The sequence below is a fragment of the Bubalus bubalis genome, chromosome X, assembly GCF_019923935.1.
Source record: "Bubalus bubalis isolate 160015118507 breed Murrah chromosome X, NDDB_SH_1, whole genome shotgun sequence".
NCBI lineage: Eukaryota > Metazoa > Chordata > Mammalia > Artiodactyla > Bovidae > Bubalus > Bubalus bubalis.
In genome coordinates this window covers 37643150-37898291 of record NC_059181.1, presented here as the reverse complement: position 1 = coordinate 37898291, position 255142 = coordinate 37643150, and the positions used below count along the sequence as shown (strand labels likewise).

At 41.4% G+C, this 255142-nt stretch overlaps 2 protein-coding genes across 11 annotated transcripts; both read left to right on the top strand.

Moving 5' to 3' along the window:
* Window positions 1-9337: 9337 nt before the first annotated feature.
* Window positions 9338-79304, top strand: RPGR (retinitis pigmentosa GTPase regulator). Of its 6 annotated transcripts, XM_006072312.4 has the most exons (19): window positions 9340-9554; window positions 11536-11661; window positions 12099-12191; window positions 14242-14304; window positions 16525-16683; window positions 18027-18176; window positions 21667-21825; window positions 26676-26831; window positions 31501-31625; window positions 34047-34232; window positions 35152-35323; window positions 39996-40093; window positions 40487-40549; window positions 42897-43841; window positions 56433-56567; window positions 57986-58043; window positions 59832-59920; window positions 68910-69091; window positions 79143-79304. In XM_006072312.4, exons 1-19 carry the CDS (start codon window positions 9392-9394, stop codon window positions 79156-79158), a joined length of 3138 nt encoding a protein of 1045 aa, XP_006072374.4. In that variant the 5' UTR covers window positions 9340-9391; the 3' UTR covers window positions 79159-79304. The 6 variants fall into 6 exon arrangements, with proteins under 6 accessions (XP_044793373.2, XP_006072376.4, XP_006072377.4 ...); XM_006072314.4 differs by lacking the exon at window positions 68910-69091 and having other exon boundaries at window positions 9339-9554; XM_025277228.3 differs by lacking the exon at window positions 79143-79304 and having other exon boundaries at window positions 68910-69561.
* A 33925-nt stretch (window positions 79305-113229) lies between these two features.
* Window positions 113230-254547, top strand: SRPX (sushi repeat containing protein X-linked). 5 transcript variants are annotated; one of them, XM_006072317.4, is made up of 10 exons: window positions 113260-113448; window positions 175039-175098; window positions 180632-180823; window positions 184151-184327; window positions 198194-198320; window positions 201742-201863; window positions 202603-202782; window positions 205325-205458; window positions 226435-226556; window positions 254029-254547. In XM_006072317.4, the coding sequence occupies exons 1-10, from the start codon at window positions 113367-113369 to the stop codon at window positions 254210-254212; spliced, it is 1380 nt and encodes a 459-aa protein (XP_006072379.3). In that variant the 5' UTR covers window positions 113260-113366; the 3' UTR covers window positions 254213-254547. The 5 variants fall into 5 exon arrangements, with proteins under 5 accessions (XP_044793374.1, XP_044793376.1, XP_044793375.2 ...); XM_044937439.2 differs by lacking the exons at window positions 226435-226556; window positions 254029-254547 and adding an exon at window positions 212200-212581 and having other exon boundaries at window positions 113230-113448; XM_044937441.2 differs by lacking the exons at window positions 226435-226556; window positions 254029-254547 and adding an exon at window positions 210882-211010 and having other exon boundaries at window positions 113234-113448.
* The last annotated feature ends 595 nt before the right edge of the window (window positions 254548-255142 follow it).

Below are 255142 nucleotides of genomic sequence, written 5' to 3'. Positions count from 1 at the left end.
TGTTTTGTATATAAGTTCATTGGTATCATTTTATTTTTTAATCCACATATAAACAATATTATATGATATTTGTCTTTCTGTGTCTGGATTACTTCACTTAGTATGATAATCTCTAGGTTCACAGATAAAGAAAACAAACTTATGGTTGCCAAAGAGGAAAAGGGTTGGGTGGGATAATTAGAAAAATTTACACACTACTATATATGAGATAAATAACCAGCAAAGATCCACTATATAGCACAGGGAACTCTACTCAATATTTTGCAATAAACTATAAGGGACAAGAATCTGAAAAAGAATACACACACACACACACACACACACATCTGAATCACTTTACTGTAAACCTGAAACTGATACAACATTGTAGATCAGCTATACTTCAATTAAAAAAAAAATTACAGTGACATTTGACTTTAACAGATAATTGATAATGTATGTTGTACTCTAGGGCTACAAATAAAAACTTGGACCATATTTTAAAAAAAGAAATTATGGCAGTACTCCAGATGAGAGGTGATGGTATTTTGGAGCAGGGAGGTAATTTTGAAGGTGATAAGATATGAGGAGTTTGCAGATATATTTTGATATTTTGTAGCCAAAAGGAATAATGTAAGTAAAAGGCCCCAATAAGGTATCTGGTATACATTGAAACCAATAAAAAGACACAGTCATTATTACTTTATACTCACAACTTGTACAGTAGTCACTGGGTAGCCAGTTGTTCAGGACTGTTATGAACTAGGATCTTCTAAGATATCCTTTTCCTTCCTAACATATTTTAATTTTTCCTCAGTAGACATATGGCATAGTCCCCAGAGTTAGGGTATTGTAGACAGACAAGTATGACTTCAAATCTTGACTCCACTGCTTACTAGCTGTTTGATCATAAGCAAGGTGCTTAATCTCTCTGTACCTCAGTGTCTTCATCTGTAAAATGGACTCAATAAAATATACCCCAAGGAGTTTTATGAGGATTCAATAAGTTGATATATGTAAAGTGCTGAGAAATATGCCTACCACATCATAAATAATCATTAAATGTTAGCTGTTATGATTGTCAGCTTCAATCAGCGTTTCTATTTATTATTTTCATTTCAAATCTCTTTGATTTTGATTGAAAAAGCAAACTGTGTTCATTATTAAAAAATTAAAGCCATACAGATATAAATGAATTAGAAATTAGAAGTCCCTTCTAATTCCTCACCCCAGAGGTAACCACTACTGCATAGCACAGTAAAGGTTGGTCCAGATATTTACCTATGTGTATATCAAACCTATGCATGTAGTTATATCGATTAATTTACTTTTATATAGTAGGGTAATACTCTGCATATTATTTTACAACTTGTTTTTATCACTAAAAATGTGATCTTAGATATCTTCCCATATAAGTACACACAACTCATTATACTGATTTTCAAGGTTGCATAGTATTCTGTTGTATGGAAGCCTAATAATTTACTTATTCATTAACTTATTGCATACTTTATGTGTCTTTAATTTTTCTTAAATAATGCTATAATGAACATCCTTGTACATATTTTTGGTGCAAATTTGTATATTTCTGTAAATTCTGTAAAAAAACAAACTTTCTGTAAAAAAAGTTCTGAAACCATGTATCTCCAGAAGTGATTATGATGAGTAAGAATTATATGCTTTTAAAATATATATGTTTAATTTATATTGCCTTTGAAAAGGAAATGTGCTCATTTCTCCTGCTGACTAGGTCCTGGCAATCTTCTTAATCCTTGCCAGTCTAATAGGCAAAATAAAGAAATATTATTGCTTTATTTGCACTTTTAATAGTAAATTATCTTTTCATATGTTTAAAATTTGGATTTTTCGGTACAAGCTTCCTACTTTTGTCCATTGCCGGAGTTCCTTTTATTTATTTTTTCCTTTTTTTGTCTTTAAAATTTGAAAAAAGACAAGCCATAGGCTAAGGAAAAATATTTGCAATATGTAAATTGACAAAGGATACTGGATGTTTATCCAAAAGAAGTTTAAGCATTTGTCCACAAAAAAATCCTGTGCATATCCATAGCAGCTTGGTTTATTAGAGACCCAAACTGGAAACAACCCAAATGTCCATCAATAGGTGGACAGAGAAATAAAGGTATACCCATAAAAATGAACAAATTACCAATATGTACAACATGATATCTTCTCAAAGGCATTTTCCTGAGAGAAACCAGACACAAAAGAAATTGTACAAAAGACAATACTAATCTATGCATGATGAAAAATCAGAATGGTGGGTTTTTTTCCTAGAAGGTGGAAGTGGAGGAGGAAAACACATATCTGGCTTAGGGTGGTAGTTAAATAGCATAATGGTATATACATTTGTCAAAGCCCATCGAAGTATACACTTAAAATGGGTGTATCCATTTTTAAGTAAATTATGCCTCAATCATGTTGACTTAAAGAGAAATAAATTGTTTTGTTCCCGAATCAAAACATTTCTCTTGTACATTAAAGTACAGGAAATTAGTACAGAAAATAATATAATAGTCCCTCACACATTACCACTCTAATTGAAAAGATGTTAACATTTCAACATATTTGTTTGAGATCTCTGTTCTTTTGAAGGAAATAAACCATGACTGAAACTTATGAAGTTTCACTGTTCATCTCTCACCCTTCCTTCCTGTTCCAGAGGAAATAACTCTTCCTAAAATGATGTTCGTCCTTCCCATGAATGGTCATGTTGCATGTCTCTATACAAATATTCTATTTATCATGTGTTTAAAATTTATAAGATAAAATAGCATGACATAGCACATATTTTGTATTTTTAAAATTTTTCTCAACAGATAAATTGTTGAGAATTCCTCATGTCCAGACATGTAAAACCTCATGTCCAGACATTATAACTGCTATATGATATTCCTCTGTGTGAATAAATAGTATCCATTCCTCAACTGATGGAAATTTAGATTATTTTCACTTTTTTTCCAAGATAAACAATGCTGAGATGTATATCCTCATGTATGCCTCTTTGGGACAGGTTATCTTTTCAACTTCAGTTTTGACAAATTATTTTCTAATGCATTTGTACTAATTTGTGCTTTCACTAGCAAGTTTCACGTATTCTTAAATACACTTATCAATATTATTATATTGCCAATAATGTGAATATAAAATATCATTTCATTATCACTTATTTTGCATTCTCCTCATTTCCAGTAAGATTAAACATCTTTTTACATGCTTATTGACCACTTGAATTTTTATCTCTGTTAATGTAATGCCCTTTGCTCATTTTTTCTTTCTTATGATTTTGTCTTTTTCTTATCAATTTGTTAGTATTCTATACATATTCTGAATACTAGATCCTTTATCCATTGAAGTGAAGTGAAGTTGTTCAGTCGTGTCCGACTCTTTGCAACCCCATGGACTGTAACCTACCACGCTCCTCCATCCATGGAATTTTCCAGGCAAGAGTACTGGAGTGGGTTGCCATTTCCTTCTCCAGGGGATCTTCCTGACCCAGGGATTGAACCCAGGTCTTCTGCATTGCAGGCAGACGCTTTACCATCTGAGCCACCAGGGAAGTCCTTTATCCATTAAATGTCCATAATTACATTTACTAGGGACTTCCCTGGTAGCACAGGTAAAGAATCCATCTGCCAGTGCAGGAGATTCAGGTTTGATCCCTGGGTTGGGAAGATCCCCTGGAGAAGGAAATGGCAACCTGCTCCAGTATTCTTTCCTGAAAAATCCCATGGACAGAGGAGCCTGGCAGTCCATGAGGTTGCAAAGAGTCAGACACAACTCAGTGATGAACAGCAAAAATCACATTTATCAGCCTTTTCCTTTACTGCTTCTATAAACTACTTATGCTCTTCCACAAGTTAATCCCTTGTTACCTCGAGTGTGATCCATGGACCAGTAGCATTGATAGCATCTGGAAACTTGATTATAAATGCAGATTCCTAGGACCCACTCTGATCGCTAAATTAGAATCTAAATTTTAACAAGACCAGTAGATGATCTGTATGTGTGTGAATGATTTTTAAATACTAGATTAAATGATTAAGAAATATGCAAATTTTCTTACCTGGGGTAAGAGCCCAGTAATCCCCACCTTTCTCTTTCTTCTTTATAAATAAAAGTCCTGCCTTGGACCTGTATGTCCTCAATTCATATATCTTCGAGTGTGTGTGTGTGTGTGTGTGTGTGTGTGCGCTTAGTCTCTCAGTAGTGTCTGACTCTTTGCAACCCCATGGACTGTAGCCCACCAGGCTCCTCTGTCCATGGGGATTCTCCAGGCAAGAATTCTGGAGTGGATTGTCATTCCCTTCTCCAGGGGCCTGACCCAGGGATCACACTCAGGTCTCCTGCATTGTAAATGGATTTTTTACCATCTGAGCTACCAAGGACACTACAAAATTTCAGAAATCAAAGAAGCTGTTAGAATCTGATTTGTAAATTCACATGTTTATAGGATTTCATAGTGGAGACACACCTGTTTATCTGATTCCAAAGAGAGAAATAAGCAGTGATAGTAGCCGAGTTGTGATAACATTTAAAATGGAGTCTTTGGAAGTTTTGTTGAATGCTGTCAAGGAAGGAACTAGTTAGGATGTATAATCCATCAAATGTCTTCCTTGTTCATAAATGTGTCTATTTTTAGTTGACACAAAATGCTCCAGAAATGAGTCACAGCAAGAATTAACAGGGGAATTTGCCAAGAGTTGTACCTATTATCAGATGTGTGATGACGTGTATATATCAGCGTGATTTGCTAAGGAGCATATGAGTGGTTGGGCTTTCCAGGTAGCTCAGCTGATAAAGAATCTGCCTGCAATGCAGGAGACCTGGTTTGATTCTTGGGTCGGGCAATTCCCCTGGAGAAGGGATAGGCTACCCACTCCAGTATTCTTGGGCTTCCCTGGTGGCTCAGACAGTGAAGAATCTGCCTACAGTGCAGAAGACCTGGGTTCTATCCCTGAGTTGGGAAGATCTCCTGGAGAAGGGCATGGTAACCACTCCAGTATTCTGGCCTGGAGAATCCCCATAGACAGAGGAGCCTGGCGGGCTACAGTCCATGGGGTCAAAAAGAGTCAGACACGACTGAGCGACTAAGCACAGCATAGCACAGCACGTATGAGTGGTTGGCCATGTATGAAGGGGGCACCAAAGAGCACATGACTGCAGTGGGGAGTCATGAAATTTTACTTTCAAACTCCTTGTCTTCTGCAACATGAAGCAGGTGACTCCACAGGTTGAAAACATCTTGCTACAGGGATGTGGCAGAGGTATTTCCTATTCATTCAATGTCAGAAGTGCTCCCACAGTTCCCCACCACCATGCAGTGTTCAGGAGCACAGAATACGGGATCTGGCCAATGGGTGGTAAGAAGGCGAAACTGTTTTGTTTGTGTTAAGCCACTGAGATGTGGGTGGTGGTCGCACTGCAGCATAGCCTGAGTTACACTGACTGATGCAGTGAGAGCATAGCAGACTGCCTTAATACTGTTGCATGGTACTCTATGCCAGACACCAAGCAGTAAGTACTACCCGGTACCCCATAACAACTTTCTGAGATAGACCATAGTATTATCCTATATGAGAGATATCTATATCATGTGTATCAATAGTATTTGATATCACTGCTGTGTAGATATAGATATATGGGCTGTTATTGTTTAGCTGCTAAATCATGTCTCTTTTGCATCCCCATGGACTATAGCCCACCAGGCTCCTCTGTCCACGAGATTTCTCAGGCAAGAATACTGGAGTGGGTTGCCATTTCATTTTTCAGGGGATCTTCCTGCCCCAGGGATCAAACCCATGTCTCCTGCATTGCAAGTGGATTCGTTAACACTGAGCCACCTGAGAAGCCCAAATCAGGCAAGAATACTGGAGTGGGTTGTCATTCCTTTTGCCAGGGGATCTTCCAGACCCAGGGATTGAAGCTGGGTCTCCTGCACTGCAGGCATATTCTTTACCATCTGAGCCACCAAGGGATGGTAGCTTTATGTGTAGCTGTAGTATATTGTGAAGGATGTGTTCTTCCTTTCCTCTTGTTATGCTGGAAGTAGTGTCTCCTTCTCAGTAAGGCAGTCCCTCCACGTGAGATCTGGATGCCGTCTCTTCCTCCCTTCCATTAGTGATTATTCCTTCACTCTCCTGAATCTGGTTTTCCCCACTTCTGTTCAGTTTGTCCCTCAGCATTCCCAGGTCTCTCCAATCTTCATAAAAGCCTACCATCCACCTCATTTCCTCCTCTCCTGTCCCATCTCTCTCTCCTGTCTCAAAAGTGTTCACCCTCCCTTCCTTCCCTCAGTGTCCCCCTTCTCCAACTACTACGGTACCATTCTTCTGCCATCGCTCTACCAAACAGCTACTTTCAACACCAATGATGATCTCCGTGTGGCTAAATTCAGTGGACACTTTTCACCTTACATCATTTCTCAGCATCACGTGACAAGATTATCCATAGCCTCCTGATGAAACCTCATGCTGTAGGCTCTTCCTCTCTGGTCACTGTCTCCTTTGCAGCTTCATCATTGGGTGCTGGGTGATTAAATTTTAGCCTTTGTCACAACTCATCTTAGCCTCTCTTTTCTTCTCACCCTGTAGTCACTTTTCAGTCTTTCACCTAGCAGTCTTTGCTAAGGCTGCTATCACTATGTCGACCCAGGCATCCCTCAAGTGGGTGACTCCACCTGGAGTTTCTGCTTACCAATTGCCTGCTCAGTTCCCTGCTTCCACTTTGACGTCTTAGTATGGGAAAGGCTGGACCATCAACTTCTCTCCTGTTTGCTTCAGTGCGTGCATGTTCAGTCCCTCAGTCATGTCTGACTCTTGTGGCCCCGTGGATTGTAACCTGCCAGGCTCCTCTGTCCATGGGAGTGGGTTCCCATTTCCTCCTCCAGGGGATCTTCCCAACCCAGGGATCGAACCATGTCTCCTGCATCGGAAGGTGGATTCTTTACCACTGAGCCACCTGGGAACAGCCTCTGCTTACTTAACTTCAACCCCTCCTGCTCCATCCTCTGAGTTCCCCATCTCAGTAAATGGTACCATCCTCTGCCTATTTGCTTATGTTGGAACTTGGGAATAGTGTTGCATCAATCCTTTTGGGAGGGTTCAGCACAAAAATGTGCTTAACTCTATATTGAAATAAAAAAACAAACTAAAGCATATCATAACTAAAGTAGGTCTTTTAAATTCTGCTTTTCCCACAGGGACTATTCTGATGCTTTTAAAACAGAATATCAGATCCTTTCCAAAATAATTTTGGGCCCTTTTTTTGCTGTTGCTGTAAGAGCCCCTGGCCTGCCTAGGAGTCAATAGTCAGACACCATTTCCTGTTGATTCTCCTTCTTAAAATATTTTTGAACCTGTCTGCTCCTCTCAGGTGCCAATGTGCTGTATTTCAAGGCTGCATGGCGAGTATCTAAATTTCTGCAATAGCTCCAAATCCTCCTCCCTGCTCCAAATTATATTCTACAAAGCAGCCAGGTAGGGTGATTGCAGGAATATATATACCTGATTCCATCAATTCACTGTTTACAAACCCTCAGTGCCTTCCCATTATCCTAAGGATAAAATCTCAGATTTGCAACAGGCCCAAGATCCTGCCAGTTTGCCACGGGCCAGTGTCACCTCTTTGAGCTCCTGGAAACAGCCAAGCTCCTTATACATCTTTGTAGCTAATTTACTCTTTGCTCCGGAGCTCTCTCACCCCTCCCAGCTTCTCCTTCCTCAGTTCTTAGATTCAATGTCCTTTCTTCAGGTAAGTTTTTCTTAACCTCTTACTCCAGGTCAGTGCTCCTGGTTTAAATACTTTCTTAGTAACCCCCACTTTGCTTTGTAAGTAAACAATTATTTATATATTGGATAGTTTAATCTCCCCTCCTAATCTACAAACTCTAGAAAACTCAGGCAAACTCCTTGAGAAGGTCAGTACTCTAGTACACACAGGAAGTCCAGGATCCTTGAATCCAACTTTGTCTGATTTTAGAGCTCATGCCTAAAAGTTAAAAATTAGGCTTTATTTGGTGGACAAACCTGAGGACTTAAGCCCAGAAGACAGCCTCTCAACTCTGAGGGACTGTTCCAAAGAGGTAAGGGAGGAGCCAGGATTATATAGGAGTTTTATAACAAAAACCAGATAGTCAAAAGTTTACTGTTAGATAGCTCAAATTAATATGTGTGTGTGCTTGATTAAGGGGGCTCTGCCCCCGTAGCCCCTCAGTCATGTCCGACTCTCTGCAGCCCCACGGACTGTAACCCACCAGGCTTCTCTGTCCATGGGATTCTCCAGGCAAGAATGCTGGAGCAGGTTGCCATTTCCTCCTCCAGGGGGATTCTACCCAGGGATGGAACCTGCACATTGGCAGGTGGGTTCTTTACCACTAGAGCCAACCTGGGAAACCCAAGTTTACAAATTTAGCTCTCTTCTATGTTTGGGTAGATGCAGGAATCTGTACTCAGGGAAATCATTCCTTTGATATGCACCTTAGCTCTCTAGCGCCAATATCCTGTTCTTCCCCATCCTGAGGCCCCTCAGGGTGCACCTTTGGGGGTGGCTGCAGTGGAGGGGTGCTTAGCTCTGGGCAGCTCCTTTGTCTCTATCCTAAATTTCCTCAGGGCTTACCACTGGGGGCTCTGGTAAGTGCCTGATGGCTTGATGGCCATCCTTTGTTTGTTAATACGACTGGCAACATTTCTCCTTCACAGGAGATACTGGAGAAAAATGTTAACATATCTGGCTAATACTAGAATAGTGGTGTTCTAGTGTGGGTGAATCTCTTTGTGCAAGTTCAAGTCAGTTGTAGATTTCAGGAAACCTCAGCCTTCTGTGTGTGTGTGAAGGGGTGTGGGGTGGAGGAGGTGTTCAGATGACCAGCAGGACTAGCTAAACTGGACCCCAGTTCTCCCACCGTATAATCTTCACATCTCTAAACGGGGGTAACATAAACCAGCTTGCAGGGCTGGAGTAGGACTCATTCAGCTAATATGTATTTAATGAGCATCTAGTATATACCAGGTTTGGGGGTAGATGACGGGGATACAAATATGATTTAGGATGTTGGGCATAGTGCTTATCTCATTTAGTTATACATGGTCACAGGTACTAGTATTAACACAGCTGTGCGTTGACATTTGCCTGTGTCACGTAGCTTGAGACGGGGTGTGACATTTGTGACGCTGGTCACTATCTCTCCAGATTACCTCGCGGTGCGACGACACCTCCGCTCCTGCCACCAGAGGGCGCGCGGCCTCTACCTTAACCGTCCACTGTGTCTGCGCCTGCGCCGCGTTGGCTGCCCGCCCTCCCCTCCCCCCGGCGCCCACTCTCCTCGCGCCATAACGCTCCGCCCCCGTTGCCCCTAGCGGCCGTTTGTTGACTTCCGGGAACGCGGGCGTAGCGGATGCCCGGAGAGTGGCTTTGGGGGCCCAAGGGGCTCCGGGCGCCCGCTTCGGAGCTGAGGCACTGCCTTAGGCCCAGCCGAGTCGACGCCGCCGACTTTCTGGCCGAGGAGCAGGCTTTCTATAGCGCTATTACCATGGGGGAACCCGATGAGATGGTGCCCGGTGAGTGGCGCCCGCGGCGGTGGCGGCGGGCCGGGAGGGAGGGTCAGCGGGCGGGCGGACGGCCAGGCCCCGCCTCTGGGCCGGCCCCGTCGGGGGACAGGCCTGGGCCGCGGCCACCCGACTATGGTCAGAGTCTGGCCGCACCCTTGCGGTTGACTGAGAGGAGAAAGAAAGGAGGGAGAGGAGGGGAACTACGGGGAAAGGGGGTGCCGGTCTTTCTTCTTCTAATTCTTTTAAAATAAGTTTTCGATGAGTTTCTCGAAGGCAGGGGCAGTTTTCACCTCCCAAAGTACTTCGTTCGAGGTCCTCAGAACACGGTTGTGTATTGAACGCAGTAAAGAGTGGCTGACCGGGGGACGTGCGGTAAAAGAGGTTGAGGAAACAAGTTGGAGAAAGGAGGGAGCCATTAGCGAGTGGTTTTTTGAGACTTTACCCCTGAGCTCCAGAAATAACCTTTAGCGTTGTAACTGGGTACCACGTACGTTCTGTGTAACAGAAATAGACGTTTCATGAAGCAGTACTTACTCTAGCTACTTGGGATGTGCTCGGATCTTTCCTGTAATACTTTACTTTTTTTAAATGGTAGTTATGACCCACTAAGTTGATTTGCTGACCCACTCCTCATAACTCAGTTGGTAAAGAATCCGCCTGCAATGCAGGAGACTCCGGTTCGATTCCTGGGGTTGGGAAGATCTGGAGAAGGGCTAGGCTACCCACTCTAGTATTCTTGGGCCTCCCTTGTGGCTCAGCTGGTAAAGAATTCGCCCGCAATGCAGGAGACCTGGGTTCCATTCTTGGGAAGATCCCCTGGAGAAGTGAAAGTCTACCCACTTCAGTGTTCTGGCTTGGAGAATCCCATGGACTGTATAGTCCATAGGGTCGGCAAACAGTTGGACAACACTGAGCGACTTTCACTTGTATGGGTCACGACCAACAGTTTGAAAAAAAAAACACAAGAGCAGAATCGTTCTGTTTCTGCCAGGCTCTTGGGTTCAAACATGATTCAGTTCCTGCCTCGAGTTCACAAGGTAGTGAGACATACAAGAAACTAAACAAAAGGACAGTATTGATTGACAGAAGATGCCACCAGGCCAGCACAGAGCCTCTGGCCCCTGGCTTGGGGTGAGGGTAGCCAGGGGAAGCCTTCTTGGGGAGCCAGAGCAGGACAAAACTGTTTTAATTATTCATTCTATTAAAAACTCAGAGCCTGTTCTAGAACCTGGCCTCCTAAATCTATCGTTATCAGTTTGAACTTGCACACCTCACAGTTCTCAAAAGGTTTTTCCACAGTGGCAAGTCTCTTGAGCATTAGTATTTATTAATACTTAGGTTTGCTATGTCTTTCTTTCTGATACCTGTTTAGTTTCTTTGTGTGTGGTCATCCTCCTTGAGGTTTCCTCAAAAGCTGAATCTTGTCTTTGTGTGTGTGTTTAGATATTAATAGCTTTGGGATCTCATAGAAGTTTTTGGTCTCTCTTCAAAATGGTACTGGAGTAAACCAGTTTGTGAATACTCCTCTTATCAGGTAGTATTTAGTGACTTCATTTAAGAATGTCCAAATCTCAACATCCTGCGTCCTCACGATGTTACTGATAAAACTCAATGCTGTCCTGTTTCTGTGTGTGGAGAAAAGCCTTCAGTCAGAGGCTAGACTATGCGACGTTCACCAGTGTGAGTGGGGCATCGAGGGTATCAGCTTATCTCCAAGGAGTAGATGGTCTACCTAGTGGCAGCAGGACTCCTTAGTCATTGTGACAGTATATTTCTTACTTTACACCAGTAAACAGATAATATATACTTGATTTATTAGATCTTATAAATAAAACTAGAATGAAGTCTGAGGAGTTAAACTGAGTTAAGTTGGAAGAAGGAGGATGTAGGCCATGGGGAGCAGATAAAGTACTGGAAAAATATTTTAGTTAACAGGCAACAATAAAGCTTGTGAAATCAAAACTCATATATTTGTCTCATTTATTTGCAGATTCGGGTGCTGTGTTTACATTTGGAAAAACTAAATTTGCTGAAAATATGCCCAGCAAATTCTGGTTTAAAAAGGATATACCTATATCTCTTTCATGTGGAGATGAACATACTGCTATTACTACAGGTTAGTGTTAAAATCTTAAATGAATATAGTAATACTTAGAGAATCCTAAGTATTGTAGATGTGTTGTTCAAAACATATTGAAGATATACAGAAAGTGAATGTTTTTATTTTTTTTTACTTTGCCAGAGAATTCTTGACAAATTGATTTATCAGGGAAGACTTTTAAGTTCCCTTAGTATACTGACACCTGATTTTCTATGCATATTGCTTTCTTAGAATAAATCTATTTGAATATATTCATAATCTCAAAAAACTGTTACTGTATAATCTTAGAAACTCTTCACAACTAACAGTATGTAGCTATAGGTAGATGGGCAAGGTAACCTGTAAAACCGGTAACATTGTTTAAGTACAGCTTTTTTATTGTTTTCTGATGACTTCATCTCACATTATGTTAAAGATGCTTCAGTTTATTATTTCTGTTTCTTTCCCACCAGGAAATAATAAGCTTTTCATGTTTGGCAGTAACAACTGGGGACAGTTAGGATTAGGATCAAAAGCAGCTGTTAACAAGCCAACATGTGTCAAAGGTTTGGGGTCTTTTCTTATCACTTTAAATACTTAAATTATAGAAAGTACTTTTCTGTTGATTGTGTAATTCTTTAATATAAATAATAAAGCCTTTAGTTCTTTATTCACTGAGATTTACTTGAATATTATTGGCATTTAACTTTATTTTTCATGTGATATTCAGAACTACTTCTATATGTTAGGATTTAAAAATCGCATTGATTTTAAACCCAGAGACCACAAAGGAAATAATGATTCTATAGTACTGTGCACTTGAACATCGTTTTTTGTTTTTTTTTTTTTTTTGCTTGTTTTGTAAACCTACTTAAATATTACTGTTATTGTATATATAGAGAACAAACAATATGATAGGGTTTTGAGCTCTGTCTCAGTTATTAGAGTTGTGAACATCATGGTTCTGTGTAGTTTCAGGTTTTATAAAACACACTTTACCCTGCTGTATGTAGTTAGCAGATGTGCTGAAGAAAACATCAGGCCTAGGAGTTGATTAGTACTAGTGTTCTTACACGGAGAAGGCAATGGCACCCCACTCCAGTACTCTTGCCTGGAAAGTCCATGGATGGAGGAGCCTGGAAGGCTGCAGTCCATGGAGTCTCATAGAGTCTGACACGACTGAGCGACTTAGCAGCAGCAGCAGTGTTCTTACAAGAATAACGGGACAAAATGTTTCAAATCAGGATTGTCCCAGAAAATATAATACCTTTACAAAGCTTTCTCGCCATTATGTGCAAAAGCTTCTGTTTGGTTTAACCCATGAACATAAGCTATACTTGAAGGGTGATAAGAGACTCTTTGTGATATGACAGGAATAGGATTCTTTATCTTTGTAGCCAGATTTTTAATTTGAGCTCAGAATTTCAGTGTAATTTATCATATCCATGCTTCCGTGGTTGCTTAGATGGTAAAGAATCTGCCTGCAATGCAGGAGACCCAGGTTCAAACTCTGGGTCAGGAAGATCCCCTGGAGAAGGGAACAGCAACCCATTCCAGTATTCCTGCCTGGAGAATTCCATGGACAGAGGAGCCTGGCGGGTTCTGTGGGGTTGCAAAGAGTCGGACACGATTGGGCAACTAACACACACATACACACACATGCTATTTGTAGATATTGTTGTGGAACTTTTGAAGTATTCCACTAAGTCAAAAATATTTATTGAGCACAGGTGACTAAACCCTTGGGTTTATTTACAGTGCCTACTATGCTTATTGTTCAAAATTGAATGAACGTGAACGTGTTAGTTGCTCAGTCGTGTCTGACTCTTTGTGACCCCTTGGACTGTAGCCCACCAGGCTCTTCTGTCCATGGGATTTTCTAGGCAAGAAGACTGGAGTGAGTTGCCATTTCCTTCTCCAGGGGATCTTCCCAACCAGGGATCGAACCTGGGTCTCCTGCATTGAAGGCACATTCTTTACCATCTGAGCCACCAGGGAAGTCCAATATCTAATAGACAAGCTAACAAGATTGTCTAGACTATGAGATCTTTGAGCCAGGGAGTCTCTCTTAGTGATTTTTGCAGCCACTATGCTGAGCACTGAGGAGATGTTCTGTAAAGGTTTTTAATATGTAAATGAATGAATGAAGAACTTTACCGTAGGTATATGACTAAACAACAACAACAAATGCCTATGAATGTTGAACTTAGTGTTTTGTTGTGTGAGGTAGAAAGTAAACTTGATGGTAATGCCAAATTAGGGAATAGATCAGGTTGGAGAAAAGACAGCATAACAATGCAGTGGATCTCAGCACATACTAATTACTTGTGGAATTTTAAATAATATATAGATGCCTAGGTCTTACCTCAGACCTACTGACTCAGATTCTCCAGGGGTCAGGCTAAGCTATCTGTATTTTTTTTTTCCGAACACCATTGGTTATTATGATGCACAACTACCTCCAAAAACTTTTGATTTATTAGTTATGAAAATCAACTTAGAAGTCAGACAGGCCTGGGTTTAAATCTGTTCTACAACTTGGTCATTTGACCTGGATTATTTATCATTTCCATATAATCATAAAATATCTTACTTGTCATATTTTTATATTTTTAGCTTTAAAACCGGAAAAAGTGAAATTTGTTGCTTGCGGAAGGAACCACACCCTAATTTTAACAGGTATAGTATTCAATCTGTGGGCTTCCCTGGTGACTCAGCTGGTAAAGAATCCAACTGCAATGCAGGAGACCTGGGTTTGATCCCTGGGTTGGGAAGATCTGCTGGAGAAGGGAAGGGCTACCCACTCCAGTATTCTGGTCTGGAGAATTCCATGGAGTGTATAGTCCGTGGGATCACAAAGAGTTGGACACAACTGAGCAACTTTCACTTCACTTCACTTCACTTCACTTCATTCAATCTGTATGACTTCCTGTCCAATATGAGGACTGAGGTCTTACTCCAGTAACATTTGTGACTTTGTAAAATTAATAGAAATGGTACCTTGGTAACAGTAAGATGAGGATTTTTTTAAAAATGTAAATGGATAGTACACTTGTTTGCCTATGAAAATATGCAGATAAATGTTAAGTGGATGAAGAAAAAGCTTCTTTTCTTGGATTACGGCAAGGAACAGCATCTCCTTACCTGTGTGCACACCTTCAGGGGCCACATGCTCCTGATCTTGCTCTTCCCTCTTCTTTTCAGAGGGTGAGTGGAAGCCCTTAAAAGGCTTTTGATGTGAGTTAGCACAGTTCCAATCAAAATCCAAACAGGCCATGTGTGTGTATGAGTGTGTGTATGTAGAAAATTCACAAGGTTATTCTAAAGTTTATATGGAAAAGCCAAGGACCTTGAATAGCCAAAACAGTTTTGAAAAGATCAGAATGGAGGACTACTTGATTTTAAGACCTACTGTAAAGCTACAGTGGGGCTTCCCTGGTGGCTCAGACGGTAAGGAATCTGCCTACAGCGTGGGAGACCCGGGTTCAGTCCCTGGATTGGGAAGATCCAGGGGTTGGAGAAGGGCATGGCAACCCACTCCAGTATTCTTGCCTGGAGAATTCCATGGACAGTGGAGCCTGGTGGGCTACAGTCCATGGGGTCTCAGAGAGTCAGACATGACTGAGCGACTAACACACACACAAAGGTACAATGATCAAGACAGTGTGCTATTAGTAAGTAGATAGACAAAGATTAATGGAGTTGAGTCCAGATATAAAGCCACATGTTTACACCCAAGTAATATTTGACAAAGGTGCCAAGACAATTCCATGAGGAAATTGAGGAAATCTTCCAACAAATCCTGCTGGAGCAATTAGATATCCAGGCCCTGACCACCCAGCAGTCTTTCCCACCTCCATCCCCCACACACAGCTTCTTCTGTCTTCAGGCTGCTCTCACTGCTTCAGCCCCCACCTCAGCTCTCTGCCCTCACTCAACACTTTCCCTTTGCTAAAGTGTCTTCTTTTTTTCTTATTCAGATATTTGTATTTTAAGATCCAGTGTATGTCTTCCTTCTTCCATAGAGCTTTTTGTGACTATTCAACTTTTTCCTTGTGTCATTGTCTGAACTGCTTCAGCATTCCACCACCTCTGATATGCTCCATGTTTTAAATCGTGTGGTTCAACTTCATGTGGGGTCGCATAGAGTCGAACATGACTCAAGTGACTTAGCAGCAGCATGCAGTGCTGATAGTGTCCTAAATTCTATTCTAAGAATTTCATAAATGTTAATTCATTTAGTCTTCATAACATCTCTATGAAGTAGACATTATTATTATCTTATTTTACAGATGAGGAAAACGAGACACTGAGACGTTAAGGATAGCTTGCCCAAAGTTACACAGCTGATAAGTGGCAAGCCAGAATTTGCACCCAGGAAGTCTGGTTCTGTGTCCTCTTGCCTAGACACAATGCTGGACTGCCTTCCTGTTTAGGAAGGCAGAAAATTAAATATAGAAAATTAAAATAATTTTGCAACATAGAGTTTCCACATTTCTAATTAGATTCTTCTTGTATTTGCCTCATTTTATTGTTGCATTATATCTTAGCCTTAATGGTATGGAAGTTAAAATTAATGAACCACATCTCTTTTAAAAAGTTTTGATTTGAATTATAAACTAATTTGGAAATTATTTTCCTCTTTTTTGCTCTGAATTAATAGTTCTGCATTTCGATTGCTACTTACACCCTAGAATAATTTATAAAATCTCACAGAAATGTAGAGCCTTGCTTGTTTTGCTGTATTTTTGTCACCAAAAGGAAGCTGTTCACCAAATTGTATGATAATGCCAGCTTTCAAATTTCTTCACTAGTAATAGTGAGACTATCTAGTATACACTGGACTGTCTCCTAGAGATGATGACTGTGGTATACCGATGTTGTCTTTTCCATGTGCAGGAGGAGGCCAAGTATATGCCACCGGAGGAAATAATGAAGGGCAGCTTGGACTTGGTGATACTGATGAAAGAAGTGCCTTCCATCTAATTAGTTTCTTTACATCCCAGCATAAGATTAAACAACTGTCTGCTGGGTCTAACACTTCAGCTGCACTGACTGGTAAGACTCTTTTTTCCATTTCAAACTGGGACATAGCCCTTTTTTTCAGACCAGGATATACAGAATCGGTAAACTGAAGACAGCAATCCTTTTTCATTTTCTTTCATTGACCATGTGTTTTCAGAAGACATTTAAAGTAGAACTGAAAATCATGACAAATATTACAACTTTATGCTTACATACATTTAGAAGGTAGTTGTTAAGTAACTTCTAAGCTGTACTACCCATCTGTTTCTTTAGATATTCTTAAATAGTACCTTCATTGCATGTTCTGAAAGTTATATTTCAGCTTTAGTGAAGTTGTTGTCAGAAACATCCCAGAAATCTGTGGGATATATGTTACTAAAATACAGTCTGTAATGGTCATTGCATCGCTCTGCTCTGCCTATCAAAAGCCCATATGAGAACTTTCTTTAAAATGTGGAGCCAAGATGCACACGTCCCACTGAGGAAGCTGCCAGTGTGCGTCTTTGTTCCAGTCTAGAGAGGGGTGTGAGGTGTGCTGTCGCTCTGGCCAGGAGAGCCAGCGTCGGATCTGCAGTCCATCCCTTCAGTTCTCTCGCCCACACCGTTGGCATTTAGACCTCCTCCTTTCGGTTCTTATTTTCATATTTCCTTTTATTTGCTTTGTCATGAAACACTTCAGATTTAAAAACTTTTAATTAAAAGATACAAGTAAATAAGTCTTGCTCATTCTTTTCTAGAATATTTCCCTTAGGGTTTTTTTCCCCCTGACACCACAGCCTTTATCAGAAAGCACAGGAGTTAGCCTGGTTTTGAGATTTTAGGTACGCTAATGTATCTCCTAGTCTCTGAAGTTAGATTATGTATTTTCAACTGTTTAAAAAAAAAGTTAGCAAAATAAATTTATTTAATTTTTTTCTTCCTCTAAAGTGTCATTCCCACAGTGTTCTCAGAGCAAAGTAGTCCCAGTCCTTCTGACCTGGGCCTTGTCTGGGAGATGCGCAGTGTGACTCTTGCCAGCATTCAGTTCAGTTACAGGTAGACTGCTTGAAAGGAGGGAACCATCTTCTGCTTAGAGACTTTAGAATAAGGAAAGGTTATTATAGGAAAGGACATTCTGTCTTTGCTATTGAGGTAGAAATATGGGCGTGACTAAAGTGATATACTTTAGGTTATTCTCTATCCTTTATCATTATAGAAACATTTCATAATAGAAATAGTACTATGAAGTAGTTTCCTGGTACAAATGTCTTTAGTGCTTTTCTTTCAAGATACATCATTTTTCTAAATTAAAAAATAAATGTTCTGTTGGGAATATAATAACTTGCTATCCCTGCTACCTCTTAAAATGTTTTTTCCTCTTCATGTTTTAACTATAGAGGATGGCGAGCTATTCATGTGGGGTGACAATTCCGAAGGGCAAATTGGTTTACAAAATATAACTAATATATGTGTCCCACATCAAGTGACCATTGGAAAACCTATCTCCTGGATCTCTTGCGGATATTACCATTCAGCTTTTGTAACAAGTAAGACAGAACAGTTGAATTTCTTATGTTATCTCCCATGTCTAAGTTATTACTAAATTAATAATAAAATGACATAACATCCTATATTTCTATAGCACTATCGCCATGGTACTCCATGTAATGAAATTATTTTGGTCTGTTTTAGGTCACAGTGTTTCTTCATTTTAATAATGAGTGTTTATAATTTCAAACTATCTGACATGTTAACTGATTTTAATGAATTAGATCTATATTTTTATATATAAAAAACCCTTCTAAATGTTGGTCCTCAAATTTCTTTGGCATTAAAAACAAGACCTATGAGCCTCTTTTCTCTGGATTTGCTTGATTCTGTACTCTGACCAATTCTGATCTTGTCCTGATAATTTGCTTTTATCAGTTTAGTACATAAGTCATAGGTTTTCATTGTAGAAATAGGATTGATGATTTGATGGAAAAGGAGGAGAGTTCAGTATGGGATATGCTTTCCTTCAGTGGGACTTTTCTCAGGATCCCCAATTTCTCCTTTTCCTGGCCTCATTGGCAACCTTCTCTACCTTAATTAAAATATTTTAAATGCTGGACTCTATTATAGCTACATCTACCCTAGTAGTAACAGCAAAAGAATGATCTTGGTTTTCCATCCTATTGATGGTTTTTTTAACAATAAAAACACCTAACGGAAAACAGTTTTATGGACCCTCTTAGATATCTAAGTATTTGTTATACATTTACTTCTTATTCCGTGCACCTCAGATTCAGGTTTAGAAAATGCTTATTGTCCCATCTTAGTGCCCCCCACGTTTACCAATGACTTAGTAGTAGTCCCACTTCATGGGAAATAGATGGGGAAACAGTGGAAACTGTCAGACTTTATTTTTTGGGGGGCTCCAAAATCACTGCAGATGGTGATTGCAGCCATGAAATTAAAAGACGCTTACTCCTTGGAAGGAAAGTTATGACCAACCTAGATAGCATATTGAAAAGCAGAGACATTACTTTGTCAACAAAGGTCCATCTAGTCAAGGCTATGGTTTTTCCAGTGGTCATGTATGGATGTGAGAGTTGGACTGTGAAGAAAGCTGAGCACCGAAGAATTGATGCTTTTGAACTGTGGTGTTGGAGAAGACTCTTGAGAGTCCCTTGGACTGCAAGGAGATCCAACCAGTCCATCCTAAAGGAGATCAGTCCTGGGTGTTCATTGGAAGGACTGATGCTGAAGCTCAAACTCTAGTACTTTGGCCACCTCATGCGAAGAGTTGACTCATTGGAAAAGACTCTGATGCTGGGAGGGATTGGGGGCAGGAGGAGAAGGGGACGACAGAGGATGAGATGGCTGGATGGCATCACTGACTCGATGGACATGGGTTTGAGTAAACTCTGGGAGTTGGTGATGGACAGGGAGGCCTGGCATGCTGCTATTCATGGGGTTGCAAAGAGTCGGACACGACTGAGCGACTGAACTGAACTGGTAGTAATTTGGTTCTAAGAAAGGGCAAACTCTGGCTTGGCTAGTTTTGTTCACTACTGTGTCAGTTTGTATCGTGAAGAAACTGACAATAAATAAATCTTGTTGAACGAGGAGGTAAGTGAATGAATGATAAATTGTTTTCCTTGGGCCAATACCACATACCAACTTATTTCCAACTTTAGGGCTCCTGGGATTGGTATAGTCTGTGCTCACTTTGTTTATGAAACAAAAAATAGAAAAAAAACACATGGAAAAAGAAATAAAGCATTGTCTTATATTTAGGCCTTAATAAAATTGCCAATGTCAGTTTTTATTTACTACTGCTTTAGCCAGTAGAGAAACAAGTGCAATTAATTGTTTTAACTGATAGGCATTACATTGAACTTTTTTGTTTTGTTTTCTGTTTTATGCCTTAAGAAAAAATAGCTATATTGATGTATAGTTCACATACCATGCAATTCATCCATTGAAGGTGTGGGGAGCAGCAGGAATTTACAGACAGTAGTAGAAAGAGATTTGTCTGGACTTAGAAATTCCTTTCATATGAGAAGCAAGAAGCATGGGGAAAGGGGGAGGTGTGCTGACTTACTGAGTACTTCCGTGCTGAGTACTTCAGAAAAAATTGTAGTACAGAAAACTTCACTTTTGTGCAAATCAATCTAGAAAATGAGTTTGGCTGTGTTTGTAGTAGTTGACCAAGTTTAAACTGGCACCTACCATGTGTGTTAGATGTCACACAACTTCCCTAAGTTCTGATTTGCTAGAAGGGATCTGTCTTCAATAGCTCGTTATACTCATAGCTAAGATTTATTACAGCAAAGGAAAGATCTGTATTCTTCAGAGAGGTCCTGTATGCACTTCCCAGTCCTTCCTCTTCCAGGGCCACACGAGGTGTGTTTTCTCTTTGGCATTGAACTACAGGGATGTGTGTGTGATGTCTCTGCCCAGGGAAGCCCTCTTCTATTCTCAGGGTCTGAGGCTTTGCTGTGGGTGGCCGGTCATGTAGGCACATCCTGCTAGCAACTCGTCATGGCACCTGAAATTCAGGCCCTTCAACAGTGAAACCAGGTGTACATCATCAGTGTTGATGTTTGTGCAGAGCAACCCTTTCTTAGCTCCTGGCTAAGCTGGCATAATTCATTTCTCCAGATGTGTGTAACAGAATCACCTCTCACCAGCTTAAAGAACACTCCCAAAGGCTGCATTCCCAGGGGTTAGTCAGCAGTCAGTCGTGGTGTGGTTCTTTTGGAGACATGCGAGTAATACAACAAGACATGCTGTGTTATCTCTTCTACATGACTGACATAGAAGCTTATGATTAGATTATGTATTTACTACAGTTTTTAAATTCCTGCTCTATAGAACTCACTTCGGTTCATAGAAAATAGTTCCTGATTTCATGAAGCTCATAGTATAGTGTGCTAAGTGTGATAACAGAAGCAGATCAATAGTATTGGTATAGACAAGGCAGCAATTAAATGACATGAGTTCCTTAGCAGGAGCGTCTGTCTGGAAAAAGTGCCATCTGAGTAAAACCTGCCATCTTTAGGCTCACTCACCATATTTGCTTCACGCATAAATGAGTTTTCTACAGAAAGTTTCATGAAAAGCAATTATTTATGCAATAAGTATTATATTTAATGTAGTAGACACACTGCTAGGTTCTTGCAAATACCATAGTGAGCAAGACAAAATCCATGTCCTTTTGGGGGTTTAATGTCTAGTCATTTTGCTTTATTAAAAGTAAGTGGAAGAAGTAAGATCATCTTGTCTGTGTATTGTGAAACAGATAAAATAATTTTTAGTTACCAGTAGTGATAGTCATGAATTCTTCATGAAGATTTTGGATTAGAATAATCAAGAGGAAGGGAAAATCTACCTTTATTCCTTACTATTGAGTAAAAGTATCTCAAGAAAGGTCAGATTTATTAAGTTTATATTTTCTAAATTTTTTATCAAACGTAAGAACATGTACCAAAAAGACCAGTATTTTGTTCATGTCTCTGTCATCATTGATCCCTCTTTTTTTTCCTTCAATAGCTGAGGGAGAACTGTACACCTTTGGAGAACCGGAGAGTGGGAAGTTAGGTCTTCCCCCAAAGCTCCTGGTCAATCACAAAGTGCCCCAGCTGGTGCCTGGAATTTCTGAGAAGGTGATCCAAGTTGCTTGTGGTGGAGGGCACACAGTTGTTCTTACAGGTATGGGTGCGGCTCCATTTCCTGCTTTCTGTGGTACCTAACTAAAACCTTTTTTAACATTTGCTTATTTTTATTGTGGTAAGAACACTTAACATCTGATCCACCATCTTAACAGAATTTTAAGTGTATAATACAGTAATGTTATCTATAGGCACAATCTGATATGACAGGTCTGTAGAACTTTCACCTTTGCATAGCTGAAATCCATTAATTAGCAGCTCCCCTCTCCACCACCCTAGTCCCTGGCAACCACCGTTCAAGTCTCTGCTTCAATGAGTTTGTATGTTTCAGGTACTTCATGTAAGTAGACTTTGCATCTTTTTCCATTAAGATCTCTACTTTTTGTTCATATAGTTAGTAAACATTTCTGGCCTATGGAAGATATTGTTAAGTAGAAAAAAAAATGAATCTTGTTGAATTGTTTTTGCTTACATAATTGACATTTTCGTGACCTTAACACCTTTAATGGCAGCAGATAACTTTTTTAGCTCATTTTCAAGAACACTTTGTTTTCCTCATGTATATGTATTCCATATTTATTTAAAATTGACATTAATTTTTCTGAAATACTTTATTTTGAAGATGCTCCTTGTTAATAGTCTTTTCTACTTGTCATTGGTAATTCTTTTCTTTGATAGTCACAATATCTAACTTGGTGATTTCTTTGTGATTTTTATGTCTGTTATAGTAATTCATTAAAGGGGGTTAAGATTGTAAATTACAGATAAGAATACAGAGTTAGAACCTTAATGATAATGTCCCTTTTGGCTTCTGAATTTTGTTTTTGGTATGACATGTGACTTCTTAGGATGCTGGTCAATATAATTAAAATATACTGTCTATTAATATGCTTACATTGATGCTCCCAGATTTGTTCAGCATTAGATTTATTTTAGATGAGTAGTATAGAGGTAATGCAGTTAGGTAGTGAATAATTATGATAGTTTTTAGTAAAAAGAAACAGTTTTTGAAGTCACCACTTAATCTTCAGTAACCCAAAGCTAGAAGTGTTCTAGACAAATTTTTAAATAACATCTAATTCTTAGATGATAATGCTTAAATGTTGCAAGATGATTAAGCTGTATATTATCTTTAGATTTTCCTCTCTTACATCACTTTTCCTTGATTTCCTGTTCTAGTCCTAGTCATGCTTATAAAGCTATGGTTTCCCAGAATTGCAATTTCCAGATGGAATATTTTCAAAGTGAGAAATATTTTTTTCCAGGTCCTCCACTCTAAATTTGGAAATAATTCTGAAGTTTAAGATCTTTTTTAAACTTCTGCTGATAAAGTGAATTTTTATATAATTTCTGAAAGATTTATTTTAGGGATTAAACTTTAATCTTTATAAATTATCTGAAAATTTATTCTGTAGGCAGAAATGCAATTTATTCTTGTGTCATGTATTTTCTCTGGTTTATACAAAGATTATAGAAATAATTAATTTATTAGGTGATTGAAGGTTATTCTGAAGGATGCAATGTTGACTATATAATAATGTGTCATTAAACCATATATTATAAAATATTTTCAAAATAATCTTTTAATTATACTTAAAATTTAAAAAGTGCACATAAGTACACATAAGTAATGTATTTTCTTATAGTATAATAGACATTTAGCTTTCTGTGAACTTTGTTTTGAAGTTAAAAACCATATTGCCAGAAACTGATTGTTTTCTCCAGATTTTTTGGAGACTTTCGAATCTCACAGACCATTAAAGTTTTTATATTTTAAGTTTTTTATTTTGTAAGAGAATATGAAGACCTAGAGAAGATTGCCAACTTCCAGTTTGCATTTGGCTAAATATGGACATTGCAAGAAAAATGCAATCTGTTTTCACCATTATATCATAAAATAAGGGTCATTTTCAAAACAAAAATTTTAAAGCTCTTAATTTTATAGTAAAAGACATCCCCTTAAATTGTATAAGTTTATCTGTATGGAAAATTCACTACTTTGCCTATTTTTTAAAATTTATCCATGGACCTTTAAAGGCTTTATTATGAGCCAGTCCTGGTGAGAAACCTGTGTTCTGAAGCAGTATGGATAGAAATATTAAATATTTAGTCCTAATTGATAAAGAAATGGACCTAAAGAGTGTATGATCATCAGTTTGAGTAAGTACTAAGTTTAATACCTAAGAGTTATTGGATACTTTGCAAGACCATAAAGCCAAGAATAGCTAATCATCTGTTCTAAATGGTTCTCTTAACTAAAGGGAAGGGCTTGGATTAGATGATTCTCTGGGGGCCCTCCCCAGCTTTGTTTTTTCTTGTGTCTATAATTCTGATCTTAAAGTCTATTTAGATCAGACTTTATTGATCTTAAAGTCAATAGAATACTTTAAAGATAAATTTAATTAGTTCATTGTTGATAAATTTATTTAAAACTTGATATTTTGATATAACTACGATAGATTACACAATACAGCTACTGGTTGTAACGATAGTCAGGGAAACAATGGATTGCTGTAGAGAAAGTATCAGACTGGAACTGGGACAAACTAAGTGAGACCAAGTGATCCATGTCATTTTGTATGTCCTCCACAGCAGTTATCAGAAGACAAGAAAGGCTTGATTATTAGATTGGGTCCACAATGAAGTCTGGGCCCCAAAGAAAATAAGAACTTAACTTCTCCAGATTATATTTAGACAAACTTAAGATCTCTACAGGGCTACACAAGTATCTAGTTGTGAAATGGAATGTATTCTGTGAAATTAGAGTAATATTTATCTGAAGCCAACTAATCAAATCTGTTTTCCTAAGACAGTATTATTTATTAACATTGAATTACATTGTTAAAAATGTTACAAAGGTGGGATGACTAAAAATTATATTGATTTTTGTATATAATGTCGTTAGGTAAGAGTCTTCAGTCATTTAAAAATAATAGAAACTATTGTCATTGCTAATCATTCAAGCACACAAGGGAACAGAATAAGGACAAAACTTGTGTAACTTGATTCAGTGTGCCTGAACAGCCTAATTTCACAGGCTGTTGTCAGACAGCCCAAGAAACTTGGAGTGATTGTTGGCCAGCTCGAGATAGACAGTTTTTTCACTTACCCAACATCCTCCTATTAAGCTGAACATTCAGAACTGGAGATATGCTGTGTGATTATTACTTTTACTAGAGATAGTGATTTTTACACTAAAATAAAGGTCTGTTTGCCATTGCCTCAGTGTGGCTTCCTATCCTTGACACACTGTGTTGTCTTTAAGAAAAAATATCTTTGTGTCTTATTCATGAAGTAAACATTAGAAAGAAAAATGTAAAACTATATGACAATAATTATGTGTTCATCAGTATCCTGTATTGTCACAATAAGGTGAGTTGATGAGATAATTACTTTTTAGAAAAATGTTCTTTTACGACTGACTGTCCCATTGTGTTCCCTGTATGTTTTCTCATTTAATCCTTGCAGCAGCTCTTGTAGAAGGGATTATTAGCATTAGGGAATTTAAGTAGCTTGTCTGCTTGCCACAGCTAGTAGGAATGAAGGTTTGGGCTTCTACCTGAATCTGAAACTCTTGCTTCTGTAACTGCAGCAGGAGAGGCAATGTGTTGCACTGCGGAGAAGCACACAAATGCAGTAGACACTGTGCTTCCTAAGGCAGGGGCCCGGAAGCATTGTGTGTCTAAAAGGACACTTACATCACCACTGGTTTATCCTGTTCTTGTGCTTTTCCATTTCTCAAGACTATATGAGCTAATACTTGACTAAATTATTGGAGTTCATTTGGAATCACTTCAAAACTACTAATATCGCATAGGATGGATAAACAGCAAGGTCATATTTTATATTCAGTATCCTATAATAAACCATAATGGAAAAGAATATGAAAAGAATATATATGTATAACTGAGTCACTTTGCTATATAGCAGTAATTAGCACAACATTGTAAATCAACTATACTTCAATAAAAATTTTTTTTAATTTAAATAATATAGAGGAAAGGCTTTTCCTCTCCTCTGATTATTATTGCACTTCCTAATAAATGAGCTTTGTGCTGTGCTGTGCTTAGTAGCTCAGTCGTGTCCAAGTCTTTGCAATCCCATGGACTGTAGCCCACCAGGCTCCTCTGTCCATGGGGACTCTCCAGGCAAGAATACTGGAGTGGGTGGTGATGCCCTCCTCCAGGGGATCTTCCCAACCCAGAGATCGAACCTAGGTCTCCCACATTGCAGGTGGATGCTTTACCATCTGAGGCACCAGGGAAGCCCAAGAACACTGGAGTGGGTAACCTATCCCTTTTCCAGTGGATCTTCCCAACCCAGGAATCAAACCAGGGTCTCCTGCATTGCAGGTGGATTCTTTACCAGCTGAGCTACCAGGGAAGCCCTAAATGAGCTTTACCTGTGAATAAGTGTAGCATATCTGCTGTAAGTTTTAATTCTCATGCAAATTCTCCTCTGAGATTGTTTTCTAAAATAGGTTATTCCATTAAACTACTGTTAAAAGTAAGGACTTTTTCTGTGGGAAATACTATTCGTTTATTTAAGTCAGTGAAAGGAATTAGTTTAGACAATTGATGCTTTTTGACTGAGTGGTAATCATAGGGACTTTTTTGGTTTCACTGACTTTTGTGTGTTTAGCAGTTCCTTCTGTCATTATACGTAAGAGAATTAGGCCCATGACATAATTGTTACAACTGTGTACCTTGTCATTTTTCTCTCGATTTATCGAATGTATAGGTAAGTATCGGGTATTCTTGCATGAGTGTTTCTTTGAAAGACCCCTAACGTACTTTATAGAAGAGGGAATATCACCATTTTTCCAGATGTAATGATGACGGTATCTGTATCTCTGAAATCCTTTTCTTGTGTTTGCTTCTCCCCTTTCAGAGAAAGCCGTGTACACCTTTGGGCTGGGACAGTTTGGTCAACTGGGTCTTGGCACTTTCACTTTTGAAACTTCAGAACCCAAAGTCATTGAGAGTGTTAAGGATAAGAAAATAAGTCATGTTTGCTGTGGAGAAAATCACACAGCTTTGATAACAGGTACAGATCAAATTTCTGTTAATATACTTAATGGAACTGGGTATATTTTATTACAAAATAAATACTATATAGAATGAATGTATCTAACTTAAGCAAAGGAATTAATAAGTGAGAAAATGTAATTCCTTGTTTAATATGCCAACGTGTAAAGTTGTAAACTCCTTTCTCATATTTTAGTTCAATTTAAAATCAGTGTAAATGATCCGAAGATTTAGAGCTTCAAAATATGTCAGTGCTCTCAGAGGTGAGACCATAGTATTATACTTTGTCAGAAAGCTGGAGTCTTTTTGAAAGTATTGATTTGAAGGCTCTGAACTCTGCTCACGCCAAGGGGGAAAATCTAAGAAGGAACTTATTTTAAAAAATTCTCCATGTTCAATCTGACAGTACCATTCAGGCTGAGTAAATTCCTAGAATGCTTCTGCCACTAGGAGGTGTTTTCAGGAGTGACTTTCATGCTTTCTCCACAGTGCTAGCAGTGCTCGCTCTTCTGCTCTGTAGTTTCTCCTTTTGTCTGGGAAGATGCTGCTTTGGGCCTACTTCTCAACCTCAGAAACTAGGTGCTGCCAGCGTAGGACTCAGTACAGGTGCTTCCCTAAAATGACTGACTCACCCCTAGATAATTAATACACTGCACAATTTTAATTGCTTTGGAACAAAAGGCTCTGTAATTTTCGTATTTGTAGCTCACATTTCTATCAAAAAAGCAAAGCATTAAAAAGTCGTAACTCATATAATATTTCGGAGAAGGCAATGGCAACCCACTCCAGTACTCTTGCCTGGAGAATCCCAGGGACAGAGGAGCCTATTGGGCTGCCATCTGTGAGGTTGTACAGAGTCGGACACAACTGACGTGACTTAGCAGCAGCAGCAGCATATAATATTTTGAAATAATCCAGATACTGGTATTTCTGTGTTTTTCTCCTTCTTTTACAAAAGTTTCTGCTATGATGGAGCTCATCTAATGGTATCTGGTTAGGGGAAGTAGGGATCAGCAAATACAAGGTACTACCATGTACTGGCCCTTCTTCCCCAAAGAATCTTTCAAAGAGCACTGGTTGCCCATTTTCCAGTATCAGTGTCCTTGTTAAAAGTATAGTTGAAAGTGTAGTCGCTCAGTCGTGTCCGACTCTTTGTGACGCCATGGACTGTAGCCCACCAGGCTCCTCTGTCTATGGAATTCTCTAGGCAAGAATACTGGAGTGGATTGCCATTTCCTTCTCTAGGGGATCTTCCCAACCCAGGGATCAAACCTGGGTCTTTTGTATTGCAGGCAGATTCTTTACCATCTGAGCCACCAGGGAAGCCCATTACATTAAAGTCCTTGTTAATGTACATCCTTGTTACTACATTAAAGTCCTTGTTAATGTATCATGAAATTGAACTATATAGAATGTAAAGAATTGTTCATTCATAGTCCCAGAAAAGTTGTTGATATGTATGATTTACGGCTGGGCCCTTAAGCTCAGTTTCTCTGTCCTACTGCCATTTTCCATCAACTCTAAATTGCCACTGATAGTTGTCATGGTCTGGGCGCAGGCTGGAAAATTTCAAGATATGAGACAGAATGAGAGGAAAATAAAGTTTATTAGAGTGAGAGACACTGTTAGAACAGTGGGCCAGCTCATGGAAGAACCAACGTTGAACAGGAGTCCTCAGTACACTTTTATACCCAGGCTACAAGGAGTGGGATAGGGATCTTGTGGGTCATTTGCTGATTGGATGAGGCATGTATACTGGATGGGAGAAGTGTATGGATGTGAGAGTTGGACTACAAATAAAGAATTGATGCTTTTGAACTATGTGTTGGAGAAGACTCTTGAGAGTCTCTTGGACTGCAAGGAGATCCGACCAGTCCATCCTAAAGGAAAATCAGTCCTGAATATTCATTGAAAGGACTGATGTTGAAGCTGAAACTCCAGCACTTTGGCCACCTGATGCAAAGAACTGACTTAAAAGACCCTGATGCTGAGAGAAATTGAAGGCGAGAGGAGAAGGGGACAACAGAGGATGAGATGGTTGTATGGTTGGATGGCATCACCGACTCAGTGGACATAAGTTTGAGCAAATTCCAGGAGTTGGTGATGGACAGGGAGGCCTGGTGTGCTGCAGTCCATGGGGTCGCAAAGAGCTGGACACGACTGAGTGACTGAACTGAACTTAATGGGGTAGGAGGGGAGACAGGTTATACCGTTCCATTAATAGTTACAACGTGGGGGAGGGAAGGACGATAAGGGTCTGGTTTTTCCATTCCTGCATTCCAAGACACTCCTTGGTTTTATCTGCTCTTTCGTCCTTGGGTCACCACTATAGTAAATATACACTTTACAGATCCTCTAACATATAATTAGGTTATTTGGTTAAAATTTTGTAATACCTTTCCTCCTGATGAAAGAAATTTTAGCACAAATAATTGAATATTAATTTTGTTTGACTGTTTTGGTCATGAATCCTTGCAGGGGTAGGTGTTACATGAGTGTTGTTGTTGTTGTTGTTCAGGACTAATGAGAGGTATGTAGTGAGTTATCAGTAAGTTCTTACCAGTTCTCCATTATAGCCAGTGGTTCATGTTTTTAAAAGCTCTCTGAGGTTGGAAGTGTGATCAGGCAGCTTGATCAGAGCTTATTTTTTCTGGCTAAAGACACTCAAGTTTAAAAAAAAAAAAACAACCTTAACATTTTGAACAAGGGAAGTGAAAGTCACTCAGTCGTGTCTGACTCTTTGCAACCCCATGGACTACAAAGTTCATGGAATTCTCCAGGCCAGAATACTGGAGTGGCTAGCCATTCCCTTCTCCAGGGGATCTTCCCAACCCAGGGATCGAACCGAGGTCTCCCGCATTGCAGGTGGATTCTTTATTAGCTGAGCCACCCTGGTGAATAAGGAAATCAGGGTCAAAAAAAGGAGGAGGAAAGCAACAAAAATAGGGAGTACACATAAAGAAAGGAAACAAATATCTAGTAGTAAGAATTATAACAATCTAAATTGAGAATCCAAATGCTGGTTTATTGATTATTTATAGGGAATCTATTTGTTTTTAATATATTAAGTTTTGAACTTGCCACTTCAGTGAACTATGGTTATTTTTTCAGATAATTCTCTTGGCTTTTTTTAGTATACAGTTACTTTGCCATCTTAAAGTGCAAGTTCCCAAATATGATCTTGTCATTTCCCAGCTTAAAACCATTCATTTAGGTTATTGGTGTTCTTAATATCTGCCTTAGAATCCACCTGCAATGCAGGAGACTCCGGTTCGATTCCTGGGTCAGGAAGATCCCTTGGAGAAGGGATAGGCTACCCACTCCAGTGTTCTTGGGCTTCCCTGGTGGCTCAGATGGTAAAGCATGACCTGCAATGCAGGAGACCTGGTTCAATCCCTGGATTGGGAAGATCCCCTGGAAAAGTGAAAGACTACCCACTCCAGTATTCTGGCCTGGAGAATTCCATGGATTGTATAGTCCATGGGGTCACAAAGAGTTGGACATGAGTGAGCAACTTTCACTTGTTCTTAATATAGAGTTCAAAAATGCTTAATATGAGCTAATAAGATACTCTGCGGTGTGGCTCCTTCTTATCTCTTCAGACTCATCTCATACCACTCTCCCCTTTTGTGCTCCAGACACGTTGGTTGCCTCTCGGCTTCTTGACAGTGTTATGCTTTCTGTGCTTGATATGTACTGCTGGCCTCTGTCTGAAAAATCCTTTGCTCCCTCCTTCTTGTAGCTAAACCCTAATCCTTTCAGCTTCAATTTGAAAGCCTTTCCTAATCACTGGATTAGAGGGAGAGCCCCTCCTCTGTTCCTGTACTGGCTCCATTTCCTTTATTTCTGCTTCCATGGCGCTTACCTCACTTGAGATGGAGAGTATGAAGGAAAGGCTTGAGGAGAAGGTTCAGACTAGCTGCTTTGGCCGCAGACAAAAAGATTTAACTGGTGAGGTGACAAAGTTACTCATCATTATCTTGGGCCTGGCTGTACAGGGGATCCCCCCAATATTGGTATCCCCAACAAGCAGCATGGTTGGTTTATGGCATTTCCTTCAAGAACTTTCCACAACCCTGAAGCAGAAGTAAGGGAGAGGATCTAGTCTAGTGGTGTTTTGGTCTCCCCAGGGGACACATGGCAGTCTTGGATATATTTTTGATTGTCACATTTGCAGAAGCGAGGTATTATATGGGCATTTAATAGATAGAAGCCACAGATATTGCTGAACATTCCACAAGGCACAGGACAAACCCATACAGTTGGGAATTATCCAACCTCAAATGTCTGTAGTGCCAGAGTTGATAAACCCTCACCTAATCAATGACCTGAGGAAAAAATAAAATAAATTGGGATGTAGAAGATCAGAATACAAAAATCTCCTTCTCTTTGGAAAGGTGGTATTTATCATGAGAGCTCATGCTGGATTGCTGCTACTCCATACAACACCTCACAGAACTGGGTCTCAACTTCACAAGCCACCAAGTGCTGGTGATTTATTCTCGCGGTATCTATCGCCTAATGTTATGTGTGGACAACAGAAACCATAGAAAGTGTGGAAACATCAATGGACCAGAGTAAATTCAATGCAGAATATAAGGGGAAAATTGCAATGTCAGTTAATATATTTGTTGTTTACAAATAGATCCATCAAAGTAACTTTGATAATTCTCTTTTTTTCATTTTAGAATCAGGCCTTTTGTATACTTTTGGAGATGGTCGACACGGAAAACTAGGACTCGGAATGGAAAATTTTACCAATCAGTTCTTTCCCACTTTGTGTTCTAGTTTTTTGAAGTATATAGTACGTTTGGTAAGGGCTTCACATTTCCCTGTTTACATGTTCATATTCCTATATTTGATTCTTTTGGGATTGCATAGAAAATGAGTCCTTTTACGTTTAGATGAAATAATAACATGGCTCTATCTAGTGAATACACTTGTGTCCTAAAGGCCAAATGTCAGACATCACAACACTCTGAAAATCTGTCCTTTTCCTAGTGTTTTTCCTCACTCATAATAGTCATCTGTAAATGTTTGTTGGGTTAGATACCATTCACACCCTCAGATCCTGCTGATAATAAATGACAAGTTTTGAAAATACTTTTATTTAGCTAAGTGCTATTTGGATAAAGTGTTGTTTCAGTATTGTCCGCATCAGGCACCATATCTCTGTTGTTTCTAACACTTGCCAATTAAGAACTATAGATGAAAATTTTGTTTAGTCTGTGATGATAATAAGGGCTTCCCAGGTGGCACAGTGGTAAAGCATCCACCAGCAATGCAGGAGATGCAAGAGACTTGAGTTCGATCCCTGAGTCAGGAATATCCCCTGGAAGAGGAAATGGCAATCCACTCCAGTATTTTTGCCTAGATAATCCCACAGACAGAGGAGCCTGACAGGCTACAGTCCATGGGGTTGCAAAGAGTCGGACACTACTGAGCAACGGAGTGCACACACACCACAGACACACACACATGCACACACACTGATGATAATATTGTTTCAGGAAGGGGGACCCCTTCTAGGGCCCAAAACTGGGCTCTTGTCTAACACTCTGAAATGAATTGTCTGAGGAGACACATGTGCTGACAGAGCAAGAGATTTTATTGGGAGAGGGTGCCCAGGCAGAGAGCAGTAGGGTCAGGGAACCCAGGAGCACAGCTCTGCCATGTGGCTCCCAGTTTCAGGTTTTATGGTGATGGGATTAGTTTCCGGGTTGTCTTGAGCCAGTCGTTCTGACTCAGAGTCCTTCCTGGTGGTGCATGCCTTGTTCAGCCAAGATGGATGCCAGAGAGAAGGATTCTGGGAGGTGGTCAGACATGTGGTTTCTCCTTTTGACTTTTCCCGAACTCTTCTGGTTGGTGGTGGCTTATTAGTTCCGTGTTCCTTACCAGGACCTCCTGTTGTAAAACAGCTCATGCAAATGGTTACTGTGGTGCCTGGCCAGGGTGGGCGGTTTCTGTCAGTGTGCCTCCCCTGACAATATCACTTGGAATTTGTTCCCCAAAGGCTCAGAGCCTCGTACTATGGAACACTTCCCATTCTGTGATTTGACACCTATTTGATGAATACTTGCTTGGTACAAAATACTGGACTGAGGATGAGAAATAGAGCATGCAATGATGAACACTGAGACCAGATTCTCACTCACTGAGCTTATAATCTTGTGTGTGTGTGTGTTGGTTACTCAGTTGTGTCCAACTCTTTGCAACCCCATGGACTGTATTCCACCAGGCTCCTCTGTCCATGGGACTCTCTAGGCAAGAATACTGGTGTGGGTTGCCATTCCCTTCTCCGGGGATCTTCCCGACCCAGGGATTGAATCCAGGTCTCCCGCATTTCAGACAGATTCTTTACAATCTAGCCACCAGGGAAGCCCCTGTATAATCTTATGGGGAAGATAATTGTTTTTTAAATGCTGTACATAAAACAGATCAATTTTAACTTTGGAAATATTATGAAGGAAAGGTTCAGAGTATGCTATTCTATGTTGCAATGTAGAACTCTATGAAGATACCAGAAGTCTCTATATTGTAAACACTACACAATGTTTTTTTAAGCATTTTATTGAAAATTACTTATTTCTTAAAGTCCTTAAGATGTTGGTTACGTTTTTTTCATCATTGTGCATGCTTGCATTTTGCTCTTGGAACTTTTAAGCATTAAACTTAAGAAACTTTCACGTAAAGAGAAGGGCTTGAAGACATGTTTATCCCAAGAGACTGATGTATTCTTGGGTCCCTTATTTCTTTTTTTAAAAATTTACTAATTTATTTATTTTAATTGGAGGATAATTACTTTACAATATTGTGATGGTTTTTGCTGTACATCGACATGACCCATGGGTCCCTTATTTTTAAGTAGAACTTCTCCGATTTTTTTCAAGTTGTTAGTGTTGCTCCCAGATTAAAATAGCCTTTTCTAACTTGTAAAGAGAAATATAATGTGCCAGATAGTTTTTTCTCTATACTATATATTCAGTTGAAAGTAAAATGATGTATTAAATTTGGTCTAATTTTCAGTAATAGTTTTTAAAGAATATATATTGTAATTCATGTGTTTTGTGTGTGTGTGTATGTGTGTATGGAGGGAGAGAGGGAGAAAGAGAGATTCAATCATTCAGTCTAGGAAGTCTACTGCTAAGTTAATGTTTTGTAGCTAAAAACTGTTAAAAACCCATTTGTGTTTGACACCAGTGTCGATTAATTTATCTGTGAATTTATGCTGCAGGTTGCTTGTGGTGGATGTCACATGCTAGTTTTTGCCACTCCACGACTTGGTATGGCAGAAGACATTGAGTCAGATGAAATCAAGTATTCTTGCTTACCTTCAGCTATGTATGTCCCCATCAGTGATCCGCCTTTAGAAAACGTACTGCAGAGATGTTTATCAGCACGTGTGCGCCGTAGAGTGAGGGTATGTTTGTGACCTGTTCTATATAATAACACTGTCCAGTGCTGCAAAGAAAACTGGAAGAAAACAAATTTATTTTCTTTTTAAACCAAAGAAGGGTCTTCTTAAATAAATTTACTATATAAAATGATTAGAATTAATGGCTTACAAACTTTTAAAGAAAACTCAGAACTAAACTGTTAAACAAATTAGAAAATTGAAATGATCATAGATAACTTTTGTAGACAGTGGTACTGCTAAATTGTTGTCTCAACTGTATGTGAATTGATTTCTATTTTGCTTTTGTCTTTTAAAGCTAATACCTCATGAGCAGTGAAAGGTTATATGTTATAAATAATGAAAGGTTGAAAACAAAAAAATAAGGACTTTGGGTTGAGAGGGAATGTTCTTTCTTAATTAAATTTAGGAATTCTCATTCTGTGCTTTAAAATGATCATTACAATGACACTTACATTTTAAAAAGTAAAATTCCAAGTAATTTTTAAAGGAGACATTCCTTTTTTAATAAAAATTACTTTAAATTCCCAAATGTATGCTTCTAGAAGTAAAAAGTTACATTTGGCTTTTTATTATGAAAAAGTATATATGGAAAAATTAAGAAATATCCTGTAAGTATTTTGTAGTTGGTTTGCGTTTCCTGAGTAACTGTTTCTTTTCAGGGAAGGCAGAGAAAACACACATATACTTTTCCCCATCTTGTGAAAAACATACCTACAGATTGATGATTTAGAGCAACTTAGACACAGAGGCAACAAAACAAAACATTTTTGAGCCCTTGGGGATTATTAAAGAGTGAACATTGTGGGACGTTGGCCAATTTGAAGTCTCTCTCTTCAATAGTTTTTGCAACCTCAGGGTAGTTTACATCAATATTAAATATATAACATCATCTAACAGTTTATTTAACCTGTTTGCTTTAAAGGAGAAATCCCCAGACTCTCTTCGAATGACGGGAATACTACCTCCAGTTGAAGGGACTTCCCCACAGCCCATTTGTTTTTTGCCTCATTTAATTCCTTTCTCTATGTCTGCAAGTAACCTGCTAGAGAAAATGATATGTGAAGATGAGAACTCTATGCCCCCAATGGAACCAGGTAACATTTGATACTCTGCTTGCTCTCAGAAGAAATGTACCAATTATTCCTACTGTTTTCATGTTCATCTTCAGATGTTTTCTCCACCTAAGTTGTTTTCTTCCTAGTTAGAGGCTGACATCTCATTTGAACTCAAATCCAGGAATACTCTGATAATAGAAAGCATCTCTGATGACCTTAAAAATCCCATGTGATGACAGCAGCATATCTTTATAGAGCAGTGTGTAACATGCATATCACCTTCTCTTACATTATCACCTTTAAACCCAGAAGCAACCCAAAATAGGTGGGAGTTAGATTCTTCATTTTTACATATGAGAAAAACAAGGCTTGAAGAGATTGAGTGACTTGCCCAAGGTTACTCAGTTTTATACATGAAGTGAACAGGATTTGCATACAGGTCTTCTGGCCCTATGTGAAGTTATGTATTTAAGCAATATAGCATCATGGTTAGGAGTATGGGATGTAGAGTCCAATTGATCTGGGAGCAGATGCCAGCTCCAACATTTATTAACTATATGTATCTTAGGAATGTGTTTATGTCGCCACATGGCATGTGCTCAGATGATAGGGACAGGGCAGGAAGCCAGGACTAGGAAACCAGAGTAAGCAGTAGGTTTGGAATTAAGATAATCTGGGCATCTGGGATTAAAAACAGTGGGACAGATAATTTTAATATCTTTGGGCTCAGGAACCTACAGAAAAGGTTGAGGTAACAAAGGATCAGGAACTCAGGCAAGAACTGTGGACCATGGGAATGGAATATTCCCTACATCTAGGACCTTGATAAGGAGCAGGGTTTCTTACCTCTCACCACAACTTTTGCGTTTCCTTTGGAGATAAGAATCACTGGTACTCTTCAGCCCTGTACATGGGAAAAGTAGATTCTGACAACAGTGTGTGCAAGGAAAAGAGAAGTTTATAGTTTGGGGCAAGTTGTTTGGCACTTCCAGAGATTAGAATGTGAAGATAGAATTTTTTAGGGTAAAAGGAAAAGCCATCCCTTATCTTCTTGTGACTGTTTACTAAAACAAACTTAATAAGAAGTATTTTGAAACTTGTATCCCTGGAGGAGGAAATGGCAACCCACTCCAGTATTCTTGCTTACAAAATTCCATGGACAGAGGAGCCTGACAGTCTACAGTCCTTGGGATTACATTGAGTCAGACACGACTGACTGAGCATACATCCAACATATAATGTGACTTTTTCTAAATTTGTGGATTTCAGTGTTTCTTATGGAGCTAAGGAGGTTAGGGAAGACATAGATGAGAAGGTGACATTTAAGCTAAAACAAAGGATAAGAAAATAACCACACAAAGAGAGAGGATGTGTCTATTCCAGGCAAAGAAAATAATGTAGTTAAAGGCAGTCTATAGGAAAAGGAAAGATCATTGGGGTTGAAGAGAAAGTGAGTGAAGGAAAATCAAGAGTGAAGGAAAAGACAGGACAAGATGATGTTGGAAAAAGAGACAGCAAAAAAATATTCATGGTTTTATAGGCCATGAGAGGCCTAAGTGATTTGAGTGTTTTTCTTAAGTGTAATAGAAAGTCATTAAAGGATTTTAAACAGTGGAGTAATGTGTTCCAATCCCATTTATGTTTTAAGATGATCATTTTTGCCTATGTGTGGATGCAGGTATACCAGATTAGAGGTGGGAAGAAAACTTCAGAGCCTTTTGCAAGAAATGATGGTGTACAGACCTAAGGTGTTCACAGTGGATATAAAAAGGAGCCCATGGGAAATACATTTTAGACATAGAACCAGGTGAACTTGTTAATAAATTACACATAGATGTGTAGGCAGGAGGATGGTTGACTGCTTTGAAGGAAAAAAGTTAAAAACTGACTTTGAGATCCCTGTGAGGCATCCAAGCAGACATATCAAGCAGGCTGTTGAAAATGAAAGTGTAACATTCAGAATAGAGATCTGGACAAAGAGATAGAAATTTGGAAACCATCAACATGGAGATGGTATTTATAATTCATGGAAGTTGGTGAAATCACTATAGAGAGTAGAGCAGGAAGAAAAGAGGGCTCAGCATTTTGCCTCGAGACTGTCTGATGTTTAGAGGGTAGGAGAGGGAGGACCAGCAAAGCCACTTTTCTCAACCTTATCAGCCAGTAGGGCAGGAGGAGGAAAATGAGGAGAGAGTAGGGTCACAAATTCAAAGTACTGCTCAAAGCTCAAGAAAAAAGAGTACAAAGAAGCATCCCATGGATCTGGCATCATGGATATTTTTGGTGATCCTGACAAGAGTAGCTCCAGGGAAAGATCAGGACAGAAGGCAGAGTGTTAAAAGTTGAGGCATGAAGGGGAAACGAGGACGTGAAGGGGCGATAAAGTGTGTAGATAGTTCTTTTGCCTATTTTGGTCATGAAGAGGAGCAGAGAAATGGGGCAGCTAGAGGGAGCTAGAGGCAGATGTGGAGGGAGTGGGAAATATGAGAGCGTATTTGTATGCTAATGGACATGAACCAGTAGTTCCAGAGAGACTGGCAGCACATGAAAGAGAGAGTGTAACCAAAGGTGCAAAGCTCTTGAGAAGACAGGAGGGGCTGGCATACAGAACAGTCTTTGTTAAGAGGAAAGACACATCCTACATTTTAACAGGAAAATATAGGTAAAGGTGTACGTTTGTTGGTGAGAAGATAAAACAGATCAGGTCCGATGATTTCTGTTTTCTCTGTTAAGCATAAGGCCAAGACCATGACCTTAAACAATATACTATTTTCTAAACTTCCTCTCTGCCATCTCCAGTCTGTCCTGGTTCATACTTTTCTATGTTAATCTCCTTCTGGTGCTGTTTAGTTCCCATCTGCTCCAGTGTCTTCAGAGGATCCCTAGTCTTTTTTTTTAATAAGTGTAAATTTCCCATGTAACTCCCACCAGCTTTTCCAGCTTCATCTCTCAGTAGCCTTTGTCTTCAAACCATTCATTTAGGTATTGTCTGTGGCTGCTTTCACACTTCAGTGGCAGAGTTTGATTATTAGGACAGAGACCATATGGCCATAAAGCCTAAAATGTTTGCTGTGTGGCCTTTTACAGAAAAAGTTTATTGAGCCCTGATGTTGATCAAACTGAAGCTCTTCATAGTCAGACTGAGTGGAAAACCTATAAAGTCCAGGCAGACTTGAGATTGACACTTGACACCAAAAGAGTCACTGAACCTTAATGTATTCATTTGTGAAATGGGGATATAACACTTACCTCTCTTATTATCATGGAGTTAACCTGACGGTTATAGAAGCCTTTGTTCCAAGCACATGGTGAACTTTCAGGGCAGCTGTTCCACAGCTTCTGTTAGCACTAGACTTATTTTCTTCCCCATTTACCTCCATCCCTACCTCTCAGAATTCTACTCATCCATCATTCCCTGTAACTCCTTAGTGAAAAATTTCCTGATCTCCCACATTTGGATGGGATTTCTCATTCTCCTATATCACATATTTTGTATTCCCGTCTAGACTATAAGTTCATTAAGATTTAGCAGTTACTTAAGTTGATATCCCCTACCTAATACCTCACATGGAATGAAGACACACTGATTATTCGTTCATTGGAATTGAACGAATTTATAAGGGAGAGAGCACTGTGGACTGGCATTTTCAATGAAGACTTCATTAAGGAGCTCCTCTCAAATACGTATATATGTGCTAAATGGGGATATAGTAGTTGAGAAAAATGTAAGGTCAAATGAAGCTTGTAACTTTTCATTATCTGCTTTATGATGTAATAATCTTACGGTTTTCTGTGAAAGTTTCTAGGTCTTTGTACTATTTTTCTGTTGCTACCTAAGCAATGACCCTAAAACTTAAGGCTAAAACAACAAACATTTACTATCTCACACAGTTTTTAAGGGTCAAATATCCAGGACCAGTCTAGCTGAGTGATTCTGGTTCAGGATGTTTCATGCTCCTCTTGCAAGCTCACTCACGTGGCCATTGGCAGGAGGCTGGACTTCTTCATCACATGGGCTTCTCCTTGGGTATACTCATAGCATGGCTTCCCCCAGAGCAAGTGATCCAAGAGAGAGAGAGAGAGAGGACTGAGACATAAGCCACAGTAACATCAAATTGATCTGCTTATTTTATTGGCCATACAGACCAACCTGGTAAAATGTGGAAGGGAACTACACAAGGGTATGCATAGCAGGAGGGTATAAGTTGATGGGCATCTTTTGGGCACTAGCCATCATAGTGCTTGATACCTGGTAGTATTTACCCCAAAGGAATAATGTTTCTCTGTTCATATGAATGAAGCGGTTGTTATCTTATCAGTGTCAGGGTCTTTAAATTTTCAGAAAGATTTTAAATACTGCTATCACTGTGAATGAATTCTGTTCAGTTCCCTTAATATGAGGTTAAAGGACCTTAGAAAGTGAAGGTCACTCAGTTGTGTCCGACTTTTTGCGACCCCATGGACTATATAGCCCATGGAATTCTCCAGGCCGGAATACCAGAGTGGGTAGCCTACCCCTTCTCTAGCAGATCTTCCACACCCAGGAGTCGAACTAGGGTCTCCTGCATTGCAAGTGGATTCTTTACCAACTGACCTGTTAGTAAAATTCTAACTGTACTTTTATATTGCAGAATAATTTCTGTTTATTGTCTAGTTGTCTTTCACTTTTCTGTTGAAATCTGGTTCTATCTTTTCTCTGTTAATCATTCAGATTATTTTCAACATAAAATGACCCAAGAGAAAGATACAGACAGTCTTTCGGCAGAGGATTCAGAAAGCCTTGGAGAAACTGCTGATGTCTTAAATATGGTACTGGTTTTCCTATTTGTGCAATATAGATACAAATTTGAGTTTTAGTTCCTCATGTATTTGTATTTGTATGTCTGTGTATATGGGTACTTCCTAAGCCATTATATACACAGAAAAAAGCTTTTTGTTTTTGTCTTGGTTTCATTTATTATTTTAAACTCAGATTTAGTGAAGTATAGATTAAGTACTGTAAAATTAATTTCAGCCCTCACATTATTATTATGCAATTGAAAATTGATTATATGATTGTCTGAACTGTTTTGTATTAATTTTGTTTATATGTATTTTAAATCAACATATAATGATACATAAATATATAATCATATGTATAAGTATATAATCAGTTATATAGTCTTTATTTTTTTAGAACATATTTTTTTTAATTTATTTCAGACACACATGTTGCACCTGAATTCCAATGAAAAACCAAAATTATCACCAATTCAAAAGCAAAAGGTATGATACAGAGAGTTATTTTCACTATGGTGGGAAGAACAGTTTAAATTGTTTATATTTGTCTTGAAAGATTTCTGGAAAGAACTCAAGAAAGGTAAGTATTCACTTACTTTAGGATTTAAAAGATGGGGATATAATATGTATAGTCTCCATTTGGGCTTATTCTGTTGGTATGTATTTTCTGTGATACAACAAGACTGGCAGAATTTCACAGCTGAAATTTGCTCTTTGGAGTCATTAATAAGTGACAATATCCATACTTTGTTACAGTCAAGGCAAAGGATATTTATTACCATTCTTAAGTGTTGTAAGAGGCTACAGTTGTTTATGAGTGCCTCTCACACTTTGTTTGAGTAGGACTTTGGGTGAGTTACCTTGCTGACCTTACAGGATGGTATTAACTTCTTTTCCAGTTCTAAAGTTTTGTGGTTTTTAGTTAAAATATTTGATAATTGCTTTTACAATGTTTGGAATAGGCTTTAATTTATCAAGGAATTGGTAGCATAAAAACAAGATTAAACATTTGGAAATTAGTCAGAAACCATGCATGAGTGATAGAGACTTTTAATGAATAGCAAATGAATAGAAGAGGAGGGAATATTCTGGTTTTTCACAACCCTGGAGAGATAAAAGCCTGTCCTGAAATTATTTGCATTTTCTGGCTTGAAGGACCAGTGAGGTGAAATGATGAAGGGTTCAGGATTAGAAATATAAATTGGAGAAATGCAAATTGAAGGACAAAGTCTACAGAAAACATTTCATTTATATTTCTAGTACTTTGCCACATTGTTAAACTAAAATTTCTCAAAATCAAAGTCACTGAAATGCAAGAGAATCTGGGTAAATTATAAAAATTTAGTGCCAGTCCTCATTAGTCATAGCTCCCGCATTCCAGGCAGACACTTTAACCTCTGAGCCACCAGGGAAGCCCATCTATATCTTACTGAGAGGTATATTGAGTAACAGCATTCTTTTTGAAAATGAAAGAGCTTTTTTCCTAACACAGTTGTCAAAGCTCAGTGACTAACTGATTTGTTGACTTGACTGTAATTCCAAGCAGACATCTTTTGTGTGTCTTTCCTTCCTCTTAGACTCTGGGCTCTGCCTCTTCTGTGCTGCTTTTTTGTGCTAAGGAAATAAAGGCACATGCATTTAGAAATCATTTCTGGCAGCTGGGCCTCTGTCTGTCTTAGGGCTGTTGAAAGAATTGTGACTTTTTAAAGAAGAGACCGAGAACAAACAGAAAAGGAAAGCACTTTCTTTTAAACTAATATATATTTTATATTTCATATAGTCTTTTTACGTGGAGGCCCTACCAAACCTACTTTAGTGAATAAAAAAGATTTATTATAGTATTTCTATATATTTTTAACTTATGCTGTTTTAATAATGTGTTTAGCAAAAAACGACCTCTTCCTGGGTCTCTTTACAATTTACAATTTATAAAACTTGATTTAGTGAGCTTTTACTATCTAGAGACTCAAATTCATCAACTATTTCAGTCCATTAGCTTATAGAATTTAGATCAACAATTTGATTTGCCTTATTTTGTCCAGCAAGAAATTAATTTCATATTCTTAATATATCATTAAAACCTCAATGGTTCATTATATAAGTTTTTATAGAAGTTTATAAAATTTTAATAAAATTTTATATTTTACTTCAAGTATTTTTCTCATAGTTTTTTATGTATGCAAAGTATTATAATTAAAGAATATAGTAAATAAAAGGAAGAGGGTCAAAAATTTGAAAACTCAAAAGATTTTGTTTAGAAAAGAAAAATATATTCATTATTATGTAGTGTATTGATAAAAACATTTCATTGTAATTTTCAGATTTTTTCTTCTAGAAATAAGGTTTTTCTTATTTCAAGTTTTTTAAAAATTCATATTTTCATTTAGTTTCTTTCATTTTCAGAATTTTGTGGACTCAAAAGACCAATCAAAATGTGACAAAACAATAGGGAAAGTAGAAAAGTGTACATTTTTTAACAGTATTTTTCAAAATCAGTCTGGAAACATATTTAAGAATTGATTCAGATTAAGAAAAGGGGCAGAGAATAAATATTGGTACTGTGAGTAATGGCAAAGTTAAGGCAGGTGGTAAATTTGAAAGTTAAACACAGATTCATATTACTGAATCAAAATTAGATGCTCCACAGACAGAGAATGGCATAAATTATCCCCCTCCAAAAAAAAAAAAAAATCTGAGGAAAATATCTGATAAAATTGGGCATTTTAATTCTCCAAGTGAAATTTATGATAATGGAAAATCTTGGTATTTTGTAATAAATAAGTTAACTTTATCAACTAATAGTAGTATGACGATTACTTCAAAAAATTTACAGAAACAAGAAATAATTGAGAAACCGAAGCAGCATACAACTTATACTGAAAGTGATGATAGTAATGAATATGAAAATGAAGAGATATCCCCAAAAGTGACAGAAGGGAGAGTATATGAGCAACTTTTGGCACAAGGAATGTATGTGATGCCAGTGGCTATGTCTATGGAAACATTTTCAGATGAGGACGTAGGTGATGACTCAGACCAGCAAAGTCCTCAGACCAGCACCAGTGCAGAGGGTTTGCAAAAAGGGACCTTTAGACATGAAAATAAGCATGATGTCTATCCACTTAATACTAAGGAAATAGAAAAGGAAAGTGATGAAGGACAAAGTCAGAAGGATTCAGAAGCAAATGAAATAGTCTCTGAAATGGAAAGTGATCTGGTGAAAATGACAGATCTGAAGGCTATAAGAAAAACTGAAGAGAATAGAAAAAATATTGATACGTTTTTTGATGACTTACCAAATAGATACATGAATATTGAGGATGAAGAAGATAAAGATTTTGTTAAGGAAAGTAAAGGGGACAAGCAAGATATGATCTTTGACAGTGAACAAGCATCTATAGAGGAGGAAGACAGTTATTTGGAAGGTAAAAGTGAAAGTCAGCGAAGTATAGCTGATGGTTTCCAGCAGCCTGAGTCAATAGAATTTAACAGTGTCGAGAAAGAGGATGATGAAGTGGAAATTAATCAAAATGTGTGGTATAGCAGAACATTTATTAAACGAAGACATGAAGAGGCCAGACACAGGCTATCCAGAATCATGGCAAAATATGAGTTTAAGTGTGATCGCTTACCAAGGATCCCAGAGGAACAGGAAGGAGAAGATTCGGAAGGAAGTGGAATAGAGGAGCAAGAGATAGAGGCAAATGAGGAGGAGTGTGGAGAAAAAGAGAAAGAGGAAACAGAGCTCCTGTCAGATGACCTTACAGACAGAGCTGAGGTGAGTGAAGGCAAGGGAAAGCTAGGGGGAGAGGCAGAACATGTGCCTGAAGGTGGAGGTGAGGGAATCAGGAAGGAAAGTAATTCAGGAGTGGAACAGAGAAGTAGAACAGGAAGTGAGGAAGGAGAAGAGGGGGAAGACATGGGAGAGGGAGTAATAGAGAGCCTGAGTAAGGGAGAGAAAGACCTGGAGGAGGAGGAACGACAGCAAAAGGAGAGGGAACAGGGCCACCAAGAGGAAAGAAGCACAGGGAGGAAAGAAGCAGGAGAGAGGGAGCAAGGAGGTGGGGAGGGAGAGGAGGAGGCAGATGAGGAAGAAGGGGAAGAAGAGAAAGACAAGGAGAAAGAAGAAGGGAAAGAGAAAGAAGAGGAGGAAGAGCAGGAGGGGGAGGGGGAGGAGTTAGAAGAGGGGAGATGGCAGGACGGAGAGGAAGGAGAGGGGAAAGGAGATGAAGAGGGGCAGGAAAGAGGGGGAAAGGAGGAAGGAGATAGGGAGGGGCAGGAGGGAGAGGAGGAAGGGGAGGAAGAGGAGGAAGGGGAGGAAGAGGAGGCAGGGGAGGGGAAGGGGCGGGAAGAAGAGGAGAAAGGGGAGGGAGAGGAGGAAGGGGAGGGAGAGGAGGCAGAGGAGGGGAAGGGGTGGGAAGAAGGGGAGGAAGGGGAGGGAGAGGAGGAAGAGGAGGGAGAGGAGGAAGAGGAGGGAGAGGAGGAAGAGGATGGGGAGGGGCAGGAAGGAGAGGAAGAAGAGGAGGAGGAAGGAGATGGGGAGGGAGAGGAGGAAGGGGATGGGGAGGAACAGGAAGCAGAAGGGGGAGAGGTGGAAGGAGATGGAGAGGTAGAGGAGGTAGGGGATGAGGAAAAGGAAGGAGATGGGGGAGAGGAGGAAGGAGATGGGGAGAGAGAAGGAACGGGGGAAGGGGATGAGGAGGAACAGAAAGAGGAGGAAGAGGAAGGGGATGGGGAGGGAGAGGAGGAAGGGGATGGGGAGGGAGAGGAGGAAGGGGATGGGGAGGGAGAGGAGGAAGGGGATGGGGAGGGAGAGGAAGGAGAGGAGGAAGGGGATGGGGAGGGAGAGGAGGAAGGGGATGGGGAGCAGGAAGGAGAGGAAGAAGAGGAGGGGGGAGGGGATGAGGGAGAGGAAGAAGAAGAAGGAGAGGGGGAAGAAGAGTTAGAAGAGGGAGAAGGAGAGGAGGAGGTAGAGGCAGAAGGAGAAGAGGGGGAAGGAGAGGAAGAGGAGGGAGAAGGGGAAGGAGAAGGCGAGAAAGAGGGGGAGGGGCTGGGAGGAGAGGGAGAGGGAGAAGAGGAGGGGGGAGAAAGAGTGGAGGAGGGAGAAGGGGAGAGAGAGAGGGAAGGCATGGAAAGGGAAGAGAAGGAGTGGGTGGTGAGGAAGAAGAAAGAGAAAGAGAATGGGAGAGGAGAGGAGAAGGAAGAAGAAGAGAACGATGAGGAAGAGAAGGGAAAGTGCCAGGAGACAGGCAGTGAAGAAAGTGGAAGGCAGGGAAGAAAGGGTGGGGGAAGGGAATCCAAAGTGAGCAAAATCAGAGGATCTGGGAAATATGACAAAGATAGAACACATCCAAAGAAGTTTACTGCTAACAGGGAGGGAAAGGGGAAAGGGCATGGAGTACAGAGGTTCAAAATACCAGTGCAGTCAAAACAACTTTTAGTAAATGGGCCACCAGGTTCCAAAAAATTTTGGAATAATGTATTACCACATTATTTGGAATTGAAGTAACAGATTTTGAATTTGACCTGATTATGTCCAGCCAAACAATTTTAACATCTTATGCATAATAGGCACTCATTCTATTACATTGATTTTGTGTCATGATTACTTTACATGTGGTACAGTATAAACTCATAAAGATAACTTGAGGCACTGGTAAATTTTGGCTTCTCTTAAACTAATATTTTGGTGTCCCCCCAAATTATAAATATATAGCTAAAAATATCAAAAGGTCATAGCATATAGTTAATATTCTACTTCCTCACTAAAGACAGTGTTAGGAAGGAGTATATTATAAAAGTATTTTGTTTGTGTATATAAGTAAGTCCCTTTAAAAATGGCACAGATCTTTAAGGGTTATAAAAATGTCTAATCTCTTATAACTATTTATGTTAGCATAGTTTTTTTCAGTCTATGACTATAGTTTGCCTACCATATAGAATAATTTTATAAGAATGGGTGTTACTTTAAAGCTAAATGAGGAATTCACATTTTTTTTAAATTTTATTTTATTTTTAAACTTTACAAAATTGTATTAGTTTTGCCAAATATCGAAATGACTCCGCCACAGGTATACATGTGTTCCCCATCCTGAACCCTCCTCCCTCCTCCCTCCCCATACCATCCCTCTGGGTCGTCCCAGTGCACCAGCCCCAAGCATCCAGTATCGTGCATTGAACCTGGACTGGCGACTCGTTTCATATATGATATTATACATGTTTCAATGCCATTCTCCCAAATCTTCCCACCTTCTCCCTCTCCAACAGAGTCCATGAGACTGTTCTATACATCACTGTCTCTTTTGCTGTCTCGTACACAGGGTTATTGTTACCATCTTTCTAAATTCCATATATATGCATTAGTATACTGTATTGGTGTTTTTCTTTCTGGCTTACTTCACTCTGTATAATAGGCTCCAGTTTCATCCACTCATTAGAACTGATTCAAATGTTTTCTTTTTAATGGCTGAGTAATACTCCTTTGTGCTTTTTACCTTTAATGTGTCCCTTTTGCAACAATCTACAAAGTGACAGTTGGGTTCAGAGTTTAGACTCTAATGTCTCTTTTAGTTACTGTTGGGTAAATGACAGAATATATAATGAAATGAAAATGAACATATATTCTAGAAGTATGAAAATCTTTTAAGTGGTTACTGGCCAGGCAAAGCTACTCACTGGGCTTCCGTTCCCTTATCTGTAAAATAGAATGGATTAGATGGTATGATAATGAAAGCCCTTTGTAACTCTTAGATTCTTTCATTCTAACATGTTTGTTATTTGCTTAAGAAAATTTTTAAGGAAGAAAAATCATGTTTTACAATTAATCCAGTTTTCTATAAAATGTTATTTACTCTTAAATTATGATAGCTTTAATATCTTTTGTCTTCTGTAATTCTGTATTTCCATCTCCTATAATTTCTGAGCTTTCACTGTATTGTCAGACCTTCGTTCCCAGTACTGCCATTCCCAATGTCTATTACTTACCTTCAGTGTATTCTTCATTCACTATTCTGTAATTCTCTGTTTGCTGTTTGTCAAAATGTTTCAAGTAAAATAAAAATTAAATGTATACAGTCAGTAGTTGTTTGTGAAAAGAGAAACTTTTAGATATTGAATTTTAGAGAGGCTAGATTTCCACTAGAGTAATTCCATTGTGTATAATGCAGCCAGTTTGTTTCTTCATGGCTTTCCTTTCCCAGCCCCTTCAATATCTTAGACATGATGGATTTCTTATACTTTCCTTTTATCAAGGAGGATTGTGATGGTAGACATCCTGTGAATTTCGTGTAGGTTGAATTGCTTACACATTTGATTTTCCTTGAGGAGAAAGACGAGATAGAAAGTGGAAAAATTCCTAAAGGTAGTTGTAAATCTTCTTTTAGCTGTGAGACCCTCTGGTAGCTTCCACTAACTAACCAAATATGTGGGTTTGGCATTGCAGTGTTTTACCACATTCATTAATGTTAGAATTGAATTAATACCTAGATTAAAATGTATGTGTTGTGTTGATTCTAGTGCCAAGTGTGGTTGCTTTAGAAGTTTAGAAGTAGACTTAGGATTAAATAGGGTGGATGACAGAAGTGGAGCTCATAGAGGAAAAACCTCCAAGGAGAAGAGAAACTCTTCAGCTCAAGTACAGCGGTAAAGGTCTGGCTGTTCATCTTCCACTCAAGAGACAATCAGCCTCAGCACTGAAATGATGCTCTTAAAATATGTCCATCTCAGTATTTGAACCAGTTGAGATAACCATTTGTAAACAGCATTTCTTACCCTTTTCTTTACCTTTCTCTAGCCAAAGACAATGGAGAAGGCAATGGCATCCCACTCCAGTACTCTTGCCTGGAGAATCCCAGGGATGGCGGAACCTGGTGGGCTGCCATCTGTGGGGTCGCAGAGAGTCAGATACAACTGCAGCGACTTAGCAGCAGCAGCCAAAGACAAAAAAATTATGCTCTTTTAGAAGCAGTCATTCATGCAGGCCTAGTGCTCTGGTTAAAAGAGCACTGGCCTAGTCATCTTCAGACCTGAATTAATACTTGGCTAAGTAGATTGGAGTAACTAGTTCCCTCTTTATTGTCCACATCTGCTGGTTGATCAGGCTTTTACTGTACTTGATCAGTGATCATTTCTGAGGCAATATCAGTGATCATTTCTGAGGCAAGTGTGAGTTGTGTATGTAGAATCCATTGAATTACAGTTTCAAATGAGCACTGTGGCAGAAAAATAAGGTAAGATACAAAGGAGGACCACAGAAACATCTGCCGCTGCAGACCGGCAGCACTCCAGGTGAGTGTAATTGAAATGTTCTCTATTATTTCACTCTAGAAATAATTGATTTCTATACTGTATTTCTATTACTGTATACGTGTAGATTAAAAATAAAATGCTACCACAGAGGAAGGTGCTGTAATTCCGTCCTTTCCTTCTTTCCATTGTGAAAGTTAAATGTGATATTATATGCCCAGTACCTGACACATAACTTATATTTGGTGCGTATTATTCAGTCAACAAATATTTACGTACCAAGCACCAAAAAGAGGACAGAAGCTACCCCAAATCAGGTGGATCTCAAGAAGTTAGGGCTGCTCTCAGTTAACCTCCTGTGGCCCTCCAACCTATCAGGGACTTTAGGTAAGTATAGATTCTTGAAGGAACACCAGGGAGAAAGAGTTCCTATAACTCTGCCTGAACTGTTGCTTAACAGTATTTGCTGATACCCCTGTGTTCTTGGGCAGATAGTTTTTTCTGCCCAATGATAAAAATACGATTTGAAGATGAATCTCTAGCTTTCCTCAGTTCAGTTCAGTTCAGTTGCTCAGTCGTGTCCGACTCTTTGCGACCCCATGAATCGCAGAACGCCAGGCCCCCCGTCCATCACCAACTCCCGAAGTTCACTCAGACTCACGTCCATTGAGTCAGTGATGCCATCCAGCCATCTCATCCTCTGTCATCCCCTTCTCCTCCTGCCCCCAATCCCTCCCAGCATCAGAGTCTTTTCCAATGAGTCAGCTCTTCGCATGAGGTGGCCAAAGTACTGGAGTTTCAGCTTTAGTATCATTCCTTCCAAAGAACACCCAGGGCTGATCTCCTTCAGAATCCCTTAATTAATAAGAAGAATGTGGCTTTTATACTCTAAGCCATTTCTACAGATTGAACAGAAAATTTATCAGCATAATAGAGTGCTTCAAGTTTGGCACTTCAGCTGCCACCAAGAAAGACAAGGCAAGGGCTTCCCGGGAGTGATAGTGAAATGGTAAATGAGTCATGAAAAGTAAAGCCTATCCAGGCAAAGAGTGGGCTGGGCGATGGAAGCCAGGAGAGTGTTTCAGTGTGACTGCAGCCTAGAGTAGCATTGGACTAGATAGAGAGGTGTGAGACCTTCTGTGTTTGTAAAAGATGTTAAACAGGAGTAAGGTTGATCACACTTGGGCTTTTGTGGCATTCTTCTGTCAACAGGATGGAGGGTGGAATAGAAAGGGAGAGGACCAGAGTCAGGGATAGCAGTCAGAAGGCAGTTACAGTTGAAGAGGCAGAGACTGAAGCGGGGCTGGACTAGGACAGTAGGATGGAGAGCTGGAAACGTGTCATTACAAGAGATTTAGGGATAGAATTGGAGGGCTTAGAATTGGGTAAAGATATGGAGCTTGGAGGGAGGGAAAAGGCCAAGATTTTCCTGTTTCTGGCTTGGAGAATTGGGAAGAAAGACTGCCAGGCATGGAGGCTGAGAACTGAGGAGCAGGGGCAAATTGAGGAGACTGCCTGGGGCTTTTTCATCCAGGAGATGTTCAATAGACAAATACACATCTGGGTCTGGCACTCAGGGAAGATGCTGAGTATCACCAGCTTATGCATGCAGTTAAAACTGTGGATTTGAATGAGAGGCAGCATTCAGAATGTGAAAAGAAAAGAGAACTGCAGAGAGAATTCAGGGAAACATGAGTAGGTAAGGGCAGGTTGAGAAAGGGAAGTCTGAGAAGGAGCAAGGGTAAGAACACTTTCTAGGGGACAGGGGTCCCCAAAGCCAAGGAAGAAGGAGCAGTGGAGGGCCACAGGGCTGGGGCAGAGCCCACGTTGGATCCAAGAGTGAACTCCAAGAAGTCTGCCTTGCAGAGACATAGAATCAGAACTAGATTTTGAGAAATAAAATAACAAAGAGCTCTGCTGGCATATTTCTCAAGTTAGGAAGGGAGACATGTATTCCAGAGACTTGGAGCTCTGGGGTGAAAAATTCTCAATTTTTATTATTTGCTATTATTATATATGATGATACATAAGAATAGGATATTACTGATGTGAGCTTATCAACAAAAAAGTGTGCAATGCTTTAAATATCAGTAAGGGTTTTTTAAAAACAAACAAAAAAACAACTCTGAGGGCAGCCATTACAGTCTGCAAATTATTTGGGCAGAGTCGGTTCAGAGCATGGGCCTGAGTTCCTGTCCCAGCCCTTACTGATTAGCTGAGTGGACACCTGGAAAAGTTTTTTTTTAACTTTTCTGAGTTTTACTTCCTTCTTTTAGTAAAGGAAGGAGGGTCTTTTAATAGTTAAGTTAGTTAACATGTGGAACATGTTAGAGATACTCAGCAAATGCTAATCTGTATCACTCTAATTATCCTCTCTGATCACATCAGGTTAGGTACAATGCTATCGTCACGAATCTCCAAGTCACTGGCTGATGTGCATGAATATAGCTTCATGTGCCTGTAAACCTTACTTTTATTTAAACACAACATAGGAACCCCTCAAAAATTAGCTTATGGAGGTAGGTCCATGGGAATGAAATAGATTACAATAATGATAACCCTTAACCATGGGGTGGAGTGAAACTCCTGTTACACACCATACATGAGTCAAATGCCGCCCCTCAGCATTTGAACCATGATGAAGGCTGATGGCATTCACATGATTAGCCTCAGCCTAGAATTTAGATATTAGTGCTGTCAGGGGACCAGAGTTCCCTCTGTATCCTAATTTTTTATCAAATAGTTAAAAAATAAGACAAATTACAATATGGATCATGTGTTTGTTTAAGATAAAGAGGAAGATAAATCTTCTAAGGAAAAATAGGGGGAAATACTAGAGTAAAGCTGAGAACAAGAATAAGATTACATTCCTTTTTTCAGGCCTCTTTTCAGAGTCTTACTGTAATGTATTTGCTGCTGAAAATATAGGGTTAGCAATGAAGTAACAGATTGGCACATAGAAAGAAGGGGAAGTTTAGAGATAATGGTGTCATTAGAAGCAAAGAATTGGGAAGTCACAACTGGCAGCCTGTGGGTGAACTCCAGCCTATAGACTTGTTTGGTATACATAGTGATTTTATAAACATTTGAATCAGATGCCAACATTGAAATAGCAGATTTTACATTGAAAACACTTGTTTTGTGGGCTTCGCTTGGAAAACTTGAGTGTCTAAGAGTATCATGCCCGGTGGCAACACAGGCCTATAGCCCAGTGGAGGCCTCCCTGACAGGCCTTCTTCCCTCTCTTGCTCTGGCTGCCAGGCACCTGGCAGAGAATAAAGGATGTGTTACAAGAGAGTAGAACAGAGAATTGTACACTTTAAATGAACTGCTTTCTATTGATAAGATCTGGGACATGGCAAAAAGTGTCCAAGCTTCTTGTTTTGTGACAATCCTCCGTGCACACTTGGGATTCTATCTTACTTTTTATAGAATAGACTTCACAAAATCACTTCTGTTTACATACAGATACTTATGTGCTCATGTTATTTTCTCTGTAAACAGACTTTTTCATCTTGATACAGACCCTCTTAGATAGGTGTTGATAAATGTCATTTTTCCGTTTTATAGACAGACAATAAGTAGGTAGATGCCTTGCTCAGGCCAAGAGAGGTGGAGCAAGGCTTAGAAAACAGTGTTTAGATCTTTGTATTTAGTGCTCTTCCCACTCTCCACTCCAGCCTCAGTTATTTCTAGTGTAGTTAAAACATGCACTTATATGTCAGCTCTTCTTGTCCTAAAAAAAAAAAAATACCTTGAAACTGAGATTTTAAAATATGCACTTTCCCACCTGATGACTTAGGTATAAAGTTCTATGCTGTATTTTATTTTGTTGTTTGGAAAATATTTTCTATCCTCTGTGACACTGAGGCAAGTCATGAATCCAGAATTGTAGAGCAAAATTTTACACATTATAGTCTTTTTTTTAACTTAAAAAACTCTTTTGAAATTAATACATAGGCAAGTATATATCTCATGCATATATAGTTCAATGTATTTTCTACAGACTGTACACACCTATATAGTCAACATCCAGAACAAGGAAAAGCACAGTGTCAGCTCCCTAGGAGCGCCTCTTCAATCCCCTCCCATCCGCCACCCCCTCCAGGGTGACCACTTGGCCAACTTACGATTGCAATCTCTAGTTTTTAAAGCATACAATATATTCATTTCTTAAGGAAACTGAAACCTTTTGAGAAACATTTGGTTTCTTAGTATTTCCCCTAAGAAATGTAAAAGCTATTGCCCTGGTCTAGACCAAAGACTGCAGAGACGGCAATGGCACCCCACTCCAGTACTCTTGCCTGGAAAATCCCATGGATGGAGGAGCCTGGTAGGCTGCAGTCCATGGGGTCGCTAAGAATCGGACACGACTGTGCGACTTCACTTTCATTTTTCACTTTCATGGCTTTGGAGAAGGAGATAGCAACCCACTCCAGTGTACTTGCCTGGAGAATCCCAGGGACCGGGGAACCTGGTGGGCTGCCGTCCATGGGGTCGCACAGAGTCCAACACGACTAAAGCGACTTAGCAGCAGCAGCAGCAGCAGACCAAAGACTGCAGGTCCCCTCGCTGTGTCTGACCAATGAAACAAGGGTTCTTTTGTGGGAGCCAGGCCCAGTCACTTCTTCACTGGGGTCCTAGCACAAAGATGATTTCCCGTGATCACTCCAGAATACATCTTTACATCTAATGTGGTTCTGGTGACAAGAATGTATTTAAACTTTATCCTTTCTTTTTATAAAATGACAGTATTCTGCCAATCTCTCCTAAATTGTTTCAGTTTGAAGGTAAGTGCTGTATGTGACTTAAAGTAGTTGTCCAGATATGTATAGATTAATTTTAAACGTGCTTAATTAAGTGCAAAGTGCTACAATTGATGTGATTTCAATTGCAAATTCATTTTCTAAGAGCTTTCTCAAACTTAGAAAATGATATAGTTCCAACAGTTCTTCATGTAGATTTACATAAAGTTAATGAGTAAAATTGTATTGGGTTGGCCCAAAAGTTCTTTTGGTTTTTAAGGTATAAATAAAAGACACATTTTTCATTTTCACCAAGAACTTTACTGAAAAATGTGTTCACCGATTTGTTCCACTATCTTCTTCCGTTTTCCAGGCAACTTAATAATTCCATCTTCCCCAAATTTTGTATCTTTTTGAGCAAAAAACTGTTCTAAGTGCCTTTTATAGTTTTTCAGGGAATTGAAATTTTTCCATTAAGAGAATTTTGTAAAGACCAAAAGGGCATCTGAAGGTGCAATGTCTGGTGAATACAGTGGATGAATCAGAACTTCCCAGCCAAGCTGAACAGTTTTGTGTGGTAATCAAAGAAATATGTGGTCTTGCATTATCCTCACAGAAGATGATGTGTTCTCTGTTGACTGATTCCAGACACTGTTCGTAGAGTACTGCTTTCAGTTGGTCTAATTGAGAGCAGTGCTTGTTGGAATTAATCATTTGGTTTTCCAGAAGGAGCTCATAATAGAGGACTCCCTTCCAGTCCCACCACATACACAACATCACTTTCTTTGGATGAAAATCAGCCTTTGGTGTGGTTAGTGGTCTCTTCCATTCCACATTATCATACAGTATCCACTTTTAATTGCTTACAATTTGTTTTAAAAATGGAATGCTTTTGTTTTTCATTGAGAATTGGATGCAGAAATACAGTCAAGAAGGTTTTTTTTTTCCACTCATGTGCAACCCAAACATCGAAGTGATGAACATAACCAAATGGGTGCAAGTGATTTTCAACATTTGATTTGATTATTTTGAGTATGTCAGCTATCTCTCTAATGGTATAACATTGATTGTTTTCAATGTTTCGATTTGATCACTATCGACTTCAGCTGGTCTGCCTGACTGGGGAGCATCATCCAGCAAGAAATCTCTAGCATGAAACTTCGGAAACCACTTTTGACACACTCAATCAATCACTTCTCCATACACTTCTCCATACCTTCTCCATACACTGCACAAATCTTTTTTTTTTTTTTTTTACATTTTTGTTGTATTTTTACCTTTCTTGAAATAATACAGCATAATATGTTGCTTTTTCCTTCCATCTTCAATATCAAAATGGCTACACAAAAATTCACCAATTTTGATAAGTTTTTAATGTGTGATATGACAGCCATCACAATACAATCTAACAAAATTGTTTTGAATGAAGTTAAAGACAACTAAATGCTACTAGAGCCATCTTATGGGGGGAGAAAAAAGAACCTTTTGGCCAACCCAATAGTTTATTATAAAAAAAAAGCAAGATGTCTTGCTTCTAAAATCAGGTAAAGCTCCATGTTTCTTTTCATAATAGCATGATATCCTATGGCTACATTAATACCTTAGTAGACTAGCACAGTTACAATTGACCCAGCTCCTAGATTATCCAAACTGTCCAAGAAATGAGGACTTTGATGGGATAGAGCTAACTGCCCCTCCCTCTGGGAGATAAGTGGGCAGAGTCTGAAGTTCTCTGTCTCAAGAGCTCTGTTCCTTTCTAGTTGGCCTTCAGATAATGTACATTTATAAATACATCTACTTATCAGACCTAAGTCTTAACTCTAGTAATCTTGTTTCCCATTCTCTTCCAAGGTGAAGTGATCTCTGATTATTTTATTTACTGTCACGTGCATTTGGCTAGCCATAATATGTAAGTCACTTAGAGGGAAAAGCATGCAGAAGAAAAAGAAAGCTTTAGGGAGTCCTTGGTAAGGGGTAGCTACCTTGTCATGAACCCTACCCAACCTAAACATGTAGCACATCCTTCAGTGTAACTCTCTACCCTGTTGCCTTCTCCTGTATTCCCCTCCTGACTGCACTACCTCATGACCTTGATTAACCGAAATTAAGGCCTCCCACAGTAACTTCTGAAACTCTTTCTTACAATCTCAAGGCTTCACTTCTGGATTCTTGTCCTCAGTGGGAGTGCTATCAGGCCATCCCCTTAGTGCTACTGGCCTGAGGATGCCACTTACATGTGTTACTGAGGTGTGAAATACATTCTTTCCCTAGCTTGAACTCTCACAATTTATACTTTTTTCCAGGAAAAAAAAAAGGTGAGTTAATTATTAGAGACATTCTTTTCTAACCACCCAATAAAGATTCTGTTGGGTATCAGGCTTCTCCTTAGCCAAATAGCCACTAGGAAGGTGACCATGAGCTGCTAGTTACAGTGTTGAAGGGATATAAAGGACCTATATGGTCTCAGGAAAATATGGCTAAGGTGAACTTTGTAAAAACATTCTTCAAAGGAGTGAATGGCACAGATTACTTACCGTGTCACCTGTTTTAGGGGCCATTGTGCCTTTAGTGAAGTGCATAAATGAAAAGCGTAGGTAAAAATGTCCAATAAAGACTCCAGTCTCTTAATGACAATAAATAAGCAGCTTCCCACCCAAAACATGAAATGGCAAAAAATATATAATCAATATAGAATAAGGGGTAAAACTAATTTTCTGCCTTTAACGAGCATTACATGATTTATTATCAGTCTACCAAATCCATAAACAGGCTATTTTATAATTTAGATTAACTGGACAGGAGCCAGATGGACAAAGTTCTGCCTCTGTTTGGTTTTCCATCTGCTTCAAATAGCCAAGAGCAAACCACTTAAACTGCCTATGTCCCTTTATCTTTTTCCCAGAATGTAAGTAATTATAGTTACCTCTCTCTTGGATACTGGTGAATTGTACTTCTAAAGTGATTTTAAATCCCTATGTTTTGGGAAATGAACATAGTATATACATATGATTATGTTATGCTACAGTAGCTAGAAAGCTTTTGAACTTCTCTAATATTTAAAAGCATTCTTTTGAGACAGCCCAGAAAGCATTTTGTTTTTCTATTTTAACCTTACCATAGGTGCAGAAAAGAACTTGGGAACCCTAGTCATTGAAAATGTTGAACTAGAGTAACTAACATGTATAAAATCCTTGGTAATATAGTAATTTAATATGGGGCATGGATTATTCAGTATTTTACTTCTTTGACTTTCATATTTGAATTCATAGTCTGTGTGTTCTTTGAAATGGTATAAATTATTTATGACAGCAATATCACATCTCTTATTTTTTTTAAAAAAGAAAAGTTTAACTCTTCCTTGATTATCAATTTTGTCACAGGATCATGAACTTTTCAAAAATGAAGACCTGGCTGAGGAAACGGACAAATATACAGAAGGCAAGAAGGAAGATGCAGGAGACAATAAGAGTATTACTAAAGACGATCACAGTGACACTCACAACTCTGTTAAAAAGGTATTGACAGCCATTAAAAATGTATGATGATATGTGCTTAAATCCTGAGATCCTGCTCAAGAAAAAGCTTATAGGTCTCCTGGTCTCTGCAGAGGGCAGATTCCAACTTCCATGGAGAACAGAAATACTTCTGTGAATGAGTTTGTTCATATGCTGTAGGACAAAACAGGCAGATTTATGAATCAGGCACCCTTTTTTTCCCTCTGGCATTCTTTCCACACTTCTTGGTAGCATTCTGTTCTTCAGATGAGTGCAAGTAAATTAATATGGGCCAGTATAGTACACTTTTGAGAAATTAACCAAGAGATTCAGCACCAGGTCCTTGAAATGATAAAATTACAACATTAGCAGCCCAGTACTAGTGGCAGAAAAGGGATGTGTATGTGCACACATACATGTGTATTTTTACATGGCCACGGACAAGTGAAAGTTGTTCACAGCAGTGTTTGAGGTTGTGATTGATTCTGCACAGATGTGGTCTGGGAGAAAGTATTTATAGGAGGAATGGGAGGAGGCCTCCGTGAGGAAAAGAAAGTAATCCTGAAAGTGGAGCTAGAGATGCCAAAACAATCTCTTCCAATTGGCAGATTTCCCCTAGTGACCCTGCTAGGAGACAGGTGGTAGGTTTGAAATCATTCATTTTCTAGCACTACTCTGGATTCATTTCAGAGGTATGGAATTCAGAAACCCAAACCAAATGATACTGTATTGATTCATTTTCATTTCATTTTTTTGATCAATTCCAAAGAGCTCTAAGTTAATCATGCCATCTCATGAATGAAACACTCTTCTCTCTTTATTTAAATTGATTCCCTTTGAGCCCCACATTCCCTTTTTCCTTAACATAGACAACCATTAAAACATGCTTTCCTTTTATTTGCATATGTACTTGTAAAACATATATTGTTTTGTATGTATGTATTTTTAACTTACGAAATGGTATTGTGCTCTAGAGGTCATTCTCTCCCTTACTTCCTTCTTTTTCCAAGACTCCTTTCACTGAGGGAAAAATACATTTTAGCAGTTGTTGTTTTCTTTCAGAATAAGGGGAAAATTCTGTTTTATAAGGAATATTTATGAGTTCCAGCTATGGTGGTCCCTGAAATTATTTAGCATAGAATTCATTAAACTCCAATTTGACATTATAAAATGTTGAGCTAATTCATATACCAATCAATGTTCCTGAATCTTCTTTGAGTAGAATTCTTGAATATACAGTTCTAGTTAATCATACAGTTTTATGCTAGCGAAGGATATTAGCAATTATCTAAGGTAAGAGTCCAGCAAAGAGAAGTAATTGTCACACGTTTATGTTATTAGCTAGAGACCGACTCTAGAACTCTGCTTAAAACCAAAACTAGGTTTTATAGCCCAGCACAAATATGTTTTTTATTGTATTATTTCTTTATTGTTTATAGGATGAAAAAGTCAACCGAGAAGAACAAGCCATTCATGAATACAATGAAAATCCAAAAGGTGTGAGCATATTTGACTTCGAAAGTATACTTTTAAAAAGGCTAGATATATAGCATACTACGTTCATATGTACCTACAGATATATATATACTGTGCTGTGTAACTAAGCACATAGCTTACACACGTGTATTCTATTGTATACTTTTTATTGTCACATGACCCTCATAAGCTGTGAAATATGTGGCACAGTATTATGTGTTCTCATTGATCACCACCATAGCTTCTTTACATGAAAATATTCCCATTGCTCATGGCTGCTCATGTGTCAGCGTTAAGTGATTTAGAACAGCCTATTTACAACTTGTTTTTTTCAGTCAGTACTATGAAGTTGGGCATTTGTCCCAGATCCCCATTTATATGTCTGGTGAGCACTGCCAGACCCTGTCACCAATGTCCATGCTGGCCTAGAGCCACAGCAGGCCATCCAGTTATTTCCCCCAGAGCCTAGACCTGAGCCTTTGATGGTACCACAGGCGTTTCAGAGGAATCTTTTCCCAAGCCTTGCTGCTGGTGTCAGAGAACAGGTGCCGCAGAACAGAAGAGACTGTGACTGCCCTTGAGACCTGCAGTTTCTACACCCAAACCATTGGTGTTTTTGCTCTATGAGCCCTATATTATTTTCCACACCATAACATCACAGTGTGCTTTTGCTGCAATGTCATTACAAATAACTCTCTATAGTAGTGCATATCTCATCTGAATTTAAGCAAAAGAAAGAATAGTTCCCCTAATACTTTTTTCCTTCTAACTTCTGCAGAAAGATAGTAAGTTTTAGAATATTTTAAGCAAAATGTTAAAATATTTGTCATTGCTAAGTATTCTACACCCTATAACCTAGTATGTTAAAAAGAAATTAAAGATTTAGGCTGTTGATCATATAAAATTAGAAGGATGCACATGCTTCATGAGTATACTTGCAAGATCATTATTCAGCTATATAACATATGGATTAATTTGAAACACCAAAAAATATAACATGTCCATTTGGGTACAGATAATTTCATTACAACTAAGTTTATTATTTTAAAAGGTACTTTATATTTTACTTTATATTTTCCCTAACATTTACAGTTGTCAATGGCAACCCACTCCAGTACTCTTGCCTGGAAAATCCCATGGACAGAGGAGCCTGGTAGGCTTCAGTCCATGGGGTCGCGAAGAGTCAGACACAACTGAGCGACTTCACTTTTACTTTTCACCTTCATGCACTGGAGAAGGAACTGGCAACCCACTCGAGTGTTCTTGCCTGGAGAATCCCAGGGACGGCAGAGCATGGTGGGCTGCCATCTATGGGGTCGCACAGAGTTGGACACGACTGAAGTGACTTAGCAGCAGCAGCATCTAAACATTTATAGCATTGGTTGGGGCTTCCCTGGTGGCTCAGAGGTTAAAGCATCTGCCTCCAATGCAGGAGACCTGGGTTCGATCTCTGGGTCAGGAAGATCCCCTGGAGAAGGAAATGGTAACCCACTCCAGTATTCTTGTCTGGAAAATCCCATGGACGGAGAAGCCTGGTAGGCTACAGTCCATGGGGTCGCAAAGAGTCAGACACGACTGAGCGACTTCACTTTCACTTTGCTATATTTGGGTACTGATCATCTAAACATTTATAGCATTCGTTAGGTCATTCTGATAATTTTGCCTTAACTTTTCAAGAAATACGCAGTTGTCCACTACTCTTTAGTATTATCCCATAATTCATGGTTGATAGTGTTTCACAGAAAGCAGCAGGACTTTTCTTTTTTTCATTAGTTAGAAAAAAATATTTCATAATATATCCTATCATAGGAAATATGTGTGATCGTGCAAAGAGTAGTTCTTCAGAAATCCTGGAAAATAATGAATCAACACCAACTAAAGACATAAAAAAATCGAAGGTAAGTGAAATGAATTTTTCATTTAGTGTTAAGGCCAAAGTATTGAATTGCTTCTTCTACTTTTATATAATGATCCGCATAATTTAACTCCCTTAATATGAGTTTTGGTGGCCCAAGAACATGTGATAAATTCCAGGTGATGTTTTACGTTTTTAACGTGCCTATTTACTTATTGGACATTATGATTCAAGATTATGATTCAAGTTGCTCTTCCAAAATGTAATAGCATGTTCCTTTCAATCATCCCATGCATACTGATTTGTCATACAGGAAAAGATACATTAAAGAACTCTATTGCTTAATTATAAGAGTATACTTGGAGAAGGAAATGGCAACCCACTCCAGTGTTCTTGCCTGGAGAATCCCAGGGCTGGGGGAGCCTGGTGGGCTGCTGTCTATGGGGTCACACAGAGCCGGACACAACTGAAGTGACTTAGCAGTAGCATACTATCCTGAGAGTCTAGAAGAGAGTAAGGCTAAATAAGAAAAGAAATAGGATGGATAAAAAAAATTGATGATTGTGCTTAGAAGACAACATGCTACTTCAGTGTCTCCTGACTGATACTTGTTGTGGAGTTTTTACAAGTCTGATAGATAACATTTCTTCTTCTTGGAAGTAAATTAGCCTTTCCACTTGAAGAAGAACTTGATTTAATCATGAGACCACATTTCCAGGTATAAGTGTTAGAAGGAAACATGGAAGACAAGAAAAATGAAAAGCTTTGTTAAATTCTTATTCAACCTTAGGTCTCAGCTTAAATGTCATTTCCACAGAGGCCTTTTGTGACCAACAGCACTTATATAAATTATGTCTCATTATTATTCTCTAACATAGTACCCTTTTTCTTATACTTCTTAGTGTTTGTCACAGTTTGCAATTACATAGTCATTTGTATGTTTGTTTACTTTATGTCTCTATCTCCCCACTGGCCTTCAGCTCCATGGGGACAGAAACCATTTTCTATTTTGCTTTCTAGTGGCATACATCACAGTTCCTGGTATATGACAAATACTTAGTAAATATTTTTGGTTGACAATGAATTGTAAAACGTAAGGGGGTAAGAAAGAGGAAAGAATGAAGGTAAAGCCAGGAGCCATCCTTAGGGTAGTAAACAGTTGTCTTTTGCCATCTTTGTGGGTAATATGGCACTCTGAAATTTCTTTCAGAATTACTTCACAAATGTCAACAGTTATTTTAGCCCAAATATCCATATTGTTATCTTTTACTAAAAATTTCTTCATGACCATTTTTATCTTTCTAAAAGTATCTTATAAGTTTGGATTACTGTACCTAAAGATGTCTTTGACCTGGCTCAAAGGACACTTCAGAATTATTATCCTTTTTAGAATCATAATGAGCATCGCTAGAACATTTCATCAGGATTTAGGGACTTTCTAGATTTTCTGTCTAGTAGAACAGAACATTTAACAGATACTCCACCACTACACTTTGTAGCTTTCCTGTGAAAACTTTTTTCAATTATAAAGAGCTCAGGGAGAGAGTCTGGCAAAGAAAATCAGATATGAGGGAGAAGGATGAAAAGTAAAGGAGTCAGGAGACATGAGAACCCAAGGAGAGGAAACGTGAAACAAAGCAGCAGCAAAAAAAAAAATAAACGAAACACACCTCTGACCAAATGAAAATGCTTATTCTAGAATACATGGTCGAGTTTAGGGAACGTTTCAGGCTCTCCAGTCTTCAGCATTGTCGATAGATGGTAGCATTTGAATACACGGGACAGGGGAGGCCTGAGCCAGAGAAGGAACACGGTGTGGCAGGCACCTGTAACAGCAGGCCAAGTGGGGAGCCCTGCCAGCCCACACGACAAAGGTGAGGCCAGGCCGGGATACAGAGTGCCAGGCTGACGAATTCAGTCTCAGACTTGATTCTGCTTAATTTCTCATTTATACCTAATGGAAAAATATAATTCAGTAAGTATACATGACCTTGGTTAAAGAAAAGAAACAAAAAGTAATGAAAATTATATTTTTAAAAGTCAAGCAGTAATAAATATACTTCGAACTTAAAGAATAGGTTGTTATTCTATATATTTTAAAAAGTTAATAGATGATTTGGATGAGATTTTTTTGCCAATCCTTCCCACATGATATATTTTAATTTACAATGTCTCTAACCTATTTATACCATCTAAGCCAAACAAATCAAGCTGTTTTTAAAACTTGGGAAATAAATGATGCATTAACTCATATCAAAATAATTATGTGTTTGAAATTTTACACCCCTTCCCTTAATTAGACAGCCACTCCAAAGATAATCTAAAAAACAAGAAAAGAACTAATTACACTCTTGGTGTCTGCAAGACAGAATTCACCATTGAATTTTGTTTTGATGATTTTAAATGTTTTGAATAGCCAGGTTAGGACCCATGATTTTAATTGGTGCCAGAGATTTTTGATGATTGTTATATCTGGAAATTGCCAGATACTGCTTTTCCAAACTGTAGCAAATTTGGATGCACAGTTAGCCACTAAGAAAAATGTGTTATTGGCTTAATTTCCACCTAAGTAAGCTAATGAAAAAAGCAGGAAGCTTCTTAGCCATTAATAATAATTCCTTCCCATCAGAAATTAGTTTATTTATGTATTTATTTAGCATATATTTACTGGAAGCCTCTTATGTGCCAGGCACAAGGCTGAAAGCTGCAGATATACAGAGGTTAAAAAACCACTGCTGTCCCTCAGAAACTAGCTAGAACATGGCAGATTCCTGGAAAATTCCCCATACCAGTGCACAGTCAATTGATTTCTTATTAATTGTCATGACCATAAATACAAGAAGCTGAGATGAGAATTTCTCCACCAAAAATCATGTATGTGGGGTCTTACCTTTCCTGATGGCTTCCTTTTCTCTGATACTATGCTTTATTCACCATGGCAGCACAACTCAGCACGTTTGCCCCAAGTACACAGCTTTACTGTGTTGTGAAGAAAATCTTAGGTCAATTACACTTATAGTTTCCTGCTGCTATCAGTTTTCTCGGAGAAGGCAATGGCACCCCACTCCAGTACTCTTGCCTGGAAAATCCCATGGACTGAGGAGCCTGGTAAGCTGCAGTCCATGCTAAGGGTCAGACACGACTGAGCGACTTCACTTTCACTTTTCACTTTCATGCATTGGAGAAGGAAATGGCAACCCACTCCAGTGTTCTTGCCTGGAGAATCCCAGGGACGGGGGAGCCTGGTGGGCTGCTGTCTATGGGGTCGCACAGAGTCAGACACGACTGAAGTGACTTAGCAGCAGTAGCATCAGTTTTCTCAGGCTTAATACATGAGAGGATCTCTTTCATACCCACCCAATAATTACTCCCCTGCTTTTTAAAAATAGCTTTATTTAGATATAATTGACCTAAAATAAACTGTGCATTCTTGAAGTATGTAGTATGATTAATTTTAACATAATATACACCCGTGAAAGCATAATCACAATCAAGAGTGTGAACAGTGCCATTATGAGCAGACGGTTCTTTGTGCCTCTTTGTAATCTCTGTCTACACCCCACATCCCCTTGCCATACTCAGCAAATCACTGGTAACTGTTTTGAGATTCGTCCATGCATGTATCATAGTTCATTCCTTTATATTGCTGAGTGGTGTTCCATTTTGAGTTAATTTCTTATTGTGGTAAAGGTATGGATTGAAGTTCTATTTTTTTTTTTTTGCATATGGACAATTATTCTAGCATCATCTGTTGAAAAAAAGAAGCCTCTCCCTTCTCTACTGAATTGCCTTCATACCTTTTTCAGAAAGCAATTGATTTTTTATGTATGAACCATTTTCTAGACTCTGTATTCTGTTCCTTTGATCTGTTTATCTTGTGCCAGTACCACACTGTCTGGATGACTATAGCTTTAATGTAAGTCTTGAAATCAGAAAGTTAATCCTCCAATTTTGCGCCTTTTCAGACATATTTCGGCTATTCTAGACCTTTTGTACTTAAGCATGTGAATTTTTACAATCAGTTTGTCAATGACTGAAAAAAAAAATGCCTGCTGAGATTTTGATTTGAAATTGTTTTTGAATCTATAGATAAATTTGGGGAGAATTAATATTTCAACAATATTAAGTCTCCTAATTAATGAACATGACATTCCTCTTATTGATGTCTTTTCAAATTTCCTTTTGCAATATTTTGTTAAATCTTTCTTAACATGGAAGTTGAGGTCACTGATTTGAGACCTTTCTTCTTTTTTCTTTTTGGCTTTTTGTGCTGTAAAGTTCCCCTGAAGTACTTGATATGTTGTGTTTTCATTTTTATCCAGTTCAAAATACTTTCTGAGTTCCCTTTTGATTTATTCTTTGACTCATGGGTTATTTAATTTCTATGTATTTAGGAATTTTTCTGGGCTTCCCAGGTGGTGCTAGTGGTAAAGAACCTTCCTGCTAATGCAGGAGGCGTAAGAGATTCAGGTTCAGTCCCTGGGTGGAGAAGATCCCGTGAAGGAGGAAATGGCAATGCACTCCAGTGTTCTTGAGTGGAGAATCCCATGGACCAAGGAGCCTGGTGGGCTATAGTCCATGGGATCACAAAGAGTTAGACACGACTGAAGTGTCTTAGCAAGGCAAGGGATTTTTCTAGTCATCTTTTTGTCATTAATTTCTAATGACATTGTGGCTGGAGAAATACTTAGTATGAATTGATTCCTTCTGAATTTATTGAGACATGTTTTATCACCCACAATCAGGTTTATCTTGGTAAATGTTCATTTGAGAAGAAGGTTGAGAAGAATACTGTTGTTGGGAGGAGTGTTCTATCAATGGCAATTAGGTCAAGTTGGTCGATAGAGTTGTTCAAGTTTCTTTCCTTCCTGATTTTTTGTCTACTTGTTCTATTATTGAAAGAAAAGTATTAAAATCCCTTACTATAGTTGTGGGTTTGCTACTTTTCCTTGTGCTTCTATTAATTTTTGCTTGATATATCTTAAAGCTGTTATTTGGTTGTATTCTATATAATGTTTAGAATTGTTACATCCTCTGAATTGACTCCTTCATCATCATGAAATGACTTTCTTTATCCCTAATAATATTCTTTGCTCTAAAATCTACTTGATTTGATATTATATGGCCACTTTATGGCTTTCTTTGAATTAGAGTTATCTTTTAACATACTTTACTCTTAAACCATTTGTGATTTAACATTTGAAGTACATTTGATTTAGGCAACATGTAGATGGGTCTTGCTTCTTTATTTAATCTGAAAATCTCTGCCTTTTAATTGGAGCATTTAGACCCCAGTGGCACTAGTGGTAAAGAACCCATCTGCCAATGCAGGAGACATGAGAAGTGGTAAAGAACCCACTTGCCAGTGCAGTAGACGTAAGAGATGCTGGTTTGGTCTCTGGGTTGAGAAGATCCCCTGGAAGAGGGCATGACAACCCACTCCAGTATTCTTGCCTGGAGAATCCCATTGGACAGAGGAGCCCGGAGGGCTACAGTCCATAGGATAGCAATGAGTCAGACATGACTGAAGCAACTTAGCACGCACGCACGTAGATGGTCCTGCTTTTTATCTTATCTAAAAACCTCTGCCTTTTAATTGGAGTACTTAGACCATTTATATTTGATCTTTATTTAATATTTAATCTGATTATCTATGCCATTAGGTTTAAGTCTATTTTCTTACCATTGGTAGTGTTTTTCTTTGTCCCTAAAAAAAATGCTACTTTATTTTATCAGATGTATCTTTTTTCATTCTTATATTTTTATTTGTAGTTTAAATGCGTCTCTTGAAAATGCCGATAAGCTGGATTCTGACTTTAAAAATGTTAACATATACAGTACCTAAAATCTAATGCTAATGAATGTTCCTTTTCCCCAAATATTACCAGGATCTTAGAAGAGTTTTCTATCACCCCTTTCTTCCCATTTTACATGTTATTGTATCAAGTATTTTAATTTTTTAACCTCATCAATCAAATAACGTTATTGTTATACTGCTTTCTTTATTCACATCTCACATGTCCTTTCTGTAATGTTGTTTTTATTTTTCCTGAAGAAATCTTTTGGAAGTTACTGTCATAAATTTCTTTCTGTAGTTAACTTTTTCAGTTTCTTTCACTTGAAAATTAATGGTAGGATGGCTGGTTGACAGTTATTTTCTTTTAGTATCTGCTCCCATTGTTGCTATTAAGACATTTGCTTGAGTATATTGGCCGATAATTTCACATATACTCTGTCATTTCTCTCTGGCTGCTTTTTACATTGTCTTTGATGTGCTTCATTTCACTATATGATGCCTAGATGTGAGGTTTTTTTTTTTTTTTACTTTAACTTTCTTCTAATTCATTATGACTCTTGAATCTGAAAATTCATGTCATTCATCATTTTAAGAAAATTCTCATCCATTATATTTTTGAATATGTCTTCTCTTTGCAAGTCAAATATGATAAAACTTTTCATTCTGTTATCTGTGTCTTTTAAATATCATTTTAATATTTTCTATATCTAAGTGATATTTGGGGAATTTCAGGGCTTGTCTTTTTCATAGTTATCTTTTCATCTAAAGACTAATCCGTTATTTAACCTCCCTACTGAGTTTTAATTTCAGTTATCTTTCACATTTTGAAGAGAAATTCTATTTCAACTCTTTTTCAAATATGATACTGTAAAAACTAATACCTTGTTTTATGTTTGTGTTTTTTATTATAGTCCTCTCTGTATGTAGTTATTCCAATGTCAGACATCCTCCAGAGTCTAAATCTGTTTGTTGCTTTGGCTCACTTGCTAATGGTGTCTTGTTTCCTTCTTTGAAATTTGGATTGTGAGTTCATGTTTAACCAAGACTTTTTGTAGAAATGCTTTAAAGCTTAGATTGCGGTAAGTCGATCCATAGAGAATTTGTATAAAATTCTGTTAATTCCCCTTGGTGTTACCATTCCAGGACCATTTTCAGTTAATGTCTCAGTTAAGGGTTTCCCATGATTACTGTACATGTGAACCCCAAACTCACATTAGGAAAACACTGTTAAGCTAAGAGAGATGTTATTTTGTTATCTTCCAGTATTTGTAGATAGACTTACATTAAAGGCCTAATCCTTAGAGGGCCCCTACTTTACACAGGAGTCTCAGTTCTAGTTCTCCACATTTTATGAGATCAAATAATTAAAATCCAAGAGTTATGAGATCAATAAATACTATTTCAATACTCAACTTATCTCTGAGGCTTCCTGCTCCCTCTTCATTTTTTGGCCCATGGGAATTTCCCTTCATTTTTATGTGAGCTTGCCTACACATTATAAAATTATATTTTGTATACTTCTTCAGCATTTCTTAGTTATTTTGTAGTGGCAGAATTTTTCAAGATGTGTATTCCTACACAATAACAGGAACAGAGGTTGTTGCATTTTAGTTCGTAGACTCTTTTTCTAGACTCTTGACTTTTTGGGTTAGAACTTTTCATTCTTATTCCTCCATTCTTTAAGACTAAAGGTAAGCTATTATTTGTTGTTGTTGATCAGTCACTCAGTCGTGTCTGACTCTGCGACCCCATGGACTGCAGCACACCAGGCTTCCCTGTCCTCCACCATCTCCCAGAGTTTGCTCAAACTCATGTCCATTGAGTCAGTGATGCCATCCAGCCATCTCATCCTCTGTCATCCCCTTCTCCTCCTGCCCTCAATCTTTCCCAGCATCAGGGTCTTTTCCAGTGAGTCAGATCTTTGCATCAGGTGGTGAAAGTATTGGAGCTTCAGCTTCAAGCATCAGTCCTAAAATGAATATTTAGGGTTGATTTCCTTTAGGATTGACTGGTTTGATGTCCTTGCTATCCAGGGAATCTTAAGAGTCTTCCCCAGCACCACAGTTTAAAAGCATCAATTCTTTGGCACTCAGCCTTCTTTATGGTCTGCAAACAATGATAGACTTTATTTTCTTGGGCTCCAAAATCACTGTGGATGATGACTGTAGCTATGACATTAAAAGACGCTTGCTCCTTGGAAGAAAAGCTATGACAAACCTAGACAGCGTATTAAAAAGCAGAGAGATCACTTTGCCAACAAAGGTCTGTATAGTCAAAGCTATGATTTTTCCAGTAGTCATGTACAGATGTGAGACTTGGACCATAAAGAAGGCTGAGCTATTATTTTTAGCACCATTTTAATTTCTGAAAGAGCCAGATCTTCAGGTGCTTTTTTGGTTTTGGCATCATGTCAAAACCATTATTTGGATTGCCATTCTTTAGGAATCCTGTTTTCTCTCTGGCTGAATCCTCAAAGACCTTGAATCATTTGGCACTTTTCAGTTATCATCTTCCTTGATGTGTCTTGCATGTGCCTTGATAGCCACTCTCTTCTTGGTATTCTCGTCCTCTGATTTCTGAGATCCTTCTTTATCCTGATTTTGTTCCTAGAAAACTCAGTTCCCAATGCTGGCTCCTCTTCCTCTGCTTCCCTTTACACTAGGCATTTCCTCCGTTTCTTTTCTTCTTCTGTCTTTTCTGCCCACCTGGAGTCCCTGGGTTATGAGGTACTTTCATCTCTTCAGCTATTCTCTGCATTCTGCCTGTCTGTAGCCCAGGCCCTGCCTGGGCAGCAGGTCCATGTGTTGAACTGCCTACTCAGACCCCTGGGGCTCCCACTCTTTTGGCAGCACTAACATTTTGCCAGCAATTCTGATCTAGAGAAACGGGGAGGTATGTCCTCCTGTAGAATATCTCAGTTTTCATCTGTTTTCCTCTTACAACAAAACAAAGTAAAATTAGTTCTTTGAAGAAAAATGACATATAACAAATAGCAAATATCGATACTGCTGATAGTGTTGAAGTGTAAACACTGAAAGGTCTTATTTTTGGGAAGAATCATGATAGCAATTGGTAAAAGAAAAAAGGCTGGCAGATGCTGAGAATATACCATGTGGTACCTCATAAAAATGTGATGAAATAATGTTAAGGCTTACTGAAAATTATACCCTCTAAATACTATTAAGTAACTGTTTCATTTACTGAAGTGAATTCTCTGCGTGTGTTTTTTTCCTAGATTTTCCTCTTTAAAAGAATGTCATTGATGAGTCAGAAAACTGTGGAGATTAATAATGAGCCACTCCCAGAGATAAAACCAATAGGAGACCAAATAGCTTTTAAAGGAAATAAGAAAGATGCCAACCAGAACCACATGGGGCAAAATCATCAGGAAACCTCACTTCCCAATATGGAGAGAAGGTCAAAATTTTGTACAATACTTTGAATATGTTTGTGTGTTCATGGTCACCAAGCACATTGTAATTTATACTTGAAAAATTTTTTGAGTTCTGAAAGAAAGTTTCTGATAACAAACTTTTAAAGATATAACTTAATAATATGTTTTATCTGGTTTGAATAGTATGACCAGTTTTGATGTTTATTTAAATACTGACAGTTTTGACAAGCAATTTCAGAATATGTTTATCTCCAGCTCTCCTTCAAGTGTTGTGGCCTTAACTGTTCAGTGTTGCAATATAAAATATATTTTTATATGTGGAAGTCAAATTATAATATTTCATAGTTTTGCTAAACAGCTTTATTATAATTTCATAAGACAATAATTGCAACCTCATGACACTGTAACAGTTTTGAATGTATTTGCAATTTTCAAAAACTGAGTCAAAATTGTTTTGAATGAACATATTTTAATAAACTACATCTGGTCAGTTCCACTGTTTAAATGGATGAATATGAATAAAATTTGGGGGTACTTGGAGGTATCAGTATACAAAACAGGGGCAAAAATATTAATTTAAAAATATTGAAAGACAAAATGCATTTACCTTTGAGTAAAGAAAATAGGGCAACTGTGTAAACAGGACATCTTTGTGGAGAAACTGTTGAGGTTTGACATGAAAACACTGCAGATTATGTGCTGTGATCTGCACTGTTTGACCATGCCACAGATCACCAACCTAGGAGAACCAGACACAGCCTGACCGACTCATTTCAGCTGTCTCTAGCACTGACAGTGGTAACTAGGGTTGGCTCCGCCACAAGGAATGGGAAGGGTAAAGCTGTAAGTAAGGTAGAATAGAAACATTGCTTTCCAATGCTCACAGATGCTACTTTGAGCAACTCAAAAAAAATTGAGCAACTGCCTTCATTTTTCCCATTCTAGCTTCTGACTAAAACATTTTCTTATTCAATCACAGTGACCATTGCTCCATTTGAACAGATAAACTCCATCTTTGTGTTTCATGCACAAGAGCTAAAAGGATGTTGTTAGTCTAGAATAGACCTGATTTTGAAATCTTGCAAAACAGTCTCATACTACATTTAGTAGAATTCTAATATTATTAAAAGTAAATTTAATAAAAAAATGTTTGCTATCGCCACTATAGTACAGTATTGTAAGAATACTTCGCCAAAAATATAAGCTATAGAAACCCAAGTGGAACTGAAACTCACAAATAATACTAAGACATGCCAAGTGTGATAGACAAGATATCATAAAATGGCCCCTGAGGTTCCCACCGGCTGGTATATGTGCCCTGAATAATCCCTTCCCTTTGAGTATAGTGGGGAAACAGTGACTATGATGAGATAGCACTCCATTGCTTATGTTATATTATGTGGAGAAGGTGAAATATTTTGCAGATATAATTGAAATTCCTAATCATTTAACTTTAAGCAAAAGAGAGAGAATCCTAGGTGGGCCTGACCTAATCAAATTAGCCTTTTCAAAAAATCTCTAGATATCAGAGTTGGACAAAGTCACAGCAATTCAAAGCAGTAGAGATGATCTCCTGTTGGCCTTGAAGAAGCAGCCTTGTGTGTGTGTGTGTGTGTGTGTGTGTGTGTGTGTGAGTCGCTCAGTTGTGTTCCACTCTTTGTGACTCCATGAACTGTAGCCCGCCAGGCTCCTCTGTCCGTGAAATTCTTCAGGCCAGAATACTGGAGTGAGTAGCTGTTCCCTTCTCCAGGGGATCTTCCCAACCCAGGGATCAAACCCAGGTCTGCCTCATTGCAGGTTAATTCTTTACTGTCTGAGCCACCAGGGAAACCCTGAAGAAGCAAACTACCATGTTATAGAGAGAGTCATGTGCCAAAGTGAGACGCCTCTAGGATCTGAAGGTCCTATGTATTCTATAACTGCAAGACACTGAATTCTTCCAGCAACCAGTGAGCCTGGAAGAGGAATTTAATGCTTATATTTGACCATAGCCCTGGCTGATCCTGATTACAACTTTGTGAGGCCCTGAACAGAGGACCTAGCTAAGTAGTACCCAGGCTCCTGACCTATGAAAACTACAAGATAATAAATATATATCATTTTAATCCACTAAGTTTATGGTAAATTATTATGTAGCAGTGAAAGCTAATATCAGTTTTATTCTGGAAAAGGGCCTCAAATTAGAAATTTGGAAAGTCTTCATCTCGGGAGTGAAGGAATATTTTATTAAATTGAACAAAAAATGCATTTAAACCAGGGATCGCATAGCTGAAGTATTTTCAGAGGCTAAACAGATAAGCATATTGGAGCTGCTGCCAATGTGTTCTAGCTGGTAATTGCTATTTCTCAATACTGGGCCCTGTATTGCCAGACTCTCAGCTGTTTTCAAAAGAAGCTGGAAATGTGGGTTTTTTAAAAAATTTATTTTTCAATTGAGGGATGATTGCTTTACAGAATTTGTTGGTTTCTGCCAAACATCTACATAAATCAGCCATAGGTTTACATATGTCTCCTCCCTCTTGAACCTCCTTCCACCTCTCACCCCATCCCACTCCTCTAGGTTGTTACAGAGCCCCTGTTTGAGTTCCTTGAGCCATACAGCAAATTCCCATTGGCTATCTCTTTTGCATATGGTAATGTAAGTTTCCATGTTACTCTCTACATATATCTCACCCTGGAAATGTGGGGTTTTATATAGGCAATTCATTTGTGTTCATGTCCATGCGTGCATGCATGTATATATAAACAGGGAGAGCCAAACCATAGCTCCAGGCCCAATTTTGGCCACAAAGGGCAAATTGTGACCTCAGTTTTAAACAAAGTACATTATTTTGGCAAGAGGATTTTGTTTACAAGGAAAAATATGTTGAAATAATTAATTAGGTCCTGGATTTATCGCAATTGTAATCTTCCCTTGTTTGGCCTCTGGAAATGAGAGTTAAACAATTACTTAGAAAAGTGATCCTTCTGCTAAGAAGGTAATTTTTTGTTGCGTACAAATGCATACTCAGCCTTCTTGGGAGTATGGGGAGTTGAGGGAGAATGATGGAATATTATTATCTTGAATATAATGAAGTAAGATATTTCTCCTGGAAGAATCTACATTAAAGTTAAAAGACAACAAACAAGCTTAATAGTAAGCAGTTCCTCCAGCAGTTGTGATGGATGACTACTTTGGCATAGTGTTAATACACAATTCTAGTCACCGAAACATCAGGAAATAGTATCCTAACCCTAAAGGTATTTACAAAAGCTACAGCAGGAAGTCTTATCTGATCAGGCCAAGCTGCATTCCCAAATAGTTCCATTTGCTTTTATTCTCATCTGGTATGTATAAATATGTATGTTATAATAGATGAGATGTCTTCAAGGTAAGGTTAGCAGTGGATTAGAGAGCTATATCTAAATTTAAATGATGGTACTATTTTTATTTTAAGAAAACTTGTCTGATTTAGTGATAAATATCTATCCCAAGGTGAAAAAAAGTTTTATATTCTAGAAAAGCTTTTGAAGTTTATCAGAAGTAATCTTCACAAGTAATTTCTTAGAATTTGTCAAAATATTAGCACAGTACTTCTGAAATTTTACAGAATTTTCCCTATGAGCTTTTTTGTTATAACAAAAGTTTTCTTTTATAATTTCTATCAATTGCTTAAAATCATTGAAATTCTGTACATAGGAATGTTTGAGTTCATATTTTTAGGTAGCTTATAATTTCCAACTTGGCATCAGATTTACATTAACTCCTTAATTGGTATAATTATTTAACTTACTGTATATATAATTAAGAATTAACAAAAGTTATATAAAAATGTAAACTAATTTGGGAAAACTTTTTAAATTGAATTGAAGCTTTCATATTTGAATTGAATATTGATGTACAGTAGTATGTTAGGTTCAGGTCTGCATCAAAGTGATTTTATGTGTGTGTGTGTGTGTGTAAGATTATTTTCCAATATAGGTTACTACAGTATGTTGACTATAGTTCTCTGTGCTGTATAGCAAATCCTTGTTGCTTAATCTATTTTATGTACAGTAGTTTGTATCTCTTAATCCCATACTCCTAACTTATCTCTCCCTCTTTCTCTTTCCCCTTTGGTATAACCATAAGTTTGTCTTCAAGGTCTGTGCGTCTGTTTCTCTTTTGTATATAGGTTCATTTGTATTATTTTTTAAAGTCCATGTATTGTTGTTTAGTCGCTAAGTTGTGTCCAACCATGTAACCCCATGGACTGTAGCCCACCAGGCTCCTCTGTCCATGGGATTTTCCAGGCAAGAATACTGGAGTGGGTTGCCATTTCCTTCTCCAGGGGATCTTCCTGACCCAGGGATCAAACCTGTGTCTCCTGCAGTGGCAGGCATCAGAAGGCAGATTCTTTACCTCTGAAGTGAAGTGAAGTGAAGTGACTCAGTCGTGTCCGACTCTTTGTGACCCCATGGACTGTAGCCTACCTGGCTCCTCCCTCCATGGGATTCTCCAGGCAAGAGTACTGGAGTGGGTTGCTATTTCCTTCTCCAGGGGATCTTCCCGACCCAGGGATTGAGCCCAGGTCTCCTGCATTCCAGGCAGACACTTTAACCTCTGAGCTACCAGGGAAGCCCCTTTACCTCTGAGCCCCCCATATAGTATTTGTCTTTCTCTGTCTGACTTCATTTTAGTGTGATATTCTTTTAGGTTCATCCATGTTGCTGCAACGGTATCTTTCATTATTTTTTGTGGCTGAGTAATACACACACACACACACACACACACACACACACACATATATATATATATCCATTGTTGTTGTTGTTCAGTTGCCCAGTCATGTCCAGCTCTTTGCAATCCCATGGATTGCAGCACTCCAGCCTCCCTGTCTCTCACCATCTCCTGAAGTTTGCCCAAGCTCCTGTCCATTGCAATGGTGATGCCATCCAGCCATCTCATCCTCTGATTCCCTCTTCTCCTTGTGCCCTCAATCTTTCCCAGCATCAGAGACCAAAATGCGAACAGCATCAGCTGTTCGCATCAGATGACCAAAATACTTGACCTTCAGCTTCAGCATCAGTCCTTCCAATGCATATTCAGGGTTGATTTCCCTTAAGATTGACTTGTTTGATCTCCTGCTGTCTAAGGGACTTTGAGGAGTCTTCTCCAGCACCACAGTTTGAAGGCATCACTTCTTTGGTGCTCTGCCTTCTTTCTGGTCCAGCTCTCACAACTGTACATGACCACTGGGATGACCATAGCCTTGGCTATATGGACCTTTGTCAGCAAAGTGATGTCTTTGCTTTTTAACACACTGTCTAGGTTTGTCATAGTTTTCCTGTCAAGAAGCCATCGTCTTCTAACTTCATGGCTGCAGTCACCATCCACAGTGATTTTAGAGCCTTAAAATCACACCATCCAGAGTGATTTTAGATTTTAGAGCCACTGAGAAGAGTGAAATCTGTCACTACTTTCACCTTTCCCCCTTCTTTTGCCATGAAATGATTAGACCAGATGCCATGATCTTAGTTTTTTTTGATATTGAATTTTAAGCTGGCTTTTTCGCCATCCTCCACCTTCATCGAGAGGCTCTTTAGTTCCTCTTCGCTTTCTGCCATTAGAGTGGTAGTAGCTCAGATGGTAAAGTGTTTGCCTGCAATGCGGGAGACCCGGGTTTGATCCCTGGGTCAGGAAGATCCCTTGGAGAAGGCAATGGCAATCCACTCCAGCACTCTTGCCTGGAAAATCCCATGGATGGAGGAGCCTGATAGGCCTCAGTCTATGGGGTCACAAAGAGTCGGACACGACTGAGCGACTTCACTTTCACTTTCACTTTCATCCACATATCTGAGGTTGTTATTTCTCCTGGTGATCTTGATTCCAGCTTGTAACTCATCCAGCCTGGCATTTCGCATGATATGCTCTGAGTATAAGTTAAATAAACAGGATGACTATAAATAAATAGCCTTGTTGTTCTCCTTTCTCAATCCTGAACCAGTCAGTTGTTCCATTCAGGGTTCTAACTGTTGCTTCTTGACCTGCATACAGGTTTCTCAGAAAACAAGTAAGATGGTCTGGTATTCCCATATCTCTGAGTGCTTTCCCACAGTTTGTTATGATCCACATAGTCAAAGGCTTTAGAATAGTCAATGAAACATAGGTAGATGTTTTTCTGGAATCTGATTTCTCTATGATCCAGCAAATATTGGCAATTTGATTTCTAGTTCCTCTGCTGTGTCTAAACCCAGCTTGATCATCTGGAAGTTCTCAGTTCATGTAATGCTAAAGCCTAGCTTGGAGGATTTTGAGCATAACCTTAATAGCATGGGAGATGAGTACAATTGTCCGGTGATTTGAACATTCTTTAGTACTGCACTTCTTGAAATTGGAATGAGGATTGACTTTCCAGTCTTCTGGCCACTGCTGAGTTTTCCAAATTTGCTGACATATTGAGTGTATCACATATTAAAATAGCATCATCTTTTGATTTTAAATAGCTCTGCTGGAATTCCATCACCTCCACTATCTTTATTGATCTCCTTGATGGAAAGAATACACAGAAGAACTGTACTAAAAAGATCTTAATGATGTGGCTAGCCATGATGGTATAGCCTCTCACTCAGAGCCAGACATTCTGGAGTGTGAAGTCAAGTGGGCCTTAGGAAGCACTGCTTCCAGTATAGCTAGTGGAGGTGATGGAATTCCAGCAGAGTATGTGATGTACTTTTTTTTTTTTAATTGAAGTATAGTTGATTTGCAATGTAGGGTTAATTTCTATGGTACAGCAGTGAAATAGAATCTGCATTAAATCTGTAGATTGCTTTGGGTAGTATTGCCATTTTAACAATATTAATTATTTCCCAAAAGCATGGGGTATCTTTCCATTTCTCTTAATCATCTTCAATTTCCTTTATCAATATTTTATAGTTTTCAGCATATAGGTCTTCCACTCGATTAAATTTATTCCTACATATTTTTTGATGTTTTTTTTTTTTAACTTGCTTTTTCTGATATTGTTAGTGTAAGGAAATATAACTGATTTCTGGATATTAATTTTGGATTCTGCTACCTTGCTGAATTCGTTTCTTAGTTCTAATAGATTTTTAGGTTTGTTTTTTGTTTGTGTTTTTGGTTTTTTTGGCTATGCCACACAGCTTGCAAGATCTTAGTTCCTTGACCAGAGATTGAACCTGAGCCACTGCAGAGAAAGCACCAAGTCCTAACCACTGTACCACCAAGGAATTCCCTAGCTCTAATAGTTTTTATATGGAGTCTTTATGATTCTCTATATAGAGTACCATGTCATCTGCAAATAGTAATAGTTTTACCTTTTCCCTTCCAATTTGGATACCTTTTATTTTTTTTTCTTGTCTGATTACTGTGGCTAGGACTTCCATTACTGTGTTGAATAGTAGTAGTGAGAGTGGGCATCTTTGTCTTATTCCTGAATTTAGCAAGAAGGCTTTCAGCTTTTCACTGTTGAGTATTATGTTGGCTGTGGGTTTGTTGTAAATGCCTTTTATTATATTCAACTATGTTCCCTCTACCACTTCGGTGCAAGTTTTTGTCACAAATTGTTGTTGAATTTTATCAAATGCTTTTTCTGTATCTATTGAGATGATCATGTGGTTCTTTTCTCATGTTTCTGTGTTATATCACATTGATTAATTTGCATGTCTTGAACTGTCCTTGTGACCCTGGAATGAATCCAACTTGATCATGGTGTATGATACTTTTTATATATTATTGGATTTGGTTTGCTAATATTTTGTTTAATATTTTTACATCAGTATTTATCAAGGTATTAGCCTGTAATTTTCTTTTTTTGTAGTGTCCTTGTCTAGTTTTGGTATCAGGGTGATGGCGTCATAGAATTAATTTGAAATTTTTCCTTCTTCTTCAATCTTTTGGAATAGTTTAAGAAGCAAGTATAAGTTCTTCTTTGTATGTTTGGTGGAATTTCACAGTGTATCCATCTGTTCCTGGACTCTTGTTTTCAGAGAGTTTTTTTTTTTTTTATTATAGTTTCTATTTTACTTCTAGTGATCAGCCTGTTCAAATTATCTATTTCTTCTTGACTCAGTTTTGGCAGGCTGTATATTTCTAGAAACTTTTTCATTTCTTCTAGATTGTCCAATTTATTGGCATAAGTTCATAGTATTCTTTTATGATTTTTATATTTCTGTGGTATTAGTTGTTATTTCTCCTCTTTCAGTTATTATTTCGTTTGTTTGAATCCTCCTTCTTTGCTTTTTGGTAAGCCTGCCTAGAGGTTTGTTGGTTTTATCTTTTCAGAAAAAAAAACAGCTTTTGGGTTTATTGATCTTTTCTATTGCTTTTTATCTGTTTTATTTCCTCTGTAATCTATATTATTTTCTTCCTTTTGCTGACCTTGGGTTGCAGTGGGTTGTAGTAGGAGAGGAGTGTGACCACAGAGTGATAGTAGGAAGCAGTGTTTTTGGAGTGATGGAACTGTTCTATATCTTGATTTTGGTGGTATTGCCTAAAACTATACATTATAAAAACTGTACACCCAAAAAAGATCCATTTTATTACATTGATTTTTAACAATAACATCAAATACACTTTAAAAAAAAACCTAATTCAGTCAAATAAATTAGATGTACCTTAAATAATGAGACTTGAAAATCTAACTTTTGACCTAAAGGTAAAATTTGGGTTATCTTAGAGTAGTAGTTCTTAGCCAAGGGTATATGTAAAACACAGGGAAGTTTTTCAAATGTGACTGCCTATGAACTACCTGGTTCTGATTCACTAGGTCAAGCCTAGGACTGGTTATATCTCTTTAAAATAGTTTCCAAGGTAATTATGATCTAACATCAAGTGGAGAATAATTTATTTGAACTGACAAATTATTATAAAACTTCAGAATGTTATCTCTCACAAGCAAACTACTATAAAAATTAGAAGAAATTTCCACATCGTTTTCTCTGAAAGATCCTAGTTGTATTAGTCTAGGTAGTTGAACTTCTGTAACAAAGACTCTCCAAATCTGAGGTAACACTGAGTGTTTATTTCTTGGTCATGTCAAAATACACCAATGGTGTGTAGATGACCTTGCTCCACACAGTATTTCAGGAACCTTGTCTCTTATCATTTGCTGGCTTTAGTATTCCCTTGGAGTCTTGCCATCCTCCAGGCCTGGAAGTTGTATATATCACTTATGCCCAGATTCCACTGGCATTCACTGGCATGGGCCCAACTTTCTATAAGGGAAACTGAAAAATGTTGGCTAATTGTGAGCCTAGGAAAACAAGGGCTCTACACAATGGAATATACTTAATCTGTGTGCCAATGGAGGGAATATCCATGTATTTTCTCAAGTAAGAGTGAAGGACTATGGAATACTTTATACTTTTTATAATTTAAAACTCATTATTAAGATGTTGCCAACAGCATAAAAAGCCAAGTTTCCAAAGCATAGTTGTGTGTTACTAAGAATACTGGAAAATACATAAAAGAGTTTAATTTGGGCTTTGGAGGCCTCCCACCCTATTTCTCACCCTATTATTGCTTTTGATCACAAGGACCTGCTGACATCACCCCTGATTGTGTCCCTTGTACCCTAGTGAATGGTTTTGTCCTCTAGGTTTTGTTTATCACCTCTGTTCTTCTCCAGTGTATTCAGTAAAGATCCACACAGATGTGTTTCCTCCCTTCCTACTTCCCATGCCGTCATACGGACTTGAGAAAAATTCACTTATTACACATTCATTATTACAGTATATAAAACTGTTACCTATATCCACAACATGTGTACTGTGTGTCTTAGCACATATGATAAATAGGATGTGGTCAGTGAGATGAACATCACAGAGGTACTCCAAGAAGAATGCACACGTGGAATGTAACCTTATCCCATTTTTCATTAAGAAAAATGCTAGAAAAGTGATTCTTTGGCTTGTGTGGTAGTGATAGCAACAGCATTTGTACATGTGGGAAGAAGTAGAAAGAGGAAGAAATAGAAAAGTAGAAAATATCTATGATCTACTGAAACAGTTTATCCCCTATTTTTGTATAAGGGCCTAAACATCAAACAAATGAAATAATCAATACATTTTGTCTGTTTCCTGTGTTTATAACAGACTGCATTTGCATTGATTTGAAAGCAAGTTTTGTTTCCAAGAAGAGATGGCTTACAAGGGATTTTATGCCTCCTTCCTGCAAAGCTGAATAAAGTAACATAATTGCATGGTATTTGGGCCATCTTTCACAATCATTAATAAAGGGATTACTCCAGCCACAAATATATCAAAGTAAGTATTTTCAAGGGTCAGAAGAGAAAGTACTCCAAAAGACCATACCACAGAGTCTTCAGCATGAGGTCAGTGTCAGAACTCTATCATAGGGTTATGACTACACAGTGGCAGGATTTTTATTTAGAAAGCCAGCAAAGTTTACTTCCATCAAGAATTGAAATATAAGACACAGGGTTCAGACAGTGTGTGGGAGAAGCAATAAAAAAAGGAATAAGAAGTATATGTATACTGATAAAATCAGTGTCAAATTAGGCAGTGGGTGTTTGATTTGCAAGCCTATATATCACTTTTTCCCTAAAATTCCCAATTCTATAGATTTTGAATTCTCAAAAAGAGGCCTAGCTTTCGTCAGGATTGGTATCTAATACTAAGGGGAATGGTCATAAAAGATAAAATTGAGAAGTTGGAAGAAATGTGACATTTTGTAAACTATAGGCAGTAAAAAGAGGCCTTGAAGGGATTGAAATAGCCATGGTTGAAAGAGAAATGGAAAACCACATAACTCAAAGAAACATGGCCCTCCCTCCCCCTGAACCATTTGGATTTAAGCATAGCTGCAGAAGCTGAAGGAATTTGGTTGTGTAGTGCAAGCGCAGTACATTTTCCTTTGAGCAACTACCTGCCATGCCCAAGTTTCTACAAATAATACAAATGGTCTTATCGATGATTAAATAGCCTACCAAATGCTTTAAGTCTTGGGGCAAAAATATGACCTCTCAGAAGCTACTGCAGGAAAATTTCTTCTTATATTTGTGTAAGGCTCAGTGTAGTTGGAAAATTGTTTTAATATTTCAACAATTAGTTATTAACCACCCCAAAAGTTCCCAGAAAAAGAGGAAATAGAAACATAAGCAACATTTGAAAATAATTTTCTGACTTTTAGAAATTGTTTTAGTAGGAAAAGACTAGTAATTTACCCTAACTGCCTTTAAAAAATTGAACTTAAAACAGGAGTTTTAAACTCCTTTTTTAAATTTTTTTTAACACCTTCTGATATTTAAATACCTTCATTAAATTTTTTATTTCAGTTATTATACTTTTCAACTCTAGAATTTTCATTTGGTCCTTTTTTACGATTTTTATTTCTCTATTGAGATTCTCTGTTTATTGACTCATTTTTAACATATTTTCTTTTAATTCATTAAACATAGTTTTCTTTAATTACTTGAACAAATTTATAATACCTACTCTGAAGACATTCTCTGCTAAATCTAATATCTAGGTCTACTCAGAGTTGATTTCTATTGACTACTTTTTCCTGATTTGGGGGTACATTTTTCAGTTTCTTTGTCCAGTAATTTTTGGTTTAAAAGTGGACATTTTTATAATATTTTATAGAATATTTCTAATAACTTGATTGTTTTATTTTTCTGAAAGTTTTTTTGTATAGTTGTTTTGTTTGTTTGATGCTTAGTTACTTGTCTGAACTTAAACCATAGAATCTGTCTTCACCTACCTCCAACCACCACCATGTCACCTCACTCAGCATCTGCCTGCTGATGTCTCTATTCAGATTTTTAATTAGTTTTACATTTTAGCCCAACTTCCTAAAGGTTGCCCATGTGTCTAAATAGCTTAGTTGGTTAGCCAGTTAATTTGGTGGAAGTTGGGTTCGAACAGTTGTGCTCGTCAGACTTCTGCCCTCTGCTGATTGAACTGTGCGTGGTTAAGGAATGCATTCCAACTTGCAGCCAGTTCTTGTATTTCCCTTGGCTTTTACTTTTCCCCAGGATCTTTTGGATCTCCCCCGTATTTTTAGTTTAGCAGCCCATGTGTTGGTGTGGACTTACCTCAGCACTGCTATGGTTCACTGGTTTTAGGATCTCCCCATTAAATATCTGGCTGTAATCAGCCCCAAACTAGGACCTCAGCCTTGCAGTAGCAAAGCTGGGAAGATTTCCCCCTCTGTTACAAACCAAATTCATCACTTCTGTCTGGCAAATCTGTGGGTTTTCATCCTCTTCCCTTTATCTTTTACAGGTGGTACCCCCAATAAATCTCTTCTACATTCAGTTCACATTGGCAGTTGCTTTCTGGAGGACCTAAACTGATACCATGGGTGGCATAGTTAAATGGGCCATCCACTTCACAGTTTTCACTGAGGAGGTGTGTAAATTAGAATTGGATGACTCAGACCATCCTCAGTCATAAAACTGAGACTGCTCTGGAACTAACAATTGGTCTGTATTCATGTCTACTAGCTGAAATCAAAGATATTGCTCTGTGCTTGAAGGAACCCAGGGGTTAAATTCCTCCTGTAGAAAGGAATGAGGCAATCATATAGGAGAAGATCCAGTGACCATTGGAATTTAGTCAGTTGTCACCAAGCTGAGGTGGGAAAGCTAGATTAGGAGCTGAAGGAGGATCCACAGAGGGTACCATCCTGGCAAAGACCTGAACCAGGAGATAAATAACCCAAGTTTTCTTAACTGTATCAATAATTGCATTCAGAAACTAGTATTAATTATAGAGACCTGAATATAGTAGCTAAAAATGCAATGGTTTATTCTCTTGCATAAAACAAGTTCACAGGTAGACAGTCTTCAATTGTTATGACAACTCCATAAAATCCATCAGTAATTTAGAATCATCCTCACTTTTGCTCAGCCATTTTCACCATGTGGCTTCTTCTGTCCTTAAGGTCAACCCATGTCACAAGGTGGATGCTAAAACTCCAGCCATTACTTATATGTAGTCTAGGAAAGAGAATGAAGAAAAACAAAAAGCCTTCCCCCACCCCCAACTGATTCAGCTCCTTTAAACAACTTTTCCCAAAGTTGCACTTCTACTAAATCCCATTGGCTAGAACTTGATCATGTTTCCACAACAGGGGGGTCAGAGGCAGAAGATGTAGTCATTTATTCTGGGAAGCAGTGTGCCTTAGCTAAAAATTAGGCTTCTGTTATCAAACATATTTTCTACAATGATCCTTCAGTTTTAAAAAAATCCATTAAATAAAAAAAATTGCTTTTACTTTTTAAAAAAATTTAAAAAAATTTTAAAACTACGGATTTATTTTTTCAAGTTGAACAGTGGACAGAAGTAGATGGGAACTTGAGGCAATATTTCTTCTTATGGGCTCTGGTAGAGACCAGAGGACAGATTCGACCCCTTTTGTGAACCATGGCATGGAATTGTCCACAACCACCAGGTACTAGAGAAGAGCCCTGCTCACTCCTCTGGAGACCCTGGAAAGACCCCAGACGTGACATTCATTAGGACGCAACTCCATGATATTTTATATATCATTAAAGACTTCTTTTCTTTAGGCTAACAGAAATTTGAAAGACTCAGCCACATCTAGGTTACCAAAAAGAGATGATTTTATATAAACTTTCTTAACCAGTTTGGTCTTACATAATCATGGCTCCCCAAGCCTTCCTCCCAAAAGGTATTGGCTATTTTAAAATAGCAAAATACATTCAACCAAATTGGCTGTGAAAATCTACTAAATACAAACTCTCATTTGGTAACAGCCTGTATTACACACACACACACACACACACACACACACACACACGTGTGCACGTGCAAGCATGTGTGTACAAGTACACACATTCTAGTGAAAAATCACCCCAGGTCCAGAATTGAGTCTGATGAACTGAAGTCACACTTACTTAAATACTTTGACTTTACCTGAGAAGAAGTCTTCACTGAACACACAGGGCAGCTTTAAAAGAGATTTTTAAAAGGTAAACAGTTTTTGCCTTCTCTCTGATTATTCATGGAATGAATTTATCATTTTCCTATGTCAGAACTCCTGTATTGATGAGACATATATATATGTAGAAGTGATAATAATTCATGTTAATGAGGTATATAATATAACAGATACCTTCTAAAATGGAAGCATTCAGCAAGAGAGACTTTAAACTTGACTTTCCCCATTATGGACGCCAGAATCTTGCCTACAGCTATCAGGCAGAAACTCCCATTCCAAGTATCTACCTACCGTAACACATGGAAGAAGCATTTCATTCAGAACTTCATGAAGACAAACCCATAAATTTACCAAGAATCATACGTGTATATATCTCATTACAAAGTTAAAGCATGACTATATACAATAATTATTACAGTAGCCCTTAATAAGCATTGCTGCATCACACACTAAGTGCTTTCTTTTTAAGTCAGTTTATCCTCACAACATGCCTATGAGAAGAGTTTTATTTTCCCAATTTTCAATGTATACTTGAGTCACAGAGAAGATAATCAACTTGCATAAGAACACACAGCTTTTAAACAGATGTCTAACTTTATAAAACCTGTGTTCTTAATCACAACGCTTTACATTGTGTACAGTCATTTCCACATCAATTTCCTTTGTTTTCCTCTGAAGAATTGATGAATATCCTTAGCCAGGTGTGGCTAATAAAATGATGATTTTTGATTCTGTATTGTTTTATTTTGTTGTGTTACTTAAGTTCTGTTGACAAGTCCTCTTCTGGGTGTCATGTTGCCATCTCTGCTGGGGTCTGTATTGAGTTAGGCTACATGTATTGACTTTGTACGTATCAGCTTAGCTAACCTCAGAACTATGTTTCTCAGAATTGCCTTCTTTGTATGGTTCTGGTTTCTGGTTGGCCACAAAAGATTTTAGAAGGTAAAGATTCGGGTCAGTGTAAGGTGCCAGGCAATACTGCAGAGCACGCACATTGCCACTGATACGCTGGCTTACCTTGTTAGCACCACATGTCAGTTGGACACACAGGTTCTTCAGCTTCTGCCTGACCTCCTTCAGCTTCTTCAAGTTTTGGGCCACACACGTGCAGCTGCGTAACAAATGATGCCAGCTTCTGAAGGTCACCCACATCACTGAAGCTGGAGATGGTAATAACAGACAATTTCCACTTTGTCCTTGCATGTTGCAGTTTCCACTTGTTCTCTCCCACTTCACAGTCAGCTTTCCTTTCTGACAGCTACCCCTGCTATCTACAGGGGGTCCAGGCTCATCACCAGGTGCAGAGACAACAGCATTTCATAGAGTTCTCCCCAGTTCATACAATCGCCTAAGGTCTAATCCTTATGATAAATTTCAAATTCTGTGTTGCTTACAGTGGTTCTGCATTCCTAATTGAACCTGAATGGGCTATGATGACAAATTAACTTCAAAGCCAGTAGCTTAACAAAGTTTATTTTGAGCTCAGATCAGAAATCCAGTGTGAATCAGCAAAGTGGGTTGGCCAACAGTTCGTGCATACGGTAAGTTTGAATTTTAGCCATTCTGAATGATACATAGCATTCTCATGGTTTTAATATGAATTTCTCTAATTATGTTGAGCATATTTTCTGTGCTTATTTGTCATCTGTTTATATACTTTGGATTATCTTTTCCAAATTTGTCAGGTTGTTTATTATTGTGGAGTTCTGAGAGTTGTTAATGGATACGTGATTTGCAAATATTTTCTCTCCATCTGTGGCTTGTCTTTTAACTTTCCTAACACTGCTTTTTTAAAGAACAGATGTTTTTAGTTTTGATGAAGTCGTTTTAATATATTTTTTATGGATTGTGCTTTCAATGTCATATCTAAGAAATCTTTGCCTACCCAAAAGTCACTAAGATTTTCTCCTATATTTTCTTCTAGATATTTTACAGTTTTGTTTTACATTCAGGACTGTTATCCTTTTTGAATTGGTGTTTGTCTTTAGTGTGAGGTATTGCTCAAAGTTTTTTGTTGGAATATGAATGTTAAATTGTTACAGTGCTAAAGGAAAAGACTATCCTTTCTGTATTGTATTGCTTTTGCACCTTTGTCAGAAATCAGTTGACCTTATATGTGTGGGCCAATTTCTAGACTTTCTGTTCTGTTTCATTGATTTATTTGTCTACCTTTATGCCAGTGCCCCTCTGTCTTCTTTAATGTAGCTTTTTAGTAAGTCTTTGAGTGTTGTTCCTACAAGTTTTTTTTTTTAAGTTTTTTTTTGTCTTTAAGGCCCTTTACATTTCTATATTCATTTTAGAATCAATCTGTAAATTTCTATTGAAGAAGCCTACTGAGATTGTGAAAATTGAATTAAATTTAATATATAAATCAGTTTGGGGAGAATTAATATTTTAACAATCTTGAGTCTTCTGATCCATGAACTTTAATTTCACTTAGCAATATTTTATTGTTTTGGGTATACAGATCTTACAAACTTTTGTCAGATTTATACCTAAACTTTCAATTGTTTGTATAATATATAGTATAGAGAACTCACTTACTAGTTCTAATTTTTTTTTAAGATTCTGTTTTCTACATAGACAATCATTTTATCTTTGAATAGACAGTTTTACTTTTTCTCCCCAATCTGAATATCTTTGTTTTCATTTTCTTGCCTGATTGCATTAGTTAGAACTTTCAGTACAATAGTGAATAGGAGCGGCAAGAGTGATTATCATGATCTTGAGGGAAAAACATTCAGTCATTCATCATAAATTATAATATAAGCTGTAGTTCTTTTGTAAATAAATGCTTTTTATTGGGCTGAGGAAGTTGCCTTCTAGTTTCAAGTTTGCTGAAAATTTTTATGAGGAATGGATGTTGAATTTTGTTGGATACTTTTTCTGCATGTATTGAGATTATCATATAGTTTTTCTTTTATGGTCTGTTAATGTGAAATAGATTGAATTTTGAATGTTAAAATATTTGTATTCCTATGCTAAAATCTTTTTGGTCATGATGCATTATACTTTTTATGTTATATATCGTTTGATTCAGTTTCCTAAAATTTAAAGAATTTTTACATCTATGTTCATGAGGGAAATTGATCTGTAGTTTTCTTCGGTGGTTTTTGTCTTTTGGTAATATCTTGGTCTGGTTTTGCTATCAGCATAATGCTGGCCTCATAGAACGAGTTAGGATGTACTTCCTCCTCTTCAATTTTCTCTACAAGTTTATGAGAATTGGGATCTCTTAATGTTAAGTAGAGTTCACCAATGAAGTCAACAGGGCCTGGAATTTTCTTCATAGGGAGGTTTTTAACTACACTTGTTGACTCTTAAATGCTAGAACCTAGGCATGATACATTACACTTGTAACCAGAATCAACCCCACGGTTCTGACTAATTGCAAGAAGGCTGAGAAATGTAGGGGAGCACATAAATATATAGTGGTCAGTAAATATCTGTGCCATATGGTGTTTGGAAAATTTATAGAAAATTATGTCTACTTTGAGTAATTGTTCAAAGTTTACAGTTGTGAGATGTAGCAACTACATTACTAGGCAGGCTTGTCCCCTCCAACCCTGCAAAAAAAAAACACATGGCTTTTATCATATGACTCTGGAAATAAGATCATATTCTTTGTGCTGTGGCTCTGTTCTCTTCAGTGGAAACTCAGTTTTCTCCTATGGCTTCTGCTCCACATTGGTGAAGAGAGGATTTTCTCCAAGTTAGGCTTTGGCAGGAAAAATAATTTCTAGATTGGATCCAAGATGAAAATGGTTCCTTGGGCTTATGGAAACACAAATACCATGACTCTTCCTGTCTTACACTATAAATATTCCAGTGTCTGCAGAAGCTTCTCTTGGCTGCTGAACTGTTTAAATATTTCTTATGCACCAATATTTAGGATACAAAACCCCACCAAAGTTTGAATTTTATTAAAACTTTCATATTGCTAACACTAGTTTCTTTTGCATGTCAGATAAATATATTTGATCATAAATTAAGAACTTATTTGAAGTTATATCACTCAGGGCACATGTTAAGATGCTGCAACAGAGAACTACTATTCAGTGGCTTATTCAAAGTATGTATTTCTCTCTCAGATCACAGTTCAGAAATGTGCAGTCCAAGGCTAGTAAAGCTGCTCTGCTATCCTCAATAGAGGGCTTCCATTTATTTCATGGTTCAAGTTAGCTTGGGTCCAGTTCTCATTGTCTCCCAGCCAAGATTAAAGGGAAGGGCTCATGAGAGCACATGAACCTTCCGTTGTAGGGGAACAATTTGGAAATATCATTACTTCTGCTTCGCTCCAATGACCAACACTTAACCTCATAAAGACACCAAATTGCAAACAAAGATGAAATATTATCCTGAGCTGAGAATCCAAGTGCCTAGCTAAAGCTCAAGAGTTCTGATGGTGGGGTGTGTCAGTCATTTTTTAAAAAATTGAAGTATAGTTGATTTACAATGTTGTATTAATTTCTGCTATCCAGCAGTTACACACACACACACACATTTTTTTAAATTATTTATTTATTTGGCTGCACCAGATCATAGTTGCAGCACTCAGGATATTTTAGTTGCCACATGAGGAATCTAGTTCCCTGACCAGGGATTGAACCTAGGCCCACAGCATTGGGAGCGAAGAATCTTAACCATTGGACCACTAGAGAAGTCCCTGCGTTCTTTTTTAAAATATTCCTTTCCATTATGGCTTATCACAGGATATTGAATATAATTCCCTGTGCAATACAGTAGGACCTTGTAGGAGTTCTTTTGTTAAAGAGAGAGACTAGGTATTGGTGGAAAATGAGTAAGCTTCCAGGAGTCCACAATATGAACAGGAAGACAGAAGAAAAAGACTTGGAAACAAGCAAAAGGAGGCCAGTGTTGACTGGGGGCATGGCGCACAGGAAACAGGTGTTTTTCCACAAGTTTTACTTTAGTTTTGGGTTCAAAGGATTCATTACCAAAAGAAACCACTCATTACACACAAATAAATTCAATTTTTTATAGAAGATTATTTGATTTCATTTCAATATGTAGTCATTAAAAGAAGCGAAATAGAAGCAATAGAGAAAAGTAACAGCACATACATCACCAAATTGGCCAACCAATATCCAGATTAAACAGCACTGGGAAGTCCCTGGTTAACAGCAACCTGGAGTCCCAGTTGGAAAAAGGTCTTGGGCAGTGTGTCCATCCCATGGGTGAGACTTCAAATTGGAGTTTGGGGGGCTCCCGCTTATAATACCAGGCTGCGAACTGATACCATCAGTTTGCATGCAAAAATGCCCCTCGGGTTTAACTTTTACAATGCTATTTGTTTCACCTTGTGAGTCATAAAACTTGTTAGGCCCAGGGGGCTGGCCAGGCCCTCAGGAGCTTAAGAGGATTCAAGACCCACTCTCTTTCTTATCTAAAGTGCTGCCTAACTTGATGTGCTTGAGGGCAGACATGTAATCGGCAGTGTCCAGGCAGGTCAGAGGCCTGCTCTCTTGCTTCTGAAACCTGAGTAAGACTTCCTCCGTTTTAAGTTCCCTAACAACAGGCATTGTAGGAACACTAGGGCACTGCTCCTGGGTTAAAGGGAAAAAACCAAACCTCCAACTTTTTTGTCATTTTTCTGTCACTTGTTCTAGATTCAAGGTCCAAATGACCAAGAAAAGATACCTACCTTACACTGTATTGGGGAAATAAGGAAGAATTTGATGAAATGTGACCTCCTGAAATCCCATGGGTGTCCAGGAGTGGGAGTTCCCTAGAAAGAAATTGGAGTACTATTTGGAAGGGGTGTTGGGCTATCACAAAACACATATCTACCATGTCAATCACTTTAAATATTTGCCAGAATACTAGTACCATCTAATTTATTTGACCATTCCAAATACAAAGTTGTGGCAACTATAAAAAAGAAGTCACCATTATATCCCATATTCTGCCAGGACCTCAGTTTTGCTGGTGCTTTGTCATGTTTCTTCTACCTATGCCTTCTTTCCCATTCTTTGTGTTTTTCCAAACTTTATTATCTGTTGCTGGAACTACCCTTCCTTGGCTAGGATTCTTGGATGCAAGTAAGAGAAAACCCTAACTCAACTATTACAAACAATGAGGACATGTCTTAACAACTGATATCAAGCATTCCAGAATTCCAGGTAAGCTACAGGCATCCTAGATCTGGGCTCTGGGCTTGTTTCTCTTGCAGTTTTCTTCATTTCCCGCCTTTCCTACGTGTGTTGGCACCAGTCTCAAGCTGGTTGTGAAATGGCTGATGTATTCCACGCATCTCCTCCATATATAACATTAATGGAAAAGAGGGACTTCTCTTGTCTGTATGATTCTTTTAGGAGTAAGGTGGCTGCTGCCTATATCCCTCTTCAGGCTTAAAGGGACTTATTTTCCTAGCTGCTGAGATTGTTTCCTTCTGAGAGCCTGCAGCTGTCAACTCGTTTTGGAAATGCTCTTTGCTGAAGATAACTGTCTTCCAAGTTCATGTTGCCTACCTGGGAGCAGCCCATATTCAATTATCTCAAATGTATAAGGAACCAGCCTCTTCCACCCAGCTCATAAAAACTCTGTGAGACCATAGAGTTCTTGGTGGATTGACTGAGGCCTTTGTGGAGGCTACGTTATACCTGAACTTTTCCCTCAACCACATCTTGCTGCCTTCTCTTTGATCTCACAGGTATTGACCACAAGTACAGGTGGCACAAGAGAAGACACTACACATGGACATCACCAGATGGTCAAAACCGAAATTGGATTGATTATATTCTTTGCAGCCAAAGATGGAGAAGCCCTATACAGTCAGCAAAAACAAAACCAGGCGCTGACTGTGGCTTAGATCATGAACTCCTTATTGCCAAATACAGATTCATTTGAAGAAAGTAGGAAAACCACTCAATCATTCAGGTATGACCTAAATCAAATTCCTTAAGATTATGCAGTGGAAGTGACAAATAGATTCAAGGGATTAGATCTGATAGACAGAGTACCTGAAGAACTATGGGCGAGGTTTGTGACATTGTACAGAAGGCAGTGATCAAGACCATCCCCAAGAAAAAGAAATGCAAAAAGGCAAAATGGTTGACTGACGAGGCCTTAAAAGTAACTGAGAAAAGAGAAGCTAAAGGCAAAGGAGAAAAGAAAAGATACACCCATTTGAATGCAGAGTTCCAAAGAATAGCAAGGAGAGATAAGAAAGCCTTCCTCAGTGATTCATGCAAAGAAATAGAGGGAAAAAATAGAATGGGAAATACTAGAGATCTCTTCAAGAAAATTAGAGATACCAAGGGAATATTTTATGCAAAGATGAGCACACTAAAGGACACAGATGTTATGGACCTAAGAGAAGCAGAAGATATTAAGAAGTGGCAAGAATACACAGAAGAACTATACAAAAAAGATCTTCATGATGCAGATAACCATGATGATGTACTCATTCACCTAGAGCCAGACATCCTAGAATGCGAAGTCAAGTGGAACTTAGAAAGCATCACTATGAACAAAACTAGTGGAGGTGATGGAATTCCAGTTGAGCTGTTTTAAATCCCCAAAGAGATGCTGTGAAAGTGCTGCACTCAATATGCCAGCAAATCTGAAAAACTCAGCAGTGGCCACAGGACTGGAAAAGGTCAGTTTTCATTCCAATCCCAAAGAAAGGCAATGCCAAAAAAAGCTCAAACTACCACACAGTTACACTTATCTCACATGCTGGCAAAATAATGCTCAAGATTCTCCAAGCCAGGTTTCAACAATACGTGAACTATGAACTTCCAGATGTTCAAGCTGGATTTAGAAAAGGCAGAGGAACCAGAGATCAAATTGCCAACATCTGCTGGATCATCAAAAAAGCAAGAGAGTTCCAGGAAACATCTACTTTTGCTTTATTGACTATGCCAAAGCCTTTGACTGTGTGGATCACAACAAACTGTGGAAAATTCTTCAAGAGATGTGAATCCCAGACCACCTGACCTGCCTCCTGAGAAATCTGTATGTAGGTCAAGAAGCAGCAGTTAGAACTGGACATGGAACAACAGACTGGTTCCAAATCGGGAAAGGAGTACATTAAGGCTGTATATTGTCACCCTGCTTATTTAACTTATATGGAGAGCTCTTGCCTGGAGAATCCCAGGGACGGGGGAGCCTTGTGGGCTGCCATCTATGGGGTCGCACAGAGTCAGACAAGACTGAAGCGACTTAGCAGCAGCAGCAGCAGCAGCAGAGTACATCATGTGAAATGCCAGGCTGGATGAAGCACAAGCTGGAATCAAGATTGACAGGAGAAATATCAATAACCTCAGATACACAGATGACACCACCCTTATGGCAGAAAATGAAGAAGAACTAAAGAGTCTCTTGATGAAAGTGAAAGAGGAGTGGAAAAGTTGGCTTAAAACTCAACATTCAGAAAACTGAGATCATGGCATCGGTACCTTCATGGGAAATAGATGGGGAAACAGTGGGAGACTTTATTTTTTTGGGCTCCATAATCACTGCAGATGGTGACTGCAGTCATGAAATTATTATTTTTTTGGTTTATTTGTTTTAATTGGAGGCTAATTATAATATTGTGGTGGTTTTTGCCATACATTCACATGAATCAGCCATGGGTGTACATGTGTTCCCCATCCTGAACCCCCCTCCCACCTCCCTCCCCACCCATCCCTCTGGGTCATCCCAGTGCACCAGCCCTGAGCACCCTGCCTCATGCATCAAACCTGGACTGTCAATCTGTTTCACATATGATAATATACATGTTTCAATGCTATTCTCTCAGATCATCCCACCCTCGCCCTCTCCCACAGAGTCCAAAAGACTGTTCTATACATCTGTGTCTCTTTTGCTGTCTCACATGTAGGGTTATCATTACCATCTTTCTAAATTCTATATATATATGTGTTAGTATACTGTATTGGTGTTTTTCTTTCTGGCTTACTTCACCCTGTATAATAGGCTCCAGTTTCATCCACCTCATTAGAACTGATTCAAATGCATTCTTTTTAATGGCTGAGTAATATTCCATTGTGTATATGTACCATAGCTTTCTTATCCATTCCTCTGCTGATGGACATCTAGGTTGATTCCATGTCCTGGCTATTATAAACAGTGCTATGATGAACATTGGGGTACACGTGTCTCTTTCAATTCCGGTTACCTCAGTGTGTATACCCAGCAGTGGGATTGCTGGGTGGTATGGCAGTTCTATTTCCAGTTTTTTAAGGAATCTCCACACTGTTCTCCATAGTGGCTGTACTAGTTTGCATTCCCACCAACAGTGTAAGAGGGTTTCCTTTTCTCCACACCCTCTCCAGCATTTATTGTTTGTAGACTTTTTGATAGCAGCCATTCTGACCAGTGTGAGATGGTACCTCATTGTGGTTTTGATTTGCATTTCTCTGATAATGAGTCATGTTGAGCATCTTTTCCTGTGTTTATTAGCCATCTATATGTCTTCTTTGGAGAAATGTCTGCTTAGTTCTTTGGCCCATGTTTTGATTGTGTCATTTATTTTTCTGATGTTGAGCTTCAGGAGTTGCTTGTATATTTTTGAGATTAATACTTTGTCAGTTGCTTCATTTGCTATTATTTTCTCCCATTCTGAAGGCTGTCTTTTCACCTTGCTTATAGTTTCCTTTGTTGTGCAAAAGCTTTTAAGTTTAATAGGTTCCATTTGTTTATTTTTGCTTGTATTTCCATTACTCTTGGAAGTGGGTCATAGAGGATCCTGCTGTGATTTATGTTGGAGAGTGTTTTGCCTATGTTTTCCTCTAGGAGTTTTATAGTTTCTGGTCTTACATTTAGATCTTTAATCCATTTTGAGTTTATTTTTGTGTATGGTGTTATAAAGTGTTCTAGTTTCATTCTTTTACAAGTGGTTGGCCAGTTTTCCCAGCATCACTTGAGAAAGAGATTGTCTTTTCTCCATTGTATATTCTTGCCTCTTTTGTCAAAGATAAGGTGTCCATAGGTGCTTGGACTTATCTCTGGGCTTTCTATTTTGTTCCATTGATCTATATTTCTGTCTTTGTGCCAGTATCATACGTCTTGATGACTGTAGCTTTGTAGTATAGCCTGAAGTCAGGCAGGTTGATTCCTACCGTTCATTCTTCTTTCTCAAGATTGCTTTGGCTATTTGAGGTTTTTTGTATTTCCATAAAAACTGTGAAATTATTTGTTCTAGTTTTTTAAAAAATACTGTTGATAGCTTGAATCTATAGATTGAAGCCATAGATTGCTTTGGGTAGTATACTCATTTTCACTATATTGATTCTTCCAATCCATGAACATGGTATATTTCTCCATTTATTTGTGTCCTTTTTGATTTCTTTCATCAGTGTTTTATAGTTTTCTATATATAGGTCTTTTGTTTCTTTAGGTAGGTATATTTCTAAGTATTTTATTTTTTTTTTGATGCAATGGTGAATGGAATTGTTTCCTTAATTTCTCTTTCTGTTTTCTCATTGTTAGTGTATAGGAATGCAAGGGATTTCTCTGTGTTAATTTTATATCCTTCAACTTTACTATAGTCATTGATTAGCTCTAGTAATTGTTTGATGGAGTCGTTAGGGTTTTCTATGTAGAGGATCATGTCATCTGCAAACAGTGAGAGTTTTACTTCTTCTTTTCCAATCTGCATTCCTTTTATTTCTTTTTCTGCTCTGATTGCTGTGGCCAAAAACTTCCAAAACTGTGTTGAACAGTAGTGGTGAGAGTGAGGACCCTTGTCTTGTTCCCGACTTTAGGGGAAATGCTTTCAGTTTTTCATCATTGAGGATAATGTTTGCTGTGGGTTTGTCATATATAGCTTTTATTATGTTGAGGTATGTTCCTTCTATTCCTGATTTCTGGAGGGTTTTTATCATAAATTGATGTTGAATTTTGTCAAAGGCTTTCTCTGCATCTATTGAGATAATCATATGGTTTTTATCTTTCAATTTGTTAATGTGATGTATTACATTGATTCATTTTCAGATATTGAAGAATCCTTGCATTCCCGGAATAAAGCCCACTTGGTCATGATGTATGATCTTTTTAATATGTTGTTGGATTCTGTTTGCTAGAATTTTGTTAAGGATTTTTGCATCTATGTTCATCAGTGATATTGGCCTGTAGTTTTCTTTTTTTGTGGCATCTTTGTCTGGTTTGGGTATGAGGGTGAATGTGGCCTCATAGAATGAGTTTGGCACTTTACCCCCCTCCGCAATTTTCTGGAAGCGTTTGAGTAGGATAGGTGTTAGCTCTTCTCTAAATTTTTGGTAGAATTCAGCCGTGAAGCCGTCTGGTGGGTTTTTGTTTGCTGGAAGATTTCTGATTACAGTTTCAATTTCCATGCTTGTGATGGGTCTGTTAAGATTTTCTATTTCTTCCTGGTTCAGTTTTGAAAAGTTGTACTTTTCTAAGAATTTGTCCATTTCTTCCAGGTTGTCCATTTAATTGGCATATAGTTGCTGATAGTAGTCTCTTATGATCCTTTGTATTTCTGTGTTGTCTGTTGTGATCTCTCCATTTTCATTTCTAATTTTGTTGATTTGATTTTTCTCCCTTTGTTTCTTGATGAGTCTGGCTAATGGTTTGTCAATTTTATTTATCTTCTCAAAGAGCCAGCTTTTGGCTTTGTTGATTTTTGCTATGATCTCTTTTGTTTCTTTTGCATTAATTTCTGCCCTAATTTTTAAGATTTCTTTCCTTCTACTAACCCTGGGGTTATTCATTTCTTCCATTTCTAGTTGCTTTAGGTGTAGAGTTAGGTTATTTATTTGATTTTTTTCTTGTTTCTTGAGGTAAGCCTGTATTGCTATGAACCTTCCCCTTAGCACTGCTTTTAACACAGAAAGGGTGTCATAGGTTTTGGGTTGTTGTGTTTTCATTTTCATTCATTTCTATGCATATTTTGATTTCTTTTTTGATTTCTTCTGTGATTTGTTGGTTTTTCAGCAGCATGTTGTTCAGCCTCCATATGTTGGAATTTTTAATAGTTTTTCTCCTGTAATTGACATTCTAACCTTACTGCATTGTGGTCAGAAAAGACGCTTGGAATGATTTCAATTTTTTTTTAATTTACCAAGGCTAGATTTATGGCCCAGGATGTGATCTATCCTGGATAAGGTTCCGTGTGTACTTGAGAAAAAGGTGAAATTCATTGTTTGGGGGTGAAATGTCCTATAGATATCAATTAGGTCTAACTGGTCCATTGTATCATTTAAAGTTTGTGTTTCCTTGTTAATTTTCTGTTTAGTTGATCTATCTATAGATGTGAATGGGGTATTAAAGTCTCCCACTATTATTGTGTTATTGTTAATTTCCCCTTTCATACTTGTTAGCATTTGCCTTACATATTACAGTGCTCCTATGATGGGTACATATATATTTTTAATTGTTATATCTTCTTCTTGGATTGATCCTTTGAATTATGTAGTGTCCTTCTTTATCTCTTTTCACAGCCTTTATTTTAAAGTCTGTTTTATCTGATATGAGTATTGCTACTCCTGCTTTCTTTTGGTCTCTGTTTGTGTGGAATATCTTTTACAAGCCCTTCACTTTCAGTCTGTATGTGTCCCTTGTTTTGAGGTGGGTCTCTTGTAGACAACATATATAGGGGTCTTGTTTTTGTGTCCATTCAACCAGTCTTTGTCTTTTTATTGGGGCATTCAACCAATTTACATTTAAGGTAATTATTGATAAGTATGATCCCATTGCCATTTACTTTGTTGTTTTGGGTTTGAGTTTATACACCCTTTCTGTGTTTCCTGTCTAGAGAAGATTCTTGAGCATTTGTTGGAGAGCTGGTTTGGTGGTGCTGAATTCTCTCAGCTTTTATTTGTCTGTAAAGCTTTTGCTTTCTCCTTCATATTTGAATGAGATCCTTGCTGGGTACAGTAATCTGGGTTGTAGATTTTTCTCTTTCATCACTTTAAGTATGTCTTGCCATTCCCTTCTGGCCTGAAGAGTTTCTATTGAAAGATCAGTTGTTATCCTTATTGCAGCCATGAAATTAAAAGATGCTTACTCCTTGGAAGAAAAGCTATGACCAACCTAGACAGCATATTAAAAAGCAGAGACATTACTTTGCCAACAAAGGTCCGTCTAGTCAAAGCTATCATTTTTCCAGTAGTCATATATGGATGTGAGAGTTGGACTGTAAAGAAAGCTGAATACCAAAGAATTGATGCTTTTGAACTGTGGTGTTGGAGAAGACTCTTGAGAGTCCCTTGGACTACAAGGAGATCCAACCAGTCCATCCTAAAGGAAATCAGTCCTGAATATTCATTAAAAGGACTGATGCTGAAGCTGAAACTCCAATACTTTGGCCACCTGATGCGAAGAAGCGACTCATTGAAAAGGACCTTGATACTGGGAAAGATTGAAGGTGGGAGGAGAAGGGGATAACAGAGGATGAGATGGTTGGATGGTTTCACTGATGCAATGGACATGAGTTTGAATAGGCTCTGGGAGTTGGTGATGGACAGGGAAGCCTGGCGTGCTGCAGTCCATGGGGTCACAAAGAGTCAGACACAACTGAGCAACTGAACTGACTGACAGGTGGCACTAGTGGTAAAGACCTCACCTGCCAATGCAGGAGACATAAGAGACATGGTTAGATCCCTGGGTCAGGAAGATCCCCTGGAGGAGGGCATGGCAACCCACTCCAGAATTCTTGCCTGGAGAACCTCATGGACAGAGGAGCCTGGTTGGCTGCAGTCCAAAGGTTCACAGAGTCTGACATGACTAAGGCGACTTCACACACACGCTCCTTTCATGTATATTCATTACAATGTTAGAGTCTGCTTTTTAGGAAATTTGATCTGTAACAGGACGTGAATAAGTCTTTCTCAGATATCCCCTCAAATCTCAATGTACCACTGTGTCTTAAACACTCCCTTAAGCAGATTCCTGGTAGAGAGAACAGGACTTGGACCAAATAGAATTTGCCTCTGGAGTGGGGGAAGGGGTCACACTCCCTGTATTCTTATTTATTTATTTTTGGCTGAAGTGGGTCTTTGTTGCTTTGTGAGGGCTACTCTTCATTGCAGTGCTCAGGCTTCTCATTGTGATGGCTTCTCTTGTTGAGGAGCATGGGCTCTAGGCACATGGGCTTTGGTAGTTGCAGCAAGCGGGCTCACTAGTTTTCATTCCCAGGCTCTAGAACGCAGGCTCAGTAGTTGAGGCACATGGGCTAAGTTGCTCTGTGACATGTGGAATCCTCCCAGACTAGGGATCAAAGCAGCGTCCTCCATGTTGGTAGGCAGATTCTTATCTGCTGAACCACCAGGGAAGTCCCTCCCCTAATTCTGTGGGTCATGGATGGGAAATGAATAAAACTGGGGCTCTGCCAGCAATGAAGATGCAAAGGATGGATATTGGGTTGGCAGCCAAGTGCGTCTGAGGCATCACCTTCTGCCTCTAGATTTTCCTTCTTACTCATGGCACCCTCTGCCATAGTCATCTTCTTCAGAGTCTGTTTTATTCATATGGCTTCCATGCTTTTAAAAACTCTAAGCATATATCTACAGATCATATTATAGATACTTGTACTCTTTTTTTTTCTTGCCTCAGCATACATAGAGAAACCACACACACCCATCAGCTACAAAGGCTTGTTACTTACTATTTCATTACAGGAGGGATGCTGGAAAAGAAGGAAAGGAGAAAGGCACCCCTGGCAAGGTGGTGCAAATCAGGCTGTCCAGAAGCAGGTATTTTTGACAACCCTAAGAGGCCATATTGCATTCTCCATGAGAATTAATAACCTATAGGTCCTAGGCTTTAGAATCAAGTGCATAGCTTCTCACCACTCTTCAAGAACCTATATAATTTGGCTCCAGTTTTCCTTTCCAGCTGCCTCTCCCACTGTGTCCCTACATGACCGTTCTGCTCCTGGCTTGTTGCAATGCACACACCCACTTCTGTGTTTCTGATCACGTTGCTCTCTCTCCTTCAAAATCTACATTAAGCCTTACCTCCTCTATAATGGCTTTCCTGACCCCTACCCCACCCAAGTCTACTGAGATGTCTCATTGACCACACTACCCATAGTGTCACTCAGCAGACACTTAAAATTAACAAAGGCTTTCTAAATCACTAAAATGTCAAATAGAGATATTTCTATATACATTCCTAGCTTTTTTTTTTTCTGGGCTTCCCTGGAAGCTCAGACAGTAAAGAATCCTCCTGCAATGCGGGAGACCTGGGTTTGATACCTGGATTAGGAAGATCCCCTGGAGGAGGGCATGACCACCCACTTCAGTAGTTTTGCCTGGAGAATCCTCATGGATAGAGGAGCCTGGTGGGCTACAGTCCATGGGGTCACAAAGAGTTGGACATGACTGAACGACTTAAGTGCAGCTTTTTTTCTAATCACATTTCGATAGAGATGAATGATTCCTGGATGTGGGCACAGTATAATTTACTGCCTCAGAGACGCAGAGGTTCAATCACTTCAAGAACATCGTTGTTATTTAGTCACTGTGTTGTGTCTGACTCTTGTGCGACCCTATGGACTGTAGCCTGCCAGGCTCCTCTGTCCATGGGATTCTCCAGGCAAGAATACTGGAGTGTGTTGGCATTTCCTTCTCCAGCGGATCTTCCTGGCTCAGGGATCAAACCCGCATCTCCTGCTTAGTAGGCAGATTCTTTACCACTAAGCCACGAGGGAAGCTCTCACGAACATTACCAGATAGAAAACAAAAGTCTATCAAGATCCTGATGGTGGAAAGTCAAGTCTCATCACGTACCAGCAAAGCATCAGAACTTTTCAGATTCAAATAAATGCCTCAGTAATTTCTCACAAAAATAAACACAAAGAATGTGGAGTCCTTGAATGACAACAGTCTTTGGTAAATTCTTGAAGCATTTCATGTATGAACAACTACAGTACAAAACCCCTGTGGTATAATTCTTGGTGTTTCCAAATTGCCTTTGCACATAGTCAAATATTTGATGAGTGGATGTTTAATCATCATTCATCATAGTTTGACTAATTAATTTTATAGTGAGAAATGTCACCTCAAGCATAAAAGATTACACCATTAGATATATTGAATAGTTCATTTAAGCTGTCATGTTTGAAAGTTATTAAACCTTGTACAAACAATAGAAACTCATTCATTTATTAATTTACTTTAAAAGTTTATTTTAGCACCTACTAGGTGCTGTTTGTTGGTGCTATAAATACAATGATGAAATGAGACACTGTCCCTACTTGTGTCAAAGAAATCATAGTCTGTCAGGGAATACAGATATTGGTAGTGGGATTTATACAAATACATAAATACTATGATGAATTCAAATACTTTACACAAATAAGTATACATATGCTATGTATATGCTATGAATCACTTATTTTTAAATTTTTTGTTTTAAAAAATGTTCTTGGAGTATAGTTGATTTACAATGTTGTAATAGTTTCAGGCGTACACTAAAGTGATTCGGTTTTACATATACATATATTCATTCTTTTTCAGATTCTTTTCTCTTACAGGCTATCACAGAATCTTGAGTAGAGTTCTCTGTGCTACAATACATCCTTGTTGGTTGTCTGTCTTACATATAGTAGTGTGTGCATGTTCATCACAATCGCCCAATTTATCGCTCTCCTCCATATTTCCCCTTTGGTAATCATGTTTGTTTTTAATATCTGTAAGTCTGCTTCTGTTTTATAAATAACTCCATTTGTATCATTTTGGTTTCTAAATTAGATTCCATATATGTACAATAACATATTTTTCTTTCTCTGTCTGACTTACTTCACTCAGTATGACAGTCTCTAGATCCATCCATGTTGCAGCAAATGTATTATTTTGTTCTTTTTTATGACTGAGTCATATTCCATTATATATATATATACCATATCTTCTTTATCCATTCCTCTGTTGATAGACATTTAGGTTGCTTCCATGTCTTGGCTAAGGTAAATAGTGCTACAGTGAACATTGGGGTGCATCTATCTGTCCGAATTATGGTTTTCTCCGAGTATATGCCTAGGAATGAGATTGCTGGATCATACAGTAGTTCTATCTTTATTTTTTTAAGGAACCTCCCATACTATTCTCCATAGTGGTTGTACCAACTTACATTCCTACCAACAGTGTATGAAGGCTCCTTTTTCTCCACTTCTCCAGCATTTTTTATCTGTAGACTTTTTGATGATAGCCATTATGACTGCTATGAAGTGATATCTCACTGTAGTTTTGATTTACATTTCTCTGATAGTTAGTAATGTTGAGCATCTTTTCATGTGCTTTTGGGCCGTGTATATGTCTTTGGAGAAAATGTCTATTTGGATCTCCTGCCCATTCTTTGATTGAGTTGTCTGGTTTTTTGAAGAAGCACACATTTTAGATATCTATGCAGAGTAATGAATCAGCTCAAAACTCAGTGCCTTAAAACAATGAGATACCATTTATCTCACAGTTCTAGAGTTAACTGGGTTCAGTGGGCAGTTCTCGGCCAGGATCTCTCATACAGTTGTGGTCATACAGTGACTTGGGTTGGAGTCATCTTGAAGGCTTCCCTCACTCCCGTGTCTGGCAGTTGATACTCACTCCTGATTGGGATTTCAGCTGGGCTTTCAGGTGGTTCATAGACACATGACCCCTCCATGTGGATTCTTGCACAGCATGGTTGCTGACTTCCAAGAGCAAGTATCTAGAAAAGTAAAAACCAGGCAAAAGCTGCATCTCCTCTTGTGCCATAACTTTGGAAGCACACCATGTTGCTTCTGGCGTAATCACAGAGCCACCTTGATTCCAGGGGAGACAACACAGAGCTCCCTAGATGAGAGAAGTATTCAATGTCACACTATAAGAAGAACTTAAGGGATGGGAGATAGTTTGCAGCCATCTTGGAAAATATGGAGCACATAGGACTGAAATTTATCTACTAGGGAGTCTAGGAAAGCTTCCCTGAAGTGGTATTTAAGATAAAATCTGCAACTAAGGAGATGTTACCTAGAATAAGCGGTAGAAAAAGTAAGCAGAAGAAAGTATTTGCAAAGGCCCTGAAGCAGAAAGGAACAGCACAGACTGAAAGAAAGTCAGAGTGATAGCAGTAGTAAGACTGATGTAAGGGTGGTGAGAGCTGAGGCTGGATAAGTAGACAGTGTCTGGACAAAACAGAGCTTTGTATGTTACACTCAGAATCTTGTTCTCTTATGTATTAGTACATGTACCAGTAATCCAGAAAAGGGTTTTAAGCCAGTGAGTGATGGTTTGCTCTGACTGCAGCAAATGGAGAGGATATGGAGGTCGCAGGAGATACAGGAGTGGATGCAAGGGACCACCTAGGAAGTCACTGATAGGGGTCCAGTTGAGAGGTGATAGTATAGAGCATGGGCCAAGTGGGTGACAGTGAAGACAGAGCAACATGGCTGGGTTCAAGCATCATAAGGAGGAAAATACAAGACTGAGGGATGAGTTGGCTGGAGAAGAAGGAATTCAAGCATGAATAGTGGTGCCAGTCGCAGACACAGAGAATGCTGGAGGACACCGAAGTTCGCAGGTTAGAGTATGTGAGTCTATTCAGTATGTGTGGAGTTGATGGTGCATTTGAACAATCGAGAGAAGTTATTAAATATATAGTAAGGTCAGGCACCCACAGGAGAGTCTAAAGATAAATATTTATGAATTCTTAATGTTTAGCTCGTAATTGAAGCTCTGAGGGTAGATGAGATCACCTAGGAGAGAGAATAGAGATTCCTACGGAATTCAACGTTTAATGGTTTCCCTGAGATGAATGGGTGGCCCAAAACACTTAAGAAACATCCAGAGATGTTGGAGATATGATAGTGTGGTATCCTGGAATCTACAGATTGTCCACGTTACTTGAAGTGTTGTTGTTCAGTCACTAAGTTGTGTCCGGTGACAAATGGTCACTAGTACTGAATGCTGAGAAGTGTATGGAAACAAGGACTAAAACATGTCCATTGGTGCAAACAACACGCAGGTCACAACAGCAAGAGTTATTTCAGAGGACCAGTGTGCACAGACTCAGTTTGGAGTAGGCTGATGGAAGCAGAGAGTTTAGGCAACTTTTTTTTGAAAGGGAAAGAAAGAGTTGGAGGAAACTGTGTAGTATTACAGTCATGCAACAGCATCCATTTGAGAACATCCCAAGATATGCCAAACATTGGGTTTCATTGTACCAGATCATATACTCAAGAGACGTGTCACTGTGTATCCTCCTTTTAAAGAGAAGTGAGCATGAGGCAAATGGGGAAGGTACTTATATATTCCAGCCAAACAGAAATTGAATCTACCCTGGCAGAGGGAGACAAGGACCAGAGCAGTGTGGGAAAGCTTCACACAGCCACCTGAAAAATATTACTGTAGACTCCCAACACTGATACCTCAGAATCCTTATTCAGCTTTGGTGTGTTCAACTCTTGTGGGCCTTTGTGCAAGTCTTGTAACTTTTCCACGAGTCAACTTTTCTTTGGCTGTTGACCAGGGTCAGAGAAAGGCTGATCCCTGAAAGGCAGACAGGACAAAAAGTCCAACAGGATTTGACTAAATGAAGCATTTGATTAGTTATCACTAATAGTATGATGCAACCCAGGAAGGACTATTAACTCATTGTTTCTAAACTTGGCTTGTTTTTGTACTTGGCTGGAGCCCTCAGCCCTCTGGCCAAACAGCAGGGTTTCTGCATGTGCTCTGGCCTCCCTGAAGCCCTCATAATTGAGCCAGAAACTCTCGGGATCCAAGAGAGGTCTTGAAGAACAGGAGAAAGGCTGTGGGGACAGCCACAGGGAGAGGCAGCCTGCACTGTGCCCACACATACAGGGGATGCATGTTAGCTGTTCCCCTTGCAGCTGGAAGCCCTTCTTTAGCCTCCAGGGCTCATTTTCCTGTCCAAGTCCTTTCTGTGATGCTGACCTTTGGGTTGATTACAAGTGAGTAAATGAAAGCTTTCCCTCTCCTCCAACACGTCCTTCTATGACTTGAAACATGTGACAAGGCTGTTACCTCCAGCAGATGTTTTCTGGATGAATCAGCATCTGAAAAGGCAGAGGCCCCAGGGATGTGCCAACGTCAACAGAATTGCAAGGACTAGGGGGAGAGAGGGGAGACAGTTCGATGGATGCAACCTTCTGCAGAGGGTCAGCTGCACAAACTTTAAAGAAGGCAGCCCAAGAATCATGTTCAGAATAAAGGGTGAAAGGGCAGAACTGTCTCCACAGGGCCTCAAGCAGATCCCACTGGACTGAGGACCAGGGTTGGTCTTTGGGCAATCAATATCATCACAGTTGGATGCAGGCATATGTCTGAGGATAGTCTTTTGGTAAAAACATCCCAGTCTCACATGAGTTAACACTTGTCTTCAAATGCATGGCCTCTAGAATATCAACCAATTGTTTCATTTTTACCACATTAAGTTACTCCTGTCACCCAAGAGCTCTGCCCCCTCCTCTACTCCTCTCTTAGACAGCCACAAACCACATTACCACCCCAGGTGAGGGCTTAGAAGTTAGGGGTTCAATGCTTATGGGTGAGATATTTAACCACAGGATCTAACTGATGTTTCTTCACTTTGTTCTATTTTTCATCAGCCTTTAGAACTGGGTCATGTTCCCTTGTCCGTAATTTCTACAAGTCTTATCTGGCAAAAAAAAAAAAAAAAAAAAGGGGTGCCTCTTCTCCCTTGGGACTGAAATGCCCCTTGTCAAGATCCAGAAGCTGGTGTTTGCTATGGCTTACTTCATGCTCCCCTGTTTAACTTGTATTCTCCAAGCCTCTTTTTCCTTTTCTTCCTTTTTTTCCAATGTCCTCAAGGAGCTCATCCACTTCAGTGACTTCAGCTTTCACCTCCATGCAAGCAGTTCAAATCTCTACCCTTCTCCTCCTCTCTCCTACTAAATTTCAAATGATCTTAGCACTAGAGGTCCCCACCTTGTTGGTCCACCCACATGGCAATCTTCACATGTTCAAAACTAAACTTACTATCTCCTCACCCTTGCTCCTCACCTGTATCAGCCCATGTTCATCCAGAGAAGCAGATGTATATTGTGAAAGTTCAGTATGGATACATTACAGGGAACTGTTCTTACGCAGTTGTGGCCGCTTACTAAGCAGTCTCTCTATGGCTGTTATCTCTGAGTCTAAAGCTGGAGCTTGACATTCATGGAATGTCCAGGAGGGAAGATGGATGTTAAGTGGAGGGGGGAGATTGAAGGTAGGTTGGAACCAAAAAGCACAAGTTGGAGCCCCATGAGGAAGAACCAGACTCATGTAAGTCCATGTGGCCTTTGACCTTGGTGATGAGGATCTCCAGCAGAAGTAGGGCTCTTCATCACAGAGCTAAACACATCTACACCTGGCCTAGGAGTCGAAGAAGCTGAAGGATTAGAGAAAGGTTGGTGCTTCACACTAGCAAGGTAAGTCAGCAAATTGGCAACATGTGTGAGCTACAAAATGGCCACTGCTTCTCTTCCAGCCTCCAAATCTCCCGAGAATCTCCCCTAACTGGAAACAAGAGAGTGAATTCTGGGAAATGTAGCTCAGCCTAGCCAAGCTGACACATCACGAAGCCATTAAAATTCACCCCTAGTCAACTTGGCATCCATACACATCTCCTTAAAGTATACTTAATATCTGAATCAGCACAAGGCTAAAGTCCTACTTCTGCCTAGTATTATACAACTCTTCCACATACAACCAAAAAATGCTAGCTCTTTCCCCAGAAGAGAATACAGAGTTCCTTATTTTGTCCGTGGGTGATGTTCATTCTTTTCCAAGATGATTCACACATTTCCTTTGATATCTTTGAGACACAAAGCATTATTAATATATCATGTTGAGATGAAATAAGAAAACAAAAATATCTAGTTAATATATATACAAATATATCTGTATTAAAATAAGGAAGAACTATTTATAACTATTACAGTCTCCCTCTCTGCAGCAGCCACATGGTCATAATGGATATTTATAAATTTGTTGTGGTTTACTCACTCAGTCGAGTCCAACTCTTTGTGAACCCATGGACTGTAGCCTGCCAGGCTCCTCTGTCCATGGGATTGTCCAGGCAAGAATACTGGAGTGGGTTGCCATTTCCTCCTCCAGGGGATCTTCCTGACCCAGAAATGAAACCCAAGTTTCCTGCATCACCTGCATTGGCAGGCAGATTCTTTACCACTAAGCCAGTTGGGACACCAATATTTATAACTGCCTTCCCATTGTATACTATTTGTATTCATTTTGCTGTCAACCAGCACCTCTGCAGCTCATGGTTCTTTGGTGAGGTGTGATAAACTTTCAGTCTTGAAGGTTCTGGTATATTAGCATCCCTGCCTGAATTTGCTTGTTGTCCACCCATCTTTGCGCCCTTCATTTAAGGGTTCAAATGGCTTCCCAGGCGGCACTAGTGGTAAAGAGCCTGCCTGCCAATGCAAGAGACATAAGAGACAAAGGTTCGATCCCTGGGTGGGAAGATCCTCTGGAGAAGGAAATGGCAACCCACTTCAGTATTCTTCCCTGGGCAATCCCATGCACAGAGGAGCCTGGCGGGCTGTAGTTCATGGGGTCACAAACAACTGGACACAACTGAAGCGACTTAGCACACACACACGGTTTTCTGTTGGCAATAATCATCAGACCTAGGAGGATTTTCACTAGAGGTAATAGCAAACAGTGCCGCTCCCATTTCCCCTGCTGTATTCAGGGATCTATGAATACTGGCTGCAAGAGAAACAACATCATATATTTGATGGCAACTCAAAGCATATACAGCATCGAGGTTGACCTTGCCCAGCCCTGCAAGGTGTTACCACTTAGCTGTGCATCAGGTACATCTTCAAAAGGCGGCGCCACTTCAATCAAGGTGCTTCTGGATGATAGGGAACATGGTAAGATCGGTAAATGCAATCACTCCGAGCCCATTGCCACATTTCATTTGCCGGGAAGTGCGTTCCTTGATTGGAAGCCGTGCTTTGTTCAGTACCAAGATGGTGGGTAAGATATTCCATAAGACCATGGATGGGAATTGGGGCAGAAGCATGTGGACAGAGAAGGAAAATCCAATATATCTCTACTCAAGTCACCAGGTGAAAGTGAAAGTAAAGTGTTAGTCGCTCAGTCCTGTCTGCCTCTTTGTGACCCCATGGACTGCAGCCCACCAGGCTCCTCTGTCCAAGAGATTTTCCAGGCAAGGATACTGGAGTGGGTTGCCATTTCCTCCTCCAGGGGATCTTCCCAACCTAGGGATCAAACTGTGTTCCCTGCGTTGGAAGGTGGATTCTTTACCGTCTGAACCACCACCAGATAGATTTCTCAAAACCCTGCCTACTTAGAGGATCCCTCTCAGTGCTGCTGTTCAGGGGTGTAAGCGAGTTGGGCAGTAACGCTGCCACTCTCCACTTTCAGGTGCTGCCTACCTGCCGTGCAGAACTATCTGCAGTTTTTCTTCCTCAGTTAACTGGCCAGAGGGCTCATTCCATCAGGCCAGAGATGCAGGTTGGAAGAGAGAAGGTAATGTAGCAGAAATAGGGACCATGGATTTTGGGGTCACTTCTTTTTTCTTTCTGTTTTTTGGTTGCATGGGGTCTTTGCTGCTGTGTACAGGCTTTTGCTAGTTGCAGCGAGGGGGGGATTTTCATTGCAGTGGCTTCTCTTGTTTTGGAGCACAGGCTCTAGGCACGCGGGCTTCAGTAGTTGTGGTGCATGGGCTTAGCTGCTGCATGGCATGTAGAATCTTCCTGCAGCAGGGATAAAACCCATGTCCCCTGCCTTGGCAGGTGGGTTGTTTATCCACTGTACCAACAGGGAAGTCCTTGAGGCCTTTTCTTAATGCAACTTGGCGCCTTCCAGGCCCACACAAGCCTGATTACATATGAATCACTTCCATTTGATGATGGAGTGCCGCAGTGAATACCCTACTGTATGGCTTGGCCAGTTGGACAATGCTAGTTCACGATGAGCAGCTCAAGTTACACAGTAACTTGGTGGTCCACAGATAAGCATTTCATCAACCAAAAGTTGATTCTGAAAAGGAGAGTAAGTATCCACTAAGGAGGGCAGGGATTTGGCCACAAAATTTTAAGGGTCAGGTCTTGCTTCATCTAGAGGGGCTTGCCAAAGACTTCACACTGCACCTCTTTCAGCTGCTGACACATGGAACACCAGTAGATCTGGGTCACATGGCCCAAGTGACAGAGCAGCTTACAAAGTGGCCCAGACATGGGGTCTTCTCTTGTCCTGTGTGTGTCCATGCTCAATTGCTCAGTCATGTCCAGCTCTTTGCAACCCCATGGACCGTAGCTTACCAGGCTTCTCTGTCCATGAGATTTCCCAGGCACGAATACTGGAGTGGGTTGTCATTTCCTCCACCAGGGGATCCTCCCAACTCAGGGATTGAACTTGCGTCTTGTGTGTCTCTCTGCATTGGCAGGCGGGTTCTTTTCCACTGTGGCAACTGGCAAGCCCTCTCTTGTTCTGCCGCTGCTGCTGCTAAGTCGCGTCAGTCATGCCCGACTCTGTGCGACCCCATAGACGGCAGCCCACCAGGCTCCCCCGTCCCTGGGATTCTCCAGGCAAGAACACTGGAGTGGGGTGCCATTTCCTTCTCCAATGCATGAAAGTGAAAAGTGAAAGTGAAGTCGCTCAGTTGTGTCCGACTCTTAGCGACCCCATGGACTGCAGCCTACCAGGCTCCTCTACCCATTGGATTTTCCAGGCAAGAGTACTGGAGTAGGGTGCCATTGCCTTCTCCACTCTTGTTCTGAGTCCCGCTCAAAACTAGCATGTCTTAGGTCACATCCATACAGTATCTAACCAAAGAGGAAAATAAGAGGGATTCTTTCAACTGGGCTTTGTATTATAAGTCTCTGAGCAAGCCCCTGGTTGGCCAGCCTGAGGCCTGTGCTGAGCCCTCTAATTCCAGGGGCCTGGGGCTCAAGTTTTATTGACCCAGCGTGATTCATGGGACCACACCTATGACCGTGATTTAGAGAGTCTGTGGTCAGCAGATCCCTCCAAAACCACACAAGGAGTTCCCCAAATGATATTTTTTTCTGGGAGTTCATCATTGAGCCATTCTTAGAGTTGAAATTAGGCTCTGGAAAATTCAGGTAGCCCTCTTCAAGTAGTCCTTTTCTCTGGAGAAGTCTCTGAGCATATTTCAGAAGACTTGTACCTTCTCTCTGCCAGAGCAGGAGGGGAACTTTCCTGGACCTTCACCATGAAAACCTGGTAGGGTTCCTGAAGTTAAAGCCTATGGCAGTGTGGGAGTCTCTGCTATGACGTCACCCCCAGCAGTTTCTCACTCTCCTATTAGTCTGCACTCAGCCCTCAGCCATTTTTCTAGATTGCCATTATGGCATACCTACCAATGTATGACTCCGGTGTGTCTTCTGCTCCAGGTAAGCAGATCTTGGCTGTGACTGTCTGGATCTGCCTGTCTTTCTAGATGGGTGCTGATTTGCCTGAAAACTCAGTTCTTTGTTGACTCCAAGAAAAGTCATGTATTTTCATTTACCCAGCTTTCTCTACGATAACTTCCAAGCCTGACCTAAGGTGTTAATTTCATATTTGAATCTTTGCATTCTTATATTTCTCAGTTTTCTGTATGTGTGCTCAGTTGTTTCAGTCATGTTCAACTCTTTGTGACCCCATGGACTGCAGCCCTCCAGGCTCCTCTGTCCATGGTGGTTCTTCAGGCAAGAATACTGGAGTGGGTTGCCATGCCCTCCTTGGGACCTTCCCAACCCAGGGCTGGAAACCCGGTTGCAATGCGCCTGCAACCCACATTGCAACCCTTTACCAATTGAGCCACCAGGGAAGCCTGTATGACCCCTACTCCTGCTGTATAAGAGTATTCTTGAATCTTTTGCTGAATACACCAAATAGTTTCTGAAACTGCCTTTCCTTTTTTTTTGGTAGCTGATTATTTTCATAAATGAGATGTTTTCCTTTGAATCTTTAGGAGTCAAACTATTCCTTTTCCATTATGCTGCAGAAATTTTCATCCCTTAGAGCTTGTATTGTATCACTCTGAATATTTATTCTAGAAAGAGAAGAAATCTCTTTAAGCCAGGGGATTGTAAACAGACTGCCTGTAGCTTTTTTTTGATCTTGACCTTGAGCACTCTTAAGTTAACCCTCTCAGATCTAGATTTGTAACAGATACCAGAGAGCAATAGTACCAGCCAAACTCGCCCTGCCCTTCTGGCATTCATTTAGCACGATTCCAATAGACTGCGGTCACATCTCCTTGTCCTTAGAGTCTTGAGTTCTCAGAAACCTGGAGTCTAGTGTGGTCTCTAGTTTGTATAAGTGCAGGATGAAAACAATTAAACCCACTATAACTGTGCTACTCAAAGTGTGGTCCCTAAACCCATGCTGCTCTCTGACTTATTCCCATTTTATTTTTCTAGGGAGTTATATTTATTGATTTTATAAAAGCTTTGATCAATGATGGATTGGGAATTTTAAAAAATTTATGTAAGTATAGTTGATTTACAATGTTGTGTTAATTTCAGGTGTACAGCAGAGTGACTCAGTTATACATATATATACATTCCTTTTCATGTTCTTTTTCTGTTATGGTTTATCAAGGGATATTGAATATAGTTCCCTGTACTATACAGGACCTTGTTGTTTATTCATCCTATATATAATAGTTCGCCTCTGCTAATCCCAAACTTGAATTGAGAATTTTGGAAAAATAGTCCTTCACCACAGCTAGTTTCCAGGTGGCTCAGTGGGTAAGGAATCTGCCTGCAATGTAGGAGACCTGGGTTTGACCCCTAGAGAAGGGCATGGCAACTCACTTCAGTATTCTTGCCTGGAGAATTCCATGGACAGAGGAGCCTGGTGGCCGACAGTTCATGGGTCGCAAGTAGTCGGACACAACTGAAGCAACTTAGCACGCACGCATGCACAGCTAGTCTGCACTGTCTTAAGTCTCATCCTTCCTGAGTGTCTCCTTGACTTTGATTCCACTCCCATTTCCTAAGGTACAGTGAGCCACCAATGTTCCCCTTAAGCTTCAGGTCCTTTACTCTGGAAGGATGTGGGAAGAGAAGCACAGGTTTGTGAGGGTGGGGGATAAGGAGGTGTGGGAAGATGGCAGAGACTCATGAGGGAAGGGCCTTGACTGACATGCTCAGAAAAGCTCTCTCCTGCAGTAGATCCTGCCAGATTCTGCTTCAATGGTGTCTCTGAGTCTACAAGTTCAAGGAAGAGAGTGGAGGGGTGGGGAATCCTGCGACTCCTTTTCCTTCCTTCTCCACTGTGGGTCATTCTGCTCTAACTCAGGGGACAAGGCTGTGCTGTTTAATCCAGCCTCCTCCACACTGCAATTGGTGGAAAGACACCTCTCCCCACCCCCCTACCCCCTGCCAGACTTAGGCTGTGTTCCCTTCTCCTCACTTTCGGCACTTTGCCCAGCACTCAGGAATGCTTCTGAGGATAGAACAGGCTCTGTCAGCAGCAACCTGAGGTGCCTGGCAAGTCTGTCATAGCCTGTAGGCAACTAAGAATGGTAGGTACTGCTGAGAAGCCACGTTTCCTGTACTCTGAGTCTGTGTGGTTGAATTTTGAGATCTCATGTAGGGCATCGTATTTATCTTTATTATCTTCTTATTTATTTATGACTATGCTGGGTCTTCTTTGCTGCACACGGGCTTGCTCTAGTTGCAGTGAGTGAGGGCTACTTCTTCGTTGCAGAGAGCAGGCTTCTCATTGTGGTGGCCACTCTTTGTGGAGCACAGGCTCTAGAGCACAGACTTCAGTAGTTGTGACTCTCGGGCTTAGTTGCTCCAGGGCTTGTGGGATCTTCCTGGACCAGGGATAGAACCCATGTTCCCTGCATTTTCAGGCGGATTTTTGATCCACTGTGCCACCAGGGAAGTCCTATCATTATTTTTTAGTGTTCAGAGTCAATACAACATTCTTGCTTATTTATTAGAGATGCCTGGAACCTATTTCTTACCTATCTCTGTGCCTCATGCCAACAGTGTCTTTTCCCAACTCATTAGTAGCTATGACCAGCAGGACAGGAAGAGATCAGAGCTCTATGGCACTCCCTGGGTGACTTCTCCTCCTGTTTCCATCCATTCATGGCCCTGTCTGCTGGATTCAGTTGCTTGACAGATTATGAATCTACTTAACCTCCTATTGTCTACCAGGACACTGTGAAGAGGATGGATAATTTCTCCTATGCTTCCCTCTTCCCTCATCCCTTCTGCCAGAGAGTCCTGTATATAATAATTATATATAGTAATACTAGTTATTGTAATTATTACTATAAATCTGGTTGGAGTTTGTTCTAAAGTAGCAAAGAAAGCAGCTCTTAACAGTGTGGTGTTGCTTGTTATCAGCCAGATTCAGGTGCTAGGTGAGAGCCAGGTGTTCCTTGTCCGTTCAGTAATAAAATGCATGCTGGGTTTTGTGAGCAGAACTTGTCTCAGAGGTGATAAAGGAAAGGAAGGCCACCGGTCAGACTAACCTGGACCTGGAAATTTGGGGTGCCCATAAACCTTTGCTCATGAGCCTCCAACAGGGGTTCTTGATTAGGGCCAGTTTTTGTGCTAGAAGATATCTGACAGCTCCTGGAGACATGTATTGTCACAACAGAGAAAAATTGAGGGCCTGCTACTTGTTCTCAGGGGCACAGAGGCCAGGGATGCAACTAAAACATTCTTCAGTACACAGAGCAGGCACCCTCCCCAACCAAGATTGGTCCAGCCACAAATGTCAATAGCACTTGGGCTGAGAATCCTTGACTTAGAATTTATCCCATTCTAAAACCTGCACCACTGGAGCATGGGGGCAAGGGGATGATCCATCTACTCAAAGGCCAGGCTACATCCCTAAAGATTCTAGTTTCATTGGCCTGGCTGGGGTGGAGCCCAGATAGGGTATTTCCATGAAGCTCCCCTAAGGTTTCTCTCCTGGGTGGACAGGATTGAGAACCATTCCCTGGAGAGTCTGGTGAGATGGAGGCCCAGGAAGAGCCTGACCACCCTCATTGTCTTGTGATCAGAAGGTTACAGAAGGGTTGTCGGCTCCATGAGGAGGCAGCAACGATGGAGAGAAGGCTCCCAGGCACCAGAGAGGATAAGATGGTAGTTCAAGGCAGAGTCTTTTGTGAGAACTGGGAAAAGACCAAGCCATCTAGATTAAAAAAATGGAAAACCTGTATGGATATTCCCAGGGCTCTTCGTCTAGCTAACAGACCAGACTGCTGAGGTGAGGAGAAAGCTGCCTTTCCACAATGAACATGGCCTCTATCATAGTACAGGGCTCGGTGACCCCAGAGGCGGCTGGATGTTAGCACCCTTGCCCCTTCCTCCAGGACCTTCGCTCAGAGCGCATGGCACAACTGAATGCAGCAGCCCTAGTTGGAATGTCTTAGTTACGATCTTCTGGCAGGAAAAGGGGCGAGGTCCCTGCCTTAGGTGTTTACAAAAAAAAAAAAAAAAAAAGAGAGAGAGAGAGTGAGGGAGAGAAAGCCTCAAAGAAGAAACCAGATCCGTCCTGCAGGCAGCCGAGAAACCCTATCCTGACGCCAGCCTCCACGAGGGTGGAGGCTCCAGGCTGGTCGTGGTGTGCTAGGGGTGTGAACAATCCAGGAAATGGGGAACTCTGATTGCAAGAAACTACAACAGCTGGATTCCCAGGCTGTGGGTGAGACGGGGAACTTTCTGGGCCTTGTGCTCGCCCATCAGCCAACCTTGGAAAGAGTACCTCAAGCCTCATCCCAAACCGGCACACACCCGGGCCAGCCCTTGATTCATTCCTTCGCTAAAGAGAAACCAAAAAGCCATAGCACGGACGTTGGCGCCGGCGCAACCACACACCTAAGTTCAAATCTCCACTCTATCCGTAACCGTGGACCCGAGCAGGTTTCTAAGCGGCGTTTCTTTTCGGAGAGGGTGAGCATAATAACAGCAAACTTGGGGCGTGATCAAGAGGGTCAAACCCGCGAACTTGGCCATAGTAACCTGCCGCGGTTGTCTCTTCTCTTTCCCTGCGACTCACCCAGCTCTCTGCATAGATGACATGGTGCTAGGGGCCCGGGATCTGGGAGGGGGTCGGGCAACCGGTGTGTGTATTTGGAGTGAAAGGGCGCAGACTGGGAAACCCAGAGATACTTTGGGATGGTTCGGTTTACTAGGGCACGCCCCTGGCGCGCTCCGGCACCCCGGAGAGGGGGCGGAGGTGTCAGCCCCGCTCCAGAAGAAGCGCTGGCACAAAAGGAGGGGGTGGGTCGGAGCCCCAGCCGCGCCAGCGCTCCGGGGAGGCGGAGGAAGGAGGGTTGGCCGGGGGCGGGAGACAGGCGAGAGGAGGAGTTTTTAAGTTCGGCCTCCGCCGGCCCGCGGCGCCGTCCCTCGGTCCGGTCTATCTCCTCCCGCCCCCGGGACGCGCGCCGCGCAGCTGAGCGGAGCGCAGCGCCGGCGCGCCATGGGGAGCCCCGCACTCCGGCCCGCGCTGCTGCTGCTGTTGCCACTGCTGCTAAGAGTCCCGCCGAGCCGCGGCTTCCCAGGTAATGCCAGGGGCGGGCCAGCCTCCCCAGCGGGATGCCGGGGACCACCCCCATCTCCGGCTTGGCCGGAGGGTGGTGCGAGGCGCCCTTTGTTTGCGCCGACTTCGTCTTTCGCCGCCCCGGGATTGGGGGATGCGGAGCGGGGCTAGCGTCCGGGCATCGGGAAGGGAGAACCGATTGTCAGGCGGCCGCCGGGAGTCGACGGACCCTCTGCGCCCGGAGTTCCAGGGGGTCAGTCAAACCCACGTAGGCGCCAGAGGCGACCAAGAGACGTTTGGCCGCGGGCCACTTTCTCACCCCCAGGAGTTGCCTCTCCTGCGGTTGCTCGCGGCTGGGACCCAGGGGACTGACAGCTTGTCCTGGAAGGAGTACCTACCCCCTCCCACTCGAGGAGCCAGGCGACCCCCTGGGGCTGCAGGGCACTAGTCGCTGTAGAAGGACTCTGGTGGCCGGCGCAGGCGGGGCCTCTCCCGCATCCCCCAACCCCCCCTGCTGGGGATTCCGAGAAAGTCTGCACCACTGGGAGAGAGGTGCCAGCTGAGAGTGGTGACATGTGGCAAGCGCTTGGTTAGCACGCGGGCTCTGCTAGACAGGGGGTGGGGCTTCTGGTTTCTGGAAGGCGTGGTCTGTAGCATCTAAGGGGACCCAGGTGTTTATTAGGGCTCTCCTGGTGTTGACAAAACCTTCTTTGGAAATGCCCTTTTAAAAACTACCGTTGAGTCCCTCATCAGAGAGGCTTAAGTTAGCAAAGAGCTTCAGGGGAGCTGGGAAACATGGATGCACCCGTGTCGCCCTGGAGAGAAGAAATCGATGGGTGCGTTTTAATTTAGTGTTAATGGGAAAGTGGGTGATGTGGGCTATGGGGTCAGCAGATATCTGGCTTTACTTTCAATACTGTGGGCAGTTTAAATTTGGGTCTGAAAAGCGAACCTACAGAGTTGTGGGTGAAGCCTGGAGGGGGAGGGTTCCCAGATAGCATGCTGGGGAGATGTAGGGTTGGCTGCTAGACATTCCCTGCGCATCCACTAATGAGTGAATGAATCCAACGTGTGAAGTGATAATCAGGAACTTTTGTTTCCAGCTGACTCTTGTAACTTTTTCAGCTGTTGGGTAGGAACTGATTCAGGGCAAAGTGGAAAGGAGACTTTATCCTCTGTGCCTGGCAAGTGCCATTCCCCTGACCCCCAGGTGGATTCATTCCCCCACCCCCACCCCCCAAAGCGGGAATCAGGTTAATGTGAAACTAGAGGGGAGGGAGAAGCCCGCACTGGACAGGGAGCAGGGGGAGAAGTTGAGAAATTAGAGGTGGCTTTTTCTGCTGAATTGGGAGGCATCTCTAAGCCGCCTGTGCAACTGGTGGAGCCTTTCTTAGTTAGCCAAGGGGCCTCTTGTCTTTTTCCACCTGACCTTCCTCCCCTCTCTCACCCTGCCCTCCACTCTCCTTCCTTCTACTGCATAGCTTGCTGCCAGAGCCCAGCCACCCACAGAGTCATGGGTTTCCAGCTTGGACGCTCACTACTTTTGGGAACTGGCCCTGGTTGGCCCGGCTCCTCCCTCCAGCACCAGCCTGCAGGCTGCCCCCAACTTGGCACATCCCAATGGGATCTTTCAGGAAATGTGCTCTGCTGGGGCTGATGATTCCAAAGGAGCAGATTTCAGTCCAAGCCAGAGGTTTTGGAAGTCTGGGGAGGGGAGACTCTAAGCCTGTGGGTCCCAAGGCAAGTCATGTCAGCCATGTTCACCCTAAGTGCTGAGTGATAGATTTTGAAGATCATTTCAGAGGCAGTCTCTTAGCAAGTGGACAGTGTGTCTCAGGTAAGAGGCCTGGAATCAGGAATCTTTGAAAGAGGGAGATGGGTATTGAGAAGCCCCCATCAGCACTTCTCCCCCTATTGTATAACCATCTGAGATTTAATAGGGAAACTGTCAGAGAGAGAGAGAGAGAGAGAAAATCATTCCCAGTCCCACTCCTAGAAGGTCTCTGGAGTTCTTCCATCTTTGAATTTGATGCAGCTTTTCTGGCTCTCTGATTTTTATAGCCTACCAAGATGTGGTGTCTATAAAAACCCACATGAAGTATATGGAAAGTTCATAGCAAAGTTGTCTATGTTGGATTGTGTTTGTATGTCTGTAAGATAGGATTTCTTACTCTGTTCTTTGTTTTTGCTTTTATTGATGTGTAATTGACATATAACATTAGTTTTGGGTGTACAGTGTAGTGATTGATATTTGTACACACTGCACAATGGGGGCCACAGTAAGTCTAGTTACCATGCATCACTGTACATAGTTACAAAAAATTTTTTTCTTGTGATGAGAACTTTTAAGATATACTCTCAATACAGTATTATTAATGATAGTCATTCCCTGGTGACTCAGATGGTAAAGAATCGGCCAGAAATGCAGGAGACCCAGGTTCGATCCCTGGGTTGGGAAGATCCCCTGGAGGAGGGCATGGCTACCCACTCCAGTATTCTTGCCTGGAGAATCCCATGGACAGAGGAGCCTGGCGGGCTACAGTCCATGGGGTCACAAAGACTGGGTGAGTACACACACATACCATGCTATACATCTCATCCCATGACTGATTTAAAGCTGAAAGTTTATACATTTTGATTGCCTTCACCCATTGCGTCTACTTCTCACTCCCCTTCCCCTCTGGCCACCACAATTCTGTTTTATTTATCTATGAGCTTAGATTTTGTTTCATTTTTTAGATGCCACATATATGTGTGATCATATGGTATTTGTCTTTCTCTGCCTGACTTACCTCACTTAGTAAAATGCCCTCAGGGTCCACCCATGTTGTCACAAATGGCAGCATTCCATTCTTTTTTTCTGGCTGGATAATGTTCCATTGTATGTATATACCACATCTTCTTGATCCATTCTGAGCCAGCAGGGAAGCCCTTTCTCTATATGTAAATTTATATGATTTAATTTTCATTGCAATAAACTTAGGGATGGGCTTCCCTGGTGGCTCAGATGGTAAAGAATCATTCCCACAGGAGATGCGGGGTTCAAACCCTGGGTTGGGAAGATCCCCTGGAGAAGGGAATGGCAACCCACTCCAGTATTCTTGCCTGGAGAATCCCATGGACAGAGGAGCCTGGTGGGCTACAGTCCATGGGGTCTAGAAAGAGTCAGACGCAACTTAGCAACTGAGCACAAATGGTAGTTGTATTTTTAGTTTTTCGAGGAACCTCCATGCTATTTTCCATAGTGGCTGCACCAATTTATTTTCTCACCAATAGCACATAAAGATGCCCTTTTCTCCACATCCTTGCCAACACTTGGTGTTTCTTGTCTTTTGGAGAATAGCCATTCTGACAAGTATCTCTTTGTAGTTTTGCTTTGCATTTCCATTTTATTCTGTTTGCAGTGAACTCTTGAAACCTCATTTACATCTGAGATTTTTGAGGTTCCGTGTACCTCCTTTTGCAAGCAAGGCTGAAGATAGAGAACAAGTGCTGTGGCCACTAAGAAAGGCTCCGTGAACCTGACGCCTGGTGAAAACTGGTAAAGTGTGCGGTTTCACTGTTGTAGCCACGCGTTCTGGGAAACAAACTCACTCAGAAGGACAATGCAGATAGTGGAGTGCAGTTTATTACACTGGCGGGCCCAAGGCAGACTCTCCTCTTAGCCAGGGACCCCGACCAGTTTTTCTGAAAACCTTATATACCCTAAGTGTACATGCCCAAACCCACCTCCCCAAATTCCTGAAACTAGTCTGAACAAAGGAAAAGAAAGATACAATCAAAGTTAACCCATGATTCATATGCCTTAAGCCTAGGTAGTTAACAGTGGACAATTATCAATAGGCCTATGGTCATACCCCAATAAGCATAATAGTATTTATGATTCTATTCGGTTACACAGATAATTAGGGTGTTCTTTTAGGCAACAGAGAGTCTAGGTATGAGCCCTGGGGCTCTTCCATCCAGGGGGCCTGGTTTTCCAGTTGGTATGTCGTTTCTGTAGATACTGGGCATATAGCTCAAAGTCCATAGTCCGGCCCAAGATGGAGTCCTGCTTTCAAGATGGAGCCTGTTCTGTCTTTCCTCCTTCATCCCCGCCTCTTGATGCTCTTAACTCGTAGTATGAGCATCATTCATAGGGATATATTGCACCCTGACTCTCCAACCTCCAATTTGGGAGAACAACATCAACCTTTGGGTTACAGTGTTCATAATACATTGTGAAATAAAGGGTCCACAAAGCAGAACTATCAAGACAACGATAAAAATGGTAAATATAGTTTTCCACCAATCACCCTTCACTCAAGATAGGACCGAAGTCCAAAAAGGAAGATTATCATCAGACATAACTTTTACATGACCTTTCATGTCATCTAGGGTGGCTGATATATAGCCAGATAAATCAGGAATATATACACAATATTCAACTTTAATTATAGCACAGGTCCCTCTTTGTACTGAAACTATGGTTAGTCTCAAGATGATACCAGCAAGCCCTTGTAGCAACAGTTGATTGTAGAGCTTCATCTCTGTTTCTTCTTTAAGATGATCTTGATTTCACAGGGATCAGTGGGGTCCTTTTGTATACTCCGCTCAGCGTCCTCCAGGTCTGCATGGTATGCTCTCTTCACCCTCATATGGAGGATCCAGGGAGTGACACCTGCAACTTTAACTGCTGTAGGGGTAGTTAGAACAACAGGATATGGACCGTTCCAATGTGGGGCCAAGGAGTCATGTTTCCAGTCCTTGACCACACCTGATCCCCGGGCACAAATTCGTGAATCTGTTCCCCAAGGGGGAATGGCACCCTTCTTGTACAAACTTAGTTACCTGATTTATTACCTTACTCAGTTGTTCCATCTGCTGTGAAATCTCATCTCCCCTCACCTAAGGCAAATTTGTTGATACCTGTTTTATTATGGGAGGGGGCCTCCCATACACAATTTTGTACGGAGAAGAGCCATTGGACTGTGGGGTCATCCTGAGTCTGAGCAGAGCCGTCGAAAACAAGTCCACCCAGGAACAGTCAGTCTCTAAGACCCACTTGGAGAGTGTCTCTTTAAGTGTCTGGTTGGTTCCTTCCACCATCCCAGAACTCTGGGGCCTATATTTGTATGTAATTTCCACTTGATGTTTAAAGTTTTGCTTACTTGTTGTACTAAATCAGTTATGAAAGCTGGGCCATTGTCTGATCCAGTGCTGGCAGAAAATCCAAATCTGGGAACTATCTCCCTAAGCAGGCACCAGGCTACTTTTGATGCTCTTTCAGTCCGGGTGGGAAAAGCTTCTACCTATCCCGAGAACGTATATACCATGACCAGCAGGTAATGGTAGTGTTGGTGAGGTTTCATTTCAGTGAAGTCCACTTCCAGGTGTTCAAAGGGCAGCGTGCCTTTCACCTGAGTCCCTGGAGGTTTCTGTCTGTGCCGAGAGGCAGCATTGACCTGTGAGCAGGCAGTGCAGTTCTGAGATTTTGTCCTGCATAGGGAAGAGAAGTGGGGAACCAGAAAATATTTTCAAATTAGCTCTTCCAGTTTATCATGGGTCGCTTGGTGTGTTTGGCTTACCAGAGTGGGTGCCAGCTCCTCTGGTACCAATAATTTGCCACTTGGCAATTCCCACCATCCCTTTTCAGTCTTGATGGCCCCTTGGCTAGTTGGTTTTGGGCTTCAGTGTATTTTGGAGAGTCCAGTGTTAGCTCAGGCAGCTCCGCCAATACTCGAGCTTTAATAGGGGCTTCACTTGTCACCCCCAAGCCCTCGGCTGCTTGTTTAGAGGTCTTCTCTGCCAGTCTGTTCCCTGAGCCTGGGGGGTATCCTCTTTTTGACGTCCTCAGCAACGTATGTCTGCAACCCTTTCTGGTTCCCAGGCAATATCTAATAGGGTCTTAATTTCTTCCTTATTTTTAATATCTTTTTCACTAGCTGTCAAAGGCCTCTCTCCTTATATAGAGCCCTGTAGTGTAGCAAAAGCATACCTGGAGTCTGTGTAAATGTTTGTCTTCTTACCTTTTGACATCTGGAGGGCCTGGATTAGAGCATATAGTTCGGCCTGTTGAGCGGACCAATGTGATGGCAGAGAGCTAGCCTCAACGATGGTTTTTTTCCGTGACTACTGCATATCCCGACAGTTGTTGCCCTTGTTGCAACAGGCTGGTGCCATCGGTGTACAGGGCCAAATCTGGGTCCGGGATTGGCTGGTCTCTCAAGTCAGGTCTGCTGGCATATTTCCTTGCAATCATTTGAGGGCCCACCTCCTCCCACAGGAAGAAGAGTGGCCGGATTCAGGGCCTGACAAGGCTCAGTAGTAACATGGGGGTCTCACATAACAGTCCCTGGTATTGAGTAATCCGGGATGTTGACAGCCATTTATGGGGGTCTCCTCGCAGGAGAATGTTGACCTCATGTGGGACTTTTACAAACAAATCTTGGCCCAAAGTCAGCTTGGTTGCCTCCCGGACCAGTAAGGCAACTGCAGCAACTGCCCATAAGCATCCCAGCCACCCAGTGGCAACATTGTCCAGCTGATTAGAGATAAGTTACCGGTCTGTCCCATGTCCCCATAATCTGGGACAGCACGCCCATAGCCACCTTGTCCTTTTCAGTCATGTAAAGAGTAAATGGCTAAGCAAGGTCTGGCAGGCCCAAGGTGGGTGCTGACATAATTGTACCAGGTTTGAGTTCTAGTACCAGTGGGACTTGTTTTGCAAACCTGGGGTGGGTTGTCTTCCGCCCAGACCTCAGGGAATTGTTGAGTTAACTTTCTCTCTCGACTGTTTAGCCTGTCTGGTTTCCCTTCCGGGAGATCGTGCAACCTCCATTCATCTTGAGGGGTTACTGAGAGGAAGAGTAAATAGGTGGTTGAGCCCACTCGAACAGTGGGTCTTTCGTGGGGGGTAAGGTCACTTGTGCCCCCAATTTAGACAGCAAGTCTCTTCCCAACAAAGGTACTGGGCATTCAGGGATGTATAAAAATTCATGAGTCACTTGGTGTCCCCCCCATCTGACATTTTCAGGGTAGGCTAGAGATACAAAGGCTGCATTTATCACCATCTGAGACCCAGCAGCCTCTGGCTGGGTCTATTGGCGTATAAAGTCTATAGGCCTCGCACAGTCTTTCACAGAACTCAGAGGGTGATTCGCTTTCCCTTTGAATCACTTTGGAGGGTTTTGTGATGCCCATAGCTTTTTGGGCCCCCCTCTTGAGACCTTGTAAGATAGTCACCCTATAGCTCTCCAGGTGGCCCCTCCCTTCCTCTGTGTTACAGTCCCAGCTGGGCCTCTCATCGGGGGTGGCTAGTTCTGCCCACCACTGTGGGTTTGCAGTACCTCAGGTGCCATTTCTCTTAACCACTTTCTGGCCTCAGTTAGGATCCTGTGTCTTTCCTCAGTGCTGAAAAGGGAGCCTAGTGGTTGGATTATGTCATCCTATGTAGGGCAGTGGGCTCAAAAAATAGTCTCCATTAGACTAATCATGGCTTTTAGCTCCCTTGAGTACGGTGGAGAATGTTTCTGCCAGTTTAATATATCTGTGGAGGAAAAGGGCTGGTATTAATAGGCTACAGGTGGCGGACGGTAGTGCCCCATGCGTCCTGAACTGGAAGCTGTTGTACCCTCTGAGGGGCATCTGTAGTGGGGTTTTTTCCCCCTGTTCCTTGGCGGAGTGCAGCCTCTGTCTAATTGCTGTGTTTTCTTCCCCCTTCCCATCAGTACTCACCGGGAGAGGTGGATACAATCTAGGAGGTCCAGCAGAGGTGGAATCCTGGGGGCATTGACCAGAGGTCTCCATCGCTGGGATTGGAGCCTGCCGAAATGGTGGCTCTATGAACTCCGGGAGAGCTGGTGGAAGAGCAGTGGCTGCTGCAGGAACTTCACCTGGCCCTGGATTGGGCGTTAAGGCGGCCTCCAGTCCTGGTGGAGCACTGGGAGGCAGGCGCGTCATTATCTAGTATGGGGGATGGGTCAGGTCATCCCCGTCCAAATCCTGTAGAATTTCCTTTTTTATCATCAGTCAATTTTTGTGCCATTAATATTTTTCCCTTTCCCTTCTGGATACAGAACCTTGTCCAAGTAGGAGGGTCTTGAGCTAACCCTAGCCATGAGTCAATATATGGATATTGATCTGGGTGTCCTGGCTCTCCTGTGACTACTGTATAGACTGCTTCCACTAATTTTAAGTTCATGGTGTTCTCTGGTGGCCATCCTACTCCCATAGGCCATTCGACCTCACAGAGTATGTGGAGGCGGTTAGGCTTCATCTTCACCCCATAGTCTCCTCCAAGTCCCTTCTTGAAATTTTTAATCATGCAGTCCAATACAGTTGCCTTAGATTCACTTCCCTCCATCTTGCTTACCTTCTCGGACCTTCTTCTACTTTTCCTTTTCATTCTGTCTACGAAGTTCTCAGTACCCTATGTACTTCTGATATTTCCACTCAATGACACTTAAATTGCCATTCTGCCTCCTTCCTAATTGGGGTGAGAAGAGCCTCACCCGCCAGATCCCAGAGGGAGAAGGGGGATCGGCGTGTCTTCACCTGCCGGTCAGCACAGCCGAACCAAAACACCATGTGATCCAAGACTGTTTCTCCCTTAACTTTTAAAGCCCATTCTGCCTTGGTGGGCTTGATCAGGTGCAGATGAAAATACAGATGGGTTAAATATCCCACGTCCCAGGCTGTCTCTAGAGAAGCCAATTCGTACTCACTTATGTATCCCCATCCTTCTAGCCTGACAATTCCGAGGGGGTCAAGAATTTCATAGCAGATGGGACACCTCCTTAGGGAGGGCAGAGTACGAGCACACAAAAACCAAGTTTCTTCTAAAAATCCCTTGGCAATTGCTTGGTAATAATTTTCCCCAAGACGGCGTGGACACCACCTCGTAAATGACCTTCACAAATTTCCTTCCTAAGCCCTAACACGCTTGTCAACCTGTGTACCAAGCAACCATTGCCACCTGCCTATTCCAGGCTCCTGTGGGTCTGTGCCCCTTCTAATCCCTCCCAGGGCAGTGATCAGGCCCTCTCTTCCACCCTGCTGGGTGGGTTCCTCCTCACCTGAGTGCTCAGTTCCTCTGCTGCCATCCACTACCTGCTAATATGAAAGGTCCGGGCATTGAGAAGCAGAATCCTTCCAGAAGAGCGAGGTGCCTTCCCCCCTCTAGAAGATTCGAGCCGCGAGGCCTCAGAGTAGTCCCAAATGGGACTTGTCTCCTCAAAGTGAGGAGTGTCCCGGCTCACGCAACAAATGTTGTAGCCACGCGTTCCGGGAAACAAACTCACTCAGAAGGACAATGCAGATAGTGGAGTGCAGTTTATTACACTGGCGGGCCCAAGGCAGAGTCTCCTCTTAGCCAAGGACCCTGACCAGTTTTTCTGAAAACCTTATATACCCTAAGTGTACATGCCCAAACCCACCTCCCCAAATTCCTTGAAACTAGTCTGAACAAAGGAAAAGAAAGATACAATCAAAGTTAACCCATGATTCATATGCCTTAAGCCTAGGTAGTTAACAGTGGACAATTATCAATAGGCCTGTGGTCATACCCCAATAAGCATAATAGTATTTATGATTCTATTCTGTTACACAGATAATTAAGGTGTTCTTTTAGGCAACAGAGAGTCTAGGTACGAGCCCTGAGGCTCTTCCATCCAGGGGGCCTGGTTTTCCAGTTGGTATGTCATTTCCATAGATACTGGGCATATAGCTCAAAGTCCACAGTCCAGCCCAAGATGGAGTCCTGCTTTCAAGATGGAGCCTGTTCTGTCTGTTTCTTCCTCATCACCAGCCAGGAAAACCAAGTGAGGATGGCTGAAACCAAACCAGACCTCACCAGCCAGAGCAGTCTTTTAAAATGCTACATTTGGAGATAAGTATTAGGAGCTGAACACCTGGCTCAGGATATACAATTAAAGTCTCATTGGGAGCGGGTTAGGCTAGAAATTTCTATTTGGGTTTAAAACATGTAATCAGCTGATAGAATTCCTCTGTATTCAAAAGGAGAATGCTAGTGAGAAATGGCATATTTTCTGCCCTAACAGTAAACATGGATGTCACAGCCATGAATGATTGCAGCCCTCCAATGTGAGCCGGTGAGCCCTGAGGAAACTCAGGAAAGAAAAGAATTCCTGCCATCTTGACTGTAGCCATTCCCTACAGTGAACCCTGAGGAAACCCAGGATGTAAAAACACAGGATACTGGCCCCAAACAGCTGAGGTGCATATCAAAGGAATGATTTCAGTGAGCCCAGACTTGCATCTTCCCATAGATAGAAAAGCACTGAATTTCTAACTTGGGTTATCTAGTTTTCTTTAATTAATGATAATCTTTTGATGTTCAGACTACCTGCCCTTTGGTGTTTTTAATATTTATTTTCATTTATTTATATGCCCTGTGAGAACTCTTAGTTGCAGCATGCAGGATCATAGTTCCCTTACCAGGGATGGAACCTGAGCCACCTGCTCAGTTTGGGAGCACAGAATCTTAGCCACTGGACCACCTGGGAAGTCCCTATCTGCTCTTTGTTGCAAAACTTCTACATAACCTGGCTCCTCCCCTCACCTCCTCAGGGCAGTTCTCTTAGGGTTACTGGAGATGCTGTCTCCCGGCTTGAAGTCCTAAAAATTCCCACCAAATAAAACATAACTCTCAGGTTGTGAATATTTTTTAAGTCGACACTGGGACAAGTAGGACCTTTTCATCTGGCATTTTCTTATTGATAACACTTTGAGTACAGTATCCTGCTGCTGCTGTTGTTTAGTCGCTAAGTCATGTCTGACCCTTGCATCTCCATGAACTGTAGCCCACCAGGCTCCTCTGTCCATAGAATTCTCCAGGCAAGGATGCTGGAGTGGGTTGCCATTTCCTTCTCCAGGGGGATCTTCCCAATCCAGGGATCAAACCCATGTCTCCTGCATTGTAGGTGGATTCTTTACCACTGAACCACTGGGGAAGCCCATGTCCAATTCTTGCGGCCCCGTGGCTTTTCCATCCATGGAGTTCTCCAGGCAAGAATACTGGAATGGTTTGCCATTCCTTTCTCCAGATCCTGCTATTATTGCTACTCATTTCCTAGATTTGTGAACTGAAAGAGACACCAGAACCCATCACTAAAGCACCGTCTTCAAACCTTCCTAACACAGAGATTGAAATATTGCCCTTCTCTTTTCAGTAATTTCTAGAACATTCTCACTTTTAGTCTCTCATATGACAACTCATCCTACTTTCTTTGGCCAGATACTGCTCTTTTAAATACAATTTTACTTCATTTTTATTTTACTTCTAATTTTTAAATTTGAAGTAACTATCACTTGTTTTGATCACATTGCTCTCTCACTCAAAAAGTTAAAGCAGCTGCTCCCTGTCCTCTTAAATTAGCTAGAAAGTTCTCTGCTGTTGATAGGGGACTCTACAGTTTGCCTGCAGCTGAATTTTCCAGTCCTTCTCTCCTGGCTTCCTAAAATTCAGCCAAAGTTGACTCGATGCTTTTATAGACCTGGAGTCCCATGTTCCCTCTTCTTGTTGGTTATTACTTCCTGCACCTGGAATGCTTCCTTCAAGCCTCCATTTGTTGAAATTCTGCCCATCGTCCAGCAACACTCCCACTTGGATGAAACTTTTCCTTGATCCTTTGATAAGGAAGCTCCTACCTTCCTGTAAACACCCACAGCATTTCCTATGTCTTGTGGCATTTATCATACGTGCCATACATTACAATGAGCTATGCATTCCTTTACACTTTTCCTAGATTCTGAGGCTGTGAAAGCAGGACACTGCTCTGTGTTAGCCCACTATATTTCCCATGGAGCCTAGCCAGGACCTTAGAAGCCAACAGGATATTTGTGCTTATTGAGTTAATGCGTGCATGCATGCTAAGTCGCTTCAGTAGTGTCCGACTCTGTACAACCCCATGGACTGTAGCATGCCAGGCTCCTCTGTCCATGGGATTCTCCAGGCAAGAATGCTGGAGTGTGTTACCATGCCCTCCTCCAGAGGATCTTCCCAAGCCAGGGATCGGACCTGTGTCTCTTACGTCTCTTGCACTGGCAGACAGGTTCTTTGCCACCTGATAGTTTTCCTGCAATTCGGGTGATGAACTACTGGTCAGAGGAGCTAAGAGAAATGTGTGGGCAAACAGTACATGTGCCACTGCTAACCTCCATACATAGAGATGATGCCTTGCTGGCTGTAGAGGTTGGCTTTTTTAAATCCATGAACACCCTCCATTTGAGCAATAACCTTCTCTGTTGGGAGTTATAAGACGAGACACTTACTGCAGCCACAGGCTGGAATTTGCATTTATTATTTTTCTTGGCCACTTTGCAACAGTCCCTTCCAAAGTGGTTGAATGGTTTCCTTAGTCAACGCAAATGTGTGTGCTGCATCAATTCCCCTTTCAGAGAATGCAGCTCAAATGAGTAATTGAAAGTGAAGATTGAAGTGAGTTTCAAGAGCAGAAGGTTGACTTGCCAGGTTGTACCGTAGTCTGAAATTGTAGCAGCCAAGTTATGATCAATACCCAGGTTAAAGATTCATTTCGAAAACAGCAGTGTGAAGAATCACCTCACTGGAGTTCCAGTTCATAGAGACCTTCTCAAGCCAGCCCCCTCAGTTCTTTTTTTCATTTTTTTTTATTTTTATTGCCGTATAGTTGATTTTCCATGTTGTGTTAGCCGTCAGTTCTTGACTGTGTCATTTCTTGACTGTCAGCTTTTATGGGCCATTGTTTATGGGGTCTTTTAAGCCTGGCTCTTTCTCTTGGATGTTTGAATTCTGCCTTCTTCTCATGGAACCTGTGCTTTACTCAGAGACTTTGTTTTTAAAGTGGACATAGAAGGATGCAATGCTAGAATACCAGGATGGAGAAGATGGGGAATTCCTTCTCACCATAACACAGTAGCTCTCTGTCTTATGGTGAAATAGATAGCAAGTTAGCTAAGGTGGTAATTATTAGAACACAGATGGGAGCCATGTAGGAACCCTGGACCTGGGGATTAAAGAATGATGTTGAGTGATGCTGATACCAATAGTGTTGACCCTACAGGCCCAAGGAAGGTTAACATAGGATGTCTCTGGGCTTCCTTCTCTAACAACATTTTGAAATTGGAAACAAAAGTCTATGTGAGTGATCTTTTTCTGGGGAGAAGGCCCTATTCTAAATCAAAGCCACAACTTACTAGATAGCTTTGTGAATGCTATATAAGTATGTGCACTTAATGGGCACAAAAGTCAACAGAGAAAGTAAGATGAAATTGCCAGAGTAGGGAAACTTTGAACCAATGATCGGGTAGCCTCTTGGGTTATAACCAGCAGTACAATTTCCCATTCTCCTCATTTAAAAATTGACACTAAACAAAACACTCATAATCCTAGGTTGTAATTACCTTCAGGCCTGGGCTGGCAACTTACCATATCCCTCACTTAACACAGTATCTGGGACTTGGGGCAGAATCTTTTCATGGCTGTTTGTGGGTTGATTGAACGATTGAGGTAATTGTGACAGGGAATCAACACATTCTATTTCAAATATCCTTGCAGGATTTAAGCAAAATTTCCAAGCTGCTAATCCCCAATGAAAAAGAAATTCGAGATAGCAGAGGCAATTTGCAGGACTGAACCAAAGATCCATTTGGACAGGCAACATGTAGGGGCATAGTTTAATTGCTGAGGCTCTTGCATGTCAAATCACCTTAGGACACTAGGAGACTTAGAAACACCAGGGAATTTGCAGGGAGGGAGCAGGGTTTTTCAGATAAAAGATTTAAGGATAAAGCTTGTTGGAGATGATAATTGGTTGCACCTGGGTCTTATGGGCTCACAGCGCACTCTGACCTCAGAAACTTCTGGAGCTGTCATTCCTGAGGTGAGTGATTCACGGCCCCGTAATCCTTAGCTCATACTTCATTCCTCTTGATGCATTGTTCTCAAGAAGATGATAAATGGGTTTGGACGTAGTGCCCTGGATTATCCCAAAGGTTTGGGGTTGTGAATTGAGTGTATTGGTTTTAAAACTTTTTTTTTTTTTTTAATGAGTAATAGTCGGACGGATCCAAACAGAATTTGGGTGTGGACTTTCAGCCTTGGCATTGAAAGATCCTTGCCCTGTTGCTTCTGCCCTGCTCTGACAGTGACCTGTTCAGTGACAGGGCCCCGCTGTTTCCTCTGTTATCACTCACTGGCTCTTGGCAGCGTCCTCCCAGCTATGTCGGATGAGCCTCTCTGTCTCTTCTGTAGCCAGGGCAGCCCAGGACCCTCTTCTGGAGGCCTCTGGCCTGCTGCTGGCTGTGTGGGTGGCTGGGCTAATGACCCTGCCAGCTCCAGGGATTCAAGAATGTTCAAAACCACTGGTTAAATGAGGGCCACGGGGCGAGTGAGAATTGAGCCGAGCATTGGCAGGCCCCTGGTGGAGTGGTGAGGAACTGGTGGCCTGGCCACATCCCTCATCTTCTGAGACTCTGCCTCCAGGGTGGCCGCTCTGTAGAGGGACTCTGACAGACTTGTTGCCACTGACTCAGCATTTGTCAGACAAACGCTCCAGTTCCTTTAAATATCCAGTGTTGAAATCCTGTCTCCACTTCGAGTCTAACTCAACTTTCCAAAGTAGTAGAATCAGTCTCTCCAGGAACTACTCATGGACCGGATGCCCCCAGCCACATGAGCAGGCCTTGGAGTCTTGTTCATTCTGTGTCATCATGGCCGACCAGGACCTGGTCCTTGGTGGGGGTGGGGTGTTGTCTCAGTGGGACTGACCTGCTGGTGGGTATCTCGATCTCTAGAGGCTCAGGAGTTTCTCACCCACATCCAGGCTCCCCACACGGGCCACTTGATTCATGTGGCACCTCAGCCTGAGAGGGCGCCTGCGACAGAACTCCCCATGTCTTAGTGATGATCCTCTAAGGTTCAGCAAGGGGAAGGAGTTTGGAGTCACACGGGGAGTGAGAAGCAGGGCTGGCCTTAGAACTCAATCTAGTGACTCCAGGATTCCCTTTCCTCCATGCTGCTGCTGCTAAGTCGCTTCAGTTGTGTCTGACTCTGTGCGACCCCATAGACGGCAGCCCACCAGGCTCCTCTGTCCATGGGATTTTCCAGGCAAGAGTACTGGAGTGGGGTGCCATTGCCTTCTCCGTTTCCTCCATGGGCAGGAACTAAATTCAGTTTTTGAATGGCCGCCACATGTTAGGCGCTGGCCCAGCACCAGGGATTAGCAGGCAGGGATCAGTGGTGCCCCGGGCACTCCTAGAGCCCTACCTTCATGTATTTCTGTGTGGTTGTTTGTATCAACACTTGGCTGCAATCTGAGACTCTCACACCCAAGGCTGCTTGGGTGTTCCTCAAGGGTTCTGAGAAGTTGCTGCCCTAAAGCTGGTCCTTGCCCATGCTTGTCGAGGTCCCGAAGGCTCCCTCTCTCTGCCACTTGCCTTGAGCTCACCAACTGACAGGTCATGATATTTTGTAACAGCTTTCTTGTGATGTAATTCACATACCACATCATTTACCCGTGTAAACCAATCCAGTGATTTGTATTCAAAGTTGTGTATCCATCACAATTTTAGAACGTTTTCATTACTCCTAAAAGAAACCCCACACCCCTTAACCATCACTTCCTACCCTCCTCCCCACAGCTCTAGGCAACCACTGAAGTATTTTATGTCTCTCTATTTTTCTCTTGTCAACATTCTATACAAATGGAATCACACAATATTTATCCTTTTGTATCTGGCTTCTTTGGCTTAGCATAATGTTTTTCAAACCTCATCCATTTTGGAGCAGGTATCAGCTCTTGACTCCTGTTTATGGCTAAATTATATTCCATTGTATGGATAGACCACATTTTATCCATTCATCAATTGATAGAAATTTGAGCTCTTTCTACTTTTTGATTATTATGAGTAATACTGCAGTGAATATTCATGTACAGACATGTGTGTTCATTTCTCTTAAGTAGATCCCTAGGAGTGGAATGGCAGGGTCATACGGTAACTCATTTAACCATTTGAGGACCTGCCAGACTGTTTTTCCCAAGGTGACTGTACCCTTTTACACACCCATCAGCAGTGTGTAATGGTCCTGATTTCTCTGCATTTTCACCAACTCTTGAGATTATATGTCTTTTTGGTTGAGTGATATCATTATAGCTCAGTTCATGAATAGTATCCACTCAAGGGTTGAGTGACAAAGCAGTGTCTGAGCTGTCAACTGGCAGCATCTTGTCAAGGGTCACCTAAGGGTGCTTGCCATTCTCTCACTGCTGGCTGCAGGGCATTGTATAGTCCAATTCCTTTGGGCAGCTTAGAAAAAGATGCCCTGTCTAGGCACAAGTGGACACAGAGCTTGATCAGGAGATAGATTTTGTGCTAAGTAGGAAAAGGATAGAGGCAGGCCCAGGACTCAAGACTTAAAGAATGGAGGGTGGGAATTTCCTGGCCGTCCAGTAGTTAAGACTCCGGGCTTTCATTGCCAAGGGTGCAGGTTGGATTGCTGGTTAGGGAACTAAGATCCCACAAACCATGTGGTGCAGCCAAAAAGTAAATAAATGAAATAAATCTCATACAAAAATAAAGAATGGAGGGCAGCATGGTTTGAGAACCCACCTGGTCTTTTGTCAGGTGTGAACGTGGGTGCTGTGATGTAGACAACTTCCTGAATGCCCATATATGCAGCAGTCCTGTGTGTCAGTAGCTCAGCTCCAGGTGGGACAAAGCTGTGGGCCCTATGTACTTTGACAACTTGCATCTATTAAAAAGGCAAACTCACAGAGAAAGCGAGTCAGGCGCTCAGGCCCCACCTGAGACCTATTAAATCATGTGCATTTCAACAAGAGCCCTCTGAGGATTCTTCTACACAGTGAAGTTTGAGAAGGCCGGGTCTGCTGGATGAGTTCAGTCCTTAACCAGGACCGGGTGGCAGGTCTGTTTCTAAGGGCTGCATGATAACCCTCTTCCCCTTCTCTCCTGGGCTTGGCCTTCCTCATGGCCTCCTCTAACTTCTTTTCCTAAGTCCCCGACATTCCTGAGATAAGCATGTGTAGCCTTTCCTTGTCTGCTCCCACTTCTAACTTCAAAACAAACCCAAACCTTCGGGCGGGGGGGGGGGCGCCCCTCAACTGCCTCTCCTTTGAAGTCCTCCTCCATGGAGCACAGCCCCCATCTGGCCTGATTGCCAGCCATGGCAGAGCACATATTGGGTGATGGCTAACCGGGTGTTTACCTGTCTTTGCCCTGCAGCTCAGCTGAAGCTTAGAAATAACTTCAGCTCGTGAAGAAAGGCCGGCTGCATGAGTCTAATAGGACGGCTCTGCCTCTCTGGCAAGACCTTGTCCTGGGATTGAGAATTTCTGCAGCAGATCCACTCTTAAAGATGCGGGGGCTCCACATCTTCATGCCAGAGATGGATGGCGCTGGGCTTCGGTAGCAGGCAGCCCCTTGGAGGATGGGTGAGATTGACACCAGTGGGGAAGACAGGAGAGCACATCCCACCCCTCACATGGAGCCTCCCCAAAGCCCCCAAGCTGGGCAAGTCAGGGAGACTGAACTGTGAGCAGCACTAAAAGGGTTTCAGGGCTCTGAGTTGGTAAGTGGTTCCCAGCCCAGCAGTGGTGTTTGGACAGGCTAGGTTGGTATGACTGGGGGCAGTCTGATGAAATGAGATTTCCCTGACCCCCTACCTCTGTGGGTTCTGCTCTGTCAGATTCACAGTGGGGACCTAGGGCAGGCATCTGCAAACTCTTAGATTGGCCAAAAAGTTCATTCAGGGTGTTCTGTAACAATGTGTGACCATCCCGAATGAACTTTTTGGCCAACCCAATAAATCTGGGCAGGCCAAACAGCACGTCCCACCCCAATCCGCCTCCCCTGGTTTTGTAGGACCAGGGAGCTAAGAATGGTGGTTATATTTTCAAGTGATTGAAAAAAATCAGGAGGAGAAGACTAGTTTGTAACACCTGACATTTATATGAAATTCAGCTATCAGTCTATCAGTGTCACTGGGACCCGGCCACACTCATTTGTTTGGGTGTTGTCTGTGGCTACTTGGTGATAAGTGGCAGGGTGGAGTAGCTGTGACAGAGGCCATATGGCCCACAAAGCTGTAAGTAGTATTCTCTGGCTCTTTACAGCAAAACTTTGTCAACCCCTCAACTAGGGTCTTGGTACTCAGAATCTACCTTGAGACCTGCCTGGCCTGGAGCTCTATAGATGCCTAGCAATCACAGCTATGAAGTCAGAGCCTCCCTGTAAAAAGACCCCTCAGTGTTAGGGGCTTCTGCTCCTTTACCACGAGGCTCAGTTCAGGACTCATCTTGGTCTTAGTTAGGGGATCTTCTAAGCCATGTAGGCTAGCATGCTGTAACTAACCCTGTACACACTTAAAAAAAATATTTGTTTATTTTTTTGCTGTGTTGGGTCTTCATTGCTGTTGCGCAGGCTTTCTCTAGTTGCGATCGGGGGCTATTGTCTCGTTTTGGTACACGGGCTTCTCATTGCAGTGACTTCTCTTGTGGAGCGCGGGCTTCGTAGTTGTGGCGCACAGGCTTCGTTGCCTGGCAGCATGGGAGATCTTCCCAGAGCAGGTATGGAACCCATGTCCCCTGCACTGGCAGGCAGATTCTTAACCACTGGACCACCAGGGAAGCCCACCCTGTTTTACACATTTATCTGATGAATAACGGCTCTCTCACTCTCTCTGTTGGAGGCTTAGTAACCTCCTGTTGGTCTCTAGAAACTAGGACCCTGTTGTATTCTCCATCAGTTCTTAAGGCCTGGTATCCTGATCCAAGGCTGGAGGCAGACTGGCCTTGGCTGCCTCCTGACAGACTTCCTGGATTCTGTGAGCATTTCTGAACCATGGGCTTGGGGCTCTCCAGACCGCCTGCCCTGCCAGGATCCTGCCTCAGGGTGTGGCCCAAAGCCCTTCACTCACTGCCAAGGCCTTGACTTGGGCATCTGTCTTTTTTGGTGGCTCTTCCCTTTCTGCTGGTCAGGACCATCCCTAGTAGAAATTTTCCCAAAGCGGCTTCCTCGAAGCACTGCTTTCCAGAGAGATCCATACATACTGTCTGGGTAGCAGAGTGCATTTTAAACGAGTTCTGTAGGTTTCTTTAGTGGGTTTTCCTGGTGGTGATTCAGTGGTGAAAAATTTGCCTCCCAAGCAGGAGACTTGGGTTTGATCCCTGGGTCAGGTAGATCCCCTGGAGAAGGAAATGGCAACCCACTCCAGTATTCTTGCCTGGAAAATCTCACAGACAGAGGAGCCTGGCGGGCTACAGTCCATGGGGTCACAGAGTTGGACACAACTTAGCAACTAAAGAACAACAACAACAAAGGTTTCTTTACTGCTGGACAGCTCAGGGTCATGATATGCTAATATAATTGCTCCCCTATGGGAGAGAACAAACAGTGAGGACCACCAAATCTCAAGTTGTGTTCCCCAGACCACCAGTAGCAGCAGCACCTGCGAACTTACTAGGAATCCCCGAGTCCTCTTGCCCAAGTCTCAGCTGTGTCTTTGTTTAAAATGAGGAGAGGCCTCAGGACCTCATGAGCTGAAGTGGATGGGTGGGTTCTTGATGTGGATTTACCTTCTGAACAGAATTGTGAATCACCTCATTTGCCTGGAGACAGAGGCGATTTGATGGCCGCCTGAGGTGAATCTGGAGCAAGGGAGAACTTGAATCCACCTCAGAGTCTCCCTCAGTCACTACCTTTATCTGGAACCTTCTGCTGATAGGGCTTGCTGCAGCCTCCCTCCTTTCCTGGATTTTCTCTGTGTCTCCATTGACCTCAGTGGAGAACAGTTGAGCCTTTGGAAGACCATAGGCTGTTGCTGTTGTTCCGCTGTCTGGTTTTACTTTATAGGCCAGACCTTTTTTGGTTCTGTCTGTGTTGAGTGCCAACAGCCAGCCTCCAGGGCTTCAGGAATGCCCTTGGTGGGAACTGGAGCTGGCATTTGTGGAGGGCCTCTGCTTTGTGCCGATCTCTTCAGAGTTAGGTACCTGTCTTTTTCCTGTCTTGCCTCTTTCCCAGCTTTAGGAAATGGGCCAAAAAGTAGACAATAGAAGGAGACTTAACTGGAAAAAAAATATTTTTCCCTCGGATGAGAGTAATGCCTTCATTTATAAAGTTATCCTTTTAACTTTCTTTTTGTTAGCTGTGAGAATATGGTCACAATTAAAATTGCACAAGCCACATGCTGTCTTAATTGTCTCTGCTAATTCAAGGCAGAGTGCCTGGGGACCCCGGATATCATCAACTCTCCTAAAGTTGTCCTTTGGGGGTCTTGTACAAAAGAGTTTGAATGGAGGATGGAGCTTTCTCTCAGATGAAGAGCTGTAGAAGCAAGGCCATCTCTTAGGTCTTGTGCCTGGCAGGAGTCACAGTCTGTATACAGATTTGATACTTTTTTCTTACCAGCTCCTCATGTTACCACTATTATTCTTTTTTCTCTGCTGAAATAAAGTTGAAGAGCAGCCTTAATGGCGAAAGAAATGACATAAAGCTGAGGTTTGGGTGTAAGAGAGGGAAGAAGGGTCCTTAGTAGGATGGAGCCACAGTTGCCCAGCAAGCAGTCCATTTATTGCATTTCCTCCCTTCCCTCTCTTTCCCAGTCCATCATTACGATTATGCCTTCTGGGAGGCCTCCCAAACGAACCACCGGCACCTTACCTTAGAGTCTTCTGGGGACATTTACATGAACAATGGCTCAGCTGGAACTTAACCCGAGATTCAGAGTTCTTTCTACTGGTGAACTGATTCCTGCCAAATAGAGCTGTCTAGCTTAGAAAGTGAACTGTAATTCACACTTTTAGGAGGAAGCTTGAGGAGTGTTTCAGCTAGCTATTGCTGTGTAAGATACTCTCCTAAAACTTACTGGCACTACATCTGGGATGGCTGGGATGGCAGGGCCTCTCTCTCTACCTCTTTACAGTCTCCTGTTCTCTATATTCTTTCTCTTTCCTCCATGTTGTCTTTCTCCCCAGCAAAGTAAGTGTACTTTTGAACATGTAGATGGTTTCCCAGGGGATGAAAGCCAAAGCTGCCAGGGCCCTGAAGGTCTGGACATATCGCTTCTGTCACATTCTATCCATCAGAGCAAATTGCAAAGCAAGCATACTTTCAGGGTGGTGGTGGTAGTAGATGGACTCCACCTCTTAAGACAGAAACAGTGGTATACATGTGCAGGGTGGGAGGAATTGTTGCTGGCCAACTTTGCAAGCAATCCCCTGTAGGGCTGGTCTGGAAGAGCATATTGGAAATGTGAGCTTAATTTCCCAGGATGTTTGCTGGGTGCATTCTGATTAAATGCTGGACCCCAGGTTAGCTATATAAATGTGTTAGACTGTTTAGCTACAGAAGGTGGCAGGCCCAGATTCACTGAAATCCATAGAAATGAATAAATCAGTAGTCCTGGGAAAATCCAAGGTTTTCCCCAATGCTGACTGGTACTAGAATCATTTCTGTTTATTCCCTAGTACTTCTCTCTCTTACTTTCATCAAAGGCAGATTTTATTACAGAAAAGGTAACTCAAAATAAATCATAAATATAAAAGCTGTGTGTGTGTGTTCACTCAGTTGTGTCTGACTCTTTGTGACCCCATGGACTGTAGCCTGTCAGGCTCCTTTGTCCCTGGGATTTCTCAGGCAAGAATACTGGAGTGGGTGGCCATTCCCTTCTCCAGGGGATCTTCATGACCCAAGGATCAAACCCGAATCTCCTGTGTCTCATGCGTTGACAAGCAGATTCTTTGCCACTGAGCCATTTGGGAAGGCCACATATAAAACCTACAATTGTAAAACTTCATGATGATAATATGAGAGGAAATCTTTGTGAGCTTCAGTTATACAAGGCTTTCTTAGTTATGATACCAAAAGCATAATCTATAAAATTGAAAAAAAAAGCATTTCATCCAGATTTTAAACTTCTGTTCTTTGAAAGACAGTTAAGAGAATGAAAAGACAAGCCACAGACTGGAGAACATACTTGCAAAAGATGTAGCTGATAAAGAATTTTTATCCAGAATATATAAAGAGTTCTCTAAATTCAATAAGATAACAAGTAACCCAATTTAAAGAGTGGGCAAAATATTTTAACAGACACTTCAACAAAGAAAATATGTGAAAAGATGCTTAACATCTTTATCCACCTACTAGCTGGATGAACTTGACCAGCATGGTTTTTGCTTGCATCTGCCAGCTGTGAACAATGCTACCTGCTCTCCTACGGAAGTAATCTGTGATGTACTGTGCATATATAAGTTATGGTTATAACTCCCAAAAAACAGCTTGCTCACACTCTCTTCCTTGTAGAGGGCTGACTAGCCATTTTCTCTCTCTCCCTTACTGGACTTTATGTGACAGACACCCACAAATTGCTGGCCATGACTGTTAGGTAACCACTAGCCACTAGCAATTTGAGACAGGTCATTTACTGTAAGTCAAGTGGACGTGGGTGTCTCCCACCATGCCTTTCCAAGCCAGCCTGGTTTTTAGGTCTCCCTAAAAAATCTCTCAATGCCTACTTTTTCTGCCCTCAAGTGTCCTTATGTCCTTTCATTTCAAGGAACTTGCATCATTTGTGCCCGGTAACAAAGGGCTTTAGTTGTTCCTTGGTATTATCAATACCTAAGAGATTTGCTTTGACCTTAAGTTTTTCTTTGAATTCATTTGTAATCTGAAATGGATTATTTTATATTTTCATGTTATTTTTTTTCTCCATGACCTAATGTTAAATGCTGAATGCTTAATAAGGACACTTATTACATGAGGAGCAAGTGACAGAATATTTTTTTCATCTAGTTTCTAAATTTGGATAAAGAAGCTAGGATGAACAGCTGCAGTAACCCAAATAATTTTCCATTTCCATGAATCCCAAAGGCCCCCTGCATGTATTTAACATTCCTGAAATCCCTAATATTAAAAAAAGTGAATACACAGTTCTTTTTTTGTAAAATTATAGTATATTTATTTATTTTTAATTTAATTTTATTTTTAAACTTTACAATATTGTATTGGTTCTGCCATATATCAAAATGAATCCACCACAGGCATACCTGTGTTCCCCATCCTGAACCTTCCTCCCTCCCCATACCATCCCTCTGGGTCGTCCCAGTGCACCAGCCCCAAGCATCCAGTATCGTGCATCGAATCTGGACTAGTGACTCGTTTCATATATGATATTATACATATTTCAATGCCCTTTTTTTAAAAAAAAATAACAGCTTTATTGAGGTATAGGTGCACTAGGTGCGTGCTCAGTTGTGTCTGACTCTTTGCAACCCCATGGATTGTAGCCCACCAGGCTCCCCTGTCCATGGGATTTCCCAGGCAAGAATACTGGAGTGGGTTCCAATTTCCTTCTCCAGAGGATCTCCCCAACCCAGGGATTGAGCCTGTGTCTCTGGTGTTTCCCGCATTGGCAGGCAGGTTCTTTACCACTGCACCTCCTGGGAGGCCCATTTTTTGAGATATACTCAGAATATAATAAACTCCATTGAATTTCTTTCGTACTTTTTAAAATAATTAATTGGCAGGGTTTTTTTGCTGATTTGTTTCTTTATTCTGGTCCATTGATCTTTGTGCCTATTCCTTCAATAATGTCATGTTATTTTGATTATTGTAGCTTTGTAAATAGTCTTAAAATTGGGTAGTGTGCTTCTTCCAGTTTATTCTTCTTTTTCAAAATTGTTATGGTTATACGTTCCATATAATCTCCTCCATCGACCTAAAAAGCTTGCTGGAATTATGATTGGAATTATGTTAAATCTATTAATCAATTTGGGGACAATTGGCATCCTTACTATTTTGAATCTTCTAATCCACCAACAGGATTATCTTTCCATTCATATAGATCCTTTTTTATTTCTTTAATCAGCATTTTGAGGTTTTCTGCATACAGATCTAGTACTTTTTTAATTTAAGATTTATACAGTCATCCTTTGGTATCTGTGTGAGATTAGTTTCCAGGACCTGCTGTTGATACCAAAATCCACAGATGCTCAGGTCCTATAGTACATCCTCTATATTTGCAGAATCTATATCTGTGGATTCAACCAACCACAAATCAGAAACAGAGTACATGAGATGGAGTTGGTTGAATCAGACAATGCAGAACTTGTAGATGGAGAAGGCTGACCATATATTTATTGAAAAAAAAATCTGCATAAGTGGACCTGCACAGTTCAAACCCATGTTGTTTAAAGGTTAACTATACTTAAGTATTTTGTTTTCTGGAGCTATTTTAGAAATGGTTATTTTTAAAAATTCATTGTCTAACTATTTTTTAGCATATAGAAATACATGTGATTTTGGGGTTTTGACTTTATATCTTGCAACCTTGCTAACCTCAAGAGTTATTTGTAGACTGTTTAGGAGTTTCTATATAAATAATAATGTCACCTGTGAATGGGGACTTCTTTCTTTCCAATCTGCCTTCCCCCCTCCTTCCCTCCCCCTCCCCTTTCTTTGTTTCATCTTATTGCACTGCTAGGACTGCTAGTATAATGTTGAGTAAGAGCGGTGCAAGCGGACGTCTTTCCATTATTCCCTGTCACTGGTGGAAAGCATTCAGTCTTTCACCATGAAGTATAATGCTAATTGTAGGCTTTTTGTAAATTTTCTTCATCAGGTTGAGGAAGTTCTCTTTTCTTCCTAGTCTGCTGGGAGTTTTTGTCATGGTATTAAAATTCAACAAATGTTTTTTCTGTGTCAATTATATGATCATGTGAATTTTCTTCTTTAGTCTGTTAATGTGGTAGATTACATTGGTGTTTTGTTTTTTTTAAAAATATTAAGCCAGCCTTACATTCCCAGTATCTATGTCACTTGATACTGGTATATTTTTCTTTTTATGTATTGCTGAGTTTTGTCTGTTAATATCACTTTGGGGACTTTTGCATCTATGCTGATGACAGATATTGTCCTGTAGTTTTATTTTCTTGTGATTTCCTTGTCTGGTTTTGGCATCAGCTTAATGCTGGCCTCGTAAAATCTATTTGGACATGTTTTCTCCTCATCTACTTTCTGGAATAGATTCCATAGAATTGATATTATTTCTTCTATAAATATTTAGTAGAATTCACAGCGAAATCATCTGGACCTAGAAACTTTAACTACAAGTTTAATTTCTTTAATATCTTGGAGACTATTCAGGTTATTGATTTCATTCTGGGTGAGTCTTAGTAGTTTGTAATTTTTGAGGAATTGGTCTACTTCATCCAGGTTGTTAAAGTTATGTGTAGTGTTGTACATAGTATCTGAAGTGATATCCCCTGCTTTATTCCTGATATTGGTAGTTGCTTTCTTTGTCAGCCTTGCCAGAGTTGTATCAATTATATGAATATTTTCAGAGGACCAACTTTTCATTTGATTGATTTTTCTCTATTCTGTATTGTGTTGTTTTATTGATTGCTGCTTTTATGTTTATTATTCCTTCTTCCCTTGGCTTTATTTTATTCTTCTTTATCTAATTTGTTAAGGTAGAAGCTGAGATGATTGTTTTGAGAGTTTTTCTTTTTCCTAATATGAGTGTCCAGTGCTATAAATTTCCTGTAGGCTCCTGAGCAATAGTAAAAAATAAACCAAGCTAGGGAAAGACAGAGGACAAATACGACCCAGCAGTCCCACTATTGGGCATGTACTGAGGAAGCCATAATTGAAAAAGACACATGTACCCCAATGTTCATCGCAGCACTATTTACAATAGCTAGGACATGGAAGCAATGTAGATGTCCACTGACAGATGAATGGATAAGGAAATTGTGGTACATATACACAATGGAATATTAGCCAGCTATAAAAAGGAACTCATTTGAGTCACTTCTAATGAGGTGGATGAACCTAGAGCCTGTTATACAGAGTGAAGTAAGTCAGAAAGAGAAAGACAAATACCGTATATTAATGAATATATATGGAATCTAGAAAGATGGTACTGATGAACCTATTTGCAGGGCAGCAAAGGAGAAACACAAAGAACAGACTTGGACACAGTGGGGGAAGGAGACAGAGGGATGATTTAAGAGAATAGCATTAAAACATATACATTACCACGTGTGAAATAGATCGCCAGTGGGAGTCTGCTGTATGATGCAGGGCACCCAAAGCCAGTGCTCTGTGACAGCCTAGCGGGGTGGGAGGGGGTTGGGGGGGTTCAAGAGGGAGGGGGCATATGTATACCTATGGCTGATTCATGTTGATATATGGCAAAACCATCACAATATTGTAATGTAATTACCCTCTGATTACAAAAAAAAAAAAAAAAAACATGGATGATCTCCCTACCCTCTTGAGACCACAGCTTCTCCACTGAGAAAGTTTCCCTTATTCAGGTCTCAGGTGCCTGCTGGCCCATGTTGCTACTGCTATAGCTGCTGCTGCCATCTCTCCTGCCCATTGCTACAAGATTACTTGGGAACTGGGACCCAAGAGAACAAAGAAAGGAAACAAGCAAGCAAAACCTGGAGAATTTTCTCCACTCTCTGAGCATTAGAAATCATCTTTCCCACTCTTTGAGCCAGAGCTAGAGCGATTCCTCTAGAACTCGCTCTGCATCCAGTGTCCACTTGTGTATTCAGACTGACTTGAGTTCAGCCCAGTGGAACATCACCACCAATTCAGTGGTACTTCAGATTCTGCCTTCTTCTCCAGTCTACCCACTGATGTTTCCTTTTCAGAGTCCTTAGATAGCTATTCAGTGCATTTTGTTCAGGTTTTTAGTCACATTCAGTAGGAAAGAAGAGCTGTGGAGTATGATTACTCCAACTTACCCAGAATTGTAATCATGTGACCTGTTTTTCTAAAATTCCATGATCTTTTTGGTGCTGGCCACATAGACAGTTTACTTTCTTCTTTCTTTTTCTCTTTTGTTTCTTCTTTTCTTTCTCTCCTGCGTTTTCTTGATTGTGGTACCAAGTAGATCATTAGACCTTGATAAGTAACTTTTGACTTGACTTTGTTGCAGATGGTGAAAATTCTTTTGTATGAAGTTTTATAAAAATTATGATTTAGAGAAATGGTTGGAATACTTATTGGAAAACACTTTCTGCTTTCCAAAGATGTATTTACTAGGATGAGAGAAGAAAAGAATCATAATTTAAAGAGTAGAGAATACTGATCTTATGGAGTCACCCTGAAAGCACAATAGGATCATATATCTGTTTCTGACACAGGTATAAGTAGTTTTTGTCCCTTTAAGCAAACCCAGTTCCATCCAAAGCTGTTTTCTCATGAGGTCATGACAACAAATATATGTTAATAATTAAAGGAACATAACCATGAAGGGCACCCCACTCCAGCACTCTTGCCTGGAAAATCCCATGGACGGAGGAGCCTGGTGGGCCACAGTCCATGGGGTCGCGAAGAGTCGGACAAGACTCAGTGACTTCACTTTCACGTTTCACTTTCATGCATTGGAGAAGGAAATGGCAACCCACTCCAGTGTTCTTGCCTGGAGAATCCCAGGGACGGGGGAGCCTTGTGGGCTGCGTCTATGGGGTCGCACAGAGTCGGACACGACTGAAGCGACTTAGCAGCAGCAGCAGCAACCATGAAGGGTGACTTTGCATTAAATCGTGTGTGTCCTCCTTTGCTTTATTAAATAGTTCATTGGAGCAGTGATTGAACAGTGCTGCCTTCAGTCTGAGTAATGGAAATTGTGGAATCGGGACAGAGTTAGTAAAACGTGATCTTTCATGCAGATGGGGCTTTTGGTAAACTTTTCAATTAATTGCTTTTCTTTGGGCACTTGTATTGGTGTCCTAAAACACTAAGCAGCTTTAAAACACAGTTATCTATATCTTATCTGAAAGTACAGACAATTATCTATAAAAGACTGGAGTGTGAAGAAGTGTGTGGCTTCTCTGTATGGGTAATGTACAAGGGTCCTAGCACAGTGATTAGCTCAGTTCTTTCTTTTTTTGGCTGTGTCACACAGCATGTGGGATCTTAGATCCCTGACCAGGGATCAAACCAGTGCCCACTGCAGTGGAAGTGTGGCATCTTAACCACTGGACTGCCAGGGAAGTCCCTGCCCAAGCTATTTCTAATCACACATGAACTAGCCACACATCCTTATTTTGCATGGACATCCGAAATTGCCTGTGGCACAATTCCTCAGTGATAGCCAAGACTCAGAAAACAACATTCATGTTAACATTCAAGTTCTGTACAAAACATCCAGAAAAGAACCAAATACTCCAATTTGATGAACTCTTTTGAAGTCTTGTGAACCAACATTGTTGACATGTAATTAATCATTAGCTTAGAAAAACACTTTCAGAATATAAATCAGGCTTGAAGTCTAAGATGGAATGATGCTCCTTTCCATCAGAGCATCTCACCCTGCTGTTTCAGATCCTCTCTTCTTTTCTCCAGCAACTGCCGTAAATCAGTCCCATCTCCCTCTGTGTTCTTTTGCTTACACTCTTGAAATCAAGTCTTTCTCTCTGATGCAATGCCTGTGTCTTAATTTGAAAATCTGAGATAGAATGCACTGACTCCGTGCTTAAACAGGTGTGTGAGGTGGTGGGTCTGGCCATAGGCACACAGGTGGGTGGGAGCAGGGCTGGACGAGGCTTCCTAGCATGCCACTCCATTGTTTTACTCTGAATCTTCTAGAAAGGCACTGTTCTGATCTCAGAACCTCACCTCTGAAGACACCGCATTAGATTTTTAATCCACTCACAACTAAAGATACCACATCTAGTTTTTCATCTGCTCACAACTTTCCACACTTTTTTCTTTCTTTTTTTGGGGGGGGGCCGCACCGCATAGCATGCAGGATCTTAGTTCCCTGACCAGGGATTGAACCCATGCCTGGTGCAGTGGAAATGAGGAGTCCTAACCACTGGACTGCCAGGACATCCCTCTTTCCACATTAAAAATAATTTATTTACTTATTTTTAGCTGTGCTAGATCCTTGTTGCTGTGCAGGCTTTTTTTCCTCTGGTTGCAGAGAGCGGCGGCTACTCTCTAGTTGCAGTGTGCAGGCTTCCTGTTGTGGTGGCTTCTCTTGTGGAGCATGGGCTCTAAGGCACTCAGGCCTCAGTAGCTGCAGCACTCAGCAGTTGCAGCTCCCAGGCTCTAGAGCATAGGCTCAATTAGTTGCTCCGCAGCATGTGGGATCTTCCTGGACCAGGGATCAAACCCATGTCTCCTGCATTGGCAGGTAGATTCTTTACCACTGAGCCATCAGGAGAGCCCTACACTCTAAGTATATGAAAGGAAGTCACCTTGTGATGGTATCAGAAGTCACGATCCTGTTTGTGATCCATTCCTTAATCTGAGTGTTTTGACCTGCGTGTCTTCAGTTTGAGACAAGTCATTGAACAATATACTTTTCTTTAAAACACTTGCAAAAAGTCTACAGGAGACCAGTGACTGGTGGTGGACAGGTTGGGAAAAGCATAAGAGGAGACCAGTAGCATAGGGCAGAAGCCCTAATTTTGTGTCTGGGCTTCCAAACTGAATATTCTGCTAATGCTCTTTATTGTGCAACAAGTCACCGCTCTCATCCATCTTAAAAATTCATTTTCCTCTTAAAGCCCTTTTATCCTGCTCTCCAGGGTACTTTGGCTTCCTGGCGCCTGCATAATCTTTGTACCATCAGCGCTGCCGAATCCTACTTTAAAAGAGCCATTTGCTGTAGCTGAAAATCGTAGCGATAATCATGCAGGGATCTTGGCCCCTACCCCAGGGTTCTTGCTTGTTTAATATTTGCTAACAAGCCAGGGCACATCTGGATTTATAGTTTCCCTGCACGCCTGTGCTCTAAGGCTCCAACGTATATGTGAGAGGCTGTAGTTTATTTTCTAAATGGCAGCTCTGAGACTTCTTGTTTCTCTGCTGTTACATTGAATCTGAGATAGAGGAAATGCTTATTCATTGAGGCTTCTCTCTCTCCCATCCCCCACATTTCTTTTCCAGCAGAAGGGGCAGGAGACCAAGTTTGTAAGCAACAGTGGATTGAAAGCCACAGCTCCATCCCTCCTCCTCAGGACTGATGGAATGACCCTTGTAGGTATTCAGCACTCTTGCCTTTTTAGTCTTCCTCTCTCTGATGTTTACAGTCGTCTTTTGTCTCTTCCTCTATCTTTCTGCCCATCACTCCCTCCCCACATGTTGTTCTTCAATGACATCGGTTGATCTGGGGTCAGTGTGGGAGGCATTATTTAGTAGTCTAATTGCACCGAACCCTAGACTCTTAAGCTTGGAAAGGGCCTTTAGGTCCCCAGCCCACTCCCCAGAGCAGGAACCCCCATCTTACTCAACCTGCCAGCATCCTCCACCCTTGTGGGAACACGTCCAGGCTCAGTGAGTTTTGATGGTATCTCAAGATGGTCTCAATGCCTTAGAAAACCCTGGCTCAAATGGAGCTGAAACCAGCCTCGGGATAACTTCCAGACATTGTCTCTGGTTTTCACTTTTGGAATTATACAGAGTGAGTCTCCTTGTCTCTATGTTGATCCAGGAGAAATCAAAACATAGGGATTCTATTTCCCTGAAGTCTCATTTTCTTCAGACTATAAATCTAAAGTTTCCTCACCTTTTAGCAAACTTTATACTTTTTGGTTACTTATTTACTTGCTATGAAAGGTAGCCCACATTGGTCCTTTGGGGGGTTCTTCTTTCTAGCATCTTCTAGCATGTCAGTATTATTCTCAAGTGGCCTCAAGAAGGAGCCTAAATGGTATCCCCAGGTGCAGTTGGTTCAGTCTTCTGTGATTTAGTGTCTCTTGTCCTCTTTCTGGTCACTGTCACTGTCTCTTTTGTTTTCTTGGGTTAGCCAAAAAGTTCATTTGGGTTTTTCTGTAAGAAGCTACTTCATCTGTTAGCTCACAATCTGGGCAGCTAGCTGACCATTCTCTCCCAAGTCTGTCAGTTCTGCCCATACTGGGTCTGAAGAGCTTAAAGGGAAGAAGAATATAAGAGTTCATAATCTTCTAGGTGTCCAACTGGCTATTGCCTCTGATGATTTCTTCATCTGTACTTTTGTGTCCACTCGTAGCCAATGCTCCCCACCCCCCAGCCCACCTCTGCGTCCTCCTGCAGCCCAAGTGGACAGTTCCCACTCCTGGTGGCAGCTCTTCACCTCACATGTCCCTTTGTCTCAGAGACTCTGCCAGCAGGCTTTCTCCAGTGTTGTGGAACCTGACTTGGCAGAAGGTTCTAGAAAAATAGGTTTACCACCACTGGGGCCAGCCTTCTGCCTAGGCAGGGCAGGCGTCAGTAGACAAAGGCCTGAACTGCCGAGTCCCATTGCAGTTCCCCAGAGGGTCCCCCATGGGAGTGTGTCCCCATCAATCGCCCCTGGAAGCAGCCTGCACCTTAGCGCATCTTCATGGACTTTTCTATTTTTCTCCTTTGTCAATTTCCCTACTTCCATACTAGGCTTACTGGGATCACCTCCCCAGTGACCTACCTACATCATTATCTCAGGGCCTGTTTTGGGGGGAACACAACTAAGATCCTGTCCTCTGCAGCTCTGTATCATCTCCAAATTGTTGACCGGAAAAAAAAAAAAAAAAAAGCACCACCTAAAAGTTGAGAATTATGCTTTACTTGGTGGATTTTTTTTCTTTCTTTCTTTTTTTTGGTGGGGACGGTAAGCCCAGATGACAGCTTGTTAGATTGCTCTGAGGGATCTTCCCCAAGAGGTAAGGGAGGAACCAGCATAAAGAAGAGTGTTTACAACAAAAGCCAAGTAGTTGAAACATCAAAAGATGAAAGAAACCAGATATCTCCAGGTAATGAATTTAGCACTTTTCTGTGGGAAGATGTGAGAGTCTGGGCTCATGAAAATCATTCCTTAGATATGCACCTTAACCATCTAGGGGCAGTATCCTGCTTTTCTCCTGCTTGAGTCCCCTTAGGATGCACCGCTGGTGGCAGCTGCAGGGACTGAGGGTTTGATGGCTGCAACATCTTTTGTTTACTAATAAGGCAGGTGAAATTTTTCATCCACAAAATCCATTCTTAATTCTTCTCTTACTCATAGTCTACACAGAGCCCTATTGCACATCTCCTGACTGTTACACAGCTGTGGCTTGTGAAATCTATTTAGTGGGTCGTGCCAGCACTTTTGTAACCCTTGAATAGAGGAGAAAATATAAGAGGGCATCACACCTTAAGCATTGCCTTGCAGAACTTATTTTTCAGTCAAATGAAGGTATGTGTGTAGTGACTTACAAGATAACATTTCTTTCTTAATGTGGGTTGTGGTCAAAAAAGTTGTAAAATCCCTGCTTTTACAAACACAATGTATAAATCAGTATTTTTTAGGGTATTTACAACCACTGAACGTGTTACCGTCCAGTCACAGGCATGTCAAGTGAGGGTGTATGGGTCTTGATGCAGACAAGATGCCCTGTATCAGAGGAGACATTCTCTTCAGTAAATGAAGGAAATGAGGCTAACCAAAGCTGAATCCAAAGTATCACCATTAAAAAAAATTAAGACGATACATGTACCCCAATGTTCATAGCAGCACTATTTACAACAGCCAAGACATGGAAGCGTTTAAATGTCCACTGACAGATGAATGGATAAAGAATATGTGGTACATATATAATGGGATATTACTCAGCCATTAAAAGAATGAAATAATGTCATTTGTAGCAACATGAATGAACCTAGAGATTATCAAACTAAGTGAAGTAAGACAGACAAAGACAAATATCATATGATATCACTTATATGTAGAATCTTAAAAAATGATACAAATGAACTTATATGCAAAACAGACCCACCTACACAGCAAACATACGGTTGCCAAAGGGGAAAGAGGAGGGGGAGGGATAAATTAGAAGTTTAGTATTAGCAGATACAAACTATTATATATAAAATAGATAACCAACAAGGACATACTACATAGGACCAGGAACTCTACTCAATATCTTGTAATAACCTATAAAGGAAAAGAATCTGAAAAAGAAATATATATAACTGAATCACTGTGCTGTACATCTGAAATTAACATGATGCTGTGAATCAACTATACTTCAAAAAAAACAAAAAACCTCCCTCCCAAATTCTTCCTATTTTTCTGTTTAATGATATCTTCTAAAATAAAGCCTAGGTTGGAATTAGAATTTTCCCATCTGTAGCTTCCATAGTTTTATCTGTTTGAAAATTGCCCACCCTTCATCTTTGACATTTCTTTGGTTTTCTTTAATATTTCCATGATTACAAGGGATAATTGCAATTGGCCCAATATATTCTTTCAGGCCCCAAAATGTAGTTTCCCTGAATCTGGACATTTGAGCTCAGGTAAGGCACCAGGTGGGGTCTTACTGACCTTGTTTGAAGGCCCATCTCTTAATACTTGGTTTTTCCTAGCTGGTGATTGTTCATCTGCATGGAGGTGACAGACACACACCAACTGAGAAAATCTGGTTTTTGTCTGCGTATCTGTCCATGTATACACAGCTTCTCAAATAGTGTCAAATTCATCTTGATACTCTCATCACTTTGAAACTCCTCACTTAGATGAAAATATATGGAATCTGGGCAGTTTTTGTCCTCATAGGATGAACAAGATGTTGTCCTAGTCTAGTCGCTCTTTCATCAACTCTGCCATATGATTGTGTTTCAGGCCAGGGTCCTGAGAGCCCCCCTTAGCAGCAGCAGAGGGTCCACCCACCCGCCTGGGCTCTGGGTTTGCCCCACTCTCTGCCTCGTTCCCAAACTCATCCACTTCCTGCTTTCCATTCTTGACACTCTAGTTCTTTTCTCTATTGCTTTTTTGGGAAATAACTTTATGAAATAGTTGTAAAGTTAGCACTGGGCCATTGAAAAAAATCTGAGAAGACTGAAAAGCATAAAATAAAAAAAGGAAAATCAGATCTCATCTAATGTCTGGAGATAACCACTTTGAATATTGCTGTTTAGCTTTCTAGGCTTTTCTGAAAATCCCATGGATGGAGGAGCCTGGTGGGCTGCAGTCCATGGGTTCGCTAAGAGTCGGACACGACTGAGTGACTTCACTTTTACTTTTCACTTTCCTGCATTGGAGAAGGAAATGGCAACCCACTCCAGTGTTCTTGCCTGGAGAATCCCAGGGACGGGGGAGCCTGGTGGGCTGCCGTCTATGGGGTCGCACAGAGTCGGACACGACTGAAGTGACTTAGCAGCACATTTGTTCAGTCACTACATCATGGCGGACTCTTTGCAAACCCATGGACTGCAGCACGCCAGGCTTCCCTGCCCTTCACCATCTCTTGGAGCTTGCTCAAACTCATGTCCATTGGGTCGGTGATGCTGTCTAACCATCTCATCCTCTGTTGCCCTCTTCTCCTTATGCCTTCAACCTTTCCCAGCATCAGGGAGTTTTCCAGTGAGTTGGCTCTTCGCATCAGGTGGCCAAAATGTTGGAAGGTCAGCTTCAGCATCAGTCCTTCCAATGAATATTCAGGGTTGATTTCCTTTAGGATTGACTGGTTTGATCTCCTTGCAGTCCAAGGGACTCTCAAGAGTCTTCTCCAGCACCACAGTTCAAATGCATCAATTCTTCAGCGCTCAGCCTTCTTTATGGTGCAACTCTCACAATTAAAATGATGTTATTTATCCATCTATTTTGGGGTCTTTTTGAAATCTTAAAATTTGTGGTGGACATCTTTTCTTTCCAATTAGCATTGTGTCAGCAAAATGTTGGCAGAGATTTCAAACACTCCGAGAAGTTGAAAGCATTTTTATCATGAACCAACATATGGTACCAACTAGGTTCTACAATGAACATTTTACTATACATGCTGCATTGCATATGTATCTACCCCTCCACCCACCAATATGTGTAGTTCTGTTGGGTTTGGTTTGGTTTTGTGGTACCTTGCAGCTTGCCGGATCTTAGTTTCCTGACCAGGGATCAAGCCTGGGTCCTCAGCAGTGAAAGAGCCGAGTCTTAACTACTGGACTGCCAGGGAAGTCCCTTAATACATCTAGTTTTTAAATAAACTTCAGATTATAGACATGTGAACCCCCATGCTTTAATCTGCATACCAACTAAGCTTATTTCAATTACTGCTTTTTAAATCATTTAAAAAAATTTTATTTATTTTTGGCTGTGCTGAGTCTTCGCTGCTCTGTGGACTTCAGTTGCAGCGAGCAGGGGCTACTCTTCATTGCAGCGCATGGGCTTCTCATTGTCGTGGCTTCTTTTGTAGAGCACAGGCTCTAGGGTGTGCAGGCTCAATGGTTGTGGCACACGGGCTTAGTTGCTCCATGCCATGTTGAATTTTCCTGGACCAGGGGTCAAACCTATGTCTCCTGCATTGGCAGGTGGACTCTTTACTACTGAACCGCCAGGGGAGTCCCTTATCATCGTTTTTAATAACATATCACAATTTAACTAGCCCCCTTTTGATGGACTAGTACTTTCAACTTTTTGTTAGTATAAACACCATCACAGCAAACATCCTTGTTTATGTACACTTACCTAATTGTTTCCTTAGGATGACTTCTGGAAGTGGCTGCCTCAAGGTATATGTGTATTTTTAAAGATTTTTATGTGTATTACCAGTTTGCTTTTTGGAAAGAGTCTTCCCAATTGTCCATCAGTAAGTAAGATATATGAATATTTCCCCATACTCACCAACACTAGATATTATCAATCTTTTAGAGTTTTTCTAGGGGAATTTCACTGGTGGTCCAGTGGTTAAAACTCTATGCTTCTAATGCAGGGGGCCCAGTTTTGATTCCTGGTCAAGGAACTACGATCTCACATGCCATGTGGTGTGGTCAAAACAAGAAAAAAGAAAGGAAAAGTTTTCAAATCTGTTTGGGAAAATATAGTTTATGAATTTAATTTGTAAGCCTTTTCTGCTTTTATTCTTTCCCAAACTTCACATCCCTTCTCATTTTGCCATGGTGGTCATTACTTCCCTGTCTTCCTCTCCTGGTCAGTCTAGATTCAGAGCCCCCATCTTCCCACTGCAGAGATGGGAAGTTCCATTGTCTGCTCGGGTAACTTCATGGATTAGGCCCTGCCTCCATTTGATTCAGGGGGCTCCCCTGGTGGCTTAGATGGTAAAGAATATGCCTGCAATGCAGGAGACCCAGGTTCAATCCCTGGGCCTGGAGAAGGATATGGCTACCCACTCCAAGATTCTTGCTTGGAAAATCCCATGGAGAGAGGAGTCTGGCGGGCTATAGTCAGTGGGGTCACAGAGTCAGACATGACTGAGGGACTAACACCCACCTGCCCATTTGACCCAGTTATGTTGCTTGAGCCCCAACAGGGCTTTTCTATCCACTTGGATATACTGTCAGTCCCCCTTGCCCAGATTTATTTGACCCACCCAGAAAGTTTCTCCTGAGCATTGATCATGGCAATGGTAGGGTGTTGCTGCTGCTGCTAAGTCACTTCAGTCATGTCCGACTCTGTGCGACCCCATAGATGGCAGCCCACCAGGCTTCCCCGTCCCTGGGATTCCCCAGGCAAGAACACTGGAGTGGGTTGCCATTTCCTTCTCCAATGCATAAAAGTGAAAAGTGAAAGTGAAGTCGCTCAGTCGTGTCCGACTCTTCGCGACCCCATGGACTGCAGCCCACCAGGCTCCTCCATCCATGGGATTTTCCAGGCAAGAGTACTGGAGTGGGGTGCCATTGGCTTACATACAAAGCAAGAAAAACTTTAAGTGGACTTTAAGGAAGAACTTCAGACTGTTCTATAGATAAAAGTTGAAAGCTGCTTGAGGCTAGGCTGGGATGTCTACGTCTTCAAATTTTGAGTTTTCATCAAGACACACTGAGTCCTTGCTGTCTGCATCAGAGTATCTTCCCAGACCATTTCCAGATCTTTTTTTTTTTTTTTAATTTTATTTTATTTTTAAATTTTACATAATTGTATTAGTTTTGCCAAATATCAAAATGAATCTGCCACAGGTATACATGTGTTCCCCATCCTGAACCCTCCTCCCTCCTCCCTCCCCATTCCATCCCTCTGGGTCGTCCCAGTGCACCAGCCCCAAGCATCCAGTGTCGTGCATCGAACCTGGACTGGCAACTCGTTTCATACATGATATTTTACATGTTTCAATGCCATTCTCCCAAATCTTCCCACCCTCTCCCTCTCTCACAGAGTCCATAAGACTGTTCTATACATCAGTGTCTCTTTTGCTGTCTCGTACACAGGGTTATTGTTACCATCTTTCTAAATTCCATATATATGTGTTAGTATACTGTATTGGTGTTTTTCTTTGTGGCTTACTTCACTCTGTATAATAGGCTCCAGTTTCATCCACCTCATTAGAACTGATTCAAATGTATTCTTTTTAATGGCTGAGTAATACTTCATTGTATATATGTACCATAGCTTTCTCATCCATTCATCTGCTGATGGACATCTAGGTTGCTTCCATGTCCTGGCTATTATAAACAGTGCTGCGATGAACACTGGGGTACACATGTCTCTTTCCCTTCTGGTTTCCTCAGTGTGTATGCCCAGCAGTGGGATTGCTGGATCATAAGGCAGTTCTATTTCCATTTTTTTAAGGAATCTTAAGATTCTCTCATTTTATTGACAGAACGTGCTTTTTAGTTGAGGTCCAAATGGTCATTCTTAAGAACTTCAAGGATAAACAAGTTCTTAGCATTGCAAACAAATGAGAAACCAATGTAACAAACTTTTTGCATTGAAGACGTTATAATTGCTTCAGTTTAAAAAAATGTTTGTTTTTAAATGAAACATCGAGTAGAACAAAAGAACATTTATTTAATATGGATAAAGTAATAAAAACCCAAATCCTTCTGTGTTTACCAGCCAGTTTAATAAAAAGAACATTAGCGACACGAACATTAAGTGTTACCTTGAAGTCCTTGTTATGCTTCTCTTGAATTTGAGTCCTTCTGTCTCTTAAGAAGTAGCCAATATCTAACTCAGGGTTTAATCATTCCTCTGGTGTTCTTTATAGTATTACTGGAATATATTTATCTCTCTAAAATGTATTATTTACATTTGCAAGCTTTTGACCTTTGTGTAAATGAAGTCACACTGAATGCATTCTTTTGTAACTTGCTTTTTTCACTCAATATTAGATTCTTGAGATGTGTTCACATTGTTGCCTGTAGTTGTAGTTTGTTTCGTCAAGTTACTATATAAAATCCCATTATATAAATATGCCATAATTTATTCACATTACTCTTGGTGTGCATTTGGGTTGTTGCTAGTTTTATAGGAAACAGTGCTGTTGGGAAGATCTTTGTTCATTTCTCTGGAACGATGTGCAGGAATTTCTCTAGAATAAATACTTGGGGGTGGAATGGCTGGATCATAATACATATATAACTTTGACTTTCTTCAATAATACCAAATAATTTACTAAGGAGACTGTACCCATTTAAACCACTATTGTGTGTTTTTACTGCTCAACATCCTTATCAGCACTTGATCATAGATTATCAAATGTTTACCAACTTGGCTTGATATGAAATGGTATCCCAGGGGTTTTCATTATTATTATTGAGATTTTAGTAATAATAGCCATAATAATGTGGTTATGGATTCTCATGGGAGAATTTTTTTTTTGTCTTCCACTCAATGCCAGTGTACAAGACAAAACCTTTTCTTTGTAGCCCCACTACATGAGGTAGATTTATTTCTAGTTCACTCTTTACACTGAGTGTGTAGACCTTTGATATATTAGCTTTATGTAGGGGGTAGTGAGGGGAGGTAGGAGGTCTCCTTTGAAACTGCCAATCTTGAGTGGTCCCTGGAGTTTGTCTTCTGAACCTAAATCTTCACTGGTCTCTGGATATCAAAGCTCAGTTTTGGTAGTTTCCCTTAAAAGGGAAAGTGAACCTCAGTAACTGCTTACCCCAGGTTCCCACTTCTGCAATGATTTTGGCCTCTGAGTATTTGTTACTTTCTTGAAAACTCAAAGTGGATGCTCCCCAAATTTTTGTTTAATTTCTCCAGAATTTTTAGCTGACTTTTGTGTGAGCACAGTCAGGTTACAGTGGCTCCCATACTGCCTGAAATCGAGTCCTAATTGCTTGACTTTGAAATTGCTTCTCTTTCCAAACAGCAGTTATTTTTTAAATGTATTCATGGAATTAGACTAGAGCAATCTGGTCATTTAATGAGTTGAAGGACACTCGTACCTCCTCAACCCTCACTCCCCCTCCTCAGATTCAGAAACTAGAAAATTCTCAGTGGAGATAGCCACCCCATCACTTGTTCAAGATTTTACAATAAAACGAAGAGCTGTCTTTTGCTAACATTTGAGAATTTCTGCATGTGTTCACCAAGGGAGGAGAGTAACAGACTGTCTACGCTGTTTCCTATTTTCTGCTTGTGTTAATTTTTCATTTGCAATTCCTTCCTCAGCAGTTCACAGAAGAGCAATAGTTCTCAGAGACTTCAGTTTCATGCTGTAAAAATGCTCCTGGTTTACTCTATCTACCTGGGCATCCTTAATAATGAAAAAGATCCACACCCAATTTGATTTTGCTGTGTAGACTTTGAATATGACATGACTATTAGACATCAAGAAAAGCTTTCAAAGACCAATACCAATCAAAACTTTTGTAAGGGATGCATAATAGTGTGTTTGTATTTTTCCTTCTTTTTGGATAGAGTACATGGATTAAATGAAATCCTTTTTTTGTTTGTTTTTTTCTTCTTCTTTTAAAAAAAATTGAGGAAGCATAGTTGATTTACAGTGTTGTGTTAATTTCTGGTGTACAGCAAAGTGATTTGGTTATACATATAGGCATTCTTTTCTATATTCTTTTCCATTATGGTTTATCACAAGATATTGAATATAGTTCCTTGTGCTATACAGTAGGACCTTGTTGTTTATCCACTCTGCATATAATAGTTTGCGTCTGGTAATCCCTAACTCCCACTTCATCCCTCCCCCACCCCTCCCTTGGCGCTCACAAGTCTGTTCTCCATCTGTGAGTCTGTTTCCATTTCGTAAATAAGTTCATTTGTGTTATATTTTAGATTCTATACAGAATTGATAGCATTTGGTATTTTTCTTTGTCTGACTTCACTTAGTATGATAATCTCTAGGTCCACCCATGTTGTTGCAAATGGAAGTCTTTTTATTCTTTTTTTATGGCTGAGTATTATTCCATTGTGTACATGTACCACACTTTCTTTATCCATTCATCTGTCAGTGGACATTTAGATTGCTTCCATGTTTTGACTATTGCAAATAGTGCTGCTATGAATATAGGGATGCCTGTATCTTTTAAAAAAAAATATTTTTATTTACCTATGCTGGATCTTAGTTGCAGCACGTGGGATCTAGTTCCTTGATGAGGATTGAGCCTGCACCCCCTGCATTGGGAGCTCAGAGTCTTAACCACTAGACTACCAGGGAGGTCCCGCATGTCTCTTTATGAATTAAATTTTATCTGGCTATATGCCCAGGAATGGGATTGCTGGATCATATGGTAGCTGTATATTTAGTTTTTTAAGGAACATCCATACTGTTCTCCATGCTGGCTGCACCAATTTATATTCCCATCACCAGTGTAGGAAGGTTCCCTTTCCTCCACACCCTCTCTAGCATTATGTAAAATCCTTTATGGAAATCACCCAGGGTAGCGCCTGGGGAAGTATCTATCCACTAAGCAGGAAGTCCTGCTTCCCCCTTACAAGCCGTAGGCCCCTGTGTTGGGACTCAGGGGTGTCTACTTTGGCCAGTAAAACCAAATAAAGGGGTGCTGCCCAGAGCTTCTGCATGATGAAAGGTTGGAGAAGTCACTGCGACTTCATTTACCTTTTATTTGACTGTTTCCTTCTTACCCTGGACTTGTGTCTGCTCATCGGAGTGCTGGAAAATTGCACAGAAAGACATGGCTTGGCCAAGTTCACTTAAGGGTGTATACTTCCTTTTCTACTGGCCCAGGGTTTCTGAGAATTGGCTTCAACCCTGCAAATAGCGACTTGACCAGCTCCACCAGTCCCCATTCTCCAGACAGTCTTGCCTCGACCCTGGGGCTTACTGATGTTTTGAGGTTCTGGAGGAAGAACAAAGGGAACTTGTCACTACAGGCCCTTCTCCAGCAAGAAGCTGGGCAGGGGCCAATGTGCCTGCGGGCTCCTGTATTGACAAGTTGCAGCATCCTTGAGAGCAGCCAAGACATAAAAATGGTAATTTGTGCTTGCATCTGGAATTTCTGAGCTTTCAGTTCTTGGACCAGAGGACTCTCAATAAAGAGAAACCAGGATACATATATAAATATCCATATCTGTATTAGTCTCTTTGTTAGACTCTAGGTCAGCAGATCAAGACCGTCAAGTAGCTGGATGACTGTACTAGGAAGAGAAGGAGCCTGAATGCCATGTCCCAGCATGGGGGTGGGGAGCAGCAAATGTGGGATATAGCAGGCGCTGGAGAGAGAATGCCCTCCCCTTTTAGTGTGTACTGAGTCACCCCCAGGCACACCTAGGGTTTGACTACATAATGACTTAAAAGGGCTCTTATGGACTCTCCTGGGGATCTGATTACCAATTAGAAGATGATTTCCAAGGGAAAGCCAAGTTCAAGTTACAGGCAACTAATTTATAAATGCACGTTTGGGACACTGCCAGCTATGTGTGAGAGGCATTTGGGCTTCCCTGTCATCATTGCCTTGAAATCCTGGCAGGGGTACCAGACACCCTGTGCTTCTCTGGCCTCTCTGTGGACAAGGAGCTGCATAAGGTACTTGTTGAGTAATACTAAAAGTTCCTTGATCCAGTATACCACTCCAATTGCCTATTCTGCTATCTGAAGTTTTCCCCATGAGAATCTGGAGTTTCCACAGTGAAAAGGAAGCCATTTGGGGAACCCTTTATATAATTGGTTGTGTTAAGGCATTATGTAAATATGAGAATGGATCCATGCCTTAATTGATATGGATAGCAAAGATTATAAGCTTTTAAAAAATTCTTTAATTAATTAAATCAGTTGATTATTAATTTGGAATTCCTAGATCAGTCATGTTATGCAGTTATTTTCAAATTCTTTTGAGTGCTACCAGCAGTAAGAAATATGTTTTGCATCACAGTCCAGAACACACACACACAGTGTGCCATCGAATCTAAAACTCCATTGGTTGTCAGTGGCATCCTTGTTTTAGGTACCGCCAAGAAAGATAGAAGTGGTGCCAATTAAATTACACCATTCCATTAATTATAAAGGTCATCGTGATTTCAGAGAAATTAAAATGTAAAACTGCTTTTTTAGATCAATGAAATATTTATACATATATATATATAATTATATTACTGAACCAGAAGTTTCATAAACTTTTATATATAGTAACTGGTTTTTTTTCTCATTCTGATCTAATGCATTTTATTTAAAATAAAGCTGGCACTTCCCTTGTGATCCAGTGGCTGAGGCTCCACAGTTCAATGCAGGGGGCCTGGGTTCTAGTGGTCTAGTTCCGTGGTCAGGGAGCTAGATCCCACATGCCACAACTAAAACAGAGATCCCACGTGCTGCAGTGAGGATTGAAAATCTGAGTGCCCCAATTGAGACCTGGTGCAGCCAAATAACTAAGAGAAATATTTAATAAAGTAAAACTGATCCCACTGAATTTTTTGAACAGCACACTGAAAGTGTTAGTCACTCAGTCGTGTTCAACACTTTGCAACACCATGAACAGTAGCCCACCAGGCTCCTCTGTCTATGGAATTCACTAAGCAAGAATACTGGAGTGGGTAGCCATGCCCTCCTCCAGGGGATCTTCCAAACCCAGGGATCGAACCCCAGTCTCCTGCACTTTAGGCAGATTCTTTGCTGTCTGAGCCACCAGAGAACAGCACACTAAGGTATTTTAAACCTGAGCTACGCTATTGTTTTGAAATAAGGAATCAGAGGTGATATTCTGAGGCTGATTTTTTATCCCAGACTGGATGTTGTGATACATCTTTTGGTCATTCATTTCATTCAAATGTGAATTGATGGCCTACTGCTTAAGTCAGCCCTCTTGATGGTAAGTGACAGAAACCCATCTTGAACTAGTTTTGGCAGAAGGGAGATTTTGTTTTCTGTCAGGGCAGGGGTATGCCGGTGGGCCCAAGTTATAGTGGAACCAAGGGCTCAAGAATTATGAGGTCGCTCTTTCTCTCTATCCTCTACCTGTCCCTTCTTGTCTGTAATGATTTCATTCCCTTGGATAAGCATTGTCTACAAGACTTAACCTTTGTCATTGACAATGACAGGGCTCATAGCTTCCTTTAACCACTAGATTTTACTTTTACTGGATTTTTCCACCAGAAAAAAATCGCCTGAAGGATCTGATTGTCCCAGCTTGATTCCCATGATTGTCCCTGTGGTCAGGGGATGGGATCAAGCCATCTCCACTAGGAGCACGTGGGTAGTATGGGGGAATGTTACAGTTCCCCCAAAGGAGGGGGCCTGTTTCCTTCAGAAGAACACAGGGGATGTCCATCACACCTAGAGAAAGGGTAGCAGCAGGCACTGTGTCCTGGGGTTTAGCCACTCCCCAGAGGTATTACACAAGGCCTGCAGATGATCATTTTGTAACCCAGAATTGCCATCAGTTCAGTTCCACCTTCTTTTTTCCCCAGAGCTTGAGCCTCCCCATGAAGATAATAATAACTGAAAGCAGCCAGTGTGTGACTTGTCAGTTCAAGGACACTGGGCAGAAAATCATGCTTTCAAAATTCAAGAGGAAAACTATCCCTGAAAGAAACCTTCCTATTAATACTTCCCATCACAGCAGAGCTGGCTAAATATATAGTGCATGAAAGGCTTCAAGTGAAATCCAGGTTTTCATCCTTGGATGCTGGTGTTCCATCCTTTGTCAGGGAACCAGAGAATGTTCCAGAAGGATGAAGCCTCAGGTTTCAGCTGAACAGGCCGCAGCCTATCACAGGCAATCCTGTGATGTTCATTGAAGAACTATTTTCTAGCAGTGTTCTTCCTCACATCTCTTTTTCTCTCTCCCTCTCCCTGCCCACCTCCAGTCTTATGTGTCTCCTCTTAATCTACATTTTATCATTCTACAGCCATGCAGTTAAAAGGCTTGCTGCCTACTATCCTCAGTACACACTGCTGCAGTTTTCTTTTCTTAGTATCTCTCTTAACTGAATCTTGTTCTTTTCAGTTTTGCTACAATGCGCTGGAATTTTGTAAATTATACCACCAGTTTACTGCCAAGAATGATATGCCGGTTGCAGCTTTATTTGGGCAGCTTTTCTGAATCTTAAATACCGTATCTGTTTCTGTAAGTATAGCCTTCACTCAGGGAGATGGTGTTTCACTTTGATGCGGGTGGAACAGCTCCAGCAGATCAGGGGTGTGTAGACAAATGTCTCAAGGGAAAAAAGCCTTTTAAGGTACTCTAGATGGAGTGGCACTTTGTTCACTGAGGCTGTAAGAAAGTAAGGATATGTCTTCCAGATCCTCTCAATGAAACAACAGAGAAGAGTTTATGTCTATGAGATTTGTGGATGTAGCTTTTGTCTAATGGAGTGAATTCCAAGAAGATTCACAGGAGACCCACAAATTTCTTGATATGTTTTATATTTGGAAATATTACCAACATAACTTCCCTGAGAAGTTTCATGTCTGCTTGGGAAGATAGAACTTACACCCAATTGAAATAACTTCTGAAAAATCAAAATATAAGATCAGTGCTCATTCAAAAATGAGAACAGGGCATATCAGTGTGAATAGACTTTAACGTGAAAATTAGAAAAGACCAACTAGAGGGGCTAGGCTTCAAAATAGCTTTTAAATCAGGAAAGGGGCTGAGAGGAGACGGAGGGCTTTTCAGATGGGTCGTATAAAGGCATGAAGATAGAAACAAGAAGTTGTGAAATGGCACAGGATTTATGGTCATAGGAGTTTGTTCAATCCTGTGTGCCTTGCAATTGACATTCACTTCATTCTGAGCTGAGAGGTTCATGAACAAGGTAGTGAAGGGTTGCTGCCCTCCTGACCTATATATTCTAGTCCCTGAATGATATCTCCCTCATGGGAGGCAATGGAATTGAAAGAATCTGGTGAAGTTAAGAGTCGTGTGCCATGCTCCTTGTTTATTACCAGTTGGAGGAGGAGGAGGTCATGTCAATTGCCTCAACTGGACAACCTGCCCATTTCGGCCTACACCCATGACTGCCATCCGCGATATAAGGCCCTACACCCATGTCAGCCTTACTCAACTCAAGCAAAATTTCTTGACTACTGTGATTCCAACTAGAGATTGACTACAGGAATGTTTGGACGAAGCATAATTTAAAAATGTGTACTGCACTCTTCTCCCCACTCCTGTCACTCCATTTTACAGATGAGAAAACTGAGGCTGACCAAAGGATACACTGGCTTCCCCAGTTAAGACCATACAGTGAGTGGAGGAGCTAGAACTTAATCCCAGGGCTCTTTCAATTACATCTTACCAGAGAGGATAGCCATGGGCAAATGAGGAAACTCGGTCCCTGCTTGGCTTTTTATGGGCTAGAACATCCATGTCCTGAGCAAATCATGGCAAAACAAAGGCTTCCATCACTGCCCCCAGTAACCTTTCTTGTATGGTCAGATATCTTCATCTGGTGGGAAGGAAGAAAGAATTAACTTGACAAGGCTATCATTACCTATGGGTTTTCCTAAAAATTCTGAATCTGTTTTTCCAAGTATTTTGACTAAGACCCATAGGAAGAAATACATACTGTGACCTACTATTTGGGAGAATATAGTATTTATTGTCCAATCAGAACACTTGAAAGTGAGGGAGTGCTAATGATAATCATGCCAGGACAACAGACATAAAATCTAACTGTCTCATGCAAACTGGGGACACCCTCCTACAGCACACCTAGATAACTGAACAGTAGTAGTTAGTCTAATATGTTCAATGAACCCTGACATTTTCAATTCTAGTCTATTTCATTATAAAAACATTAATTCAGTTCAGTTCAGTCACTCAGTCGTGTCCGACTCTTTGTGACCCCATGAATCGCAGCACGCCAGGCCTCCCTGTCCATCACCAACTCCTGGAGTTCACTCAGACTCACGTCCATCGAATCAGTGATGCCATCCAGCCATCTCATCCTCTGTCGTCCCCTTCTCCTCCTGCCCCCAATCCCTCCGAGCATCAGAGTCTTTTCCAATGAGTCAACTCTTTGCATGAGGTGGCCAAAGTACTGGAGTTTCAGCTTTAGCATCAGTCCTTCCAATGAACACCCAGGACTGATCTCCTTTAGGATGGACTGGTTGGATCTCCTTGCAGTCCAAGGGACTCTCAAGAGTCTTCTCCAGCACCACAGTTCAAAAGCATCAATTCTTCAGCGCTCAGCCTTCTTCACAGTCCAACTCTCACATCCATACATGACCACTGGAAAAACCATAGCCTTGACTAGACGGACCTTTGTTGGCAAAGTAATGTCTCTGCTTTTCAATATACTATCTAGGTTGGTCATAACTTTTCTTCCAAGGAGTAAGCGTCTTTTAATTTCATGGCTGCAATCACCATCTGCAGTGATTTTGGAGCCCAAAAAAGTAAAGTCTGACACTGTTTCTACTGTTTCCCCATCTATTTCCCATGAAGTGGTGGGACCGGATGCCATTATCTTTGTTTTCTGAATGTTGAGCTTTAAGCCAACTTTTTCACTCTCCACTTTCACTTTCAGCAAGAGGCTTTTTAGTTCCTCTTCACTTTCTGCCATAAGGGTGATGTCATCTGCATATCTGAGGTTATTGATATTTCTCCCGGCAATCTTGATTCCAGCTTGTGCTTCTTCCAGCCCAGCGTTTCTCATGATGTACTCTGCACATAAGTTAAATAAGCAGGGTGACAATATACAGCCTCGATGTACTCCTTTTCCTATTTGGAATCAGGCTGTTGTTCCATGTCCAGTTCTAACTGTTGCTTCCTGACCTGCATATAGGTTTCTCAAGAGGCAGGTCAGGTGGTCTGGTATTCCCATCTCTTTCAGGATTTTCCACAGTTTATTGTGATCTACACAGTCAAAGGCTTTGGCATAGTCAATAAAGCAGAAATAGATGTTTTTCTGGAACTCTCTTGCTTTTTCGATGATCCAGCGGATGTTGGCAATTTGATCTCTGGTTCCTCTGCCTTTTCTAAAACCAGCTTGAACATCTGGAAGTTCACGGTTCACGTGAACACTGATTATGACCCATTAAATTGAGTTAAAAGTTTGAAACATGCTACTCTAGTTGATTCTTGCTACATGTGAGGGGTTTGGGATGGTGATGGAGAGGGGAAAAGGGGATGTGGCGAAGTGAATGTCTGAGATGGACCATGGACTTGTCCCATCTGAATATTTTAGTGAACATTTTCCTCCAGGACAAATACTAGTAATAAACATTGCCTCCAACTTATTCCCCATGATTAGCAAAAAGTTTATTTAGATCCATCTTTCTGGCTTTCCTTGTTCCGCTCAGAACAAGCATCTTCTCTGTGTACTTCCCCCACCCCCTTTTCTTACCATTGGGCTTCAAAATATTTTTTATTTGACTGTGCTGGGTCTTTGTTGTGGCATGTGGAATCTTTAGTTGTGGCGTGTGGAATCTTTAGTTGTGGCGTGTGGGATCTAGTTCCCTGACCAGGGATCAAACCTACGCCCCCTGCACTGTGAGTGTGGAGTTTTAGCCACTGGACCACCAGGGAAGTCCCACCCTTGGGCTTTTGTCTGTTGGTCTGCTCCTGATTTAGAAGTGTAAACTTCCAAGAAAGAGTTTCTCATTTACAGTGTCTGGCCCCTCTGTGTACTTGCTCCTATGTCTTGGAGTTGAATGATCTTGAAAAGCTAAATTTTCTCCTCTGCTCCCTTCCTTCAAAAATACACATTTATACACAACTCCTGGACATCTCTCCCCTGTCTCGAGACTTTGCCAGGTCATAACAGAGCAAGTCTTCCTACCAGTCAGGCATGAAACTCACACCTGGGCTTCTTCAATCAATCGTCCCCGATATATTAGGACTTTCTGGGTAAGAAGCTCTTGGAAATTACCCATGTAGGAGAGAAGAGTTACCACTCTACCCTCTGTCCACTCTTCTTCAGGTCTCCTAAAATGTTTGAACACTTGTATGTGTCAATAAGAGCCACAGAATGCGAGAGACTCAGGAGTAATACTTCACAGAAGTAAAAAGAACTTTCTGTAAACCCCCATTTTGTAAAGATCTTTAGGACATGGAGATGTATAGAGAACCACAGGGGTTTTCCTGCCTCGAAGGCTAAACTATGGTAATATCTTGAAACTGAGAGTCACTTTTTCCTAAAGCAGATTTTATCATCTGATCATACGAATTCATAAACTAAACTTGACAGCAGTTTATTTTACTAGAGAGGATTGAGTATGTGACTTTTCCTGGTATTATTAAATTGAATGTATATATACATATATTGTTTCTAAATCATAAATCATTCAAGATGGTTTAGACATAGGAATTTAAAAACACAAAACTTTGGTGGCATTAGGATTCCTAACTATGCTTAATGCTTTAAAAAAAATTCTTGAAAAACATACCAGCCCAGATATGTTTGTCTTATTTTTTTTTTTTTACCAGAAGCTCATTTACATGCATAGCAGCTCAAGGTGTGTGTATGTGTGTGTGTGTGTGTGTGTGTGTGTGTGTGTTTGTCACTCAGTTGTGTCCAAATCTTTGTGACCCCATGGACTGTAGCCTGCCAGGCTCCTTTTGTCCGTGGAATTCTCCAGGCAAGAATACTGGAGTGGGTTGCCATTCTTTTCTCCAGGGGATCTTCCCGACCAAGGAATCGAACCCAAGTCTCCTGCATTGCAGGTGGATTTACCATCTGAGCTACCAGGGAAGCCCAGCAACTTAAGGTAGTAAAAGCCTAAAATAATATGTACTAAATTAAATAGAAAATGTGATTATGAACCATCAAATGAGGAGCTTGTAAAACAAACCAAGAATAATTGTTTGTTTGAGGCCAATTGCAGTATTTGAGTTTTAGGGAGGTTCAGCTGCAATCTTACCTTGGTTCCCTAGAAGTAGAACCTGTGACTTGCAGGGGGACTGCTCTCAGAGAAAAGCTGTCAGTGAGGAGGGGAAGGGAAAAAGACCCAATCAAGGATACAGTCTCAGGTAAAATCTAGCACCACAAGGTGCTCAGGAGCATAAATCCTGCAGGTTTGTACTTCCACCACCCCCCCCCCACCCCGCCTTTTTTTTGTTTTTAAACCAAATACTGCTTATATCAGAATTTGTATAGGTTGCAATCTGGTCATGGCTTAGCTGGCTCAAGTTTTCTCAAGAGGTTCTAATCAAGTTGTTGCTTTGGCCTGAGGTTTCATCTGAAGGCTCGATGTGTGTGTATTTCATCTGAAGGCTCGATGTGTGTGTGTGTGTGTGTGTGTGTGTGTGTGTGTAGATCTTCCAACCTTATTCACATGACTATTGGCAGGCTTTTGTTCCTCACCACATGGGCTTCCCCATAGGACTCCATCATGACTTGGCAGCCAGCATACCCTGGGATGAACGACCCAAGAAATACACTGAGAGCATGTCCAAATGGAAACCACAGTCTTTTTATAAGTCCACCTCAGAAGAGATATGACATCCCTTCTGCTATATTCTTTTCATTAGAAGCAAAGTCAATAATTCCATTCCACATTTTAAAGGAGGGAGTTATACAAAGGAGTGAGTTCCAGGAGAAAGGGATCACTTGGAGGTTGCATGTCACAGTCTATCCTCTGGCACCCAATGATCCATGTCCTTGCCACATGTAAAATATACTCACCCCCTCCCAAGGTCCCTGAAAGTCTTAGTCCATCGCAGCATCAGCTCAAAATCCAGAATTTCATCATCTAACTCTGGTCCAGGGAGGATAAAACCCCTTAGATTTACTTTCATTTTCTGTTGGTTCTAAAGGAGGTGATTTTTTAAAAATCCATCATTTGTTTTTGGTTGCGCCGAGTCTTTGTTACTGTGTGCAGGCTTTCTCTAGTTGTGGCAAGCAGGGGCTCCTCTTCATTGTGGTACATTGGCTTCTTATTGTGGTGGCTTCCCTTGTGGAGCATGGGCTCTAGGCACAAGGGCTCAGTAGTGTGTCACATGGGCTTTAGTTGCTCTGTGACATATAGAATCTTCTTGGACCAGGGATTGAACTTGTGTCTCCTGCATTGGCAGGCAGATCCTTATCCACTGTACCACCAGGGAAATCCTAGATATACTTATTAACTGTAACTGCTTGAATACAGTTCTTCTCTATTTGTGGACCTGCAAAACAAAGGGGTAAGTTATCAGCTCCCCACATATCTACAGTGATTGAATAGGCATAATATAACTGCTCTAGAGATTCCTGCTAAAAATGGGGTCAAATAGGAGGCATAAGGGAGTCACTGTTTCATAGAAATTTTGAAATCTAGCTGGCCAAGTTTTGATAGTTCTTTGTTCGGGCCTCACATTCTGGAAAGAATTCTTTATGGTTCGCTGCTCTACTCTTTGGGCTCTTGATTACACCCTCTGAGCAGTCTTTCCTTTGTCATGCAAGGTAACACCTATTTATAGCTAAGCAGCTCTATGTGTCTGTTTCCTGAAAGTAGAATTCTGTGAGTTCAAAGGTCTCTCCTCAATTCTGTAATGTCTCTATCCCTCTCAGTCATGTTGGTAATATTTCTGAATATATAACTCATTAAAACTTTGTGAGTCCATTGCAACAAAAAGAATAAAATACCTAGGAATAAATCTACCTAAAGAAACAAAGACCTATATATAGAAAACTATAAAACACTGATGAAAGAAATCAAAGATGACACAAATAGATGGAGAAATATACCATGTTCATGGATCAGAAGAATAAATATCATGAAAATGAGTATACTACCCAAAGCAATCTACAGATTCAATGCAATCCCTATCAAGCTACCAATGGTCTTTTTCACAGAACTAGAACAAATAATTTCACAGTTTGTATGGAAATACAAAAAACTTCAAATAGCCAAAGCAATCTTGAGAAAGAAGAATGGAACAGGAGGAATCAACCTGCCTGACTTCAGACTATACTACATAGCTACAGTCATCAAGACAGTATGGTACAGGCACAAAGACAGAAATATAGATCAATGGAACAAAATAGAAAGCCCAGAGATAAATCCACGCACCTATGGACACCTTATCTTTGACAAAGGAAGCAAGAATATGCAATGGAGAAAAGACAATCTCTTTCTCAAGTGGTGCTGGGAAAACTGGTCAGCCACTTGTAAAAGAATGAAACTAGAACACTTTCTAACACCATACACAAAAATAAACTCAAAATGGATTAAAGATCTAAACGTAAGACCAGAAACTATAAAACTCCTAGAGGAGAACATAGGCAAAACACTCTCTGACATACATCACAGCATGATCCTCTATGACCCACCTCCCAGAGTAATGGAAGTGAAAGCAAAAATAAACAAATGGGACCTAATTAAACTTAAAAGCTTCTGCACAACGAAGGAAACTATAAGCAAGGTGAAAAGACAGCCTTCAGAATGGGAGAAAATAATAGCAAATGAAGCAACTGACAAAGAATTAATCTCAAAAATATACAAGCAGCTCCTGCAGCTCAACACCAGAAAAATAAATGACCCAATCAAAAAATGGGCCAAAGACCTAAATAGACATTTCTCCAAAGAAGACATACAGATGGCTAACAAACACATGAAAAGATGCTCAACATGACTCATTATCAGACAAATGCAAATCAGAACCACCATGAAATATCATCTCATGTTGGTCAGAATGGCTGCTATCAAAAAGTCTACAAATAATAAATGCTGAAGAGGGTGCAGAGAAAAGGGAACCCTCTTACACTGTTGGTGGCAATGCAAACTAGTACAGCCACTATGGAGAACAGTGTGGAGATTCCTTAAAAAACTGGAAATTGAACTGCCATACCACCCAGCAATCCCACTGCTGGGCATACACACTGAGGAAACCAGAAGGGAAAGAGACACATGTACCCCAATGTTCATCGCAGCACTGTTTATAATAGCCAGGACATGGAAGCAACCTAGACGTCCATTGGCAGATGAATGGATAAAGCTGTGGTATATATACAGAATGGAATACTACTCAGCTATTAAAAAAAATGCATTTGAATCAATTCTAATGAGATGGATGAAACTGGAGCCTATTATACAGAGTGAAGTAAGTCAGAAAGAAAAACACCAGTACAGTATATTCACACATATATATGGAATTTATAAAGATGGTGATGATGACCCTATATGCGAGACACCAAAAGAGACACAGGTATAAAGAACAGACTTTTGGACTCTGTGGGAGAAGGCGAGGGTGGGATGATTTGAGAGAATAGCATTGAAACATGTATATAACCATATGTGAAATAGATCACCAGTCCAGGTTTGATGCATGAGACAGGGTGCTCAGGGCCAGTGTACTGGGATGACCCTTAGGGATGGGATGGGAAGGGAGGTGGGAGGGGGGTTCAGGATGGGGGATCCATCTATACCCATGGCTGATTCATGTCAATGTATAGCAAAAACACTACAATATTGTAAAGTAATTAGCCTCCAATTAAATAAATTAATTTTTAAAAAACCACTTTGTGAGTCTCCTGTGAATCTTCTTGGAGTGCACTCCATTAGCAAAAGCCACATCCACAAGTCTCATAGACATAAACTCTTGTTTAATTGAGAGGATCTGTGAGATACATCTTTACTAAAGGGCCTGTTGTATGACTGAAAGTACTCTGAAGCACCACCTTGACCTAACAAAGGGTTTGATGGTCATATCCTTGGCTTTATCTGTACACTGTTTTCCTGGCAGTACCCTGGATTTGATCTTTGTTCTGAAGCCATTCATGTGTCCTTTTGTCTTTACTACAGTTGTGGTGTAGCCCCTTTGGCAAATCATTTGCTAGAACTAGATCATCTGGTTCCCGTAAATGAATACCCTATGGCTTCCAATAGTGCAAAATATCTTTTTCTATACTTCCAAACCTCCAGTATCATCATCATTTAAACTGATATCCTGAAGCTGTACTGAGTGGGATAAAACCATTCCAGACATAGGAGCATAATGGCACATGATTTATGTGTTGTAAGAAACATGAAGCAGCTTTTTCTCTCTTCTTCCACCATGTGTTGACTACCAATTCTGAATCATATTGCTAGGTATACAAGGCAAATTAGACATGGGTCTCATGACTGAGCCATTTAGAGACATGATTTATATCCACAGAGTAGATATTTTTAAATCTAGACCTATGATGTCTAGTATGGCAGCCACTAGTCACATGGCTATGTAAATTTAAATTAATTAAAACTAAATGAAATTTAAAAAATTATTCCCCAGTTGTACTAGCCATATTTCAAGTGCTTAATGATCACATGTGGCTAGTGGTTACCCTATTGTACAGCGTAGATGTAGAACATGTATATCATTGTAGAAAGTTCCATTGGGCAGCAATAATCTAGGGGGAAAAAATAAGGTCTAATAAAGCTAAGCATTTATCCTTGTTTTACATATATTTCTCTGTCCTCTGGCATACTAAAAAGATTTAGATATCAAGGTGATACTACTTATTTCCTTAGTAAATACTCTAATGTGCTTCATAATAAAGAAGAATGGGAAACCCTGGTTCTTCATAAGTTTTTGGATTGCAGAACCTTATTAAATGTACTAAAAGTTAGCAACTTCTCCCCAGAAAGTATATTCATGTACCAGACAGTATGTCCAATTACAAGAGGTTCATGGACTCCCGAAAAGCCCTTCCACTGATCCTCTAGGAGGCCAGGGCCTCAGATAAAGAATCTCTACTGCAAACTGAATTTGATTTTCCCATTGACTTTCAGCCTACACTTGATGATGAAATTTATATTTACTATTAAATATGATGACTTCTGATAATAAAATTATATTTAGAATAAAGATGATGAGAAAACAAAAAGTTCTGACAAAACATTAAGAATGTATAGCTATCTTCAAAAGAAGTTAAAAAAATAAACCCAACCCTTTGAACTAAAACTTTAACACAGAGCCAGCAAATCTGTCAACTTGCATCATGTATCACAGTCAATAAAGGAATATGGTTTAGCAGATTGGCCACTTCTTCCATTGGTCTTGAATGCTCCCTGTATTCCCCACTGTCACAATGAAAAAAAATTTTGGGGTGATGAGCACTCTAGTAGACTTTTAAATCTAAATTCCTGGTGTAATTCTAATACATATAATAGATATTTCTTAAAAATGAGTTTGTTGACTCAATGATATTAACTACCTAACAGGCCGGGAAGACCCTTCTTTGAACTTCGGAAAAAAGGAGTGACCAGTTCTTTGCAAATCTGTTAATTTAGATGAAGTTTCTGCAAGGAGAGCAGAATTATAAATGGAATTGGCTCCAGGTACGGCTAAGGGACAGAATCGGACATGGCACCGAGCACCGAGTTTCTGATTTCTGAGCCAGTGTAGAATTTGTATTTGTGTGGAAGAAGCACTGAAGCATTTTTTCCAAAGAGTGGTCATGTGGACCATATGAGGACTTATTAATAGTTGCCATAATAAAACCTCAATTAACCAGAATTCTAAAGGGAACAGCCTTTTGTAAATAAAGAACAGTTTGCTAGGAAACCTCCCTCTCTCCCTGCCAACCTCTCTCTCTCTCTCTATTCCTTTCTATTTTAACCCTGTGGAAAATCTTTTTCTATTATGTGTGAATCTCCTTTGCTGTTTTAGTAGGCTTTAGTGAGTACGATCTTCTGAACATAATTAGTCAGTGGGCTTCCCTGATAGCTCAGTTGGTAAAGAATCTGCCTGCAATGCAGGAGACCCTGGCTCGATTCCTGGGTCAGGAAGATCCACTGGAGAAGGGATAGGCTACCCACTCCAGTATTCTTGGGCTTCCCTTGTGGCTCAGCTGGTAAAGAATCCACCTGCAATGTGGGAGACCTGGGTTCGATCCCTGGGTTGGGAAGATCCCCTGGAGAAGGGAAAGGCTACCCACTCCAATATTCTGGCCTGGAGAATTTCATGGACTATATAGTCCATGGGGTCACAAAGAGTTGGATACAACTAAGTGACTTTCACTTTCACTTTGATCTTACTATATCCTTTATGGCAACCATTTTGTAGACTGGTCATCATTTTTTATAGAAGTTGATATATGAGTTTAGGCTGAATATAAACTGGGAATTTGGGGGAATATCCATTTATTTTGTTTTCTCTGATCTCTTATCAATAATAGGCAGTAAATTCCCTGTTCATTTGTGAATCAGTTTGAATGCATTCAGCTTGCAAGTAACAAACAATGCTATTCATAGCAGTTTAAATTGAAAGGGCATTTAGTATTGACCTAGCAAAAAGTAGGGAAGGGCAACCTACTCTAGTATTCTTGTTTAGAAAATCTCATGGACAGAGGAGCCTGGCATGCTACAGTCCATGGGATTGCAAAGAGTCGGATTCAACTGAGCGACTAAACAACAACAGATGTGAAGTATGGGGGTAACATGTCTAGGGTTGATTTAGTAGGCCAATATAGTCATCACAGACCCCAGATTCTTTTTATCCTTCCACTGTACCATCTTCAGCTGAAAATCTTTAGTCCTGAGACATCTTATCTCATGGTTACAAAGTGGCTGCTATAGCTTTAGGTATTTATCCTTACACAGTCGCTCCCAAAGAAGGAAAAGAGAAACGAAGGCAAAATTATCTTCTCTCTGTGTGCTTCTCTCCTTTATCAAGGTCTTTCCCATAAACCTTGTTCTCCTTAAGCAGACTTCTTTGTGGTTGTCATCTGCCAATGCCAGCTTTCTTGCCTATCTCTGCAACATGTATTGGCAAAGAGGAATTTCTGACTTACAGTCATCATGGCTCAAGGTAGAAAGAGATTAATTAGTGGGTTGTAATCTAAATGGGGCTTCCCAGGTGGCACTGTAGTAAAGAATTTGCCTGCCAGTGCAGGGGACACAGGAGAAGCAAGTTTTATCCCTGGGTCGGGAAGATCCCCTGGAGGAGGACATGGCAACCCACTATAGTATTCTTGCCTGGGAAATCCTATGGACAGAGAAGCCTGGCAAGCTACAGTCCATGGGGTCACAAAGAGTTGGACAGCACTGAGCATGTATGCACAGTCTAAATGGAGGTGGATGTACCATTATAAGTGAGTTACTAATCAAAGTCATCTCTGCCAGGATTCTGAAATGAGATCTTCTGAACTGTCTGCCTTGCGGTCTCTAAGTAAAATCAGTAGTGAGAATGCCTGATTTCGGGTTTGAGTACCTATCCAAAGAAACCAATGAACAGAAGAGCTGCTTTACTGTGCCCGGGAGACTGCTTTCTTGTGATGATGCAAACCATCCTTATATCTCCTTTTAGCTCATTATAAAGACTTGTCTCATGGTGTAACCTAGAGGGCTCCTTTCTGTAGGCAAACATCTACCACTTTTCAAATGACACCCGAGTTGAGCTTGTCATCTTAAGGTGAATGTGTGGTTTAACAATGCATGTGGTTTATCCCTGACACTCCTGGAGGCAGGGTCAAGGCTCACTGTGGGAGTTATGTGTGCAGGTGAAGGCAAATGGAGAAAACTTAGAACCCAGAGTAGAAAAGTCCAGTTTCTGGCAGTTGGCCCTGAACTTGTTTGTGTAGCCGTCCTTTTAGATGTGTACTAAGGCTTTGGGGTGTGAGGACTTGCAGTAGTGTTAAAGGTGGTGCTAGTTGTAAAGAACCCGCCTGCCAGTGCAGAAGACATGAGATACGGGTTCAATCCCTGGAGAAGAGAATGGAGACGCAACTCCAGTATTCTTGCCTGGAGAATCCCATGGACAGAGGAGCCTGGCAGTCGGTCTGTGATTCATAAGGTTGCAAAGAGTCAGACACAACTGAAGCCATTCAGCACGAAATGGATACCACAGTCTACCATTTTTTGTCTTTAAGAGTTATCATATATATACATGCATATATATATTTAAAAATTTTACATAATGATATGCTCAATGAAGAAAACATGATAGAAAAGAAAAGGATGGAAATTTTCACTCTAATTCTGCTGCTCCAACATGGAGGTTTATGGTGTATTCTTTCAGCCCCCTTTCCCATTTCTCCCATTTCTTTCTTTTCTCCCTCCTTTTCTCTCTCCCTCTCTTCCTTTTAAGACATGGCAAAATATTTCAAATATAAGCAAAGTATTCACCATCTATATTCAACTGATGTTAATATTTTCCCACATTTACTTCAGATATTTTATAAGAACTGAGACATCAGTGGCTCCTCGTGTATGCATTTGGCTTCCTTCTCCTTCCTCCCTGCCCTGAGGAAGCCATTAATATAAAGTTGATGTGTATCTTTCCAATCCATTTTAGCGCATATCTCTAGAAAACATATTGTATTATATTCTGCATTTTAAAATTTTGTATACTTAATCTCATGCTGTATTTATCATACAACTTGCTTTTTTTTTAAACCATACATTGTTTTGAGATTTCATCTTGTTTTGTGTAGATCAAGTTCACTCATTTGAACTTTCACAGCTTCTTATCGTATGAATAATACACCTCCATCTATTTCTAGGAATGGTTGTATACATCTGTTTTTACTAATGGCAATGCTGCAGGGAACCTTCTAGCACATGGCTACTCCTGCCTTATGCCAAAATTCCTGAGGTGTATGTCTAGAAATGGAAGGGCTGATTTGAAGGATAGTTTCAAATGAAGTGCAAAGTTTTTCCAGCCTACTTGTACAATTGTATTTCTACCAATGGAACTTGAGAGTGTCTGTTTCATGACAGCCTTGACAGTTAAATTGTTGCCAATCTCCTGAGTATAAATTGGTATCTTGATATATATTATCCTGAATACCAGTGAGCTTGAAGATTTTTTTATATTAACATTCTATGGTATTTGCTTCAAATTCAGGTCATTTTTTTTTTTCTACAAAACTTCTAATCATTTTTGTCATTTTTTCCCATTGGACTATCTTCTTTATATATCCTGGATAATAATTCTGCATTATATATATTCTGAATATTTTTTCCCAGACTGGGTCTTGTCTTTAAACTTTATTTATGTGTCTTTTATTGCATAGGAGTTTTATATTTTTGTGTAGTGAAATGTAGCCATATTTTTCTTTATGGGTTATGGTCTGTGAGTTTTGTTTGATAGCTTTCCCTACCTCATGTTTATGCAGATATTCCTCATTTTCCTCAAATTTTTGGCTTTCCAATTTAGGTCTATAAACTGTCTGGAAATTATTTTTTGGTTTGGTGTAAGATAGGATTCTTAGTTTTTATTTTTCTTTGTATATGATTCATAGCCAATTAATCTCAGCATATTTATTGACCTTTCCCCCCACTGATTAGTAATCCCACTTTATCGTATTACAAATTTGACATATGTATGTGTCATATAACAAATTTAACATATGTATGTGACATATTCTATATGGTATATATAGAATATATAATGTCATTATATATATATATATATTATATATACATATGTGTATGCAAAGTCACCTCAGTTGTGTCTGAGTCTGTGCAACCCTATGGACTGTAGCCCACCAGGCTCCTCTGTCCATAGGGATTCTCCAGGCAAGAATACTGGACTGGGTTGCTCTGCCCTCCTCCAGGGGATTTTCCTGACCACGGATCAAACCTGCACATCTTACATCTCCTGCACTGGCAGGCAGGTTCTTTACCACTAGCACCACCTGGAAAGCCATATATATATATGTGTGTGTGTGTGTGTGTGTGTATTCAGTTTCATACTTCATCCTGTATATAGTTTGCAGTATCTGCTTTCCTGCTGAGTTATATTTCACACATATTTTCCAGACTTGATTAGTGGCTATAAGATAGTTTGTTGATATAAGATAATTTGCTCATGCCCTATTGTTAGGTGTTTAATTTTTCACTGTATTAAACAACATGTGATGACTCTGTCTTAGAGTGCTGCTGTCCTGGTAAAGTGGAGCTGTGCACCCTAGGTGCCCTATCTCTCCAGTAGGTCTGTCTGGTCCCATCTCTATGGAGGGTCCCTTCTTTGAGTTAACACATCTTCAATTGATTCTCTGTGAGTGTTCTTCTGATGGTCACGGACATGCATTGATCAGATGTGCCTTCAAAAGGACTGATTGTCTCAGCTGGAGGTAATGCTGTTCTCAGACACCCGTCAGCTTTCTGTCCCTTAAGAGCTTGCCTCAGCTGTTGGGAGTGCTTCACCCAAGTTCATGTCCTCGAGGTGGGCCATATCCAATGGCTGATGGAAATAGGGATAAAAGGGTACAGCCATTTTAGTCCAACATCAGAAGCTGTCAGGCTTCCCCAGTGGCTCAGTGGAAAAGAAACCGCCTGCAATGCGGGAGCCACAGGAGACGTGGGTACGATCCCTGGGTTGGGAAGATTCCCTAGAGGAGGGCATGGCAACCCACTCCAGTATTCTTGCCTGAAGAATCCCATGGACAGAGGAACCTGGAGGGCTACAGTCCATGGGGTCACAAAGAGCTGGACACAGCTGAAGCGACTTAGCACGCATGCATGCACAGAAGCTGTCACTGGGCTGCCTTTAAAGCTTGACTTCTCCCTCTCTCCAAACATACTTCCTTCTTATCCCTTTCAGAGGTGTGGATCCCTAATAAACACTGCAGGTACTAAACTCCATCTTGTAAGGTATTATACCTCCCAAAGAGCCCAACCTGTGGCAGTTGTCTTTTCTGCTTAGAGCCAGGAATCAGTCCAGATCCTCTTACTGCCTAGATAGATTATATGGAGGCCAGGGTGACTTGGAAAGAGGGAACTGCTCTTAATATGAGACATATCTCGCAACGCTGAGAAATGTGCCATATGGAGTTGGAGGATTCACCAGTTCTGGAAGACTTCCAGTTCAACTCTGATTCTGGGGGAAGGGGGCAGAGTAGGAGGGGAGGGACAGTAAGTTCTTAAAAGCTTCTGATCCATTCAAAACATATTTTGGAAACTACACTTCTTTGCATTAAGTGAATAATAAAATTTATTTTCCATTATGAAAGTAACATATGTTTATAATGGAACATTTAGAAGAGAAGAAAGAAGAGCATCCAGTCATCAAAGACTCTTTCCCATGCATTGCTTATTTTGAATTTGTTTTACATTATTATAAATCACACCATTTATATAATTTTGTTACAGCACATTTTTCACTTAATAATATAACTAAGCCTTTTCTATTTTATTTAACCCATTATAAACATTATAATGACTACATTATATTATATCCAGTAAATGTACTTTGGTTTATTTAACCTTAATATTGACTGTGTGGTCAGTTTATAGTCTTTTTCTATTTTAAATGATGTTGCAAAGGAATCTTTGTAAATTCTTTTAATTTTTTAAAATTGGAGTGTAGTTGATTTACAGTGTTGTGTTAGTTTCAGGTATACAACAAATGCAAATTCTTTTTATATATTTAATATTATTTCTTTGGGATAGATTCCCAGAAGGGGAATCACTGAATCAAGGGATTTGAATATAGGCTTCTAATTCATTGCTAGATTTCCTTCCTGAAGAGTTTTGTGTTCATTTTTTGATACAGAATAAGGACCAGTTTATGTAATTTTATACCTGTCTGGGTGGTCAGAGACCAGGTAAAGAAACCTGAAGCAGAACTGGGCTTCTCTCATTGGGAAAGTCCTTTCCAAATGGACATGGTCTGGCCTTCATCACTTTTAATTTCCACTCACCATTTCTCATCCAGGATACAAGTAGAGCAGGACCATTATTCGATTCTTTTTTCCTGTTTGGAGCTTTGAATAAACTCATAAATGAGAATGTTCTTACCTGTGATGGTTGCAGTCCCTGCTGGTAAATGTGTGATCAAGATGTTGCTAATTCAACAGTCAGTGATCAGAAGAGAAAGGCGAGAGAGAGAGATCTCTAAATTGAAGATTATTGCTTTGAAGTTTGGGGCCTGGTGCTGCTCTAAAGGTTAAGAATCACCATTCACTGGAATTCAACAGTTAACATTTGAAAAATGATTCAGTTCCAACTTCCAAGTGAGTTTAAATTTTTAAATTAAACACAGACTTTCTCTTTGAGGTTGTGGTTTTCAAGCGTAGCAGGATTCATCAAGAAATTTGACTTTAGCCATGCCTGGGTGAGAAATTTTGAACAAACATCCATGTCATCAATTTCAGCCCTCATTTCCTACAGATAGACTAAGGCAGCTTTGAACTTTTATCATTAAGACATTTGATTTGCCTCCTTATCCTCAACCCAAGTTTGTTTCACAAGATGGACTTATTTTCAGATTATTTTTATAAATAAAATAAAAATAACACCCAGTTCTTTTAATAAACACCCAGTTCTACCAGGTTTTCTTTGACTGCTGGAGAAACTCTGGGCTGTGCCTGAGTCACACACATTTTACTGCGTCTCTGCTGGCATGAGATTCATATTCATTGGCGTCTTTTCAGAGTGAAGTTGACTTGCTCTCAATCCCGAGTCCAGAATTCCAGTGGACACATGGTGATTCCCAAACCATTGGAGGCTCATTTTGACGGGCTCTGGCAATCTCAGTCCAGCTGGGTTCACTCTGAGCGGTCCCCTGTCCCTTTGTGAATGGCCACAGAAGCTTTCACTCTTGCTCTGCGTTCTAATAGCCCCTCTTGCATGGACTGTGCCAAAGCAGTGCTTCAAAATATTCGTCCATATCGTGTGGCTTTTCTTGCTGCAGTTTCTGTTCTTTTTTATTGTAGGATCTGGAGATTCACCGCTAGAAGATGATGAAGTCGTGTATTCAGATGCTAAATATAAAGGTGAATGCTTTGCTTATGTGCTAATGAAGACCTGCTGATGCCAGGAGAACTTTCCCTCTTGCCCTGCAGAACCGATTATAATAAAGTGACCAGACAACACATTTTCACTTGTAATTGCCTGTCCAGAAAAGAAAATGTTTAAAAAGTAACATGCATATGCTCCCGTTTGAAAGAAAATACAGAAAAAAACAAATGAAAGAAAACTAAAAGCATTTGAAAATCTCTGAAGTGCTGCCCTTCAGCACCCCAGTGGTCATTTTATTCTCATCAATTTCTTTACTATCCTTACTTCTGCAAAGCCAAGCTCTAGCTGATGAAAGTGAAAATCAAGCCATGAGTTCTACCTAATTCATACATTACAGCCAGACTCATCCTGAGTAAACCTTCCAAGGTCAAATCTGGACCCGGTGCTGCTAATGTACTGAGATGAATGGAGAATGAGAAAACTTGATTTTCATAAGCTCGTTTCATTGTGCTCTTTCTGAGTGTGGCTTGGCTCCTGAAATGATGAGTTAAGTGTGTTGACCAATGAAACTTTAATGATAAAGAATTCCATCTCTACACATTTTCAGCAATCTACCCATTCCAGCAGGTATAAAAAGCCTAATCAAGAACCTTCTATGCAGGCTCAGGTAAGTATGTCCATAAATATTTCCTACCGGTGAGTTGTTTCTCTGAAACTTGAGTCCTGAGAAAAGTGAAGGTAAATTTAGATTATTCCTTGCTGAATCCAGTTCCTTTTACATTTGAGAAATAATTTGAATAAAAGTGCTTAATAAAGTTCCATCATGGCCTTTTGTCCAGGAAATTTGTCTATATTTTGGCAAGAGCACTCCCCTGATCTGTCATGATGTATCTGACTTATAGGAAGATCAGGGTAGTACTGGCCATTCTTTGGTTGGAGAAAGTCCTTCAGTTGTTTTCTACACAAGTGAACAACCTTTCTAATATAATGACTGGTACCTATGTCCAGGTGTGTTTCCCATGATATTCCATGGTTGCTTATGACCTGTGAGTACAAATACTTATTCCTATCCATAGCTCCTGTATTATTGCCTCAGGAATTAACCAATTAAAGCACAGACTTGTTAATGAGTTGTTTGGAGTAAGGTGGTTTTCCTATTCGTAACACTTAATTGATTGAGAGTTTTTAAAAAAATCTTCCTAAAACACATGTGTGCCCGTGTGACCCTTCACATGTACAAGAGGCATTGTGTAGTGCCCTTGGATCATTGTTCCCAGTCTTCATCCTCCCTTCACAGAATTGGATGTATGGAAGGTAGACCAGATGGCCAAAATATGTACCTGCCCTAGAACTCACCTAAAACGTTTAAGAATATATACTTCTTAGGGAATTGTTTTCATTGTCAGTTATTTTTAAATTCTAAAACTTAGAGGCAAACCATTATTCACCAGGGGGTTAGTTGTAGATCCTCAGGCCCCCTACACAGTGTCTGGCACAGAGTATGTACTCTGTTTTTGGAATAAAATTTATGATATAAATCATAATGTATAAAAGAAAGAAGATATGAAATGTAACCAATACTTAATGTGGCAAGCCTTGCTTTTGATTCTTTTACTTGGAATGCCATTCTGTCTTCACACTAATGGAGGGGAGGAGGAAGACATGTAGAGATATATTGTTACTTATTTACAGATGAAGGAAACGCAGATTAGAAAGGGGAGGTGACTTGCCCAGGCTCACACAGTTAGCAAAGATTATGTTTGGGTCTAAACTCCATGTTTTAGCTCAACATCCAGAGTTTACTAGTGGTTCATCAGTCTGCTACATGATACTGCTTACCCCCAGGAACTCCAAAATGGCCCAGGGAGATGAGAAAGCTTTCCAGAAGAATCAATTTTAAGTTTCTTCCTAAATAAACTGTCTTAATTGAAGCAGCATAAGAGCGTCCTTTCTGTAAATCTCTATTTTAAACATTTTGCTAATTCACTTTTTAAAACATTTATTTTTAAAATTATTTTTAAAAATTAATTTTTATTGGAGCATAGTTAATTTATGAAGTTGATTTGTTTTCCACTGTACAGCAAAAAGAAGCATTTAATACACACGTACTTCATGGTATTTGCATGCACTTCAAATTCAAGTCACTCAGTGACTTTTTCATTACTGTCACTGCAGGGCTGTTAAAATGTCAAAATACCTTCCAAAGATTTGTCTTGGGAAGTAATCCAAAAGAAATTCGTTTTGAAAAAAAATAAAAACAAGATTCTTTCCTCCACATGTTGAGAACAGCACAGCTTTTGGATAGGTAGCCAGCACTGTTTTTTAGCTGTGTGAAGGCTCAGAATATCTTAATTAAAAAAAAAGAAAACTGCTAATGGCCTGGTTGTACTGAAATATGTGAATTTGTGATACATGTATATGCCCATCATTCTGTAATGTACCTGCTAGCCTTAAACATTTGTCCTGGGCACAGTTGGGGAAAAGACAACCGTAATATGTGTGCTAAGCATTGTGGGTCTGCTGCCTGACATTAATTTACTCTAAGACCCTGTACTTCCTAACCTCACATCAAAGTCCAAAGGCTGGAGGATGTGAGTGTTTTCAACATTTGAGTGAAAAATGAGTAGAGAATTGGATGCCCTTCCAGGTTGTAAATCTGTGGAATTATGATTGGGACCCATAATGTAAAAAGGATTTGCCTTTAGTTGGAAGGATTATGAGAGACTACACAAAATTATCAGTCAGAAGGAGTAAGGAGGTAGGCGTGGGTGTGAGATGGGTAGGAGGGCAGAGAGGCATAATTTGAATTTGAATCTGAATCATACAATTGCAAAGCTAGATGGGACTTTTTTTGGACATTTTCAAACTGGTATAAAATTTGATCAGAATAAAAATAAACATTGTATTGGGTTGCCCAAAAAGTTCATTCAAGTTTTTCTGTACCATCTTAGGGAAAAACCCAAATGAACGTTTTGTCCAATGCAATAGATGGGACTTCTAAAATAATTTCATCAGATTCCTTACTTGTGTAGGTTAGGAACCTGAGTCCCTGAAAAGTGTTTTGAATTACTAGGAGATGATAGAGTTAGATAATATGAGCCCAGTCCTCTTGACTTTGCCCAGTATCTACCATACGCTACTGCTGCTACTAAGTCACTTCAGTCGTGTCCGACTCTGTGTGACCCCATAGACGGCAGCCCACCAGGCTCCCTCGTCCCTGGGATTCTCCAGGCAAAAACACTGGAGTGGGTTGCCATTTCCTTCTCCAATGCATGAAAGTGAAAAGTGAAAGTGAAGTCACTCAGTCGTGTCAGACTCTTTGTGACCCCATGGACTGCAGCCTACCAGGCTCCTCCATCCATGGGATTTTCCAGGCAGGAGTACCATACGCTACTAGCTCACAGTTTTCATCACCTCCCTCTGGGTCTCCCATATTCCTTCTCACCTCATCACCCTTCTGCCCTGATGGGGATTTCATTTGCTCTCTCTGGAGCCCAGTTCTCAGTCCAGGATTTCAGTTTGGCCTGTGAGATTGTGACAAAAGGGCAGTGAAGGGGACCAGTTGGCAGAAGAGGCTGGAACTAGAGAAGCACAGAAGCATTGCAGTCCAGAGGGGAACTTAGAGGAAGTGAAGTAGTGGGAGAGTTAGGGAAAGGGGATGGGGAAAAGAGGACAAAGACAAAGAGGTAAGGCCACAGATGACTTTTAAGATCTAACACTGTGGAAGTCCTTTGTGGACTATACAAAGTGCTTCTTTGAGCTTTAAAACACTAAGTACATTTTGGAGTTTCCTTGTGGGTGGTCTTTCTTATTACAGTTAGAAAAGAAAGGCAGAAATAGGGAGGGAGAAATATACATCACTTCTAGTAGTCATAGAAACCAATAGGTTCCAAGTCTTGGAGTGGTAGGCATCTATGGATTTTTTCAGAATTTATTGTAAGGACTTTTTGATTATAGAAGAAATATCCACAGCTTGGCAGTACTAAGCAAACATACCCCCAAAGGCTTTTCATTTACCTGTGATCTTGAAATCTCTTAACTTCGTGGCTTACCAGGAGCCATCACCAAAGAAAGAACTGAAACATTTAAAATCGGTTCAAAAATTATTTTATACTTAGAAGAAAATACTGGAGATAGTCTGTTGTTTTGTACTTCAGGGTCAGATTTTTCTCATTTTAAAATGTTAGCACATACAGACTGGATGTGTAAACCCCAGAGGAAGGAAACTTCATTCCAGAAAGGGCTGGAGGCCTGGTATAAGCTCCTGCAAGTCTGTATCCACGTGGTCAAACTTAATCAACTCTAGACTGAGCCTGGGACAACACTTCTCCCAAGGAAGTCCAGGAAATACTGCTTGAGTCTCTACCTTAGCACCCATTTGCAGCTGCCTGCAAAGCATAATATGATGAAAATATTAGCCAAAGGCGATGTCAAAGCACATAAGTTTTAAAAAAAGGAAAACAGTCTATGCATGAGACCTGGACAGGAAGGACTGTTGGTTTTCATGGTTGAGTAGCAGCCAGAAACACAAGTCAAATAGGGAGTTTCCTGCGTGGCCACATGATGGCGCACGAACCTCACTCACTGACAGCTCAGGTGCTGGGGGGAAAGTGAGGAGCATGGCAGCAGCGGGGAGGGGACACCTGTTCAGGGTATGGAGAACCTGACAGACTTGAGGGAGCTCGTCTCTGGTCCCCACTGATGTGTAGTGGGCACTGTGGGAACTTTCCAGGAGCTAGTTTTGTCCTGCTCATTTTATGGCTCTCAGTGTGCACCTACTAAAGGCCCAGGGAGAGGTTCTAAAGTATGTGTCGCCCTAAGCTGTACTCTGGGCAACTACAAGACCGAAATCAAAACACCCTGGAGCTTTGCCGTTGGAGAAGGGTGTCATCTCTTACCTGAAGGGGGCTTAACTGCAGACATCTGAAAAGGGAGGTTGCTTCCCGGTGGGGAGTCCCTGTTCTGTGACTTTAAGCCCAAATTATATCCTGTGGCAAAACCCTGGAAATTGTTGCTGTATCCACACTCATTAAGATGGGATTACGTGTTTTTACAGCGACTATGATACAAACTTGGAAAAAAAATCTAAATTGACCAATTATTAACTCCCTGCTGTCATACATGGATGGTTGGGGTTAGAGTTCATAATGGTAACAGTTGCTCTCAAGAGAATTCTGTCTCTAGTCAAGGGAAATATTCAAAAGAACAAGCATTCATTGAGCATTTACTATGTGCTAGGCACTGTGCTAGTTGCTTACTATGCATTTTTTTCAGTCCTTATAAGAGTCCTATGACATAGTTAGGAGTATCCACTCAGAGAGGTTAAGTAATTTGCCCAATATCACACAGCCACCAATGAAGGAACCTAGACCCATACTCAGATATATCTGACGCCTAATCCCGTGATCATAACCTCCCCACCCAGAGATACCTTATAAGACACAGGGCACTATTTGGAGGTCCAACATCTGGAATGCAGCCAGTCAGGGACTTGGAGACTGAAAAAGACACATTTTCTGAAGATGTCATTTTCTGTTTCTCCTTTTCCTTTGTTTCTGCTCCCTGTAGACATCCCATGGTGCTCCCCCATCAAGGTGAAGTACGGGGATGTGTACTGCAGGGCCCCTCAAGGAGGATACTACAAAACAACCCTGGGAACCAGGTGTGACATCCGCTGCCAGAAGGGCTATGAGCTGCAGGGCTCTCCCCAGGTGATCTGCCAGTCAAACAAACGGTGGTCGGACAAGGTCATCTGCAAGCGTGAGTAGCCTTGCCCTGTGTGGGAGACCTCAGGGCCAATCAGGGCCAAAGTTCTTTTTTTGTTTGTTTGTTTTAAAGATTTTTTTTTTTAATGTGGACCATTTTTGTTGTTGTTATTTGGCTTTTTAGTTATTTGGTTTTGTTTATTTGGCTGTGTTGCAGTATATGAGATCCAGTTCCCTGACTAGATCTAGTTCCCAGGGATTGAACCCGGGCCTCCTGCATTGGAAGCATGGAGTCTTAGCCTCTGGACCATCAGGGAAGTCCCTGATGGTGGACCATTTTTAAAGTCTTTACTGAATTTGCTACAGTATTGCTTCTGTTTTCTGTTTTGTTTTGTTTTGTTTTGCCCCAAGACATGTGGGATCTTGGCTCCCCACCCAGGGACTGAACCTGCACCCCCTGCATTGGAAGGTGAAGTCTTAACCCCTGGACCGCCAGGGAAGTCCTGGGGCCTAAGTTCTTTTGCCCTGAGATCAAGGATTTTTACTGAATGTTTTGTGGGCTGTGATGAGAAAAACTCCTTTGTGAGCAGAAGCCAATGTGTTCCTAAAATGTGGCAGAAGTAAGATGACACATTTCAGACAGAGAGGTGTGATTGGCTGTTTGGACAAGGGGAGAGAACAGAGGATTGTTTCACACTATATTATGTCTGTTTAATGAGTGCTGGACCCTGAAAAGGTGTTGGGGATTGAGAAATAAGCCACATTCTACCATTAAGGGTCATCTGCCATCAGGGGTCTCACGGAACAGCATCAGAGACAGCAGGCAGAGGAGTAAACCACAGTATAAGTGCAAGAATGGTGCTCTGGCCCACCTCCAAGCTCCTGCTTTATGGGAGGCAGATGGTGATTGCAGCCATGAAATTAAAAGACTCTTGCTCCTTGGAGGAAAAGCTATGACCAACCTAGACAGCATATTAAAAAGCGGAGACATTACTTTGCTGACAAAGGTCTGTCTAGTCAAAGCTATGGTTTTTCCAGTAGTCATGCATGGATGTGAGAGTTGGACTATAAAGAAAGCTGAGCACCAAAGAATTGATGCTTTTGAAATGTGGTGTTGGAGAAGACTCTTGAGAGTCCCTTGGACTGCAAGGAGATCAAACCAGTCAATACTAAAGAAAATCAATTGTGAATACTTGAAGGACTGATGCTGAAGCTCCAATACTTTGGCCACCTGATGCTAAGAGCCGACTCATTAGAAATGACTCTGATGCTGGGAAACATTGAGAGCAGGAGGAGAAGTGGAGGACAGAGGATGAGATGTTTGGATGGCATCACCGACTCAATGGACATGAGTTTGAACAAGCTCTGGGAGTTGGTGATGGACAGGAAAGCCTGGCATGCTGCAGTCCATGGGGTCACAAAGAGTTGGACACAACTGAGTGACTGAACAACAACAAATCAGTAAGCAAATGGAAAAAGAAAACACTACAAAAAAGGGCAAAAATCAAAACCAGGTGCAACATAAAAGAGAAAATGCAAATGGCCAAGAAACCAGGGAAGAAAAGATTTGCCTCACCAGTGTCAATGAAAATAATCAATAAACAATCTATAATAGAATAGAAGAGAGTTTTATCTGAGCCAAACTGAGGACTCTGTGGTGACCCAAGGATGAAAGAGCAGATAAAACCAAGGAGGGCCTTGGAATGCAGGAACGGAAAATCCTGATCCTTAGCGTCCTTCTCTCCCCCATGTTGTAATTATTAACGGATTTCAGGTCCTCCTGATCAGTATAACCTGTCTTCCCTCTTGCCCCATAGGGAGAAGGTATTTGCCTTACTCTTCCCCCCACCCAGTATACATGCTTCATCCAATCAGCAAATGACCCACAAGATCCCTATCCCACTCCTTGTACTCTGGGTATAAAAGTGGACTAAGTTCCCCTGTTCAACGTCGGTTCTCCCTTGAGTTGGCCCGCTGTTCTGTCAGCATCTCCCACTCTAATAAACTTTATTTCCCTCTCAAAAAAAAAACAAAAACAAAAACAAAAAAATGGTGCTCTGCCCTGGACTACTGGTAGTAGAGAAAATTGCTCCTCCAAGAGGTAGAACTTAGGGAGGCAGGGAAGAATTACCCCCTGAATGATGCTCATTCCCTGAAAGGCACCAGGCCTCCGGGGAGAAGACTGTAAGCACATTTCAGGGGCTGACTTTGAGCTTCCTGAGAAGTTCTATCTCACTTGGGAAACTGCACATTACACAGCATGGTTGAAGCACATTTGAGGTGCCGTTGCTTTTCCAGACCGCTGTCATGAATGGAGCACTTGGGTACCAAGCGTTTCACATACATGCAGCTTTTGCAACAACACTGTTGATATGGGTGCCTTTAACTATTGGGGAAACTGGGGTTGGGGCTGCAGCTGTGTGACCCAGTCTATTTAGGCAACTATGCCGTTTGGGTGACTATCCTGGACAGTGTGTGCTTCTCCCAGGTGTCCTGGATGCCCCACTGCCAGTTGCTCTTCATGACTTGTACCATCGATTGACCTTCCTCTGAGGAAGAAGAGGCTCTGCTCCTTCAGAGCAGTTTTCTCCATCCTAACAGGGAGAGCATCCCCCATGGGCAGCCTCTAGCTGCCTAGTACTACTGACGGGTAAAGGATTCTGAAAGCCCAGCTACCATGCCTGGAGGCAGGGCAGACTCAGGTGTCAATCGTGCTCCAGGGCTCCCCTGCGAGATCAGGCTGAGGCTCACCTGGCCTGAGATACCAGCTTGCCCCCCTTCCTCCTCTCCCCGTCCTGCCTCCCCTACCCTTCACTGGTCTCCCCTGGAAGCACAATCTTACTCCAAATCGGAGTTTGGAGCAAAGAAAGGTTTATTGCAGGACAAAGCAAGGAGAATCAGTGTCTTGAGCCCAAACTCACCCCGCCTCCCAACTGCCCGAAGGATTTTAGCACAGCCTGTTTAAAGGCCAGGTGTGTGTGTGGAGGGGGCGTGGGTCTCAGGGTACATGGAAAGTTCATGCACAGTTCTTTGATCGATGGTGAGGTAACAGGGCGGTTAACATTATAGGCGCCAGGGGTCTCAGGTCATCAAGTAGTTCATTGTGCCCACTTGGTGGTGGTTTTAGCATTTGAAAAACTCAGGGAATATGCGTCAGATACTATTATCTGGGTCTTCAGAGAGGAGTTAGCGTGGAGGATATGGGAAGAAGTCTGCCTCCCCAAAGGCCCCATGGCGTCCTGCTTGGTGACACCATCCATCTTTTCTCAGACTTCTGTCTGCTTTATTTCAGTTAACTTCCGCCTATGCTTTCAGTTTCTGGACTCTGAAACTCCGTGACAAAAACTAAGACATGCTGAATCTCTGGTTTTCTCTTTTTCAGAAAAGCGATGTCCTACCCTTGCCATGCCAGTGAATGGAGGGTTTAAGTGCATCGACGGTGCCTACTTTAACTCCCAGTGTGAGTACTATTGCTCGCCAGGATACACGCTGAAAGGGGAGCAGACAGTCAGGTGTATGGACAACAAGGCCTGGAGCGGCCAACCAGCCACCTGTGTTGGTAAGAAAATATCACCAGTCCTCAGGAGGCACCTACTTTGGGAGGAGCAGGGGGTGTCCATACAGTGGATTTAAAATTTTTATGTATCTATCTCCACCCAGTCTTAGTTGCAGCATGCAGGATCCCTAAATTGCTGCATGCAAACTCCTGGTTGAAGCACGTGGGATCTAGTTCCCCGATCACAGATGGAACCTGGGCCCCCTGTATTGGGAGCACAGAGACTTAGCCACTGGACCACTAGAGAAGTCCCCATAAAGTGGATTTTAAAGGCAACACCTGTGTTCCATGTGTAAAGCCTAAGGGCCCAGTTTTGCTTTCCGTGGTTTTCTTTATCCCTATTTCTCTGGCTCAGCACAGATCTAGCCTCAGTCTCTTTGCTTGAGTTGACTTCACAGCTCATGGCTTTCCCGTGACTTGTCTCTCTCTCGGATTGTGATTGAGGCAGCTGGAGGCTAGCAGAGAGAGGTGCGGGGCAATCCTGCTATTTTAGTTCCGGGGTGTGCCCTGTAGCATTGAGCAGAGTTGTTGACATTTGGCTGGATGGTCCTGCGGAGAGCAGCTCTGTGTCTTTCAGCCCACAGACATAGTTCCTTTGTTAGCAACTCTGGGAATCAGCAAATGCTCAGTGTGCTAAACTGGCAGGGATTTGGCTGTCTTCCCTGACTCTGGATTTGTTGGCAGTAGTTCTTAGTTGTGGTTCTGGGGAGCCTTGGCCGCAGCCTCGCTGGAAATCTTTTTTTTTTTTTTTTTTTTAATTAATTATTTTTGGCTGCACTGGGTCTTCGTTGCCTCTCTTGGGCTTTGCTCTAGTTGCAGTGAGCAGGGGCTACTCTTGGTTGACAGTGTGCAGGCTTCTCTTGTTGCAGAGCACAGGCTCTAGGGCACACATACCTTGGTAGTTGCAGTGTGTGGGCTCAGTTGTGGCATACAGGCTTAGTTACTCTGTGGCATGTGGAGTCTTCCTGGATCAGGGCTCGAACCCGTGTCCCCTGCATTGGCAGGCAGATTCCTATCCACTGTGCCACCAGGGAAGTCCTCGCTGTAACTCTTTACACATGCAAATTCAGGGCCCCACCCCAGACCTGCTGAATCACAAACTCTGGGCATGGGCCCAGCACTTGGCACTTTAAGGAGCCTTCTAGGGCATTTAGAAGAGCTTAAAGAGAGAGCCACTGATCTAAGACAGTGCTTCTCCAGCTTGGGGATCACCTGGGAACCTTGGTAAAAATGTAGCTTCTGCTTCAGGAGATCTGGGGCAGATTCTGGGGTTCTGCTAGACCCCGCTCTAGACAAGATTTCTGAATCTTGGAACAATGGATATCTGGTGTCCGATAATTATTTGTCATGGGGCCCTGTCCTTTGCACTCTAGAATGCTTAGAGCCTTGGCTTTTACCCACTAAATGCCAATGACATCTTTCCCCAGCTCCCACGTGTGACAACCAAAAATGTCTTCAGACATTGTCTAATGTCCTCTGGAGGGAAGAGGAGAGGGAGGAGAAAAATCACCCCTTCTTTGAGAATCACCCATCTCTGAGCAGTGGATACCCACCCTGGCTACTTACTAGAATCACCTGAGTATCTTTTAGAACCTAGCCATGCCTTGATCCTGGAGCTTCCCCAGTAGCTCAGCAGTAAAGAATCCACCTGCAATGAAGGAGACCTGGGTTCAGTTTCTGGGTTGGGAAGATCCCCTGGAGAAGGAAATGGCAACCCACTCCAGTATTCTTGCCTGGGAAATCCCATGGACAGAGGAGCCTGGCGGGTTGCAGTCCATGGGGTTGCAAAAGTGTTAGACATGACTTAGTGACTGAACAACAATGCACTTTGGTTTTACCCTAGAGATTCTGATTCAGTTAGCCTGATGTTGGGATAGCTGGAGGAGGCAAGTGGCATTTATAAAAGCTTCCCAGGTGATTTTCATGCATAACCAGACTCAGGACCATCATCTGAGAGCAGTGGATCTCAGAGAGTGTGGGCTCCTGACCAGAAGCTTTAGAAATGCACATTTCCAGGCCTGCAGGATTGTCGATGCTGGGGTGGGGCTTAGCAATCTGCATTTTCACAGGCCCTCCAGGACATTCTGATGCTCTAAAGGTTGAGAACCTGCCTTGGAACATCAAATTTGGGAAGAACTTTCGTACCTTTTGGAGAAGGAAATTTCAACCCACTCCAGTATTCTTGCCTGGAGAATCCCATGGACAGAGGAGTCTGGCGGGCTACAGTCTATACGGTCACAAAGAGTCAGACACAACTGAGCAACTAACACAACACTTAGTACCTTTTAACACAAAATAGTGCCCAGCAGTTTGAGCATCAGCAGGAAGCCTGTTAGAAATATAGACTCTTGGGTCCTATCCCAGACCCAACAGATCGAAAGCCACATTGTAAGAAGATCCCCAAGGGATTCCTATGTCCTTTTAAAGTTGAGGTAGACTGCTCTGGGACAGTGGTTTTTAACTCTAGCTGCAGTTTAAATCTGAGTATCTGGGGCCCTGGCATTTTTCCAAAACTAATCCAGGTAATTGAAAACTACTATCCCAGGAGACTGTTGACTCATAATGTGTTAGCGCTGCCAGGACCTAGCCTAACAGAACATTCTAGTCCAATCCCCCTTCTGCAGATAAGGCCTTGACTTTGTTGATGTTGCATAGAGCCAAGCCTATGTCTCCGGGCTTTTAGGCTCAAAGTCCCTGAATCCAGAGACAGCTCTGGCACAGAGATGGCAAGGCAGCTGACCGCAGGAGCCTGGCTCCTACCCTGCTTGGGTCTGCCCATCCTGCAGAGAACCATTCAGCTCGGTCTGCGCCTGCCCATTCCCCCAAGGACTCCTTCCTGACAGCTCAGCATCTGGGCAGACAATTCAGGGATGTGACTGAAACTGGATGCTGCCCTCTGGGGGCAGTTGTACAACAGCTTCTCTGGCCTTGGTCCTACGGTGTCTTCATGACAGTACCACTGTCCACTGTCTCCCTTGGCAGCATTGGTCATCCTTTTTCCTCAGTTATAGCCAGGGGACTGACCCGAGATGTGAGCCTTCTACATCTTCTATATCACAGCCCCGGACTTTACCTTATATCCATCTTAACAAGAGCACCAGGTCCAAGTAATTTCTCAGATAACTGACTCGGATTTATTCCTGGCTTCTCTTTTTCTACGATTTAGGTGGGAGTTTGAGTTGATCAGTGATTGGGAAGATAGAAACCACTATAGGTGTTTCCAACAGAGGAGACATTAATACAGGGCAGTGGTTACAAACATATAGGAAGGGCTGGAGGAACAAAAGAGGAAAAAGACTGTTGCTAGACATTATGTGTGTGTGCACTCAGTCGTGTCCGACTCTTTGCGACTCCATGGACTGTAGCCTGCCAGGCTCCTCTGTCCATGGGATTTCCCAGGCAAGAATACTGGAGTGGGTAGATTTTCCAGGCAACCTTCCTGACCCAGGGAAGCGTCTCCTGAATTGGCAGGCAGATTCTTTAGCACTACGCCATCTAGAGATTAGTTAGAGCAGAAATCCATCCCAACCAAGGGCTGGGGGGAGCAAAAGTGGCCTCGTGGTGTTACCCAAAGTCCATAAACTCACCCTGAGGCTGACATGTCTGCAGCTGACACCATCATGGATGAGAATGAAGTCAGGAGCCCAGGAAACCTTCATGAAAGCCCCTACCAGAAGCCTAATGGCTTCCCTCTTCCTCCTGCCCTCTGTCCTCATGGGAGTGCCTCCCATTGGCAAAGCTAGCTGGCACCCAGCTGGCAGGAGGAGTCCAAGACATGTCAATTTGAGAATTTCAGTACAGGCAGTAAAGATTTCAGTGCAAGCAATGATTTAAAAAAAAACTGAGTGCCAACAGAATCTGTGCCACAGAAGCCTTTTACTTCCTTTTATTTATTTATTATTTTTTGGGTGGTACTATGTCTTTGTCGCTGCACGTGGACTTTCTCTAGTTGTGCTGAGTGGAGGGCTACTCTCTAGTTGTGTCACACAGGTTTGGTTGCCCCAAGGCATGTGGAATCTTCCCGGACCAGGGCTCGAACCTGTCTCCCCTGTACTGGCAGGCGGATTCCCAACTACTGGACCACCAGGGAAGTCCTCAGCAGCCTTGCTCTGAGGTTTTAGACATCTCCCTGTAAATCACTGTAGTTCTCAGTGAGGAGGAGCCTGCAAAGCGGGCCTGCTCAGCCATGCATGTAGGATAGTGCTCAGGCTGTGAGCTCTGGGCACTTTTCTAGAAGGACATGACCTGAGGCCAGATGTTGAGGTCAGAAGAGCCCCTCCCAGATGTTGCTTTCACTCGCTGCCCGGTGACTTGGAGTGTGCAAGCTAGCTCTTCAGAACACTCCTCTCCACTGCCACTGCCTCCCACCCCCCTCTTTGAATGTCTGTTCCCTCACATCGGAAGGGGTAGAGGTGATGGGAGGGGAGGAGATACTCGAAAATCTCCCTGCTGAGCAAGCACTGGCAGAATCCTCCAGGGATCACAGTGTTCAGATGTCCAGATTGTGCGTAACAATGGAAAGAAATTGCTGATTGTTCTCAAAAAGCAACAAGCATGTCTTAAGCCGGACCAGATGGGCCTGGAACCTTCCCAGAGGGAGAGAGAAAAAACTAAGAAATGAACCCCAATTCCAGGGGATTGATCTTAGAGCGGGACAGGGCAAGGTTCAGGCATCTTTGGGGGTAGGGGAATTTGTGCATGCAATGTGGGGGGTAAAAAGGAGATCAGTGATCAGTGAGCTCCCAGGAAAAACAAGAGAAATAAGACACAGCAAGCAAGCAGATCTTTCTTTGATTCTGTGACAGAGAAGCTGGAGTTTGTCCCCTGTGAATTTCACTCCAGGGATGTCATGAACTCTTTGGCTTTCAATGTATTACTAAATGAGTTTATTGACTTGGTGTGTTGGCAGGGCTCGGGGGTCTGTGAGCACAGCTCGGCGCCTTAGCCTAGTTTAGGAGCTGACACATGGTGGCCAAGGAATTCTCAGATTTCTACACCGCCTTGAGCAATGCCTCTAGGCCCAGCTGTGCTGAGTGCTGAGAAAGTCCGTCTGGTTCTCCTTCAGATCTGGAGGGAAGAGAGAACCCTGGGCTGGCTTTTGATGCTGAGGTGGTCAGTTCTGTGGTCTGGCTAATTTGAAAGGACCACAAGTCAAAATTTATTCTCTTAGGCAGCCTACACTCTGGCAGTAGACTCAATGTCCATGGTTATTTTAAAAACAGATATAGATAGAAATAAGTCAATGTAGGAGACAAAAAAAAAAAAACCTACTGAAAATTGCAGGAGGGTAAAATATTTAGACAGCCACAACTTCCATGATATATATATATAAAAAAACCAAACCCATAGACTGTAACAACTATTGTTTTGGGGTATATTTTTTTTCTTTCTTTCCATTTTTAGTCCTTTCCAGTTACATTGGCATGTAGATATAACAATGGACAGTTACAATTACAGGTCTTCTCCTTTGGACCAACACTTTTCCCTAGGCCAACAGGAAGAGAAAAAAAATTCAAGTAAATTTAAAACCCATGGACAATGAAAACTGAGCAAGTATCTTCAGATACACAGGGAGCCCTATTGAGATGTTTTAACAAAAGACCATGTACAAACCAACTTGCTTCCTGAAATTACTCTCTGCTTATTTTATATTTCCTGTGGAATAGAATAGTTGGAGAGTTAACACAAACGGAAGTCTGGAATAAAAAAAAAAATCTCAATTTGCAGTTTTAGATATGCAAATTGATGGACTACTTTTCCAGCTTCCCAATTATCTGACAGCTCAGTTGACCCAGTGACCCACAAGGAAGTTCGCTAGGCAGAATGGTATTATTTCTAGAGATTCAGTTGAGGATACAAACGTCGTGGGGCTGAGAATAAATGTATCAGGGCATTGCTGTAAATGCTCTGAAATCATACAAAATTTTTCCCAGGTTGACAAATACACATTGATTTATAAACTTTTAGGAAGCTAGTTTCAGCTTTGCAACAAGTTGCTTGATTGAGATACCACTCCACTTTGTTGTTTTTTTTGGGGGGGCCCCACTGCATGGCACGTAGAACTTGCCCAACCAGGGCATGTAGAATCTAGCTCTGTGATCAGGGATCGAACCCGTGTCCCCTGCATTGGAAACATGAAGTCTCCAGTGGTTACACTACCACCTTGGAAGTCCAAGATACTGCTCCACTTTTTAACCTGGCATGATTTTTAGCACAAATTAAACAGGTAAACTGTTACCACACCACTGTAGTATATCCCCAGTGAGGTTTTAGTTTGGCATCTTTCTGATGAAGATAGTGACTTCTAGTTGTGGAGTTCTTTGCTTCTCAACTCTTTGGTCCATTGGGAAAGTTTCTTAATATCTCATATGGTGCCAAAGAAGTGGAAACCCTATTCAGGGACATGTACATGGATTACAATCTAGCTGGGGGAAGCAAGCAATGAGGGAAGTTTTCAGTGGCCAGATTTGTTCTGCCTTGGTTAGTCACTCTCTCCCTGTGCCAGGAAATGACCACTTCTTCCCTCCATCAACAACCTCTAACTATTTTATGTTTGTGTCAGTAATCTATTGCTGCACAACCAATCACCCAGAACTTAGTGGCTTCAATCAACCATGTTATGGCTCATGGTTGTTTGGGTTGGCGATTTGGGCAGGGCTTGGTGGAGACAGTTCACCTTTGTTGCACATAGTAATGGCCAAGGTGCATGTCTGGGACTGGAGGAGCCAAGATGGCTTCACTCCCATGTGCAGCATCTCACTCAGAGGTCACTGTGCTGGCTAACATTTGAGTCCCTTTTTTCTCTCTCCCTTCATTTCTCACCTTCTCCACTTGGCCTCTCAAGTCAGATAACTGGGCTTCCTTAGATGGCAGCTGGCTTCTGAGATGGTAAACACAGAAGGTGCCAGACTCTTTAAGGGCCTACGCCTGGGACTGGCATAGAATCACTTCCCTTGCATTCTGTCAGTCAAAGTAAGTTACAAGCCAGGCACAGATTCAAATGGAGGGGAGGCAGACTCTACTTCTTGGTAGAAGGTTGCTATTGTTCAGTTTCTCAGTTGTGTCCAACTCTTTGAAACCCCATGGACTGCAGCATGCCAGGCCTCCTTGTCCCCCACCATCTCCTGGAGTTTGCCCAAGTTCATGTCTATTGCATCAGTGATGCCATCCAGCCATCTCATCCTCTGTTGCCCTTTCTCCTCCTGCCTTCAATCTTTCCCAGCATCAGGATCTTTTCCAATGAATCAGCTGTTCGCATCAGGTAGCCAAACTATTGGAGCTTCAGCATCAGTCCTTCCAATGAATATTCAGGATTGATTTCCTTTAGGATGGACTGGTTTGATCTCCTTACAGTCCAAGGGACTCTCAAGAGTCTTCTCCAACACCACAGTTTGAAAGCATCAATTCTTCGGCGCTCAGCCTTCTTTATGATCCAGCTCTCACATCCGTGCATGACTACTGGAAAAACCATAACTTTGACTAGATGAAACTTTGTTGGCAAAGTGATGTCTCTGCTTTTTAATATGCTGCCTAGGTTTGTCATAGCTTTCCTTCCAAGGAGCATGCATCTTTTAATTTTGAGGCCACAGTGACCATCCGCAGTGATTTTGGAGCCCAACAAAATTAAGTCTGTTTCCATTTTTTCCCCCATCTATTTGCCATGAAGTGATGAGACCGGATGCCATGATCTTAGTTTTTTGAATGTTGAGTTCTAAGTCAGATATTTTACTCTCCTCTTTCACCTTCATCAAGAGGCTCTTTAGTTCCTCTTCACTTTCCGCCATAAGGGTGGTGTCATCTGCATATCTGAGGTTATTGATATTTCTCCCGGCAATCTTGATTCCAGCTTGTGCTTCTTCCAGCCCAGCATTTCTCATGATGTACTCTGCATATAAGTTAAATAAGCAGGGTGACAATATACAGCCTTGATGTACCCCTTTCCCAATTTGGAATCAGTCCATTGTTCAATGTCCAGTTCTTCTACCTCTTGCTTCTAACTTGCTTCTTGACCTGCATATAGGTTTATCAGAAGGCAGTTAAGGTGGTCTGGTATTTCATCTCTTTAAGAATTTTCCCCAGTTTGTTGTGATCCACACAGTCAAAGGCTTTTCTGTAGTCGATGAAACATAAGTAGATGTTTTTATGGAATTCCCTTGCTTTTTCTATGATCCAACAGATGTTGGCAATTTGATCTCTGGTTCCTCTGCCTTTTCTAAATCCAGCTTACATCTGGAAGTTCTTGGTTCATGTACTTTTGAAGCCTAGCTTGAAGTATTTTGAGCATTACCTTGCCTAGCATGTGAAATGAGCATGATTGTGCAATATTTTGAATATTCTTTGGCATTGTTCATCTTTGGAATTGGAATGAAATCTGACAATTTTTAGTCCTGTGGCCACTGCTGAGTTTTCCAAATTTGCTGACAAATTGAGTTCAGCACTTTCACAGCATCATCTTTTAGGATTTTAAATAGCTCAGCTGGAATTCTGTCACCTCCAGTAACTTTGTTTCTAGTAATGCTTCCGAAGCCCACTTGACTTCACACTCCAGGATGTCTGGCTCTAGGTGAGTGATCACATCATCATGGATATCTGGGTCAGTAAGATCTTTTTTGTATAGTTCTTCTGTGATTTCTTACTACCTCTTCTTAACCTCTTCTGCTTCTGTTAGGTCCTTGCCATTTCTGTCCTTTATTGTGCCCATCTCTGCATGAAATATTCCCTTGATATTTCTTATTTTCTTGAAGAGACTCTAGTCTTTCCCATTCTTTTGTTGGTAGGAGGAACTGCATGTATATAAGGGGATTATGGGTAGCCACCTTCCCAGGAAATTCACCAGAGTATTCTTTGTTAGAAATCAGAGCTTAGAAATCATTAGTGAAATACATCTTGGAAGATGTCATACCAAATTTGAAAAAAACAGGTGTGGTTGCTTATATCCTACTTCCAGGTATATTAATAAGGCCAAAATCATAATACTTTAAGCAAGTTAGAACTTCCATTCTCTTATAAATGTCCGGGCAGTGTCCTAGACCCAACCTCCTCCTCATTTGTTCTTCCACTCTCAACTTGCAGCTTTCATCTGCAATCAAAGATGGCTGTTCACAGCTCACCACTTCATACACATTCAAACCAGGGTGGAGGAAAAAGAAAGAGGAGAGTACCTCCTGCCACACACACACACATACCTTTTTAAAGCACAACCCAGAAGTTGCACATGTCACTTTTTCTCACAGCTCACTGGTGGAACCCATCCCATGGCCATAGATAACTTGAAACAAGGCTTGGAATAGAATCTTTATTCTGGAGGGTCACAGGCCCAGGAAAACTTCTTTTCTTCTAAAGAAACGGACAAAATGGGATTTTCTCCAGTTGCAGAGAACGGGAGATACTCTTTACTTGTGGTGCATGGGCTTCTCATCCTGGTGGCTTCTCTTGTTGCAGAGCATGGGCTCTAGGGTGAATGGGCTTCAGTAGTTGCGGCTCCTGGGCTCTGGAGCACAGGCTCAGTTGTGGCACGTGGATTTACTTGCTCCACGGCATGTGGAATCTTCCTGGACCAGTGATCAAACCTGTGTCTTCTGTATTGGCAGGCAAATTCTTAACCATTGGACCACCAGGGAAGCCCTCACCTTCTTTTTTATTTCCACCATCTATCTGGTAGACATAGTAAATGTTCCCAAGGCTTTGCAGATAACAGTGGTAGATACAGTGCAACATGTTTGTTTCTGGTATTTTATAGGCAGAGAAGAAACTAGAGCACAGAGGCAGGGGACAGTTTGTCAGATGTCTCCAGTGAGTGGGGCAGAGGCCAGGATGTTCATCAGAGTTGCCAGGTTGCCACACGGTAACTGGCCCTGCGGGCACTCTGACTCAACAAGGAATTGTGATCAGGTTGCTATAGTAACTTTGTTTATTTCCTTCATGGAAATTTATAATAATGTAGAAATAGCAGTGATGGCCACAGCTGTGTAATAATAGGCTTCAGTTTCTGGAGCATCTGCTGAAGGGCAGGCCAGCTAGTCTCATCAGCTGAAAAAGGGGGCCTGATGCTTGAGAATGTGACAGGAGCCCGCTCTGCTGCTGCTTTTCCAGGGTTTATGGAGAAGGTGGATGTGATGACCAGGAAAGAATGTGTATGCAGAGGATGGAGGAAAATAACTAGCTCAGCAGTAGGCAGACACACAGAAGTCTTCGACTGATTAAAATAATTTAAAAATATGTGATCATGTCTTAAAATCCCAGACTGCAAAGAAGTTCCCAAAGAGAGGAAAGGCTTCCCAGACTATAAATGGGGATGATAATAACAAGACTTAGTCTAGTGGGCGGTGGCAAGAATTCAGTGAAATAAGTCAGGGAGGGTACCTCGCCTGGGCTGGGCAAGTAGGGGAGGGTCAGTAAATAAATATTAGCTATTATTGTTAGTGCTTTATTTCCTCTTGGTTCTTGTTTGGAAGAACACCGCTTCTGAAAAAGTAGGCCAAATTCGACTGATCATTGTTAGCAGTCAGAAGCTGGCTTTGGGAAGCTGAGACTCTTCATCCAGATAACCTAATTTGGAGCTGTGTTTGCTCAGTGTCAATATGTCTAGTTTATAGGGAAAACAACCCAGCCAGCATATCATCTAGATGTTTAGTTTACACGACACAAAGGGTAAGAATATCTTTTCACTCTGACAGTGTTGCTCCAAGGGAATATGGTAACACTAAGTGATCTTAGTAATATGGTAACACGACGTAATCTTATATTGAAATCTATTTCCCTTCCTCCTCCCCTCCTTTATGGCTTTAATTTTTTTTTTCTAGATTCAGTATTGTTTTTCAGTCACTCTGTCATGCCTGACTCTTTTGCAACCCCATGGGCTGTAGCCCACCAGGCTCCACTGTCCATGGGATTTCCCAGGCAAGAATACTAGAGTGGGTTGCCATTTCCTTCTCCAGGAAATCTTCCCTATCCAGGGATCAAATCCGTGTCTCCTGCATTGGCAGGCAGGTTCTTTACCTCTGGGCCAGAGTACAGCATTTTTAGTTGAGATATAATTCATTTTCACGCACGCCTCTTTTAAAAAATATTTTTGCCCATGCCATGCAGCATGTGGGATCCTAGTCCCCTGATCAGGGATTGAACCTGCACCCCCTTCAGTGGCAGCACAGAATCCTAACCATGGACCACCAGGGGAGTCCCTTGGCTTCAATTTTTTTAAAAATAAATATGCTTTCTATTATGAGCTTGCTGACTACATTTGGCCAGCAGGGGGCAGGTATTATATACATATCTTTCTGATTCACCCAGAGCTGAAAAATGTTCATCTGAACTATAAAAGTATGTCTTCTATCACCTATCATAGTAAAAACAAAAAAGGATTGTTTTTTAACATCTTAGCAACTGAAAATAGACACCTCTAACTCATTTAAAGCAGCTTTCATTTCACCATCACGTTGATAAACCATAAATTCTAAGAAGCATATTTTTTTTCAGTTACTAGCCCTGCAATTAGCATGCATCTCACAATTGGTGACTTAGATTCAATAAAATATAGTTATTCACTTGAGGATTAGCATATTATGGCTGTAAATTCACACTCCACTGAAGCATGGCATTGAATGAAAATGAATTTGGATTGCTGAAGACACTACTTTTAACAAATTATTCATGATTTCTTACCCTAAATAAAGTGAGTTATTGGACAAGACACAAGAGAAAGTATATGAAGACTTGACTTGGTGCATTTAGTCTCTCAGAAATGTTTGTAATTCAGAATCAAATGACGTTTCATTTTCATTCAGGCTATAGTAGTATTTAAACAATTAGCAGTTGACATGTAAGATAATGCAAATTGAAATGTTAATTTACTCTGACTTCTTAAAAATACATTCTCTGCCTGTTGAAAATCATCAAGTAGAACTTGTAAAAGTTTGAATTCCCCCTTCTTATGATTTCACGTTGTGTGTGCATGTGTTAGTCGCTCAGTCATGTCTGACTCTTTGGGACCCCTTGGACTGCAGCTCGCCAGGCTCCTCTATCCATGGAATTCTCCAGGCAAGAGTACTGGAGTAGGTTGCCATTCCCTTCTCCAGGGGATCTTCCCAACCCAGGGATTGAACCTGGGTCTGCAGCATTTCAGGAAGATTCTTTACCATCTGAGCCACCAGAGAAGTCTGTTTTAAGGACAAGTGCTCTAACTTGGGTTATAGTTCACATTCTCATTATTTCCATGCCTGGCCTTAAATAAATCACTTATGCTGTCTGACGCTCAGTTTCCTGATCTGTAAAATGAGAGCATTGGGTAACTCCTTTAAGCCTCCACAGCATTTACTTTTATGTAGCCTAGAGCAGTGTTAATTTTCTACCTTGTGTCATATTTCACATATGGTGACATAATCCTCTCAACCGACTGTCAACTCTGAGAATAACATGATTCTCTTGCCTTTGCATGCCCAAGCCCAGCAGCTGAAATGATGCCTTGGGGAAGGCTGGTACTCATTAAAGATTTGTTGCCTTGAATTGAATCAAACTAGATGATACCTAGGAGAAGACAATGGCACCCCACTCCAGTACTCTTGCCTGGCGAATCCCATGGATGGAGGAGCCTGGGAGGCTGCAGTCCATGGGGTCGCTAGGAGTCGGACACGACTTCACTTTCACTTTTCACTTTCATGCATTGGAGAAGAAAATGGCAACCCACTCCAGTGTTCTTGCCTGGAGGATCCCAGGGACAGGGGAGCCTGGTGGGCTGCCATCTATGGGATTGCACAGAGTCAGACATGACTGAAGCGACTTAGCAGCAGCAGCAGCAGCAGATGATACCTAAGGCACTTTTCTCTAGTATCCGATGATACTATCTTTAAAGCAGGAAGGACTCACTATGGCTGAATGATTTCTAGTTGGGTAACTGCTATGTTGCCAAGTCAACAGGCAGAGTTTGGAAGTGTGGGGAAGAAGTTGCCGTAGCTGATAAATTACCCTACAAGACACTAGCAAGGCCAGCTGATTGCTGATTTAGCCATACACAGGTAAGTACTCACACAGTCTTTAAAACTCAGCAGGCATATCACTGGGAACTCTGCTCAGGGTGATGTGGCAACCTGGGTAGGAGGGGAGTTGGGGGAGAATGGGTACATATATATGTGTACACACACACACACACACACACACATATATAGCTGAGTCACTCTGCTGTACACCTGTAACTATCACAATCATTGTTAATCAGCTATACCCCAATACTGGCTTCCCTGGTGGCTGAGTGGTAAAGAACCCTCCTGCTATGCAGAAGATGCAGGAGGCACCGGGTTTGATCCCTGGGTTGGTAAGATCCCCTGGAGGAGGGCATGGCAACCCACTCCAGTATTCTTGTCTGGAGAATCCCATGGACAAAGGAGCCTGACGAGCTACAGTCCATAGGGTCGCAAACAGTCAGACATGACTGAAGCGACTGAACACGCATGCATATCCCAATACAAAATAAAAAGTTGAACTCAGCAGACAAGAAGGGGCAAGATGAAGGGAAACAAGATAAATACAGAAGGGGTGAAGAAGCCCTTCAAAAATAGGGAGCACCTAGAGCTTTGGGCCCTTGCAAAGATGGTGCAGTGGTAAAGAACCTGCCTGCCAGTGCAGGAGATACAAGAGACAAGGGTCCAGTCCCTGGGTCAGGAAGATCCCCTGGAGAAGGAAATGGCAACCCACTTTAGTATTCTTGCCTGGGAAATCTCATGGACAGAGGAGCCTGGTGAGCCACAGTCCATGGGGTCACAAAGAGTCGGACACAACTCAGCGCAGAGCTTCGGGCATGTCTAATGGTGGGCTGGGTGTCGAACCCCAGGTTGATATTTCCTGATGATGGTGAGAATATTCTGGTTATATTTTCAGATCTCGAACCTCCTAGAATCAAGTGTCCAAGTGTGAAGGAACGCGTTGCAGAACCCAACAAGCTGACAGTCCGAGTGTCCTGGGAGACACCCGAGGGAAGAGACACAGCAGATGGCATTCTCACTGAGTAAGTGCAGCTTGGCAGCTGGAATGAGGTTGCCCGTTTATGTGAGAAGTTCACTACCAAGAATAAGGAAGTGTGTATCTGCTGGTCAGGGTATGCTTTTGGACTCGGTACAGCACTCTTTCAGCCACACCTCATTCATTTCTTTATTTTTCTTCACTGTCTGGCATACTACATTCTTCACTTATGTATCTGTTTACTGCCTGTCTCAACTAGAGTATGTTTGAAGCCATATCCTTAAGGCCCAGAACCATGCCTAGCACATAGTTGCTACTTAGTAAACTATTTGTTGAAGGAAAGAAAGGAAGTCAGAAGGAGTGGTGGGGAGAAGGGAGGAAAAGGGACAGAAGGAGGAAGAGGAAGTCAAGTGGTTAATTCACAGAAAGACTCACTGCCATTGTGTGCTAGGCCCCCTACCCAGGCCTTCCTAAGCCACCACCTCCCTGGGAACCTATGTCTCCCAGGTGGAGCTCAGTGTCGCCCCCTTGTGCTCTGGGAGTATGTTTTAGGGCAGAACTCCAAAATCTCTCTCTTTTTTTTTTTTTGGCACCTGTTTCTTTCACAACTTTTGATTTTTAATTTTTTAATATATGACCTTAAACACTTAAACCACTTGTAAATAAAAAAGTCCTTCTTCCCCACCCCAACCCCCTTCTCTAGGACCAACTGCACAAATAGTTTGAAATACATCCCCAAAATCTTTAAAAATGGGTGGTTCCCTTCAGTGAAGTTCAGCCACATGTTGTTCTAATCTAGCAGCTGCGCCTGTGCCCCTGTGGCTATGGATGGGCCCTCATGTTCCCTGGGGGCCACTACTTTATGTCAGCATATTCACATCCATGCCTTAGAGTACACGGTCCTATTAGGCCTCCCCGCCGAGTTTCCATCTGTGGACAAAGAACACCTCTGACTTACCCCTGGTGAGCCATACAGCAGGGCAAGGCTTTCTAGAATTCTGTCAACCCAGGCTGGGCAAGAGGAAATGTTTCTAAGCCAATATTAGCCATAACAGAACATTTTCTTCTAGGAAGAGGCTCAGTCTTTCACCCCTAGGACATTTTGTTCTGACAGCCTGATAATTTTTCCCACCATCTAGCTTAGATCATATTTGTTATGTTTCCGCTTGTAATTCCTCAAAGATAAAGTGTGAGTATTAAGAAATTATTTATTTTCTGTTGCATACATATGTCACCCCTTAAGGAGAAACTTTAGGCGATGAGGATTAAAAATATAAGTCACAGTTGCTATAACCATGTCATGCATCATGTGTGTGCTCAGTCATGTCCAACTCTTTGTGACCCCATGGACTGTAGCCCGCCAGGCTCCTCTGGCCATGAGATTCTCCAGGGAGAATATTGGAGTAGGTTGCCATTTCTTCCTCCAGGGGATCTTCCTGACCCAGGGATCAAACCCAGGTCTCCTACATTGGCAGGCAGGTGGGTTGTTTACCACTGAGCCACCTGGAAAGCCCTTGATATAGTCAGGGATTGGCTTTTAACAATTGTTGAATCTTTTGGAACCCAGCACGATGCCTGGGCCTTCTCCTAGCCCATAACAGATTCTTAGATTCTCACAACTGCGATTGCTATTGAGATCTGGTATAATATACACACAATATCAGGTCATCAGATGACTTTAGTTATCTAGCAAGGATATTCACCTTGGCATTTTTGTGGGTAATCTGTGTGTTACAGTTAGAAATGTGACATTTTGAAAGAGCATCTTAGTAACCCCAACCCTCTGTTCAGAGCAGCTATTGGCTTCCTAAATTCTACAGCTCAGGGCCATCAGAGCTGTGGAGCAGAATGAGGAGTTCAGAGAAGGCTGTCTTTTCCCCTTTTGCAGCTCTTGCTTGGCCTCCTTGCTTCTCTGGCATTTCTCTTCTTTTCCTCATGTCTTTTGCAAGCTTCTGTTCTGTAGTCCCCTTCTGGGGTGGGGGGAAGGTTCTAGTGTCAGGTGCTGAGACAAGTGCTTCCTGTGAGCTCCATATTTATGCCCTATGACTGTTATTTGCATGTCACACATGAAAGAGAGTCTCCAAGAGGTAAGCGGCCACTCATGTTTGAAGTCTGATTCCTCTCAGGTTTATCTGCTTTTAAATTGTGCTTCCTGATGAGGACCTTAAAGCACCTAAGGCCCAAAGTGACACGTCTGTAATGCTGGGATGTCTGGCACTCTTGTAACACCCCTCACTGCATACTTGTAAACAACTGCCTTGTCCATCTGTGTGGAAGGTTCTCTTCAATGGTGACAGTGAGAATTTCACATGCACATTGTCAGTCAATATTCTTTTCATTCCTCATACGTGTAAAGAGAAGGGAAATTATCTATTGAAAAACAATTGATCATATTGTACCTACTGATATTCTTATCAGACAACTGAGAAGAAAGATGTGGAAGTCATCCTTGCTCTGTGACCTTGGGTGGGTTCCTTGATCTTTTGGTGGCTCAGTTTCCTCATCTGTGAAATGGGTATAATAATGCCTACATCATAGGGTTGTTGAGAGGATTAAATAAACTACTGTATGTGTGTGTGTGTGTGTGTGTTTCTAGACATTATATATAATGTCTAGAAATACGCCAGACATGTGTAAGGTTTATATACTGGGCTTCCCTGGTAGCTCAGAAGGTAAAGAATCTGCCTGCAATGAGGGAGACTTGAGTTCGATCCCTGGGTTGGGAAGATCCCCTGGAGGAGGGAATGGCACCCCACTCCAGTATTCTTGCCTGGAGAATCCCCACAGAGAGAGGAGCCTGTAGGGCTACAGTCCATGGGGTCGCAAAGAGTCAAACACGACTGAGTGACTCAGCACACATGGCACAAAGAATAATAATGATAATAATAATAACTAATAATAAAGATAATAATAACTTGAGTTATTATTATGGTCACCATGAAATCACAGTGAATTTGCCTTTTGCTCAGGAAAGGTCTCCACTGAGATAGAAAAAGCAGAGAAAGTTCTAGCGCCCCCTGCAGGCCCAAATTGCCAGTGACTGCTGGGACTAACCTCTCAAATGATTTCCCTCAAAGAAAATTCCCTCATCCTCCCAATCGGGTGACAGTTCGGGTCTTCCTTGGACCAAAGGAAGGAAGACTTGAGCTTTGGGTTCTCAGCGTCTCCCATCCTCTGTTCTACATCACAAAAAGAAAAACCAGTCTGATTTTCCCAGGAACTGGGGACTTCCATTTTCTGGTCTCAAACTGCACTTCCAAAACAAAGTAAAGCTCACAAAATTCTCTTCTTTGAGAATTAAAAAACTGGCCTAATGGCAGTCCCTTGGAGTCTCTGTATCTTGAACAGAATGGGTGCTCAACAAACACCCATGATGGTCCTCTTTGATCCTTAGGCCATCACGGCCCGATTGTTGTTAGGGCCTACAGCGATCATCTTTGGTGTTTCTGATTTTTTCCCCCTTTAAGTGTTATTCTAAAAGGCCCACCCCCAGGCTCGCATTTTCCAGAAGGAGACCACAAGATCCAGTATACTGTCTATGACAGAGCCGAGAACAAGGGCACTTGCCAATTTCGAGTTAAAGTAAGAGGTAAGATGACTGCTGCTTGGCTTTTTTTTTTCCCTCTCTTTTTAAGAACAAAGGGAAGCAGAGACTCAAGCTAGAACCTTCTGTGAGTGCCCATTGTCAGAGGAAGACTTGCCAGCTCTGCATTTGCCTCTGATCATGAGGCTAGGGGAAGGGTGCCACCTCACTGCCTAAATTTCACAATTCAAATCCAGATGAGGTTGAGTGCAGGCAGATGATTGAAGGAGTCCGAGAGAGCAGTAAGCTCATCTCATATGAGCCCATCGCTGGCTGTCCCAGAACAATAGTATTTAATAGCTTTTCCACTCCTGGGCTTCAGTGACCAGCCAAAGCCTATATAAGTCCTGCTATGAAGGAGGTTAGGAGCCCCTTAGGTAGCCCACCAGCCGACCGTGTTCTTGGTGTTCCAGAACCTTTAGGAAAAAAAGGTTTTTAAGGTTTACTTTGAGCTTCATGGTTTGGGTAGCTAATAACTAGCCATCTTTACTCCTTCCTCTTCTGGGTTCAACCTCCTCATCTAGACCACAGGGAGCTGAATCAGTTTATCTCAGTGGTCTTGTTGGTTTGAACAGTGACCCTCCTAAGGCACACCCACTGGCAGATAGCCACACCTGCCCCTCCCTACACACCTGCCCAGTGTAGAAGCTGGTGTTTCTGACTCCTCCCCTTCCCTGCTTGCTTTGTGGTGGTGGAGCGGGGGGCACTCAGCACTGAGCACCCTCTGGGCTTGTGTCCCACACAGTGAGACGCTGCGGCAAGCTCCACGCCCCGGAGAACGGCTACATGAAGTGCTCCAGTGACGGCGATAATTATGGGGCTGTGTGTGAATTCTCCTGCGTCGGAGGCTACGAGCTCCAGGGGAGCTCTGCCCGAGTATGTCAGTCCAACCTGGCTTGGTCTGGCACTGAGCCCACCTGCACAGGTACGAGGGCAGCTCTCTCTCCAGCCAGCAACAGACCCTGAAGCCCCTTTGGCTCTGGTTTCCAGGACAGGGAGCCTTTTGTTCTATATACTTAGAAAGGTTCAGGGCCAGCCATATTCATCTGTTGGATGAAAACAGTCCTCCAGTAACTGGGCAGCCCATCTTTCCCGCTCTCCTCCTTCACCTCTGCTCATCTGCTGATTTATCTCGCATGTCCTCTAAGGAGGAAGCTGGAGGTAGGAGTCCAGGGTTCATTATAAATCATCAGAATTATGAATTAGCAAAGTCTGCACCCTTGGGACCTCCCTGGCAGTCCAATGACTAAGACTCTGCACTCCCAATACAGGGGGCCAGGGTTCTAGATCAGGGAACTAGATCCTACATGCCACAATGAGGAGTTGCTTGCCACCACTAAAACCTCGTGCAACCCAAACAAAAAAGCATCTGTAGTTTCAGCCAGGAAATTAAAAGACGCTTACTCCTTGGAAGGAAAGTTATGACCAACCCAGATAGCATATTAAAAAGCAGAGACATTACTTTGCCAACAAAGGTCTGTCTAGTCAAGGCTATGGTTTTTCCAGTGGTCATGTATGGATGTGAGAGTTGGACTGTGAAGAAAGCTGAGCACGGAAGAATTAATGCTTTTGAACTGTGGTGTTGGAGAAGACTCTTGAGAGTCTCTTGGACTGCAAGGAGATCCAACCAGTCCATCATAAAGGAAATCAGTCCTGGGTGTTCATTGGAAGGAATGATGCAAAAGCTGAAACTCCAGTACTTTGGCCACCTCATGCGAAGAGTTGACTCATTGGAAAAGACCCTGATGCCAGGAGGGATTGAGGGCAGGAGGAGAAGGGGACGACAGAGGATAAGATGGCTGGATGGCATCACCCACTCAATGGACATTAGTTTGAGTGAACTCCGGGAGTTGGTGATGGACAGGGAGGCCTGGCGTGCTGCAATTCACGGGGTTGCATAGAGTCGGATATGACTGAGCGACTGAACTGAACCCTTGTTCCTCTCTTCAAAGCCAGTACACTACTATGTACAGATGATAGAGCCCCTGCTTTGCAGCACTAGCTGGCAAGTCCCGCAGATCTTGGGCCTTCGGGATCTTTGCTCCTAATGTCAAATGAGGAAGCAAATACTCTACCTTCTCCTGGAGCTGTTGAAAGGATGAAATGAGGTCATCTATTGAACAATGGAATTGAGCAAGGCTTGGCATATGGTCCCGGGGTTGGGAAGATCCCCTGGAGAAGGGAATAGCAACCCACTCCAATATTCTAGCCTGGATAACAGCAACAGTAATGAAACTAAACTTTCAATAACTGTCAGCTGTTATTACTGAGGAACAAAAATTGGGCTGGGTAGCGATCCTAGTGTGACATTTGGACTAGCCAGAAAATTCTGGACATGGCTTCTATTTCTGTACTCCACTTTTTCTCATTTCCTAGTACTTTCTCCAGAGAAGGCAATGGCACCCCACTCCAGTACTCTTGCCTGGAAAACCCCATGGACAGAGGAGCCTGGTAGGCTGCAGTCCATGGGGTCGCTAAGTCGGACATGACTGAGCAATTTCACTTTTCACTTCCATGCATTGGAGAAGGAAATGGCAACCCACTCCAGTGTTCTTGCCTGGAGAATCCCAGGGATGGGGGAGCCTGGTGGGCTGCAGTCCATGGGGTCGCACAGAGTCGGACATGACTGAAGCGACTTAGCAGCAGCAGCAGCAGCAGTACTTTCTCATCTTTATGCTTTCCCTTTAATCTTAGAGAGATGGAGACACAGATACATACATCAACAGCTAAGTGCCTGAGGCTCTTAGATTTTATTAAAATACAAAGAACATCCCTCTTTCCTTCCCTGTCTCATTTCCTGGGGTAGGAGAGTAATGCTCCCCACCTCCAGTGCCCTGCAAACATATTCACATCTTAATCCCCAGAACCTGTGAATGTATTACTTTACGTAGCCAAGGGGCCTTTGAAGTTGTAAATTAAGGATTTTGAGATGGGAAAAAGCACGTGGATTACCCAGGTGGGCTCAATGGAATCCCAAGCATCCTTAATAAGAGGGAGGTGGAACTGCTCTGAGAGGAGTGAAGTTGGAAGCTGCTACGCTGCTGGCTTTGAAGGTGGAGGAAAAGCTAGGAGCCAAGATTCTGGAAAAAGCCAAGGAAACATGTTCCTCCAGGGCATGTGGGTTGAGGGCAGTGGGGGAGGGGGCACAGCCCTGCGAACAGCCTTGACTTGACCCCAGTGAAACCTGTTCCAAACTTCGCACTGCCAGAATTGTAAGAGAATGTGTGTTAAGCCACTAGGTTTGTGGTGATGAGTTGACCACAAGCAAGAGGAAACTAACACGCGTCCCCACTCCCCAACTGAGTGTTCTTTGGGACCACCTCCTGAATGAACTGAAGATTTCTAGTTGAGTCTTTATCTCGGGGTTTACTTCTTACACATATGTTTCTGTGTCTCATCACAGGCTGTATGTATTGAGCCGGAAGCAGTAGAGGGTTTCTGACCTACCTGACTGTTTCTGATTACAGCCATGAATGTCAATGTCGGCGTGAGAACAGCAGCTGCACTTTTGGATCAGTTTTATGAGAAAAGGAGACTGTTCATTGTGTCCACCCCCACAGCCCGAAACCTCCTCTACCGGCTGCAGCTGGGGATGCTCCAGGTGAGTCCTGGCAGCAGGGCCAAGGCAGAAGGGAGACCTCTGAACAGGAAGGGCCTGGCCATTTCATTAAAAAGCAAAGGCTAGATTCAGTTCTTAATCCATTTCCCGGGAACTTTAGGAACTTGCACTTCAGAACTCCCACCATTCATTTCTGGGTCTGGGCTATAACCTGATTAGCATTGACACCCCAGAGCTAACACAATCGTTTTCCAAATAATGAGGTTTGTTTGTCTTCACTAATAAGCCTAACTGACATGTTGTCCAGGTTCAGCCAAAGAACAAATTGTCTTTGCTGAACCCGGCCAGGGTATGCCTGGGAGGGAGGCCATCTATCTGTAGTTTACCCAGAAGGCTGACTCAAGAACTGAGAAGAGTCCAGGGGCCCTGAGGCTCCACATGCTACCGCAGGGAGCTTCCCCAGCTCCCACAGAGCTCCTCAGAGAGGGGTGAGCATCTTTCAGAAAAGTGGCTCTCTGAACTGTGGTCCATGGACTAGCTGTGTCAGCCTGGGAGCTTGTTAGGAATGCAAATTCTCAAGCCCCCACCCAAGACACACTGGATCAGAAACTACCTGTTAGCAAGACCTCCAGGTGACTCCTAAGAACTTCAGAGTTGGGGGGTGGATTTTCTAGGAAATGTGCCCTTCTTAGCTGTGTAAGTTTTGTAGCTACAAAATGAGGCAACCAATGTTTTTGGGGAGGGGAAAAAAAGCCAGAAACTGAAAGGATTGAATTAGAACTTGCTTGATTTTTGTCCTGAAGCATGTTGTCAATAAGAGTGGCCAATCTGATTGAAGAGGTGGGATGCTGTGCTGGGTCATAGATGTGGTGTTGCATATTTTGGGAGGAATGTTTCACCCAGGTGGTGCTAGTGGTAAAGAATCTGCCTGCCAATGCAGGAGATGCAAGAGATGCGGGTTCAATCCCTGGGTTGGGAAGATGCCCTGGGAAAGGAAATGGCAACCCACTCCAGCATCCTTGCCTGGAGAATCCCATGGACAGGAGAGTCTGGTGCACTGTAGTTCATGGGGTTGCAGAGTCAGACATGACTGAGTGCATGCTTGTGCACACACACACATACACACACACGACAGTAAACAGAACCAGATGTTCAGAACGATCTTGATTTAATTGAAGGCTACAATTTAACTTTTCAGCTTTAAGACATTGAATAATAAAACTTTGTTTATTCTCCGCATGTACTTGGACTTCCCATGAACTCTGAAGAGCCATATAAAAAGTTTGGGGCTCCCTTGATAGGAACCTAATTTATCTCGTCTTTACCTCCAATCCCTGCCACCTGACCTCCACCTTATGTCCCCTTGTCCCAGCTAGGGGCTTGCTCTTGGGGTAGCACAAGGCCACAACACTGCATCGTGTGGGGAACTGGCCTTGCAGGCTGTATCCCATAACTATACGTTTCCCGACCTCTTCTTATTTCCATGGAAAAATAAAAAAGACAAACAACTTGCTTTTTCTCTGTTGGGCAAACTATGGCACTTGTAAGTAAAATTGTATTGACGCGCAGCCAAGGCTTGCTCATTTGTGCATTCTTTATGGCTGCTTTAGCATCACGGTGGCACCATTAAAACAGAGACCAGCCAGCCCCATGGAACCTACAATCTTTACTCTCTGGCCCTGTACACAAAATGTCTGCTGACCCCTGCCCTAGTCTAGCCTACTCCTTCAGGTACTTGCTAAGTTACTAATCAACTAGTTGGTTAGGATACTTGATATCAAGGTATTGATATGTGACTTCCCCCTTCCAACATATTTACATTGGCATTTTAAGCAGAGCCTTCAAAGAAAGGTTTGATTGGCTTATGTGATTGTTAGAATAATAAGAATGTTTATTTCTACCTTTTTTTACATTCTTCTCCCACTTCTATCATCCCATACAGAGATATTTCCGTGGAACTGTAATAAAAACTTGGTGTTCTCATACCTGAGGAGTTTAAACTTTCTTTCTCCCATTTAGTCATCATTCATCTTAAATTACTTCTTTGTTTCCTTATTGCCACTGCTGCTACTGATGAGACTTCCTGGCATGTGGTTGAGCAGGTCATGGTTCTTGCCAAGGACCAGCTCAGAGGCATTCTCACTGAGAGGCATTCTCTCTCTTAAAAAAAATGAGGTATGGTGGACATCTAACATTACTAGTTTCAGGTGGACAACATAATGACCCAATATTTGCATATATTGCAAAATGATCGTAACAGTAGTCCATTTAACATCCATCACCATACATAGTTACTAAAAATGGTTTTCTTGTGATAAGACCTTTCAGGATCCACTCCCCTAGCTACTCTCAAATCTACAATATAGTTTTATTAACTAGAGTCACCAAGCTGTATATTACATCCCCATAATTTTTTCATTTTATTACTAGAAATTTGTACCTTTTGACACCCTTCACCCATTTTGCCCAGCCCCAGCCCCCACTTTCAGAAAACGACAATCTGTTCTCTATATCCATGAGCTCAATTTGTTTTAGTTCTTTGGGTTTTTCTTTTAAGATTGCACATGTAAGAGAGATCATATAATATTTTCTCTTTGACTTACTTAACATAATGCTCTCAAGGTACACGCATGTTTCAAATGGCAAGAGTTCATTCCTTTTTGTGGCAGCAGAGATACACTTCCTCAGTCTGGGTAGTGAACTTCTCACATAAGAGGGGCAGCCTCATTCCAGCTGCCAAGCTGTGCTTACTCAGTGAGAATGCCATCTGCTAAGGACCTACAGATCTTTTTTATTTGTGACTTGCCAACTAAGTCAAATCAGAGAGGAGCAGCCTTTCCAAATGATCAATCAAAAATAAAACGCACCTTTTTAGCCTGGTATTTCCCCTGGTCTCATTTGTTTTGCATTTCAGTGAACATTTATTGGGCCTTCCCTGGTGGCTCAGTGGTAAAGAATCTGCCTGCCAATGCAGGAGACATGGTTCGATCCCTGGGTCACAAAGATCCCCCAGAGAAAGAAATGGCAACGCACTCCAGTATTCTTGCCTGGAGAATCCTATGGACAGAGGAGTCTGGCGAGCTATAGTCTGTGGGAGTCACAAGAGTCAGACAACTTAGTGTCTTAGCCTTAGTGACTAAACAAGAACAAATATTGCATTTTATATATATATCATTTTCTTCATCCATTCATCCATCAAGGGACATTGAGGTTGTTTCCATAGCTTGACTATTGTAAATAATGCTGCAGAGAACATGGGGGTGCTTATATCTTTTCAAGTTAGTGTTTTGCTTTGGATAAATATGCAGAAGTAGACTTGCTGGATCACATGGTAGTTCTATTTTTAATTTTTTTGAGGCACTGCTTTACTGTTTGCCCTAGTGGCTGCACCCATTTACATTCCCACCAACAGTACATCAGTTCACTTCAGTCACTCAGTTGTATCTGACTCGTTGTGACCCCATGGACTGCAGCACACCAGGCTTCCCTGTCCATCACCAACTCCCGGAGCTTACTCAAACTCATGTCCATTGAGTCAGTGATGCCATCCAACCATCTCATCCTCTGTCATTCTCTTCTCCCACCTTCAGGCTTTCCCAGCATCAGGATCTTTCCCAATGAGTCAGTTCTTCATATCAGGTGGCTAAAGTATTGGAGTTTCAGCTTCAGCATCAGTCCTTCCAAAGAACACCCAGGACTGATCTCCTTTAGAATGGACTGGTTGGATCTCCTTGCAGTCCAAGGGACTCTCAAGAGTCTTCTCCAACACCACAGTTCAAAGGCATCAGTTCTTCAGTGCTCAGCTTTCTTTATAGTCCAACTCTCACATCCACATATGACTACTGGAAAAACCAAAGCTTTGACTGCATGGACCTTTGTTGGCAAAGTAATGTCTCTGCTTTTTAATATGATATCTAGGTTGGTCATAACTTTTCTTCCAAGGATCAAGCATCTTTTAATTTCATGGATGCAGTGACTATCTTCGGTGATTTTGGATCCCCCCAAAATAAAGTCATGTATGGATGTGAGAGTTGGACTGTGAAGAAAGCTGAGCACCAAAGAATTGATGCTTTGAATTGTGGTGTTGGAGACGACTCTTGAGGGTCCCTTGGACTGCAAGGAGAGCCAACCAGTCCATCCTAAAGGGAATCAGTCCTGAGTGTTCATTGGAAGGACCGATGTTGAAGCTGAAACTCCAGTACTTTGGCCACCTGATGCGAAGAGCTGACTCATTGGGAAAGACCCTGATGCTGGGAGGGACTGGGGGCAGGAGGAGAAGGAGACGACTGGAGATGAGATGGCTGGATGGCATCACTGACTCAGTGGGCGTGAGTCTGAGTGAACTCCGGGAGTTGGTGATGGACAGGGAGGCCTGGCGTGCTGTGATTCATGGGGTGGCAAAGAGTCGGACACGACTGAGCGACTGAACTGAAAATAAAGTCTGTCACTGTTTCTATTGTTTTCCCATCTATTTTCCATGAAGTGATGGGACCAGATGCCATGATCTTATTTTTCTGAACGTTGAGTTTTAAGCCAACTTTTTCACTCTCTCCTTTCAGTTTCATCAAGAGGCTCTTTAGTTCTTCTTCGCTTTCTGCCATAAGGGTGGTGTCATCTGCGTACCTGAGGTTATTGATATTTCTCCCCACAGTTTTGATTCCAGCTCGCACTTCATCTAGCCCAGTGTTTCTCATGATGTACTCTGCATATGTTAAATAAGCAGGGTGACAATATACAGCCTTGATGTACACCTTTCCCGATTTGGAACTTGTTTGTTCTTCCATGTCCAGTTCTAACTGTTTCTTCCTGACCTGCATACAGATTTCTCAGGAGGCAGGTCAGGTGGTCTGGTATTCTCATCTCTTGAAGAATTTTCCACAGTTTGTTGTGATCCACACAAAGGATTTGGCATAGTCAGTAAAACAGAAGTAGATGTTTTTCTGGGAACTCTCTTGCTTTTTCAATGATCAAACGGATGTTGGCAATTTGATCACTGGTTCCTCTGCCTTTTCTAAATCCAGCTTGAACACCTGGAAGTTCACCTACTGTTGAAGTCTGGCTTGGAGAATTTTGAGCATTACTTTGCTAGTGTGTGAGATGAGTGCAGTTGTGCGGTAGTTTGAGAATTTTCTTGGGCATTGCCTTTCTTTGGAACTGGAATGAAAACTGACCTTTTCCAGTCCTGTGGCCACTGCTGAGTTTTCCAAATTTGCTGCTATATTGAGTGCAGTACTTTCACAGCATCATCTTTCAGGATTTGAAATAGCTCAACTGAAATTCTGTCACCTCCACTAGCTTTTTTTTTTTTTAGTTATGGCTCCTAAAGCCCACTTGACTTCACATTCCAGGATGTCTGGCTCTAGGTGAGTGATCACACCATCGTGATTATCAGTACATAAGCTTTCCCTTTTCTGTATGTCCTCAATCGCATTTGTTACATGTCTTTTTCTTTCTCCCTTTTGTAGCACTGGTTTATTAAGACTGAATCCCTATCAGTATTTGTAGACTGTCAGTAGTCATGTATGGATGTGAGAGTTGGACTATAAAGAAAGCTGAGCACCGAAGAACTGATGCTTTTGAACTGTGGTGTTGGAGGAGGCTCTTAAGAGTCCCTTGGACTGCAAGGAGATCCAACCAGTCCATCCAAAAGGAAATCAGTCCTGAATATTCATTGGAAGGACTGATGCTGAAGCTGAAACTCCAATACTTTGGCCATCTGATGTGAAGAGTTGACTCATTGGAAAAGACCCTGATGCTGGGAAAGATTGAAGGCAGGAGGAGAAGGGGACGACAGAGGATGAGATGGTGGGAAGGCATCACTGACTCAATGGACATGAGTTTGAGTAAGCTCCAGGAGTTGGTGATGGACAGGGAGGCCTGGCATGCTGCAGTCCGTGGGGTTGCCAAGAGTCGGAGATGACTCTGTGACTGAACTTAACTGAAACAATGGGGAACTGAAGCATCAAAGCAAACGCATTAAGGATCATACATAATAGATAAACCCTTAAATTTTCTTATTCCCTATATTATTATTCCCCTTATTATTTATTTGCTTAAGTAATTCAATGCATACTGACAGCTTAAGGTGAAAAGTGTCAGATTCGTGATCTCCAAAGATTTAGCTTTGGGACCAGGGACCAGGCTTGATCACTCAAGAGCTTTTGTGTAGCAGAGTTTTATTAAAGTATGAAAAGAGACAGAGAAAGCTTCTGACATAGACATCAGAGGGGAACAGAGAGTGCCCCCCTTGCTAGTCTTAGCAAGGGAGTTATATACTTTTTTAATTGGTTATTGCAGTAAATCAAAAGAATGTCTCAGGGTTGTAAAGGTCTTACCAGACCCACTCCCACAATATACATTTCAAGATAACGGGATTAGAACTAACAATAGAAAGATTTTACCAGAGCTGCTCCCATAATATATGTTTTAAAATGACAGGATTAGTCAGAAGTTTCTCAAAAGGGAGAAACATGTCCTCAAGCAGGATACATTGTTGTTATATAATCATTGGTACAGAGTGTAAGGGAAAACATATCCTTGAGCAATATGAGTTGTTTTGTTGTGTATCATCTGCTCTAGGCTTAAAGAAAAAAAACCCTTTGTCCTTTTCTCCTCCTTGAAAACTCCAGACTCCTTTCTCCTCATCAGGACTTCTTATCAGCGTACCTAGGAACTGACTCGCTCAATACTTAACCAAAACTGAATTGCTTATGAAACATTTCTGCATAGGCTGCAGATCTGCAGCCTATATTTCTGTGCCTTTATCTTTTGTTTGACTTCCAGCAATTCTGCCTGAATAGCTCTATCTTCTGGTGCCATCTCCTGGGCTTTCTTAAAGTCAGACAATGCTTGATCATATTCTTTGAATCCTGGCCACCCTTGGGCTCTATGGTACAGTGCCTTGGTGTTTGCTGAGTCTGTTTCAAGGACCTCCAAGCAACTGTCAACCACTCCCTGCCAATCAGACATTTTCAGTGGACATCTTCAGTTTGCAAGCTCCAATATTCAGCACACAGCTTAAAGCAACAGGCTGCAGCTTTGATCCACGTGCTTTCTCAGCTGCAACTTTTGTGCCTTCCACATACCTTAAAACTTTGGTGTATTTTTTTTTTAATGGCCATCTCTCAGTTCTGGGATTTGAATAAAGAATTTCCAATGTTTTTTTAAGTGTTCTGTTACTGATAAAATTTCATCTACATCTTCTAAATCCACATCTGCATCCTCTGAAATCTCGATGACTGTCACCAGAACTATCTTGGGGGAATATTCCCTAATCATCCCCTTCCTTCAGTTTTCTGCATTCTGCAATAATGCACAATTTGGCAGTTTTTTGACCTTTCATCTCCACATTTTCCCAAATCCTTGCCACACCCATTCCTTTCATCACCTGCCCAAACAACACGTGTTTTCCATGAGTGAGGAGTCGGAACTGTCATGATGAAGAACTGAGAATCGCTTATCTTGCAGCCTGCATTTGCCAGGCTCAGTAATTCCCCCTCATTATGCTGATAATGGAAGTTTTCATCTTCAAATTTTTCATCACAAATATTGTCTCTGCCTGTCCCATTCTAATTGGAGAAGTCTCCACCCTGAATCATAAATTTCTTGATTTGATGAAAAGGGCATCCTTTCAATTTCACCACTTCCCTGGTGGCTCAGACGGTAAAGCGTCTGCCTATAGTCTGGGAGACCCAGGTTCGACCCCTGGGTTGGAAGATTCCCTGGAGAAGGAAATGGCAACCCACTCCAGTACTCTTGCCTGGAAAATCCCATGGATGGAGGAGCCTGGTGGGCTACAGTCCATGGGGTTGCAAAGAGTCGGACACGACTGAGCGACTTTTTTTTTTTTCAAATAGAGAGGTTTCCCAGTAGTGAGTCCAATGCCTGTTTCTCCTGTACCTGACTGCTAAGTCACTTCAGTCATGCCCAACTCTTTGCGACCCCATGGACTGTCGCCCACCAGGCTCCTCTATCCATGGGATTTTCCAGACAAGAGTACTGGAGTAGGTTGCCATTTCCTTCTCCAAGGGAATCTTCCTGACCCAGGGATTGAACTCATGTCTCTTATGTCTCCTGCACTGGCAGGAGTTCTTTACCACTACCACCACCTGGGTTAGTGTTCTGTACACAATTTTCCTGTACACAATGCTTGAAAAATTTCTGCAGTTTGGGGCATAATATCTGCAAGCAATTTTAAGGCAATTAGACCATATTGTTCCCCTCTAATATCCAGATTGAAGAAGACTAGAGGGTTACTGGGGTTGGAGTGCTTAACTGGGGTGAGGAGGAGACAAGTGCAACATTGTGGCCCAAAGACACCATTTGCAAGTGACTCAGAGCACTGCGTGGAGAAGGCAATGGCACCCCACTCCAGTACTCTTGCCTGGAAAATCCCATGGATGGAGGAGCCTGGTAGGCTGCAGTCCGTGGGGTCGCTAAGAGTTGGACACAACTGAGCGACTTCACTTTCCCTTTTCACTTGCATGCATTGGAGAAGGAAATGGCAACCCACTCCACTGTTGTTGCCTGGAGAATCCCAGGGATGGGGAGCCTGGTGGGCTGCTATCTATGGGGTCGCACAGAGTTGGACATGACTGAAGCAACTTAGCAGCAGCAGCAGAGCACTGCATGGCCACAGCACAGCACACTGCATCCATGTAGACCAGCTGTGCTCTTATGTGTCTCTTTAATGATGGCCTTTTTTTTTTTAATTTTTTACTTTACAATATTGTATTGGTTTTGCCATACATCAACATGATGGCCCTTCTGATAGGCATTTGGTGTTGTCTTATGATTTTGATTTGCTTTTTAATGACTAGTAATATTTAGCATCTTTTCATGTATCTGTGCAATGGCACCCCACTCCAGTACTCTTGCTTGGAAAATCCATGAATGGAGGAGCCTGGTGGGCTGCAGTCCATGGGGTCGCTAAGAGTCGGACATGACTGAGCGACTTCCCTTTCACTTTTCACTTTCATGCATTGGAGAAGGAAATGGCAACCCATTCTAGTGTTCTTGCCTGGAGAATCCCAGGGACGGGGGAGCCTGGTGGGCTTCCATCTGTGGGGTCACACAGAGTCGGACACGACTGAAGTGACTTAGCACATATCTGTTGGCCTTTCATATATTTTCTTTGGAGAAATGTCTGTTCAGGCCTTTTGACCATTTTAAAATTGAATCATTTATTTGCTGTTGAGTTAAATGAGTTCTTTAGAGATTCTGGATATTAATCCCTTATCAGATAAATGGCTTGCAAGTGTTTTTTGTTCCCATTTTGTAGGTTGTCTTTATACTTGTTGATAGTTTCTCTTACTGTGCAGAAGCTTCTTAGTTTCATGTAATCCCACTTGTTTTTTTTTGTTTGTTTTTTGTTTTTTCATTTTGTTGCTAGTGCTTAAGGTGTCATATCCAAAAATCATTGCCAAGAGCTATATCAAGGAGCTCTTTTTCCTGTTTTTTCATCTAGGAATTTCATTGTTTCATATCTTCTATTTAAGTCTCTAATCCATTTTAAGTTCATTTTTGTAAGTAGTATAACCTAAGGTGTTAGTTTCATTTTTTTTACATGTGAATATCCAGTTTCTTCAGCACTAGTTGTTAAAAAGACTGACTTCTCTCTATTGCGTATTCTTGGCTCTTTTGTCAAATACAAGTTGACTATATATCCTTGAGTTTATTTCTGGGCTCCCAATTCTGTCCCATTTGCTTTTTTGGGGGGGGAGGGAGGATGTGTTTTTATGCCAGTACTATACTGTATGCAGGTCAGGAAGCAACAGTTAGAACTGGACATGGAACAACAGATTGGTTCCAAATAGGAAAAGGAGTACGTGAAAGCTGTATATTGTCACCCTGCTTATTTAACTTATATGCAGAGTACATCATGAGAAACACTGGGCTGGAGGAAGCACAAGCTGGAATCAAGATTGCCGGGAGAAATATCAATAACCTCAGATATGCAGATGACACCACCCTTATGGCAGAAAGTGAAAAGGAACTAAAAAGTCTCTTGATGAAAGTGAAAGAGGAGAGTGAAAAAGTTGGCTTAAAGCTCAACATTCAGAAAACGAAGATCATGGCATCTGGTCCCATCACTTCATGGGAAATAGATGGGGAAACAGTATCAGACTTCATTTTTTGGGCTCCAAAATCACTGCAGATGGTGACTGCAGCCATGAAAGTAAAAGATGCTTATTCCTTGGAAGGAAAGTTATGACCAACCTAGATAGCATATTCAAAAGCAGAGACATTACTTTGCCAACAAAGGTCCGTCTAGTTAAGGCTATGGTTTTTCCAGTGGTCATGTATGGATGTGAGAGTTGGACTGTGAAGAAGGCTGAGCGCTGAAGAATTGATGCTTTTGAACTGTGGTGTTGGAGAAGACTCTTGAGAGTCCCTTGGACTGCAAGGAGATCCAACCAGTCCATTCTAAAGGAGACCAGTCCTGGGTGTTCATTGGAAGGACTGATGCTAAAGCTGAAACTCCAATACTTTGGCCACCTCATGTGAAGAGTTGACTCATTGGAAAAGACCCTGATGCTGGGAGGGATTGGGGGCAGAAGGAGAAGGGGACGACAGAGGATGAGATGGCTGGATGGCATCACTAACTCGATGGACATGAGTTTGAGTGAACTCCGGGAGTTGGTGATGGACAGGGAGGCCTGGCGTGCTGCAGTTCATGGGGTTGCAAAGAGTCGGACACAACTAAGCGACTGAACTGAACTGATACTGTTTGAAGTACCATAGCTTTATAGTATAGCTTGAAATCAGAAAATGTGATGCCTCCTGCTATATTCTTTTTTTGTTGTTGTTGTTCTATTCTCTGAGAATTGCTTGGCTATTTAGGGGTCTTTTGTAGTTCTGTGCAAGCTTCAGGATTGTTCTCCACCCCCATCCCCGCTTGTGTAAAAATGCCTTACATTTTTTCATAGATTGTTCTAGCCTTCTACCACTGAGTATGATGTTAGCTGTAGGCTATTCATTTATGACCTTTCTTATATTTAGGTACTTTGTTTCTATACCAAAAACTTTTTTTAAAAAATCATGAACATAAGTTGAGTTTTGTCAAATGCTTTTTGTCCATCTATTGGGGTGATTTTTTCATTCTATTAATCTGATATATCACATTGATTTTGTGTCTGTTGAGCCATCCTGCATTCTAGGTGAAATTCCACTTGGTCATGCTGAGTTATCCTTGTAATGTGCTGCTGAATTCAGTTTGCTAGTATTTTGAGAAATTTTGCATCCATACTAATCAGGGATATTGATCTGTATTTTTCTGATAGTGTCTTTTTCTGGCTTTGCTATCAGGGTAATGCTGACCTCATAAAATGAGTTTGGAAATATTTCTTCCTTTTCTACTTTTTTTGGAAGGGTTTCAAGGTTACCGTCAATTCTTTACAAACATTCTTTAAATGTTTGGTAACATTCATTAGTGAAGCTATCTGGTCCTGGGCTTTACTTCATTGGGAGATTTTTAAATTTTTTTATTATTTTATTGATTTAATCTCCTTACTAGTAATTGATCTATTCAGACTTTCCATTCCTTCATGATTCACTCTTGATTGTTTTTATGTTTCTAAGAATTTTTCCACTTCTAGGTTGTTGAATTATTGGCATACAGCTATTCATAATAGCCTCTTATGAACTTTGTATTTCTATTGTATCAGTTGTAATTCTCCTTTGACATTTACAGTTTTGTTGATTTAGTTTTTTCCTTAGTTTAACTAAGGGAGTGTCAATTTAGTTTATCTTTCAAAGAACCAACTCTTAGTTTGGTTAATCTTTTCTACTGTTTTTCTGTTTTCAGTTTCATTTATTTCTGCTCTAATCTTTATTTCCTTCCCTCTGCTAATTATGGGTTCAGTTTCTTTCTCTAGCTCCTTAAGGCATAATTAGGTTGTTAATTTGGGAAATTTCTTGCTTTTTAATGTTGATTTTTATTGTTGTGCATTTAAGTTTTCATATGTTGTCTCCATTTTTGTGTCAGGATACTTTATTTCCCCTTTAATTTCTTCCTGATCCATATGTTATTCAGGAGAGTGTTGTTTAATTTCCATGTATACATGAATTTTCAGTTTCCTCTTGTCGCTGCTCAGTCGTGTCCAACTCTGTGCGACCCCATAGACAGCAGCCTACCAGGCTTCCCCGTCCCTGGGATTCTCCAGGCAAGAACACTGGAGTGGCTTGCCATTTCCTTCTCCAATGTGTGAAAGTGAAAAGCGAAAGGGAAGTTGCTCAGTTGTGTCTGACTCCTAGCGAACCCATGTTATTGATTTCTTATTTTGTACCACTGTGGTCAGAGAAGATACTTGGTATAATTTCAGTCTTCTTAAATTTTCTGCTGCTGCTGCTGCTAAGTCGCTTCAGCCATGTCCGACTGTGTGTGACCCCATAGATGGCAGCCCACCAGGCTCCCTCGTCCCTGGGATTCTCCAGGCAAGAACACTAGAGTGGGTTGCCATTTTCTTCTCCAATGCATGAAAGTGAAAAGTGAAAGTGAAGTCGCTCAGTCGTGTCCGACTCTTCGCGACCCCATGGACTGGGATTTTCCAGGCAAGAGTACTGGAGTGGGGTGCCATCGCCTTCTCCGTCTTAAATTTTCTAAGACTTGTTTATTTAGTGGCCTAACATATGGTCGGGCTTCCCTGGTGGCTCAGAGGTTAAAGCGTCTGCCTGGAATGTGGTAGACCCGGGGTTCGATCCCTGGTCGGGAAGATCCCTGGCGAAGGAAATGGCAACCCACTCTGGTACTCTTGCCTGGAGAATCCCATGGAGGGAGGAGCCTGGTAGGCTACAGTCCATGGGGTTGCAAAGAGTCGGACATGACTGAGCGACTTCACTTTCACTTAACATATGGTCTGGAGAAGGAAATGGCAACCCACTCCAGTATTCTTGCCTGGAGAATCCTGTGGACGGAGGAGCCTGGTGGGCTGCTGTCCATAGGGTCGCACACAGTCAGATATGACTGAAGTGACTTAGCATGCATGCGTCCATTGAAGAAGGAAATGGCAACCCACTCCAGTATTCTTGCCTGGAGAATCCCAGGGAGCCTGGTGGGCTGCTGTCCATGGGGTCACATAGAGTCTGACATGACTGAAGCAACTTAGCTGCAGCAGCAACATATGGTCTGTTCTAGAAAATGTTTCATCTGCACTTGAGAAGAATGTGTATTCTGATGATGTTGGATAGACTATTCTGTGTATGTCTGTTTTGTATATTTGGTCTATGCATGCTAACTCGCTTCAGTCATATCTGACTCTCTGCGAGCCTATGGACTGTGGCCCGCCAGGATCCTCTGTCCATGGGATTCTCTAGGCAAGAATACTGGAGTGGGTTGCCATGCTGTCTTCCAGGGGATCTTCCTGACCAGGCATCAAACCCATGTCTCTTATGTCTCCTGCACTGGTAGATGAGTTCTTTACCGCTAGTGCCAGCTGAGAAGCCCCTTTTGGTCCATAGAGTTATTCAAATTTGGTGTTTCTTTATTGATTCTGTCTAGATGATCTATCCATTGTTGAGAGTGGGGTATTAAAGTCCTGTTTATTTCTCCTTTTAGGTCTATCAGTTTTTGCTTTATGAATTTCAGTTTTCCAATGTTGGGCATGTAAATATGATCATTATAACTTTTTGATGTATTGATCCTATCATCATTATATAATGACCTTCTTTGTTTCCTTTTACCATTTTTAAAATTAAAGCCTATTTTGTCTGATATAACTACTCCTGACTCTTTTGGGTTGTTTGCTTAAAATATTTTTCCATCCCTTTACATTTCCTTTGTATGTCTTGAAGGCCAAAATGATTCTTGAAATGATTGGATCTTTTATAAAAATCCATTTAGCCATTTGATTTCTCATTTAGAGAACTGGATCCATTTACATTTAAAGTTATTATTGATAAATAAGAAGATACTGCCATTTTGTTAACTGTTTTCTGGTTGTTTTATAGATCAGTTGTTTCTTCTTTTCTTTTATTGTGTTTTGATGCTGTGTGGTATTAGTATGCTTTGACTTTATCATACTTTTTTTGTAATTCAGGTTTTTCCATTCTTGTTACCATATGAGCATACATTTTAAGTCACTTCAGTCGTGTCTGATTCTTTGTGACGCTATAGACCATAGCCCATCAGGCTCCTCTGTCCATGGGATTCTCCAGGCAAAAATACTGGACTGGGTTCCATGCCCTCCTTTAGGGGATCTTTCCAACCCAGGGATCAAACCCACATCTCTTATGTCTCCTGCATTGGCAGGCAGGTTCTTTACCACTAGAACCACCTGGGAAGCTGTTACCATGAGGCTTACATTAAAAAAAAAAAAAAAAAAAAAAAAAAACCTTAAATTATAACACACTATTTTAAACTAATACCAACTTAATTTCAATCAAATCCTAAGCTTTATACTTTAAATTATACTCCCTTCCCATTTTAGGTTATTGATGTTACAATTTACATAGTTTTTAATATTGTATATTTCATAACTTTAATATTGTATACCTCAGATTATTGTAATTTTAGTCATTTTTACCATGTTAGGTATTTTTTTAAGTTTCTGTATCTTTGAAAAAATGTTTTATATTGGATTATAGTTGATTAACAATGTTAGTTTCAGATGTACAGCAAAGTAATGCAGTTATATATATATACATATACATGTATCTACTCTTTTTCAAATTCTTTTCCCACTTAGGTTATTACAAAAAATTGAGCAGAGTTCCCTGTGCTATACAATAGGTCCTTATTGATTATATATTTTAAATATAGCAGTGTGTACCTGTCAAACCCCCACTCTCTCCTCTCCCCACCCTTCACCCTGATAACCATAAGTTCATTCTCTGAGTCTGCTTCTGCTTTGTATATTGAGTTCATTTGTGTCACCTTTTAAGATTCTGCATATTAGTGATGTCATGTATTTGTCTTTCTCTTTCTTACTCACTATGATAAACTCCAGGTCCATCTATGTTTCTGCAAATGGCATTATTTCATTCTTTTTATGCCTGAATAATATTTCATTGTATATATGTACCACCTCTTTATCCATTCATCAATGGACATTTAGGTTACTTCCATGTCTTGGATATTGTAGATAGTGCCGCAATGAACATTGTGGTGTGTGTATCCTTTTAAACCATGTTTTGCTTTTGATGTATGCCCAGGAGTATCACTATTTTTAGTTTTTTAAGAATCCTCCACGCTGTTCTCCATAATCCCTGTACCAATTTAAATTCCCACCAACAGTGTAGGAAGGTTCCATTTTCTCCACACTCTCTCGAGTATTTATTATTTGTAGACTTTTTATTCCTAGATTTTTTTTTTAAGAGCCTCCATACAGTTCTCCATAGTGGCTGTATCAATTTACATTCCCACTAACAGTATAAGAGGGTTCCCTTTTCTCCACATCTTCTCTAGCATTTATTGTTTGTAGATTTTTTTTAACGATGGCCATTCTGATCAGTGTGAGGTGATACCTCATTGTAGTTTTGACTTGCATTTTTATAGTAATGAATAATGTTGAGCATCTTTTCATGTGTTTATTGACCATCTGTATGTCTTCTTTGGAGAAATGTCTGTTTAGGTCTTCTGACCATTTTTTGATTGTGCTGTTTGTTTTTCTATATTGAGTTGTATGAGCTGTTTGCTATTTTGAATATTAACCCCTTGTCAGTTGGCCTTGTTTGCAAATATTTTCTCCCATTCTGTAGGTTGTCTTCATTTTGCTGGTGGTTTCCTTTGCTGCACAAAAGCTTATAAATTGGATTAGGTTCTGTTTGTTTATTTTTGCTTTTATTTCTTTTGCCTTGGGAGACTGATCTAAGAAAACATTTCTATGATCTATGTCGAAGAAGGTGCACTTGAGAAGAATGTGTTTTCTGCTGCTTTTGGATGAAATGCTACATGAATATCAATTCCATCTGGTCTAATGTGTCATTTAAGGCCTGGGTTTCCTTATTGATTTTCTGTCTGGATAATCTATCCATTGATGAAAGTGGGGTGTGAAAGTCCCCCACTATTATTGTGTTACTGTCAATTTCTCCTTTTATGTCTATTAGTATTTGCCTTATATATTGAGGTGCTCTCTATCTGTGCATCCATTCTTTTTCTGAGATCTTGGATTTTCTTTACCATCATTACTCTGAATTGTTTTTCAGGCAGATTGCCTATCTCCATTTCACTTATTTGTTCTTCTGGAGTTTTATCTTGTTCCTTCATCTGGGACATATACCTCTGCTGTCTCATTTTGTCTAATTTTCTGATTGCAGTTTCCACTCTGCAGGCTACAGGCTGTAGTTCTTGCTTCTGTCTGTCCGCTTATGAATGAGGCAGTCTAAGAGGCTTGTGCAGGCTTCCTGGTGGGAGGGACTAGTTCCTGCTTACTGGTAGGTGGAGCTGGGTCTTGTCCATCTCCTGGGCAGGATCGTGTCAAGGGGTGTGTTTAGTAGGCAGCTGTGTGCTCAGGATGACTTAGTCTCACAAGTGGGGCTGTTTTCCTGTCCTGTTGGTTGTTTAGCTTGAGGCATCTTAGCACTCAGCCTACAGGCTGTTGGGTGGGTCCAGGTCTTGATAAGAAAATGGTGGCCTCCAGCAGGGCTCATGCTGATGTGTATTCCCGAGAACTACTGCTGTGATTGTCCCAACAGTGAGCCACAGCTGCCTCCCCTAACCTCTGCAGGTGACCCTCCAATACTAGCAATACTAGCAGGTAGGTCTGACCCAGTCTCTTATGAGGTCACTGATTTCTTTCCCCTGGTTCCTGGTGTGCCAAAGACCTTGTGTGTGCCCTCCAAAGTGGAGTTTCTGTTTTCCCCAGTCCTATGGAATTCCTGTGATTAAACCCCACTGCCTTCAAAGCTAGAGGATTTGGAGGCTCCTCTTCCTGTTGCCAGCCCCGCTAGCTGGGGAGCCTGAGGTGGGGCTCAGAACTTCTACTCCTGTGTACAACTTCTGTGGCGTAATTATTTTCCAGTTTGTGGCCCGCCCACCTGATGACCAGGAGTTGAATTAATCACTTTTGCGCGCATGCGCGCGCATCCCCCTCCCCCCCCCCCGCCCCCATCTTGTAGCTCCTTCTTTGTCTTTGGATGTAGGGTATCTTTTTTGATAGGTTCTAGCAATTTTTGTGAAGAGGCAATGGCACCCCACTACAGTGTTCTTGCCTGGAGAATCCCAGGGACGGGGGAGCCTGGTGGGCTGCCGTCTATGGGGTCGCACAGCGTCGGACATGACCAAAGCGACTTAGCAGCAGCAGCATTTTTTGTTGGTTGTTCAGAAGTTAGTTATTTTGGTGGTTTCATCAGAAGAAGTGAGCTCACATCCTCTACTCTGCCATCTTGTCTATGTCTACCATGGTTGTTTTTTAACTTTTAAATTCGAGCTGTAAGTGAATTACATACCACTATTACCATATTACAGAACTCAACTTTGACTAAGTTTCCCCCTTTCCAGTGAGTTTTACACTGCCTTCTTATGTTCTTATGATGTTAGTTATTGTCCTTTTATAGTTATTCCTCAGTACTTGCAGGGGATAGGTTGCAAGACTCACTGTGGACCCCAAAATCCGTGGATGCTTACATCCCATTGTCAGTGCTCTGTATCTATGGGCTCCATATACATTGATCTTCTGGTTCTACATATAGTATGTGGTCCATGGTTGGTTGAATTTGTGGATCTGTAACTTGTGGATATGGACGGCTGACTGTACTTCCACTCAAAGAAGTCTTATAAAGCAGGTCTAATGGTGATGAACTCTCTCAGCTTTTGTTTTTTCAGAAAAGTATTTGTCTCTCTTTCATTTCTGTAGGGGAGCTTTACTGGATATGGAATTTCTAGGGTTGACAGTTTTTCCTCCCAATATTTTGAATATGTCATACCATTCTCTTCTGGTCTGAAAAATTTCCATTATTAAACCACTGGTAGTCTTATGGTTTGGTCTCAGTTGCAGAGTGCTCATTTAAAATGCTGAATTATGTGCAAACTACATTTTACATAGAAATGTATCTCAAATAGTTCCCATTTGTGTTCTCTTCCATTAGAGGTCATTTCTATGTAAAACCATCAAAATTGCCTTTATAGGTCATGTCCATTTGACGGCCTCTAAACCCTTCAGTTCAGAGGGTAAAGCATCTGCCTGCAATGCGGGAGACCTGGGTTCGATTCCTGGGTTGGGAAGATCCTCTGGAGAAGGAAATGGCACTCCACTCCAGTATTTGTGCCTGGAGAATCCCATGGATGGAGGAGCCTGGGGGGCTACAGTCCACGGGGTCGCAGAGTCGGACACGACTGAGCGACTTTACTCACTCACTCAGTCTTATGGAGGTTCCCTTGTATGTAACTTCTCTCTTTTCTCTTGTTGCTTTAAAAATTCTTTGTTTTTGTCTTTCGACAATTATAATATGTCCTGGTGTAGCCTATTTGGGTTCAATCTATTTGGCATCCTTTTTGGATCTAGATGTCTAGTTCTCTCCCAAGGATTGGGAATTTTTCAGCCATTATTTACTGAAATACACTTTTTGTCCCTTTCCTCCTTCTAGAATTCCCAGAATGCAAATACTTTTCATTGTGTCCTATAAGTCCCTTAGGCTCTTTTCAATCTTTTTCATTATTTTTCCTTTGTGTTCCTCTGACTGGATAATTTCAAATTATCTGTTTCCCAGGTTTCTTATTCTTCTGCATAGTTGAATCTGCTTTTGAGGCTGTCTATTGAATTTGTCAGTTATTTTATTATTCAGATGTATGATTTTTTTTCATGGTTTATATTTGTCAAACTCCTGTTCATTTTTCTACTTTCATTTAGTTGTCTGTTCTTATAGCTCACAAAACCTCTTTAAGAGAATTATTCTGAATTCTTTGAAAGTTCATAGCTCTCCAATTTCTTAGGGTCAGTTACTGGCCCTTTATTAATTACATTTGATGGTATCAGACATACTTGCTTTTTCATGATCCTTGATTCTTTTTATCGGTATCTGTTCATTTGAGTAAGTGATCTCCTTTTCCAGACAGTTCGGGTTTACTTTGGCAGAGACAGTTCTTCAGTCAGCTCTGTTAGGTTTCTGGACATATCTGCTGGTAACATCCTTGGGAAGGTGGGGCTTGCTGCTAGGATCTGGTTGGCTGAAGCATCGGTTTGAGCTCTGAGCTTGGTGGCAGGGGTGTGCCATTGACTGGGAACAGCTGGGTAGGTCTGCCATCTTAGTTCCCTGCCCAAATGCAGCTGTAGGATGTGCTTCATGAATTCTAGATTCTCCTCAGGCTTACTAGATGCTTTAGACTGGGTAATATGCCCAGCTGTAGGTGAAGCTATGAATTAGCTTCCCTCTTCTGGCAAAGCAGCAGGAAGGGACCCAGAGCTGGCATGGCTCATGGTCTGGGGACCCAAGTCAAACAAGAGTGTGCACTGAATATTTTGCCTAGGTAAGGACACCAGTTTTGCTCTGCAGACAGAGAAAGCTACAGTCTGTGTTCTGTTCAGATGCACCATAAGCAGGGCTGTTGGATGGGTGATACAGCTTCCTGTGTGTTAGGCTTCAGTTCCTTGGTCAGGTGGTCTGAAGGTAGTATTCAGTTATAAGTGAGGTTGTGAATGGTTTTCCATTCCTGGGCACAGTGGGAAAAGCACCTTCAATGCCACGGATATTCTTAGTTTGTGACCTTGACTCAAGCCGACTCATATATCAAGTTCCCTGGCTGCACAGGGCCACTTTCTTTGCCCTGGCAGCCATCAGCTCTGCTCACCCACCTCTCAGTTAAGAGTTGCTGGGTTGTACAGCTTCCAGGTATTCTCACCAACTCTTCCTGTCAGCTGGGGGCCACACTCCAGAGTGGGTAGGGCAATGACTCGGGCCATGCCTGGATGGTACTGGGAGGGCCCATTTCAGGCAACTCTCAAATTTTCCCAAATAGGCTTTCTGGTCTGGAAGGGACAGGAGCCTCTGTAGTGGGTGAGGCTATGTATCACCTCCCCTGCCTGGGCATAGCAGAGGGACTCTCCAGAGAGACAGCACAAAAATGGTGTCCCTGGCCTGTATTCCCTTAGAGCCTCTCTGTAGGTCTCAAGATGTGTGCCAAGCCTGAAACCTGTCCTTAAGGCTGAAGATCCAGGAGAAAAAATGAGACCTCTTTCACAGAAACTGGGGGCGTATTTTAGTTTGCTGTCTCTGCAATGACCTGGAGGTGGTAGCCCAGCAAAAACTATTAGAGTCACGTGTGACCCAGCATTGTAATCCCTCCAGCCACCAGAGCCAGGTCATCAAGTGGTGTCCACTGGGTGCAGGCATGCATATGTGCTAAGTCACTTCAGTTGTGTGTGACTCTTTGCAACCCCATGGACTGTAGCTCACCAGGCTCCTCTGTGCATGCAATTTCCCAGGCAAGAATACTGGAGTGGGTAGCCATGCCCTCCTCTAGGGGATCTCCCCAACCCAGGGATCGAACCTGCATCTCTGTCTCTTAGGTCTGCGTGCATTGGCAGGTGGGTTCTTTACCACTAGTGCCACCTGGGAATTGGGGTGGCACCCACCAAACCCAGGTCACCAATTGTTAAAAAAAAAGAAAGCAGGGCATCAGGTGGGGGTTGGAATGTCTTATCCTAGTTTCTTCACCATGTTAGTGTGTGTGTGGGCTTTGGGCTGGTGAGTGTGAGGGGTGGAAGAATGGGCAGATAAGGGGACACTAGAAGTAATCTTTTGTCCTTGAAAATACAAATGAAAATCCTCTGGAGGTGGTCTTTGATACTTGTTAGGAAATTTGGCTCATGCAAAGTCTCACCCCATCTGTAAATACATACACTGCCATTTTACTTAGGTTTTCAAAATCTCATTGCCAAGTCATTTCTGAATGATTCCTTTAGGAAGGTATTTGGGTTTTATAGCTATTAGTTTAACCCCAGTTTCTCAGCCATCTTCAGGACAGTATGGAGTGGGCAGAGAAACTTCCCCAAACGGAACAGTGCTGCTTCTGTCCGCCTATAGTTTGACATGGATTTTCTTTAACTACACTTACACCTCCTATCTTGGATTTTTTTTTTCCAGCAAGCACAGTGTGGCCTGGATCTTCGACACATCACTGTGGTGGAGCTGGTAGGGGTGTTCCCAACCCTCATCGGCAGGATAGGAGCAAAGGTGATGCCTCCAGCCCTGGCCCTGCAGCTCAGGTAGGGGGAAGTTCTCTTCTTAAATGTTGTTACCTATAAATGTACCTTTTTCTGACCAGGGTCCCTGATTTCTGTCTATTGAGTCTTGATTCCAGGCAATGTTTCAGTACTTTTGTTCTGGGAGCATTATAACCATGTTAATTGGCATGTGGCTGCTTATTCAAATATATAATGCAGAGGGTAATCACCAGGGTTCTTCCCCTCCCCTCCCAGGTGTTTTTGCTTTGTCTTTGTGTTTATTTTTCCCTCGGTTGGAGAGGGATGGAAAGGGGAGAGAATACAAAAAGGACCTTAAGCAATCTTTGGTCTTATTAAGAGGGCAGGCATCCAGTTTAGCCTTTCCAGGCTTGGCGTCCTTTTCCTCCATGCTTCCAGGGCACTTATCCAAAGCCCCATTTTAACAACTATTTTATTTTGGTAATATACAATGCCAGAATCATGGTGTTCGGACTCTGAGTAATGGTGCATTACAAAAGCAAAAATTAGCAGCCAAAAGGTAATTTCAGAGCAGCCCAAACTTTTACTTGTTTCTTTTGACCACTGTGAAAAGAATAATTAGAAAAAGCAAAGCTCCTTAAAAACCTTCCTTTCTCATCTATCTTTTTCTCTCATGCTCTGCAAAGGAGGGGATAGATCTCTGTTCTTATGGTCCCAAGCTATTGGTAGTTCCACTATCTTGTAGCATCCACATCCCAGAAGATATTACTTCCAGGTTGTACAAAGAAGGGGAAAGAGTGAAAAAAGAATGCCATTTGTGTGTGTGTGTGTCATATTGGAAGCATAAAACTGCTGACTCCGAATCCATTGGCCAGAACTCATCACATGATTGTGATCCGAGTTCAAGGGAGACTGGGAAATATGGTCTTTGTATATACTCAGGAAGAAGAAAATGAAATAAAACTTGTGAACCATATCACAGATTTTCAAAAAAGTTCACAGAAATCCCTTATCATGATGGAAATATGTCTTTAGCAAGTGTTGTTATGTAGTGACATAACAATTTATTTTTTCTAATTTCCTTATTTTCCATCTGCCTTAAAAAAATAATTTTACTTATTTTTTGCTTCATTGCTCCCCAGGCTTTTCTTTAGTTGCAGTGAGCAGGGGCTACTCTCTAGTTGTGGTGTGCAAGCTTCTCGTTGCAGTGGCTTCTCTTGTTATGGAGCGTGGGCTCTAGATACGTGGGCTTCAGTAGTCGCAGCTCCTGGATTCAAGAGCACAGGTTCAATAGTTGTGGCACACGGGCTTAGTTGCTCAGCGGCATTCCATCTGCTTTTTGACCCACCACACGTTTGATTTATACCTGTCTCCTCGCAGAGTCTGGCCCATCCACAACAGGATCAAAAATTCAGAAGGCCAGGGATGGAAAATGATAAAGAGGCCTGAATTCTCTTTAGTTGGCTGAAGGAGAAGCCAGGGAACACTCATCAGCTTTTATGTATTCATTTTGGTCCTCCTGCATTTGTATCTAGTACCTCCGTAGGGGTGACACTTGTGAGGTCAGAACTAGATCTTTTCAAATTTGCTACCTAGTACCTAGCACAGTGCCTGGTGTCATGTTGGTGCTAAGTGATTCAAAGGGAATCAGCTTTACTATTTCCAGGAGTGACAGTACTCTTTAAGAGTATTTGTATCATTCCCAACACTTCAAATTGAAGATAAAAGCTCCCAGTGCAGGGGGCCTGGGTTCAGTCCTTGGTTGGGGAACGAGATCCCACATACTGCAGCTAAGACCCAGTGCAGGCAAACAAAACAAAACAACCCAGGTGCTTAGAGTACAGTCCAGCCTGTGATGCTGAGACAGCAGAGTTAGGAGGTGAGGACATGAACGGCCTTCAGTATTTGTAGGCAGCAGCGCTGTCTGTTTTTGGTGCACCTTTTGGCCTGAGAACTGACTGACAGTCTGACGGGCCTCTTGGTCTAGGGTTGGGTCAGCCAGCCAGCACCCAGCAAATTCCGCCAGATAATAGCGGCTCGTCCTCTGGTGCCATCAGGCAGTGCACTTGGTCCATTGTTTCTGGAACGTCTCAGTCCACATTGCAATGTTCCACAATGTGAACTGGAGAGCAAGCCATCTGGGTGAGCAGCTGCATCTCCGACATGGTGCCATGGCCCTTGGGTGTCATCTCCAGTGGACAAGGCATAGGTGTCTCCGATGGTGAACTCCTGGCCTGGGACGATGTCCCCTGGGATGGGATCATCTCCAGCGATGAGTCTGTCTCACTCACGAGTGAGGTCTTCTGGAGTGGAGGCCACCCAGGGATGGGAACCCATGTGAATATGCAGTGTTGGTCATCGGCTGGGCATAGGCTAGCCTGATATAATGTAGAGGCATCCTTGAGGACTGCAGGGCATGCTGCCTGTGGAACAAATTGTTGAGAGCTCTCTGGGGTCATCAAGGACATCTTTAGCAGTGGAATGAGTGGCTGTCCTTTCCTTCCTGGAAGAGCTCATCCAAAGCACATGAATATTCTGGGGACATTTATATCCTAGGCTACAGGCGATCTTATGGATGCTACTTAGGCACAACCATGAGGGCAGTCCCTGCACAGATCCTGGGAGCACATTCCCCATATCCAGATGGGTTTTGTGGAGGAGCGATCATAGGGCCAGTTGGCTTGTAGCACTATTTGGTGTTGATCCTGGAGGGCAAGTATCGTTTGGATGTTGCTTCCAGACAGCCTGTTGCCTTTAAAGGGCTTCCCTGGTGATTCAGAGGCTAAAGAACCTGCCTGCAAGGTGGGAGACCTGGGTTTGATCCCTGGGTCGGGAGGATCCCCTGGAGAAGGGAATGGCTACCCAATCCAGTATTCTTGTCTGGAGAATCCCATGGACAGAGCAGCCTATCGGGCTACAGTTCACAAGGTCACAAAGAGTCAGACAGGACTGACTAACAGTACACTACTAAGTTTGGATTACTTGGCATTTAATAAAGGTGGTTGTCAGAGGCTTTATTCTTCACATGCCTCTTTAAAGGCTATTGCTTTTTCAGTTCCAATACTTGGCACCGAGCTGGAGTCTTCCTCCTACTGGGTCAGTAGTCTTGGCTCTTCCTGGCCTCCCCTCCACTCAAGCATCCGCTCTTACCTTTTGTAGAATTTCTTCAGGGACTTCTGGTTGAAGTTTGTCTCTCCATTGTCATAGCACAGCTTGGATGGGGCAGGCTTGACCTAGGAGTACTTTAGTGTCTACTTTTTCTGGTGAGAAAGTCACTTGGGCGTTTAACTTTGTTAGATCTTCTCCCAGTAAGGGAATAGGGCATTCAGGCAGATACAGAAAGCTGTGCCCTACATATGCTATTTTTTCCTCCCCCAATTATATAAGATCTGAGGTAGAAAATGGAGAGTGTACATGTACAAATGCCCTGGGTTGACCTTGGTCATCTAGCCCTGTGGGAACTTGTTTCATTTGATACTGCCCTGCTTGAGGGCAATTGAAAGATACTAATTCTAAATATGTTTAAATTTAAATTAAGCATTTACAATATAATAAGCCATCTACTCTTTTGCTGCTGCTGCTAAGTTGCTTCAGTCGTGTCCAACTCTGTGCAACCCCATAGACAGCAGCCCACCAGGCTCCCCCGTCCTTGGGATTCTCCAGGCAAAAACACTGGAGAGAGTTGCAATATCCTTCTCCAATGCATGAAAGTGAAAAGTGAAAGTGAAGTTGCTCAGTCATGTCCAACTCTTAGCGACCCCATGGACTACAGCCTACTAGGCTTCTCCGTCCATGGGATTTTCCAGGCAAGACCACTGGAGTGGGGGGCCATTACCTTCTCTGTCTACTCTTTTAAGCAATAGTTTTTTGATCCCTATTTCGCATATGAGATAACAGAGGCACAGAGAAGGTAATTCACATTCCCCAATGCCCTCAATTTAGTAAGTGGCTAGAATGGCATTTGAACCCAAGCCATCTGTGGGGAAGAATCCATGACACCAAACTGTTTCTCTAAAACTGGAGAGTAAGAAGGATCTTCAGACTTCCCTGGTGCCTCAGAGGTAAAGAATCCTTCTGCCAAACAGGAGACTTGGGTTTGATCCCTGATCCAGGAAGATCTCACATTTCGCAGAGCACCTAGCCTGCGCATCACAACTACTGACCCTGCGCTCTAGAGCCGGGGAACCACAACTGCTGAGCCCATGTGCCACAACTACTGAAGTCCAAGCGCCTCGTGCCCATGGTGTGCAACAGGCGAAGCCACCACAATAAGGAACCCACATACCGCAACTAGAGAAGAGCCTGAGCAGTAATGAAGCCCTAGCACAACCTAAAAGTCAATTTCTAGTTATAAAGATGAAGAGATACTCACCTGGTGCTTGCTTCTATCTAGAGGAGAACAGTTAATTGACATACGTAGGATCTGAGACATTGTCAGAGGAAAATGAAAGTGTTAGTCACTCGGTCATGTCCGACCATTTGCGACCCCATGGACTGGAGCCTGCTAGGCTACTCTGTTCATGGAATTCTCCAGGCAAGAATACTGGAGTGGGTGGACATTCCCTTCTCCCAGGGATCTCCCTGACCCAGGGACTAAACCTGCATCTCCTGCACTGCAGGCAGATTCTTTGGCATCTGAGCCACCAGGGAATGCCCGTCAAAGAAAGAGGAGAGATCCTCAATGTGAGCAGAGAAAGAAACAGAGTGAGAAGACCCCGGTTGTCTAAGAACAAAGGAACAAGCAAATTTTCTGGAAATTTAACTGGAGAGAGTTAATCCTCATTTTAAGAAAATATTCAAGTGCAGTCATGGTGAAATGGGACAGTTAACTCCTTTGTAGCCAGACTTGTTTATATATTTGTAAATATTCAAATATGAGTTAGTTGCTCAGTCATGTCCGACTCTCTGCGATCCCATGGACTGTAGCCCACCAGGCTCCTCTGTCCATGGGATTCTCCAGGCAAGAATACTCGAATGGGTTGCCATTCCCTTCTCCAGGGGATCTTCCTGACCCAGGGATCGAACCCAGGTCTCCCACATTGCGGGCAGATTCTTTACTGTCTGAGCTACAGGGAGGAATATTTGTAAATATTCAAAGCAGTTTGCAAACTTTTGGGAGACTCAGATGGACCATGTGTCAATCTGAGGACCATCTCTTATCAAGGACCATGTGTCCTTGATAAGACAGGCAAGATCTGTAAAATTTTAACTTTTGCCTTATTAACCACACCTAGGCACAGAAGAAACATATTTTGAGTGTTTTTGGTAGGCAAAGGCAATATTAGGGTTTATATGTGTAGAGACTTCATCTGATCATGATGTCTCCCATAGGTCTGTTTCTAAAGCTGACATTCACTCTGAACCCCAGATTCATTTTTCTGGATACCTGCATGACAGTTCCATTTGGATGTCTAATATGCATCTTAGATTTTACATGGCATGCCTTCTCCAACCTTCCGTCCCAGCTGTGCCCCTGGCAAAAGACCCCAAATTGATAAAATAGTACCACCATCAACCCAGGCTAAAGTAGATTTTCTTCTTCATATCTCACTCTTCATCTCTGGTCCATGAAGAAACCTTGCTGATGTATCCCAATCCATCTGCAATGTGTCTACATCTCTTCATTTCTTCATCCTCCAGTCCAGTTCAACCACCATTGTCTTTCACCTGGACCAGCTGTCATACCTATGAACTGGTCTCCCAGCTTCAACCTTTCCCCCTCTACATACTTCAGTGCAGCCAGTACCACTGACTTCATATTCAGGGGGATTTATTTTACTTTATATTCAGTATCACAAATTGACCTTCATTCATGAGCTTCTATTTTTCACCCTAGAAGGGCCATATAGAATCACCCTCAATAGAACTGAGATAAATTTTGAGTGGTATCATGCTACTTTATTGCAGGGTGGTACAATTCAAGTAGAAAATTGCACGTGAATGTTTTGTAAGGGCAGATTCCATGCTCAACAGTGGTGACCACAGGAAGTGTGTCTCTGGGAAAGCCAGCCCTGCCACCCTTAGATTGTCACTGTAGCCCAGGGTGAGCTTGCCATAGAGGGACTCTGCTATGCCAGTTTCCCAGGCCCCCATCTTGCTACCCAGAAGTCTGCTTCAAACAAAATGAAGACCCTTTTATTTCATTCCCTTCCCAGTCCCTTTCCCTTCACTATTTCTGGAGATCAACCCCAATCGTGATTTTCAGGCCATATTTTTATGTCTCGTCTATTCACAGGCACCCACATTCACCAGGGCCTCACCTCACCCATGCCCACCCCATATACCACATTGTTTATTAGGGGAAGATACATTTTGTATTGTTCAGGGTCCCATGGATCCCCTTCTTCGCTCCCTCTTTGGAGATCCTGAGCTGCCTGTGGACAGGGCATTGGTAGCTCGAAAGACTGCTGGATACCTCTTTTATTTTTTTTAATTTTATTTTATTTTTAAACTTTACAATATTGTATTAGTTTTGCCAAATATCGAAATGAATCCGCCACAGGTATACCTGTGTTCCCCATCCTGAACCCTCCTCCCTCCCCACCCTCCCCCCGGGCCATCCCATACCTGTTTTAAAACTTGAAAGGTTAAGGGTTTGCATGCATGAATCAACAAGGCACCTTTATTTCTTCAGGAAGCAATTACTTTATTGGAAGAACTGGAAACACTGAAAGAAGGAAAACTTAAGTGAACTTTTAATGCAAGGGCAATACTGCAGTCTGCATTGCAGGCAGGGTGACCTTGGGCAGTCACCCCGGACTCGGGGGAAAGTCCAGTCCAGGCTCAGTCCTTCTTGTCGCCACCACTCAGGGTGAGCTTGTCAGAGAAGTACTCTGCCAGGGCACCTTCTGGGAACCCCATGTTGCTTAGGTCGCTGAGGTGGTCCCGCAGCTCCCTGATGAACTTGACCTGCTGGTCCAGGTAGTCGGTCCCCAGGAAGTAGTACAGCTCGACGTCGCTGCTGTCGGTGGCCAGCTTGTGCAGGTTGAGCAGGCTCTGGTTGACGCACTTCTCCAGGTGCAGGGTGTTTTGCATGGCCTGGAGTCCGCTCTCCCACTGTTGGGTCTCAGGCTTTCTGATGTTGAGGAAGCAGATGTAGCCCCCACGATGGTTCTGCAGGAACATCAGGCTCTCGGCTGTCTTGCTGTGCTCATGGGAGCAGAGCTGGAAAAAGCGGGAGAAACACTTCAAGGCCACGTAATCATGGTCGAGGTAGAAGCCACGGCCAGGCAATGGAAGGAGGTGTGGAACTCCAGGGCAGCGTGGCTGTTGATTGCGGCCTCGCACTCGGGGTGGTAGTTCTGACACACCTGTGAGGGCGATGTGGGCAGCATGGCGGGACACTCCTCGAACCAGGGAATGGCGGCTGGGATGAGGCATCTGCGGGGCACGAATCGGCGGGGGGCGGGCGCCAGCCGTCTCCTCGGAACTTTCCCATGGTGGACGATGTGGGTGGCCGGAGGCGGGCTCCGGGCCAGATGGCAGGTGGCTGGGTGGGGCTCTGGGATGGACGGGTAATAGCGTCCGTTGGGCGGGGTCAGTGCCTGGGCTTGAGATTGGTTAAGGAAGAGGTCATGTGGGTGGGCGTGATCCATGGGTGGGATCTGTTGGTAGGGCGAGACCACTGTCTATCAAAGCCAGGGTGTGGGGAGGGCGAGACCACTGTCTATCAAAGCCAGGGTGTGGGGAGGGCGAGACCACTGTCTATCAAAGCCAGGGTGAGGCAGAGACGCTTTGAGCTGAGTACTTCACATCCACAAAGTTTTTATTTTTATTTATCTATTTTTTAAATATAAATTTATTTTAATTGGGGGTTAATTACTTTACAATATTGTATTGGTTTTGCCATACATCAACATGAATCTGCCACGTGTGTACTGGCGTTCCCCATCCTGAACTGCCCTCCCGCCTCCCTCCCCATCCCATCCCTCTGGGTCATCCCAATGCACCAGCCCAGACCACCCTGTCTCATGCATCGAACCTGGACTTGCTATCTGTTTCACATATGGTAATATACATGTTTCAATGACATTCTCCCAAATCATCCCACCCTCGCCCTCTCCCACAGAGTCCAAAAGACTTCTATACATCTATGTCTCTTTTGCTGTCTCGCATACAGGGTTATCGTTGCCATCTTTCTAAATTCCATATATATGCATTAGTATACTGTATTGGTGTTTTTCTTTCTGGCTTACTTCACTCTGTATAATAGGCTCCAGTTTCGTCCACCTCATTAGAACTGATTCAAATGTATTCTTTTTAATGGCTAAGTAATACTCCATTTTGTATATGTACCACAGCTTTCTTATCCATTCATCTGCTGATGGACATCTAGGTTGCTTCCATGTCCTGGCTATTGTAAACAGTGCTGGGATGAACATCAGGGTACACGTGTCTCTTTCAATTCTGGTTTCCTTGGTGTGTATGCCCAGCAGTGGGATTGCTGGGTCATATGGCAGTTCTGTTTCCAGTTTTTTAAGGAATCTCCACACTGTTCTCCATAGTGGCTGTACGAGTTTGCATTCCCACCAACAGTGTAAGAGGGTTCCCTTTTCTCCACACCCTCTCCAGCATTTATTGCTTGTAGACTTTTGGATAGCAGCCACTCTGACTGGTGTGAAATGGTACCTCACTGTGGTTTTGATTTGCATTTCTTTGATAATGAGTGATGTTGAGCATCTTTTCATGTGTTTGTTAGCCATCTGTATGTCTTCTTTGGAGAAATGTCTGTTTAGTTCTTTGGCCCATTTTTTGATTGGGCCATTTATTTTTCTGGAATTGAGCTGCAGGAGTTGCTTGTATGTATTTTGAGATTAATTCTTTGTCAGTTGCTTCATTTGCTATTATTTTCTCCCATTCTGAAGGCTGTCTTTTCACTTTGCTTATAGTTTCCTTTTGGAGAAGGAAATGGCATCCCACTCCAGTACTCTTGCCTGGAAAATCCCATGGATGGAGGAGCCTGGTAGGCTGCAGTCCATGGGGTCGCTAAGAGTCGGACACAACTGAGCGACTTCACTTTCACTTTTCACTTTCATGCATTAGAGAAGGAAATGGCAACCCACTCCAGTGTTCTTGCCTGGAGAATCCCAGGGACGGGGGAGCCTGGTGGGCTGCTGTCTATGGGGTCGCACAGAGTCGGACACAACTGAAGCGACTTAGCATCAGCAGCAGCATAGTTTCCTTTGTTGTGCAGACGCTTTTGAGTTTAATTAGGTCCCATTTGTTTATTTTTGCTTTTATTTCCAATATTCTGGGAGGTGGGTCATAGAGGATCCTGCTGTGATTTATGTCAGTGTTTTGCCTATGTTCTCCTCTAGGAGTTTAATAGTTTCTGGTCTTACATTTAGATCTTTAATCCATTTGAGTTTATTTTTGTGTATGGTGTTAGAAAGTGTTCTAGTTTCATTCTTTTACAAGTGGTTGACCAATTTTCCCAGCACCACTTGTTAAAGAGATTGTCTTTTCTCCATTGTATATTCTTGCCTCCTTTGTCAAAGATAAGATGTCCATAGGTGCGTGGATTTATCTCTGGGCTTTCTATTTTGTTCCATTGATCTATATTTGTATCATTACCATACTGTCTTGATGACTGTGGCTTTGTAGTAGAGACTGAAGTCAGGCAGGTTGATTCCTCCAGTTCCATTCTTCTTTCTCAAGATTGCTTTGGCTATTCGAGGTTTTTTGTATTTCCATACAAATTGTGAAATTTTGTTCTAGCTCTCTGAAAAATACCGTTGGTTGCTTCATAGGGATTGCATTGAATCTGTAGACTGCTTTGGGGACTGTACTCATTTTCACTATACTGATTCTTCCGATCCATGTACAAGGGATATTTCTCCATCTATTGGCATCCTCTTTGATTTCTTTCACCACTGTTTTATAGTTTTCTATATATAGGTCTTTTGTTTTTAGGTAGATATATTCCTGAGTATTTTATTCTTTTCGTTGCAATGGTGAATGGAATTGTTTCCATAATTTCTCTTTCTGTTCTCTTATTGTTAGTGTATAGGAATGCAAGGGATTTCTGTGTGTTGATTTTTATATCCTGCAACTTTACTATATTCATTGATTAGGTCTAGTAATTTTCTGATGAAGTCTTTAGGGTTTTCTATGTAGAGGATCATGTCATCTGCAAACAGAGTTCTACTTCTTCTTTTCCAATTTAGATTAGTTTTATTTCTTTTCTGCTCTGATTGCTGTGGCCAAAACTTCCAAAACTGTGTTGAATAGTAGTGGTGAGAGTGGGCACCCTTGTCTTGTTCCTGACTTTAGGAGAAATGCTTTCAATTTTTCACCATTGAGGATAATGTATGCTGTGGGTTTGTCATATATAGCTTTTATTATGTTGAAGTATGTTCCTTCTATTCCTGCATTCTGGAGGGTTTTTATCATACATGGGTGTTGAATTTTGTCAAAGGCTTTCTCTGCATCTATTGAGATAATCATATGGCTTTTATTTTTCAATTTGTTAATCATGTATTACATTGATTCATTTGCGGATATTGAAGAAGCCTTGCATCCCTGGGATAAAGCCCACTTGGTCATGATGTATGATCTTTTTAACGTGTTGTTGGATTCTGATTGCTAGAATTTTGTTAAGGATTTTTGCATCTATGTTCATCAGTGATATTGGCCTGTAGTTTTCTTTGTGGCATCTTTATCAGGTTTTGGTATTAGGGTGATGGTGGCCTCATAGAATGAGTTTGGAAGTTTACCTTCCTCTGCAATTTTCTGGAAGAGTTTGAGTAGGATAGGTGTTAGCTCTTCTTTAAATTTTTGGTAGAATTCAGCTGTGAAGCCATCTGGACCTGGGCTTTTGTTTGCTGGAAGCTTTCTGATTACAGTCTCAATTACCATGCTTGTGATGGGTCTGTTAAGATTTTCTATTTCTTCCTGGTTCAGTTTTGAAAAGTTGTACTTTTCTAAGAATTTGTCCGTTTCTTCCAAGTTGTCCATTTTATTGGCATACAATTGCTGATAGTAGTCTCTTATGATCCTTTGTATTTCTGTGTTGTCTGTTGTGATTTCTCCATTTTCATTTCTAATTTTATTGATTTAATTTTTCTCCCTTTGTTTCTTGATGAGTCTGGCTAATGGTTTGTCAATTTTATTTATCCTCTCAAAGAACCAGCTTTTGGCTTTGTTGATTTTTGCTATGGTCTCTTTTGTTTCTTTTGCATTAATTTCTGCCCTAGTTTTTAAGATTTCTTTCCTTCTACTAGCCCTGGGGTTCTTCATTTCTTCCTTTTCTAGTTGCTTTAGGTATAGAGTTAGGTTATTTATTTGACTTTTTCTCTTTGTTTCTTGAGGTAAGCCTGTATTGCTATGAACTTTCCCCTTAGCACTGCTTTTACAGTGTCCCACAGGTTTTGGGTTGTTGTGTTTTCATTTTCATTCGTTTCTATGCATATTTTGATTTCTTTTTTTGATTTCTTCTGTGATTTGTTGGTTATTCACCAACGTGTTGTTCAGCCTCCATATGTTGGAATTTTTAATAGTTTTTCTCCTGTAATTGAGATCTAATCTTACTGCATTGTGGTCAGAAAAGATGCTTGGAATGATTTCAATTTTTTTTTAATTTACCAAGGCTAGATTTATGGCCCAGGATGTGATCTGTCCTGGAGAAGTTTCCGTTTGTGCTTGAGAAAAAGGTGAAATTCATTGTATTGGTGTGAAATGTCCTATAGATATCAATTAGATCTAACTGGCCTATTGTATCATTTAAAGTTTGTGTTTCCTTGTTAATTTTCTGTTTAGTTGATCTATCCATAGGTGTGAGTGGGGTATTCAAGTCTCCCATTATTATTGTGTTATTGTTAATTTCCACTTTCATACTTGTTAGCATTTGTCTTACATATTGTGGTGCTCCTATGTTGGGTGCATATATATATTTATGATTGTTATATCTTCTTCTTGGATGGATCCTTTGATCATTATGTAGTGTCCTTCTTTGTCTCTTTTCACAGCCTTTGTTTTAAAGTCTATTTTATCTTATATGAGTATTGCTACTCCTGCTGGCTCAAAGTCATGATCATTGTGTCGGTGATGCCATCCAGATAGTTTGACACTGTTTCCACTGTTTCCCCATCTATTTCCCATGAAGTGATGGGACCAGATGCCATGATCTTAGGTTTCTGAATGTTGAGCTTTAAGCCAATTTGTTCACTCTCCTCTTTCACTTTCATCAAGGGGCTTTTTAGTTCCTCTTTACTTTCTGCCATAAGGGTCGTGTCATCTGCATATCTGAGGTTCTTGATATTTCTCCTGGCAATCTTGATTCCAGCTTGTGCTTCTTCTAGCCCAGCGTTTTTCATGATGTACTCTGCATATAAATTAAATAAGCAGGTGACAATATACAGCCTTGACATACTCCTTTTCCTATTTAGAACCAGTCTGTTGTTCCATGTCCATTTCTAACTGTTGCTTCCTGACCTGCATACAGATTTCTCAAGAGGCAGGTCAGGTGGTCTGGTATTCCCATCTCTTTCAGAATTTTCCACAGTTTATTGTGATCCACACAGTCAAAGGCTTTGGCATAGTCAATCAAGCAGAAATAGATGTTTTTCTGGAACTCTCTTGCTTTTTCCATCATCCAGCAGATGTTGGCAATTTGATCTCTGGTTCCTCTGCCTTTTCTAAAACCAGCTTGAACATCTGGAAGTTCATGGTTCAGGTATTGCTGAAACCTGGCTTGGAGAATTTTGAGCGTTACTTTACTAGTGTGTGCAGTAGTTTGAGCATTCTTTGGCATTGCCTTTCTTTGGGATTAGAATGAAAACTGACCTTTTCCAGTCCTGTGGCCACTGCTGAGTTTTCCAAATTTGCTGGCATATTGAGTGCAGCACTTTCATAGCATCATGTTTCAGGATTTAAAATAGCTCCACTGGAATTCCATCACCTCCACTAGCTTTGTTCGTAGTGATGCTTCCTAAGGCCCACTTGACTTCACATTCCAGGATGCCTGGCTCTAGGTGAGTGATCACACCATTGTGATTATCTGGGTCATGAAGATCTTTTTTGTACAGTTCTTCTTGTATTCTTGCCATCTCTTCTTAATATCTCCTGCTTCTGTTAGGTCCATACCATTTCTATCCTTTATTGAGCCCATCTTTGCATGAAATGTTCCCTTGGTATCTTTAATTTTCTTGAAGAGATCTCTAGTCTTTCCCATTCTGTTGTTTTCCTCTATTTCTTTGCATTGATCACTGAGGAAGGCTTTCTTATCTCTTCATCACCAGATGTTCAACACCGAAATCAGATTGATTATATTCTTTGCAGCCAAAGATGGAGAAGCTCTGTACAGTCAACAAAAACAAGACCAGGAGCTGACTGTGGCTCAGATCATGAGCTCCTTATTGCCAAATTCAGACTTAAATTGAAGAAAATAGGGAAAACCACTAGACCATTCAGGTATGACCTAAATCAAATCCCTTATGATTATCCAGTGGAAGGGAGAAATAGATTTAAGGGACTAGATCTGATAGACTGCCTGATGAACTATGGACGGAGGTTCGTGACATTGTACAGGAGACAGGGATCAAGACCATCCCCATGGAAAAGAAATGCAAAAAAGCAAAATGGCTGTCTGTGGAGGCCTTACAAATAGGTGTGAAAAGAAGAGAAGCAAAAAGCAAAGGAGAAAAGGAAAGATATAAGCATCTGAATGCAGAGTTCCAAAGAATAGCTGATAATAGTCTTGTTTTAAAGTCTGTTTTGTCTGATACAAGAAAAGTTATCCAGCTTTTGGTTTGCACTTGCATAGAATATATTTGTCCATTCCTTCACTTTCAACTTTTGTGTGCCTTCACATCTGAATTCAGTCCCTTGTAGGCAGCATATAGATAGGTCTTTTTTTTTTTTTTCTCCATTCAGCTACCCTTTCTTTTGATTAGATAATTTAGTCCACTTAAATTATTGATAGGTATATTGTTACTGACATTTTCCTAATTGTTTTATGTCTGTTTTATAGCTCCTCTGTTACATCTTCTCTTGTTATCTTTGTGTGATTTAAAGAATCAGCGGTATGCTTAGATTCCTTTCTTGTTATTGTTTATGTATCTACTGTAGTTTTCTGGTTTCTGGTCAACATGAAGCTTGTATATAACTTATGTTTATCATGTTTTTTTTTTTTTAAAACAACTGAAGTTTTAATACATTCTAAAGGACCACAAAGCTTTTTACAAAACAAAAATAGACTCATAGACATAGAAAACAAACTTATGGTTACCAAAGATGATAGTAGGGGATTGAGGGAGACTGGAAAAAATTAGGAATTTCAGGTTAACATATACACACTAGTATAAAAGAGACATTAGAAAGACCTCCTGTATAGCACAGGGAATAATATTCAGTAACCTATAGTGGAAAAGAATCAGATAAACAATATGCATCAGTTCAGTTCAGTTCAGTCGCTCAGTTGTGTCCGATTCTTTGCGACCCCATGAATCGCAGCACACCAGGCCTCCCTGCCCATCACCAACTCCCAGAGTTCACTCAGACTCACTTCCATCGAGTGGGTGATGCCATCCAGCCATCTCATCCTCTGTCGTCCCCTTCTCCTCCTGCCCCCAATCCCTCCCAGCATCAGAGTCTTTTCCAATGAGTCAACTCTTCGCATGAGGTGGCCAAAGTACTGGAGTTTCAGCTTTAGCATCATTCCTTCCAAAGAAATCCCAGGGCTGATCTCCTTCAGAATGGACTGGTTGGATCTCCTTGCAGTCCAAGGGACTCTCAAGAGTCTTCTCCAACACCACAGTTCAAAAGCATCAATTCTTCGGTGCTCACCTTTCTTCACAGTCCACTGGAAAAACCATAGCCTTGACTAGACAGACCTTTGTTGGCAAAGTAATGTTTCTGCTTTTCAATATGCTATCTAGGTTGGTCATAACTTTTTTCCCAAGGAGTAAGTGTCTTTTAGTTTCATGGCAGAAAGTGAAGAGGAACTAAAAAGCCTCTTGATGAAAGTGAAAGAGGAGAGTGAAAAAGTTGGCTTAAAGCTCAACATTCAGAAAACGAAGATCATGGCATCTGGTCCCATCACTTCATGGGAAATAGATGGGGAAACAGTGGAAACAGTGTCAGACTTTATTTTTTTGGGCTCCAAAATCACTGCAGATGGTGACTTCAGCCATGAAATTAAAACAATATGCATATTTATGTATAATTCTCACTTTGTCGTACACCTCAAAGAAAATTGAAATTACTTCCATTTTAAAATACTTAAAATAGTATTTTAAAAACTTTTAAAATATAGATATATTAGTTACAGTGGATATATAAATCTAGTATAAAGGTTTAAAGACAAAAGTAGTAAAATAGCTATAATAACTAATTAAGGGATCAGATCAGATCAGTCGCTCAGTCGTGTCCGACTCTTTGCGACCCCATGAATTGCAGCATGCCAGGCCTCCCTGTCCATCACCAACTCCCAGAGTTCACTGAGACTCACGTCCATCGAGTCAGTGATGCCATGCAGCCATCTCATCCTCTGTCATCCTCTTCTCCTCCTGCCCTCAATCCCTCCCAGCATCAGGGTCTTTTTCCATGAGTCAACTCTTCGTATGAGGTGGCCAAAGTACTGGAGTTTCAGCTTTAGCATCATTCCTTCCAAAGAATACCCAGGGCTGATCTCTTTTAGAATGGACTGGTTGGATCTCCTTGCAGTCCAAGGGACTCTCAAGAGTCTTCTCCAATACCACAGTTCAGAAGCATCAATTCTTCCGCACTCAGCTTTCTTCACAGTCCAACTCTCACATCCATACATGACCACTGGAAAAACCATAGCCTTGACTAGACAGACCTTTGTTGGCAAAGTAATGTCTCTGCTTTTGAATATGCTATCTAGGTTGGTCATACCTTTTCTTCCAAGGAGTAAGCGTCTTTTAATTTCATGGCTGCAGTCACCATCTGCAGTGATTTTGGAGCCCCCAAAAATAAAGTCTGCCACTGTTTCCACTGTTTCCCCATCTATTTCCCATGAAGTGATGGGACCGGATGCCATGATCTTCGTTTTCTGATTGTTGAGTTTTAAGCCAACTTTTTCACTCTCCACTTTCACTTTCATCAAGAGGCTTTTTAGTTCTTCTTCACTTTCTGCCATAAGGGTGGTGTCATCTGCATATCTGAGGTTATTGATATTTCTCCCGGCAATCTTGATTCCAGCTTGTGTTTCTTCCAGTCCAGCGTTTCTCATGATATACTCTGCATATAAGTTAAATAAACAGGGTGACGATATACAGCCTTGACGTACTCCTTTTCCTATTTGGAACCAGTCTGTTGTTCCATGTCCAGTTCTAACTGTTGCTTCCTGACTTGCATACAAATTTCTCAAGAGGCAGATCAGGTGGTCTGGTATTCCCATCTCTTTCAGAATTTTCCACAGTTTATTGTGATCCACACAGTCAAAGGCTTTGGCATAGTCAGTAAAGCAGAAATAGATGTTTTTCTGGAACTCTCTTGCTTTTTCCATGATCCAGCGGATAAGGGATACACAGGATTAAAAGATATTAAATGGGACTTCAAAAACAAAACAAGTTCATTTAAATCATTTCTTTTAGATTCCACATATAAGTGATGTCACAGGATATTCTTTGTCTTTCTTCACTTGATATGATTATTTCTAATTCCATTCATGTTGCAAATGGCATTTTTTAATAGTTAAGTAATTTTCCATCGTGTATATATTCTACATCTTCTTTATGCATTAATTTGTCAATGAACACTTAGCTAAATTCCATGTCTTGGCTGTTGTAAATAGTGCTGATGTGAACATGTACATGAATGATTTCTTTTTTGTTTTATTGTAGCAGAGTTGCTTCACAGTGTTTTGTTAGTTTCAGGTATACAGCAAGGTGATTCAGTTATACATGTATTCATTCTTTTTTAGATGGTTTTTTCATATAGGTTATCACAGAATATTGAATAGATTTCCCTGTGCTATACATAGGTTCTTCTTGCTTATCAATTGAATATATAGTAGTTTATATATATAAATCCAAAGCTCTTGATTTATGCTTCCCCCCTCCATGTTTCCCCTTTGGTGACCATGTTTGTTTTCCATATCTGTAAGTCTGTTTCTATGCGTAAATAACTTCATTTGTATCATTTTTTAAAATTTAGATTCTACACGTCAGTGATATATTTGTCTTTGTCCGACTTGCTTGATTTACTATGACAATATTTTGGTCCATCCATGTCGTTACCAGTGACATTATTTCATTCCTTTTTTTATGGCTGGATATTTTTATATGGCACGTGTGTTTGTATGCATATACACACATCTTTATGTATTCCTCTGTCAATGGAGATGTGGTTACTTTCATGTCCTGGCTATTATAAATAGTGCTACTATGAACATTGGCATGCATATATCTTTTTGAATTATGGATTTCTGCAGATGTATGCCCAGGACTGGGATTGCTGGATCCATTGTTGCTATTGCTCAGTTTTAGTTTTAAAAAATTTTTAAATCTTTTATTACACTGGTGCTTCATTGCTGTGGGGGTGTTCTCTACTTGCAGTGAGTAGGGGATGCTCTCTAGTTGTGGTGCACAAGGTTATCATTCCAGTGGCTTCTTTTGTTTTGGAGCACACAGTCTACGGTTGGCAGGCTTCAGTAGCTGCAGAACACAGGTTCAGTAGTTGAGGTTCCTGAGCTCTAGAGCCACGGGCTCAGTAGTTGTGACACACAGGCTCAGTCGCTCTGTGGCACTCCATCTGCCTTTTGACCCACCACACTTTGGCAGAGTGTCTGCACCATCCACACCAGGATAAAAAACTCAGAAGGCCAGGGATATAGAAAAATAAATAGGCCTGAATTCTCTTTAGTTGGAGGAGAAGCCTGGGAACACTCATAACCTTTTATTTATTCATTATTTGTCCTGCTGCATTAGCATCTAGTACCTAGCACAGTGCCTGGTGCCATGTTGGTGCTAAGTAAGTAAATGACTCTAAATGGAATCAGCTTTACTATTTGCCGGGGTGACAGTACCCTTTAAGAATATATTTATAATTACCAACAGTCCAATTTAAAGATAAGAAAACCTGAGAAGATTGGTGACATCTGAAACATTTTATTAAAAATTTTCCCAGTAGGTTTCATGAAGCTATTGCTCATTTAGAACTGTGTCAATGATTTTTTTTTAAAACCTGTTGTAACCATCTTTCTAAATTCTAAATTCCATCTTTCTATATGCATAGAAAGATGGTAACAATAACCCTGTATACGAGACAGCAAAAGAGACACTGATGTATAGAACAGTCTTTTGGACTCTGTGGGAGAGGGAGAGGGTGGGATGATTTGGGAGAATGGCATTGAAACATGTATAATATCATATATGAAACGAGTCACCAGTCCAGGTTCGATGCACGATACTGGATGCTTGGGGCTGGTGCACTGGGATGACCCAGAGTAATGGTACGGGGAGGGAAGAGGGTTCAGGATGGGGAACACGTGTATACCTGTGGCGGATTCATGTTGATATATGGCAAAACCAATACAATATTGTAAAGTTAAAAAATAAAATAAAAACCTGTTGTAGAATTTCCTAAAGGGTTTTTTCTGGATTGCAGGTATATAGAGAGAATCTTTATAAAATCTTGATGTGATTTCAAATTGTTTAAAGTTGGATAGAAAAATCTGATTTAAGAAAACATCTGATTCAGGTTGTATCTGTTGGGGCTACTGTAGACCTCTGTAGGCTAATGATAATGGTGTAAAAAGTAAATAAGCAGCATAAAGGAATTATACAGTGGTTCTCAAGCTTTGCCCTATCTCAGAATCTCCAGGAGAGCTGTTAAAACAGTATGGGGCCCCTGCCCCAGAGTTTTTGATGGGCTAGGTCTATGGTAGGGCCTGAGAACTTGCATTTCTAGGAAGTTTCCAGATGTTGCTAATGCTGCTGGTCTGGGGTCACAGTGAGTGAACCACTCCTTGTGCTTTTACCAAAGGCTTCATAGCTTTGAAATGGAATGTGTATTGTTTCAATGTATGAGTCCTTCGAATTCTTGGTAAAGTTTACTCTAGGTATTTATTGATTTTCATACAACTAGGAAAGTGATTTTTCTATTTCTGGTACTTTATTATTCTTGTTGTTCTTCATTCCCTCACTCTTGTCCAAATCGTTGTGACCCCCATTGACTGCAGCACACCAGGCTTCTCTGTCTTTCACTCTTTCCCAGAGTTTGCTCAAGCTCACATCCACTGAGTCAGTGATGCCATCTAACCATCTCATCATCTGTCGCCTCATTCTCCTCCTTCCCTCAATCTTTCCCAGCTTCAAGGTCTTTTCCAAAGACGTGATTCTTTCCATCCGGTGGCCAAAGTATTAGAGCTTCAGCTTCAGCATCAGTCCTTCCAATAAATATTCAGGGTTGATTTACTTTAGGATTGACTGGTTTGATTTCTTTGCTGTCCAAGGACTCTCAAGAGTCTTCACCACCACACTTCCAAAGCATCAATTCTTCAATTAACCTTCTTTATGGTCCAACTCTCATATCCACACATGATTACTGGAAAAGTGATAGTTTTTACTAAATGAACCTTTGTTGGCAAAATGATGTCTCTGCTTTTTAATATGTCTCAGTTTGTCATAGCTCTTTTTTCCCCAAGGAGCAAGTGTATCTGATTTTTGAGGCTGCAGTCACCATACACAGTTATTTTGGAGCTCAAGAAAATAAAGTCTAAAAAAAAAAAAAAGAAAAGAAAGTCTGTCACTGTTTCCACCTTTTCTGTATCTATTTGCCATGAAGTGATGGGACCAGATGCCAGGATCTTAGTTTTTTCAATGTTGGATCTTAACCCAGGTTTTTCAATCTCCTCTTTTACCATCAGCCAGTCTCTTTAGTTCCTCTTCACTTTCTGCCATTAGGTTGGTGTTACCTGAGGTTATTAATCTTTCTCCTGGCAATCTTGATACCAGCTTGAGCTTCATCTAGCCCAGCATTTCGCATGATGTACTCTGCATAGAAGTTAAATAAACAAGATGACAATATATAGCCTTGAAGTATTCCCTTCCCAATTTTGAACCAGTCCATTGTTCCATGTCCAGTTCTAACGGTTGTTTCTTGACCTGCATACAGGTTTCTCAGGAGGCAGGTATGATGATCTGGTATTCCCATCTCTCTGAGAATTTTCCCCAGTTTGTTGTGATCCACACAGTCAAAGGCTTAGGATAGTCAATGAAGCAAAAGTAGATGTTTTTCTTGAATTCCCTGGGTTTTTGTATGATCCAAGGGATGTTGGAAATTTGATATCTGGTCCTCTTTGTTTTCTAAACAAACCTTCTACGTCTGTAAGTTCATGGTTCACATACTGTGGAAGCCCAGCTTGAAGGATTTTGAGTATTATCTTGCTAGTATGTGAAACGAGTGCAGTTGGACAGTAGTTTGAACATTCTTTGCCCATTTTTTGGATTAGAATGAAAACTGACCTTTTGCAGTCCTGTGACCACTGCTGAGTTTTCCAAATTTGCTGGCATATTGACTGCAGCACTTTCACAGCATCATCTTTTTAGAATTTGAAATAGCACAACTGGAATTCTATCACATCCACTAGCTTTATTCATAGTAATGATTCCAATGGCCCACTGGACTTCACACTCCAGGATGTCTGGCTCTAGGTGAGGGATCACACCTATGTGGTTATCGAGGTCATTAAGACCTTATTTTGTACAGTTCTTCTGAATATTCTTGCCCTGTCTTCTTAATGTTTTCTGCTTCTCTAATGTCCATACCATTTCTGTCCTTTACTGTGCCCATCTTTGTATGAAATGTTCCCCTGCTCTCTCTCATTTTTTTGAAGAGATCTCTAGTCTTTGCCGCTCTATTCTTTTCCTCTATTTCTTTGCAGTGTTAGTTTAAGAAGGCTTTTTTTTTTAAATCTCTCCTAGCTATTATTTGGAACTCTGCTTTCAGATGGGTATATCTTTCGTTTTCTCCTTTGCCTTTCGCTTGTCTTTCTTTCAAAGCTATTTTTAAGGCCTCCTCATGAGACCATTTTGTCTTGTTGCATATCTTTACTCGAGGATAGTTTTGGTCACCGCCTCCTATACAATGTTATGAACATCCGTTTGCAGTTCTTCAGGCACTCTGTCTACCAGATCTAATCCCTTGAATCTGTCACTTCCACTGTATAATTGTAAGAGATTTAATTTAGGTCACATCTGAATGGCCTAGTGGTTTTCCTTTCTTTCTTCAAGTTAAGTCTATATTTTGCAATAAGCAACTCATAATCTGAGCCACAGTCAGCTCCCTGTCTTGATTTTTGCACAATATACTACTGGAGAAAAGCAGAGAAATAGCTCTAGAAGAAATGAAAAGGCTGAGCCAGAGCGGAAATGATGCCCAGTTGTGGATGTGTCTGGTACTGAAAGTAAAGTCGGATGCAGTAAAGAACCATATTGCATAGGAACCTGCAATGTTAGTTCCACGAATCATCGTAAATTTAACGTGGTCAAACAGGAGGTGGCAAGACTGTGCATCAACTTTTTAAGAATCAGTGATCTAAACTGGATGAGAATGGGCAAATTATATCAGATAACCATTATATCTACTACTGTTGGAAAGACTTTAAGATTTGCTTATTAGTGTATAGAAATGCCCAAGATTTTTGTATATCCATTTTGTATTCAGAAGTTTTACTGAATTTGGTTTATTAATCTAACAGTATTTTGTTGGAGTCTTTAGGGTTTTCTATATATAACATCATGAAATCCAGAAATAATGACAGTTTTATTTTCCAATTTGGATGTCTTTTTTCTCTTTTTTGTTGTGTACCAAGTCTGGCTAGGACTAACAATAGCATGTTGAATCCAAGTGGCAAGAATGGGCATCCTTGTCTTGTTTCTGATCTTAGACGAAAAGCTTTTAGTTTTTTACCATCGAGTATAAACTTAGCTGTGGCCTTGTTTATATATGGGCTTTATAATGTCAAGGTTTGTTCCCACTATACCCACATTGTTGAGAAAGTGTTTATCATAAATGGATGGTGAGTTTTGTCAAATGCTTTGTCTGAAACTATTGGGATTATATGATTTTTATCATTCATTTTATTAATATGGCATAACATGATTGGTAGATGTTGAATCATCTTTGCATCTTGGAAATGTATAAATATGTTGAATTGTTTTAAAAATGTTGAGGATATTTGCATTTGCATTCACCAGGGATGTTGGCATGTAATTTTCTGGTGTCCTTGTCTGGTTTGGGTTACCAGCAAATGGTGGCCTTGTAAACTGAGTTTTAAAATGGAACCTCCTCTCCTAGTTTTTGGAAGAGTTTGAGAAGATTTAGTATTAATTCTTCTTTGAATTAAGGTAGAATTCAGTTGTGTAACCATCTGGTCCTGGACTTTTATTTGTTGGGAGGTTTTTGATTAGTGAGTCAATCTTCTTAATAGTAATTTGTTAAAGAGTTTCTATTTGTTCATAATTCAGTCTTGAAGGGTTGTATTTTTTTAGGAATTTATCCACTACTTCTAGGCTGTCAAATTTCTTGGCATGTAAATTTTCACAGTAGTCTCTTGTTCTTTACATATCTGTGATATCAGTTGTGAGTCTCTTTATTTCTGATTTATGTTTGAATCCAAACTGTCCTGGTGAGTCTACCTAAAGTTTTATGAATTTTACCTTTGGAAAGACCCACCTCTTGTTGCAGTGGTTTTGTCTTTTGTCTTTTTTGTCTCTCCATTTATTTCTTCTCTGATCCTTATTATTGCCTGAACTTCTCTCTCAGAACTGCTTTTGATGCATTTCATAAGTTTTAGGATGTTTTATTTCCATTTTCATTTGACTAAATATATTTTATTTCTATTTGAGTCACTTGTCCACTAACACACTGTTTAATTACCACATTATTCGTAAATGTTTCCAGTTTTCTTCTTATATTTGATTTCTAAGTTTGATACATTATGATCAAAAGAGATGCTGTCTATGATTTAAATCGTCTTGATTAAGGATCTATCCTGTAGAATGTTCCATATGCACACGAAGAATAGATATTCTCTTGCTTTGGATGGGATGTTGTGTATTTCTTTATGAAATCCACAGTTTAGTGTGTTTAAGGCTGTTCTATTACTGAGCTTCCATCTGGATATCTGTCCATTGTTGTAAGCTGCATATCAATGCCCCCTACTATCATTGTCCTTGTATTTCTCCTTTTACGTCTGTTAATATTTGCTGTGTGTGTGTGTATATATATATATATATATATATATATATATATATGCATATATTTAAGTGTTGCTATGCTGGTTATATACATTTGGAGAAGGCAATGGCAGCCCACTCCAGTACTCCTGCCTGGAAAACCCCATACAAATGTATAAATTCCCTCCTCTCTCCTGGAATCAAACCCATGACCCCTGCATTGGGAACCAAACTCCTAACCACTATACCACCTAGGACTTCCCAAACATTAAGCTCCTTCTTTCATCCTTGCTCTGAGAAACAGAGGTATAAAACTAAAGAAGCTGCTTTGAATGATGGCTGACAGTATAGAGGGCAGGATAAGGTTGGGTAATAGAAATCTCCTTGCATTAGGAATTGTAATTACCTATTCTTGGACTGTCCTGTCCTGGAACACAAGGTTGGGTTAGTATGTTTTCATGGTTAGTAAAGATTCGGTGGACTTAGAGACACAGAGCCAGTTTCATGGGTGTGTGACCTATGCAACCACACAGGTCTCCACACTGAAAAGGGTCTTGTTTTTGGTGTAAAGGTATGATGTTACCACCTTGACCTTCTTAATTTTTTCTGGCTTCCATTTCAACCTAAGTTTTTATTTAGCCTAAGTTTTTTTGACAATTGTCTGTTTTATATTTTAATTTTAGTAGAATATAGTTGATTTACAATGTATGTTTCAGGTGTATAGAAAAGTGATTCACTTACACATACATATAAAAATATAAATATATATTTATTCAAGGAATATTTTCTCATACAGGTTATCACAGAATATTGAGTAGAGATTTCTGTGCTATACAGTAGGTCCGTGTTGGTTATCTATCTATCCTATATGTTTCTCTGTTTTTATATAGAAGAACATATATTCCTTTGTTTCTTCATTTTAGTTGGCTCTCTGTTGGTTTCTGTGCATTAGCTGCAGTGGGCACTTCTAGTCTTGAAGGACTGGCCCCAGGTAGGAGATGAACCCTGGTTTCTCTTGCAAACCTTTGTGATTGTCCAAGGAGCTTATTTTAATTTCAGTAGTTCCCAGTGTTTGAGGGTGTGCCAAGACCTGTTAATGCTCCAGCAGAGAGGATCAGTGAGCACCTAGATTCAGGCTAATTGGCAGGCAGACCTGCAGGCAGCAGCTTTTAAAGTATGCAGATATAGCCCTGAGGGACTGCAAGCAAAAGGCCCTGTTGGCCACCAGAGCCACGGGGGTGGAGGGGTGGTGGAAGGTACCTGCTGGCTTTAGTAGGCAGAAAGAACACAGGAAAATGTCTACCCTAGGTGGACCATGGAGGTGGCAGTCAGCCAGAAAAAGAGGTAAGAGATGGTTTCTGCTGGCTTTCACCTGGTAGAGGGAGTTTGAAAATTGCTCACACCAACATACCCCTTGGAGAAGGAAATGGCAACCCACTCCGGTGTTCTTGCCTGGAGAATCCCAGGGATGGTGGAGCCTGGTGGGCTGCCGTCTATGGGATCGCAGTCAGACACGACTGACGCAACTTAGCAGCAGCAGCAGCAACATACCCCTGGCCCCTCAGTCTGCTTACTTAAGATTATCAAATGAGCCTATTCACATAAAGTCTGGGTACTTTTAAATGGATGCTTCTACACTGTGTCTTGGGGTGCATTAGTCTTCCCTTCAAGAACTGTTTCTGAGTTTGTGACAGCCCAGCAGCTCTCGTGGGTATGAGCCCCACTGGTTTGGAGAGAGATTTGGGGGTTATCTCTCTGCGACAGGTCTTAAATGCTGGAGAGCCTGCTGTGGGAGAGGAACTGTCTACTCCTCAGGGAGAAACTCCAGGTTATGAGTGCCCTCCTGACTGCTGGTCCCCACACATGGGTGGGGACTGTGACTGGAGATACTGCTGGGGTTTTGGCCAGATTGTCTCTCAGCCTTTTATGCCTACTTTGGTGTGATTTCCTTCTCATTTTCCTGATATGCAAAAGTCACTCTCCTAGTTTTTAGTTTTTTTTCTGGGGAAATTGCTCCGTATGTAGATTTGGTGTGTCAATGGGAAGAGGTAAGTTCAGACTCTTCCTACACTAGGATTTTGAACTGAAACCTCCCTTAGTGTTTTGCCTAGTGTCTAGAACTTGCTCTGAAATTCATATCAACCCGAGATTTGAGTAACTCTGAAATATTGCTGGTACCATCCTTCATCCTGTAGGATGTCTTACTCCAAAATTTCTGTGGTTTCTTAGCCATGGTGGGATGCATTTCTATACCTGTTGGTAGCCTGCTGATCTGACAACTCCTCTCTTCTCATGGCAATTTTCCCTCTTAATATTCTGTGTCAATCAAGGCACAAGGCCCACAGGAGGAACGTGTGTGGTAGCAGCAGATGGTGGCACCATGGGGGATTTCTGTCCTAACTTAAGTACTGTAGCAGCAAATGCTCCAATTCTATATTGGTCACCCTTTCCCATCGGCTCCAGCCACCACAACATTGCCTAGTTCCTTTTTCCTTCCAATTGCACTTCTCTCTTGTTTCCTATCCTGTTCTATTAAAATCTCCCTTTACTGTTAGCAGTTTAGCTGCTGTGTGTACCTATCTACCTATGTGCATGTATGGGGAGATAAAGACAGGTAGGTGTGCGTCACTTGTGTCCAACTCTTTGAGACCCTATGGACTGTAGCCCCCCAGCCTCCTCTGTCCATTGAATTGTCCAGGCAAGAATACTGGAGTGGGTTGCTATTTCCACCTCCAGGGGATCTTACCGACCCAGGGATCGAACCCTGTGTTTCTTATGTCTCCTGCATTGGCAGGTGTGTTCTTTACCACTGGCACCACCTGGGAAACCGCTAATTAGTCTTCTTTTTAAAGATGCAGAGAAGTTTAGTTCTCCATTCTAACATCACTTTCATGCTCAAGATTTAAATGTTCCAAAACTCATTAATGCACTTCTTGAGGTCTACTCCCAAGTTCCCCTCTTACTACCACGAGAAACCATGGGAGATATGGTAATGCTGTCTTTTATTTCTACTCACGAGAAGTGGACAGAGGAGCCTGGCAGGCCACAGTCCATGGGGCCACAAAGAGTTGAACATGACTAAGCAACACACAAGTGGATGAACAATTTAGTTTCCCACTGGGATAAAACAGAAATTATTCTCATCTCTCCAACTGCTAAAAGCCAGAAGAGGGACTTCCCTGGTGGCCCAGTGGTTAGGACTCTGTACTTCCACTGCAGGGAGCACAGGTTCGGTCCCTGGTTGATGAACAGAGATCCTGTATGCTCAGCCAAAAAAAAAAAAAAGCAGAATAAAGTATAGTCAGCTCGGATTTTGAATAATGATTTTTTCCCTTAATCTATTTGTGTGAGGAAAAAATAGTCACTTTAAATCCAGATGGCAGTATGTACTCTAGCTTGAGATTGTGTGTGAGACAGTCTCTTCTCCAGATTTTGTTGTGTTGCTGAGTGGGCTCCTCCCCCCACCCCAAACTCATCTGTTTGCTTTCCCTGGCTTTTTTTCATCTAAACAGGTTTCTAATGAAATACATTATTTTATACATTTGAAATTCTAATGGGATAGAACAGAAAAAACAGGCCCTTGCAACCACTTCAAATGCTTTTTGAAATTACTTGATATATTAAAAAACAAAACAAAACATAATCAACCAAGGGAATAAAACTAGGGTGAAGAGCAAGTTCTGTCCCCTCTTATGCAGTTGTGAGCTAGATGCGCCACAGCTGGAATGTTTGGAACATAATTTCAATTAGCTTCACCTAGACTTGGCAACTATACCACCACCAGGCCAGGATTGTTCAATCACGGCACTATGGACAGCGGGCTGCTCTGTGCATTGTAGGATGGCAGGCAGCAGCCCTGGCTTCCTACCATTAGAGGCCCGTCGCACCCATCACACATGGTGAACACCAAAACTGTTCATACAGAACCAAATGTCCCCTGGGGGCCAAAATAACCCCTGCTGATAACCAGGGGCTCCAGTGCATCTGTGGTTGTGCAAACCTCATCTGCAATTAGGGGTTGACTCCAATATAATACAAAAAATTGTTAGCATTGTTGAACATGCCTTGGAGCAACTGTTGGTACATAGCACCATTGCAGGTCTAAAGTCTTCCTGCCATTACAGTCTAAAGCTGTCCTACTCAACTGGTCGAGTGAATGCAGCTTCTAATTCAGTAGGTTTGGTGGCGGGTGGAGGGGGGTGGTGCCTGGGATTCTCCATTGTTAAGAAGTTCCCATGCGATGTACCACACTTTGACAGGAAAAGGTCTAAAGGATAATTGAGTCCTTAGTGACATTAAGCCTTTCTGTGCACACAGGTTCACTCTAGGACTCTAGTTGGTTCACCAGTCCTTGCGAAGACAATTCTGACCTAGTCTTCTCTTTGTCTTAGGCTGTTGCTGCGAATTCCACTCTATTCCTTCAGCATTGTGGTACTGGATAAGCATGGCGTGGACAAGGAGCGCTACGTCTCCCTGGTGACGCCTGTGGCCCTCTTCAACCTGATCGACACTTTCCCCTTGAGAAAAGAGGAGATGGTCCTGCAAGCAGAAATGGGCCAGACCTGTAACACCTGATGGGCTGTGTCCTCTCTCAATAGTGCCTCTTCTCTCTACATCGAGCTACACGCACAGAAAGGCCTGAAAAATATCCTTGATGTACAGATTTTTATTTGTAATTTTTAAAGTCTATTTTATTATTATAAGCTTTCTTGGCACTTAATTTTACACTGCTTTTTGTACTTTGTAGCAAAAACTGAATATACTTACTCTTAATTCCATCATGGCTGGTTACTTTGGTAGAGAAACTAGAAACTACAACTATATACAGGCTTCCCATGCATTTATACAGTGTGACACGTATGTATCTTCTGTTTTATATAAAACTTACTAATAAAATGTTTTAGAGCAAATGTGCTAAAAATCATTTTTTCTCAAGCATTAGCCATACTTGCTCAGTGTGGTCACTGGTCTTCAGACTGCGATTATTGGTGTTTTAGGAATGGAAAAAGTAGTCTCAGGAGTTCAGTTGAACTGAGAGAGCGGAACTTTCAAGTGTCAGAGGAGCCCCTAAAGCAACAAGCTGGCAATGAAAGAGGTAAGACTTGTATCACTTACTGTGCTGCTATAACCAAGAAGCTAAAACTGGAGCTTCCATCCTCTGTTTTTCCATCTGCATTCTCTCCAGTGGACCAGTGGTCACCAGGTGCAAGCTCAGGTGGGTTACAAAGACATGAGGTTGTCACATTGTTGAGGGAGACCCAGCTCTGGCAGCTTTATGGACTCTAGGGTCATGGAAGGACGAGCAGCTAGGAGTGGGAAAATACTGGATCCTGAATCGGGGGGAAAGCTTCCCTTCCTTCCTCCTGTAAGGCCCCAGGAAAGGAACGTGAAGACCTCTGCTCAAGGCCTCAGAGACCTAGGAATGAAGAAGTCACTTGGGCTAGGAATACAGATATGTGCCAGGACACTTCCAGGCCTTGCCTGCAGTTCCAGCCAGTGGCTGTG

What these genes read in the sequence shown, in the direction of transcription:
- RPGR (XM_025277228.3), top strand. Translation starts at nt 9,392, where the DNA reads ATGCCCGGAGAGTGGCTTTGGGGGCCCAAGGGGCTCCGGGCGCCCGCT. An exon ending in CCATTCAGCTTTTGTAACAA is followed by an intron (nt 18,177 to 21,666) that starts GTAAGACAGAAC and finishes TTCCTTCAATAG; the next exon opens with CTGAGGGAGAACTGTACACC. An exon ending in CACCAATTCAAAAGCAAAAG is followed by an intron (nt 40,550 to 42,896) that starts GTATGATACAGA and finishes AAAAATTTACAG; the next exon opens with AAACAAGAAATAATTGAGAA.
- SRPX (XM_006072317.4), top strand. Translation starts at nt 113,367, where the DNA reads ATGGGGAGCCCCGCACTCCGGCCCGCGCTGCTGCTGCTGTTGCCACTG. An exon ending in CCAACCAGCCACCTGTGTTG is followed by an intron (nt 184,328 to 198,193) that starts GTAAGAAAATAT and finishes TTATATTTTCAG; the next exon opens with ATCTCGAACCTCCTAGAATC. An exon ending in TGCAGCTGGGGATGCTCCAG is followed by an intron (nt 205,459 to 226,434) that starts GTGAGTCCTGGC and finishes TTTTTTTTCCAG; the next exon opens with CAAGCACAGTGTGGCCTGGA.